General features: G+C 43.5%; 10 protein-coding genes across 28 annotated transcripts in view; 3 read left to right on the forward strand and 7 right to left on the reverse strand.

Moving 5' to 3' along the window:
* Positions 1-24815, reverse strand: part of CLIP1 (CAP-Gly domain containing linker protein 1) — an 85263-nt gene extending 60448 nt beyond the window's left edge. For 3 of the 11 annotated variants that reach the window (XM_054995900.1, XM_054995898.1, XM_054995896.1), the window contains exons 1-3: positions 22989-23098; positions 5043-5265; positions 3898-4472 (exon numbers count right to left, since the gene is read on the reverse strand). In XM_054995900.1, the coding sequence (XP_054851875.1) occupies positions 3898-4472; positions 5043-5136 (669 nt within the window). In that variant the 5' untranslated portion in view covers positions 5137-5265; positions 22989-23098. Of the gene's footprint in view, positions 1-3897; positions 4473-5042; positions 5266-22988; positions 23103-24745 lie in introns of those variants that run through there. The other 8 variants (XM_054995904.1, XM_054995903.1, XM_054995902.1 and 5 more) reach the window with 5 other exon arrangements.
* Positions 24816-36977: 12162 nt separating this feature from the next.
* On the reverse strand, positions 36978-54869 carry ZCCHC8 (zinc finger CCHC-type containing 8). The gene is made up of 14 exons (XM_054996202.1): positions 54608-54869; positions 52932-52972; positions 52174-52248; positions 50002-50107; positions 49321-49398; positions 48874-48977; positions 48349-48414; positions 46775-46835; positions 43840-43982; positions 43274-43428; positions 42253-42377; positions 41333-41416; positions 39763-39877; positions 36978-38472 (listed from the first exon to the last, which is right to left on the reverse strand). The coding sequence occupies exons 1-14, from the start codon at positions 54779-54781 to the stop codon at positions 37628-37630; spliced, it is 2172 nt and encodes a 723-aa protein (XP_054852177.1). The 5' UTR covers positions 54782-54869; the 3' UTR covers positions 36978-37627.
* Positions 54870-57518: 2649 nt separating this feature from the next.
* On the reverse strand, positions 57519-71501 carry RSRC2 (arginine and serine rich coiled-coil 2). 4 transcript variants are annotated; one of them, XM_054996193.1, is made up of 11 exons: positions 71367-71501; positions 67515-67671; positions 67058-67101; positions 64452-64642; positions 63739-63882; positions 63467-63589; positions 61869-61991; positions 61529-61608; positions 60509-60741; positions 59769-59858; positions 57519-59231 (listed from the first exon to the last, which is right to left on the reverse strand). In XM_054996193.1, exons 1-11 carry the CDS (start codon positions 71370-71372, stop codon positions 59052-59054), a joined length of 1371 nt encoding a protein of 456 aa, XP_054852168.1. In that variant the 5' UTR covers positions 71373-71501; the 3' UTR covers positions 57519-59051. The 4 variants fall into 4 exon arrangements, with proteins under 4 accessions (XP_054852168.1, XP_054852170.1, XP_054852169.1 ...); XM_054996195.1 differs by lacking the exon at positions 71367-71501 and adding an exon at positions 66102-66179 and having other exon boundaries at positions 64452-64664; positions 67515-67559; XM_054996194.1 differs by lacking the exon at positions 61869-61991.
* Positions 71502-71751: 250 nt separating this feature from the next.
* On the forward strand, positions 71752-126462 carry KNTC1 (kinetochore associated 1). The gene is made up of 63 exons (XM_054996407.1): positions 71752-71833; positions 73066-73204; positions 73796-73913; positions 74753-74868; positions 75618-75690; positions 76047-76124; positions 76528-76562; positions 78226-78336; positions 79596-79689; positions 80451-80503; positions 80999-81081; positions 82667-82724; positions 83001-83099; positions 84163-84206; positions 84294-84359; positions 84821-84896; positions 85431-85556; positions 85651-85740; positions 85866-85928; positions 86467-86528; positions 87075-87186; positions 88082-88225; positions 88495-88551; positions 89310-89411; positions 89775-89888; positions 91131-91274; positions 92268-92366; positions 92491-92594; positions 94435-94540; positions 94746-94880; positions 95195-95314; positions 97826-97895; positions 97978-98045; positions 98522-98802; positions 99844-100016; positions 100510-100607; positions 101429-101567; positions 103210-103373; positions 103999-104103; positions 104385-104513; positions 105194-105310; positions 106820-106929; positions 107552-107759; positions 108897-108986; positions 109813-109984; positions 110104-110162; positions 110950-111166; positions 113114-113187; positions 114558-114768; positions 115266-115375; positions 116130-116182; positions 116888-116966; positions 117694-117812; positions 118852-118987; positions 119209-119304; positions 120137-120193; positions 122226-122280; positions 123032-123095; positions 124205-124334; positions 124924-125013; positions 125104-125237; positions 126054-126144; positions 126372-126462. Exons 2-63 carry the CDS (start codon positions 73082-73084, stop codon positions 126390-126392), a joined length of 6525 nt encoding a protein of 2174 aa, XP_054852382.1. The 5' UTR covers positions 71752-71833; positions 73066-73081; the 3' UTR covers positions 126393-126462.
* Positions 126463-126527: 65 nt separating this feature from the next.
* Positions 126528-133139, reverse strand: VPS29 (VPS29 retromer complex component). Its single transcript, XM_054995716.1, has 4 exons — positions 133007-133139; positions 128227-128418; positions 127687-127922; positions 126528-126931 (listed from the first exon to the last, which is right to left on the reverse strand). Exons 1-4 carry the CDS (start codon positions 133007-133009, stop codon positions 126814-126816), a joined length of 549 nt encoding a protein of 182 aa, XP_054851691.1. The 5' UTR covers positions 133010-133139; the 3' UTR covers positions 126528-126813.
* A 556-nt stretch (positions 133140-133695) lies between these two features.
* RAD9B (RAD9 checkpoint clamp component B) lies at positions 133696-150211 on the forward strand. Its single transcript, XM_054995883.1, has 11 exons — positions 133696-133729; positions 135903-135973; positions 136761-136910; positions 137427-137541; positions 139974-140073; positions 141986-142092; positions 143850-143956; positions 144798-144862; positions 146316-146438; positions 148671-148806; positions 149537-150211. Exons 1-11 carry the CDS (start codon positions 133696-133698, stop codon positions 149663-149665), a joined length of 1137 nt encoding a protein of 378 aa, XP_054851858.1. The 3' UTR covers positions 149666-150211.
* A 769-nt stretch (positions 150212-150980) lies between these two features.
* PPTC7 (protein phosphatase targeting COQ7) lies at positions 150981-173770 on the reverse strand. Of its 2 annotated transcripts, XM_054996479.1 has the most exons (7): positions 173312-173770; positions 172992-173167; positions 162426-162605; positions 160485-160683; positions 157555-157678; positions 155433-155562; positions 150981-154275 (listed from the first exon to the last, which is right to left on the reverse strand). In XM_054996479.1, exons 2-7 carry the CDS (start codon positions 173047-173049, stop codon positions 154217-154219), a joined length of 750 nt encoding a protein of 249 aa, XP_054852454.1. In that variant the 5' UTR covers positions 173050-173167; positions 173312-173770; the 3' UTR covers positions 150981-154216. The 2 variants fall into 2 exon arrangements, with proteins under 2 accessions (XP_054852454.1, XP_054852453.1); XM_054996478.1 differs by having other exon boundaries at positions 172992-173770.
* An 8472-nt stretch (positions 173771-182242) lies between these two features.
* Positions 182243-205257, forward strand: TCTN1 (tectonic family member 1). Of its 2 annotated transcripts, XM_054996135.1 has the most exons (15): positions 182243-182652; positions 183996-184116; positions 190389-190519; positions 192550-192719; positions 192900-192987; positions 193511-193620; positions 193862-193882; positions 196818-196940; positions 197837-197962; positions 198308-198390; positions 199039-199179; positions 199856-200009; positions 201480-201605; positions 203309-203453; positions 203972-205257. In XM_054996135.1, the coding sequence occupies exons 1-14, from the start codon at positions 182295-182297 to the stop codon at positions 203450-203452; spliced, it is 1896 nt and encodes a 631-aa protein (XP_054852110.1). In that variant the 5' UTR covers positions 182243-182294; the 3' UTR covers position 203453; positions 203972-205257. The 2 variants fall into 2 exon arrangements, with proteins under 2 accessions (XP_054852110.1, XP_054852112.1); XM_054996137.1 differs by lacking the exons at positions 182243-182652; positions 183996-184116 and adding an exon at positions 189918-190287.
* Positions 205167-226172, reverse strand: HVCN1 (hydrogen voltage gated channel 1). Of its 4 annotated transcripts, none has more exons than XM_054996141.1 (6): positions 226083-226172; positions 210638-210892; positions 209024-209128; positions 208372-208603; positions 207621-207733; positions 205167-205526 (listed from the first exon to the last, which is right to left on the reverse strand). In XM_054996141.1, the coding sequence occupies exons 2-6, from the start codon at positions 210839-210841 to the stop codon at positions 205461-205463; spliced, it is 720 nt and encodes a 239-aa protein (XP_054852116.1). In that variant the 5' UTR covers positions 210842-210892; positions 226083-226172; the 3' UTR covers positions 205167-205460. The 4 variants fall into 4 exon arrangements, with proteins under 4 accessions (XP_054852116.1, XP_054852115.1, XP_054852114.1 ...); XM_054996140.1 differs by having other exon boundaries at positions 226079-226139; XM_054996139.1 differs by lacking the exon at positions 226083-226172 and adding an exon at positions 224457-224535.
* A 2912-nt stretch (positions 226173-229084) lies between these two features.
* PPP1CC (protein phosphatase 1 catalytic subunit gamma) lies at positions 229085-251959 on the reverse strand. Its single transcript, XM_054996662.1, has 7 exons — positions 251679-251959; positions 239732-239863; positions 238712-238942; positions 236051-236155; positions 232149-232372; positions 230508-230642; positions 229085-230323 (listed from the first exon to the last, which is right to left on the reverse strand). The coding sequence occupies exons 1-7, from the start codon at positions 251731-251733 to the stop codon at positions 230234-230236; spliced, it is 972 nt and encodes a 323-aa protein (XP_054852637.1). The 5' UTR covers positions 251734-251959; the 3' UTR covers positions 229085-230233.
* Between the last annotated feature and the right edge of the window lie 34890 nt (positions 251960-286849).

A 286849-nucleotide genomic window follows, 5' to 3' on the forward strand; every position in this document is an offset into this window, starting at 1 on the left:
CATTTCTCTGAGCCCAATACAAACTTGGAACAATCCCCCTGTCCCACGTGTGCAATGCCATTCCATCCATAAAAACTGGGTCATGCAAGAAAATGTTCTAGTTTCTTTCTGGATTGACACAGAAAGAATACACAACCGAAATGGGCTAACAATTGGCACCCCTTGGTCCCCAATAAAATGTACCCCATTTGCCCTCCATGCTTGGCTCTGATCATGATTTGCATGACTGCAGATTGGCTTGATATCTTAACTGACAACCCATAGATATTACTCTATCACTCTGGGCAGGCAAAATCTTGCCACTATAGTGTGTGCTCTGGTAACATCTTGATTAGGTTACTGCAATGCACTCTATGTGGGGCTGCCCTTGAAGACCGTCCAGAACCTACAGTTGGTTCAAAATGCTGCAGTTGTACCAACTGGAGTGGGTTGTAGGACTGTATCATTCCAGTCTTGCTCCATCTATGCTTCTGGGCCCAATTCAAGGTGCTGATATTGACTTTTAAAGCCCTGTGTGTGCCCAGTATGAACCTACTCAACCACTCTGTTCATCTTCATTGGAGGTCTTACTTTGGCTGACCCCATTATCTGAGGCTAGATGAATGGTGACCTGAGAAAGGGTCTTCTCAGTTACGGTGCTGAAAATCTGGAACACCCGCCCCAGGGAGAGTCATCTGTCTCCCTCTATTCATTTCTGCCAGCAGGTGAAGACTTGTTTTATTTGGCATTCCCTGATTAACTCTTATGAGCCTTCCTCCCTCTTTGGGTGCTGATACTACGTTTTGTTCCATTGTTTTAAATACTTTATATATATTTGTATTTCAAATGTTTTAACATCCAAAATGTTTGCCATCTTGGGGATGCTGGATGAGTGGAAAGGTGGCATAGAAATGTTTTAAATAAATAAAGTGAATAAATAAAACCCTGGCTGCTGAGTTTCTAAACTATGACCAGTGCAAAACCATGATTTGGGTGTAACCTCTCAAATGAATTAGAGTGGAAGCGTTCACAACAAATTGGCAAGAACAGCAGCATGTCTGTCAAATTCAAAACTATTACTAGTTCCTCAGGAAATCTCTTGTGTTCAACAAGCTGAATTATTCTAGGAAATTTATAAATATTTGGCAGGATGAGTTACCTATTATAACTGCCAACAAGTGAACTAAATGCAGCTTTTAACCTTGACAGGAAATTGCAAGTATGAACCACTAACCCTAAAAGAATGAAAGCCTGCTCACGTATAATACCAGAGTGCTCAAAGAAAGATATACAAGTTATAAAGTCTTGTTTTTAGAATGTTAAATTGCATCAAGTTTTAACTGCAGCTGCCAAGCCCTTTCTGTGTTGATAGCACCAACGTGTACAAACTTCAATAAATGTACAGCAGCAGAACTTTTTGCAAGCCAAAACCTTCTTCATCAGACACACGACAGACAAAATAGAGCAAACAGTTTTGCTTCATGTATTGGACCTGCATCCTACCTACTTACAGAAGAATTAAGTGGAATAGTATTTCTGCTGGAGGCAAGTAAGAGAAGAAAGTCTAAAAACACTTCAATACAGAGGTCCTGAGAAAAATGTTACGGGTATTTGACACACAGAAACCCCTAATCCTGTCTCATTTCAATCATTCTGCACTGTTAAAGGCATATCAAAATGGTTGTGCCAGGATTCAGTTGAAGTTCTAATTTCCATTTCACATTCCAAAATATTAATTCAGGTTTTGAAGTGAGGATTTTAAAGAAGGGTTGTTCTCTAGAACTGTTCGCTTCCTTTCCCCCAAAGAATTAAAAAGCAACATAACTGGGACCTAATAATATGAAAACAAATCATATGATTTGACCAGCTCCACGAACCTCCCCCCGACCCTGGGTGACCTGGTCCCAGAAGTTTGTACTCCTAGTATTCTCCTCATTCTAGCAGGAATCAAATCTTCAATAGTCCAAGAAGATTAATTTCGATAAGAACTGGACTTTATTGCTTTCATTTGCTGGGGAATACTGTAGTCAGCCGTACAATCACCCTATTATACCTCTCATGGAGAAAACTGGATCCAACTGAGTTTTTTTCCCTTTCCAAAAATCAACTTAAGTTTTCTAAAAAGAAAGGCAACGCTACAATGCGGTAAAATAGCTGCACTGGTGACCTTCACTCAAATGAGGTGGAGTGTTAAAAAATTAAAGAGCAAAAAGATGATGGGACAGATCTTTTTTTAGCTGAACATGACAACCCCGTATAATTCAGGAGGGATGACATAAAATAGTTATGAGCCAAAGCAGCTGATCTGAAGATCACTAGGATTTTTGTATGCTTTTACGACCCTTGCTCTTCAGAGCTAATTAAAGGGGAGCAGGGGGGCTGGTTGACTGCAGCTGAGAAGCTGTTAATGTCTCCCTGATGAGGGAGTGGTGGGTTGGCCCAAGCCCTGAAACAGGCTGTGGTGCACCCATATCTAAAGAAGCATATTTAGCTCTTAATAACTATCAAACAACTCTCAATTATTCCATTCCTGAGCTGTGCTGGTGCTGATATTTAAAGGCCTATATGGGTTGGGACCAAATACCTAAAGTACCATCTACTCCTTTATGAACCTACCTGGCCACCGTAGTTATCTCCAGAGGCTCTGCATCAAGAGTCCTGCCTTTCAAGATTAGGCTGGTGACAACCCATGAGAGGGCCTTCTCAGTAGTGGCACCTAAACTCTGGAACTGTCTCCCCAGGGAGATTTGCCTATTCTCTTTTGTTGCGGTGTTCTGCCAGCAGGTGAAGAATTTTGTTTTGCTTGGCATTCCCTCATTGCTCCCTTCACAATTATTATTTGTTAAACAAGGACAGAAGCTTCATTTGATTGCCAGGTGCAGAAGCAGACCTATTGCTGACTTTCCAGTAACTCTTATTTTCTTAGAGTTCCATTCCACCTGGATGGAATTCCACTTGCTCTGAAGCAATGCTGTCTCTTACAATATTCATGGAACCTTCTCTGTGCAAAGCTTTTAGGAACACAATAGTCTACAACCAGGAAGGGAGGGGGGCGCTTTGTGAACCTGGATCATTCAAGATGACGACTTGGGCTAGTTTTCGTTTGCATGGAGATTTTTATGCAAAAGAATATTCAAAGTTGCAATCCCCCCTCTCCCCCTGTTTGAAGGGGCGCAGTTCACTCTATCACCTCATTCCCACTTCGTTCTCCTACATGTGAGATGTGGGGATTAGGTGACGGAAGTCTGATATGAAGGGACTGGCCCACTTCATGATGCAGGTAGCGGATGTGAGCTTTGAACGTTCCTCTGTATACATATTTAAAGCAAACACCCTTCACATAAACTAAAGAATTTGCACAGCAGGGAGAAAAGTTCCACTCCCACCTTCTTTTGTTGGTTTTGTATTCACAGGGAGTTTTTTATATAGGGAAGCATTCAAAATTCAGAAGTGCAGTTTGAAATGGTGCAGTCCAGTCTACCATCTCATTTTCCTGCATGTGTTAACCAGGTGACAGCATTTGCTGACTCTGCCATGGGGATGAGAGTATCGTGCAAGATCTTGTGATTCAGAGATGCAACCAAATTATTGGTCTTCAGAGGCAGTTGCCTGTTAAAATTACCTACTAGTCACCAGCCTAGGGCTTGCCTCCTTCCATCAACACTGTTCAGCAATTCATGCAGATACAGAAGAGGTGTGCTCCCCTGAACGTAGGAAACTCTTTGACATTCTACTGGTAAATGTTTTCAGGAGTGAGACTGAAGCATACCTCCAGTTTTAGCTCAGAAGAAATGTGTGCCTTGGATATTAAGGAAACTCTGCACTGAATGTGGAGCTCCAACTTACTATGAAGGGTGCACAAGGGAACTGCGTTATTTGCTAGCATGTAGTTTGATAGTTTGAAAAATTTAAACTCACCAAAACCCTGTCTCCAATTTTGAGCTCTCGTTCTCCTTTCTTCAGTGAGCCAGCTTCAGAAAGATTAGATATAGATTCACTTGCCGTTTTTGAAAGATTACTAATTTGAGAAACCTGGTGTTCCTTAGCAGCAGGAGGAGATGCCTTGTGAGGAATACCTGTGGGGGGGAGATGAGCTGCCACTGAAGGTGAAGACACGAGGCTAGCAGCTGACACAGAGGTCGGTGAAGTGGCTCTAGAAGCATGGGATGCCTGCGTACCGTTGGCTTCATCCTCTGCCACCACTTTTCTCGTTAGCTTGGACGGTCTTGTGAAGATTCCCCTTAATGGCTCACATTGGAAATAGCGAACTCCAGCCACGGAGCCATCGTTCTTGCCTATTGGTTCATCCAATACAATCCCTGCCCACTGTCCTGGAGCAAACTGTGTCTCTCCCAGGAACTGAATAAAGCCAGGCTTATTTCCATTGACCCAAACACGCTCTCCAATTCGGAAGTCATCCACAAACTCGTCCGGGACATCTGAGGTGGGAGCACTTGTTGTTTTCTCGCTGGCTGCTGCCTTTTCTGAAGGGACTGGATAAATGAAGAAGTGTATTAATTCTGCAGTAGTACAAGTTATAGAAAACATCAAAAAGAAACACGTATTGGACTTTTTTTTTAGTGTTAATGTAGTCACCTCCTTGGAAACCTGTAAAAAGGCTATCTATAAATATATAAAATAAAAATTAAATCACGATGCAATGCAATGGAGCCCAAGTTTCCTGCCATCCCCCCTCCCACAACCTGCCTGCCCACCTATGCAGGCACACTTACCCTGCCTCCAGCATCACCTCCTCCCCATGTGTGTTGGATATAGCATGTAAAAAGAACCTGCACTCTTATCAGGCCAACATGGATGGGACTTTAGCTGGGTTAGTATAATGCAGCCTTGGCTGGTTATTGGGCATTGCCCTAAGCCCTGGACTTGTTAACAAACAGAAAATGTTTCAAAAATTCTCATTCTCCCCACTTTTTATTAAAAAGCATCTTTCAGATCCTTTCCCCCCTGAAGTAGCTATTAAGAATCACGCCTACATCAGAAACATATGCAGCACTGGGAGCATATACACAGCCTTTTATCTTAAGAAGTTAAACTCTCCTTACCAGCACTGACAGATGCAGCTGATTTCGGTAACGTAATCCCAGGCTTGCTGATCTTGGTGGGAGCCTTAAGCCCACTTGGCTTTAATGCACTCATCTTTTTCTTTCGCTGTCGGTGTTTTCTCCCCTCTGACTGCAGTAACTACCTCTTCCCAAACATGGATGCAGTATGGTCTTCTATGTTGTTTGCCTTTAGATTAAACCTATATACATATAGGTTTAAAGCCTACAAATATATAGGAGGAAAAAAGAGAGAGATAAAGACATAAGGTTTTCTTCTTTAAAGGCTTGTAAAGATGCTTCTGTATACAAACCCAAAGCAACAACAAAGGAATATTTTCAAGGTGAAGTTGGTAATTCCCACATACTAGACTACTTCCTATTAAAAACATCTCAACTTCTAGAAATCTAAGATATCCAGAGTATTCAAATACTTTAAGAACAGGCTGTTGTTTTCAAATTGATCTTTCAGCTAAAGGCTATTTTGAGAACAGAAAACAAAGTTCTGTACAGCTTTACTAACATCTCCATAAGAAACAAAAATCAACTATTTGAAGCATTCAGGCAATTCTAGGTATTTGTGAAGTATTGCGACATCTTGGAACGACACAAACACTTCAGCGAGGAGGCACACTTTTAAAAGATCTAAAAAGGCACATGATGCCTAGAAAATTAGAAATCTTTTAAAATCTGAACACACACACACACACAATTATCATGGCTCAGAGTCTTATCCCTTGAGAGCTAGTGGCCAAACGCCCACTTTTATTGTGCTACAATTCCTTGCTGATGTTCATGAGATATGTTAGCCCATTATATAGTCCCCTTAGCGTGCCCCAGTTCCATTCCTTTGCAGCCAGAGTTAGAAAAGGAGCCCCTCCTCCTCAGTTGCTAGGAAGAGAGCATAGCTTTCATTTATAGGCCCAATACAGGCTTTTTAAACGAAGCCATATAACAAGATTCTTTTTCTAAAGTAATTTTAATAAAGTATTCTTCACTTGGTGACCTGGGTTGCTTTTCTTGAATACAAAAAAGAAAGGGACGGGCTGCTTTTATGTTAGAAGTACACACATGTTAGAGTCAACAGGCTGGATGGGTAACATGATTAAGTCACCTTAAACAAAAAGAACTCCTGAGGAGGCATAGAAGCTTTTAACATAATGCAACAACAACTTGCTTGCTCAACTGTTTTCTCAGAACTCGACATGCAGGTTATGGAAAGACGATCTGGGCTGGCTGTCTATGCAGAGTCCTGGCACCAGCGCAAGCCTATGCACACACAGCATTTAGATCATCCTCTATGACTGCCAGCAGCACCCAGGCCTGGCACAGAAGCTGAAGGGGTTACAGGAGGACAGAATGATCTTCTACAAGAACAGAGATTAAACAAAGTAAAATGCAGCTCTCTCGGCCCAAGCTGAAAATGAGGAGGGTGTCACTTTATGAGTGGCCCTATATGCAGTTGCTCAGTGTAGGTATAAAGGAAGATTTTCTCCTTCCTATTCAGTCTATTCCCTGGAATTTCAGAGGCACTTTAAAGCCACAGTTCATTTAGTCTAATGCCATTGGGGTAAATCCTTTGAACTAATACACCCCTGAAACCCTTCAGGCGATTATTTCAGCAGATTAACCACAAGAGTTTGGTTGTTTGTGAGGGGGGGGGGTTGACCAAAGCACAAGCCCAAGCATTAAAAGTTTGTTTGCTATGAAATGAGCCACAAGCAACAAGGACGGATTAGAAAACATTCTAAAAAATATAAATATACACCAGTCACAACGACAAGCAAGTACAATGTCTCTACAGTTAGCAGTAAAACCCAGCCAGATTTATTGTACTCAGGGCCAAAGAATTTAAGTGGAATTAGAAGCAGTAACAGATGCAAATGGCAGAATATAGCCATGAAATAAATGACATTGCTTAAGAATATGTAAGTTGGAGACTCAGATCCCCTCTTAAATCCCATTTGAGAGAAACGCTGAATGCAACAATCTGTGCTTGCTTTTAACATCAGCTGCTCTGCCGTTCAGCCTGCATTCAACGGTTTCACTGTAAACTAATGTCTGGGTTTATTATCAACTAAATAGCTGCTTCTTGTCTCACTATCCAGTCAGTTCTAAGAGCTCAACAGCCTCCCTATTAGATCAAGCCAAAGGTACACCGATTCCATGTGACACACAACTGTCAATTATACACACAAACAGACTGTAACCAGGGCTTTTTTTCAGGGGGAATGTGGGGGAATGGAGTTCCGGAACCACTTGAAAATGGTCACATGGCTGGTGGCCCCGCCCCCTGATCTCCAGACAGAGGGGAGTTTAGATTGCCCTCTGCGCTGCTGGAGTGGCGCAGAGGGCAATCTCAACTCCCCTCTGTCTGGAGATCAGGGGGCGGGGCCACCAGCCATGTGACCATTTTCTCCAAGGGCAACCCACTGAGTTCCACCACCTCTTTTCCCAGAAAAAAAGCCCTGACTGTAACAATGGAAAATTCACTCTGTTTGCTTCCATTTTTTGGAAATTTAAAGTTTAGGAATATTTTGTATGTACCTGGACCATCTTAGTGAACGTATTATAGAATCACAGGAGGATCCAAATATAATCCAGCCCCAAAATATACATTTCTATGCAATATCACACATTTCTCCTTTCTACCTTATAATCTGTTTACAGTTTACCCATTAACATCATCAAGATTACAATCTGCCAAAAATTAACCAATGTTCTAGGCCTGAAATATCTTAAGAATTTTAATTTAAAATATTTATCAAAACTCTCAACTAAGGCTTACAATATGAAAAATAAAACAAGATCAATAAATACAAACATGCAATGAAATCTAGCAGTGTGAAACCAGCAGTAAAACAAGCAGTATCTTAAGTTTCCTTTAATATACTAAAAGGACAAGGTAACAAATAAAATCAACCAAAGTCATGGGGAAAGCAAACTACACTTCTGTTTGCTTTTCAATTCTTCAATAATTTGACATACAGCCAGTTTTATGGATCAGGAGGAATTGTACTAAAATACAGGATTTCCACAGGGAAGCCACTATCAAAACAGAATTTGGTTAATAGGATATCATTCAACATTGGGTGTTGAATCTGCGCATTCTAAGGCCACTCCAGAAGGGTTTGTTACAAAGTAAGGAAAAAAACTGACTGTGGGAGACTCACATGCAGCCTAACCTTTGATCATATCAGTGTCTATCTTAAGAAGAGCATATAGAGAAACTGGAATATATTCCTATACATAACAAAAACCTGATCATCTTATTCAAAATTTGAAAGCTCAATTGGGGCATACTTCATAATAATACATAACCGTTTAATTCGCAACAAATCCTGTTGGGATCCCCGTTCAGCTACAGGACATTTTCTTTGCAGAAACTCTTCATTCTGCAAGCTTGCAAGCAGCATGAAAAGTTTTATTAATCTGTATGGTAAGAAATAACGTGCTCCCAATAACTTCACCACATGCAGCTTTGATTGGGCAGCATGTACTATTAAATGTCCTTGTGAGAAGTAGTATGTTGGCAAAACCCTGAGGAAACTTAGAATACGTACTGCAAAATGCAAAAGTAACATCCATCTTTTTTTTAAAAAGTGCCCCATCGTTTCAACACTTTCTAGAGCACAACCACACTTCAACAGACTTCACATTTGGGCTCTTTTTAGATCTGAACACCATAGTGATAAAGTGCTATGGAGACAAGAGGCCAAATGCATTTGAGATTGACAACTCTGGTCCCTCAGGGGTTAAATGAAATACTTCCACTGTTATTTCTTATATGAGCCAGACCATCATAATTCTGTTGCTGCGAGAACTGCTTTGCTGATACAATTTTACTGGTTAATTGTATATTTTTCTAACTTGTCGAAAGTATTGGTGTGTTCTATTCAATTTTTGTTTTAAGTTCAACGTTTCCCCTCTCTCTATAGCCCCTGTATAATATCTGAAACATTCTCACGGATTTGTTGCTCTGGATATTTTTATGCACTTTTCACATGTTCAGTGTTCACTGTCTTTTTACCAATTTGGCTTTTTAATAGTAATTTATTTTTTCTTGATTTTATCTACATTCTTATAGATCCCTCTGAAGAATCATATGTAAAGCACACGAGGACAGCATAACTGAATAAAAGCAGTATATAAGCACAATTACTAAAATAAATCTTCCCACCACACTTTTTTTTCGCTCCATCTTTGGTATGGCCTTCTTACCCTGGATTTTGTTATTTCACTTCTACAGAACTCTACAACAGCTCATGCTAAAGCTGGGTGATCAAATCAGCAAGAACATTCCGCATCAAGTTGGTAAGATACAACAGTCTGACTCGGGTATCCTGAACATGACCTAGTCCTCCAGGCTCCAACCCTGACAGGTCCACTTCATAATGAGGACCATGCTGATTTCTTTGCAATGACAGGACACATTTTTCAAAATGCCTTCCCTGTCTCCTTTGCCTCAGAAGGAATTTCCTCCAATGCAAACCAACTGTTAAGGATTTCCCTAGTACCTCCCCCCACCCCTCCTTCATCCAGACATTCTGCTTATTTAGCAACACACCCACAAGCTAAACCTGCTCACTGTGTTACGCTGACTTCTCAAAGGGGCAGCTCAATTTAAAACTTGCAGGAACAGTCAAGATTATGAAACACCTCCTAAAGCTGTAATAAGAATTGAAGGGAGTTGGTTAGATTTAACTCACGGGGATTAAACGGGTAAAATATTTGTATAAGAAAGTCAAAGAAAATACATTTGAATGGAAATAGTTTGCTGAACATGCTCAGCTGAAGGTCCATAATTCTCACTTTTGCTCCAGGATTTTCTAGTTTAAAACTATGCTGCCTGATCTAAGGTGGCAGCCTCAAAGTCCTTCCTTTTACTAGTTTGTTGGCCACAATGCATCACAGACTAGCTATTTGCCTAAATGCTGTTTTTACAACAAAATAAGAGAGGGTCCCACCACCACCAAAGATAGGTAGCAAAGGGGATTCAAAGTATGTGTTATATTTTTTATGCTATACTTCCCACAAGGAGCTCTGGATGGTCTACAAGCTCACATTTCACCTTTCCCTGGACCAGTTAGTATTGTAAGGGCTGAGAATTTCAAGTAGTACAGAACAACCAGAAGTTTTCTATGAAACTTAAAAGCATGCTGTTCTAACAACATGGCTGGCCCAGTGAAAGATGTCATTGGAATCATTCTGGATCTTGCTGCATCTTCCACATAATTTACTTTTCATTCTCCCTTGTTCAAATCCCTGCGAAGATTTATTTGATTCATGTTATCTTAATCAGAAAAGATGCCCAATTTGCAAAGGCTACAGAATGATCAGCTAATTTCATTAAATCAGTACAGTGTCTTACTGTGGTGATCATTTATAGATTTAGGCCATTTTAGCTACATACATTTTCAGGATATTTATCCAATGCTGTGTTTTGAAGATATGAAGTTACCTTACATGGAGTCAAACCAAGGGTCCACCTAACTCAGGTCTGTCTCCTCCAGCAACTCAGGCAAGTACAAACTTTTCCCAGCACTTGATATCTATGATGCTGGAGACTGAACCGCAGAATTTCTGTTACTGCATCCAAAACAGAAGCCATACTACTGAGCCACAGCACCTCCCCATTTTTATGAAACTGATATAACACTCTGCCTTACTGATTTCATATTCATATCATATATTTCAGACAACAGTTGAATACTGTATTCTCAAGTACAAGCATTGGTTCTCCCCTCCCCTGTATGTGAGCAGCTTTGCTCAGTCTCAGCTCTGACTCCTGAAAGCTCATACCCTGGAAATCTAGTTGGTCTTTAAAGTGTTACTGGTCCCGAATCTTGATCTTTCAAACGGTAACCTGAAATTAAATAACCATCACTTTGACTTGAGCTGGTTTTAAAATCACTGGTTTTGAGAGACGGTTCTATATACAAGCTACCTCTGTTCAGCCTCATCATAAAGATATCTTTTTATTTATACCCCACTTCCCTCCCCGATGCTTACCCAAAGGAGCTTCAAATGTTGCTCTTGCCTCCATCTAATCCTAATAACGTTAATAATAACATTTGATTTATATACCGCCCTTCAGGACAACTTAATGCCCACCCAGAACATAGTACCAGGGTATTGGAAAAATCCCAGATGCATAGGAAAATATTCTGAGGAATGATGCATTTAGTTCTGCTTCAGAGAAAAAAGGAGCAAGGTAAAGGGGCTGGAGTGACAATAAATAGAAAAAGAATTATTTTCAGATCATACATAGTTGAGAAGTTGCTATCACCAAGGATATCTACCCTACAACATTTTGTAGATGTAATATCTTGCCTGTGTGCAGGGCTTTTTTTCAGCTGGAACACGGTGGAACGGAGTTCCGGAACCTCTTGAAAATGGTCACATGGCCGGTGGCCCTGCCCCCTGATCTCCAGACAGAGGGGAGTTTAGATTGCCTTGATGCAGAAGGCAATCTAAACTCCCCTCTGTCTGGAGATCAGGGGTCGGGGCCACCAGCCATGTGACCATTTTCTCCGAGGGTAACCCACTGAGTTCCGCCACCTCTTTTCCCATAAAAAAGGCCCTGCCTGTATGTATAGATTTGAAATAAGAAAGGCTATTTAAAAGCTGGTTGCCATAGTCACTTACCCAAACACGAGATACAGTTTCTGTCCCTTTAGCAACTGTTAATCACAACACTTATACAGTGGATAGCATCCAAGGGATCAGACCTTTGAGTGGCTTGCAAAAGCCTCAAGTGATGCCTGAAATTCCCTCCGCTCGTGCTCTTTAACAATCAATACTGAAAAGCACAGTAGGCCCGAGAGGGTGTGGTCCCTCTCCCCCTCCCTCGCTTTTGTATTGTGACTTCACTGGCTCTGACCTCACAGCCAAGCATTCAGGAATGCCTGCAAGAACTGAGAACGCCTCTTGGAATACCACTGCAGGACAGCCTACAGGAGAAATGGGAGGAGTTTTCCCATCTCCTACCTTTCCAAAGATACACACGCATCACCAAACCAAACAATGCTAGCCTTTATCTGAAGAACTATCACCATTTAACTGGATATATTAGTTACATGCACATCATATCTTTTATGTCGCACCAATGTGTACAGTGCTTTACAAAGTAACACAATCACTAAGACTAGTCCTTGCTCCAAAGAGCTTACCATCTAAATTTTACCATGGGGGGGGGGGGACAATAGAGTGAGGAAAAGGACATCAGCAACTGCAATTGTAAAACATATTTAAATACAGCTATATACATATGTATTTAGGTTTAGTTTCACAGCTGGGGGAATGAGGAGCAGGGTAGAGTCAAAGGTTTAATCAAAAAAATGGTTTTTAAGGAGAGGTGGTGGGATCTGCAACATTATGCAGGCTGTCAGATGTTGCAAGAGAGACTGGGTGAAATTGTTTATGGGAGCAGGGGACCCACAGGGGGCTCAGCAGGGTAGAATTGAAGAAACAAAGGCAAATATTGGGATGAGGGGTGAGAGATAAGAGCGGGTTCCATGACCACAGTGGCCATTTTAGGGGAGGGAAAACTGTACCAAACCCCAAGTATACTGCCTCCTTACTTCAGAAAGGATAATGAATACCCCTCCCTCCAAAATAACTGGATAAATCTGCCCAAAGATCCCAGTTTAATACCGAGAAAATTTAGTAAACTGACAATTATGTAAATTAAGCATGGAAAGAGCAATAAGCATTAACCCAAGAAACCTAGATTAAAATACCAGTTTACTCAGAGACCCTTCAGAAAGCCACTTGGTTATCAGCGTTGGCTTCCTAGCTCTAAAATGAAGATAAAGAATGGCAGGCCTGAGGATAAAAACTAAGAACTTAAATATGGTATATATTAGGGAAGGCCAGTAGATAATCTAAATATGGCTCTATCCTATGTCATGTGAATGAATGAGGTTGCTGGGTAAAGGTTATCTAAGGGAAGAAAACTATTTCGTTCCTTTCTAATCTACTTCACAGAAAGGATGAACAGTCTGTGCTTCTCCCATAAGAAAAGCCAAGTATGCACGTCTTTGCTGCTTTCCCACTAGACAGGGCAAAGCAGAGAGAGAGCACTCCGCTGCCAAAGAATTACAAGCCGGCTCAAGAAGGGAACAAAGTTGCTTGTCTTCCCAACTCGAATCTCATGTACACTTGCCTCCTTGTCAACAGATTAGCAACCAAGTTTTCATGCAGCACAACCTAATAATATTGCATCACTAACATGCCCAGGCATGACCTCCTTTTACGGCAAGAGCATCCCTTTCTTTTCCTAGCAACTCTATGTACTTATATTTGCTTGTGCACAGACAGCTCCTGAAATCCATCTGGAAATAGACTAACACTCATCCAGCAGACAGGAAGCTCAGATGTTCTAATATTGTGTTTCTTGGCTTAGAGAGCTCATTCATATTTTAATCCTGTTCTCTTTGGTCAGGGGTTATGTATCTGCTGTGTCATTCGTCTCCTCCTTAAACAGAAGCCTTGACCAAGCCACAACAACAGAGCCCAATTTATCCTTAAGCTTTTACCACAGCTTCATTCAAACCATACCGTTAAGGCAAAAATGATCAATAAGGCTGCAATCCTACTTGATAAAAAGCCTAGAGGTTATACTGGCTCATGTACTTCAGTTAAAGAAAATGCAGCTGCAAAAAAGGCCTTCTTCCAACTCAGACTAGCCTGGAAGATGGCCTCTTAATAATAACATTCCATTTATATACCCCCCCCCCCTTCAGGACAACTTAATGCCACACTCAGAGCAGTTTACAAAGTATGTTATTATTATCCCCACAACAATCACCCTGAGAGGTGGGTGGGGCTGAGAGCGCTCCTAAAGTGCCGTGGCTGGCCCAAGGTCAACCAGCTGGCTTCCAGTGGAGTGGTGAATCAAATCCGGTTCTCTAGATCCGAGTCCTGCTGTTCTTAATCACTACACCAAACGTGGTCGATCTTGACAGGGTAGATCCACTCCATGGTAACACTGAGACTAGACTACTGTACTGCGTTCTATATAGGCCTCCCCTTGGTTGACTTGGAGACTCGGTGCAGAACGCTACAGCTCAGTTATTATCAGGAGCTAAGTGCAGCATGCATATTACTCCCATTCTGCATTCACTTTATTGGCTATCCATTAGTTACCAAGAAAAATTCAAGGTCTTGGCAATCACATGCAAAACCCTTCATGGCACTGGTTCCTCGTACCTGTAGGACCACTTCTCTCCCTATGCTCCACCATGGCTGCTTCGCTTACCTTAACAGAGCCTTTTGCACGGGCCACTCTACAAATAAGCAAAATCAACAACTGCCCAAGCACGATCCTTTTCTCCACTTTATGGAATATCCTTCAAGAAGAGGCAAGGAAAGCTCCCATTCTCTTGCCTTTCCGCAAACTATGCAAACCTAAATTATTCAAGAGGGCTCTTTTATGCAGCTAGGTGGCCTCTACTGTAATGAAATGTTTTAGAAAGACGCTATGGTAAAGGAATAGGACTGTAGATTATATTACTATCTACTGTCTGTGGCTGTATGTTGTTAAAAGGTAATTTCCGCATCATCTAACATGTCATATATAAATGGCTTATGCATCGTTCCAGTATTGTTTAGTTCCGTATCAGATTTCTGCTTGTTTATGCTTTATTTCAGCTACCTCTGTATCAGGTTTCTATCAAAACAAAAAAACAGAACTGGATTAAAGTCAGGTACTTTTTAAATTAATTTCAAGTCCATCTGGAGATCAGGTCCCTTTAAGAATAATTCTCCCAATGAAGGCCCCATCAACACAGAGATACTCCCCAAGCTCCGTTCCTTTTGTTTCTGAAACTATCAAGTGGGTGCATGAGTTAAACATTACTGGCTCCAGGAACAAAAAGAGGCCAAACCCTTGTCTCTTAAAGGTCATTGTAATACATTAGCACATGTGGCCGCAAAGTAGCAGCAGCTCTCCCAAACCTCAGCCAAAGGTCTTTTCCAGCCTTGCCACCCAAGTTTATTTTAACTACAGATGCCAAGGAGTGAAATGTGGAAATTTCTGCACGTGCTCTGGTACTGAACGCAGGATTAAAATGAGCTAGAATGGAAAATCCAAGTGTGTCATTTTTAAAGCTCAAGTTGATAACAAAGCAACTGTCAACCACATAATGCCTCCCATGCATCTGGTAGGATTACATTACCACAACTAATTAACATGCTAGCTAGTAAATGAGAGCTTCCATGAATTCCATAGCTTTGACTGTTAACCAGAAGCAGGAACCTCTAGTCTCATGCTAAGACTACAACTCATTATATAAACCATAGCATAAGTTCAGAATTTAAACAGAACATTTCATACTCAATAATATATGGGGGCAGGATGACAAAGATAATAATCCTGCAATTATCTATCCAAACACACTCTTCTGAGTGGAGAAAACAAATGGAAAATGAAATTCTGACTGTACAATGCCACAAAAGGGAATTTTCAGTTTACTGCACTTCTGTCGGCTAAAGACAAGAGTATGCATGTATGGAGGGAGATCTTTAAATCAACACTGGCACTTTAAACTGTATCTCACCTTAGGCCTGTGTGTCTAAAGACAACTGCTTTTTGGATGAATTGAAATTGGGTATGTATGAATATTTTCAAGAGATTAATACTATTAGCCCCCTCACACACACTAAATTCCTATGTAGTGTCATGTATCCTGCAACTTAAATCAACAAAATTTATGTAGCTTTTCTACTGTATGGAGAGCTACTTAAGTCGGAAGAAGATTCCTTACACGAGAGGAAGTCTTTAACCTTAGCCACAGTGTCACTGTCAAGTTACGTGTGCTAAGCCATATTTCTATTTTGTAGAACTCAGGCTTCAATTGTGAGATTCTTCCAAGGACAGAACTGATATGAACCTCAGGTCCAGCTTTAACATCCTAACACTACACTGCTCTCATTTACTCAATCAATCACTGGCTTTTACTGTAGGCACAATGCTCTCCCAAGTCTTCCACAGAGTAAAACCCAGTGAATTATTTTTCTGAGTGAGGCAGGGAAGAAAGCATTTACCACAGAGAGATATTAACGCTTCTCCTGCCTTTAATCAGTCCATAGAACTATTCACTCTGGAAAAAGTATATTGTTATGACACTACACAAAAGTATTCAAGGCACAAGAGACAGCAAAAGAAAGAGACCTGATGAAAGTTCCCATTTTAGTTCCTTGCTTAATCACAGTAGCATGTAAATTTATTCCAACTGTATCCACAGCAACAAGAATATGAAAACAGTTCTGGCTTCAGGCAAATCCTATCTCTATCTGGCTAGCTACTGTTCTTGCTTTAACAGCAAAACAAAGTGCATACCTACACACAAGAACAACCTAAGAATCTGGGTGAATCCACCCTTTTTCAACATCTTCTGGAGACATAGTTTTTGTCTACTGCAAGGCTCAACTTGAAAATACATCTTGCCTTTAATGAATTCTTCTTCCCCTGTAGTGTTCTACAAACAGTGACACACTATCACAGCATGCCCCCCCCCCCTCCAACAATCCCTGTTCACCAGGAACAGCCATTTTCTAGTTATGCATTCCAGGGAAATCATTGTTCCTGTTGGATCCCTAATTCTGCCTTTTTGGGGTACTCTGCCAAAATTTCAGTTGTGAGAGCTGCATGGGGAGTGATTCTTCAGAGTTTAGCTGCCCCCCCCCCCGGAATACTAGGACTAAATGTACAGGTGGACTGCCAATGGCTTCTGACTAGTCAGTTGAACACCCATGTAAATGGCCGTGTGTGAACCATGCAGTTCACAGCCTGCCCATTCACAACAGTGCGGCTACTGAGAGAATCAAATGCCACTATATAAGTAGTGCAGCCCTGAAGTTGAAAGTTTGATTGAAATATGGATCAACGTTTGGCAAAATAATGATTTTTGAAATCTTTTTGCCAATCTGAAATGAATGACCTATTTCCCAGCACTTCTGTAGGTCTTCTGAAAACCATCTACATACTAGAACAGTTGCCATATTTGCTCCAGCAGCACAATCACTGGACCTAACAACAGTTATACCATCTCAGGTTCATCCATTTGTTCCATCTTCCAGTGTTATATATGCTAACAAGTGTCAGCAATGCCCTTCCACTCTCTACACTGGACAAACAGGTCAGTCTCTACGCAGAAGAATAAACAGCAATAAATCTGGCATTAAGAACCACAATACTCAAAAATGAGAGGGAGAAGATTTTAATTTTCCAGGACATCTCATTGCTGACCTAAAAGTGGATGTCCTCAAACAAAGAAGCTTCAAGGGCAGATTACAACATGAGATTGCCGAATATGAGTTAATTTACAAGTTCAGAACAGCCCCAGGGCTGAATAGATAGGATTCTTATCTCACTACAGATGCTACTTTCTGCTCTAATCAAGACACATTGTACTTTTATATCCTGATTCCCTTTCTTCTCTTCACCCTTTCCACCTTCTGACTGGGATATAAAGGCTCAGGTATCTCCACTCCTCCCTGCATCTGATGAAGGGGAGTTTTGACTCTCAAAAGCTTATACCCTGCAAATCTTGTTGGCCTCTAAGGTGCCAGCAGACTCAAATCCTGCTGTTATACTGCAGACCAACACAGCTACCTACCTAAAAATATAACAGTAGCTTCAGCAGATGTTGCACAATTGATGACTGCTCACATTTGGCTCTTTATAAAATATAAATAATGGCATGACAAATAAACAATTTGGAACCAATGCAGACACCGACTAAGGGTCTATGAATGGCTACAGAAGGTTAACTTTGATCTATGAGTAATCTGTGCCCAATTTCAAAACAGTTCCTGACAAACTGAGAAAATTCCCACCTTTAATTACAAGAGGAAGAGAAAAGTAGATATTTTTAAAAGTCAAAGGTTTGCAGAAAGTAAGGTGTGAGCTGTTAACACTTTAGTTCAATTTACTTGGGCATATTCATTGTTTATCAAAGCAGTACACATTTCTTATAATGACTACAGGCGCTATAATTGTTACACTTGGACACCAGGCATCCTTCAAAGAACAACACCACAGCAGTATTTTACCCTATAACAGCTCTGTGACTTGGGCTATGCCAAAAGAAAAGGACCACCTAATGAGCTCCATGGGTGACTGGACACTGGAACCAGAATTTAGCCTCTTTTCAAAATCCACACATTCATTTCAATAAAGAATCTCCTTCAGCATTCCATCTCAGGCAGTGTCTTTCTAGAAAGAGGCAAGAGAATAACTGTAATAATTTCCCCCAGGAAACAGAAAACCATTCCCACCACACATCCAGCATACAGAGCCATTTTGTGTAGCTTTAAATCTACACTACAAGAAAATATAAGAGAGTTCCACTCTTTACTATGCACATGAAGAAAAGGAAGAAATTAACAGGGTAATCCTTAGAACAATTTCCTGGGAGTAAGCGCCACTGAGTATACTTCAGTAGAATTCTGAATAGACCTGTTTAGGACTGCATTGTAAAATCTGCTTTCAGACATTATGATAAATCATGGTTTGTTCAAACACAAATTAAGCAAAGCTATATGAATGAAGATGATCCAAACAACAAAGTTGGTTGGTGAACATCAAACCAGAATCCCAGAATAGAGTCTCTTAACCACAGTTTGTACTAATTGTGACGTGTTGTGGCATCTGAATTCACAAACCAGTGTGTTAACTTGCCCTCTCCCACTTGCAGCCACCTGCACACAGAAATGGTACTACAGAGAAGGTCTTTGCTGCTGGGAGACAAGCAGCAATCAAATCAGAGGTTATGCGCAAGTTAAGATACATTTCTTACATCTGGTAAGTATTTACTCCCTAAACCGGGGTCCCAATATAGAGCCCTTGGCACCTGTCAACACCGCTCCTGGTGCTTGTGTGCAGAGTGTTTTATGGAAGTGGGTGGGGCCAGGTGTGGCTTTTGCCCAGCAAGGCAGATTTTTTAAAAATGTTGTTTTGGCAGCAACTGCCCGCACAGCACAAGGAACTTCACTCTGTGACTGAAGGGAAGCTGTTGCAGCCATTTTGTGGCTGTGAACAAAATGTTGTGTCAGAATTCCAAAGGTTTCTGAAAGATCAAAAGGTTGGGGACCCCAGTTTAGTTTATCATACCATCTGAATGCAGCCTAAGATTTTGCAAAGTACTTGCCAGAATTCACTGCAAGCTTGAATTTCTAATGGATGCCTGAAAATGAAAATAACTGATGCTGAATATGGTATTAAGAACTTAAGAACAATCCCAAGTTTGCGCACTAAGAATGGAATGCATACTAATAAGCCCATGTTTCACAAGCTTCTAATGATGTAACCAAAAACAGAAGTAGCTGAGTTGGAACAGCTATTATCAGGGTTTCTTAAAGGTTTGATAGAGTCTTTCTGACTGACTAGATAGGTGAATTAAAAGAATGTAATCTCTTTCAATGTTTCAGCCAACAGTACATGGATAAGCATGTACTTCAGAAAGTTGCTAGCAAGATCAGCATAGTATCCTGCAGACTAATAGTCAGACAAGTCTAAAGTCTCCTCTTGTTAGCTTTAAGAACATATTCGACTAATACAATTGTTAAGAAGTTCTGTTATTTGGGGTGAATCTTTCAATTAGTTCCCCATCTCTGTCCCCACAAAGCTTACTGAACATTGCAAAAAATAGCAACTGTCTCTCCTACCAGAGCTACAAAAATTAGCTGAGAGGAAAAATTAGTCTTAGAAGATTAAGACAAGAGATACTCTAATACTTGGGCATTCCTTTAGCATCTGCTTCTAATTTAATATTCCTGAATGTGTCAAGAAATTCTCAAAATGCATAGCAAGTAATCATTTAATGGGAAACTAAATATGGGTGAAGAAAAAGAAGAAAAATACCACAGACTAGTGTTCTTCACCTTTGTGATTTCCTTCCACTCTGCACTCTTGAACATGAACAGGCCTTGCGCTGATGTTAAGCCTGATGGTTCACAGTTAACTCCCCCGGTTGCTCAAAATATGCTTCAAGAAGGCTGAGATCATCCAGTGTGCTATTAACACACACTTCATTTAAATACCAAAAAAACTTGTTTGCAGCTGAGGCAGCTGGAAACATGTTAACCCAATACCATTCTCAAGAACTTAAGCAAATACTTTACATGCAACATTCTTCACTGTAATACCAAAGGTATAAATCAAAGGTGGCTTTAACATCTTAAGCACTGAAGGACTTGCATTTTTATTTTAACTACACAGAGGAACAATTAAGGCAGGCTTTCAAAGTGGAAGGTACAAGGAAAAGAGGGGGAAGAAAGCTGTGAGCTCTAATGGCAAAACAAGGTGGAGGACTACCTAGTACCTGCTGATTAATGAGATTCTTGTAAAGGACATCGGATTAGGTGGGCTCCAGAAAGGCATTTGCAATGTTCTTATTTAAAAGTGTGGACTCAGTATCACTTAACAGCAGTTAATTTATGCTTTAACAGTTAACAGATCTTAAACATGCTATACATTTCACAAACATCAGTAGCTCCAAGAGACTGAAAGAGTTAGAATCACTCTACAAGAGATACTTTGGCACGTGTTCTTCAAGTGTAGGGAGACACAATGTTAGCCTGGAAGTGTAATTTAAAAAGAGCCTATGGAGCTGACTCTTCAGAGGGTTTGTTAATTTCATCTTCGCCTCCCAGAAGACTCTGTCAATTTCACCTTTCCAAACTAAAACTATGTGGGATCTGCACCAGATGCAGTGAGGAATGGAAATGAGCTGGAGCTGCCTTCCAGAACCAGACTTGGGCCTGGAGAGGATATAATGGACTGGTTTCCCCTCTGGCATTTCACAGCCCCCTCACACAGCTCCAGTGTACAGCAAATCCTTTGCCCTGCTGCTGGCTCTGTCTTTTTAAACTACCCTTCCTGGCTAACATTGCATCTTCCGACACGGATTCTTCACGTGTTAGATGTCTCGCGTAGAGAAACTCTTAGAAATAAAAAGCAGACCACATAACACTGAAGTAGCCTACTACTGCATAAGGTACTAAGATAACATAACTAATGAGGATCTTTTTCTTGTCCACAGGATGAAGTACAACAAAGGAAAAAGTCTGCATCATAACAGAGGAATGGCCATTGCCACCTTTCTGCCATTTAGCATATTGACATCATCAGGAGTTATAAGACCTGCTTTACCACTTATTGGGAAATGTAATGCATCACCAACATTTCTGGAGCATGGTAAAGAATAGAACTCTGCCTGTGGCTGCTCAGAGGTGGGCCAATGTGTCAATGTTCAACGCACCTGTCATTTGAGATACACTGGGTTCAATTCATGCAACTTTGATATAGCATATCTCCATTTAAAAATTAGGGCCTGTACAGGTTTGAGAGATCATTTTCTCATTCAGATGCTTTCAGAGGATCAAAGATTTAAACTGCACAATACTCTGTGGCATAGGGATGGTACTATGTGGAGGGGGGAAAGGATAGCTCAAATCTCTTTCACCTAACACAGCTGTGATTAAATTGATGACACACAAAACAGAATCCCTAGAAAGCATTTGGTTACATTAATCCTATGAACTGAGGACAGAAAGAAGCAAGTAAACTTTATACCCTATTTCAGAACAACATGCAACTCTGTGACAGATTTGCCAACCTGGCAATTTAGGAAACCTAAATCCACTCTCTCCCTCATCCTCTTTTCTAGAGTGGCAAAACACAAGCTGGAACAGAAGAGCTAGTAGTAAATAAGACAGCCTTTAAACACAGGCATATGCAAACAAAAGCATGCCTTGATCATGAGGACTGATTAGGATCAACATATTCATCAAAGACTCATTGAACACCATGTTAACTCCATACCTTTTTGAGCAACTGAACTTATAAACTTCAATGCATTGCAAAAGACTCCCCCCTCCATTATAAAAGGAAAATCGATTATACATACAACAGGGTTTTTTTTAATTAACAGCAATTCTGATAAACAACAACATGGGCAAACTTCTTGTCACTACTTTCCAAGGTTCAGGAATACACGATTTACATAAAAATCCTTTTCTACAGTAGAAAAGTATTATTTTAAAGAAATGAAGTTTGGGTATCTCTGAATTTTTCCACTGAGAACATAGGGTCATCATGCAGTTGTTGTATATTCACTCAGCCACGTATCTCACAACAATTAGACACGTAAATAGTGCAGAGATTAAGGTAACGTATTAGTAAGGAGCATAAAAAAGTTATGCTGTTCAGTGCATTCCTGTTTTGCTTAAATTGTAATTAATTTACAAACTGGAACAGATTCCTTCATCTCTCTCTCTCTCTCTCTCTCATACTCACATTCACACACACTTAAAACATTATAACTCACTCTCTTTACAAGTATGTATTGTCAAACTCTCCTTTTACATTTAGTAAATGTTTACAGTGAAAAATAGCTAAAATTTGGGTTCAGAAGATGAACATCCTTTTGAAGCCTCAAGAATGCTAGAACACTAGGATCACCTTTTCTTAAACACTTAAATTCACCCACTACCTGAATTTTATCACAAACTGTTCAGCCATAAACCTTAGTTGAGTCTTCCCCTTGGAGGAAAGGCATTACCTAACTTATAGGTAAATGTACAAAGAAACTTATCTCTACTATGCACACCCATGAGACAGAAGGAGTGTTATTCTCCAGATGTTTAGTTTGAACCACCAGGCAACAGAGCAGCTTCTAATACAAACATTAGACATTAAGAGGCCTCTTGATTTATCTGCCTACCTGCTCCTCCGACTCAGTGATGCACTATTTGTACTTTACATATACACCCTTTCATGCCAATCAGAACAATCTCTTAAAATCAAACTGAAAACCCAAAAAGGCAACTGTGACTAAGAAAAAGATTTATGTCATCAGGAAACAATACAAAAACATATCCTAGCAGTCTCGATGTCCTGCCGCCTGCAATAAAAGCTATACATAACTCAGGATTCTTTACCTTGAAAAACTTGAGAGATTTTCAGCAGCAAGAGCACTGGTAATCTCTTAATGCTCGTGGCAGGAAGTAGCGATTCATTCTGTTCCCTTTGGCCAATGGTGTTCCCACCCCACTACTGATGTCATGCAGCAGAATGCACACCAGTTGATTGCTGCATCTCTCCGCCCAGTTCAAATAGCGCTACCTGCCTCCGCTTCCAAGTGCTTTTGTGTCAGAAGGCAGAAAGCAGAAAACGCCTCTCTTTATACCAGGCAGCCTTCTGGACAGAACGCTCCAAGATGCTCCCTTGCCATGAGGATAGCCTCTCTCTCTCAGTGCCTGTCTACCTCTAAATGTGTTGCGCACACAGGTTCACTGCCAGCAAAACCTGCTGCTGTCACCCTAGGCAATAACAGGTCACATGACTTAGAGCAATCCGTGTGACTCAATTAGCATGCTGACAGATTTTCTTTGCCCTCCACCCTCCTTCAGTGACCCTCTACATTCCCCACTATACTAGAAAATGAGGAAGGATGCCAACAAGTCCCCCTACCCCACCCATAGCCTGTCTGGAAAGCTATAGAGCATTCCTCCCACCCCCAACCTGGCAGACTATGGGAAGAGAAACACTTAAGAGCTGGGGAAACCCTTTTTTAAAAAAACATCCCTTCAGTCCCAGGCCATGAAGAACAAGGTTAGTGACCCTAATCGGATTTACAGCCTCAGCATTAGAGAACTCTACTCAGATCCTACTTAGACATGCACCCCTGAATTAACCCTTCCAGCCGTTTATCCCAACAGCCAAAGAAACCAACGTGCAGCTGAAAACCATTAGTACACACCTCCAATGTCATTCGAATGAGAGATCCCTCAAAACCCAAGTCATCTGAAATACAAAGCACCCCAAAAGAAGTTCACGCACTGGACCTCATCAAAGTAATGCCAATCACTCAGAAAGTCACTCTGTAACTGAAGACACATTGCCTTCAACAGTCACCTAAAAAAACGGACTACAGTCTTCCTATGGAGATAGATCAAGATGGGTAGCCGTGTTCGTCAGTCTGCAGCAACAGAAAAGAGCAAGAGTCCAGTAGCACCTATAAAGCGAACAAAATTTGTGGCAGGGTCTTCCTATGTCACCCTTATAAAGCAAACACTGTCCAACGCCCACCCAACATGAAGAAAAGCAGATTCCTGCCCCCCAAACAGCAATTCTTCATTTTGCACTCATACAGCATTACCCATGAGCAAGTGATGATGGTATAAATCCCCCTGTCAATGCCTGTCAGGCAGCATACAATATCCCAGCTAGGAAAAAGGGACTCTGTTGCCCAAATCCACCTCATCTCCAACAAAGAAAGCTGCACAACACACACCCCAACTATTGCCAATTTCAACCTGTCAGGGCACAAAAAGACACCCTCTGGGGCAGAGGGATAGAGGCCCAGAGCTTCTACCTGAGCAGACAATGGAAAGGGGGGGGGTCTAGACAAGCATGGCAGAGCGCATCTCTTTTAATACTCTTCCTCTAAAATGGGAAGGGGTGTATGTGGAGGAGCCACAGGCAGATCCCACTCCTCATACAATAAAAAGCACCCTATGGGAAAACTGATGGAGGCTGTTGCACAGAACCGCCATTCCACCTGGAACAACCTCACGGGGAAAAAATTCCCCAGAATTAAAAAAGGGGGTGATTTATTTCCCCCTCAGGGCTGCTCCCCCTCCCCAGAGAGCCCACCCACGAACCCGCAGGGAGAAAACGGGGGGAATCCCCTCACCTCTTTGAATAAAACCCAGCGAGCCTCTGGACACCCCCAGGCGACGTTTTCTAGAGACACAAAGCAAGGCGACGGAAAATGGGGGGCAGACACCCCCTCGGAAGCCCCTCCCCACAGCCGCCCCCCCAAAGGTCACCAGCCCCCTCCCTCAGGCGGGTCCAGCCGGGGGCTGAGGAGGGGGAAGGCAGCAGCCCAGACTGCGGGGAAGAGACGCGCCCGCGCCCGCGCCCGCGCCCTCCCCGGCCTGACGCCCCCTCAGGGCCACCCCGCGGCCTAGTCGGGCTCCCGCCCCTCACCGCCGGCTCTCCCTCCGCCTCGCCGACTCCTTCCCCTCTGTGGCGGCAGCAGCGGCGCCTCCTTTTCCGTCCCTCCCCGGCTTCCAGGGGGCGGGAAGAGAAAGAAGCAGACGACGTCGGCGCTCGCCTCCAGGCCCCGGCGGAGGAAGGCGGGGACTGCAGCACGGCCCGGCCCGGCCCAGCCCCGAAGCCGCCGCCCTCTCCGCTCGGCCCCCGGCCCCTCTCCCGGCTTGCCCGCCCCGTCCCTCAGACGCAACCGGCGTCTGTCGGCGGGCGCCCCGTTCCTCTTTTGTTTCCTCGGAGACCCGGCGCAGGCTCGGGCTCTGCAGCCTGAAGACGTCGAGGCCTCCTCTCCTTTCCGCCCCTCAGACCTCATGGCGGGCTTGAGCGATAGGGGTGGCCGCCTGCTCTGGATTTTATGTGGTTCATGTGCTTTTATTGTGGGATATATTTCAGATGATGTGATCCGCCCTGAGCCCGCTTGCGGGGAGAGGGGGCTATAAAGCTCATCAATAAAAATAAAATCTTCCGCCCCTCTCATCCCAACCCTGGCCTCTTTCCAGTGGGACTTCTGCCTTTATCCCTTCCCTCATGTCCGACTGAGCGTTTCCCACAGATGGGTCCTTTCTCTTCCCTGTTACTCATTCTCTCCCTTCCCTCCAGCCAGAATCCCTATATCCCTACTAAGATGCTGAAAACCATAGACAGCATGCTATGGTATAAAATGGCAGAGTGGGGTGACACCTCAAAGAGCACACTAAATAAGATCTATGTCAGTATAACTATTTCCCTCCCTCCATCGATACATTCGTTTTCCTCATTTCTGCACAGATGCGGTTAAATAGGTCTTAAATAAAACTTCTTTTATTTCCTCTCACTGCTTTCCTTTGTTTCCTCATAGAGTAGCATCCAATGATCCACATTGCTTTGGGAGGGATTCCCCCCCCCACTTCTTTGGCTGCCTTCCTTTTTCCTTCCCCCCCTTTTAAATATTCATTAACTCCCTCTTCTGCTTTGTTCCTTATAAAGACTGAGCCACCCCTGTGTATGTCCTGTTGAATGTCATGGGTCCATAGCAGGCAAGTGACTGGCATAGCTAGAGCAGGGAAAGGGGCACCTTTATGGATTTGTATGGATGAGGCACCAGCATGACAAAACAATCTTCATAAAGGCAAATCTTGCCCAATTATACTTAAGAGAACAAAGGGGAAGATGGGAGGATAATCAGCCGGAATTCCTATATCCATACTAAAATGATTTTAAAAAAACATAGACAACATACTATGGGATAAAATGGCAAACAGTGAGGTGGAAGCTTATGAAACGCACAAAGAATTACAGTTTGCTTCATCAGGCTGTGACACTTTAAGGCACAATTGTCTCCTCTACACAAATTAATATACAATGAAATCCAAAGAAAAGTTACTCCAGTCTATGCCCATTTAAATCAATGGTCTTGGACTGGAGTAACTCTGCTTAGGATTTCACTGTACAGTTACTCATGGACAAATAATTTCCCATAGACAGGATTCTCAAATCTTATCAAATCCCAGATTAACAAAATGGAATAGGATTTAGTGCTGTTTTAACAAAACAAATACAAACAACTGATGGGAAGTGCCATCACCACCACTTGCGACAACGGAAGTAACACAAAAAGGGAAACAGTTTTGTATCAGTGGCCACATGGGCCAAGAAATCCCTGGGTTTCGCCTTCTTAAGGCTGGTGTAAGTACAGTGTAGATGTAGAGGGTTTTAAAAAAAATAATCTCAACAAAGATACAGAGAGGAAAGTAGTGTAAGATGTTAATAGATGTGTCAAGGGGGAAAAAGCACTCCCAACAGAGCGGCATTCTTTTAACACACAGCTCTAGTTCATACTGCAAGAGCAAAGGCATCTTGTAGAAAAATAAGGGCTTTATTGTCTAAGAAGTCTGCAAAGAAAGAATGACTAAGAAACATGATAGAGGATTGAGAGCAACCAGTCAGTCACTTAAACTATACATTACAGAAATACAAACATTCCAGACCTCCCTCTAATCTAGTCTTTCCTGAAATAAGCTTTCTTACAGAGTTGGTTCAGATATCCATGTGCATCAATTTCACACTGCAGCACCAAATTACATCTTGTGCTTGCCGAAGGAAGCAATGGGAGTGTATGCATTTTTGAAGGCATGCTCTACACATCTGTCCAGAACATTCATTAATTGGCAAATCTTTATACATGACTTTAGTACCGTACTGTTGTGTGATCACACAAAGAAATGTAGTCAAAACTAAGGACTCTCTTGTTCGCCGTTATGGAGAGATTACTCTCCCAACCTGGCAGGCTTGATATGTAATGTTTTCCCCAAAAAACTTCAGTTTAAATGAGGAAAGCCTCCTAAACAAGGTGCCTCCTAAACAAGGTGGCTCTTAAAGAGCTCCAGCCACACAACAAAACACAAAACAATATTTCTCCCCCTTCTCCCTACCTTGAAGCCATCTTGACAATGCTTGTCCCAGTTGCAACTTCTAATTTTATTCTATCTACCCCATTTGTACATCAGTAGTCTGAGATGTTTCCAGGAATGGAGATCACCTGTCAACATATCTTCAGCTCAGTATTGGATTTCTGCTGTCTTTCAAATCTTTGCAAATTTGCATGTACATGTTTATTGAAATGTCTTTGATATTTACCGTACTGGCTCATACTGTGTAATCCGCCTTGCGTCTCAGTGAGGAAGGCAAACTATAAATAACATAAATCGAAATAATAACAAATAAACATGTATGACTCCTGCTGCATCTGCTTCCAGTTCCTTGTGACTGTATCATCAGTGCTGACCAATTAGTCTTTTTTTTTTATTATTAAATTTTTATTGGAATTAGAAATATTTTGTCATTTATAACAATCAGATTACTTTAATATTCCAGTTCTAACCCCCTCCCTTCCCCCCCCGTTTGTTGACTTCCAACAGTTTTCCAACCCTTTGTCTATTCTTCCCCTACTCATTTCAACTTATTTTGTCAATTAAACATATACTTTCACACTCTTCTAAGCTAGTCTATTATAACACAGTACTAAATCAATTTCCCTTCACTTATCAACTAACTAATACATTCCTGGCATGTTATTCAATAGTAATAATACTGGTAATATTCTCAATATCCTGTACTCTAACTTATTCATTCTAATGTCATCAATATGGGACAAACAATTTATCCCTCCCTATACATAACTTGAGTACTCATAAGTGATGAATACATTTATAAGTCAACCAATTTAACTTATACTCTATATGTTACTCTTTACTTCCTCTTATATCTCTTATATCTCTTATCTTTATAACATAAAGTCAATCAATTTGACTCATATTCTACACATTTCTAAATATACCTATAAACACAATATACGTTCGACATGTCAATCAATTTGACCCATGTTCTGCACATTTCTGAATGTCGCTATAACCAAAAATACCTTCAGCATAAGTCAATCAATTTAACCTATATTCTATATGCTACTTCTCATTCCCCCCCTTCTTGTATTCATGAATTTTAATTCTGTTAATTCTCAATTACACCCCTATCTGCCAGCAACATAATTAATTAATTAATTTCTATTCTTATATATCACATAATAACTATTACTTAATACTGTATAGAATAATCAAATAGAATAATTGCTTAGTAATTCTTCTTTAACTCTCCTCCCCCCGGTATAGTCACTTCTCTCTTCTTTTGTTTTTCTTCAATAATTTTCAAACTGCCACAGTTCTCCTCCCACCTCCCATTTTTTCACCAAATATTGTTTCAGCTTCTCCCAATTAGTCTTGGCACCCTCCCCATAACCTTTTCCTAACCCTTAAACTTGGGGAATACCAACATAACTCATAAGTAAGGAGCTAAGAACACATCTGAATAATAAGACTTGCAATTAAGTATACAGTAGGTTAATACAATCATGTCTGTAAAAATTACTCAACCACATTGCCCATTCTGCCATATTTCCATCCTATTCGGTTTCAAGATCTGTCCTGGAACTTCATCAACCACTAAAAATGAGTGCTAGTGAACAGACAATCAGGGACAGCCAGAAATAGGCTACATCTTTCATTGAGGGTGGACTCCAAGTTCAGGTATTGTGCCTAAAAATATTGGACCAAGAGGAAATTGCTCAAAATGAATAGAAAGAAAACCAGCTTCAAGGGTTTAGAACAATCTTAGAAAGGAACAGGTACTGATTCTGCAATTAGTCCTAGTAAGGTCCTTCCACATCTCTGGTTGTGCCCCTGGGTTTAGTTGCGTGAATATACAGATAAATGTACGTTTCTTCTTAGCAAGGAAACTGCTAAGTGTGTTGCCCTCCACACTGTGGGAAGTGGGGAGCATGCATTGATACGTAGTCCTGGAAATCCGCTTCTTTGCATCACTTTTATCCCTGCCATAATGGCACCCATGAGGTATAGAATGTAAAACCTACCTTGGGCCGTTTCCCTGCATGGAAAACTGGAAGCTCCCTGCATTAAAGGGAATGATGCTGTTGATCGGTCAGAGCATAATTTGTGGCATTTTCTGGTGCTCTCCTCTTTAGTGTGAGGAAATACAACTCTTTAATCCAACACAAAGAGGAATGTTCAGAGTAGCCTCAGTGTGATGTTTGTGTGGCCATGCTCTCCATCTCCACTGGGGAAGGGACAGAGACTGGTTTTCAAAACAGCACAGGGCAGCTGGGAGCCAAACACTGGCTGATTCTGCACACGTTGGATAATGCACTTTCAATGCACTTTATCAGTCGTTTGAGGTGGATTTTTTGTTCCGCACACAAAAAAATCTGTTCCAAATGATCTATAAAGAGGATTGGAAGCGCATTATCCAACGTGTGTGGAATCAGCCACTATTTCTCCTGTTTTAGCCCTTTAATTCCCCCCTTTTTAATGCTTAACTCAGTAGAGACCTGGGGGGGGCGGTGTTGAGGGGGAAAGAGGGGCCGTTTCCATACTACTCACCTTCATCCGGAGTGCCGTGGAAGATAGCATCTTCTCACGCGAGAAGATGCTATCTTTGGTGTTTTTTTCGCGACGTTCCGCAGCGTTTCAGATTAAGGTAATGTGGAAACGGCCAGGGAGTGGGGGTCCTGGCACAGGCACAATGGGGGAGAGAGCAAAGGGGGAGAGTGGTAGCAGTTAGTAGCACTGGAATAAGCAAGTGCTGCCTCTTCCTGTGACATTTGCCACCACTGCTGCCTTTTCGTGTGTCCCTGTGGAAGTAGCTTTTGTATTTTTCTACAATAAGGGAATTGATTATTCTGTAGTGTTTCAGCCACCCCTCCCCTGGTGCATTTTTTATTTGGTCTGTAATGAAAGTAAAAAGTCCATTGTTACATTTTTTTTTTTGCATACAATTACTGGTGCTCCTAAATATGTTGCTGGAATTGTCCTACGAGCAGAATTGAGTCAAAACTCTTTCCAGGCAAGGGCATGGATTAGTGCCTTTAAGTGTCATGTGAGGAAACTTAAATATGAAATGGTTTTGGACTGTTGCCACTAATTTGCAAGGATTCACTTACATCATTGTGGGGAAACCGTATGGATTCCAAATTGTCTATTATTGAATTCGCCAATGGATGTGATTGCCAATTCATCTATAAATGAGATTTACAAAATAATTAAGGATCATATTTTAAAACTGGATTATAATAATACGTTTCCATGCCCAATGAGTTTGCTCTCCTATTTGCACTGGGACCATCTTTTCGACACAATATACCAAAATATTTATACACATTGATGGTCCCTAAGCTATAACGAGCCTTTATGATGGTCCAAATGGACACTTTACCATCAGCAGTGTTAACTGGTCGTTACTCAAGAATTTACTATTCGGAAAGAATTTGCTCATGCTCTGCAGGAAAAATAGAGACTATAGCACGTATTGCATTTGATTGTCCATTGAGAGCTGAAGCTAGGAAGAAGTTTCTCTTGCCCTTATTTTCTTTAATTCTGGAGTCTAGTAAGACAAATAGCCTTAATTAATTCAATTTGATGAAAAGTTAGCCATTTTAGCTACTTTTTTGATGTAGCACCAGACAACATCTTAGCCATTCAGTACTGTTTTCATTCATATCTCCAGGGCGCTTTGTTAAAAAAAAAACCCGCACAAGAAAGCTATTAGATGTCCCCTGAACACCATAGGAACTACCAATGAGAGTCACCATAAACTATATATAGTTGTGCTGCTTTCTTATAAACAATATCCCTTAATCTGATTTCGTTTTTAACATTAAATTGGAGTTGTCCATAGCCATTCATTAATTTGGATTTATTTGATCTCAAGGTCAAATTAGTCAAGTCTTTTTACAAGCATGGAAGGGCAGTTGTTTATTACTTGAAGAATACTAGACAGGTAGCCAGTTACATTTCACCAAAGCACTCCCTTGCCTATTAGTGGCAAAAAGCCTTGTGGTATCAGAGGCTAAGAAACCAGTAGCGTAGCCGGTACTAATGCTAGCAAGACAGACACAGATTATTTTTCCTTAAGTCGTACTCGTTCCAGGTAGGTAGCTGCATTGGTCTGCAGTAGAACAGGAGGATCTGAATCCAGGGGCACCTTTGAGGTCAAAAAAATTTTCAGGGTGTAAGCTTCCAAGAGTCAAACCTCTCTTATACAGGTAGGAGTGGAGATCCCTGAGCCTTTATACCCAATCAAGAAAGAGTCCAGTAGCACCTTTAAGACTAATCAACTTTACTGTAGCATAAGCTTTCGAGAACCACAGTTCTCTTCATCAGATGCATGCACGAACTGTGCTACAGGACTCTTACTATTTTGTGACTACAGACTAACATGGGTAACTCCTCTGGATCTATACCCAATCAGGAGGTAGGAGGCAGGAAGTAAAGAAAGGAGTTAGGATGTAAAGTCATAAACCAATGGGAGAACATTTTAATCTTCCAGGACTTCCCACTGCTGACCTAAAGGTGGCTGTCCTTAAACAGAGAAACTTCAAGGACAGACTACAATGTGAGATTGCAGTACTTGAGTTCATTTACAAAGTTCAGAACAATGGTACCACCCAGGGATTTTTTTCTGGGAAAAGAGGTGGTGGAACTCAGTGGGTTGCCAGCACAGGGGGCAACTCTTGGCGGGAGGTGGTGCCCCTGGTACCACATGTGCGCGTGCAAAGTGCACACATGCTCCCAGGGCCAATTATGTCACTTTGGGTCAGCTGGAACAAGGGGGGCATGGAGGGCAATCTAAACTCCCCTCTGTCTGGAGATCAGGGGGCGGGGCCACCAGCCATGTGACCATTTTCAAGAGGTTCCAGAACTCTGTTCCCCCGCGTTCCTGCTGAAAAAAAGCCCTGGTACCACCCCTACCCTAGGCTGAATAGAGACATTGGATTCTTCCTCAGTCTGACTCTTTGGAGAGTCAGAGACTACAACACTGAGCTAGATGGACCAATGGTCTGAAAGAAACAGCTTCATACATTCAAGCTTTATGAAGCCCAGTACTTCTTAACCAGAACATTTGTAATTTATAGTCCACCTTTCTCACTGAGACTCAAGGCGGATTGCACCTCTGCTCTGAATTTTTATTACTGCAAGGAAATCTTTCCCTTTCAGTAAAAGTACTGGTCATCTTGCAAAACTTCCCATAAATTGAGCCACAGCTCTGACCACATTAAAAAAGAACATTATAAGCTAGCATGTATCCCAATCTCATCCACTCCAAAGAGGCAGTAAATTACCATTGATTGAATACTGTGAAGATTACATTTTTGGAAGGAAAAAAATGTGTCCAGCAAATCAACATGGCTTGTTAAATATTAGTTACAGCTACACTGTGCAGGCTAGATTTCAAAACTGGGCGCATGTGACATCATGTAATTCCCAGCAGATGTTCTTTTCACTCTTGGGAGTCAATGCAGCACTTGTAACATAAGTGCTGCTACATTGACAGCCAAGCTCTTAATTCAGAGAGACAGTGCAATAAAGCAACATCATGCCTTGGGCTGGATTTCATAGGTACAGTCAGCTAACACTGGAGGTCTATCCCCCAGTGCAAGGAGCATTCCTGGCCCAAGAGGCTCAAAGTCCCACTCTCAGAGGAATGGGTTAACTGGATCCAATCCATTAGCAATTGCACAGACTTTAAATTCTCTACAATAAGGATTCTAACAAGCATCCCAAGTGGTTCTGCCTTCCAAAAGAGCTCAAGGTGGCTTACATGGTTCTCCCCTCCTCCATTTTACCTTTAGGACCACTCGTTGAGGACGGTTCAGTTGGCCCAAGGGCATCCAATGAACTTTGCATCTGTCTCCCCAGTTTTTGTCCAGCATTCTAACCAGTACTCCACAACAACCCTCAATTTCTGAGCTGCAACCTAGAATTTAGAAACAAAAATACAAACTTGCCAACCAACCTGTTGTCAGGCTTACAGATACTTCCCTGACTTGCGGCTTGGGTAAGATTAATCACCGTAAGTGATCCAGATCTCGAAAGCTTATGCTACAATAAAATTGGTTAGTCTTAAAGGTGCTACTGGACTCTTTTTGATTTCACCGTAAGTGAACAGTGATTATTTACAACATTGCTTTAAGAGGTTTGACAAGGTTTACTGGGATACACGAATGAGCGACTAACAAACTAAAGGGCAATACCTCAAGAGCAACAAGCCACAGCTAGTTCACTTTCAAGGACCAAAATCCAATTTAGCTAGAGAAAGCTACCTGGCTCAACCAGTTTCTAGACTGTAAAGCGTGCTCCCAACACGTGCCTGCAGCATGTCTTGACTATGACTGCATTTAGATACCTGTTTGAGATTCTTGCCAGACTCACGTGCCTCCCTTCTTCTTTTTCAGAAGTAACAAGTTACCCATGACATATGACTGCAATCTGTAGGTTAACCAGAGTTACTTTCCCCTCACAACCTTGGATATTAAGCAAGACTAATCTAATGGTAGAATGCCTATTGATGCATGTGTTTGTGGGCAACCTAACTCCTGCTAACCCATGTGCTGTCTTTCTTATATCACAGGGCAACAGGATTTAATGTGTAACCAGGATTCTCCCCTTAAGAATGGAGGTGGGGAAAGGTATTCAGGAGGTCTGCAACAAGCCAGATTTGCAAACATTCCAGCTTCATGTTAGGTAGAAGTGACATCTCAATGCAACCTCTGTATCTAATTGGAAAGAATCTAGGTCTATCCAAGTTCAATTTAACCGTGACCAGGTCCTACCGAAACCAGGATGAGGTCATCCTGATTGGAAATCCTATTGCTTTCAACAAGCCTGGATAGAGGTTTCTGTTGAACTGTTTGGATCATGGAGCTGTTAATGATAGTCATTGAAGTAGCAGCGGGGGAGAGGTGCCAGCCAAGGAAACATTGGAACAGCAGAGATGCGTGGGAAAGTTTCTTTAACACGGCTTTCCCACGTCACTCTTGCTTCACATCAGTTATTTTAATAATCTAACCTAGATTTTCTCCTAACACACCCACAGCTAAGGCTAAAAATGCATAATGCTTGATAGAACTGGCTATGAAAACGTCCCTGTGCAATGGCTATACAGTGATGTATTTTTTAGAATTTTATATTTTAAAGATGCAAAACTAAAAAAAAATGTTAACTGAAAAGTGAGAAGGAAAGCTAGAAAAGAGAATGAAACAGGAATTATATGTATATATGTAACTATGAAAACAAGTTTTATTTTTTTTTCAAGATATTAAAGAATCCTGAAAGAACAGAAGTGTTAGGAATTTTTTACCGGAAAGCAAAAAACTTGCAATGCGAAGCAATGTTTCACTAGCATCAAGATTTAAATATTATCTAAACATTATGTCTATATTTTAATTTCTATTTACTTCACTCCATCTTTCTCCCTAATGGCGACCCAAAGTGTCCTGCGTTTTATTCTCGTAACAACCCTGTAAGTGGCTGTCACAAGCTCACACAGCAAGCTTCCATGGCAGAATGGGGGTTCAAGCTGGGCTTCCCAAATCCTAGTCCAGTCCTAAACTCTGCACTGCCGGGTCAAATGCCCAGAGTTTTATATTCTCGGAAACTCCTACAACCCTGTAAAAGTAGGGCTGCACAACTATCCCTGAATTGCAGGGGGTGACAGAAACAGAGAGAATGGCTTACCTAGTAAAGTCATGGCTCCCCAATAAATGCTTTCTGTGTTGTGGCCTCCACCTTATGGAATGGCCTGCCTAATAAGGTCTGGAAGGCTCACCTGGCTTTCTGCAAAACTATACAAAACTGAACTATTCAGGAAGGCTTTTTTACACAGGTAATTTGGTCAGTACTGCGACAAAATGAAGATGCTTTGGTAAAGGGATAGGGACTATAGACTATACTACTGTGTGTACATTACATACTGTCCATTGCTGTAAGTATGCTCTTACAATGTAATTTCTGCATTGTTTTAATGTGTCATGTTAATACTTATGCTTTGTTCAGCTGTTTTCAGATTTCAGCAATCCAAACCTTACTGCTTTATTAGATGTCCCATCCTGTTGATGGTATTTGACTTACACTGTGTAATCTGCCTTAAGTCTCAGTGATAAAGACAAGCTATAAATAACAAATGATAATGGTTAAGGTGAGATTTCAACAAAGGGCTTCTGAGCTCAAGAGTCACACATGAAACGGCTACAATTCAGGAGCACACATCCATAACTTTTGAACTTCCAAGGTGTTTCCTATGTATGGCAGAGTCAGGAACCTTAGTCACAGAAAAACTACAAGGAATGTATATGTTAATTCCCAGATGCAAAGGACAATAGGAACCTGGACCATTAAGGCGGAAAGCTGGCAGATTCAGCTTTCTGCACCTCTATGTGATAAAATGCACCTGCTGTTCTACACAGCTATTAAAGGCACAGGAGCCCTGTCTTCCCTTACATCTGGCTACTCTATGGATAGTGTAGGCAGCATTATCCATTATAGGGAACCAACGGTATAAGGAAAGTTACCACCCTTCTAGTTTGAGAAAAGCAATTTGTCTTCTCACAAAGTCTAGAAACCAAAACAGGCCATCGGTTAGGAACATGAGGTTGGGTGCCTGCTTTCCATAGCTCACACAAGCCAATCATTGCAGGGGCATGTTTAAGCAGAAGTTTGAACTGCTCCACTTATTTTCCAACCATCTGTACTAGTAAAGACAGTTAACCCTTCAGATGGGGGCAACCATATTGTTAACTATATTTATTTAAATTTGCATGGGTACACACTTGAACTGTGTTATTAAACTACATCTGAAGATTCTGGCTGGGTTGTCATCAATATGCAGATGACATTCAACTTTATCGCGTTTCCAGCTGATCCCAGGTAAGCTGCAGAAACCGTTGTATGGAGGCAGATTTGGATTGGATGCAGATTAACAAACTGAAGCTTAATCCCAACAAGATGGAACTGCTTCTGGTGAGTGGAAGGGCTGGCCCAAGATTTAACGTGTTGCCCATTCTGAATGGGGTTGCACTCCCCCTTGAAGGAACAGGTCCATTGTTGGGGGGGGGGTGCTCTTGGGCCCAGGCCTACTGCTGGATAAGCAGGTGGTAGCTGGGCCACTGTGCTTTTTATCAGCTTCTCCTGAGCAGGGAAGATCTGGCCACTGTAGTATGTGCCTTAGTTACATCTAGATCAGATTACTGCAATGTGCTTTACATGGGGCTGCCCTTGGAGAGTGTTCAGGAATGCTGCAGCCAGGATGTTGGCTGGAGTGGGCTGCAGGGACCAGATCACTCCAGTCTTGGCCCACCTGCACTCACTTTCAATTTGTTTCTGGGCACCTGTGTTTTCCAAATGTAATACTGGAAACTGCTCTAATAGGCAATTTGAGGGTTACCTTTAAAAGAAAAAACATTACAACAAACATGCACAACAGCATCTTCAAACTTATCTGTTAAAATGGTGGGGTCTCTAGTGTTCACTTGAATGGTTACATACACAAACTATGAAAAATCTTGTTTATTAAACCGCTGTACACTGGCATCAACATAAATGTACAGCAAGTTCAAAATATGACGATGTTACAAAACTGCAGCACTAAAAAAAATCTGACCAGCATAAATTATTTATAAAACTCTTCAAAAATGGTAGAGATAATTGCTAAGTAATCCCTGATTATTCCCATTTGATTGCCAGAAATTTTCTCTTATTTTAAAATGGGGGAAAGCATCTTTAAAAGTTTAGAATCTTTTCAAAACACTGGCAGTAAGCTTATCTACAGGGTGACCAGCTCAACATGGAAAGCGCAGGCCTCATTTACACAGCACAGACAAAAACTCCACTGTTGCTGCTGAAACTCACAAGTCAAAAGAGAGCATTAAGATTGACGGATACTTGGAGCACATTTCCTGATGTGAACGCAACACATTTTGACTAGCACATTCAGTAACACTCATCTATGAGTGGAAACTTCTGTCTTCAGTGGAAGCCCTATACACTGGACTTTTAGAACCCATTTAAAGAAGAACAAAGCAGTAGTGTTCTCAGGCGTCTGTTCTTAACGGTGTTTATGTAAGAAAATACAGAGGAGCATCTCATGTTAATGGACAGACTTGGTCTCTTTCTTAGACAACTGTACCGCAACAGAAAGGCAATTAAACGGAAGCCTTCTTGTTCTTCTGCTGGTTCCTGGGAGAGTTCTTTAATACACTTCTTATTCGGAGGTAAATCCCTGTTGATTCGGCCATATTTTCAAATTCAAATGGTGTTATCCCTGCAGCAAACTTGCTCATGTCTGGGATGGGGCTAGCATTTTTAGAAGACCCTTGTGTGCTGATGACCACAGGGGAGCTGCCACCATCTACCCCTTGGCTTGCTTCACACATTGAGATGGAGGGGCAGTTCTCAGCTACGCTTTCAGAATCAGCTACACTTTCAGAATCTACCTGGTTGGATGGTGGTTCTTCTTCTCCTGTTAAGTCAACCAATTCATCAGCTGAACTCTGCTTCTCTTCAGACTGCTCTGCTTTAAGCATCTGTTCACTATTGTCCGAAGGTCCAGGCTCTGATACATCTAATGTCTTACACACTGCACCTTCTGGAAGACTGTCTGACTCAGTTCTAAATGGTGATGACGCGACGGAGTTTCCTGTTAGAGGAGTTCCTACAGGAATTTCAGAGTCACTATTTGCACTGTCTGCCTGCTCAAGGGCTGCCCAAATCAGACGCTGCTGCTCTTCAAGCTCTTCCAGGGTCAAAGTGTCCTCGTTTTCTATTCTCACTGAAGCAGAGTCATTGGGAGTATTCAAAGGCAGAGTATCTTGAGGAAGAGGTGGTGGAGTAGATGAAGGTGGCTGAGGAGGGGTAAAGTTGGGCGGAGTGAATGGAGGGGTACCTCTTGGCAAAGGGGGAGGAGTTGCATTCCGTGGAGACTCAGGAGGCAGCGGAGGCTGGAACCGGAAGCTATCGTAACCTGGAGAACCTTGCAGCATTTCTAAATCTGGAATGGTGAAAATGCAAGTTTTAGTAATATATTTATGCAATTTACATGCCATTTTATACAAACATAATTAAAGCATCTTTAAACTACCAGTAAAATCAATGGTATTAAAAAAATAGATTAAAGCTACAAATTACAATCAAACTCAAAACTGTTTGCAACAGCAGCAGTTCCAAAGCATTTAAACAACCACAAATCAGATGCTTGGTGAAACAAAACTGTTTTTACATGCTGCAAACAAGGCAAGCAGAGAGGCAGGCATCTCCAAGAGACCCAGTTGTGTAACATTTGAGTTGATCTACTGAAAGGGCATCCACCTGAGATGGTATCCTGAGCAGTGCCACATCAGCAGGTCTTAGGGGGCAGGACGGTCTCTATGGAAGTACACGATCCCTCCTCAGTTACTTGAGCGCAGACCATTGAAGGGTTTAAATACCAAAATCTTGGACTGAGCTAAGTAACATATTAGTAACCAATAAATGTTTAAAGAATAGTAGTCTTGTTGTTTTCTGCTTATTCCCAAAAATGTATTTAGAAAATTTCTGTATCATTTTTTCAGTTTGCAAAAACAGCCAAGCAGCTGTATTTTGGATTAATTGAAATTTCTGGACTTTTTCAAGGACAAGTTCACAGAATGTATTACAATAGTCGAATATGCAAGTCAGTGGCCAGGGCTGTAGAACTTCAAACAGATAAAGCTTGCAAATCAGCTGAAGATGACAGAAAAGCACTCCCTGGTTGCAGCTGCCGAGAGTTCATAAACCATGAGGCTTGGATTCTGGATAGTCGCCTGATTCTGTGCAGTCTCTAGAGTCCACCTTAGTTCTTTATTAATTTAATGAATTATATTTGCTATTTTTATATCACCCATGTATCTATTTTTATGTAAACATTTTTGGTAATGTATGGATTTTTGTGCTGGTCTTTGACTATAATTATTCATTCGTTCGTTCGTTTGTAAAGATGGACTAAGAGTATCCACAAACTATGAACCTGATTCTTCAGGAAATACACAATCAAGATAGGCATTTCAGCACAAAAGCTTTTTTTAATTCATTCCTACTTAAGCTCTGCTGTTCTTCAAACAATGTCTGAGTTGGTTTTCAACAAGTGGGATTAGCCTAAAATTCAGATAAAATGGAATGATATTTTTAAAACCTGGTGGCCGGGTGAGTATGTTTAACTGTTAAAATCATTAATATTTCATGAGTTACGTATTTGTTTATTTTGGAAGTATATGAGCATTGAAGTTATTTAAGTATCAGATGTTTGAGAAGTATAAGGATATACCAGAATCTATCTCCATATCAGCTGACAATACTTCAGTACTGTTTTTCTTCTGCCTTTTTGGATTATGAGTGCTCTGGTGAGGTGAAGGTCTTTTACTGCTGGACTTTGGACTTGCCTGAGGAAGGGTCAGAAAGCAGTAAGAGAAATTAGAATATTCTGAACTGCAGTGTGAACAAAAGAGTACACATTCCTCACGGGTTGTAGCCAGGGCAAAAAAAGGCCACAACAATCTAGTCCCTTTAGGGATATTCTAGACACCTTCTCATCAGTTTTCATAGGCATCTAGCTCTTTAACTCACAGGTAACTAGTATTCATCCCACCTGTCAGCATCCTAGACAATGACTGCAAAGGTATTAGGATGACTGACAAACATTCAGGTGCTTCCTTTACAATGTAGTAATATATTCAACACTTTTCATAAAGTATAATTAAAACTATAAACACATTTAGGGAACATATTATCTGCATACAGCTAAGAAGCTAACTGGGTACCTTTGGACAATTCACTCTCACAACATGAATTCTTTAGGTCAAGGAGCAGTGGTGAACAGTTAAAAGGGCATTATTAAAATCCATTTAAAAACAAGAAACACACAGACACAGAAACGCCTCAGATGGAAAGGGCGGGGGGTCATCACACTGTGCCACTTTTATCTTTTCTGTTCAACCGGAGCTGCTGGTGATAACCTAGAAAGTCCTAAATGGCTGGCTTTTTGCTATTATTACTTGCAGTCTGACACTCTCACTGGAACTCAAGGCAGATTAAAAGTATGATAAAAAAATAAGTCAAGATTACAAAATATAGTAACATTTGGATGAAGAAAATGAAAATTCCTAGTAAAACAAAAAAAATGCAGTTAGGCTGGGATTGTAGAATGGGGGGTGGAAACAAACACAACAAATGTAGTCGTATCTGTTTAAGACAGCAAGACAATCTATGATGTTCTAGCATCTTTAAGAGCAATATGGGAATGGCATCTTAACCTTATCATCTATGCATTAAATCAGAACCTCTCAAGAGTATGCATAGCGGCACGCTTTGAGGATACTCCTCAACATTGGAATCCTGTTCCCTTGAATATGCTCCCCAAAATCTCAAGCACGGGCACCTTCTGGAAATAGTGCAAGATCTTAGATTTTGGTGGCAAGATTGATGAAACAGAACACGTGTGATTAACGTACTGTTATCAGCCCAGGGCTCAAACTTGTCCATATTTTGCTAAAGCAAGCAGGGCAGGAACCGGAAAAGGGCTGCTACAACAGCAGGGGATATTTTGAAAGCTAATATAACTAACTCCACATGCTTAGGGCAAGTGGGAGGAATAACCTATTCTCCAGGACACATTTCACCACCCAAAGGATGATAACATTTTAAACAAAACAAGACTCAGTATACTGGATGTGGCAGAATTAATCAGTTCACTAGAACTTCACATAGGCTTCAGACCTACGCATTTTGAACTCAAACAACAGAATTTCACTAGCGAGAGGAGGTAGAAGAGAGAAGACGTCTATTAACAGGAAGCATTAGCACATACAGCTTTTACTGGCACATTTAAACATATTCACCGAATGATAGGTAGAAAGATAGTGGGCAAATATATCTTTCTGCTGAGATGGTTGCATGGGTATAGAGCCAAACATCCTCCACTCCTGCAGCAAAAGAAATGAAGCAAGACTAGCTTTATTATTTGACATATCACTCCACAGGTTTGATCAGCAACACCAAAAGCCAAAGTATAAACTGTAACAACAGAAAATCCAGAAAATAGTGTGTGGAAGGAAAAATAAAAGGACAATTTGCTATAGGATTTTTTGCCACTTATATTCTCCGGATGCTTTTGCTAGCCATTCCACCACTGACATGCAAGCTCTAGACAAGTTTCATTAAATTAATGAAGGATGCACAGAAGCAAAACGTTTGTAGGTTGCACCATATTGTTATCTTTGGCACACCTGGCAACCTGCTACACTCTGCTGTTCCTACAAGTACTGCTAGACAATACTCTCCTCTACTTCAAAAACTGTAAATGTATGTAAGTTAAAGACTTTAAGTATTTTTAAACTGGTTTCTACCCAGAAACTTAATCACATACAGGCCCTCCAGAAAATGATTAAACATATTAGAGGAAATAAATTTGTATCCAAAATTAATAACCATTTCCTCTATTAGCATCAATATCTGAAATGAAGTACTGAAGGCAAAAAAATGATCCTCAATGTGCTATTATCATAGCTAGAAAAGTGGAGAACAAAACAGAATGGGCTGGGATCTAAAGAAATAATTTAGAAGCTTCAACAGTACTATGCAGGCCCTTCTTTGAAGAGCTGTATCTTAAGCTGCTTTTGAAACCTCTCTCTGTTTCTCAAGTGCAAAACACAAGGCTAAGAAAACTGCAACGGCAAAGCACTCTTGGGTGGACAGAAATAGTCACATCACTCTCTGTATCCTGGCCAATACCACAATGGCACATCTCTCTGGTACTTACATCTGTGACTCCACTGGGAGTGGATATATTAAAACCTGGATAGTTTATCAACTTGGAGACATCGTAAGAGATGCATCGATTCTGTTGGTAGTATTCTTCCTCCTCAGTTTCACCACCGGGAGATGCTAAACAAAGAATTACCAATATTGTTGATGCAAACATATTTGCGTCAACACCCCATCCAAAGATTATTACTATAAGGACAGAAAATTCCTGGAATTCTAAAAAGAGGGTTAAGTAGGCAGACAGAAATTAGAATTATATATTGATTCTGTTGCTGATGTCAGTGTGGCGCAGTAGTTAGATGTTTAGACTAGGATCTGGGAAACCCAGGTTTGAATCCCCACTCTGCCATGGAAGCTAGCTGCATGATCTTTGGCTAGTCCCTCATACATAGCCTAATCTACCTCTCAGGGTTGTTGTGAGGATAATTGGAAGAGAGAAGAATGATGTAAGCTGCTTTGGGTCCCTACTGAGGAACAACGAGTATAAATGAAGCAAATAAAATAAATAAATGGTCCCAGATTCTATCCTGCCAATTTTTGCTTAGACAGAATCGAATCTTCTTGTATTTCCACTGTACTTACAGGTGATAGTTCTGAAGTAGATCTAAAGATTAACAGGAAACACAAGGTTGTGGCAGAGCACAGAGAATGTATATCTGTTGATTACAACTGGGTTAACTAAAAGTGGAAAATTGGTTATTCTCACTATTTCAACTTTTAAAGCTATGCTTTATACAGCTAGAAACCACAAAGGTTCTGGAAACTTTTCTGACTCTGGAAAATAATGTGAAAGCTATGTAAACTAAATCGCATTTCACTATATTGCAGTTCTCTAACTGAATCTTATTATTTCTTTGTTAATATTATATTTGAAAACTGGTAGTATATTATAAGCTATCTGTTTTTTCTTGTATTATAGTTGACTTTAACATCGTGTAATTTGTTTTCTCGTTTATGCATTGTATGTTGTTTTTAAAGTTAATAAAGTTTTTTTAAAAAAAAAAATCTCATCTCACCACTCATTTCAGCTTTACCATCATAGAGAGTTAGCCCAGATCTTTCCATTTCTGCTTCTTTGAGCCAACCTGGGGGGTAACCCAACTGCCGCATCCGATATATGAAGGGAGGAAGAGTCTGGTCTGTGACACCAAGCGCATCCTGAAGTTCCTCACTACAATAGGGGGGAAAAAAATCCTGTAAGAAATATGGAGATGCTTAACGCACCTATTTTGGCACTGCGTCTTGAAATACCAGCATTTCAGGAAACAAACATAAACATCCGTAAAATTTGTACACTGATGAATAACATAATCATGACTAAAGGCCACAGTGGGATTGTAACATATACTGGAGAGTTGTGCCCAACTTGAGCAGTTTTCCAGATTGGGAAAGAAGGGTGTATGGATGGCCCCAAAATCTGCCTGCCATCCTTAGGCTGTCTTTGGAAATTATTTCTTGCAGCATAAATTCACTTGATATTGAAAGTTCTTTTTATATTACAGAATAATCTTCAGTTCATTAACGAATGAGCCAGTACTAAGCTACAGAAGACACAGTGTTTATTAAGTGGGAGATACGTTACCTAATTATTCCCGGTTTAAACCTTCCAAACCTTTCTTCAACTTCATCGGCATGGTACCGCTGCTGGAAGCTTTGGTTGCTTGCTTCCCCACAAGCTTCCATGAATTGTTTTCTTTTTTCACTAATACGGGCAGCATTTCGTGGCTAAAATATAGTTGAGGAGAAATGAAGAACATACCAACTTCCACGTTGCATGCTCACATTTTGACTGACTTGCAGCATGTACAAATTTATTTCTGAGCTATAAGGTTGTTTATTTTTATTTATTTTACAAAATTTATATTCCCCTTTTCTGACCTCGTAAGAGCCATCAACACCGTTAACAAATTAAAAACATATATAATAAAATCAAATCTTAAAAAAATTAAAACCAACAAAACACACATTAAAACAATTAAAACCAGAACTAAAATACTAATACAAAAACCAAAGCTGCAATTAAAACTTTAGGCAGCAAGGAGGGATCATCGAGGGAACGCCAAATGAAACACGAGGCATTCCCTACTTTTGACCATGCATCTAATTCCCAATGTGGAGAAATCTGTGGATCCTTAAATCTGGAGACCATAACTATGAACAGACAAGACAGATCTTTCTTCAAACCTGAGAAAAGTCCCAGGTTTGCAGAAAAATCTGAAATTTAAAAAAAATTACTCTTAGGATTAACACCCCGCCCCCCCGCAAATAACAGAAGCGTCACTTGTACCTTTAAGAAACACATGCCCTCTGCAGTGGCTACTATGAGGGTTACCAGGCAACCACAACAGTTTGGCCAGTTGAAGCCTTGGTTTCTGTCTGTAAAAGGCAGGAGCAAGGCTCTTTCCAGGGTTGTTTGACCTTTGAGGGAGGACTCACTGGGCCAGACCTAGCAGCAGCCTCCAGCTGACCCGATACTATGCAAGTTACATGATGCACCTAGGCCCAGCTGCTTAATAGTGTTCAACAGCAGCCACATGAACGCCAGCATGGTGTGGTGGTTAGAGTATAAGACTAAGATGTGAGGGATCACAGTTCAAATCCCCACTCTTCCACGGACCTTGCTCAGTGACCTTGAACCAGTCACACACACTCAGCCTAACCTACCTCATAGGGTTGTTGTGAAGAGAAAATAGAAACAAATGATGTTAGCTGCTTTTGGATCACAATGTGGAAAAAGGCAAGGTATAAATTGTCAGGGCTTGCCGCAACTGCCGCTGGGCGTGGCACTGGGCGGTCTGCTCCTGACGTCACAGGGGGGCCAGGGATTCTGCAGGACCCTGCTCTGTGGAAGGAGGGGCGGTATACCTCACCCAGACTCCCTCTCAGTCCACTCGCTGGCCTGCTCAACCTGGCCTGCTTACCCCCTGCATCCTCCTTCACCTCCTTCCAGAACTCTCCCCCAAGCCTCCACCCTTGCATCCTACTGCTCTCACTCCACATGATCACTCCTCACTCACACCCACCACCCCAGAGCTCTTCCTAGCCACCTTATATAGGGCTTCCTTTCCCCGCCCCGCCCTCCTTCTAGGCTTGTGCCATCTCCTGACTTGGCCCAGCTGTGCCTTCCCTCAGGTGTTTCCCTCCTACCACTAATCCCTTCTTGGCTTCCTTGCCTTGCTGGCAGGGTGGGATTGAATGCAAGCCATCCCCGGCTGAGGTCTCCTTGGCCTTGCTCATGAGGAGCTGCCCCAGCCGGCTTCGGTGCTGCTGAGCCTGCCTGGCCTTGCTCACGAGGAGCTGCCCCAGCCGGCTTCTGTGCTGCTGAGCCTGCCTGGCCTTGCTCACGAGGAGCTGCCCCAGCTGGCTTCTGTGCTGCTGAGCCTGGCCGGCCTTGCTCGCGAGGAGCTGCCCTGGCCAGCTTCAGTGCTGCCTGTTGGTTGATGCCGGACGGGGCTACCCATCTCCTCCCCCAGAATGCCTGTGGCAGCTCCACCTGGAGGGGCTTGGCTCCTAGCACCTCCTGAGCCAGGCTGCTGTTGTCTAGCCAGGGTGTGGCTCTGGGCTGTAGTGGCTGCTTCTCCTCCTTGGAAGGTAAGGGCTTTGTTTGGGCTATTGCTGTGTCCCTATTCCCCCTGCCTTGGCCCTTTTCCTCTAGCCTGCTTAGCCCCCTCTCCTCCCCCTGGGGGGTGGGACTAGCTGGCTTCTCCCTGCTCCCTCCAGCCTTCTGAGGCTTTGGCCTTTCTCCCCTTCCCCCTGGAGCAGGCAGGTTCTGGCTCTGTTTGCCAGACAGAGCGGTTGAACTGCTGTCTCCCGGCTGCCCCCTGCCGCTGCCTGTCAGCAAGTCCGGGGGCTGGGCTGCTGACCCCGGACATAAATGTAGTGAAAATGAATATTGTTGAAGATGGGGACAGACAAAACGTAGGTTGGTGGGTGGGTAGGAAGGAGAAAAGTAAACATGGAAATGTGGGGATATGGGGGCTGCCAGGAGGAAAGAGGTAAGAGTATGGGGAGGAGATAGGAGAAACTGGGGTACCCTTTTCAAGTCCTCTGGGTTCCCCCACTGTGCCCAGCAGCAGGCACTATGAAATTCAGCCAGACTGTTCCCAGAGAAAGGCTGGGAAATATGTTAACCACAAAAGAGCCAAGTCATTTAAATCTATAACCTCACACACGCTCATTCATTTATACTTATCCTAAATGTATTTTGATTGTTTTAATGATTGTATTAATGTTCCTTTTATATCTTGCTTCAGATTCCCTGAAGCTACAGGTGAAACAGGTAGGAGCTTCTTTAGTACCCATATAATACATTTTCCCTTTCCCACGCACCCTTAGCATTTTACACTGGCTTCTTTCATCTTGGCAACTGGTTCAGCCTTCTTGTTTTTCTGTCTACTACACAGAATAATTTTTAAAGCCAATGCTTCCAAATGTACCCATATTCAGCTGTTAACTACTTATCAGACTGTTTTCGTGGAAACAAACAATTGTCACAACAAGACTGTGGAATATTTTACCTGTGGGCAATCTTTCATTTGATGGTCTTCACATCCACAGTTGAAGCAATGAGGTTTTGGCCTGGTTTATAAGAGTATCAACAAATTCACAAGGCGACTCTGATGTTAGCTGGTCAAACGTGTAATTACTATATAGAGCTTCAATACCCTTTCAAAAAAAAACCCACTCCACATACCTAACAGCTCAAGCCAATGACAAAACATGATACAACACAGGAGTGCTCAAGATTAACAGTGTAATCCTATGCAGCATTACTCCAATCTACGACCAATGAACTTGCACTGGTGGTAATATACCAACAGCTTGCACTGGTAATATACCAACAGCTTGCACTGGTAATATACCAACAGCCATGCTGTCATACATTCTGCAACATCACACCTACTATGGCAGACTGATGGAGCAGGGTGAGTTTGAGATCTGGACGTAGGGAACGAAAGTATCTCCTTGATTTAAATTTATGTTCAACAGCAAACACAAATAGCTGAATGCTACACCTCAGCCTATGTTCACAGAATTTGACCAATACAGGATAAGAGAGATGATAAAACCCACCAAACAGAAAGGTATGGCTGCATGTATAACATGCTTTTTTGTTTGATGCTATAAACAACCCACATTATACACACAGTATTACTCCCTAGCGTAGGAAAAGAAAGATGGTTTTTCTCTCTCCCATAGCTATTCATTTAGGATAATCCTATGCTGCCTCTTCAAAGTCTTGTTGAGGAGACTTACAATTATAACCATGTCTCAACTATTAAAAAGAAGTCACTGAACATAGCAGGGCAAAAATTACACACAAAACAAAAGTAGAAATATTCTTAATATGGGAAAGTTTCAAGAATATCCACATTTTGTTTACCCTAAAGATTTGAGAAGTACTTATTTATTGAGGATATTTCTATGCTAGCTCTTCAGAGTCCATCTTGAGGCAATTTATAATTAAGCCTTAACATTACTATTTGAAGAATTCATCAATGCATCGTCCCACCAAATTATATAATTTGGTGATCTTATTTTAATCCTCCTTTTTAAAAATCAAATTAAGATATTGGTGCAGTCTACTTTATGGTTTCCTTCTCAAGCATTCAACTACGCTGTTCTTTTGGCACATTCAGAAAACCACTCTCCTAGTAAGATTTTTTGCTGGCATTCCTGGCTAATAAACTGATTTTTGTGAGAGAAGTTTGAGCAGATGAGAGACTGAGACTGGAACCTAAAGAGCTACTTCAGGTGAACCGAGACTAACAGCTTTCAAGCACCCACGGGGATTCTGAGGGGGTTTTCCTATCAGAATAAAGCTCTCTCTCTCTCACACTCCCCATAAATCCGTGTCTTATCACACAATGCTTTAAAACATAGGGATGTTTCTAAAACAGGAAAGTCACACACAACATCCCAAATCTCTTATGCAGAGAGAGCTAAATTGCATAATTCTTAGGAACCTGGCCACAGTCTTGGTTGTCTCATTAGGAACAATGAAAACATTTTATATTACATATATAACTCGAGCTTCACTGCAAATTATATACTAACTACAATACAGTTCAGATTTAAAAGAAATACAAACCTCTTAGGCTTTACTTGTATCTCTTGTCCATCTAGAGAGAGAATCTGTGTGAAAACTTGCTGATATCTTAAGAGTTCAATAAGGAATTGCATTTGTATGAAGCAGAATGGAATTTATTTTCATGTATTTGTAACTTTAGCCCAAAAGTTATCACGGAATAGAAACTCAAAATCAGTGTTAACAAGACGGTGAGATCCTGCTTGAAATAGCAGCTCTGCTAGTTGTTAAAATGTCCCTTCTCTTTCTAGTAGGTTAATCTGATAAATATATCATGTTGCCTGCCTTACTCTCCATTTTTTTTCAGAAACGCAACAACAAGCAGCATTTTAAAGTAGAGCACGTCATCTATTGTTTCTGGTGGATGGATTTTTTAATAAAAGCATAATGTGCTGCATAATTTATGGCATCAGACATATGTTTTTAAGGACATCTAAAAATGTACAAATTAAGTCTTAATCTGTTTCGGTATTGATGGCATTAGGTAGCAGTGTTAGCACAAAATGATATGTTAACTAAATAGGATACTTGGGTATTTCCCATCCGTCTGTGAGCTGAGGATTTTCATTTAATATAGGCTGCCCCAGTTTATCAAGACAAAAATGGGTAAAATAGAACACACTCCCTATAACCTGTAGAAAGAGTCAGAAAGTGTCAGTATTTTATCAGACTGAAAGACAACATATAAAAATGTACTTAAATATTTCACAAATCTCTATTGGGATATAATTAAGTACATTAAAAGAATGGTTCTCAAGTTTAAGGGCTGACAAATATGATCTGACATCCCCCGCATTATTCCCAGCCGATTATCATGAGATACCATCTTCCCAGAGTTATATATAGCTAACTACTAAAATTAAAGGTAATGATAATTACATGGTTATTTACAGATCTTCCTGACCATTTTCTAGTGCCAAAGCACAAAGAACTGAAACTCATACATGCCCATCATAAAATGGAGAAGTAACTTACGCTAAAAGCTTCTTTCAACTTTTTGGATGGATTTGAGCTTGTCCCTTTATAGTCTTCTTCCAGCACAAAACTAGAGGGCTAAGAAGAAAAAGAAGTCTTGGCTTTCAAAACTGAGGCCAGATTTCTCAGGCAGGGAGTGCATGATGCTGTCTATTCTCCCTTGCTGCCCCTTATGCCATAACTCCCTCCCTAGAACACCTACATGGTTCCAACGGCTTCCTCTTCAAATTCCGACTCAAAGTAAAGGGAACAAGAAAGGCCCTTGTGTACATGGGAGCTTTTTCCACACACTGGAGAGCAAGTAGAGCTCCAGATTAGTGAGTCTCCAAAGAGTTTTACCAAACTGAAGAGGATTATTGGATGATTTAAGATGCTTCCGGTAGGATGTATGGCTCTCCTAAAGGACAAGATGCTTCAGAAGCACTAGCGCTTTGTATATTGTTTTAATGAACAAAAGTGCTGTCATATGACAAGTTAACACACTGCAACGGGCAATTTTGACAGGTTAATCATACTAAAGGAAACAAGTACATCAGACAAGAAAATGAGTATTTTTATTATTTTAAGGAGACATAATATACTATAATTAATTTACTTAACAGCAACTTTACAAAACGAGAAAATATTTAAAACTGCATTTCAATCACTACTTTGATACATATATAAAATATAAAAAAATACCTGTGGCTTAACATTGAAGTGCGTCTTGTCAGACTCGGCTCTCTGTTGCTCCTCATATCTTTGAACTAAGCTAGATATGAAGTCCTCTATTTCTTGGTGATACTGCCTGTACAAGAGATTACGGGAAGAGATAAGGCTGCCCTGTTGCTTTGTAAACCCTACACGACAGAACAAAATGTGTGCCTCAGATAATTCTTTTCTATATTAATCAAACTGAGGATTTTATTCTGGAGACCTCTTGTGGGTCATAAAGGTTTGCACATCTAATAGCTTACAAGATGTGTATGCTTTTACACTATCTAGCATGTTGGCAGCGTTACAGAAATTTAAAAATCTCTTTTATGTTGAGCATGGTTTCTGTAAACCAACCAATGAACAATAAATCCAGTAGATTCTAAGATAATGCCCACAGACTTGAGAAACCAGAATGGATACAAACGAATGACAAGTCATGATTTTGCATTTAAATTTGATTTCTGAAAAGAAGAAAATGTAAATCTGAATACAACCATCTCAGATTTCTATTTAATACTCTTGATAGTGAATCTCTATCAGAGATATAGCTTTGCTTTTTAAAAGATCATGGGGAAAATATCACTTTTGAGGTCAGTAGTGAGCAATAACTCATATACAATACTTTTGTCATTACACACTTGATAACAGGGCCAGGGACTGGCAAGTTAGCACAGACACCGGGAATCTGCACTATCCTCTACACTGATGGCAAGTCCCAGTCACATTTAGATAATATGGCATACTATTTTTACGCTTTAGCTACTTAAGCTTGTAAAAATTTCCTCAGTTCTTAAATTAAACTATTTTATTTATTTACTTGCTTCGTTTATACACCATTTTTCTCCCAATGGGGACCCAAATTAGCTTACATATTCTCTTCAAATTAATCCTCAAAACAACCTTGTGAGGGAGGTTAGATTGAAAGGGCACCCAGCAAGCTTCCATGGCAGAGTGTGGATTCAAACCGGGGTCTCCCAGGTGCTAGTTTAACAGTATAACTACTATACCACATGGACTCGCACCGTTTTTAACTGCTTTGCATAGCAACTAAGTGTTTTTGCTTCTGGAAAATTACAGGCTCCTTGGCTGATATGTTCAAAGATATATTAACTGCAAAAAGCAAAACCTTTGGATTGTTAGTTACTTTGTGTTTCTGGGTGTATCTGAAATTAGGGTAAAGCAGGAGAGTAATACACCCTGACCTGGACAGCGCAGGTGAGCCTGATTTCAAAAACTAAGTAATAATAACAACAACATTTGATTTATATACTGCCTTTCAGGACAACTTCATGCCCACTCAGAGCGGTTTTAAAAGTATGTCATTATTATCCCCACAACAAACACCTTGTGAGGTAGGTGGGGCTGAGAGAGCTCCAGAGAGCTGTGACTAGCACAAGGTCACCAAGCTGGCTTCAAGTGGAGGAGTGGGGAATCAAACCCAGCTCTCCAGATTAGAGTCCTGCTGCTCTTAACCGCTGCACCAAGTAGCATCGGTCTTGGTTGGTTAATTGGGTCAGCGACCTCCAACGAAACCAGGGCTGCAGAAGCAGGCAATGGCAAAGCACCTCTTGTTAGTCTCTTGGTATGAAAACCCCACCAGGGGTCACCATAAGTCAGCTATGACTTGAAGGCACTCTCCACCACCAGGAGAGTAATACAGTATAGGAGGAACAAAACTGAACAGAAAGTTGCAACAAAAGAAATACAACATCCTAGATACTGCATACACTTAACTGAGTCGTAATTTTTAACGTTTTAAATAGTTAGCTTAGTTATGCACAATTGCTCAAGAATCAACCATAATTCCAGTGGGAAACTCAATTACAATCACCCAGCTCTGCAAGAAATCAGGCCTACCGCCAGTAATCCATCACCTTTAAATAATCCCTCAATGTTAGACCCAGAATACCAATTTGCAACACAAGGTTTATTTTTTTAATCACATATACTTCTTTACTTTCCTTTTCTCCTTTCTCTTACCAACCCAGAATCCCTCTTGTCAAAAAATGCCTACACACATACAACATGGAGGTGGTGCAACTGGTGAGAGTTCCTTTAGATTGGGTGCAACAGATGTGGGTCCTGACCCACTAGTTTGCTTTATACAGTGCACACCAAACCAGAAATTCTGAAAAAGCCAAAGTAAAACACACTTACTTTGAAACAGTATTGTTCATAAATAAAATCTGTAACAAAGGCCCATCATGTTTAGAGTCATCCACTGTAAGTCCACTAAAAAAAGAAATACAACATTAAAATTACAATAAGAAAAAACAATACCTACCAAATCTCTTTGATGTTGTTGAGTATACCCACTTTAATGGTACAATGTAACCATCTTATTTTACCCTCCTATTTTAGCTTGATGCTAAATCTTATTTTATGAAATACAACATGCTATGAATAACTTACAATAGTAAAATCCCTCTCTGCTGCTGTTTAATAGTAGTAAGGGATTTAGAAAAAGACAACAATTAAAAAAATCTAACATTAAAACTTCCAGAAAGAAAAAATAATCAGATTCTCTCAAAGGCGTTCAAATACACTGGAAGGCCCATAGAGGTGGTGACAATTCTAATTCCTAGAGAGAGATCAGAACTTGGAACTCAAAGTCCTCCGACAAATTCAGCCAGTGTAGGTTCCCAAAACAAGGCCCCACCCAGTGGACCTCAGAACCCAGGCACACACTGCTGCATTCAGTGCTTTCATTTCCTCCTTAGTAACCATTTAATACACACAAGGAAAGGTAATTAAATCATGATCTTTATTGTTACACATCAAGAAATAGGGAGTGCCAAAAGCAATCTGTGATCTCCCAAAGCATTTGTGTGCACAAAGTAGCTGTTTGCATCCTAGCTATCAAGTGTCTATTAGTATACAATATATCTCCGATAAAGTGAGCAATTTTCATATACCTTGGTCGCGTAAGTATGTTCAGTTTTCTTCTGAGCTCACGATGTTAATGATTTGTTAAGGAATTTACAGTTACACTCTTGCTTGAGAATAAAATGTTTGAAATAATCACACTAGCCACTGCCTGGCAATCACAACAGTAATAATTGGAAACAGAGTTCCAAGTAACACCAAAGAAGCAGAAAAACAAAACAAGAAGTAATTTCCCTGCAAACATTCCCCATTCAAACCACCTGATGCTTGCTCATGAAGGAGTATTAAATGCAAGATCAAATACCTGCCTTTTCTGACTCTTATAGCTATGCCATTTAAGAACATCAGGCAACTGACAACCACAGTTATGATTGCTAGATAAATTTTTAAAGAAATAAAAGTTATCCTGCAAATTTGCCAAGCAAGATTCCCCTTTACTGCCTGATAGCTCTACTCTGCTTTTTAACTGTGCAATTAGCACTCTTAAAAATCTAGAAAGATTAAAGACATAAAGGAAAAGCACAGTTGTTCCATAGCAAGTTATCAGTAGTTCAATATGTACCTCAACAGTTGCAATATATACCTCAGTTCAATATATAATAAAGGTGGTTAGTCTTAAAGGTGCTATTGGACGCTTTACTATTTTGCGACTACAGACTAACACGGCGAACTCCTCTGGATCTATGTCCGTGCCCAGGAGATGGCAAAACATTGTCGGAATCCCTAGTTGAACTGGCCTGGGGAAAATTGCTATCTGACCCCAAAGCGGCGATCGGCATTACCCTGGGCATGTAAAAAGGGGCCACAGGAACTAAGCACCAATGTAACCCTTCCCTGCCCTCCCTCTCATGATCTGCCTAGGTTCACAGAATCAGTATATATATATATACACATACAAACCAGCATATATACACATATAGAACTGTATATAAAGACTCGTGTAGGGAAGACCCAGTGTGTTCATCTGTCAAAGAGGGATTGAGTCACCGAAAGTTTTAACATAATAATAACATTCAATTTATATATTGCCCAGGACAACTTAATGCCACATTCAGAGCAGTTTACAAAGTGCGTTATTATTATCCCCACAACATCCTGTGAGGTGGGGCTGAGAGAGCCGTGACTGACCCAAGGTCACTCAGCTGGCTTCAAGTGGAGTGGGGAATCAAACCAGCTTCTTCAGATTACATTTCCGCCGCTCTTAACCACTCTTAGGTGGAATAAAAACTCGGGCAACTTCTGCTTAACAAGGTGACACACACACACACAGTAGGAAAAGAGGTGCAACAGGAAATCAGATCCAGAGGAGTTAACCGTATTAGTCCGTAGTTGCAAAATAGTAGAGTCTAGTAGCACCTTTAAGACTAACCAACTTTATTACTGCGTAAGTTTTCGAGAACCGCAGCTCTCTTCGTCAGATGCGTCTGACGAAGAGAGCTGTGGTTCTCGAAAACTTATGCTGCAGTAAAGTTGGTTAGTCATAAAGGTGCTACTGGACTCTTTACTATTTAGCAAAACAGAGACACGCTTGAGGGGGAAAGACTGGGAAAGGTCTCTCTTCGCCACCCGCCGAGGCCGAACAAGCGGACCGAAGGCGGGTGGATCTGAGAAAGCGCTCCTAGCAGGCGGGCCGTCTCCCCACGCCCTGCCGTGCCCCGCCCAAGCGAACGAGGCCTGCTCCCAGCCCGGCCCGGCCCACGAGGATATTCTCGGCCCGCAGCTCCCTCACGGTCTCCTGGCACTCCCGCAGCCGCTCGCGCAGCTCCTCCACCTCCTCGTCGAGGCTCGCGTGAAGGGTCGGGGCGGGCGTCGCCGCGGGCTGGTCCGCGTCCAGCTGTTCGAAGAGCTCCAGGTCGCCGAAGTCCACCTCAGCCGCCATTTTAGGGCGGGTAGAGGAAGTGCGTCGCAGGCCGCGGGAGGCGAGGACGGCGACGAAGCAGGGGGGTCGCCTCACGCGCCAACGAAAGGAAACGGGCCGAGGCTTTCGAGCCGACGGGGCCGCCTCAGAGGGCGGAAACTACAACTCCCGACATGCCACAGGACAAGACCGTGCTAGCTCCTGTAGAGCCCCAGGACGCATTCTGTGATGGGGTTTGTAGTTTGAAGGTAGGGTCCCTCGTCTTGTCTCGGGGAGAGATGGATGCTGGGAGATGTAGTTTAAAATATGGTGGAATGGGGTGGGTAGGATTTCTTTCAGTTTTGTTTCCTGGTACTGGTAACGTTGTCTAACGAAATTACTTTCGGCCGGACCTTTAACCCTAACCAACTTTAAGACTAACCAATGCATCTGACGAAGAGAACTGTGGTTCTCGAAAGCTTATGCTACAATAAAGTTGGTTAGTCTTAAAAGTGCTATTGGACGCTTTACTATTTTGCTACTACATACTAACACAGCTAACTCCTGTGGATCTATTTTCAGGCGGGCAAACGTGTTGGGCTGCAGTAGAACAACAGGATTTGAATCCAGTGGCACCGTAGACAGCAACAAGATTCTCAGGGCTTTCAAGAGTCAAAGCTCCCTTCTTCAGAAATCAAATCCTACTGTACTAACAAAATTACTAGGTGTACATTTTGCAAAATCCATGCACCGAAGCTTAAATTGTGACTAATAAATTTAAACGTTCTGTTTTGTCCATACTTTCCCAAATAGCAAAGGTTGCCCACAGAAAAATTACAAAAATGTCTTTTTATTAGAACCATCTAAAATACCACAAAACGTTGTCCAAGCTTTCAACCTCTTCAGAATTCTTCAAGAGTTTCTTTGCTAAAACAAGACCAGAAGCTGATTGCAGTACAGATCAGAAATTAATATCCAAAAGTTAAAATAAAGCTGAAGAAAAACACTAAAACATAGTGCCAAAATACAATCTGAATAACATTCTTATGGATTACAAGGCATCTAATTTTGTGGATCATGAAAAACTAGGGATTTTTTTTAAAGAACAAGTGTGCCACGATAGTTTTTGTGTATAATCTGGACGAGAGGCTTCTGTTAGGGCAGCATATGAGGCTGAATTGGCAAAGATGTCAGACAAGGATGTATTTTATCTCCCTATCCAATTTATATAGAACATACCATGAGGAAAACTAGATTAGATTTAATGAAGACGGAATGAAAATTGGTGGAAAGAACATCTTGAGATATGCAGATGACACCACATTACTAGCAGAAAATAGTAAAGATGTGAAATGACTACTGATGAAGGTTAAGGAGGAAAGCGCCAAAGCAGGATTACAACTGAATATCAAGACAAAAGTAATGACTACTGAGGAATTACACAATTTTATGATACACAATGAAGAAACTGAAATTGTAAAAATATTTTTTATTGTATTTGGCTCAGTTGTCAACCAAAAGTGAGAATGCACCCAAGAAAACAGAAGATCGAGACTCAGAAGGGCAGCCATTAAGGAGCTAGAAAAGATCCTTAAGTATAAGGAAGACCACGATCAAGATGAATTCCTACAGTATTCCCATTACTGTGCATGGATGCAGAAGTTGGACAATGAAGAAAAACAGGAAGAAAATAAGAGTCAGTTGAAATGTGGTGTTGGGAGTTTTACAGATATGGGCTGCCCAAGACAAGTGGGTTTTACTCTAAATCAAGCCTGAATTCTCCCTAGAAGCTAAAATTACTAAACTCAAGCTATTAGACTTTAAAGCAAGCCAGTTTTCAAGTCCTGAGCAAGGCTGTTAATGACCTCCAAGGTCATTGGAGGTCATTAATTCAGAGTTGTCGTAAGTCAGAAACAACTTGCCAACACATACACACAATGCATCTGCTAAAGTGAGCTCTGACTCACAAAAACTTATGCTAGAATGGTGTTAAATCTTTAAGGTGTCACTAAACTCCTGTTTTAATTTGATTAGGAGTTCCAAAACAGGTGTCAAACAGCAGTTCTTAACAAGGTGTTACGGTTATAATTTCACGAGAGGTAGATTTTGCTCAGTCCATTTTCAGCTTCACGTATACCAGTTCATACCAATGAACTGGAATTTCTTAGGCAAAGGTTCACCATACCATCTCCCTTAGTGACTTTCAGTAGTTTTTTTTCTGTTCAACCTGAAATATATACTAAATATAAACTGGAGGTGGCAGCAGAAAGAACTATCAAAGTCATAACTGACCACACAGATGAAATTGTAAGGCATCTTGATATTTCTAGAAAAGGCAACAAGTGTTAAATTCCAAACATAAGCTTACCAAATACAGTGCTTTCTATAGAACATTGGTTACATTTGCAGGAACCATCTTGGTGAAAAACATCACACCAAACCCCACATATTTACCTGAGAATTTGACACTAAGGCAGGGTGCAATCCTAACCATGCTTCTCTTTACAGCCCCTTCAGTTCTTTAGTGATGGTGAACTTCTGAAATTTCAACCTCTCATCCGAAGAGGAAGGAGAAATACTTGCATCTTCTTCATGCATTTCGGTATACTATTTGTATAAAGCCAAACTCCACCTTGTACTATGTTACTGAATGTTAAGCTATTATTGTTAATGGGAATGTTTTAAAAGTGAGATAGAAGTCCTATTGAGCTAAAGTCAAACTTCTTTTAACAGTTCTCTCATTCAACATTTGTTCTTACCTAGAAGTAATTTACACACATTTTGCTTTTCTAGGTTTTATTAATATGTTCAATAGCATACAGCAACATGTGCTTAAAAACATTCCTAGCCAAGAACTCTATTAGACAACCTACACCTTAGACTAGCTCTGGATACCTTTAGGGAGATGCCCCATATGATAGTGTCTCTCAGCAAACAGAAGTTACAGCTACAAAATATACTACTTCTGAGGCACTGATGCTGAGCAACTTCTATTTATTAGATAGGGTGGGGTGTGTAAGTACAATTCTGCATAAGACTAATTTTTAAAATATAGACTGGACTGCATCAATGTTTTGCATCAGGGAAGGCCTCAGCCACTATTCCCTGTTGTTGGCCCACCAGAATTAACTGGTTGGCCACCAAGAGAAGCAGGATGCTGGATTAGATGAACCACTGGTTTTATCCAGCAGGGCTCTATTTACGTATTTATGCGCATAACAAGCCCAGTATCTTATGAAGGTATCAACAATAAAAAGAGGGAAGCAGTCATGCTACAAGAGAAAGTTTGACTGGAGTAGCTGGGGGCAATCTGCTTTTCTCACTCGGCATAAGGCTCCTTGTCATCATGTATTCCTGCTAGAGAGACCAGGCACAGAACCTACCCCTTAATTTGCTGAGGCAGGCTGAAGTCTGGTTAAGGACAAAAGGGCATTGGGGAGGCAGCATAAAAAAAATGCCTAAATCAAAACTTTGCTGGCCAACGCCCAACAAACAGGACTAACGTACCCAGTGTGGGAATCTTTGGACCTAAGTAAAGGAAGTATTACTCAGTTGGCAAAACACGAGGGAGTGTTAGAATAGCCAAGTGTAATAGGCTAAATCTTATAAACAGAAATCTTAATCTTATAAACAGAACTGGGCATGTTTCACTGACCTAATATATTACTGCCTATTGCATACCCTGCAACAGGAATACAGACAATGCATACATTCATGAAAACTGACATTTAGTAATTTTTACTGTTTTGCTCAAATCTGCAGTGATGAAATGAGCTTTCCCCCCAAAATACAGTGTGAAACTCAAATCAATTCTACAAAGTTAAGAACTGTTAGCAATTCAAGTGAACCAGTAAAATTAACAGTACTTTTGAGAAAAAAACATCTTTATTAACCAGGTTTTTGCACTGTATTATGTAGTCATTGGCCCAGTCTGCTAAATAACACCTACACAATGCATTTCATGTTTCAATAGTTGAAAATAACTGTACAAGGTTAAAGTACAAAAGTACACAAGACAGCGGACACAAAATATCCAGGTGTGAGTTTACCCTCCTCACCTGCTCTATTTTGAAAAGCAAAACTAAAATGTTGTCCTTCTGTAGCTCTGTCAAGTATAATGGAAGTGAGTATAACCTGATTACAACATAGAACACCAGTTATCACTGATTTGATATTTACAAAACTTGTAATGTCAATAAATTAAAGTCAATGCAACACCCATGCAAGCTAGAATGCTAGCTTTTGGTGAACAAGGACCCAATATTGGAACAAGAATCTTCGTCAAAGTCCCAAGCTTCAAGATCATGTTCTTTCAAACAGCATCCATTCCTCGCATTGAAGACGTAAATCCCAATCCCATTCCTCTTTGTGTGTGAGTCTGTGACCTTGCCATTTCATATTGTGCATCTAGATTTCTGAATACTTCTTCCTGCTGTTTCAAAGTTTTATAACTTTCTTCATCCACTGAACTACTACCAGCTTCCTCCTCACTCTAGAATAAAAAAACAAGATATTTTCAAGAAAAAAAAAAGATTAATGGATTTGCCTCCCAAGGAAAAGAGAAAGCAAACTGAACTGTTCAAGCGTCTTTATTGTCTCTTGGCACACCTTTCACTAAAGAGAAGAATCTTAAAAGAGAACACTTTCCATTCCAGAGGAGGATAATTGAATTCTCTCTCAGCATTAAATACAATCCCCTTGTGCACAGTAAATAAACTGGGGTTTCATAAAATTTCAGATCATTGACAGTGTAACAGATTCTTATAACAAGATCTCCTGATTGAAAAATGGCTACCACAGCTTATCTTCAGTGACAAAGTTACGGTACTGAGATGGCAGCAGCTGCCAAAGCAATGTTTTTTAAAAATCTGCACAGCGAATCAAATCGCCAATGGCCAATCAGAATCTTTGCTGGGCAAGGGTCCCACTTGGCCCTGCCCACTTTCTAAAAATACTTGGTGGGCACCAGGAAAGGTGGAAGCAGACACTCCCACTATACTGGGGGCCCCAGTCTAAATTGGACACATACCTTGATACCCATTAGTTTTCTAAATTTGACATTTTGGTCCTTATTTCCAAAGTTCAGTTTCTCCCAGATTTCTGCAGATTGTGATTTATCCTTAAAAAAGAAAAGTAAAAGTACGGGTTATATATACACATGTAGTTTGGGGCCAACTGGAATTTACAGGTAATGTTATTGAGGAATCAGTGTTTACAGACTTACTGACATACAGTGCATGGAAAATAATACCCCACATATCTTAACAAACCTACTTTCTGACTCCAACACAAAAACCTGACACAATCTGGTGGCAAGCCTCATTAACTTATCTTATTTTCTTCAATAAGAAAGAACTGCAGGTCTTCCGGTCAGTGAAAAGTAGTAAGTGCATTTATAACACAGTTATTGTAAATAAAGCACCCTTGAGCTGCTTAAAATGAAGCTGTTCTGAATAGCCACCAATCAAAAGCATAACATGCCGACTCCACAGTCAGCTCCTAAGATCCTTGAAGATGTAATGAAAACAAAAGCTTTTAGTAACATTCTTAGAATCCTAGATTTCTTGGGTGCTGAGGTATTAACTTCTAATCTTCATTATCGTCAAAGTATTATAACCAAATGGCCCAATATTTCAGTAGTACTTCATACTGTCAAATAAAGGGCCCTTTTCTTGCAACATGAGGCGCACAAGGCCCATGACACAATGTTGAGTGCTTATAAGAAACCATTTCCATGGATGAAACAGAAAATTAGGCAAAAAAATTCACCCCTTCTTTTTTGCCTTGCCACAGCATTTTCCGTTTCTTTTCCTGTTCGGCGAACTTCATTGGATTCACTGCTGCTGGGTTGTAGTAACTTGGTACAGCGATTCCTGTCTCTGCCAAGGCCTTTGCTTGCAGGGCCGCCATTTGAGCTGCCATAGCAATCTGGGGAGTGACTTGAGTTCCGGAGGCCAGAAGAGCTGCAACATTGATGACAGAACTACCAGTGGCAGCCGCCGCTGAAATAAAAATTGACATTTTATACAAGAGAAGGCATTCAGAAGTTTTTCCTCCTAATAAGATACAGGACAAACATAATCCTCTATATTCACAAAAACTACTATAAACTAGGCAGTTGCAAGAGTTCATTAATGGGTAGGCTTTACTAGCTTATCCTTAAGCATTTGTCTGATGGTACAAACAGGGGCGGAGCAAGGGTTTACCTCGCTCGCGGCTGGCCGGCCGGGCGCCCCCACGCGCGCACCGGCCTGCGTGATGACATCACGCGTGACATTATCACGGGAGCGCACGCGCCGCCGCCAGCCCGATTGCTGCGGCAGGCGGCCTCCGAGCTCTCCCGCTCGGTTGCCTGCGCCGCCGCAGATGCCTGCCCGCGGTGGCTGCGCCTGGCCAGGGGCTTGTGCTGGCGGCGGCAGCGGCGCGGGGTGGGAGGGATAGAAGGCTGGTGCTTTGTGGCGCGCGCGCTCCCGCCCGCCGAGCCTCCTCCAGTGCTCCCTCTGGCACCCCGCGCCTGCGGACACCGCCTACCTGGCCTCAATAGGCCCGCCGCCCCTGGGTACAAATTATTTTAGGGTTTGACTGAAAGAGTTCTGAAAGTAAAGCTTAGAATAGCCTTTACTACTTAGCTTCTTTCAAAACTGCCAAAAGTTACAATGAGGAACATGTAAAGATTTTTTGCTTTGATTTTCTTTGAAGTCTCCCAACTCAAAGTTATGGGAACTTTTTTAAAAATTTGAAATTGTCAGATTTTTTACTATTAAGTACTAACAGCTGAAAAAGAATTACCAGCAGCCATTTCCTGTTGCTTCTGTTTTTCAACAAGCTCTTTCTCTCTCTGTTCTTGAAGTTTTTTCGCTCTTTCCAATCTAGGAATAGCAATGCAGAAGTAACCAGTCAATAAAAGATTCTTACCTTTCCCCATATTAGTTAAAAATAAACAACACAGAATGAACAATGTGCAATCTTTGAAGTGCTTACATGCAAAATGTAAAATCTTGATATTAAGATGCTTTATGGCTGAAACAGTTTACTGCATTTCATTATTTTAGGGTTTGGGGGCTAAAGGTGTGCTCTGAGAAAAATTTTATTATAATTTCAGGTCTGGGTGGGGGGAAGGGATTTTTACCGTGATTGCTGATTTTCAGGTAGGACATTACCACTTCGGGATCCAAATCCGTGTGGTTTTTCGGGTTCCGGAGTTTCGGGACCATTATTTTCAATGGGGAATGTATTCGAGGGTCTGGGGCAGCTGTTTATAAAGATAATGGCACCAAATTTGCACAGAACATAGTCCTCCACCTAATCTAAAGACCCCCTAAGTGTTAGGCAGATTGAACAAATGGGTTCCATTTAACAGACCCCTCCCCCAAAGTAGACACTTCCTGCTGCAGTCCCACGTCTCTCCTGATTCCTATGGGGCAACACGGCATTCATGCCATGGCCTAGCAGGAGAGTGTGGGCTGGCCACTGGCATTAAAAAAAACAAACACCTGTCTGCATTCATTTCTCTATCCTACTTTATTCTTACAGTGACTGACAATAAAATTTCTTTACCTTTCCGCTGAAAACTCTGTATTTGCCATCCTTCCTTTTGTGTTTTTTGTTTCCTTTCACAAAGTGAGGAAAAGTCTCCTTTGCAGAAAATCTATGCATCCTGTCCCACAGTTCTGCCATTATTCTATACAGGGGCATTTTTCAGGGGGCAGGGTTGGAATGGCTGTTTTTCAACAAAGTGATACCAAAACGGCAGGTGAGCTAAGGCTGCTTGCCCACTAAAGACGCTTCCCCCCACCAGCAAACTGGACCAATTGGCCAATGCATCTTGGGCATCCACTGCTGTATTTCGTCCCCTAAAGGGTGGAGGGCTAGGACTTGGGCCGAATCTTCTGGGTTTTTCAGGTCTTCTTTCTTTCTCTGAGTTCTACAGGCCTCTCAATACATTGCCACCCCCAGCCACCTTACTTGCAGATAAAAAGGTCTTTGCCCACACAAAGGAGGGAGGGATGGAACAAGCCAGAACCACAGCTCTGCTGGCCCTTCGCCTTCCCTGCACTGGCCGGCAGCCACTTTCCCTGTGCCATTGTCCAGAAAATCGTAATAAAAAAAGAGGCCTGCTATACTGCTGAAGGCAAGCACCCGAACACAAAAAAATACTCTTGATGTTTCAGGGAGAGGGTTGCATAATCCTAAAGCAGCCTAGATTTGTGTTACCATTCTGGAAAATCAAAGTAATGAACTAAAACAGCGAATATTATGTATATTTTTGGCTTGGGAATGTCATCATGCACATCCAAAATGGGAATTAACTGCAGTATTGTCAACATTCCCTAAAACAGAAATATTTTTAGTTTTCCGACTATAGAAAAACAGACTGAAAATCTAGTTATCAGTGATTGCACAAGAAGGGGTTTACATGGACCTTCTAAGAAGTCATAGTATTAGATTTATTCTAGAGCTGCTATGTAGACATCTCAATCTTTCTCCTATGCACCCCAGTGGACATTCATTTTGCCATATCCATATCTTTTGCATTCTGAAGGCCTCAACAGTGAGGGCGAAGACTCGGAAAAGCTACATATCTAGGTTTAACAAAATTAAAATTAGTGGGAGGAAAAGAATGGTGATGAGTGTCCCCTCATGGCTAGCAAGCTGCAGCACTAGTTAGTCACAAAGTGATTAAGCAGTTTTTATCTCCTGTATCTCCAGACAAAGAAAAACCTGTACCTTCTGGCCAATGCTTCTTGGGCATCCATTGCTGTATTTCGTCCCCTAAAGGGCGGAGGGCTAGGACTTCGGCTGTGACTTCTGCTGAATTTTCTGGGTTTTTCAGGTCTCTTCTTTCTTTCTCTGCAAGCAGACATTTTAAAACGTTTCCATAATTGTTTAAATAACCATAAATTACTCTTGATCAAACTCCTAGAGTACATTCTCAGTTTCAAAAAGCACTGCAGCCACCCTATGATTTTCATCTCTTTACAAAAAGCAGACAAACATACCTGCTTCTGCTCCTCGTTCTGCTCCTGCTCCGGCTTCTATGCCTGTGTCTAGATCTTGATCTAGAACGTGATCTTACACGCCGCTTTCTCTCTTTGCTTCGAGAACGTGACTTTTTTCTATCACGGCTTCTACTACGGTGACGCCTGAAAACACATTCCAAATTCTTTGTAATATTTCCAAGCTTGACAGTTCTCATTTAGCACCAGCAAAATACAACCAAAACATTACATCGTATTTAGGCAATCAGAAAAGTTTATATAACTATTTTGGCTTCTTTTCAACAGCACATATGCATCTTAAAATCAAATTGGCAGCATGACCGCTGCTAAGTACTTCTGTTTTTAAAAACTGGCTTATCTCGGAATTTGTCAAAAAAGGATTACAATAGAGAAGTCCTGAATCTGCAAGTGATGGTTCAAGATTCCTGACACCCAATTCCCATCAGCAGATGAAGTGTTTGGGGGTACCAAAAAAGTTACACAAGTATCATGTGAAAAAAATGTCATGTTGGCTCTTCAAATATTAAGGATATTTAATTTACTAAGTACTTTGTGTCAGTAAAAAAAAATCTTCACACTATAAGTCTTAACATTTGCAAATTTAAATTGCTTACACCTTGTGAACAACATACAAAACTTCTCAAAATACTTCAGAACAGTCATAATAATTCGTTTCAGAAGAGAAATTATTTAAAAAGTGTTAAGTAATCTACCTTTCACGAGACCTAGACCTTGAATGACTCCGACCTCTTGAGGATTTCCTCTCTTTGCGCTTATGCCGATCCTCACCATTTTCAGAGGTATTCAGGCTCTCTCTCCCTTTATCAGAAGAGTGTTCTTTGTCATTATGGTCTTCCGATTTGTGCTTTTTGGAGGACTTTTCTTTGGACCCATGTCTTCTTGCCTGTTTTAAGAAGAAGTTGGTTCTTTCAGGAAAATAGTGCAACAAAGAGAGTTAGTATGGGCATCAACAGATAAAGAATGATATGTTGTGATGCAACATTAGTAACCTTAGGAGTGTGGCCCAGTCACTGTGATGGCTTTAACACCACCATCTACCCAATGTTGCAAATACACACCATCATTCCTCCTCCCTCCACCACCCTCCCCCTTTAAACCTTCTGTACAATATGGTTAAAGGTTCTCATACCAAGACTAGCTTTACAGCATTATGCAGAACAGTCCCTCTCAATGACTGGTTACCCTATGTACAGTGATAGGAAAACGGCATAGTTTCCTAACACAGCAAGGAGGATACAACAAGTAGTTATTTATCAACACATCAGCCGTTACAAGATAACTTGAAAGGAGCTCTACTAGCTATCCTTTGAGAGGAATTAACAAGAGATTTGCATTTGCAGTGCATCCTCAGCTTTGAAGCCTTAAGCACCAGATTGACAATATGACCAAACTACATTAAACATGCTCTGGTCATATAAAATGTAGTTTTACCCACAATATTTGGTGGGGATTATCTGCAGGCATCCATCTAGACAGTATATTTTATATGAATGCATTTCTACATTAAAGCCTAAAAAAAAACCTGAATAGAAAGAAGAGTAAATCCAACTGTTTCAACCACGACTTCGTCATTCAGGCCCAACTAAACACAATGAAAATCAACACTACACATATTTACAATTCATCAACTTGCTACTGAAATCAGCTATACCTACAATGTGTATGTCATCTTATTCTAAAAGAAAAATGTGTTAGGGTATTAAAGATGCTATAAAACTGTTTATTCTAAGCAGTTTCTAGAAACAGATCCATTCTGGCTATAATTTTCCTGACACTAATACAACCACTGAAGAAAGATGTTTAGAATTCAACATGAAATAAAAATGCAGTGTCTCTGTTTTATTATGCACCCAGTAACATGAAATTAATCACCCTGAGACAGAGGTGACTTTTGTGTTTGTTGTTATGGGGATGATCTACAGATTTTTACACTACCTGTATCCCCCTTTATCATTGTAAATAACATCAACTATACTGAGAAGCCAATACATCATTCAATAACTATAAACATTACAGACATAAAGGCCGTGGTTTACATTTAAAAAATTTGGGCCAAAACTCCAGAGTAGCTTCAAGTAACACCACAAGTTATTCCAAGTTAAGTTTAAGATATAAAATGCACACAAAAATGTTCTTTGTCACTTATACACAGAAAAACCAGTCTTAAAATAATCATTTTAAATGTTCATCTAACCATATGATTAAATATCAGTAAAATCTGAGTAAACGTAATGAAGCAGTCTTCTAAACATATACTTTGTATTAAAAACCACCATTATATCCCATAATCAATTTAAGTTTCTTTTTAAAGGGAAATATGAGTTTGAATGACTAATAGTTACCTTATCATGAAGTAGGCTTATAATTTTGCTATCTGAGTCTGGAGCGTCTTCAGTTCAGTCTCTTCGCGCATTAGCACGCTGAGTATGATTTATTATAGAAATGTTATCATGTGATCTGAACAATATAGTCAATTTCACAAATACTCTCCTAATTTTTTTTTACAGAGCTTCCATTGGGAAAGGGAAAGAAGTCCATGGTAACCCAGTTAGACTTTAAATAGCCCAGCAGAACTTCACTTTCTAACACTGTGACTATACCTAGGTATAAGCTCTCCTTGTTGGTAGCTGCAACTGTCGCCTCAACAGTTATCACTACTGATGCATCTCATTCCCCTTGGTTTAAAGATGATTTTCACTCCTATGAACCCTGTGGTCTTCCCCAGAGCTTTGCTTATGGCAGTACTCAATAGTACTGAGTACCTGCATCTTTGGGGGAGGCTTTCCCAAGCCCTGAGGGAAAAATTGGGGAAAGTCAGGAGAACTTTATATATGAATAATGGCACCTTTACTTTGTTTAAAAAAAAAAGCACTACTCTTCCCTATCATTACAGGACCATCTAAACTATGAATGGAACAAAACTAAGTAGGGATTGGGGTTAAACATCCTGAGGGCAAAAGGACTTTGCAAACTGTGAGCTCTGATCATGTAACAGAAGGCACAAAAACTCTGATTAATGGAAGCTCTGTGAGAACCATACACCAATTCTATTTCACCACAAAAATGTTCATTGTAGGCTCTTTCCACAGTTAATTTTTTGAGTGAACTTCTGTCAACTATTACCTTTTTGCCAAAATGACGGCTTCTGTCATGCTTCTCACTCCAAACACTTTTTCTCTGTATTTACAAGTTTTTTTGTACTTACCATTAAGCCAATTACATACAAGTTTATACATGCTATGGCATACGTTTAAATATGTCTGGTACAATTACCTAAACACTACAAAGTATTAATTACCTCTTTGCTTCTGCTCCGGCTTCTATATTTTTTCCCGTCATTATCTAAGAAGAAAACAATTTTATTGATCATAAAGTAACACAGCCTGAAAAACTTTATATTCATTATTAAAGCAACATAAATTCACCATTCTCAGACACTCGATAAAAAGTGGCTCAATATTTCAGCAGTCATAAGCTAATAAAATTTAGATTGAATTTCTTCATGCTCTAATGTGACCTTTTTAACCAGCACATACACATCAACTTAGTGTGGTAAATCTTAAAGCAGGAGACACTCATTATTTTTTTGAAAAAGCTTCAGAGTTGAAATCTAACTCAAGTTCTATTATTTCCAGTACCTGGACTGAAATAACTGCATACGATTGTGCTATATAAGAAACAGCCATAGGACAAACATTCCAGTGGACTATAAATTAATCTACCAACTGCATTTTATAACATGGAGGGTTCCGTACCTGATTTCCGTTTCCTCTCTCTTGATTGTGACCGTGATCTTGAGAAATGATGTTTTGAAGTTCTAGGAGAAATAGACACATCTCTCTGTTCCTTTTTCTTCTCTCTGTCAGGAGATGACTTATCTGGGGCTGTTGACTCTCGTTCTGTATCACTAGCCTATTTCAAAATAAAATTTAAACTCTTAAATAATATCAGGTTATTTAACAAGCATATAAAATTTATCCTTCTTAAACACCTATGTTCAAATAGTTACTTTTATTTTAATCATACTTATGGAATCAAATTTATTAAGAGCTGCTGCATTCTAGTTATTGATACTAGTCAATTCTCTTTCTTCTCATTGGTTCTCTGCCTCTTTAAATGGTTACAGTCTCGGCATTATAAAAGAAGGATATGACGCAACTCTAGAGCACCATGACCTTTTGCTGACATAATTCCATGCAACTGGTGATCAGCTGAAAGATGCTTTCCCCCTTTCTTTATGAGGTTCAAATAAGTTTAATTACAGAGTTTTTTCAGCCCCACCCACCTCACAGGTTGATTGTTGTAGGGCTAAACATAACATACTTTGTAAACCACTCTGAGTGGGCATTAAGTTGTTCAGAAGGGCAGTATATAAATCAAATATTATTATTACTTATTTTAGCAATATGATTAAAGGGAACTTTAAAAATTACACCCCAGTAGCAATCTTATTAACAAATTTTTAACCTAACACACACCAACTTCCACCATTTTGACTGTATTCTGACACAGAATGGGCTTGCAAAATTATCACTATTGTATGCTCATCCTAGCCTGACAGATGAGATAAATTCTTAATATCTAAAGTACTTCTGATTAAATTCCAAAGGCAAAACTCCTCTTAAGTGACATCTCTGGAATGTTATCTAATCCAGGCTACACGGGACAGATGGCAAGTTCTTTTACTAAACAAACTTTTCCTAACCTCAGAAAAATTTACATCTTTTGACTTTGTATCAATATTAGAAAGTAATACAATGGCTCTTGTGATGCTCATGTTTTAGATGATTACAACTCAAGTATTTTCCAAGGAGAAGCCTCTTTTGCACCGTTCCAATTTACCAAATAAAAGCCTCTTGATTAGCACAATGGGAACATGCCCTAGTTTAATTACCTATAATCTGGAATTCAAGATTTAGATGTGATTACAGGCTGGAGATTTTTTTTTGCATCTTTGTCAATCTTCCACTTTAACATATAATATCAGCTTTTAATTACTAAACAGGATACTCTAACGATCTGCCTTTTAAAAAAAAAGTCCAGAAACTGGGGGGGGGGGGGAGGGGATCGAGACCTGACTTTCAATTTGTCACACAAAAAAATTGGAAAAGGTGGGGAAAGCCTGTGAATAATCTCTATTAAATATTTTTCACCATTTGGAATGAGTGAAATGTTCCTTAAGATAAGGTTTTTACATAGTACAAAATTTTTGACTTAAGACAATCTACACCATTAGATAATACCTATGACACTATGCGCAACATACTTTCAATCATTTCTTTTTGCTTAAATCTGAATATGTTGGCAACAATGATTATGCTATAATGTATTTAATCACAATAGAATTCAAGAGTTCAATTGTGTCAGTGTTATTAAGTTAATAGTCAAATACACTGGTAGCCCCACCTATTGCGCAGTACAGAATTTGTTTTCTATCTTTAACTTCTAACTCTTCTTTACATTTTCTTTTAGCAGATAAAAACATTACTAAAACTATATTTATTTAAGTCATACTTGCTTTTAAACATCAATACTCAACCTGAACGCTGAATACTACTGTGTTTAAAGACTAACCTCAGGCAAACAGAGCTGCAGCTTCACTGAATTCAGTGGAACTTACTCCCAAGTAAATATGCATAGAATCCCTTTTAGAATCTGAATATTCTGCCTGCAGGGAAGGTTTGAGTTATACACTTTTAAACAGCCTACTGAAGTCTTAAGACATAATTTCCTCTCTAAACGCTTCCCAAAGCCCCCATGTCACTTGCAAAGAATACCCTACTCTCAAACTGTAATATCTATGCATATTTAGCCAAGCACAGAAGACGCTAACCCCTCTCCGCAAATGTACAGAATTGGGCTGTCAAACAGCCAACCACTCCTGGAGTCCTCTTTTTTCCAGTTGAAAAACAGGGTATAAGCAAGACTAATTAATTTTTTTTTATTGCAAAAGCTGAAACTCTTTATTTGTAAAGTTTGACCATGACGTTTTTGACAAATATATCAGTGAAGCAGTAGAGAAGGAATACTGACAGAAATGTTTATTAAATGTCTAAAGCAAACTAGGTGATGTATAAAAAGTAAAAAGATCTTCCTTCGCAGGTTTACACTTTAAAAGACAAAAGTATGAACTGTGAACAAGGAGGTCACTGGTTCAGAGGGATGTGAAGTCAAAAAATTTCCACTACCATAAAACTCTCACACATCTCATGCACCCATGGCGTATCCTCAAACCAAAGCTTTACTGAAAATTTCCTGATTCCCTCAAAAAGAAAATTTTGCTTACATACACTTTCTTCCTACATTTGTGTAGGAAACTTTCCCCAGAAAATTTCCAAGAAAGTGGTCTCAGTTCATCAATGCCAACTGAAACCTTGCTTCTACCAAGAACTTGTGGAACAGCTTTCAGGGGAGTCATGTTCCCCAAGCCTCAGGATCGGCCATTTTCAATACAGGGCCACCAGCACTGCCCTACCTCACAGATCAGCCACATACAGCTAGAAGCGCTTTAATTTATATTTTATTTATGTCATTTATAATCCCCCGTTCTCGCTGAGACTCAATGGGGATCACACAGCGTGAGATTAGTACAGTCAATTTCAAGGACATTTCCACAAAGAATACCATAGGGTAAATAAACACAAGTTTACAAAGTCACAGTATTAGCAAGAATCCAATACAGAGTTGAAGAAGTGCAGAATTCAAGCCTGATATTAGAGAACATGAGGCACAAGGAGCTCACAGAAGCACATATTTAAGACAACAGGTGGTACGTAAGGCAACGTCGTGGTGAAGTCTATGGTCCTTAACTCATCAGCGAAGCATCTGAGACAATACAAAACTGTATTGTCTACAATACAAACACCTTTTTGAATATTTCGGGTTTGCATTGTTTGCGGAAAGCTAGGAGAGTGGGGGCTCTCCTGAACTCCTCAGGCAGCCATTCCACAGGGTAGGGGCCACCACAGAGAAAGCCCGTGTAGGGGCTGCTGCTGATCTTGCCCTTGTGCAGGCTGGCACCTGCGGGAGACCCTGCCCAGATGAGCGAAGCTGCCGTAGAGGGACACAGGGAGGAAGGCAGTCCCGTAGAGTATGCAGGGCCAAGGCCGTGAAGAGCTTTGTGTGCGATAAGTAATAATACCTTGAGCTGAGCACAGTAGCCGACAGGCTCCCTCGGGAGCGATTCGGCCATACGCGAAAGGGGCGGAACGCATCTAAGCCAGTCGCACAAACAAGCGGGGGCAACGGAGGAGGAAGCCAATGGCGTTGCCCGCTCAAGCCTTTCTTTCGAAAAAAGTCAAACCGCATCCTAAAATAATAATAAAGCCGCCCTTTCCCAAGAACGAAGCGCATCCCATCCTAATAAACAAAATAAAAGGGCAAAAACGGCGAAGGCGGCGGGTGGGGAGGAGGGCAGAAACTTCGAGAACGGAGCGGGCCGAGCCGCCGCTTCCCCGCCAGGCCCATCATGGCGGCGGCACAGAGGCGAAGGGAAGAGGAGGAGACGGGCGCCATCTTGTCTCCGTCCACCCGGCTCGCCTCAGACCTCGCCTGGCAAAACAAAGATTTTGTGACGCCTCCCCCTCCTCAAGAACGGCCTGACTCACCGCCATGTCGCGGCGCTCGGGACCGGGACCCCCGCCGCCGCCGCCGCCTTCCCCTCGCACGGGCGGTGCTCAGTCCCTTCCCGCCGGGCTCCCCACTACGCTCGCCGAACCTCGACCGACTGAGGCGACCAAGCGGCCCCGCCCACTCCTCAGGATCCCCGGATGTCGCTCGGAGGGGAGGGGGGAGAGAAAAGGAAAGCTCCACCTCCGAACTCCCCTTGGGCGAGAAGGCGGGGCCGACAGCCGGCCAATGGCAGAGAAAAGGGAAGAGGTGGGGGCGGAGTTTGAGTCGCGCGGGAGTCGCCGCTGGAGCCGGCCGAAAGTTGCCGCCAATTCCGTTTTGTCTGAGGCGGGTCCTTCTGAGGGGGAAAAGGATCGGCTGTTTTGGCTGGTCCAGAGGAAGGTTGTGGGAAGCCATCGGAGCCGGGTTGAGTGGCTTCACACAGAGGCAGCCCAAAAAAGGAGCTGTAAGTTCTTTCCAAAAAAATAATTTCTTTATATGTCATTTCTAGTCCGCCTTTCTCACTGAGACTGAAGGCGGATAATGAAGCAATTTCGAGAAACTGTAGAAAAGAGCAAGAGTCCAGTAGCATCTGTGTGGAGTGTGCCCTCAAGTCATAGCTGACTTATGGCGACCCCTGGTGGGGCTTTCCTGGCAAGAGACCTTCAGAGGTGGTTTGCCATTGCCTGCCTCTGCAACCCTGGTTAGAGGTCTCCCATCCAATTACTAACCAAGGCTGACCCTCCTTAGCTTCTGAGATCTGATGAGATCAGGCTCGCCTGGGCTATCCAGGTCAGGGCAGTAGCATCTGTAAGACTAACAAAATTTGTGGTAGGGTATGTGAATTTTTGAGAGTCACAGCTCACTTCTTCAGATACAGCTAGAAATTGTGTAAGCAGTCTCTCTAGAGACCTGCTTGAGGCGACTCCTGTGGCACTGAAAATACTGTGCTTCTTAAGGATGGGGCTGGCCCCTAAAAGTCTGTGCTGGCTTCTAGATCAAAGCCTGTTTTATTCGATATATTGTCGAATAAAAATTGACACATTGACACTGAGAGATCTGAAGATGCCAGTCACAGCTGCTGGCGAAACGTCAGGAACTACAATGCCAAGACCATGGCCATATGGCCCAGAAAATCTACAACAACCTGTTTTATTCACTTGTTAATTGCATCTTCCTTCTCAGAAAAACAAAATCCTTTTGTGTAATCCTCCTTGAGTCTCAGTGAGAAAGGCAGACTATAAATGACATAAATAAATAAATGTCTCTGTAAAATTTCTGTGCTTCGTGTGGTCTAATGTCAGCCCTAGTGTCAGGTTATGTCAGCCTAATGTCAGCTTATGTTCTGTTTCAGCATTCCTTCAGCTCTGTATTGGATTCTCACTAATACGATGTCTTTGTAAACTTGTATTTATTTACCCTATGGTATTATTTATGGAAATGTCCTTGATATTAACTGTACTAATCTCACACTGTGTAATAATTTTTGCCACTTGGGTGGCAAATTGTGATGATGTGGAATGGCTGTTTCGCTGCAATATGGAGGCTCAAGTGGGTTTAATGTCCTGGTTTGTTTGTAATGTTATTTTAATTTTTTTAGTGTTCGCTGCCTTGGGAAACTTTATTTTGGAAGAAAGGCAGCATACAAATGTTTTTAAATTAATAATAATAAATTTCCTGTTTTTGTGATTTCTCAAGGAAGCATACAGCTAACATGTGGGATGATATTCAGCTTTTACCGTCCCATACAGAAAGCAGATGGCTGAACATCGAGTGTGCTTCCCCATATGGACCTTATGAAGCGCATACAGTCATTAAAATCACATCCCCAGAAAAGGTAGGATTTTCTATTTGTGATCTTGGTCCACAAACAAAGATTGAGCTCTCGCAGAAAGCTATATAATAGCTATCATGTAAAATCACAGCAGCTAAAATAGCCAACAGTCTTGAAGCACCTGCAAGATCAACTTATTGTGACAGAAATTTTGCTTAGCAAGAGTTGAAGTGGGTGGTGTCTCGTGAAAATTTATGCCATGATGTGTTTCTTAAAAGTGTGTCTTTGTTTTCAGTGATGTCATAGAAAAATACTGGAGTTTTAACAGTATAGGCATGTTAATGGGACTGCATCTGAAATCAGGTTAAGATGCTGCAGATTTGTGCTTGGTTGTAGCACTCTGACCCACAATTAGTTGTCAGAGGATTGCTTTGAGAAGGGGGTGAGAGGTGGCAGGACAAGTCTCCTGCCTTACAACTCAAAATGTCTTGTTGCCTAGTTTCATTGCCTTGGATGCGGCTTATCTGCCTCTTCCTTTTGGTTTGGAGATTTGATATCTTGGGGAGGGTAAGAGGTCACCAGTAGTTGTGCCAGTTATGGGTTAAATGGCAAAGCAGAATTTATATCTTCAGATTCCTCCTTTGTACTTCTCAGATTCTGTCTAATCCGAGGTTACAGGCCTATACATCGAGTGATGGCTTCATTGTGGTAGCTGACAGAACAGTGCTGGTGCTGGACACTTGCCAGTCTCTTCAGATATTGGTTCACTTTGGTAAGCTTGCAGATTTCAGAAGAAACCATGAAATTAATGATATTCACAGTTTTTTGTTTGTTTGTTAAAATTATAACTTCAATCTTTTGTGGATTTCTGCATGTGCTTTGCTGTGTTTGGAGAGTTCATGAATGTGGAAATTCTTCTTCCTCCCAATTTCTTTCAGACAGGAGTTCAGCCTAGCATTCCTAAACCCACAACAAATTGCTGTTTCAGAGCCATAGCTTTTGCTATTGATGTGAATATATTATAGATAGTACAAAAACAATTTCGTTTTTATGTCTTGTAGATTGCTAATAAAATAGCAAATAAAAAATGAATGTTTGCTAAGGAATTGTGGCATTCACTGGCTCAAAGCAGTGCTAGCTGCCTGTTTCCTTTATACCTGTGGATTGTTACCCAAGGAGTGGCAAGTCCCACCTTCTCTTGATGGGTGGCTGCTTTGCTAGACATCAACACGTATAGCCTTTTTACTTTCCTTCTTTACTCCACCCCTCCCATCTCCTGACTGGGATATAAGAGCTCAGGGATCGCTACACCTCCCTGTATCTGAAGAAGAGAGATTTGACTCTTGAAAGCTTACGCTCTGAAAAATCTTGTTAAGGTGCCACTGGACTCAAATCCTGCTCTTCTACTGTAGACCAACACAGCTACCTGCCTGAAACAGCCTTTCTGTCTGAAATCTATACATAAAATAAGCACGAGTTCCCTGGTTGAAACCCACCTGGGTTATTGATTGATGTGCTGACAGAGACATAATGTATGCCCTTGAATACAAAAGTCTTTATGTCATATCTGGTCCATGAGATCTGAATGCTTATATTTTTTTAACGTTTCAGAGACTGAAGTTGATATTGTTGGTTTGTGCCAAGAAGGGCGATTTCTTGTGGTTGGTGAGAGAAGTGGCAACTTGCATCTTATTCATGTGCCATCAAAGCAAACCTTGGTAACTCGTGTACGTAACTCCTTTCTTGCTTGTTTCTGTACGTTTTTAAGTTCTTTGAGTTTCTTAAAGAGTTGCCTCTTACTGAGATGCATCACAATGCCACAGTCATTGCCAGGTCAGTTGAATCAATGGTGTAGACCTCAGAGGCTGGTCTAGTTGTGTTACCTGAAGTCTAACTTACAGAAAATGAGCCATTGAAGAGTGTTGGACTTGGATCGGGGAGACCACTGAGAGTCAAGTTTGGATCCCTGCTCTGTCCTAGAAGCTGGCAGGGTGACCTTGACCTAGCCGTCTCTCTCAGGCTAACCTACCTCATGATGTTTGTCTAAAAATAAAATAGAGAATGATAAGCTACTTTGGGTTCACACCGAGGAGAAAAGAGGGGTATAATGAACAAATAAACTAATGAACAAATACTGAACCTGGGGTTTGTGTACAAGAAGCATGTATTCACCTTCAGTGGGGGAAGGTATCCTGAAATGGAATCTGGGTTATGTCTCCCGCTCTATCTGCAGGCAGGACTGTCCAGATTTCTTTCTATTGCTTCCACATCTGTGGTAGAGCTAGGGGATGGGCCCCAGTCCATGCCTTACCTTGCTCTGCTTTGGATGCGTTGACAAGTTCTTATGTTACTATAGATATTACTACAATTTCTAATAACAATGAAACTTACCAAAGATCCCACATTAACTGAAGTCTTCCTGAAGTGTGGTTTTATTGCAAGTTGTATTAAGCATCTCTTTGAACTTCTCTGTTAGATGCTGGTTGAAAAGTCTTCACATGGCAGAACTTACCTGAATCTTAATCTAGAAAAACATGGTGCTGATGAAGGTATGGTTTCTTACGTATTATCAATATATACTTTTTGAAAAAAATCTTGCAAGCTAAGGATAACCTCATAGAGAGAGTCTAACATCTTGAAATTTTGCTTAATGGAGAAACCATATGTCTAGTAGAGACCTTTTGCTTTCTTTTTCATTCTGTGAATTTTAATCTCATTTCAGCCTGTGCACTCAGGTCACTCTCTGCAATTTGTAATACATGTAATACAAGAGTAAGCCAGGTTATGCTTTCTTTAAGAAGAACTTTTTATCTTGCTTATGAAGCTCAGCCTTGTCAGTTATTTACTTGTACACTGCTGTTAGGAAGCTTTCTTGAAATACGTCTTGTCTTTGGTTCTGTTACAGGGACCTATCATGCATTTATTCTCACTGAAAATGGGGTCTTCTGTATTATGAAGCTCCCTCTTGGCAAAACTCAAGAAGGTAGGAAAATTGTTCAGTCATCTTGCATTTTAACAAGCGTGGTCCTCTATAGACTAGATTGTGGGGCCAGACTCAGTATACTTTGTCCATTTACATATGTGGAAGCATTTTTATTTTTATTTCAGGTTTATCATATTTGCCCATACTCTTTTATATTAAATTCCCAATCAGGTGGCTTTTGGAAAATGGAGTATATTGCCAGTTGTTCTAAATGTCTTACAGCAGTAAGCATGTTGAATGAGCATAGTATGGTAACATCAGTGAAAGTTTTCCCTGAAATAAAATTTAAAAGAATACTTTAATAATGGAGGATTATATTTTCTTATACTGTCTTGATGCTGTAACTACAGCTGTTCAGTGTGAACTGCTTTTCACTCTTCATTCCTTTTCTCTCATTATATAGCAATTGACATCCTGGACCTCAGTACAGCAAAAAAGGTAACAGGAACATTTATAAGTCTAATATCTGACGTACCGATATTCAAATACTTTGGTTTATGACACAGACTAGTCCCATAGACATTTTGGACTAGTAGGAATAGGGTTGCTTCTAGTGCTTTTAAGCTCTAATGGCCAGGTCATAGAGCTCTCTAAAACTGGGGGCAGGAAGTAGATTTGTTTTTCCCTGTTGCTCTTGATTGCCTTCTCATCTGGCTTGCCTGGAGGAAAGGTGTTAAGAAGGGAGAAATGAGTTTCTTTGCCAGTTCTCTCTTTCCCAGATTCCTCAGGCTGACAAAAGAAAGTAAACAAGGCAGAGTAAAAAAGGAAATTTTCTTCCCCAGTGCACCATTCAGTTTCAGTCTTGCTTTTGTACCACCTTATTTATTTGATAACAGTTTATACCACCTCTCTGCCATCATATTTATGGTGATTTACAGTTAGAAGTAAAAGTGACTGTGTGATACTCAGAAGGAAAGGGGTGGGGGAGGAAAAGGAAGAAGAAAACAAACAAGTTTGGGTATTAACTCTTAGACAGTCATTCCATAGTGAAAAGATGGAATGGCTGCTGCAGGAGATCGTTCTGGAGAACATGAAGTCTCTCCTGTTTCCTTGGAAGCAGGGCTTACCTTGAGCTAGAACTTGAGCCTAGAAGATAATAAGAACTAATAATCAAGAAGGATGGCTATGAGCCTTCCCCTTGCTGCCCTAGTCACTGTAACCAGCAGTCTCATAACTGTGATAGAGAAGAAGGGCTTCCAAGCTGTAGGCTACAACTTCCAGGTGGGCTTGAGACTCTTATACCTCTCACTCAAGAAATGTAGGTGGGAGGTTTAAAAAAAGGCTAGGGAAAGCAGACTACCAGGTACATACCAGTCCATCTATTCTTTATTCTGTAGGACCATCTATAAAATATATTTGGCACTAGGGATATAAAAGGGGTATTAGGGGGACTAGGGGTGTGCGATTCGGGTTTTGGATTTGGATAAAGTATCTGAATCAGACCCGATTCCAATGATTTGGAAACTCTGAATCAAAGCTTCCTGAAGCGATTTGTATCGCTTCGGGAAGCTTCGAGTCAAGGGATTTAAATGCCCCTTTCTGTGCCACTGTGAAGCAGCACAGAAAGGGGCAAATAAACTTACGGATCAGCTGTTTGACGAGGAGATCCCTGCCAAGCAGCTGATCCGGGCCTCCTCGCCACCCTGCTGGCTTCTGTGGTGGTGGAGGCACGGGCCCCACAGGGGCCAGCTGCGGCCTCCCCCACCGCCCAGCTGACCGCTGCGGCGGCGTAGGCAGCGGCGTGGGCCCCACAGAAGCTAGCTCCAGGCTTCCCTTCCACCCAGCTTGCCACTAAGGTGGCGGAGGAGGTGGAAGTGTTTTTCCCCAGAGTGTTTTTTTGCCAATATCTTTGTACTCCTGCAGATTTCCCATTCTTCTGTGAAGACATGAGCTTTGTCTTCTTTCTATAGCAAATATTGAGAAATAAGTGTTGGCTTGCATCAGGCGGCTTTGTTGGATTCTTGTCCTTTATAATTTCATTGATCTAATAAATTTTAAGATTCCTCCATGAAGTGTTCTGCAGTTTTTTAACAAGGGTTTGTGAAAATGTATAATTCTCCTTAAAAAAATCTACAAATAACTGTATTTGCTGTTCTTCCAGCTACAAGAGCAGATGGAAACATGCTTTATTTCTACAGAAGAGTATCACACTACTGGTTGCCTGACTTCTGTGACTAAACTTACAGCAAACAAGATTGCTTTGATAATAGGGGTAAATGGCTATCTTACAGTCTTTAAAATTCTTATTTAATAAACAGATTCTTTAAATGCCTAATTGCTGTAACCATCCTATGGTCTACAGCAACTGGGCTGTCTTTAGAGGTGTGCGTATTGCTGTATTCACCCCCACCAAGGCTCCAAGTTGCTCTGTGCTGAATGCCTATGTATGAAGATCTGCATACAGGAATTTCTTGCTGAATGTACACTCATGCTATAACAAGGTGTTATAGTAGATGGGGGCTGCCATCCTGTGTCTTTCTGTCCTCCTCTTCTCTGCTTCCTTGTAGCTATAGCCATAAGGATTTCAAAGATGGGTACCCCTCCACTCATAGTCTGCAGTTTGTGCAGGTGGTAAACTTGCAGCATAGTGATATTATGTCACATGTTGATGATCCCTAGATATCACTGGCAAGGATGAGACCTTGAGCTGCTTCTTTTGTGGTACATTCTGTGTCTGTTGTAATACCTAGCTCTGACATCGGCATATGTGCAGTGGAATGTTTTGGTCAATTGTAGTTTCCCAGTACATGAACGCTAACAACAAAGAGTAAGATCATATGGGTTGTGTATTGGTCCTTATGTGTTCAAACTATTGGCCGCTCCATAAATATGCTCAAGTTTCCTCACAAAATTGAAACATTACATACCATGAAGTTCAAGGAATTAAAAAAAATAACAAAACAAAGCAGATAAAATGAGCAATTAAAACAGCACATGAAACAGTTTGGCAAGATATTAAATAAGACAGTACAGTTAGAAAATAATTCACAAAATGCCTGGGCAAGCATGAAATTTTCACCTGGCACCGCATGGTAATAGACGACGTGCTAAGCAAAACATCTGCAGGGTGTTCCATAGTTGAGGCACCACTATGAAAAAGCCATGTCTCTGATTGTCATGCCCCTTTATATCAGTGGGTCTTAATTAGCAGACAGGTTCACATGGGAGGAGGTGATTGCTTTCTGCTTAAGTCAGAACCAGAAATTGAACAGTGATAGAAATTATTTGACAGCAGGGCTGAAAGATTCCCTTGTATTTGGTGGCCTAGCTTTCTAAAAATGTGTTTGTGCTTAAGAGTCTGAAAGATTTTTACCCACACAGCAAGAGACTGGCATCTAAGATTAGAGTCTAAAAGGTTGTTGCAGGCTTGGGATATTGTCATATTAATTTTAATGGAAACAAGGTGATTCAGGCAAAGCTGTTATGAAACCAACGTGTCATTTCCTGATGATAAATATTTTGTTTCCAAAGGGTTCAGGTGACTGTGTGATATCAGTGTGGGAGGCAGATCCTAATAAAAAAACAGTCTCTCTTCAAAATATTGTTGATTCAAGTATGATCAAAGGTAAGTTCTTTGGCCCATGCTTCTTGCAAGTCTTTGAAGCATTTGGACTTGGGGTGGGACCCAGAATCACAACTGCAGCAAAACTACCACCTGGGATCAAATTGGAGCGACAGTGATATAAAGACAGAATTGTTGAGAGGGGAATGGTATATGGACTGTGTGGAGGAACTGGCACAGGGCACTGACCACTTTTTTCAACCACTGGCAGCTCAGTCAGTCCTCCCATGTGCAAAATTTGGTTTCTGAATCTTTGTCATGCTGCCCATCATTTCCAAACTTACCTTGCTTCTCTGAAAACCGGTTGGTTATTTATAAACCTACCTTAGCATATGCTTAATTTTTACATACAACTTTCCTGATCTTTCTCCATCAAAACTGTTATAAAACACTTTGCAGATGGCCCTTTTTCTGTCAGGATTGGTTGTATGGAGGCAAGCAGGACTGGACAGTTTTTGAGGAGTTCAGTTTGTGCCTGAACGATATTGCTCGGTTTGTAGAACCAAGTGCCTTTACAGGACCAGGTAGAACCTAGTTGGTCTCAGGCAGAACCTAGTTGGTCCCATCGGTCACTTGATTTCTACTGAGTTGGTAGCTACAACACGGCACACCAGCAACCTTTTCCACCAGCATGTTACCACAGTGGCACATAGGAAGGTGTCTGGGGCGCGCTGCTAGCGTCCCTAATGTCTTACACTTTTTTTCACTTCAACTGTTTCTTTAAATGTAAAACTAACAAACTTGATATGTGTTTGTTTTTGCAGCTGTAAAAAGGCTTCAGGTTGTGGGCAGCTTGTTGTATATCTTAGATGATGAGGCAAGTACAATTTTACTAACTAATTTTCTAATAGCTTCTGTATAACATTAGGTTTCATAGTTTCAGTATCTTCCAAAGGGAAAGAACATCATTGCAGAGAACATTAATCCCTAAAAGTGTTTACTATACCTAGTGAGACTCGGCTACCCGAGGCTTGATGGGCTTTAACACTATTGCCTTGCTTTTTACCAGTAAGTTGACATAGTAATATCTACCAATGTATTGAGAACTCTCGATGATGATAACGGGATCTCTTGACCAGAAAACTGTCATTTGCTGTGACAATCATAAATGGCCATCTGATCTGAACAACTGGTCGAAGGGCTAGCTTAAAATGAATTTTTAAATGTCTGATTATCTCCAATTACCTAATAAAAATATTCTGAAGCATGAAAGATTTAAGTGTAAAAATTTTTTTCATGTGTCAAGCAATAAAAAGAAATGGGTCTTCCCCTTATGTATAAATGTGTTAAATACTGTTTTCTTTTCTCGTAGAATGTCTTAAGCATGTGGGATGTTTACTCACTCACTATGATTTGGGATTGGCCTTCAATTCACATAGAAGAACTTCTTCTTATGTAAGAATTGGATAGATGATCAATAGCAGGGTAACCTGTGCATGACTGGTCTTACAAGTTGATCTTACCTGATGTGCCTGCTTTTCTGTTGCAGCCCTACTGAAGTCTAATATTTTTTTAAAAGCATATATGCACCAAAATAAACATCTTTGAATTCCATGGGATTGACTTCCAAACAGGTGGATTGGCCGTTATTAACTTACACTGCGTAATCTGCCATGAATGTCAGTAAGAAAGACGGACTGGAAATAATATTATGGGGAAAGTCCTAGTGGGCTGATAGCCTGGGGGTTGCCTCTACTGACCCCTCCCCCTAGAGCTGCCCAGAGCCTGAGCGAGTTGCCCACAGCTGCCTTCACCATGCAACCTTCCCTACATCAGGTAGATGTGGCACATAAAGGAGGGGGAGGCCCTTTTTCTGGGCCACTGGTCGGCCCTCCTGCCAAACAATTATACATAGGATTTTGCTGACTGTGTGAGTTCATATGCATTTGAATTAACGTTTGTTCCCAGTTCCTATTGCCTTGTGATATGACCAAGAACAACTCTGGATGGATTTGTGCAGGAAGAGGCAGGCTTGATTTGTTTAAAATATTTAAGTGTCTGCCTCCTGAGCATTTTGAGACCCAAGGCAGGTAACAAGAACAATATAAAAACAGCTTGGTAAAGCCTATGATAAAATGGTATATGAAAAATTCTTTATGCCCCTGCTTTATACCCCTTGGCTCAGGCTCAGGCTGCACCCAAACTCTCTGGAATAACTCTGTTCTGCAGAGGAAGGTAGCCCCTATCCCCAACCTCTTTTGGCAGGCTGTTCTAAAAGCATGGGGCAACCACTAAAAAGTCTTAGACTATTGCCAAATGCGCCTTAGGGACTACCCACAATGAACCATGCTGGGAAGAATGAAGGCAGTACACAGGAACTTGCAGTCCTTCAAGTATATGGGCCCCAGATCATAAAGGGCTTTAAAGGTGAGCACTAACAATTGGAATTGGACCCAGTAACTAATTGGCAGCTAGTGAAGGGACTCCAGAATAGGAGTGATAATCAGGTGATTATCAGTGGTTGGCATCATAAGGAACAAGCTTTAGCCAATCTCAAGTCCCACACAAGTGGGATATTTACTGGTAATTCTTAGGGAGAAAGTATAAAGCATTGCACTTGGGGACATTTGCTGTGGAAACTAAACTTTTCCTGGCCATTTGATAGCAAGATCTTAACACCCGCCTGCCCCCCCCCGTTTTTACTTAACTAACTTCACCTTTATGCCCCGTACCTTGACTCATGAGGCAGCTTCCAACCTGAGATGACAATTCAAACAATATTACAAACTGGAAAGTGATTTCTGTACTGGAACAACAGCAACTTTAAAACAGAAATTACAGCAAGCACTTAAAACTATAGCTGCAGCAGAATAAAATATAAGCAGTATTGGCAGTTGAAGTACAACTGGCAGGCTAAAAATACAATAACAAGAAAAATACAATAGCGCACACAATGGGCATTTTGCTACTACTTGAAATGTTAAAATGCGATGGCTCGTAACTTCTTAAAATGATATGCAATTTTCTCATCTCTTTTAAGCCAGGGGAGTGTCAGTCTTAAACTGGTAGCTTTGACAGAACCTGATGGTGACAAACAGGTATTTGTTTCCAACTTCTTTCAGCAAAAAATCCACCAAATGTCTTCCTTTATCAGGACTGCATAAAAGAAAGTGGCAAGACAGAGTTGTAATGTAGTTCAAAATCACTGGCTTATATTGATGACATGTCCCATTTGATTGGTTTGATATTCAGTCAGATTTTCTACTTCCGAAAAGAGAGGGGGGCGGTTTAACAGAGATGTATGGGTTGGGATGTTCTTCACATTTTACTGCGATATCATCATTAATAACTTTCTAAATTTGTTTTCTTTGCAGATTAGGAACATTGTGGTTTTTTCACTACCAGCTATGCAGCAACTCTACTCTTTGGAAGTAACTAACATTTCTTCACTGTCTCAAAGTGGAATAAATACAGTACGTTTTTATCTCTGTATCTCACTTCCAAGTAAACTGGGATTAAGATGGTGAAGGGGGGACAATGTGAAAGAAGTGGAACAGTATGTTGTCTGGGGTTTGGAAAAAAATGAGTTTCTCAGCTAAGGAAGGTTTAAATGTTAGTCCTCAATCAATTCAGTGGAACTAGCTTACAAGAAAGTTTGCAAAGGACCACAGGCTGAGGGTGTAACTGCATGGGGTGTGTGTGTGTGTGCAGGTTTTTTTTACAAAGGACTTACAGGGGATATTTTCCCACCCTTGGGGGAAGCTTTTCTTTTCAAACACGCACGTGAAAACTAGGAATATCTTTGTTCCAAAGCAACACATTAACCACTAAACCACAGAGCTCTATTGAGATGACTATTCCCTCTTATAACCAATCTCTAACAGTTAACTAATGCTCTAACTGAAGAAAGGTCAGAAGTTTATTTCTTCCAGTTGTCAAGTGAAAACCTTGTATCCCAGCCAAAAAAAATCACTCGGTGTTTTCTTTTAACATTTTTATTTGGAAGGAATCTGTCTAAACACTCTTGAAATGGTTAGAGATAGAAGAATAACAACGATACAAAAATGCTACCATATGTCAACAACATTAGAAACAGAAAAGAATACACATAATCTCTTATCCTACATATCTAAAATTCAAGCGGTACAATAAAATTTCTAAGATTCTCACCAAAGTGCTTTCAGAAAGATATTCTCACTACAACCCAGATCTGTGATTCAGGGTTTTCTTTTAGCATGTGGCTACCTTATATATATCCAGTGAACCTTACATGACTGTATTAAAACCTTCTAATTTGTTCCCTTCAGTGGTGTGATGAAGAGACCTCTGAGCTCTGTCTGACTTTTTCCAAATAATTTTAGTATTTATATTTAGGCATGCAGCCAGCTATTCATAATCTGTTCCTCAAGAATGGGACAGCAAGAAACAAACATGCGGTTGCAAAAATTCTCAGGCCTGTTGTTCATTAATCTATACCATTAACAGTTAGAGATCACGACAGGACTGCTTTCACTGTGAATATGGCTTCCCTTGCAGGATACGATATATTTTTTGGAAGGTGTGTATGAAAATAACCAAAAGTAAGTTTGCTCTTTAATTGAAAGTAAAATATTACTTTATTTCCAATTTAGTTAGACTCCTCTCTTTAATGAAGCATTCATTTCTAGGTCATCAGATATTCCAGTCTCATTTTTGGTGATGAGGTGCTTAACAGAAGCTGTTCCTGAGGACAGGTAGCTGTATGCCTGGTTAATGGTATGACTTCAGTGTAAGTTAGTTTCTTGGAGCACAATGCCACTCAAACTGAGAACAATTAAGGAGTTTAGCTGCAGAAAAATAAAGCATATACTTATTTCTCCCATTGAAATCAATGGGATTAGCCCAGTTCTGTGCATGATGGCATTCATTCATTCATTCATTCATTCATTCAACTTTTAGTCTGCCCACCCTGCAAGTGGGCTTAAAAGGGATTCATTGTTTATTTAGAAGGGTATGCTCACTTGTGCAGAGGAAAGCTTCCGAGCTTGACCTGTACAAGTCCTTTTGTTTGAGTACAAGCATCTTCTGCCAAAAGATTTTGAGTTGCAGAACGAAGAAAGAACTTTGAGTAAGCCTGGAATATTGTACTGGAATTTTTAAACTGCAAGATTGTAAGCAATCTGAAGTGTAGATTTCATTTTCCCTCTCTCCCTAGACTGAGTCGTTTACTTCACAACCATAAATTTACTGAGGCTGAGAATTTTGCTCTTCTGTTTGGACTGGATGTTGAGGTAAAGGACTTACATTTGCAAATCATATCCCAGGTTTTACTGTTAATTACAAAACCACAAAGAAGTTTTCTCTGGTGGCTTTGATGTCTGTTCATTCATTCCAGTCACTCAAGTTGTCTTCAATCCACTAAAAACATTTTATTTTTTTATTTTATTCAATTTATATTCTGCTCTCCCCAGATGTGGGCTCAGAGCAGATCACAGGTGATGATAAATACAATTTTAAAAACCCTTTCAAACTGAAAACCAACCAGTGGTGTTAATTGTCTAAACTACTTTTATTTTCACTGATTGTAGGAGGTTTTTAACTTTCAGTGTTGTTAAACTTCTGTGTGTGTGTGTGTGTGTGTGTGTGCGCGCATGCATGTGCGTGTCTGCAGGCACACATACACTTGTAGGGGAAAGTAATGCTCGTTTCGCTCTGAGGGTATGGGTGAGGCATGTGTAGCACACACTTCACAGCTCTACTTCAAGATGGACTAATGTTACTTGAAGCTGGAATAACATTGTTTCTATATGTGTTTAAAAATGCAGCTTGTTTATAAAATAAAAGTGAGCTCCATTTTGGAAAGATTGGCTTCAGAATCTGTAGACCATGATGGACAATCACCCTGGCTAGAACTTGTGGCTGAAGTGAAAGAAACTTTAAATAAAACAAAGGTATAGTCTAATCTGTGTGTATAATTTAATGTTTCTCCACTTATATTCTGTGCAAGATAATAGAAGAAGTTTTTTTATCTCCTTGCTGAAATAGGATAATCAGTTCGTGGTTGAGTATTGCATAAATACCCCATGGCCAACATATGAAATGGCACAGGAAATGCTCAGCTATGCTAAAAACCGGGTAGGTTTTGATGTGTGGGCTCAGCCTTGTAACTGAAGTACAATCTTTTTTGTAACAAACCTTGCAGTTGCTATTAATATCATCTGGACTGCGAATCAATTTAACATTTGTCTTACTCATTCCAGATCTCAAAAAGAGATGGCATAACCACTGGCATAACCAACTGGAATCCAGCATCTCTTACGCAGGTAAGAAAATAAACCTGTGTAGGACTTCATATCTGTACTAGAAGATGAAAGGAGAATCTTGGAGTGTTCAATGAATTAAGAATGTAACTTGGGATGGGACTAGGATGGGATAAAATGTAAACCTTGTACTAGAATGAAGGTCAGGTGCTCTTAGATCAAGTGCATAAATTGCCAGTTCCTTAACACTGTAAAAAACAAGGGAGTATCTCTAAATTCTATCACTACACCTCAGGAGCAGTATAGGTAGCAACGTGGTGGGTCTGCATAGGGAGGGGAAGATTGGCTTTAGGATTGCTGTTCCCAGTTCCAGAGGCTTAAGAGCTTTTTGGCGAGATGGGAATTTAATTTAGGTTTCCTGGCTGAAGTCTAAGACTTTGAGCGCAGCACCATGCTCTCTTTTATATGAAGAGCTTTCTATCCAGTACAGTGGATTTGGAGATTCTGAGGAAAAATGCTTTCTCAGATAGAGAATGGTCCATCTAGCTCAAGATTCTCACGTGGCTCTTTTGGGATAAAATAAATCTTTGTCTCCATTTAGGTACTGCAGGCGCAAGCAAGGCTAACTACTTTTTATGGAGCTTTTGGTCCACGAAAATTCAGGTTTATCTTTTTCTGTTTTGTGGATATGGGTGTGTGACGTAATAATAAATCTTCCTAGGTTATGTTGGCCCCTGATGTTTTCCATCTTTGCAAAACAGTACAACATGAATTGTTAAAGAAAAATGAGGGTTCGATTAGCACTTTCCATTAAGAGGACAACTGGAATTTGTAATCTTGAGAGTTACTCACTCACCAGCATACTAGATGGAAAAAAAATCCCAAACAGTATTTTGAAAATGTGAATACTGTGTACAGAGCTAGACTGGCCATATAGTTATACTTTATGAGTTCATATTCTGAGCCCAGAAGCCAGACTCAGCTAATGAAATTCCATGGTTTCATGGCTTTGCGTTAATTGCTGGTCTCCTCCATTCCAAAAGTTCAGTGTCTGTCACAGTATTTTAAAATTTAACACCCTTCTGGAGAGGAAAACCTCTCTGAATATGGGATTATATAACTTGATTTTACATACCACCTTTGCATTTACTATTGCAGTTTGTATTTTTTAATTTGGGTTGTGCGTGAATTAGCAATTTATGCTCTTAGTGGAACCGCTTGGCTGGAATTTCTGGAGAATGACGATCTCTTCAAGGACATCCTTTTACAGCTGAAAGAAGGAAATCTCTCTTCTGCATGCTTTCTCTGGCAAAGACATCAGGTAAATAGCATCAAACACCCCCAGTCCCCACTGTCACATCTTGCTGTGGCCCCCTGAAAGTTCTTGGAGAAAGCCATGGCTCAGTGATAAAACATCTGCTTTGCAGGCAGAATGTCCAAGGGTCAGTCGTTGACATCTCTAGTTCAAAGGCGCTTGGGTAGCTTGTATTGGGACAGACCTTTCTCTCTGAGACCCTGGAGAGCCACTTCCATTCATTGGAGACAGCATCGACTTGTATGGAATTAGTGATTTGAGTAGATGTAAGGCAGCACATATATTCTGGCTATAATAACATAATAATAATAACATTCGATTTATATACCACCCTTCAGGACAACTTAATGCCCACTCAGAGCGGTTTACAAAGTGTTGTTATTACCCCACAACAATCACCCTGTGAGGTGGGTGGGGCTGAGAGAGCTCCAGAGAACTGTGACTCGCCCAGGGTCACCCAGCTGGCTTCGTGGAGGAGTGGGGAATCAAACCCGGCTCTCCAGATTAGAGTCCCGTGCTCTTAACCACTACACCAAACTGGCTCCCCCCCCCCCCCCCTATAATGCCCTCCCCCCCCTTAACTTGTCATCTCTTGTCTTTCACTTACGGTGCCATTCTATGCAGAGTTACTGCGCTCTAAGCTCATAGTAACTGCAGTAACCCTGCATAGGGTTGCACTGGTAATATAACTTTATATCTCCTCCACATAAATGTTCTTGGGTGGTAGGAATGGCAAAGTCCTTAGTGGCCACTGCCAGTTGGAGGTGACATACCGGATTAGATGGGCCAGTGATCCATCTTACTGTAATACGGCAGCACGTTCCCAAGATGTTTGTTAGAAGTTACGGGTTTCTGGTCTTATTGTGAGAATACTTCTTAAATGCTTTTTATTCTATTCTAGGCAGATTTCCAGGAGCATTTTAGTGTGGACATGCTTGAAAACCTGCTTGACACAATCCCTGCAACTGTTTGCCACAAAGAATTGTGTGTGTGGTTTAAAGAAAAGGTCATTCCTTTCATAAGACTGGCTTTGCCTCAAGGTCAGGTAATGTCCTGGGGAGAGAAATCCTTATATGGCTTCAGTTAATGAAGACTGATGAATAGGCAGGAATGGAAGTAGGTTTTTTTGAGAGCCCAGAGAGTGGTCTGGGAGTGCCTGATATTATAACGTTGCTAAGGCAGGGTGGACCTGATGATAAGTTCCCTAAATGAGAGCCCTGCAGGGAGCCTTGCGAAGGGATAGGGTGCCAGTAGAATGTATGTACAGACATAATACATGCATATAAATAACTTAGCTTGACTTTTGTATTCCAGAAAATAATAGCAAAATGGCTGGAACAACAAGCTCGAAATCTTGAGGTAACTGATAAGGTAAAGCACAGTAATTCTCCTTTAAAAAGCAGTTTGTGTACCTAATGTTCAGCATGACCTCATCTACATCTACTTAAATCCATTTATTTGGGACCATGTAAACACAAAGTATATTTCCACAGGCCTGCCTCCCTCAAGATGTCGAAAAGACCAAAAATTTGTCAAAGGTGGGAGGCTTAAATCCATCTCGTTCCCGCCCCGCCCCCACTCCAGCAAGCAGGAAACAATGTTCCCTGAGCTTTGAGTGGACGAGGAAGAGGAACCAGCTAAGCCTGGTTCTTGGGCGGTATGAATGGCAAAGTCCTTAGTGGCCACTGCCAGTTGGAGGTGACATACTGGATGTGGTTGGGGGTCAGCCCAGGCTCTGCTGCCTCTCTCAGGCAGGTGGGAAAGACAGGAGAACCAGAAGCCTCCCACCCCCACCTCGCCATCATTGCATGAGGAGAAGGAAGAAGGTTGGCGATTAGGAAGGGTAGTGGCAGCATGGGCAGGCAGGCAACTTGGTGGGGGAAGAGGCGAGGTAGAGGGGGAAGAGAGGAGGAAATTAGAAGAGTGAGGGAGAAAAATGGCAGCCATACAGACAAGGGAGAAAGGAGCAGGAAAGAAGATGGTAGGATGGAAGGGTGGTGGAGGAGTTAGGGGAGAAAGGCAAAGGGTTGACAGGAAGCAGCAGGAACTATGGTGAGGAGGAGCTCCCTGATTGTATTGCTTTAATTCTCTGTGTAACAAAACATAATGGTTTTTCATCTTTCTAATAGGCCAACTGGCCAGAAAATGGACTTGAAATGGCCCAGTTGTTTTTTACTAGCAGTAAATCAGATGAAGCTGGAGTTGCCTCTTCAGGGTGCTGGGTGCTCTGGGTAAGGATTCTGCTAATAATGAAACCATACGTGGACTTAGGTGCCTGGCGATAACTCTGCAAAAAGCCTTCCGTAGTCTTTAGTTCAATTAGTTGCTCCAGAAACATGTGTCGGTTAAATATACGAGTTGCTTATTTTGCCTTTTGCAGGGGGGAGGGACTCTGAAATCTGTCAGGTTTCTATGCGTGTCTGAAGTACTGAAGTATAGCTGTGATTGATGTATTGTCAAAGGCTTTCACAGCCGGAGAACGATGGTTGTTGTGGGTTTTCCGGGCTGTATTGCCGTGGTCTTGGCATTGTAGTTCCTGACGTTATAGCTGTGATGCATGGACAAACTCTCCTGTTGATTTTATGTCTCAGAAGGACGATAAATGTGAGGAGGTCTGTCGCTTAGCAAAACTGTTCCAAGCTTTACAAGGTTTGGTAGAACTATACAGAAAGTACAGCTGCAAGCTGACCCTCCGTGAGTTTGAAAAGGTATGTAAACAGCAGTATTAAAATTGGATGGGGGGAGGCAGGTTCGTGGCTTTGTGCCAATGGTGTTGCTGAATTTTGTGAACAAACACTATTAGAAATCTCCGGTTTCTGATATGAGTCTTCCTCTCCTGAAATGCTGCTGCAGTTGTATGTTTCATGGACAACGTTTTTGCACAGCTGATGCAAAAACAGGAATCAGTTTTTGCAGTAAAATTTCTATCAAACCTGGCTGCTGTGATTGGGGGAGTGAAAAAGCAAAGTTGGGAACACCAGCAATTACAAAAGATAAAGCAAAAAACTTCATGGCAACTTCAGAAACGCATGAGGGCCTATTGACCCATCGCTCCTAATAGGGATGCAGAGAGCCGACACAGTGTAGTGGTTAGTATCTGCTTAGAATCTAGGTTCAAATTACACACTGCAGCAAAACTTTCTGGGTGACCTTAGGCCAGTCACTCTTTTAGCTTAACCAACCTCAAAGAGGTAGATCAAGATGGGTAGCCATTTTTTGTCTGTAGTAGTAGAAAAGAGCAAGAGTCCAGTAACACCTATAACACTAATAAATTTTGTGGTAGGGTATGAGCTTTTGTGAGTCACAGCTCACTTCTTCAGATAAGAATGGTATCTGGAGTGGTATCTGAAGAAGTGAGCTGCAACCTCTCAGGGTTGAGAGAATAAAACAAGGAAGGAGAATGATGAATGCTGTCCTGATCTCTTTGGAGGGAGGGTGGGGTTTTTAATGAGTATCTCTGAGAAGCATTTGGTGTGGAGTGGCATTTCTGTGGAAAACAGAAGTCTACCAGTCAGCACTGTGGGCCTTTGCAACACCTACTGGCATTGGAGCTGTTGACTAACCATAGTTTTCCAAAGTAAGCAGTAGCACCATTGAGTATACTGGGGACTTGTAGCTGTGAGGCTAGATGAAGAATGAAGACCAGGGGTGAATTGCCACCATCATGCCTTGCTTGTGAGCTTTCCCAAGGCTTTTGGCTTGCCGGTGTGAGAGGCAGAGTGCTGAACTAAACAGACCTGTGCTCCAGTGCTGCAAAACCACCAGTTTCTGTTGAAGTCTACCATTGACTTCAGTGGACTGAATCGATCATTCTTTGTATGATAAACAGCCAAGCATTTACAGAAGCCAGTGGATTATTATGTGCAATAATACTTGCTGTGTGCTACTTACCTTGTTTCAGAAAGAGATCATTCCTCTGGGGTTTTTTGTATGTATGTTTTGCCTCTTAGGAAAATGCAGATACAATAGTGTTCCGTATGTTTGATAAAGTTTTGGCAGCAGAACTCATTCCAGCAACTTTAGAGAAATTTATTGAACCATATATGCGCCAACATGAACTACAAAAAGATGAAATTCTCTTGCAGTACATAAAGGTATGCTCATTCACACTCCAAAATGAAAGTATTGCTGTGTAGATAGCCTAGTATCTTGTATAACTAGCCGCTCCATTCTCGGTGGCAGTACTGATAGTACTTTGGCCCAGGATGGACAGGCCATTGCGTGTCCTAGAGGGGGAAGTGCGGTCTCTTAGGGTGCAAATTTACAGCTTTTAAATCCAGTCTTACCCTTAGATCCCTATGTAGCATCCATTGCTCAAAGCACTTCCTTGCTAACTAAAGCTGGCGCATCAACTGTTCCCTCTTCTAGAAAGAAGTGACAGGGCTGCAGTTATCCATGTGCTGGCTACATTATGGCTTAAGACCTTTTGGGGACTTCAAAACATTTCAGCGAGGGTGTTAACATTGATGTACCACAGCAATAATATTATCTTTTTTTTAAAAGTCGGATACCTTTTTTTTTTTTATTCTTGCCTATCAATTTGCCCCTTGTCTTTCTGGACTGCCCTCTCCCAGAAGACTTACTTGACACAAAACTTGGTTTCTTTGCAGAACAGGTGGGCGTAAAAGTCTTTTAGCTAAGACTATGGCTTTGAGTTTTACTTGATACATCGTTTTTCAGAGCAAGTGTTCTCAAAGCTGTCCGCCTGTTTAAAAACAATGCCCTGGAGAGAAGAAGTCCTATAAGCACAACGGGAAACTGGCCGGCTAATGCTCTGTTTTCTTCTGATGGTCTCTTCAGTTTACAGTCGGGAGTCATGTATCCTGCTTGGCCTGTTCAGCTGAGGTTTTGTTGTTCTTAAATGTTTCAAAACTGTATGATACGTCTTGTGTTAGATGTTGTAAACTGCTTTGGAAAGAACAGTTTAAAAGCAGTATACAAATTTTGTCAAATAAAGCAATAACAATATAAATCACTGAGATTAATAGGATGGTATGTCCAAAAGATTGGCTTTAAACTGCAAAAATATTTATATCATGGCAAATCTGTTGTTAGTGTTCATAACTACGTTTTTAAACATCATCTAGGACTTGGTAGAGCGATATTGTACACGGTCTACGTCTGTCTTTGAAACCACGTGGGAAGCAAAGGCTATAGCTGTCTTGGACTGTATATCTGACATGGATGTGAGTATGACTGAGTAGACATGTGGCAATGGGCCTCTCTTTTGAACTGCAAAATGACTTCTGGCCCTGAAGCAAGAGGCCAGTAATGAGTCTAGATCTCACAAGAGTTTTTTTTTCTTTGTAGTTGATCTTTGAAGGGGTGCTGGCAATAATGCATGGCGCTGGTGTTCCCTGGAGTCCGGGAGTAGAACGGCTGGTGCAGCAGTACCTAGAAATGGATCATGCCAAGTAAGAGCATGAATGTTTAACTCCCTCAAGATTATTCACACTTGGACTTCAAAAACCTTTTCCTTTGCAGCATGAATGTATTCGTTTATTTGTAGGCTGCCTTTCTACCCAATTCCTTGAGGCAGTAACCCATGAGGAAGGGGGATTTTCTGTAGCAGCGTTGCCCTGGTGCTGCCCTGCTCACTCAACCATGCCCTCCCCACTGCTACAACTAGCCCCATCGTCTTCGTTCCTCTCTAGCCTGCCTCCCCGCAGCACTGCTTCAGTGGTGGAGACGAGGCAGCTGTTGCTCTCGCCCTCTCTTACTGCTCACCTCCTCACTGGGAAGGAGTGGCTTCCTCGATGTCCTCCTGCTCCTCCACCCACATGCAGGGTCATGTCTTATTAGTAGAGGGAGTGGGCTGCAGATCCCATTCCTCTCCTCCACCTGCATCTTTGCTTCCCTGGTCCTGGAGGGGGTGAAGAAGGTGACTTCCACAGTGCCTGCCTCCTCATCCTTCCATGTGCCCATCTTCTGTGTGGCTCCTGCTCCTCCTCCTGCCTGCCACGTCTGCTGCAGGGGTTGGGATACAGTTGTCTGTGCTCACATGGGCAACTGCTCTCCATTCTGAGATTTTAAAAAAAAAATCTGAAGGATTCGGGATTTTTCTGCAAACCTGGATGTTGTTTCAAGTTTGTAGAAATATCCTCCTCTCTACATAGCCCCAATCCACTGATTTAAGTATTGGCAGAGGAGGCCATGTTGAGTATTAAATATATTGATAAAGAACATATAAAAGTGCTTCCTCTGTCTGATTTCAGTTCAAAGGTCCTCCAGAACAAAGAAGTCCCAAAACTTTTCAGGAGCAGTGCTGTCTCTCACCTCTTGTGAGGAAATTCCACAACTCGCAGTCAGTGACCAAAAAGGGCCTTTCCACAGGTCCCAGCTAGGAATGTGAAGTGTGTGCTTTGGGTGGGCATTCTCCTGCCAATGGACCCACCTACCCTGGCCTCTGGGGCTGATGGAAGAAACATTGGGAGGTGGTGGATGCAACGTCATGCCAAGTACCGGACATGATGTCAGGCATCAGCCAGTACTCTGGAAACCTCTATGGTAATACCATAGGTTTTCTAGAGTGATGGCTGATGCTGTGATGACACATCTGCGTCTTTGTCAGGACGTACCCTTGACATACAATATGACATACACCTGTCCCTTTTCCCACCCCAAAGCACCTGAAGGTGTTGGATTCCTAGTCCTAGCCCACCCAACCTTCTCTAACACTGTTTTGTGCAGCAAATCCCAGTGCACAGACGTCAGCAGCACAACAGGGGTACTCTGGAGACAGTCTGGACTTCTCCCTGTTAAAAGGGTTTCAAAATATTAATATGCAGTTAACATAAGTAACTGGCTGGCCAGTGGCCCAGTATTATAGCAGTGCACTAGCTTAGACTTTTTCAGAATATGGCTACCTGCTACCTGATTGAATCAGTATCAAAATATTTATTCAGGAGCCAAATTTTAGTGGGGGGGGGGCGAGGGAGTGAATTTAGCCATGTTCCTCAGTGATGGTAGAAGAGCAGCTATTGAGGCTGTTTTTTCCAAGCTCTTAAATTGCTCATCTGTGCAATGCAACCACTGGAGCACCCCCGGATTCCAGCACTGGAACAACAGGGGACTTTTTAGTACATGTGAGTAATTTCATAGCACTAGTATGAAGAATGTGGGGAAGGGCTGTGTAAGTGGCTGCTCTGAGAACGTTGCTTTGGCACAAAACTGTTTTGGCCGCCGCCGCCGCCTGTGGAACATCCTTCTCAACTGAGCTGTCTTCTTGTAAACACAGGAATATTTTGTCTGCAGGGTGAAGCTCCTGCAGGAAGGTTACAAGCTAATGGAAATGAAGACCATTCTGCTGAACTATGGCATAAGAGACACCAATCTTTTAAACGATAAGCAGGGGATGCTGGTAAGTGGCCAATGAGTCCCTTCTGCTGTCAATTTTTGCATATATGACTCCTGCTGGTTTCAGCTGAACAAACAAGGACCTGCAGGCAGAACGATAGCCTTCCTTCTATGCTTGCATAGACACACATGCAGAAAAGTAATAGTATAAGCAATAAATTCCATAGGTTGATAAACTTGTATGTTCCCAAGCGTCTTTTCTTTTCCAGAGACTAGCAAAGTACATTGTTAAACGGGGCACCACTTCTTCGTTAGAAGATGCTTTGAAAGTAGCGAATGTGTATATGCTACCTACTGCAGAAGTCTATATAGTGAGGATTATGGACCTTATTGATAAAGACAAGGTAAAAGCATATTCAAAAGCCCATTTTGTCAGTAAGCTCTGCATTAAAATGCAGCCTCTTGTGCTGCATATTCATGTGTAAAAGGAGGTGTGACATAATTCTTAAATTTCCAGAATCTCTAAGATATAGTGGATCTTCTGAATAGTACAGTGCAAATGCAAAGATTCCAGTTTTCTTAGTCAAGCTCCAGTTGCTGTCAAGCAACATGATTATCCATGAATGCTATCATAAAACAGAAGAATTAGACTTCACTTGTACCAATTAATAGGCCAGCCATCCTTGTGTTTTTTAATATACTTTGCAAATGCTTGCAGGGAGAAGAAGTTCTAGACTTGTTAAAAACTCTGCATCCTACTGAAGCAGTGGAAATGGCAGAAAGAACAGTGATCTGTGGGAAGCTGTTATTAGAGCACAAAATGTTTGTCTTCAAAGAGGTAACTTCCATAACATAAAACAGCACAGATGCACAGTATATATTTACCCAAAGAAGTTGTCAAACAGCCAATTGGTTATTTCTTTGCTTAAGAAGAACCCTGCTGGATCAAACTAGTGGTCCATCTGGTCCAGCATCCTGCTAGTTGCCCTGGAGGGCGAGTGGAGGCCAAGGCCTTGCTGATATTGTTGTTATTTGTTGTTATTTGAAGGTATCTGAAGAAGTGAGCTGTGACTCACAAAAGGTCATACCCTACCACTAATTTTGTTAGTCTTATAGGTGCTACTGGACTCTTGCTCTTTTCTTATAGGAAAAGTGCTCCAGCCCCTTACTTTGGTTGCCCTCTTCTACAGTCTTTCCAGTTCTGCAGTTTTTTTTTATTGTTAAAGAGCTGCAGCAACCAGAACTGTACGTAATATTCCAAATAAAGCCACACAGGGGCTACACAGGGGCATTGCAGCACGGGGCATTTTATTTTCAGTTCCTTTCCTGATCATTCCGAGCATGGATTTTGCTGTTTTTACTGCTGCCACTTACTAGTTGACATTTTCACTGAGTTATCCAGTTTCAACTTCAAGATCCATGTTGCACTCTACCAGTTGAGATCTCACCAGCGTATATTTGGATCTTCACAACATCAGAAGATTTGTTGTTATGAGAACAGTATTGTTCTGGCAGATCCCTGAAGATCTTTTTTCACATATCTCTAAGTTTCTCCAGGTTGGCAACCTTAGCCTTGAAGGAATGAAGCTGTGGCCCAAGAGCAACATGCACTGAATGCACACCCACAGCTTCTGTCTAGTGGGGAAATAACTGGCATGTGTTAGGCTTTGCAAGATAGCTCCCATCCCCTGCTGGTTTTCTGCTTTCCTGGTTGGTTTTGTTGTTGAAAATTGTTTGGACACTTATCTGAAATTATGCAGGTTCCTGTACTGAGAAGGATAATGTATAGAGCCCTGATTTTCTCTCCCTGGTACTGAATGCTTACAGGACTTACTCATGTCCTTTTTAAAGAAGTGTTGTCTTGGAGATTCTATCCTGCTGCCCCTCAAACTTCCCTTCTAAACTCCCATGCAAAACTCCTTTTAGTATGCTCCAGGAAGAACTGTGTACTTGAACGATGCAAAACTGAATTATTCAAGAGGGCTTTTTACTCAGATAGTAGGACTGAACTATAAGAAAGTGGTCTCAAAGAGATGCGTCAGTAAAGGGATAGGGACTATAGACTTTACTACTATGTACTGTGTGTTGCTGTAATTATAATCCTACTGGATAGTTTCTATGTTATTTAATATGTCAGTCTTAGAATTGCTTATGCTCATTTTAGCATTTCTTCAACTCTGTATTAGATTCCAGATAGTTTTAAAGCGTTGCAAATTTGCATTTAATAATAACAACAACAACGATGATAATAGCATTGTGCTTATATACCACTTTTCTGGACAGATTAGCGCCATACTCAGCGTGGTGAACAAAGTCAGTGTTATTATCCTCACATTACAGCTGGGGCTGGGAGGAGTGGCTTATTCTAGGCCCCCTGCTGAGCTCATGGCAGAAACGAGAGTCTAACTAGCAGAGTACTGATTCACAACCCAGCCACTTAACCACAGTGCTACAGCAGCTCTCATTGTTTATTGAAATGTCTATCAAATTGACTGTGCACTGTAATCTGCCTTGAATCTCAGTCGGTAAAGTGGATGGTAAATAACAAAAAATAAATTTCATAGTGGATTCTGTAGTTCCAGTTCAAGTTTCAGGCAATAGCAATTGGAATCAGAGGACTCAGCTCATGCGGTGGAAGCCCCACCACCAGGACCCTGAGGCAGAGCACTCAGCAAGAGTTTATAAAAACAAGCTACAGAGTCCAATGGCTTGAAAACTAAGCAGCCCATAGGCAAAAAGACACATGCCACCTCTGGCAGCCATTCCACACAACACATCATGGGCCAAACCTGACGATACTGCATCCTTGAATCTGCCATGGGGATGCAGAGCCACTTGGGGGCTTTGTTGCCATTTGGGGGCTTTGTTGCAAAACACTGCAGGGGCCAGATCTTGTTGGGTCCGGCGCCATAGGGGAGATGAGGGGCTCCCCCCATTGTTTTTAAGAGTTGAAATAGCTGTTTCAGTTTTGGATCTTAAAAATCAGGGTGAGGGAGAGACAGTAGTCCCTCTTCCCCCTGTGCTATAGTCTCCAGCAGGATTAGGCCCCTGTAGTATTTTTAAATGTTAAAAACCAAGCTCTAAAATGATGCTGCTTGTGATGGACTAGGTGACATAGGATCATCTAGTTTGGCCCTAAGTCTTCAGGGTCCATTTGCAGGTGCCAAGAAAACCTCTGAACATGTTGGGGAGAGAGGTAAATTATGTAATCTGAAGTGGAGGTTTAGGAATGAAAGCTAAATTTATTCTACTGTTACAAATTTTGAGGGCAAAAGCTTTTTGCCTTTTGAACACTTAAAATGTTGCTAGTATTAGTTTCATACTCTGTTTTTCCTTTGTTCCTCCACAGCCAAAAATGCAGCTGTCTATGAAAAAGATGCTTGTGGATATCCTCAGTTTCCTACTCAACATCCAGAAAGGTAGTCTTGGGTTGTGTTTACACCTATTCATTGCCAACCATTCAAAAGTCTAATCCCCTTGCACCCTTTCTTTTTTCTATAGAAAATTTTGCGAAGAAAGCAGAATATGAAGCAGATTTAGATGTCTTTAAAACTCTTGTTGCCTTACAGGTAAGGATTCCCCGGCCTCAGAAACTGTATAGGGAAATTAAATGCATATAATAATTGCAAGTTCAGTGTAATTTTGGATATACATGTCTTATAATTGTGCATGTGTGTCCATGCTCATATGGCAGTAAAAACAAATAGCTTCTTAATTACTAAGAATGGATCTACGCTTTGCATAGAGAAAGATCCCAGGTTCCTTTCCAACCATCTCCAATTAATGGATCTGTGATCAAAAGGCTGGGGAAAGATACCTGCTTCCGACTATAAACAGCTGCTCCCAGTCAGAGGAGACAAAACTGGATTTGCTGTTTCTTTATCTTGAACCCCAGTGAGATCTCCTTGTATCCTAAATGTGGAATCTGGTGACATTTCAACACTTGTGATTGTTAAAAAATTCACTTTCATATCTGGGGAAGCTGGAGGCGTAGTGGCTCAGTTCAGTAGTTCTTCATGTTCACTTTTTCTTCCATTTTTCTCAGGAGAACTTTGATACCATTATTTCCACCAATGATTATGAGAATCCCACACTAAGATCTCAACTGCTTGAAGATCATGTTAAAACTTATGAAAAAATTCAAGGATGTGGAAAAACACCAGATGATGTCAGTTCGAAGGACAGTCACATGAAGAAACCTCTGTCGGAGTTGCGCTTTTATAGACTGGCTTCACTCCTGCAAAAGTCCGAGCTGGAAGCCGCGTCATTGCTGGTGCTAAAAGCACTGGATGCTGAAAAAGTAGAGGAGGCACTCAGGATATGCAGGTTGCTTATCTGTTTTGAATGTTGTCGTCTCGACTCGAGCTCCGGGCTCAAAAGCTTGTGAAATTCAAAACGAACAGTATAACAATACCAAAGTGGAATAATAAACAGCTACATAAAATAGGCAACAAAACCACATCATAAAACCATTATTTCAAAGAGCCAACTTAAAAAAAATCAGTTTATTATTCATTTACAGCTTGCCAATCTCACTCAGATTCAAGGCAGATTACAAAATATAAAAACAATTCAATCAGCAGAGATAAAACATCCAATAAATAACGTAATAGGGATAGGATTAGTGTGAGCAAAATATAAAGCAAGGTGATGCATGCAGTATTTATAGTCTCTTGCAATATTTGTTGTAATACACGACAGTTCTGTTCCCCTATAAAAGCGACTTCCTAAGACATTATACTACAGTCCTAGGCTCCAAATCCTGTTTTGCTCATTCTGCAAAATGAAAGTGTAGGGGGGCCTTCCTGACATCCTCAGGCAGGCTGTTCTAGAAGATGGAAACCGCCCTGCCACAGAAAATGCACAAGCAAAGGTCTGTTAATAAAGATGGCTCTTAAACAACAACCATCCATGTTTAACATCAACTCTATGCAATCTTCCTTGATCCTCATTCAGAAAGGCAGACTACAGATGACATAAATAAATGCCTAGAGGAAAAATGTTCCTGCTACCTAAGTTTTATACACATTTGGCACATCTGGGTTGTTGGATGGGAGTTGCAAAAGTGGGAGCACATTAACAGAAAAAGCTGTCCAGTCGCTCACCTCACTGCTGAAAGTTGGGCCCTGAGATCAGAACCTCCGAAGAATATTGCTAGGCAGATTCATAGGGGAACAAGCAATCTTCCAGATTCTCTGGTCCCAGATGGCTTAGGACTTTCAACCGAACTACTTGTTTGTCCTGCTTAATGTTACTGCTCAGTGTACTGTCTGGACACTCGCATGCTGTATTGATCACCTTGAATTATTTTATAGGTCCTTCTGTTGCTCAAGGTAATCTTTTCCTTTACTCCTTCCTCCCCCCCAGAGATTTCTATGAGCGTCACCACAATGAACAGGCAGGAGAGTTGTTGTTTTTAGCATGCCAAAAGCTCTGTCATACGTTTGAGTTGGATAGTATAAAGGTTACATCTGAAGAATTAAGTCTTCCAGCATTGATCCACAACATGGCATGCCAAGCATCTTCCATCTGCAGCCCCGGTAAATACTTCCATATATTGCCTTCTAGAATAATCTGGTCTCTAGGATTTAAGGATGCAAAACATTAAGCATTTGAACTATTACACTTTTAAGGATTTGTTTTACCGCTTCATATATTGCTATAAATGTTTTCCAAGGCCTTGAAAATTAGATGAGAGTTCCCTGTGTGTGCATTCCAGGATCTTCTGTGCCTGCAGAATGCGCATTTTCCAAGGCTGGCCTTCCTGTTAATCAGCGTTGCATAAAACTGACAGTGGAGTGTGTTAACAAGCTCGTTTGTTTATTTTTCTTAATAAAAATTAATCATAGAACAGATATGTAAGAATCTTGCGGGCTTGTAAATGTTTAGACCAACTCTTCTTTTAAATGGTTGCTTTATTAAACAATCTGTTAGTGGGATTAATTTACTCATTTCATGCAAAAACTGTTTTCTTTTGAAAAAGCCATACATTTTGTCAAAGTGAACTTAAACCTTCATTCTGTTTTATCACAGATCTCTTATTAGATGTAGTAGAGCTTTGTAAATTTACTTCATTTGCCCATGAAATTTACGACAAGTGCCAGATTGAAGACATTGAAGTTGTATCAGAGGTGATCTAGAACTATATGTTTGCTGTTCATAGTGTATTATTGATCTCTCTTTTAAGCTATGATACTAAAGGGAGTCTGTACTTGGGTTAAAGGCATGACATGTGAGAAATGTGCTTGGTATGGTTCCCCGTTTCAGTTGTTTGCTCTCATTCATAACTCAGAAAAGGACAGGGCTTGGATTACACAAAGACATACGTTGTTTTTCACTGCATTTATACCCTATTATTCTCCCCAGTGGAGACCCAAGTGGCTTAATCATTCTCCCATCTTTCATTGCAAGAGACCTCAGCACCATTGTGCGCTACCTTCTGTCTTTTCTGTAAAGGAACAGAAGCAGGAGATAGCATTGATGCCTAGTTAAGGGCCTAGCAAGGTGGGCGTTCCATGTTCTGTCTGTTGAGCTAATTCTGCTCTGCCTTTTGTGCAGTCTTTTTTTTTTAAGTTTTTTTTATTATTTTTTAATATCTAACATAAAAAAACTACAGAAGACTACAAAAGTATAAAGGGGAGGGGAAGAAAAGAAAAGAAAAAAAAAGGGAAGGGAGAACTGGGAAAGGGGAAAATCAACATACAAACAACAAACACTACACTACATGTCTTGTATTCCCTTCATGCAGCAATTTTTCTTAAAAGTTAACTTTCTAATATGCTATCAGATTGGTAGGTTTTATACAATACAGATTATATTCAGGATCAGGACTTCTTCTCCCCCCCCCTTGCGTCTCGGTCTCAATTCTCTCAGCGCAGCTGGAGCAGCTGCGCCCGCTCTTTCCTTTTGTGCAGTCTTGACAAAAATCATAGCCATTTCTTCCTTTGTGTAGACAACATCTGGAGCTGATAAAAACCCGTACACGGAGTGGACTTTCGATGATTTTTTCACTGAAGATGGAGCAGTCCTTGACCCACCTGCAGTACTTCCTGTTGCATATGAAATTACCTCTTACATGCTGCCTCTTACAGGTAACCTTTCTGTTTAAGCTAGACTCTAGCCTTGTTTCCCCAGCCTCATCCTTAAAGTAAATCCATATTAGTTCCAAATATAACGTTTTTCTCCACTGTTTGGGGGGAACATACATGATTTCAACATATTGTTGCCTCTCTTGCAGAATGGAAGAGATACCCTATGGATTGTACCAGTTTGGCATATAGTCCATTCATACAAGGTATTGCATGAGCAAATGGTTATGATTAGGGGTGTGTACCCTGAAAATATTCGGGTTTCCTGCTTCTGGTTTACCCGAAGCAGGAAAAACATTTGGAAATACCCAAAACCCAAAGTGGCAAGCTGCTTCGGATTCGGGTATTTGAATCACTTCAGAATGCTCCATAAAGATTCAGAGCTTTCCAAAGTGATACAGGGGGCTGGGCTTTCTCCCAGCACCCCCTCACCCCCACCCACTTAGCCCCCCCATCCTCTCCAACCACTTACCTGACCGGGCAGGGAAGGCCAGTGCTGCCTCATCCTCCGCCACTGCCTCCTCCGGGCCTGCAGGGCTGCAGGGAGGGCTGGAGCCACTGCCACGCTGCTGCCACTTCTGGACCTGCAGTGGCCCGCGGGGCAGCCGGGAAGGCCAGAACTGGAGGTGCACGGTCCTGCAGGATGGCGGGGAAGGCCTTTTTTGGCCTCTGCCACCGCGCGGGCCCACAAGGCAGCGGAGAAGGCCAGAGCAGCCTCCCCCAGCCCTTCCTGCCCCTCAAATGGCTGCCGTGGCCATTTGAGGGGCAGGAAGGGCCTTTTCGGGCTTCTCTGCTGCCGTGCGGGGCTGCGGGGAGGGCTGGAGCCGCTGCCGTGCTGCCTCCTCCAGGGCTGCAGCGGCCTGCAGGGCAGCCAAGAAGGCTGGATCCGGCGGCACGTAGCCCTGCAGGGTGTCAGGGAAGGCCACCGCCGCTGCCCCACCCTACTGCCACCGTGGCTGCAGCAGCCTACAGCAAGCAGCAGGGCCAAGGTAAGTGGGGGACTGGGGGTTGGGGTGGGATGTTTAAAGGGCCCCGCCGCTTGCAAGTGGCAGGGCCAAGGTAAGTGGGGTGGATGGGGGGGATGTTTAAAGGGCCCTGCCACTTTCAAGCGGCAGGAAAGTCTCAGTGAAAAAGGCGGATTATATAACATATAAATTAAAGGCCTTTCCTGTGCCCCATATACCTATCAGAACTGTAAATCCACCACAGGTTGCAGTATTCCTCTCATCTCCTGACTCTAGTTGGTCACTTGGAGAAAAGCTTATGGTAACCCCCGCCCCAACGCTCCTTTCTCTCCTCAAGATTGCCTAAATAGCCCCTAGATGTGATGTCACTTCTGGTTTTACCAGTTGACTGTGACTATTTCCTGCTTGTGAAAGAAGGTTGATTTGTGCTCTGCCACTCCTGGGCTTCTTCATCACATTGGTTTCACATTTATCACCCAGGGATGGTGGATGGTGTCTGTTCTGTAGCTTTTTGTGGGGTGCTTCTGGGTCCCATGGAAAGCCCTGAAAACAAAGAATATTTTTGCTATTGCTTCGTTCCAGTGGGTTTCTAACAGCATAATTCACTCAGTCCATTACAAATCCTTACCATCCATTACAATATGAATCTTCAATTTTATAATTCGGGGGTGTTGTTCTAGGGAAGGACCTCTGCGTGCCCCTTAGGGCTCCTATCTGTGTCCTTCTTGACAACCTGCAAGAAAGTAATCAACACGAACTGAGCTTGGGACTAATTACCAACTCTTTGGGGTCTGTTGTTCAGCATGTGATAGGAAATAGCATGGATGCTAACCTGGCTGCAAAGGTATGGTCCAAGCATGAGGTGAGACTATTTGGATGATGCCTGTTTTAGTCTTGTCTGATCCATGTCTTTCAGTTTACTGAAAATGGCATGTATAATAGACCGTGTGCATAAAACTTTTCTGTTCCACAGGCCAAGAACCAAATTAAATTTGAGTATGTTTGCCTATAGAGTGAAAGAAAGGTGGGCGCATTGTTTAGGTTGCGTGCATCTCTCTCAAATGCAATAGGATTTCTGTGGGACTCTAACTATTTCTCACTCAAACCACTAAACAGCTAGTGCCAGTTGGCAGAGAACAATTCAGAACTGGGCAACATTTAAAGGGTGGGGGTGGATGGGTCCTGATGTTTTAGGCAACATGACATTATTCTTTGGGAGATGCTTTCTCTCTGGCTATTATAATCTCTAAGAAAGCAACCACAGCCAGTTAACCTGAAAACGCACTGCTTTTCCTTTTCTGTAATGTAATTGTTTCCACTCATGTCAGTGGATCAGTGTCTGTAATATGGAAATAGAATGGCAGTGATGAATCTGGACACTTGTAAAGTGTTACAAAGGGATAGAAACAAAAATCCAGCAAAATCCTTTTGAAGCAACAGATTCCAGCATGGTATTCTCTGTCCAACAGCTGCATACCCAGAAAACACTCCATGATGCCGTAGGATTTCTCACTACAGTGATGCATTATTCTGAGTCAAAGATTAAAAATATTGCGATGGCCCTACTATACAAGGTGAGCATATGTCAGTGCCCTAGAATACAGGATGGGAGGGCAAGATCTTCTGTGGGTCACTAGATCCTATTCCTTCCAACTCTTGTACAGTTCATGCCCATCATCATCATCATTATTATTTCAGTGGGGCTTGTGCAAAATGATTTCTGGAGTAATTTAGTTCCTTTAGTTCCAAAGTGCCACATCACTTTTAAACAATCACCTTTAAAAAATATTCTGTTAAGATTTTTTTTAAAAATCAGTGTCGATAAAATGAAGTCTTTAAAGTCTGCTTTTTGTAGGTTTTCAACAGTCGCCACATCGATCACAGTCTGGCACTAGGCTACTGTTCTTTATTGCCCAAAGAAATGATTTATCAAAAGCTCTGGGACATTATCAACAAAACGGGGCAAAACTACAGCAAAGTTCTGGTAAGTCTCATCTTCTTCCTAATGTGATCAGTTGCGTGTGTAAAACATACTGTGATAACCTTTATTCACGAGTGAACTTGCGCATGAAAATACTCTGCCAGTGAATTCTTTCAAGTATTTGTGTGATACTGATTGGCAAATGACAGCCAACAAATGTTGCGTTTGTTTCTTTTGCATAACCCTACTTTTTTCATTCAAATGTTAGATATTGCAAATTGGACATGGTGCACAATCCGTTTCATTCAAGGACTCAAAGTTCCAATATTGGTTGAGGCAGGAGGAGGGTGCACAGAAGCCTGAGGATTTCCAAGGCTTATTGGTCTCATAGTGGGATATCATTATGTCTGAATGCATCCAGTGAGTTATTGGGAGACGGGGAAGAAGGATCTTCTTTTGAAAAGATTTAGAGGCTGTGGATGATTGCACGGAGATGTGTGACACCCTAAAGACTGACAAATTCATTACGGCAGATGGGTCATTCTCTTCAGAGAAGAATAAATGGATACACACGTAACAAATGGTGGCAATGCTCAGAAACGTGTAAGAAAATGTCTCAGTCTACCAGGGACCATAAGACTGTTTTATGTTTGAAACAGATGGACACTACTACCCCACTGGAATGTACCTATTGCAAATATATACGCTTTTTATCCATGACTGTGTTTTCTTCTCTGCAACAGGCAGTTAGCCGTGTTGGAGCTCACCTTGCCAGATGCTATGATGATATGGAAGAAAAGCAGAAATTTGAAGAATTAATCATTGATGCTGAATGGGGCATCCAGCTGGGACAATTTAAAGTGAGTTTTTAAAAATTTGAATTCTGAATAAATAGTTGATAGAAATAAACATCTAAACATAACTATCGAGAACAATAATTTGCATAAGGTCTTTCTGGGCAAATTATTTTAAAGTTAGTACATTCCGGAGTCTATTCTGTAGGAATCTGTGAAACTGCTATTGGGCTACTGGGCCGCAGTATGTGATGGATTGTACGCTTCACGTTTTACTTGTGTCATTAGCTGATTATGCCAAAGAACAAAGTCTAGTGGAAGCATTGACTTTGTTACAAAACATGCTTGCTATACAGCAATGATGTTTAAGCCTGTAGAACCATTCTAGTGCAAATAATTACAGTCAGCAATAATTGCTTTTGACACAAGTTGACTTCTGGGGGTTGGAGGGGATGCTTGCAACCTAGTCAGCTGACTTATCTCCTAAAAGATGTCTCAACTGTGAGTCTGGGAGGGGGGAAACACAGCACAGCTTTTGCTTCTGTTCATGCTCCTTGGGTCCCATAAAGTAGCGGCTTCCTGTGCTCCTGTGCGTTCTGCAATAGGTAGTGCATATACAAGTCGGCAGATAGCATCACAGAGAAGTGTAGGCCCCTTTCGGCTTTCTGCACTCACTGTAGAAGATGGAATGTGTTCCCTGAGCCCCCCTGGACTGGTCTAGCCACATGCTGGGATTGGGGACTCTTGAGAGGATCATAGTGAGGGCTCTGTTTTTCCCAGTGGGTTCCAAGACTAACAAAGGAGAAGCACAAGAATTCTGATTCACAAATTGATTGGTTTATTGGCTACTGAGTTGCAACTTGCAAGTGTGGTAACGGCCTCCATTCAAGAACGGTAGCCACTAATTCTTTATGCAAGTTCACACAGTATCCTAGTAGGTAGATAAGAGCAAACAGCCATTATTGCCTTCTGCTAAATCTGAGTATTAATTTTGAGTCTTAGGACTAGTCACTTACACGCAGATTGCTTGTCCTGGCTTGGATGCTATTGGGAAGTGAGTTTTCTCCCCATTTATGCACAGCGTTGTGGTGCTTCAATGAGCCTCCACAGCAGCAATGGTGAAACTGCCCACCACCACCATCTTGACTACCTCTCTCTCTCTCTCTAACCCTGACTTTAGCATTATGGCACTTGCTTTCTTCTTGGCTCCCCCGTGCGTTGCCCTTTCTGTTCAGTGGTCCCCTAACCTGTCATCATACTTCCATTGGACAGTTTTCCCTTCCTTGTCTTCTCATAAAGGAAGTTTACTCCCTAAAATTGTTGGGGTCCTGCTGGGCGGTTCTTGGTGTTCTTTCCGGAGGTAAGGTTACACCTCTCAGTTGATGCTATGCCCATTCCTTTCCAAGTGACTCACTTTTTTGCTACATTCTCAATTAATAACAACTCTAGCAGTACTCTGTGTCTGAAACACGTGTGTAGATCGGAATGCAAGAGGGTATACTAATCTTTTAATTCTATCTTAATAAGCCGGATAAAAAAATAGCTATTTAAACAAGCTCTTTTGTTTGTCTGTAGATCTCTTTCCAGAATGTATTTAGAACGCCACCAGTCAGGAAGAAAGAGCTTCTAAGAATTATGGTTCAGAATCCATACGTGAAAACAGATCTCATATTAAAATATTGCAGGTGAGGGGGAACACAAATACCATGTTATTGCATAAAAGAATTTTGAATCCAGGGGTCATTTCGTAGAAAAAGAGCTGGAGGAACTCATTATCATAACACATTAGCATAACTCATTAGCATATGCCATGCCTCTTGCCATCACCGGAAGTGTGTCGTTAGTATAACTGATTTGCATATGCCACACCCCCTGGCATCACCTATTCTGGCTGTTTTGGACCCAATCCTGGCCATTCAGGGCCAAAATTGGGCCCAAAATGGCAAAAAGGGGCTGAAAATGGCTGGAAAAGGGCCCAAAATGGTCAGGATCAGGTCACTGATGAGCAGGAGAGTGATCCACCACCTGTCAGAGGCCCAATCCAGGCCAAAACGGGCCCAAAATGGCCGAGAGTCAGGTGGGCAGGGCCACCTGCCATGTGACCTCTGGGGAACTGCCAGAACTGCGTTCCTGTGCGTTCCCCCTCGAAATGAGCCCTGGTTGAATCAAAATCACTAGCAAACATGCACATTTTAAAAGCAAGGCAATTATTTCCTATCTTCCCTCGAGCAGAGAAATGTTTTCTGAATGAGGGTTTTTGTTGCATGCTGTCTCCCCACCTCCTTCTCTCTCTTCTTGCTTTTAAAGGTCTTTCCAGTTGAACAGCGATGCAGCATTGCAGCTTTACATTGAGGCACTCCTCCAAAATGCTAGCACCAGTCAGGTTGAAGGAGAATCTTCGAGGGATACTGGGAAACAGCCTCCTGCTTCAGTAGTGGCCAGAGCCACAGAAATCATTCCCTTGCTGAGAAGCACCAATAACTTGGTTGTAAACCTCTGTGCCTTGTTGCATAAGGTAGACCAAACCAAACATTGGTTAGGAGAGTCAAAGTTCAGTTCATTTTGATGGAAAGGTTATGCACCTGCTTAAGGATCTCCCACTGAAATAAGATCTAAAGGAGTTAGCCGTGTTAGTCTGTAGTTGCAAAATAGTAGAGTCCAGTAGCACCTTTAAGACTAACAAACTTGATTGTAGCATAAGCTTTCGAGAACCACAGCTCTCTTTGTCAGATGCATCTCTGACGAAGAGAGCTGTGGTTCTCGAAAGCTTATGCTACAATAAAGTTGACTAGTCTTAAAGGTGCTCCTGGACTCTACTATTTTGCCATTGAAATGAAAAAAATTAACTCTGGCTAAATCAGGCCCATCTGTTGAAGCTCCAAAGCACTCATTCTGCTGAAGGTGCTGAAACTGGAGATCAGAGATGACCGTTAGAACATCAGGTTCATATCCTCCTGTAAAGCAGGCCACATGCAGAATAACTTGCTCTAATATAAACTGCAGTGTCCCACAAGGCCCACCATAGTAAGATTTCTAATTTCTTTGATATTGTGATGAGATCCCAAAATCAGTAGTCAGGTTCAGATGATCAAGAGCCATCATTTACATCTCTCTGGGTGCCCCTGGCCCCATGCTGCCATCCCATGGCTCTTTTAGTTGCATGTGAAATTAAAATGTAAAATTTATTAGTATGGTTAGCCAGGGTTAACAGTTATTAGGGGCCCATCTAAACCACGGCTTGAAGCTGGTTAGCAAACCCTTGTGAAGAGGGGAAGCTGGCAGTTAGTCAGTAGGGGCAGAGCAGTTTATGTTTGAGAGAGGAGATGGGTGATGGATTATGTGATTCTGTACCCTGTTCATGGTCCCATAACTATGATTAAGAGATGGGCTGTGTTACATCTGCACCACCACAGGGCAACATGGTTTTGGGAAACCATGATGGGCTAAGAACCTGGAAGCAACTAACTGGCTTGCAGCGTGCAGAGATGAGGGATTGTCTGAGTAAACCTTTTCCAGGTTCTTTCACCAAGTGTCAAACCCATGGTTTAGTGTTGTTTGAGCCATGCCAGAGTTTTTCTTTTATAAATTTTGTAATCTTGAGTTATCAGGTCCCTTTTGTGTTTCTTTTATCTTGCTTCAATCTCCATAACAGCTTGATCCATATGACTACGAAACTATTGAAAGTCTTCTGATGATTATAGAAAAGGCTGGTGGGGAAATAGCAAGCATCCCGTTGAAAAAAGTAAGTAGATACGCTTTGCTTTACTTACAGAAACAGTTTTGGTGTTCAAAACGGACTCTGTCTTATACTGTTCTCACCAATGGTACACACATGCTCTGTCTTGAAGAAAGAACGTCTAAAAATACCTAGATGTTTGAGGCATTGTTTTGTGAATATTGTCATTTTGCACAAAGATTTGTTTCAAAAGTATTGTTCTGGCAGAGGCAGGGGTTCTTCAGAGGATTTGAAAGGTCAAGGAAACTCACAGAGGCAAGATACTCTGGCAAGAAAAACAGGGCTTTAACGGAGAGGAACAGGCAGTCCACAATACAGCAATCCCTTATGTACTGCTGGGGGGCTCCATAAAGGAACCGGCACACCCCCAAGCAGGCTCTAGGGCAGGCTTTTCCTCCTGCTGTTATATACTGGGCCTCTGCTTACCAGGGGCAGCTTCCAGGACCAGCAATACCTGACCATCTGTTAGGTCATGCCGCTTGGGACTACAGTCTGAATCTGGCACTCCAGCAGCTCCTTTAACCCTTTCTTGGAAGTTAACAGAAGGAGGAGATCTTGTAACTGCTTGCAGCGATGGCTGTCTGATGCTGGTATGCTTGAAGCTAGAGTAGGATCACCTGACAACACCATTCCCTACTCCTCTTCAGGGGCTCTTCTACGATGGCGCTACAAGTATGTAGTTCATAAGTATGTGGAATTCTTGTTCAGTTCCCAAGCAAAACAACGTTAAGCAATCCTGGCTAAAATGTATTATTGCTTTGAGAATGTTTTTTTTTCCCTTTGAACCATCAACTTTCATGGGAAAAAGAGCATTCTTTTTCTGTTCCTCTAGGCTCTGATGCTCATTGAACACTTGAAGTCCTACAAAAGAATTTCTGCTCCTGGAGATCTGGAACATGAATATGTGTTCAAACAGGATATTCCTTTGTCACCAGCTGCTCAAGCCAGGCTGCCCTTCCACTTGATCTTCTTTAGAACTGCACAGTGTTTTTGGAATATAATTAGTAAGTTTTTGCAGACAGTAAACATCTAGCTTTGTAAAAACTTCTGTGTGAGAAAGATGTAGTTTGAATGAGGTATGCAGAAAAGATATTCCAGGTTCCTTTTTTTTTTTTTTTTACAGCTCCAGAAATAAATGAGGAATCATTCCCAAAGATTTTCTTGATCTCCAAACTCATGAAGGTAAAAATGAAACTAATCTGGGCTGGACTGCCTAGTTGGTTTTTTAATTAGTACAATCGGCTACCGCAACATGGGTTGATGGTACTAATTTAAATGGCTACAGAACTGGAATTAAGCAAATTCGTGGTGGTTGTTAACAGTGGTTCATGATAGTTAAATGGATCCTCCATATATGCTGGGAACATGTCTCTGGGCAACTGGTACTGGGGAAAGACAGTGGGAGCAGGACATCCACTTTATACCCTGCTTGGGAGCTTCCAGAAGCATCTTGCTGTTGCAGTCATTCTGCTGGCTTCAGTGGACAACTGTCTGATCCCACAGGGGTAATGCTTACGATCCTTAGTTTTTCCTTGGAAACACCTGCTGAATAAAACATCAGCAAAACTGTATTTCCTGAGTCTGCAGTTGGGCATATGATGAAGTCCCCTTAAGCTGAATTGAGCTTATCTGGTTTTTGCAATCTCTTCAGTTGTTGAAGTCTCTCAGAGTGTGTTCTGTACAGGAGGATGTGGGTGGGTGGGGGGAGAATCCAGGATGGTTGTTGTCATTGAGAATCAGGCCGTCTCTTCTCTCTGCATATCCCCCTCTTGTGTATCTGCAGCGCCATCTTGTGTTCTGTTCCTTGACTGCGTTAGAATGTTGGCGGCAAGGATTTATATTTTCCAAAGATACTTTCATGTTGCTTTGCTGTAGTGACTTTAAGGGAGTGATGCCTTCAGCCCCACTCCATTGGGGTGGGCGGATGCCTTCAGCTCACTCCATTTGTCGGCTTTTGTGCTTTTACAAGGTCTCACTGGACACGCTTCATATGTGTGCAGCCAAATGCACATTCCAAGAAAGACTGAAGCCAAAAACACTAGAATGGACCAGAAGTGGATCTCTACTGGTAGTTGACAAGGAGATTGCTAAAATTATGATGGCCATTCGGTCTTACTTGCTCCATGTCACTTGCCCAGAATGGTCTGTAGCTCTTGCTTACAAGATGGCTCAAGAACTGCAAACAGGTATTTCAGGGAAGGAGGGGCACCGCTTGGTTCTCTGCAGTTTATGGTAAAGGGCTTTTTGTTTAACTTTGGCCAAAGAAATTCAGCATATTGATAACCACTATAGTGGAAAAATAATGTTTGGGAATTGTGGGAAGGCTGACTGGGCATTTTATGCTTGACGTGAGGGAGGTTCTTCTGCAAAGGTGGTAAATGAATGAATGAATTTATTTGCGGTCAGAGACCATTACAATGGCAACACATCCTTAACAGTCAATAGAATAATTCCTTCCAGCATAAAAGTGTAGAAGGACATAGAACAATACATTTAGCATTTAAAATCTTAGAAGGTACATTAAAATGAATTTAGTTTTCTAGGAACAGAAGTGATTCTAATATTTAAAATATTGACATTAAAATAGTTAAAATCGTAAAAAGAGCAGGACAGACTATATATGGCCATACTTCTTCTTATGGAATTTAACCGGACAGAATTTGGCTATTTGCCTGGAGATGGTTGGATTTTACATCAATTAGGAGTCTCTCTAGGCAGGCCTTATTTGCCTCTGGTCTGTCTAAGAGTGGGGAAATAAACTTGTCCCTATAGACTTGATGGAAAGGGCAGCAAAAGAACAAATGAATAAGTGATTCCACTTCACCCATGGAACAACATCAGCGTCTGTCCTCATATGGGATCTTCCTATATTTCCCTTCGATGACCATTGAGGGCAAAGGTGGCGTGGATATCTTCAGCATTTATTACTTTAATTTTACATAGCACAGTGTTTGATAGGATAGTGTACATATTAACCAGTAGCTAATTTCTGCGTCATCGGTCCTGAAAGTCCTGTTTCAAAAGCCTTTTTGACACTTTTAATCATGTTTTTATTAATTTTATTTAAAAATGTATTAGCTCACCATTTTTATCTTGAGGTTTCCAGGGCGGTTTGTGTATCCATTAAAAACAATCCACAATTAAAGTAATCAATAGTAATTAAATTGCTAGAGACCCCAAACAGGCCACACCTAACAGCAATAACAAATTACAGCTTCACAGCAACAGTAAAAGCCAATAACCAGCAAAAGAAACAGAACAACAAAGCAGTCAAGATAACATGCAACTGGTTCCAAAAACTGGATGAACAAAAAAAGCCATCCAGCTACACAAAGGGGGAGTGAGATGGCTCAGGGGGTGGGGCATACAGAGCATCGTTTCTGAAATGGTTCTTAACTGATAGACAATTTCTGATGGGAGCAGGTCATCCTTTAAGTGTCCTGGTCCCAAACGGCTTGAGGATTTTATGGCAATCTTGCATTTTCCGCTGGAATACATTATATAGGAAACCTTAGCTAATCTTGGTTCCCCCTAAGGAATGTGTTTATTGATGCATGTATTTACACACCTACATTTGTCTCTACTTGATGTTTACTTGGTATTTAAGCATCATATTGATTTGATTTCTATGTTTTGAATCAGAAAGATTCTCAAGGCATCTTAAATTTAAAAAATGAAATGCAGTTTAAAGCTTGGGGGTAGTTCCATCTTTCGCACTGTAGAGTGTTATTCTGGAGCAGCCTCCCCCCCATTCAAGGCTCACTTAGGCCATTGTGGCTGTTAACATCTCTGACTAATGCTGATTGGATGGCAAGTTGTTGGGCTGCACAATTCTTACTTCTCACCATGAATAAAACTGGGGATCTTCCAGTTCATGTGCTCCTTCCTTCCCTCCTTCTTTTACATATGGCCTGTAATTAAGGGCTTCCACTTTCGTAGCCATACTGCTAACGTATTGTACAGGATTGAATGAGATACAGGCTGGACCATTTTCCTGAACCTTTGAATGTTTCATGGGCCTTTGTTGTGTTAAAATCTAGAACCTGGCTCTGACATTGCTTGGAGGTCTGAAAGGAAAAAAATAGGTGTACGTGTGAAAGATTTACTTTATTTCTTTTCCCTTCCTCCTCTAGGACCCATCAAAGTACAGGCACTAAATTTTTGTCTGTATTTGGTTGAAAAATGGCTGACAAATAACGACGTACAGGTATCATTCTTGTCATAATACTCAGAGAATAAAGTTTAATTGTAAGTATTAGGGGTGTGCACCTGAAAAATATTCGGGTTTCCTGCTTCGGGTGTACTCGAAGTGGGAAAAAGCTTCAGAAAAAGCCCCGAAATCCAAAGCAGCATGCCACTTCAGATCCAGGTTTCTAAGTTGCTTCAGTATGCTCCGGAAAGATTCGGAGCATACTGAAGTGACGGGGGAGGGGGGAGGCCCACCACCACCCTTAAACTCCCACCCCACCTTTAAACCCCATCCACCACCACACTTACCTGGTCAGGCGGAAGGCTGGAGTGGCCCAACGCTGTGCTGGCCAACTGGCCGGCAGAGAGGTCCTTCCCTGCTGCCATCGCCGCAGCCAGCGTGACTAGTCAGCAGAGAGGGCCTTCCCTGCCGCCGTCACCGTGCAGCTGCGGCCGGCGCAGCTTGCTGGTCGAGAGGGCTGCCGCCGGAGGCCAGCAGGCAGGAGGGAGGCTGTCTCCTCTACGGTGCCAGCGGTAAAGGGGGGTGGGGCAGTAACAGTAGGAAATGGGTAAGTTTAAAGGGCCCTGCCACTTGTGAAAGGGCCCTTTAAACATAATCCCCGGAGGCCCCAAACCTTCCCGAAGCATTACAAATGCTTCTGAAAGCTTTGCTTTGGGATTTCCAAATGGAGCCCAATTCTGGCATTTTATTTATTTACTTATTTATTTACTTACTTATTTATTTCATATTTGTGTTCCGCCCTCCCCGCAAGCGGGCTCAGGGCAGATAACATTTTAAAATGTTCCATATTAAAACATTAAAATATCATATAAAAATAGCAGCACTCTTTTGCCTGGCGGCAACAATACAACTAATAACCAACGATACAGCAGTACAACTGGATATAGCAGCACAGTAACAGCAGCTGAAAACCAAACAGTGGTGGGCAACTTTCACAGGGAAAGCTTTGTAGATGTTGCATCCTACGGCCAGTGGAGGCCCAACCTCAGCCATGAGCCTGGCGGAACAACTCTGTCTTACAGGCCTGGCAGAAAGATAGTAAATCCTTCCGGGCCCTGATCTCAGTAGACAGAGCGTTCTGCCATGTGGGAGCCAGGACTGAGAAAGCCCTGGCTCTAGTCGAGGCGGGCCTCCTTGGGGCCAGGGACTGGTAACAGTTGTTTTTCTCCCAATCGGAGGGTCGGGATTTTACCCGAATCGGATACCCGAAGCGCACACCCCTAGTAAGTAATAGCCAGTGGACCAGGTGCATATTTCTCTGGATTCTGTTTGCATGTTGAGGGGGTTGTGTGGTTTTTTTCTTTTTTGTCCATTGCTTGAGTTTCCGAGCTCTGCTCATAAATAAATATTTTTGTCTTCTGATGAAGGATGAATCTCGAGAAAAAGCTCGAGAGTATCTGAGAAAGATACAGGTGGAATACAACAAACAGGCTACAGAGGCCGTACTCATAGCCCACAGCCTGAACACTAAGGAGCACTGGAAACTAATTGGGAAGCCTGCACATCTGGTGGTGCTGCTTTACCAGCACAGCAGCATTGCTGAAAGACTTCAGAATCCAGCCGGCAACAATTATCCAGGTTAGCTATTTCCCCACCCCGATGAAGGCTCTTAACTTTGCTGCCCGAACATCATGTTGCATGGAGCACCCAAGGAGGTTAGACCAATGCAGTATACAAGGGTTCCTCAGTTCACAAATCAGTGTAGAAAAGTGTTGCTTCAGCACAGGAAGCATCAAAAAGCAGCACACTCATGTGGCGTCTACCCATAGTTTCTGTTTGGCACTTTGGCACTTGCCCAGAAGCATCATGGGATACTTGCTTCTTTCCCAAGAACAATCCTGAGCGTGCCTGTGGTAGGAAACCACCTCTGCAGCCTGCATTCCCCACACTTGTCTGCAGTGGCCCCTGACCACCTTCGCGTGAATGCACAGGGGCCCGTGTAGTAGAAGCACACATTCAGGTCCCCAAATAAACACTCGCCATAAATGCTCTTATACAGGCATGGTGGTCTGAAATTTGGCTGGGAGAAAGGATGTGGTGGTAGTCCTTGTGTATACTTTCTTTCTCCTGTACAGATATTCATGCTGCCGCAAAAGAAATAGCCAGAATTAACAATCTGGATATGAAGACGATTTGGGATATGTTGCTAGAAAAATGGCTGTGTCCAAGCGAAGCACCAACAGATGTAAGTGTGTTTCCTCAGGCAAATTCTGTCATAAGAACATATGAGACTGCCTTATATCACCTCAGACTGGTGGTCCAATTAGCTCAGTATTCTCTGCTCTGAATGATTATTCTCCATAGTGTCAGGCAGGAAAGGGCCCACTTCACCTGCTCCCTGAGATTTTGTAACTGGAAAGGCCAAGGATTGAACCTGGCACTTCCTGCATGCAGAGCAGGGGCTGTGCTGCTGAGCCGCAGCCCCAAATCATCTAATTTTGTTTTAGGTAACCCTTCATGTTCTGACTTGGAGCCAGTGTAGCTTGCAGCAGGGCCTCTTGGTGTCCATTGCTTTTTCTGTTGTATAAATAGACTGCTAAGGTGGAAAGAGGGCACTTCGAAGAGGGTCTTTCCCAAGACCATCCCTTGAAGACCAGAAATACCTCTCCCCCACCCCTCTTCCAAGCCTTTTCAGTAAAGTGCCTTTCTGCTATCTAGATGCTCTTGTCATTTCCAAAAACAAGATGGCCGGGTAAGGGAAGTTCCTCCCTCAAAGTGAGAGAAGAATCTGAAAAAACTATGTATGTGTAGTCAGTCTTCAGAAATTAAAAAGTGGTTCTTAAAGGAGATTAGGAGTTTCTGGACTGGCTGCCAGATTCTGTCACTGAGACGAAGAAGTTTTAATTAAACACTGGGCTTTGGGGCGGACTTGGGGTGCTTTGAACGGTGGCATTCCAAACGTGAGAATCTGAATTTATTTTTCATTTTCTTTTTAAAAGAGAACTTCAGAGATGGTTGAAAAAATAGAAGAAGAAGATGAAGGCTTCAAGAGGTAAGTCTTTGTCTTCTGATGCAAACCTGTATATTGTTCTACCGCTTACTTTCTTGCTTCACTACTTATATATGCAAACAGATAGCAACAGCTCTCCAGGGTGTTGGACAGAAAAAGCTCTTCCCCCACACTTGACACTTGAGATCTTTTAATTGAACTTGGTTCCTACTGCATACAGTCTGTTCTAACCCACTGCCTTTTACCTGAGTTCATATGCTGCAGTGTTTTGCATCCATGTGTCACGTGAGGGAGGGGAGAAGAGAAGAGGGAGAACTGTGCTGCAAGAGGAAATTAAGACCTGAAAGAAAATACACAGCGAAAGCACATGCTGGACTATTTATATATCCATACACATGGGATTGTTTCCCACTTCTAGCTGGCCGATAAGTAAACCTACCACCCACTGTAGCAGCAGTTCAAAACAATATACCTTGGCTCTAGAAAGTGAAAGTGTAAGAGAACATTGGGGTGGGATAGGAGAAGGGGAGAAGCCTTGGCAGCTGCTGGTTTGTCCTCCTGACTATATTTCCTTAAAGTCCTGTTCTCCCAGGAGTTATATGTTTTCTTTCTCTCTCACTCTCTCTCTCACACACACACACATACATATACACACAATTAAAGGGGCATCTTTACATATAGAAGAAAACTGTTCAGTACACCAATGGAAAGCTTGCATTAAAAATAAAAAAACCCTTTATTTTACAGAGTTCTCTATCTCCTGCAGCTGCAACCAGCAGATAATTGCTTCAGAATCCTTTATGAATGTGCAACATCCACAACATCTGTAAGTCGGTGGTATGCATTTTAAAAAAAAACAGACGTAGAGTGAACACTTTTTGGAGCATATTTTGCTGTACCAGTCCCCTCTATATAAGAATATGCTACTAAAATAGTAATGATCAAGCAGAACCTGTGGAGTGTTTCTCATAATAGCCTATAACTGACTGCTTTGTCCCCAAGCTTTGTGCTATAATTTGGAATATGAAGGCAAGATCAAAAAATGCATCTGGGAGCCTGGACTGGCCCAGTAGAATTCTTGACCGGTTTCCCTTTCTCTCCTTTTGAACAAAGCAGGCTCTCCCCTATCAACACACTATTAACTCCTAAAACTTGTGTCTGTTTCAAAGGGTTTGACAGGGAGAGGTAGGGGCTACTGTTCAAGAAACCAAAAGGCCTCTTTGAACACACTGACATAGTTGCGTTGTTTGTGGCCGGCATACCTTGCAGTGTGCCGGCAATGGCTAACCAAGCTATAACACAAAAATGTTAGGTTTCATTTGGGAAGGAATCTCTTGCAACAACTCTGCACACTCCTCAATCCTCTGCTTAAGCACAGTGCTGCATTTAATCTTTTTCGATGACTGGAGCATTTCACACAAAGTGTCCAGGACAGCATCTCTTTAGTTCAGTTTGTGAAGCTGAATAACCTGAGTTAACAATACTGTGCTTTCTGTCAGTGGCTGGGCTTCACGATAACTCTAATTTCCACCATCCTCTCCTACCCCTCTCAGCCTATTGGGGAAAACCCGCTGACATTTGCTCACAGAAGCAGAGCTCTCAAGTGCCTGATCTACTGGGCAGACAGTTCTACGGTTGAATTGCTCTTCAGAAAACCCATTGAGAAAGTAAGGTAAATCAAGTCTTGTTTCCTCTTAATGCGGACAATACCCAGTAATGCGGCTGGGCTGAACGTACTAGAATGTGATGGTTGCAGTCCGGTACTGTGCACACAAAGCAACAGGTGATTGCGTTTGCAGATCCTTTAGAAGCTAAGATCCAGACAGAAGGCAGCTTTCCTGCCCGAACAGCTCCTTAGTGGGACTTGAGGTTTGTATTAGGTCCTGTGCCATCGCCACCATGCTACAGGCCCAACTTGGATGAAGCCTCAGATGGAGGGGTAGGGATTAAGCAGCGCCTGTTCTGCCTCCTCGCCTTCTGAGCTGGGAGCCAGAGCTGGTGCATCCTCAGCCTCCTCCTTCAGTCCCTTTAAGACCCCAGCCAGGTGTGGGGCATGCCCTGTGGAGGTGTAGCCAAACCTGCAGGTGACCTTGGAGCAATTTCTCTCTGCTGCTGCCCTTTTCCTACCCTGAAGGTGGGGCCACCAGATGGCTGGCTCTTGAAGTGCCAGTTGCCATGGATCAGATGGCTGGCCTGTGGCTCTGTAGCACGTATATTTGTGGCCCCAGTAGGCCTGACAGGTGCTGAAGAGGCTAAGAGTGCCAAAGAGAAGGGAGTGGAGTTTTTCTCCTTCCTCCAACAGTTTTTAACAAATGCTCCGGACATGCAACTCCAGCTGCTGAATCGGGGAGAGAAATTGAGTTGCTGGATCAGGGAGAGACATTGTGCAAGCAGTACCTGTTCGCACTCTCACTTCCTCATCCCGTTAGGCATACATGTGTGTGGTTGCCTCCACAACTTACATACACGTGTATCAACACCGTGGTAGCGCTGCTAGTTTTTTTGCACTTCTGCTGTCATGAAATCACTGAAACTGCATATAGATTTGAGTAATTTATTCTTCCTGTAGCATTAAGGATTTCTTGTTTATTCATTTTTGTTCCCTGGAAGAAATGTAGCAGTCCTCGTGGTAGCACACAAATCTAGAATATTTGCAATGAAGTAACTTCTGTAGCAGTTAAACACAGAGGTTTTTTTGTGCTTTTAAACAGGGTCTTCCTGAAAACCCTAATGTACCTCGCCGAATTTGAAATCTTGAACATTCCATACACTTACGAATCATTTCGCAGTACTCCCAAGGAAGGCATGATCAAAGGATTGTGGAGAAACCATAGTCATGAGCCCCGGGTAATATTGCTGGAGATGGTCAACAAATAAGTCGGCATGAACCACTCCTTGTGGTGCAGTGATCCAGTTGTGAGACTTGCCCAGGCATGGCTACAGTCCGTAGCACCTGCAAGTGGCATCACTTAGCCATGGGTGGTAGGGATATGACGGGAGTAGATGTAGCCACACGGGTGAGTCCAGAGGTGGTGCTAATCATATACTGGTTTTGTTTTTGTTTCCAGGCAGTGAAACTAATGACTGAGCTGAGTTTGGAATATAAAGTATGTGATGCTCAGCTATGGAATGGTTTGCTGCAAAAGATGCTTGACTTCAACATGGTAAATCTTTTCTCTGAGCATTATCTACAAGGAGAATTTAAATGCATGGTTTAGTCTATCGCTGCGAATAGAGAAATACCTAAAATCCGGACAATTGTATGGGGCTGACAGTCCTCTAAAGCGAGTCCTGCTGAACCTTCCCCCTTATAGAGGAGGGTTTGCATGCACGCCTGTGTGTGCATTCTTCTTCTCCAATGCCCTTCAAAGGATGCTCACTCACAGAACCGGAGTCAGAGTGTCACAGTGAACTGGCATCACTGCATGTTAAAGAACTACACATAATATTTTGCTGGTGGTGCAAATGTTAAAGCTCAAACTGGCTCCATGTATAAGTTCTGTAAAGCCAGAATGCAGTTTGTTTTGCAGACTGACTCCAGTGTTATACAAAGTAGAGATGAAGAATAACATCTCACTGCACTCGGCTTACAGTTACAAGGTTTATAATTATCATAGAATGGTAATTTGTCCCTGATTAAATTTAAGATCTGCAGACTTTTGCAAGGACCAGTAGAACTGCTTTATTAAAATTATGCCTATTCTATAATTTTTTTTAAATGATGTCTGCTGTAACAGCTGCTCTCATATTTTGCTTGTGGTGTGCTTTGTCTTCTCTCTCTTACATACCCTGACCCGCTCCCAGCAACTGGTCTGCTTGCAAGAATGGCTGTTTCCTGTGCCTGGGAGAGGGATGGGGCTCTCCCAGGCAATATTTCTGGAAGCAGCCGCTCAAGCACTCAGTGCTCGCTCCAAGAACTTACTGATATGGAAGTTTAAATTGTATCCTCTTTCTATGTCCATAAAATATTTAGTTACAGAATAATATGTTTTTCAGATTCATTACCTGCGGAATGTTTTGGCAAAGATTACCAGGGTCCATTCATTATGGCAGGTATGTGAAGTTTTCTTCCCCCTGGATGGAATCTGTACTTTTTGAAAAGCATTAATGTGCTAGCTTTTTTGTAAGCTGTGTCATGTGAACAGATGATGCCATTACTCTGCTAGAGTAAAACATAAATCTTCACCATAAATGCACCCTGTCCAAATGTGCTACAGATACTAACGAAAGCTTTAATTCTAATAGCCCGATTGCACAATTTGCCATGAGCTGCAACGGGGAGAACGGTTGGTGTGTTCCTGGTACAAAATCCAGGTCTTGCTCTTTGGAAATACCACAAGATGGCAGGGATAGAAGTTGCCTGTTTGCCGGGAGGTCTCCATCCCGATTCTCGCACTTGGTCTGATTTAGCATCTAAGAGGGACCAGAAAGAGTAGCTACAGCCACCAGCTCATGAAGAGGCTCGGGGGAGAGAACGGTAGTCCGTTGCCCTCTCCCCAGAACTACCTTGCTGCTGTCAGGATAGAAAAGGACCAATGGCAACCTATTGTTGGCTTGACCTGAGTGAGGAAGCCCAGGCCCACTAGTAACAACCAACTTCTATAGAAGCTTGGAAAGAGCGGCCTCAGAATCCCCCTCTGGGGAGAGGGGGAGCTAGGGGAAAGGATTGGAATTGAGCACACTTGGATTTGAAGAAAGGGAGCATTCTTGACCTGTGTATGTTCCTCATCTCCAGTGCATCAACAGCAGGAGTGCCCCATCTGTCCAGCAGAGGCAAAGGGCTTTTATCTCCCCCAAAGCAACTCTGGTATTCCAAGAATCTGAGCCCAGCAAGGTGCTTCAGCTGCCACCAAGCTGTTGCTTATTTTAATATTAAGGATTGGAACTGTAAATGCTTTGGGAGCCAGTCTAGCTCAGCAGTAAGTAATACGGCTGCTAGAGCTAGAAACCTCCTTGGATGATAAGAGAGGGGAGGGGAAACAAGAGTGCCGTGATCAGTGTTATTAGTGCCACTAAGGCCACTTTATTTCAACTGCAGATTGGTGAAACACACCCAAATACATTGGAAACCAAGCCTCAGAATACAGTATCAAATGAAGAGCATTGTGTGAGCGCAGTCCTTGGTCTGCAGCAACGTTTGTGTTATACCACACAAAACAAGAGATAAAAGCATCGGGAGCATTTCTATATTGGTTTCTGAATGTGTGGGTGTGTTTGATTATAAATATTGTACAATTGACCACTGAGGAAGGCCATAGGACCAAAACACGTCTGGTCTGTCTTTGTGTTGGTCATTGGACTGTATCATCATCTGTGTATGGAGAACGTTTTAGCAGTTTTTAACATACGCATGTAGTCTGCCATTCAGACCGTATGTTTTTAACCTATATTCTGTGCACATCCATAATAAATACCTTCTTGGAACATATTTTACATTTTAGGTTGTAACTCGACCCCTCTATTTTTTTTCCCCTGCCAGTGCTTATGTACCAATTGTGGTTTTGGCACGGGTGCTGTGGAATCCAAGCACTTTAACCTCTACTTCCTCCTACATGAAACACAAGCTTTGCATGCAGAATGGCCCCGCATTCAGTCCCTGGCATCTCTAGTTAAAGGGTCTGGGCAGCAGGTGTTGAGACCTTTTTCTCCCTGTCGAACTGACCCAGTATGAAGCAGCCTCCTCTTTTCATGTACAATAACCAGACTTTTAACTTGACCCATGGAACTTCTCCTGGGTAAATTCAAAAAGAGTCCAGTAGCACCTTTAAGACTAACCAACTTTATTGTAGCATAAGCTTTCGAGAATCACAGTTCTCTTCATCAGATGCATCTGACAAAGAGAGCTGTGGATCTCAAAAGCTGATGATGCATCTGATGAAGAGAGCTGTGGTTCTCGAAATCTTATGCTACAGTAAAGTTGGTTAGTCTTAAAGGTGCTACTGGACTCTTTTTGATTTTGCTACTACAGACTAACGCGGCTAACTCCTCTGGATCTCTCCTGGGTAAAGTCCTGAAAGATTTCAAATTCCACAAACCAGCACCATTTAAAATGCCAACATTTTAAGAAGCGTTTGACTTTTCACAGATTCCAAACTTCAGCCGAGCTTGGCAAAATGTCATCCTGGCGCCCCTTCATTCAGGTTCGGTTCTTTGTTTAATTATGTCTTTTTTGATCATCATGTGATAGAATTGTGTGAATATTTGACAGAAACCTGGAAGAATTTGGGTCTGTCAGCAGAATTCAGCACTAAGAGTATCTTTTTCTGTTTTGTTTTGTTAATGACCTTTCAGCTGGGAAGATAGGCACTGTCCACACACTTTAAAACTTGCTGCCATCTTAGAAGTCATAGAGGGGCTCGTTAGGATTTCTGGTGGCCGTGGGGCAGTTTCAGTACCTTACTTTGTTCACAACTTGTCCACATGATTCCTCAGGAGAAAGATGCTGAGGAGCAGGATAAGTCTGCTAGGAGCGTGTGGACCTCATCCTGCCATCTTCATATAGTGCGCAGGCTTCTATATAGCAGGCTTCTTACCTGCTATATGGTTAGAACTGCTGCAGTATAGTGGTCAAGTGGGTGGGCTGCCAACCAGCACTCTACTAGTTCGACTCCAGCTACTGCTGTGAACTTTGCAGGTGGCCTTGGGTAAGCCACTCCTCCCAGCCCCAGCTCCCCAGCTGTATTGTGGGGATAATAATAATACTGGCTTTGTTCACCATTCTGAATGAGCACTCCTCTGTCCAGAAGGCGGTATATAAGCCCTTCTGGACAACACTTGTTATTATTATAGCTATAAAAATATGTTGCAGTACTGTATGAGATTTGACCTGCGAACCTAAGAATACAGCTTGTGAAGAAATACTTGACCTTTTTTCTTACTTTTCTTTTCAAGTTTCATGTCCACCAAGTCCTAGTGAACTGGAGGCATGTTGCACATCTTTCAGAACTTTACTGAAGTAAGTAAAAAAAAAAAATAGTGTGTGGAGGAAATAGATTTAAAGCATCCTGCTCCATAAATAGAAACTCTGGTTTAGGCAGTATGCCGCAGAATGTGATAGTGGAATGCTGCAGTGGTCGAATGGAACACCCCACTGAAGTCTACAGGTGCAGGCTGTCCTGATCCATGTCTCCTCAGCATTTGGTGACACCTGCCTGCGATTAGATTCAGCGACTGAGCTAAGCCACCTAAGCAAGCGGCATTCAAAGGGACTCTTATCTCATTTTGGACTCCTTCCATCCAAACTAGACCAGAACCCAGGGGAGTTTGCCATCATGAGAAAATATCCAGTTACAGATTCCCCAGTGACTACAGGGGAGAGGGGGGGAGACAGCCTCTAATCTGGGTTGTTTCTCACTCCCGCACCTCGGGTCAGAGCTGTAGTTTAGGACTTTACCTCTGTGTCAGTATTCTTGAGTAGCATATGTGGTCTTGGAGCCTATGGATGGAAGTCTTCCAAAAAGGTCCCTTCTCCCCTAAGGATCAGTCACTGTGGGTTGCTGAACAGAACTTTATTTACTAAACCTCTAAGTAGAAAGGACGGTTAGGCAGTACAGCTGGATTCACTAGAGAAACAAACATGAAACAGTGCTAGCTATAGGTAAGTTACCGTCTGAACATCTCCCCTGGTTCTCCTTGTCTGAGAGTGAGTCAGACCCTGTACTCGTTTGATGAGCTTAATGAGGCACATCTGGTGAAAGGGATCAAGTTAGTTATGCTTCATGTTTAAAATCCCTGCAACTCAAGCACAACTGCTATGCTGGGTTTCAGTTTGCAGGGATATTTTAAACATGGGGAACTATTATGAAGTGTGGTTTCTCTTGCTCCCTTACATTTATCAGTGGTGCAATTCATTCTAGCGCACCTGTGGAGACCAGACCTGTGCTTAAGGAACTTGAAAAGGTGCATAAAGAACTGCTAGCAATTGTAAACCAAGAAAACCTTGCATGGTTAGGATACTTACGCAACTTGGGGAAGGTAGGGCAGAAGAGGTTGTGCATTAGTATATAGAAGCATAGCTAATTCTGACATTTCCCCCCCTTTTACACCAATACTCATCTCTGAAAGCTGTCCTGTCCAGGATGATCTCGATCTAATTGGGATTGCAAAAAAGTACGTGGAATTACAGCTGCTGGCCCTGGCTTTGGGGTGTCTCTGGCTGATCCCTCAGCTGGAGAAAAGAAATCAACAAATTCAAGTGAGTAAAGTGGTTCCTCTCCTCTCCCTCTCATTTGGCAGTTAATACCTTCTTGAGCCAGTTGGTGAAGCCACAGTGGCAATAATGCACATTTGAGAACGTAGAACTCTGGCTTACCTTGCTTACTTTGAACAGGGTTGGTCTCATCATTTCAAATGCTTGTTATGTGCTTTTCTTTTGCTATACCGATCTATCACCTGTTTCCTTAGGCTGGAAATGAGTCACATCACCTCAAGCTAGACATTTTAATTATTTTGTAGGTTGTGTAGAAATGACATCCCTCCTTCTTTCTTGTGTATTTCCTTTACCTGCTGTCCCCAATTCCCAAGTAAATATATGCACTTTGGAAGACTACAGATGTAGCAAAATGGTATATACCACAGTAACTTTGGCCTAACCTGCCCCTGGTCTTTTTGTTACAATGGATTAGCATGACTAATTTTTTGAAATGGGATACTTTGTGACCCAGGTATCTTTTGAATTTCAAGGCTGCTGTGTCCAAGAATGCTTCAGCATTATTTTTCCTGATAATTTTGAAACCCATGTAAAACTCTGATTCCTCCTGTGCTTGTTTTCTGGTTTTGGCCAGGACTTTTTAGCCTCTCACCAGCTGGACACCATCTTGCACCAAGTTGAAGAGCACATGAGCCACAGTGAAACGGCTTCCTTTGCTTCTCAGGTATGTCACTTTGCATGTCGGTCCCTCCCCTTCCAACTCGCCAATATCTGTAGCAGACACAACCAAAATAATAATTCTGCCCCTTTGCAGATCAGGCATTTGATTCTAGATTACACCATACACCAGAGAGTCAAAAGCTCTGGGGCCACCGAATTGCTGAAGCTAGAAAAGGTGGGGGCTGATGAACTGAAAAGGCTGGTGAAATGCCTGGCAGATGAGAACAGGTAAGCTAATGCAGAGTTCCCAGATCTGACTTTTCTGTATTTGTTTTCTGTGGAAGAGGGAGGGGGCATGGTTTTGTCTACTGCCATATGACTAAATTGTCATGGACTTGGTTAAATAGTAGTATTTAATATCAAAACACAGCTGCTTTAGTTGATGCCTGTAACACCATGGTTCAGAAGTCCTTGAAGCTCAAGAAACCACTAGAATTCATTGGATAATTGAGATCCAATAAGGTTGTAGATTGCAGTTATTTGTACATGTGATCCGTCTGAATGAGTAACAGCAGAATGAACTGGCCACTGGAAGTCTAATAAACTGGAACCATAATCCCCATTAAGCAGGGCCTGTGCTTCCTCAAAGCAGTATGAAGCCATGGTCTACATGCCAAGCCATTAATGCTCGCATGTATAGATAGCCTCAAAGGCAAGTAGCTAACATGAGAGGAGTGCTTCCTTAAGCCTAAAACGCCTTAATTTTAGTCCAAGTCTAAATGGCTCTGAAAAGCAAATACCACAATCCAATAGATTTAGGTGCAGATGGATCCAATGAAATTAATAGGCTTAAATCTGCCATTCTAGTTTTTTACTAGGGAGAAAATTCCACTAAATCGAGTGGGGCGTGCTTTGGATTGTTCGACATTCGTGTAAGTGTGCTGGGTTATGGCAAAAAATGTGTATGTGCTCCTGGAGAAGGCGCAGGAGGAAATCCCTCCTGTCCTCCCAAAGATATGAGCACCATACATCTAGGTAAGTGGGTTAGATGGTGAAACTGATGCAGGGTCAAGAAGTCTTCAGTCTGCGTGTTTAACTACACAGGATCGATGATGCAGCATCCCTAATAAAGGAGTATCTTAAAGGATCTGGAAATCCTGTGTCAGACCAGTCGCCATCTTCAGATGTTGTGAAGGTAGTGAACAGGTTTTATTTTTAATAGTGTACCATGTATGTTTGAAAGCTGCACTGGAAACTAATGGGACAGCTTGCTTTAAATTCCTTATGCCATGTTATGTGTTACCAGTCATTGGTTCTAATATTCAACTATGCTTCAGTATTCTACACTGACTACTTCATTCATATTGCTTACTGTTATAGAAAACTGGTAGACTGAATCTATTTTTTTTCCCTCCCCTTCAGATGTTCCTCTGGGAAGTATAAGATCTGCAGCCAGGCTGGTGTGTCTTTCCCTCCTGTGTATATACATATATTTAAAGTAAAAAAAAAAGCTATAAAGCATCCCATATGTGTACTTTTAACATAAATGCTTAAGTAATAATATAAGTTTGATAAAAGTGAAGTTAAATGAATATTTATTACAAGATTGGGAATCGTTCACATGAACAGATGAAATTCTACCAAGCATTTTGAACAGTATTTACAAGCTCGAACCTTTCCAAAGTCAAAACTAAGAAAGCCAAGGCAGACTTTAAGATGTCAAGTACTGTTAACCTGTCTACAACAAGGAAAAGAATAATTTCATAAGCTAAAATAATATTGCAAACACTGCAGATATTTTAAGTGAATGTTGCAAGAGGAGGAGAAAGGACACTAGAGCATAAACAGGCAGGAGTGGTTGGCTTCATGATTTCTTGTACTCAATTCTTTCTACTTTCACATCATCGCCAATCAGCTGATAAACATAAGTAACGACTGTGGAAGCTTGGATATCCATCAGCACAAACGAAGGAATGATGTTGCTAGGGGTAAGAAAAAAAGTTATTTTTTCTGACAGCATCTTAATGCAGCCACTTAATGTAAGACTGGTATGCCTGTGCGTGCTAATCAGGAGAAAGAACCGCTGAACATTCTGGAACTGGCTTCTAAGTAAAAAGGCTCCATCTGCAAGACTATTAGAACGCAAATACACAAAACACCCTAGAATCCACTAGCATCCTCTAACAGCAGTAACACACTAGTTGATAGTAAAATGGACAGCACCATTTATTATACTTTTGCTGATACAGTTTTCAGGAAGTTCACTCAGGCTAGTTTCAGGGACATCTCTTACCTCAAACCCCTCTGAATCGCCTGAAGCTACTACAAATAATAATAAAAAATATATAGACTTCAAGGTGGATAGTAGAAAAGAGCAAGAGTCCAGTAGCACCTATAAGGCTAACAAAATTTGTGGTAGGGTATGAGCTTTCGAAAGTCACAGCTCACTGAAGAAGACTTCAAGTCTTTTAAAAGTGACCTTTCCCATAACAGCTCAGCTTAATTGCATGTAGTGCCTTATATGATAGTACTCTGCTTATGTACACTTTATTCCTGGATGGAAGACAAGCTCTAAAGCTAGGGCCTACAGGTAACAAGTTTACTGGATCCAGGTTAATGGCAAAGATTCATAACCCGGGACAAGCATGAATACCTTGGCCTACACAAACTGCAGCAATTAACATACTACGACCAACACCCCCCCACTCAATAGCTCATTGCATTGCATTCAACTCACTTTTCCAAAGCACTGTAGGCTCCTGTTGCTGACCCAGGGTTGATATAGAACTTGTTTTCATGTTCAAATGCCTCAAATTTGTGTGTATGTCCTGAAATGAGGATGTCTACATCAAACTGCCTTTGCAGTAATGCCAGGCTGGCCACATCACCCCAAGGAATAACTTGATGGCCATGGATCAGCCCGATCTTGAACTGCCCAACAGTTACAACCTTCTGTTCTGGATAATTCAAATTCTAGAATCAAAGACAAGACACGTTAACTACATAGGTGCGGTTCTCTGCCAGGTTCTTCCGTGCTTTAATGAAATGCTACCTTTCTTTCGACCAATGACTGACTATAACAATACTGTAGGTGGAACAAGAGATTAGTCCTAACGTCTTATTCCAGCAAAACGACCCCCCCACCACACACACACACCACCACCACCAACAACAACAACAACAACAAAAGAGAACCTACCCCCATGGGCAGCTATATAGAACCGCACAATTAATCTGCATTCCACCCCCAACACAGAATTTCAAGAGATTTCAGTACCTCATCAAAATCCCCTCTAACTACATGAACATCTCCAGCCAGGGTCTTGAGGTAATCATAGCTCTCTTTGGTGCAAAGGTTTCCAGTGCAGAGGATGTGTTGGATCTTTCCTGGAACGAGCAGTTTCTTGAATTTAGCTGGTAAGCTGTTGCATCTGTGCGGGATGTGAAGATCTCCCAACACTAGCACCAACTTAGGGAGGAAAGAAAATACACTTAGAATCATAGGGTTGGAAGGAACCTCCGGGGTCATCTAGTCCAACCCCCTCTGCACAATGCAGGAAATTCACAATTCCGCCCCCCCAGCTGCCCCAGCAACCCCTGCTCCATGCCCAGAAGATGGCAAAACACCTCCAGGATCCCTAGCCAAACTGGCCTGTGGAAAATTGCTACCTGACCCCAAGGGGGAGACTGGCATTACCCTGGGTATGTAAGAAGGGGCCAGAAGAACTAAGCACTGGTGTAACTCATTGTGCCCTCCCCCTCATGATCTGCCCAGGTTCACAGAATCAGCATTGCTGTCAGCCGTTTAGCCTCTGCTTAAAAATCTGTAAAGGAGAGCCCACCACCTCCCAAGGAAGCCTGTTCCATTGACGGACTGCTCTGTTAGGAAGTTCTTCCCAATGTTTAGCCGAAAGCTCTTTTGATTTAATTTCAAGCTGTTGGTTCTGGTCTGATCCGGGGCAGCAGAAAACAACTCTGCACCACCCTCTACGTGGCTGCCCTTCAAGTACTTGAAGTTGGTTATCATATCACCTCTCAGTCGTCTCCTCTCCAGGCTAAACATTCCAAGCTCCTTCAACCTTTCCTCATAGGACTTGGGTCTTCAGACCCCTCACCATCTTCGTTGCCCTCCTCTAGACATGTTCCAGCTTGTCTATATCCTTAAATTGTGGTGCCCAAAACTGAACACAATACTCTAGGGGAGGTCTAACCAGAGTAGAGTAGGACTTAGGACTGTCTCCATGCTTGGCATACCAACTTTCACAGTTCCATTATCCCTTTTCTCCATTTTTCCATTTATGAGCACAATGTTGGATGGTCTCATGTCTACAGCAATTAGCCTCATAAACCTCATTACATTTTAAAGTTTCTCTCTAGTCCTTCAGTTCCAATCTGTGGCTCTTAAATCTTAGTGTCCTAACACTCCACAGCATAAAGCACAAATAAGACAGTGATGCTTTCTGTGCCTTGTAACCAAGTTGGTGAAACTGACCACTTCATCCAAACAATTCCTTAACAAACAAAGCTCCCTTCATCCAAGTCAGCCCAGCGATTCATCAGTCAGTCTTGTCTATGCTGACTGGTAGCAGCTCTATGGGAGTCTCAGGTCTTTCATATCGCCTGCTGCCTGATCCTTTAAACTAGAGATGCCAGGGATTCAATCCAGGCCCTTTTTTGTGCCAAGCAGCTGTACTACTGAGCTGTTACCTGGTTCATCTACTACTAAGATAGTGGTGTTATCCTTCTTACTCTTTTCTCAATGAGTTACCACAGAGAAGCTAACAATGACTATGTGACTCCATGGCAGAAAGTCTATGGCCCAGGTTTTTGCTCTCGTGCAGTTATGCCACTTAAGACTTTGCATGAGTCAAAGACTGTCAGAGGCAAGACAGGGGCTGTAGCCATAGAGAGCTCAACCCTACCACTTAGCAATAAAAGCAAGGATACTACATGGGCAGGTACAAATGCCAAGGCCCAAAGCATGCTCCCTGTCAGACTGTCACAGTCTGGCTGGCATTCTTACTGTTCAGATCTGGTAGTCTTTTGCGGGGGCATATATGAGAGCAGAATGCAAGACTTGCCCTCCATCCTATATATGGCTTGGTTCAGGGATTTTCGAATGCACTAGCTGCAGGGCATCTCTTCTGCCACCACCTCTTTACCAAGAAACTCTGCAGGTTGTAAAGGATTCTAGGAAGTTGTTCAAAGGGGCACACAAACCATTTAGCTAGAGTGCTGGCTAGGCCTGCTGAGCCTCAGCAGTACACTGCATGGACTGAGCAAGGCTCTGGAGAGAATCCTGTAGCTGTGTCTCAAGGAATGATTGACAATGATAGATAGCTGTGCTATCAGGATGACTGACAGGGGTAGACAGGCTGTCATGTAAGGAAGTTTGTATACCCTTGCTGTGCTAATTGAGAAACAACCAATACATATAAGGAACTCAATAAGTTTCTGCACCCAGTTTGTAAACAATTCTCTTAAAGCTAAGTAATCACAATTAAGCATAATAATATGAGAATTTACAGTTATTAGTGGATGGTAAGACTTTGTTCTTCAGTCCATGCCTGTTTTGCATTTTAATAGCCACTGAGAGAGTTGCCACCACCAATGTGAGCAAGAGGCCAAGATGAACAAACTTACTCTGTGCCCAGCCTTATTGGATGAAGAAGTTGATTGCAGACGGGGGGAGGGGAGTGGAAAAAAACAGGGTGAGACATGAACTATGTTAAATAAAAGAAAGCAACAGAAAAAAAGGAAACATCAAGGCAAATTAATAAGAAAATCATCAATGAAATCTGAATGTTAGGGCAGAAAATGTGTTAAAAAAAGATTATTTTAAAATCTGATTTATGTAACTGATGCCCAATGCAGTAATGGAAGAGCTTATCCAGCATTCACAGAAAACAACAGTCATTCTCACGTGAACCACAAAGGTCATGCCCTGCAATCTTTGCCCATGCTGTAATAAATAAACCTGTTTGGGATCACAGCTGATATAAACCTGAGTCTCTGCATGCCAATAAGAATCAAATTCTGACTACTATTACATAGTAGCAGTAAAACATAGATAAGGCTTAGGGATCCCAGTAACACAAGAAGATTCCCTCCACTGTGTCTCTTTGTCTTGGCACTGGATGCCAGCCCCACTTTAGAGAAGTCTGTGTGCAGAATGGTGCATAGTTTGTGCTATGGGAAGGAGGAATTCTGCAAACTGCATTATGCAAATATCCATGATTTCTCTTATCAGAATAATATATTTTACATTTTTGGACTGTTCTGTATGGTTTATACTAGTTTGCTAGTCACAGAACTATGCAGGATACTGAATTCCCAACCATCAGAAACCTTGTTCACCCATGGTCTGGCTTCTCAGATTTCACTAAGTGTAGTCCTACTTTCATCAGGTTCTTGCTTTTTAAACAAATTCTTAAAGAGGAATTCTGAACCTAAAACCTCACAGTCAATTTTTTCTGCAGTACCATAGAACCACCCAGTTCATTTGCACAGGATGGTGGTCCAAGATTATGGTTGTAACCAGCGTACTGTGGCCAAGAAGAGGTTAAGGTGGATCTTTGACAACTAAGCTATTAAGATTATAGTCCTTTCAGTCATTGGCTGTAACACTGATTCTCATTCCCCTAACTGCCTGTTTCCAACCAGAGTTTATTATACTAGCAGACATGCCACCCACACAGTGCATGATTTTTCATTTAATAGATTTTTCATTTAATGCTCCAAGAGGTTAGCCAAGCATAATCATGAGAGAAGTTATTGCTGTAAATACCATGAACACAAGTGTGTTACGTGTTGCAGGAAGTTGTTAAAACTGCGGTTAATGTGAAAAGAAGAGGCAGAGAGATACAAGAAAACCTCAGGAACTCATGGACCTAACTGACAACCAACCCTCCCACCTTTGCCCATTAAACTGATCATAGGCTGATCACATTCTCTCAACCTAAACCTCCATACCGTTGTGAGAATAACAGGACACTACTCAGAGCTTCTAGCAAGAAAGGCAAGACCAAAATATAATGCATAATGTACCAGTTAAAGCCAGGGGGATATGGGGAACTGGATCAGTGAAAACCAACTTCAACCACCATCATTTCAACTCTCAGTATGGCACTGCGGTCTGTTGTGTTATTGCTGTATGCTTTAATTGCTAGTTCTGTGGTTTTTATATATGTATTTTACTTTTGGTTTTATAACATCTTGCTTGTAATTTCTTAGCACCCTTGGTGGCTCTGACAGGGCAGAAACATGGGATATAAATTTTGTAAATAAATTGCATGTGTGTTCTGTGCTGTCAAGTTGCCTCCAACCTATGGCGGCCCTATGAATGAAAGGCTTCCAAAACATCCTATCCTTAACAGACTTGTTCAGATCCTGCAAACTGGAGGATGTGGTTTCTTTTATTGAGTCAAACCATCTCGTTTTGGGTCTCCCTCTTTTCCTACTGCTTTCCACTTTTCCTAGCATTATTGACTTTTCCAGAGAATCTTGTCTTCTCATGATGCGACCAAAGTTTCCATAGCCTCAGTTTTGTCATTTTACCTTCTAGGGAGAATCCAGGCATGAATTGATCTAGTACCCATTTATTTGTCTTTTTGGCCATCCGTGGTACCCACAAAACTCTCCTCCAGGACCATGTTTCAAATGAATCAATTGTAAATAAATCATTCTAAAACAACAAACATGTAAGGCTTTAGGATATGGCACTCCCCCCACCACCAGGGCTGACAACCTCCAAGGTGGAGCCTGGTGCTCTCCTGAAATTACCACCACTCTCACCTGAAATCAGTTACCTTGGAGAAAACAACAACTTCGGAGCGCGGGCTGTACAGCATCACACTCCCACAGCTACCTCCCCAAGCACCCACATCCCCAGGAATTTTGCAAGCCTACTGCTGACCCTATTAGGGTCTACCCTCCTGAGCAAAGCTCGGCAAGGGTGGGATTCGGACTCCAGGCCTGCAGCGACTGGGGGGGGGGGCTTCAAGCCCTGCCGCCCTGTTTAGCGACTCTTCCCTCCTCCCTCTCCCACCCCAGCTCACCATCTTGGCCTCCGGGCAGCGCCTCCACTTCAGTTCCTTTTCTCCACTGCTTCCGGTCTGCCCAAACCACACTCCGGAAGTGCGATCCACGGAAGCCGGAGAGGAGTCAAAAAAATCCGGAACGCGCTGCGGAGACTCGTGTCAATCAGGCCCGAAAAGAATGAGGCGAGGTTATTCTTTCCTCCCAATCAGCGTGGAGGGCGGGAAAGTCGGGCGGTAGAGCGCTAGGAGCGTTCCGCCCCTGGGTGAAACTGACATCCGGGGCCTTTGAGGGCGTGCGCTCCAAGAGACCATAAAATTCTTTAGACACTCTCGGTTTCCAATCGGACGAGCGTGGAAAGCAAATCGGACATTGACATTATTTTTGCCGGTAAATGTTCGTAATGTTTTAACGTTTGTAACAGCGCGCCCCTTCGGAAAGCTTAGGAGCGTAGGAAGTCAATATTTTGAGTCAAGAAGTTAAGGAGCCGGGCAGCCCCTCAGGTGCCGGAGTCCGCATGGGAGCCGGAAGTGTTACGTGCGACGCTGGCGGCTTCTCGCCTCTATGCCCGCCTGCCCCTCCCCCGCCCTCCGTCGGATTCTCCTCAGGCAAATTTACCTCAGGCGATTTCGCTTCTTTTCTGCAGGAGACTCGGGCGGGTTGGAGGCGCCTTTTCTCCCCCCGGTTCTCTTCTCTGAGGGGCCTCATTATGAAGTGTGGCATTGCGGGGCCTCATGTCAGAGGTAGCGCCAGAGGCAGAGCGGGAGCCCCGCCAGGGACGGTGGAAAGGGGGTGAAGTGGAGGCGCAAAAATGCGACCTAGAAGGGAGTTGAATCCTTTCATTCACCTACAAGAAATGCACCAAAAACGATGAGCAAATTGTGAACAAATTAATACAGAATGTTAACAGGCTGCATTCTATCCTGTCGTTAATTGCTATTTCGTATCATTCATATTTAGGCTTCTCCTCAGGGCAGCTCCTGTGCACAAGTGGCGTTTTTAAATATAACTTTATTTAAAAGAAGGGAAAAGACAATAGAAACGACATAAAGAATCTTAAACGGTGTGCAGAATAATAGATTTAAGCTACCACAACAATATAAGCAAAAACAGCAAAATTTTGTAATATTACTCCTCTCCCTCTCTTCAGTTATTTATACCCAAAATTTTATACTCACCATTCTATATTCAGTCATATACATCACATTTTTATTCAACATTTTGAGATCTTGATTTTATAATTGATCTATATCCATTGTTAACTATTGGTTTTTCCTAATTTCCAGCTATGTAATCAAATCTCTCCCATTTTCCTGGAATTCCTGTGTTGGTCTGTTGTGCATATAAGAAGTTAATTTAGCCATAGACACATATTCATACAATTTATTTGCCCATTCAATCACATCTGGACAAGATTCTTCCATTCGCTGCATATGCAACTCTCGCAGCTGTCACTATATACTTAAAAAGTTTTTCTTTGAACTGAATCCTAAAAATAAGTTATTAAATATCTTACCGAGTAATATCACAAAAGCACGTGCCAAACTTTTTAAGTGGCTTGTTTTTTAACTACCCGGGTGGACTGCCCTATAAAAATTTGGAGGGGGGGAAGTTGCTTATCCTGGAGCTTCTCTGTGACTAGGAGAGCGAACCTAAGCAGGTTTACTCAGAAGCAAGCCCCATTTTATTTCACGAGGCTGACTCCCAGGAAAGGGTTTTTTTTAAAAAATTGCAGCCTTCCCAAAAACCTACATTGAGGTAGTGTTGTGTAGTGGTCAGAGCATCAGGCTAAGAGCTGAGCCAATCAGGTTCTAATCCCTATTCTGCTGTGAAGCTTTGCTGAAGCCTCTCCCAGCCAACCCTACCTTGCAGGGTTGTTTTAAAGATAAAGTGGGGCAAGGGGGATATGATGTAAGCTGCATTGTTTCTGTGTTGAGGAAAAAAGGGGGGTATGAATAAATAAATATTGGGGCAACCCTTCACCCAACCATGTATATTTTATTTGCATGTATTCGTATCCTGCTTTTCTCCCCAATGAGAACCCAATCAGCTTACATCATTATTCTCCCCTTCTTCATTTTATCATCACAACAGCAACCCAAAACAGAGAGAATGACTAGTTCAAAGTACTCCCAGCAAAATTCATGGTAGGAGGGGGGGGGGACCTGAGTGTCTCAGACCATGGTTTAACTGATAACATGCACACTGATGAGGTTTGAACAGTTAGTGACTAAAAAGAAAAGAGGTATCGGGTGTGATGAACAGTTCAATTAAAATAATAATTTAGCATGCAGTACTGCTGAAAAAAAGGCTAGTTGCAACATCTTGAGGCAGGACATACCTTAATTAATCTGACAGTGGATTCCATATTGCATGAAGTCCTGTTTCCTTTTGTCAGGATCCTCTGCCAGTCAATTTCATTGGGTGGCACCAAGTTGTAATATTTATTTATTTAAAACATGTATGCTGCCTTTCTACTAAAAATAGGGTTCCCAAGGTGGCAAATATAGCATCCCTCTGCATATATAACATACAATTTTAAGGTGGGTAGCTGTGTTGTTCTGCAGCAGAACAGCAGGATTTGAGTTCAGTGGCACCTTGGAGACCAACAAGATTTTCAACGTCTGACTCTTGAAAGTTCATAACGTGAAAATCTTATTGGTCTCCAAGGAGACACTGGACTCAAATTCCGCTATAAAATTTTAAGGTGACATATTTTAACAAAAATGTATGAAACATATATCCAAACTATATCATATTGATCCAAGAGTTTAGGTCAAATTCATCCTTGCCTTCACCACCACCCCAACTTCTAAATGCAAGAAAAACATGAAGTTTTCCTTTTAATTAATACAGTACACTTAGGGGGATTTATATAATAAATCAGACTGCTACCATACTATTTTTCTTCTCCAGTATTTGGACGGGCCATATATGCCTTAGCACGAATCAGTGATGAATTCTGGTTTGATCCTATTGAAAAAGGAGTAAGTAGATTTTGACTTCAGAAACACAAATCTGGAACTAAATAACAGAATGGGAAAGATAATCTTGCAGACTTTAACAGAATTGTGTTAATGACGACACAGTTTAAAATAGCTGCCTAGGTTTATCTGGCTGAGCGTTATCTGTGAGATCACAGGATACTGGATGCAAAAAATCATTAGGTTCTATTTTGTAAAGGGAATAAACTAATTGAAAATGCTTTGTTAGAAAACAAAATCTTTAATGCTTAATTTTGATAGGTACTTAGAAAATTGCTTGTTAATGGAGCAGAATGAAAAGGGCTTACAAATACAATGTATCTCTTTGCTTTGAATACAAGCTGGAAAGGAAAGCAATGATTTACATTTATTCATCTGATTTGGCAAAGGCAAAAGGGAACTGATGCAAACTTGTATCCTGTTTGGCACTTTGACTTCACTCTTAGCTTCACAAATTTAATTGAACTGACCAATTTTAGTCTGGAATTAACCTCTTAATGAATTACCAGCAGACTAGCTATGATGTTTTGTGTAGCATTACCCCAAACTAAATCCATTAATTGCACTTGGTTTAAGCTGGAGAGACTCTGCATAGGATTGCATTGTAAATCAATTAGTACTTATATATAATTAGTTTATCTATGGATAGCTAAAAATAAATTGCACTTGTCTCTTTCATATGTACTGTGTCCTGCATACAAAGAATAGTGGGATTCCCAAGTATTACAACATGGTATTTTTGTTGGCTGTCTGTAATTTCCTGCTGATAAATACTCAATTATATTCACAGCTTTTCCTAAGGTCAGTAAATTCTTCTCGATCAGCATATGCCTGTGTCTTCTTTTCATCTATGTTCTTTCAACACTATTCATGTAGAAATGCACCTGAGCTTTGTCTAAATGAAAACAGTGTACGACTTAAGTGCAAATTAACAATAAAGGTAAGTTGTAATAGATGTGACAAATGTATACAATTTTATATATTATATATATGGTATATAATATTCATATATTTTATATTATCAAAAACAATTACATTTATGATTATTTCAGCAGTGTAGTATATCTGTCTAAAACTTGACAGGCTTCTTAATACAAAATGCAGCAATCAACTATAACTATGTACTTGATCAATGGATAATGTTTTTCTATACATCACAAAAAACAAGCAGGAATATGTTTTTCTGGTAGCTGCTAGACTTTTTGAAAAACTTATTTCATTTTTAAACAATACTAGTATACAATGTAGGAAATAACAGTAAACAGTATACAGTAAATTTCATATCGACACATGGATCTATATCCTATGTATTTGCTAATATGTCTTTTATTTGCAAGAACTGAATATTCATTCTACAAATTCTAGTATCTAAACTTTTTATCATGCTTAACATTGCATTTTTAAGGACTATGTTTTGCTTTTAGTGAAATAGTGTTAATAATATTTTTTCTTTCAGGCAATTCTACCTGTATTTAGATGCTGTAATAGTTTGGAAAAGAATGTAGATAAATGCAACATTTATATAAACATTAAAGACTGCCATATTATTTTTCAACTTTTCTGCAAACATGGTAGGTTAAATAGTTATCATACAATATTGTGACTCTGTTATGGGCTTTAGGGATTACAGCGTTTTTTAAATTAGGTTCTAAGACTCATACAATCATACAATTTCCTCTGATAGTTTTAGACATGTTTCAAATTGAGGGGGCTTTCCAAATCACCTTCTGTACATGTGTGTGTATGGTGGGGGGGGGCATATTTTATTTAGAAAGACTTCCAGCAGGCTGAGTTGCCTGAAACAAGGAAGTATAATTTTATAATTTTGGATTAATTACATACATTCCATAAAATAAAAATCTTAGTTGACTGAGCTCTATATTTCTTTATTCAAGTCACCTGGTGACGCTGTAGAGGTTCCAAACCAGTGTCAGACTTCTCTAATTGAATAAAAACAACAACAACAGTGTGCTTATAACCCACCCTTCTGGGCGTATTAGTACCCACTCAGAGTGATGAAAAAAGGCAGTGTTATTACTATCCCCACAGCGCAGGTGGGGAGCTGGGGTTGAGAGGTGTGGCTTATCCAAGGCCACCTGCAGAACTCATGGCAGTAGAACCAGCAGAGTGCTCATTTGCATCCCAACCACCTAAGCAGTAATGCTTACATCAGCGCTAAAAGAATGGCTAACAGCAAACAAGTTGAACCTGAATCTTGACAAGAGGAGGTCATGTTGACTGGGAAAGCTGAACTCCGGAAGGACATTATCTTTTCCAATTTTTATGGAGTCCAGCTGATCCTTGCAGGCTCAGTTAAGAGCTTAGGATCCAGCTTTATTGCTGGAGAAGCAAGCTAACATCATTGCAGGAAAAGGCGTTCTTCCGCTTCTCTTTGTTTTTGTTGCCTTAGACAGGTTTTCATTACTACTGCTTTCCAGTTCTGCAATTCTTACCCTGCTGCACTTTGTTGGAGGTTGAGGTCATTGCTGTCTGTTTGAACTGCTTTACATATTTTGTAATCTGCCTTGAGACTGTGAGAAAGAGGGCTATAAATGAAGATGATAATGATAATGATAATGATTGATTGATGTGGCAATCCCAGATGACAGTTGAACTGAGGAAAAAGATAACAACAAAGTTCAGCATCTCTGGGAGAAACATACAGCATTTATTCCTGTAGTGATAGGAGCACTAGGTGTAATTCCACAAGAACTAACTAAACACCTAAGTGATATTGGCATAAACAGGATAACAACTGGCCAGTTTTGCAAGCAGCTGTACTACTTTGAACATGCCACATACTAGGGTGATACCTCACCAACTCCTAGATTCTTGTATAAAATCTGAGTCAGCAAGGGACCAAAAATTCCTGCCCAAAACATCTGGTAGACTATGGTAAATAGAGATAATAATATAGTTTTAAATAACAAACATTTTCCGCACTTGCAACCTTAATATAATATATAATACACTAATTATATTAAGGTTCTTTAATTAGTGCATTTATATATTATATTTAGGAAAGATGATTAAATGGTCCGATGAAATGGAAATTATTTCTTTATTTAGGATTGCATGAATAATTTGTCACAAAGAACATGAGACCTGAACTTTTATTTTTAAAATGTTGAGCTCTACAAGTGACGCCTTACACAGGTTGGACACTAGTCGGCTTCCCTCAAGTTTTGATGGGAAATGTAGGCATTCTGGTTTTACAGCTTGGCTCTCCATTACAGCTGCAAGACCAGGATGCCTACATTTCCCATCAAAACTTGAGGGAAGCCGACTAGTGTCCAACCTGTGTAAGACGTCACTTTTAGTTTGGTTCTTAGTGTCCACCAGAGAGCACTAGATGCCGTCTTTCTTTTAGCAAGCCCTGCAAAAGAGTGGGGGCTATCTCTGTTAGGAAAAGTAGATAATAGGCATTTGATATAAGAATCTAAGGGCTAGTGCAGATCAGATGGCCGCTTCATAAAGGCTACTGAAGCCGCTTCCCCCAGTGTCTAATTCTATGTAGAAAGCTGTTGGTATTGGTGCCTGCCTTGCAAACCAAGGTCACAAGCATGAGAGTTTAAAAACAAATACCTGGCTCACCTGGTAAGACACTGCTCAAGAACAGCTTGCCATGTTGAGATACCTCTTATGGAAAGCCATTTCCACGCGCATTGCCCCCAGGTCTGGCTTTGTGAGTACTATGAGTCCAAGTTTGGGTAGTGGCATCTTCAGATGGCTTCTTCCACAACCACATGGGGGGGTGGGAATTGAATTAACGAATAATACCATCACCACAGCTAAACTAGTGCTATAAATTGTAACACAGCCACGTAGTCAATTTTAACCTACTATACACACAACATAAAACTAAACAGACAATTTCATACTAAAAATGAAAAATTTAAGAGAGTTAATAACAGATTTTTCACATGGGATGAAAAGATTTCTTAAGATTTGGCTCAAGGTCCTAGGCAACATGACAATTCTAGTTTGTCTCTTCCCACTTCAGGCATTGTGAAAACTCATAACTTATCTTTTCAAGAATGTGAACCTTTGCAAGCTGTGTTTACAAAGCGACTGTGCCCCAATGTACTGAGGGTACATTCAAGGTAATAAAATGCCTGTCATAATATCAATTCATGTGATTTTTGCTACAGATTATCAGATTTCTGAACAACCCCCAAAGCAGATTTTGAAGATGCATGGTATAAATCCTCTAAATAAATGCCAGTTACATTTCAAGGCTTTATTTTTTATGTTCCAAACTACTCGTTTTGATGAGTGCAGATAATAAGATAGGCAATGGAAAAGAAAAGATCCCTTCCTGTGGGCCACCTGGAAGGACTGTTATTCAGGAACCCCATGTGTACCTCTACCAGCAGAACACAAAATCTAAGAGTGGGGCAGACCTATTTTACCATCTTTGCCCTTCCCACTTCTACCTAGTGGAGAAGACAGAATGGGTAGAAAAGGTAAACAGGTTGATACCGAAAACAGGATTTTATAGTCTGACTTCCACTCATTCATTTCAGGCCTTGCCCTTTTATGGGCAGATCTTTTTAATTATTATTTTCTTTTATTTTTTTAAACCAAACAAACAAACAAACAAAAACAATGTACAGAAGTAAAATAGAACAACAACAAAGTCTTAGTGAACTATATACAATAAACGTCATGCCAATATAGTTAAAACAAAGACAACTAGCATTTTTTTTTTCAATTATTTGATAGTCGTTGCTTCAAATCTGAGTAACAAAAAGTAAATGCTTAGGTGGAGAGTGATTTGTATTGAAAATGAATTCAATGAATGGTAACCATTTTGCAATAAAATCAGTTTCTTTCAAATAGTGTTCACTCTGGTATAATTCGTCATGTATTTTTTCTTGTATATAGTGGTCCCATATTTTTTCTAACCATTTTTCTGCTGTGGGAACCGTCTTTGATTTCCAGTGTAAAGCTAGCAAGTTCTTAGCTACAACCAAAAGGTTGCTAATTAGATCTTTTCTTATTTGTGGAATTTCGAAAGTATCCCATACATTCAAGAATATGATCTTTGGATCAAGGGGGATTTTGTAGCCCGTTATTTCTTTTATATAACATAATATATCATTCCAAAAAGGTTCTATTCGGGGGCATTCCCACCAGCAATGTTTAAACGTTCCTATATTTCCACACTCTTTCCAGCAGAGCGGAGGATTTGTTTTAGTTATTAGTGAGAGTTTTCTTGGTGTTATGTGCCATCTGTGAATGATTTTGTAATTTTGGATTTGGGAGGTAACTGTCTTAGGTTTTAGAATGTTTGCAGTCCATATTTCTCTCCATTGTTCAGGTGTTAGCTCTATGTTGCAATCTAAGTGCCAATTTGTTTGGCATTTTAGAGTTTTAATTTGGTTGAGAGATAAAAGGATGTTGTATAGTTTAGAAATTATGGACAGATCTTAAAGCATATGCAGAACTGCCAGGGAATTCTAAAGCGGGAGCCATCACCTGGTCGTTCGTCCTTTGTACCTCAGGTGCTGCTGTGGTCAGGGCTTTTTTTCTGGGAAAAGAGGTGGTGGAACTCAGGGCCACACAATGATGTCACTTTGGTTCAGCTGGAACAAGGGGGGAGTTTTTTAAAGTTTAAATCACCCTCAGTGAAAATGGTCACATGGCCAGTAGCCCCGCCCCCCCAATCTCCAGACAGAGGGGAGTTAAGATTGCCCTCCGCGCTACAGAGGGCAATATAAACTCCCCTCTGTCTGGAGATCAGGGGGTGGGGCCACCAGCCATGTGACCATTTTCAAGAGGTGCCGGAACTCTGTTCCACTGCATTCCAGCTGGAAAAAAGCCCTGGCTGTGGTACTCTGATCTATAATTAAAATTTAGAGTTGAAAATATGCCAAGATGGAGGATAATTCACAGGATGTTGCCTTGCCTACAGTGCTACAGTGAACCAGATGTGCCCATTTTTGTTATTAATATAAAGCCACAGAGAGCAATTCATAGCCTTAAACGCTGTCACTCTCTCAAACTTCTCAGGCAGCTGTCTGAAATATTGATTCATTTCCCAACATATCAAGATGAAGTAACGTTATCTGTAATGCCTCTGAAAGCTTGTTTCAAGACTTATGTTGAAGATGAAATGGGTAAGAATTTAGCTGTATAGCTTTAAAACATCAGAAAAATGATCAATAAGAGCATTCTGTGTTCAGGAAAACATTGTATTGTGTCCAAGGAAAATGCCTGACGCATGATGTTTAAAAGACTTTTTTGAGGCTACTTCAGGTGACAGTAAGAAGAACATCTTAGGCAAGGACTGTTACCTTTTTGCAAGAACTGTTACACAACAGTGTCAGGAATCCCATTCTGGTCCCATCCCATCAGTTTCTAATTAAGTTCCAAGGTTGGGCTAGGCCCTTCAGGCAGCCTCTCTTGTAAGAGTCAGAACAGGCCAGTGAATCACAAAGCCCCACAGAAAGGGCTAGGGTCTCCCTTCCAAAAGGAAACAATGGATGAGTTTAGCACCAGCCAGAGCATGAAAAGGGCACCAATTCCTGCAATGGGGTGAAATTACTGAAAACTTGATAAAACCTTGAAGGAGGAGTTCCTGTCACGTTTCTCAGGAGCTAACAAGGGAGCAAGAGCCCCTTGCAGGATAGGCCGATGTCAGGAAAACATGGTTTAGGATTGGAACTTTAAGCCATTTAGACAGAACACCAGTTTAGTCAAGCTGCTATAGTTTTCTGTATTATTTTAGCTCTGTTTTGCGTTTTCCCATGTATCTGAAATCTTTCCCTGCATGCAAGAAACTGCATATGCTGTTTCCTTCTTATTTTGTTTTCACACAACGTTAAAACCTTGTTGTTTTAAAAGAGCCTATGTTGCCCTCAGATCTCTCGGGTGCAAAGGGCTGGCTACATGTTTGGCTGTGCACGTGGGAGAGAATGGCAAAAGTGCCCCAGCCAGAGACAGATGGTAGCAGCTCCCCAGTGAGAATGTACGGGCTGTTGTTTCAGGGGCAAATAATAGTCAAATGGCTCCAGGGAGCCTGGGGATGGTCCACCACTGTTTCTCCCTTGCCCTTCCTGGAGTGTGTCACAGGAATTATTTTTTTAATGTAACACTTAGATTATTATACTAAAATTGTAGTATTTATTATTGGCTTCAGTCAATAATTGCTTTGATGTAAGAAAATGAATTAAGGAGAGAAAGAGAACCTTTAAAAATCCAGTACAGTTCTTGGAAGTGAGCCAGTGTTGTATAGTGGTTAGAGGAGGAGGATTAGAAAAGCCCAGGTTTGAATGTGCTATAGAAGCTTGTTGGGTAACCTTGGGTTAGTCACTCTTTCTAATGGTTAACTAACCTCCCAGGGATGATAACAGGGGTTTTATTCCATTGTTTGGTAAATAGTATGAAGTAAGGAAGTGCTTCTTTGATAGTGCTGATAATCTGTTATTCACTTTAATTTTGTAAAGGATTAGCTAATGTACCATGATGTATTTTTCTAAATCAGATTTCATGCCTGACCCAATGTTAGATGTAATATCTACTGACAAAAGATGCTTGCAGGATGATTCACACATTTGTTGAGTGTAGGAATGCTGTAATGTGTGAATGTCATATACATATACTATACATCCATACACACAAGTTTGAATCCCTGGAATCGTTCCATTTCTTTTTTGAGGCTGGTAGATAGTGGAAATAGTTTATATGACAAGAATAAGTCACATGACAAGATTGTATGTATGTCCAATTCACACGTGGAGCTGGCTCACGCCCTCCATTGATGCTCTACTTTTAATGAACATATGAAACACTTTTGGAAGGCATTAGTAATAATTTTTACAAGAGTGTTTACATTTTTATTGCTTTTGTTTTATGTTGTCATGAATTTGAACAGATTTTGCAAAGGCAATGCATACTGAGATACATCTTGAGCCAGAGGAATTTGAGTATTTTAAAGTTGGAGTAAACGCTGAAATCACATTTTGCCTTAAAGAGCTAAGGGTAACAATACTAATTGTATTTTCTTGAATATGCTTTGAAATTGTATAATTGTGTTCTTCCATGATCAGCTAGTAGAATTTTAGTGCTGATGCTGAATGAAGGGCATTAGGGAGGAAGAAGAAAATTACGGGATAAATGTGATAAAATGTGGAACTCTCAGAAAAATAAATCTGTGACAGATCCCACTGGAGCAAAGTGAAGGTCTGTATACTCCAGATACCATGGTCCAGACACGAGCCTGGCTACATCAGAGCTGCAGGGGCCACTTAGCTTAGACCTAGCCAGCCATGCAGCAGGCAGCAGTGGGTGAGCCAGCCATCATCACTGGCACCACTGCCTAGGACTGAGAGCCAGTTTGGTGTAGTGGTTAAGAGCGCGGGACTCTAATCTGGAGAACTTGGTTTGATTCCCCACTCCTCCACTTGAAGCCGGCTGGGGGACCTTGGGCTAGTCATGGCTCTCTGGAGCTCTCTCAGCCCCACCCACCTCACAGGGTGTTTTGTTGTGGGGATAATAATGACATACTTTGTAAACTGCTCTGAGTGGACATTAAGTTGTCCTGAAGGGCAGTATATAAATTGAATGTTGTTGTTGTTACTGAGTGGCTCTGGCAGAGCTACTAGGACTTAACTCTGCTTGCTGTGGCCCTCAAAGAACTTGTTAGTGGCCCTCAAAAAGCTTTCTCTTTAAGTTAAATAGTCAATCTGCCCCGTCGATACTTCCAGGAACCCAACAAGTAGGGCAGTAAAAGAACAGTAACTATTTGTTTAAGATACTAACGGCAAGTTTAAACCAAGTCTGCAATGCTTGAAGTTAATTCACGTCTTTCACTTGTGTTTAGGGACTGCTGGCTTTTGCAGACACTCTCAGTACTTCAGTCTCTGTACACTTTGATGTTTCTGGAAAGTAGGTTGATGATGGGAGTTAATTTTTTAATGTTTTGAAGGTATATTTTAAATTTTAAAAGTTAGCTTTACTCAACTAATAATTGAGATTGCCTAAACTAGCAGCAAACTCACTTTCTGAAAAGAGCTGTGTTTCCAAGGGTGTGTTTTTTTGGTACACAGCAATTTCCTGCAGAAATAGAATTTTCATATAGGAAGTCAATGTGTAAACACAACAATCTGTGAATTAATCCCATGATAAAACATACATGGGGCACAATCCTAAACACTGTTAAATATGCATAGACTCATTGTTTAATTTTAGATGGTTACACTGGGAAAGGTGTTTTTCCTTCCTGGGCGCTCCCTTAGACCCACATTACCCTGGAAAGCACCACTTGGTTCCTCCTGAGAACATCTAGACTGACCCAGTGAGAAGGTGCTCTTCTAGCTCAGTGCTAGGACAATAACAAAATGACAGGATGGAAACCCTGGAAAATTCCTCCCAGCAAATTATATAGTGACCAGGTGATCTGGCACACTGGGGAGAGATTCAGAGAAGTATCCTGGAGAAATGTATTGTACTAAGGAAGCCAAAAAATGTATTTATAAAAAGGTTTATTAATTATATCTGCAGGTATGAAGGTCTTGAAAAATTCGGGGACTCCCCCGAGAATGTTTCTTCAGTTTTTCTAGCAGTGGGAAGGAAGCACTGCAAATTTCTCCTATGAAATATTTTCATAGTGAGAAAAAACCTTGTGTTGAAAAGCATTCTACTCATTCCATATGTATGGCATGAAAAAGACTTGAGGACTTTTCTCTGTTTTTGTAATTGAAAATTTGGAAATTTTGTGGAGCACTGAAGAAGTGAATGATCTTTTCCCCCTTTTTGGAATGACTGAAATTAAAGGCAAGATTTTACTCAAAACAAGTAGTGTAAGATTTTGTTTAAGATAGAGCATTAGATGATAGTCTCTGTGTATACTGTAGACATACGTTTTCAAGATTTTTTTAAATTCAAGTTTTGCCAACAATTATCTTATAATGTGTTTAATGATGATACATTAAAGAGTTTGTTTTCATTATAAACTTTAGCTTAATATCCAAACATGTTGGTACTCCTATCTATTGTGACTCTATGACAGTGTCTCTGTCTAAACAATACTTTCTCTTGTTTACTACAGGATTTTTTTCTGCCTTTGAATCCCCCCCCCCTTTCCTCTCAGATGGTAAAAATAAATGTGCTGTGGTAACCATAGGGTGCAAAATTTGTAACTCTTTTTCAAGTACTGGGTATACTTACAATTTTTCTTATAGAAAAGGAAGACATCAAATAGTACAATTTTATATGCAAACTAAATTGAGAGCAGAATGAGAAGCTAGGATTTTCCTCTGCGTATAGGCTGGGATATGAAAATTATTTTTGTAAGTCAAAAGTATGAAGCAGATACTCAACCCCTGTTTTTAATTTAAAGGCCAGTCGCTTTCAGCATTGAGGATATGATGGTGGAAGCTAATTTTGTTTTGGCTACCTTAGCAGATATTGAAAACAAGGAATCCTCTCATCAATCTCCACTCCTCTCACAACGCCAGAAAAGGTAAGGTAGATTACAAGTCAGTGGTTTCTTTAACAATGCTAGATCGAAGATGGAAGAGGTAGGATCCCTCCCAAGTCCACTGTAGGATATAATTTACCCCAGTGCCTGTAATAGATACCAACCCATATTAAAACATTTTTGAGTCACTGGAAGGAGGTGCTGGTTGGGGAAGATTATACAGCCATCTCAGTCTCCAAGTATAAGCTTATATTAACAAGAATACCTTGTTACTTGCTAGCTGCTATTTCACAAAAACACTTTTCATGCCATCATTAATATAATTAATTTAATTTATTGCATTTCTAGCCCACCCTCCCCACAAGCAGGCTCAGGGCGGGTAACATTAATATTACAGTGAGTGACATAAAATAAAAAATCAATAATACAGTACAAGATATAAAATTAAAACCAAATACAAGCAGCAATGTGTGATGTTAATATACCTCATCAGGAATTAGGGTAGAGAGGGCAGGTTGCAGATGTCTCAGCTAAACAGCGCACCAAGGCCACAGCAGAGAGGCTGACCAAGTAGACCACCCAAACCTCAACCACTACCATAGGCCTGGCGGAACATCTCTGTCTTACAGGTCTGGTGGAACCGTAACAAGTCCTGCAGGACCCTAGTCTTGATGGAGAGGGAGTTCCACCAGGCTGGTGCCAGGGTCAAAAAGGCCTTGGTTGAGGCTAGGCGAACATCACTGGGGCCAGGGGCCACCAGAAGACGCTGCTCAGCCGAACGAAGGGCCCTCTGGGGAACATACGATGAGAGACAGTTCTGTAGGTGTGCAAGCCCCAGTCTTAGGGCTTTGAACATCATAAACAATATCTTGACCCGGAATTCAGTCGGTAACCGGTGCAGCTGGCACAGGACAGGTCGTATGTGTGTCCAAACCAGCATCCCAATGATGCGTGCTGCTGCGTTCTGGACCAACTGCAACTTCCCGATCAACCTCAAGGGCAGCCCTGCGTAAAGCAAGTTACTGTAGTCTAATCTGGAGATGACCATTGCTTGGATCACTGTAGCCAGGTTGCTGGTTGAGGGATAGGGAACAAGCTGCCAGATCTGCCAAAGGCAGAAAAATGCAGATGTGGCAACCATCATGACCTGGGCTTCCACTGATAAGGAAGCATCCAGGACCATGTCCAGGTTCCTCAGTGTCCATCCAGGGCTGGGAGCCATATTCCCAACCCTGTTGACCCACGGCTCAGATTCAGGACTTCCGTTTTCATGCGGTTCAGCTTCAGACACTGTGCTTCAACTACCCAGTCATGGCCTCCAAAGCCCTGGCCAGAGTATCCGGCACAGCATCTGGTCACCCATCTAACAGTAGATATAACTGGGTGTCATTTGCATGTTGATGACACCCTAGACCGAAATTCCGAGCCAGCTGGGCAAGGGGTCACATGTAGATGGGGAACAACATCAGGGAGAAGATTGCCCCCTGGGTCAGAACAGCAGTGTTAATTCAGTATTGTGCAGGCGGGTGACTCATGTCTTCTCAGGCCCTGTTCATATGCTGAACAGAATCCCAGGTAGTGGAGTAAAACTGAGCAATCCTTCACAGTACTATCAGGGTCTAAGGGGACCATGACTCATGCAGCCCAATCCTATGCACACTGGCTTGAAACTAAGTCCTAGTTTGTTCAATGGAGCCTACTCCCAAGAAAGCACACACAGTGCGGTAGCCTTCATCAATTCCCAGTATGCAAAACATATAGATTTTGTAAAACAGTGTTACTATATATATTAAACTGAATAGGATATCTTGAGGGCATTTCTACAGAAAACTACAAGGCCTTAGCTGCATTCTGTTTAATTACTTTAAAACAGGACATTTATGTTTGCATACAATGTATAAGCAACATTTATATATCTGATTTCTTGTTCCGCCTATGGGCTATTGCACTCTCTCTCAAAATGCAAAAGAAGTCAGCGTGAGCCCTTTCTGAGCGTTCAGGTGATGTGCAGCAGAACACACACAAGGAAAGGCTCACCACTTACTTGCCAATGTGCTTTGAATATACTCCATAGAAGTCTGGAAAGAAAGAAGATACTAGCAAAATTCCAAAGCTATTCACTTATTTCAGTTCTGTTAAGGTTTTCTTTGAATTAATGGCCACCCCAAAACAGCAGATACATGCAACTAGAGCCACAGACCGCAGCATTTCAGAAGCAACAGATCTTGCTGGAATGCAGTAGTTTGCAGCACTTCTGATTCTATGGCATTTCAGGAGTCCTGCATCAGAGAGAAGCAATAGAAGCATCCTCATTTCCAGCACTGACATTATAGATCCAAAGCTCACAACTACAGCAAAGGATACCATGAATATGGAGGAAGTTGTGCCAACTCATGCTGATTATATTAAGGTAAGGGAAAAGGCTAAAGATAGTGGCTTGCATCAGAAACCAAAAGTCCCCCATCCCTAAATTGAAAGCAACATTTTTGTTGGTACTAAACTGCTGTTCATATATTTTCTGCAGTGTCCCCACACAGATAAATTCTGTTCTGTGCGAAAGCAGTGGCTCAGAGTTGTTTAGCACCTATAGGATATGCCATAATCTACTCCAGAGCTCAGCAACACCAATGGCAACATTGGCTGTAGTCCATTTAAGTGCTTTAAAACACCCTTTTTCTTTCCTGCAACAGTCAACAGTGAAATTGTTTTATTCCAGAAACCTCAATTAACTAAAAAAAAGTTGTTGCCAGTGAGAAAACAGATTAGGATTAGTTGGGATTTAACAGATCCTTCCTACACTTAACCATTTTGTTAACAGAGAAGGGCAAGATCCCAAGTGCTACTTGTAGCCACACACAAGGGCTTACACATATCCAGTGGGGTGCCTGTTTTTCAGCAGCTGCCTCACAGCCTCCAAACTAGTAGCTCACCTTCAAGTCAAAATTAAGGTAATAAAGCACTGAGTTGTATTTAAAACCTTCCAAGAACCCTTGAATACAGATTATTTAAATCCCTTTCCTTTGCCTTATAGAAATTGAGCATGACCTGATTCCAAGAGAGTCAGCCTCTATACCAGATGTGGTCTTAACATGCAGAATCACAAGGTTTTGGCAGGTGGTTAATTTTCTCTCTCTTCCTAGTTTCAGTCTTTGTTCTTTGGGGCAGTGTCATCCAAGGAGCAACGTATCACTGGCATATTCCATAGTTTAGCAACAGCAAGTGACAATGAAGAGGATTTTGGCAACGGACAAATTTCCCAAACATTTTAACAGTACAAAGTATCTACCAATCTACTAATAGGGATGGATAATTATTAAATAGTATTCAAATGCCAAGTGTGTAGCAAAGTTGAGCATCTGTTAGTGTTAGGTTTAGTAAAAACATTGAATCCCACTACTTTATATTGTTAATGAAAGTTTCTGGATTATGTTGTATTACTTATTATAGTCTCCCATTCCTATCAGATTATGTACATTTTGCCATGTTTGCCTTTACAAGCACGTATTGCAACGTTTTATGACTTTTCCCCCATTGGAGAATATACAAGGACACCTAATTCACCACCCATTAATCCAAAAACTGAAAAACTGTTCAAAGGCATTTTTAAAAAGATGGGAATTGATTAGAAGTCTTCCCCCCTCTTTTTAGAGATGCATACATTCTTCCAGAAGAGAGAATACATTTGGCTGTTTCAGCCCTGGTAACAGGCAGTTACCCACAGCAACCTAACAAAGCAACTAGTCACACACTGCTCCACAAGCTCTGCTTTTCTTTAAGAGGTACTTCCCTCCAACCCCCACAGGGAAGGAAAATAGGTACTGAACTGCCATTGTAATTTCAGTGTGGCAAAACAAATCAGATTGTAGAGAGACAGAAAAGCAGGCAGATTTGGTAGATCATTGTGTTTTAGTGTATGCTAGGAGAAATGTCTATTTAAGCTGTGCATTGTATCTACATGCTTCCAGCAATAAAGTAACTGGCATTTTCTCTTCTTTGATAGAACCCTCATTTTATAAATTTTTGCTATTGGTTTTTATATGTCACCATCTCCCCTTCATCCAAAGAACCATTTTGATCCACCCAGAACTACTCCTATACAATCCCTCTGAAAGGCCTTCCAAAGCATGAGTGTGCTCCTTTGCAACCCCCTTTTATTTTGATGCAGAAGAGTTCCTGGGGGATGAGAGACTCCAAACATTAACAAGCATTTTGTTCCGCCCAGTGTCTATGTCTGAAAGGACATTAGTTTATACTTCTGCTGAATTTAAAAGAATTTGGCCCACAAGATCTGTAAAGGCCTACATTTTGCATGTGAATATATAGACAAGGAGAGGTGTGTGCTACTGTAAATGAGTACGTTTACATGCATTGCCCATTTCAGCAGCAGGCCATTTAAATCATATATTGGACGCCGCTTACAGGTAAAGTCAGATGATGGTATATCCTTGGAAAACAGCACTCTGGGTGGGTGATGCAAGCACAGATAGCCTTCCTGTAGACAACTCAAGGACCAGCTGTCACGAAAAACAGAGCAAGCAGAAGATGAACAGCAAGCGTGTGCCTAGGGCAGAACAAAGCCACACATCCATTGTATAAATACTATATTTATTAAATATCTTTACAGTTCATTTAAATGTATTTACAGATACTATTCTTGCACAAATGATACTTCAGACATCCAATTCACGTAACTGCCTTTCAGGTAAGCACGGGTAATGATAGTCTCATTTAACAGGAAAAAAGCACTCTCATTAGATGAGCTATCTTTGTCAGGTAAAAGCCCGATTCTGCTTTCTGTCTGGTTTCCCAAGAGGAGCAACCCATTGCCCAGACTGCAGTTCCAATCACAGTGCCCTTGTTTTTTGCTCACTGCAGACAGTTTTGCCTATGTCCAATCTGGCCCCAAATTTCAGCCTATTTTTAAAATGTATTTTGCTTTGGTTGTTGCAAAAATAGCAGATCTTGAGGAGGGCACCGGATATACCAGCCCTCCCAAATACAGCTAAACTAACAGGGAACCATGGACTTCAGACTCCTTCATTAATATGGGTATTTCACATTAGCCTAGCCAAACCTACAGACTTTGCAACACAACTGCAGGGCATACCCAGCAGGCCAGTCCTGTGGCCGCCACTGCATTAATTAAGCAAAGTTGAACAATGCTATACAAATTGTAAGTCTGCCGTTTCAGCTTTCTTCAGTCTTGACTGATGAATTTAAAATTTAAGAGGACACACAGTGGAATGCCTTCTCCGTGCCATATCGCAACACCAGCCTCGTTCCTGGGGAAGACTACCGTGTTGCATATAGTGGTGAAGGTGATTTTAAGGAGTAGAGTCCTGCCTTTTCCTTTTGTGAAAGATTTGTGCGCAAGCAGCCTTAAGTTCATAGGAAGAAATCTGGTTCTGATATGTTTGAGTGCACATCTTAAAACAAAAACAAAAATTCAAGCGTGCAATAAAAATACTAGTTTTTATAATACAGTATTGCTTTAAAAACAGATGGAAAAAAGCTATAAACTGTACTGGTCTTTGGTGTCCAGTGGGGGAGGGAAAGAGGGAACAGTATCTGCAAATTTTTAAAAAATCAAATTTGTTCATCATAAAAAAAATGTGGAGAGCGACAAATGGCTTTATACATACTGACTGACTAAAAACTGCTCCAAGCATAGCAAGGCTGACAAACTCCACCGGGAGTTCCTGATCAGCCACAAGGAATTATGAGCCAAATTCTCCCACACCAATAGATGATGAAGCGCACCAGCCCAGCACCACCTGAACTTACTGAGAAGGTGTTCCGTGTGTTGAGCTGAGGGCCACCCACCCTCTCAAGTAGCAGAAGGACCAGAAGAAAATTCTGAGCAGGGGAAACCTTCCTGCTCTATGGAGGCACCGTGTCTGGGAGAAGTCAAGGCCAACATGGGAAGAGGGAAAGTCAGCGACTGTTCAGTGCTTATACTAATGAGTAACTGCAACAGCAAATACTGGAGAGTTAATGCAGAGAAAGCCCAATGGAAAGTACTGCAGCGTAAATACATTCCTTCTGTTTGAAGATACTTCGGTACAACTTGTCTAGCTTCAGAACTAAGGGGAATGAAAATGGTTTGTGCAAAGTTATAATTTGCCACATTTAAAAAAATTATCACACTATTTTATTCCATCCTGTGTCCTTTTCAAAAAATCCCACTTTGTCAAGTTTTGGGCAGTTAAGGCATTCTGACAAGGAATTAAAGGTGATTTAAGGGAGGGGATCATGATGCTGATTCTAGGAAAGGTAGATGAACAAAATGGCTCCCAAACGATTCAGCCCCTTCTCACGATAAATGAAATGCCTGTCAGAAGCAAGATGCACTGAAATAGTGACATGTACATGGTACATGTGACACAATTATAAATAAAAGCTTGACACAATTATGCAAATATACAGTACAACCACAAAAAATATTTAACACAGGCTGAGGTAACCTCAAACTTAGGGTTTTTTTAATATAATAATAAACCTGGCAGTAAAAACACCTTTGCGTTTTTTTAAAAAGAAGGTAAGATTGCTTCACTGGCCAAGTTTATTATCTATCTAAACGTCAACATTATTCAACTGCTATATAAAACATGGCTTTTCATTTCTAAATACTTTTCTACCAGCAAAAATTATGAAAAACTGACCAAAATATATATATCTTTACACTATTGATTTTTTACATGAGCATTAAAAAAGGGGACCTTGCAGCTACTGAAGAAAGAGGACTGTGAGTGTAAATGAAAAGAAATGCTGTATTGAAAAATGGCTATTAGATACCTGTAAACATCATTAAAGTCCATTTTGGAAACCCTCAATGCCAGCTACTGAAATGTGAATGCTGCTCATTTCATTTTCTGCGTTATGTTGGTGACAACTGCTGCTGGAGCACAAGCAGATGTGCACTGAAAGACAATGTCAAGTTCCTTAAACCCAGAAGGGAAGATTCTGAGGTGGGGACCATCAGTGTCAACCACCCTACCTCGTCTAGCTTCTACTGCAGCATATAAAGCCCGATCGAATGCCACTTGCACAGGCAAGCATGTGAGCTTCTCAATAGTCTTGCTTCTTTCTGCAGACTTTATTCCAACTGAAAGATTTTTAGAAAAACAATTTCTCAAAGAATCCAACTAGCAGCAACAACATTCTGTGAAGAAATGATGCAGAACTTCCATCAGTACGACAGATCACATGCTTCACTCACACCCTCCCCTACTCTGACTTTCTCACACACACGTTTCACAAACTAATTTTGTTTTTCACCTTTAGTAACAGACGAAGCTCCTGGGCTAGCATTATCTGAGCCAAGAGTTTCATAGCACTTGGAAGCCTGTGAAGAGTTCATATCAACACAAGCCTTCAGCTGTAACTTGGGGCCTCTCAGGGATCAGAAGTGGGCTGCTTCTAGCAATAATAGTATGTCCTCACAGAAAGGAGTTATTCAGTTTTTCAGTAGTACATCTAGCTTTGAATTATGAACAGCCACTTATACTTTGATGCTTAATTTTTTCAGAACCATAACCATGATTATCACACCCCTCCACTGTTACTACGCAATAATTACTACTACATTTTTTAAAAGAAAAGCTTCAAGTATTGAAATTCTTCATTTCTTGCTGGCAGATGTACCCCAGTAGTGGTTCTCGACAGAATCCTCAATTGAATCTTAAAACAGGCAATGGACGCAACACATGATAGCCACTGAGATCAGCTGCGAAGACAGGTGTCCTGCCAGCAGGAAACAGTACATGTGAAGCTGGGAACTCTGGAATAATGCAAGTCACCAGAAAGTTGCTTTCAGCCTGTCAGTCTGTGTACTCGGCTACTATAGAAAGGAGGACAGTGATGTCATCTGGTTTTCCACCTGCAAAGCAAGACACGAAGATGTTTTCATCAGAAGAGCTAGTTCAAAGCACAGTCAAAACATGTATCATGTTAACAAATGGAGTGAAGGTGATCACTGGCAAGCAATCCTAACAGACTCATCACAGACAAGCATCAGGAACATTGCAGGTGTGTCCGGCATCATAAACAGCATGCTCATCCAGCACAACCCACAGACCCAAAAGGGACAGTGGGGTGGGACACAAACAACTGCCCCCACCCCAATTTCCCCTTTCGACTGACTGACTGACTGGCACTCAAGCAGGCCAACTGCCCAGCCAGTTTTTCCCCTCACGTCTGCTACAGACATTAGGGGCAATAAGCAGTCCTCATCAAGTCATTGGGGGTGGCTTCTTTAAAAATTGCAAACAAGTATCTGCAAGGAGCCCTCCAAGTACCCAGAGACCGTGCCTTTGTCTGTGGATGGGCCCCTTTCAAGTGTCTGCGATGAGCATTCACTTTGTCTCTCCTCTTAATAACTTTTAATATGACACATACAGAGGTGGCTAAATGGCCCCAAAGAAGAAAAATGGGCATCGATTAAGGTAGAGGCTCCAGACAGAAGGAAAAAACAAAAGGTAAAAGTGGAGGGTTCTAGAACACAAATGAAAAGGAGAAAGAGCTGCAGAGCAGACATGACAGGAGCTGGTATGCCTCTCTCCTAAATGAAAGACTGTGCTAAGTAGGTGGGAGGGGCCTGCACACTCTCCACCAGTAACACGGAAGGGACAAGCTGGAGGTCCCAATCCTATCAGCTTTCAGCCGCTCTCAACATTCAAGGCCAGGAAGCATGCTCGGTCCTCATCAGGAGATGAGGACACTTTTTCCTTTAATTTAAACTTACAGCTTATGTTTCTGTCCATACCTGGAAGCCTCACATATGTGGGGACTACTATCTTGTCTCGCTGGCCTCATTTAACTGGGTGACTGGCAACTGGCTAGAAGACTTGCTATCTGAGGGAATCTGCAGAAGAGATCATTCCCCCCCACCCCCCAGCAGTGAATATTTTTCCCATGGAGCGCATGAAGTTCACTTGCTATTTCAGTATCATGGAATCACATATTAGCCCAACAAGCATCAGATTTGTTTTAGGTATTCACCCTTGCCCCACCACTCTGGAAGGATAGAAACCTTACCTCTTACATTCAGTCCATTGTCACATGCAAACTGTGCAAAGGGAGACATGTAATTTGGATCATATGCCAGTTCATGAGCTTGCTCAGCAATGCTTCTTGCTGTCTGCTGTATGCTCTCATAATTAGAGTTCTGGATCAACAAACAGAATGAATTATTTGATAGAAAAAATACACATTAAAGTGACTGCCTACTTCACACTCGACAGACAACATAATGAACTGAGACAGCCTGAGCCTCCTTTTCAATTTAACTCGACCGAGAATCTTTACTTTGGGTGAAAGAGAACATATTCAGAATGCCATATAAAGGAGCACCCTCCTCCCACTGCAGCACCTGCTGGGTCAAGCTTTGAGAAGCTACCTTCAACTTAGAAAAGCATCTTTTAAGCATTCTGATAACAGCCTGGCTGTTTCAGTTCTGTGGGACTGTGGCTGAGAAGCCAAGCTTATCCTCGACCTTTCGCTAGCTTCTAACTGTATACAGGATTCCCCCTTCTCTATTCAACTGGGCTTCCTGCTACACAGACAGACATCGAGAAGATACTAATGTCATAAAAAGAACATGCACTCGCAGGAGACTCAGGACACTCAGCAACACTCAGCTCTTTTCCTTAACATGTTCATAATTTCCTCCTCCACATCTTGCTCCTATACAATACTTTAGCTTAATAAGAACTCTGAACATTTTAGCAAGCAAGCAAATCTCCTCTGACGGCATCTCTTCAGAGGTCAATGTCTATAGGATATTCTGCCCCCCCCCTTAAAGCTACACTGCGGTTGTCCTCTGAATATTTGCCCCTCTCTACACAAAGCTGCCAAGATACACAGCATGCACTTTTGGCATCAACCAGTTCCTTAGACATTAGCATGCTTCTCTTTAACTATTTTACATTCACTTGATTAACAGTTCAATCACTGTCTTCTGAAAGAGACAGCAAGACACTCCGCCTCTTCCTATACAGCTAGGACAGCCTAGTGGCCAGCACACCCTGATCTATAGGTTCGGCTCAGCCAGAGCGGTGCAGTGGGTCTGAGCGCTGGGCTAGGTCTGGGAGATCCAGGCCCAAGGCTCTGCTGTGCTGTGCAGCTCACTGGGCGACCACAGGGGACTCCATCACTCTCCCACAGAATTACTGTGAGGATAACATAGAGGAGGAGTGGGCCACAGATGCCATCCTGAGCTCCTTGGGGAAAAGGCAGGCAAAAAAAATGTAATAGGTGCATACTTCAGCAAGTCCCTGGTTCAAATCTTGCCCGGGCCATGAACATGAACTAGTTGGCTTTATTATTAACAAATTCATTTGTGACCTGTTTTTCTCACGAGACTCAAGGCGGATCATAAAACATGAAAAGCAGTTCAAACAGACTGCAAAAGACCAATAAACAATGCAGCAGCAGCAGCAGCAGGACTACAGAGCTGCAAAACGGTGCAAATGAAAGGCTGTCTATGGCCACAAAGTGAATCTGGAAGAATGCCCCGTTTTTGCAAATGCATTAATTTGCTTCTCCAGCAACAAAGCTGGATCCAGTATAAACACGAAGCTCTTAACCAAGTCCATGAACTCGGATCCCATCAAAACTGGGTAGCACAACGTGCTCCAAGACGGCAGCCTAGCTAACCACACGGCCTTCATCTGGTCAGGATTCAGTTTCAGCTTCTTCACTCCTAGCCATTTAACCACAGCAGCCTGGCACTGGTCTGGAGCCACTACAGCATCACCGGGTGATTTGGATAAAGAAATACGAAGCTGGGTATCTTCAGCCTACTCCAAAACTATGAATAATTTCCCTTATGGGCTTTACATACAGACTGAGTAGCATGTAATATAGGACTGAGCCTTAAGAAACCCCACATGGCAGGTTCCACCCCAGTGACAACTGAGCCCAACCCACAAGTAACAAGCCAATTCACACACACGGCTTAATTCCTACTTCTGCTTCCAAACATCTCAACAAGATGGCACGGCCCACAGTGTCAAAGGCTGCTGATAAGTTCAGTAACAGAAACAAAGAGGCTCAACTCTTGTCTACACTCAGACAGAGATCAACAACTAAGGTCACCATCTGGTTCCATAGCCCAGCCTGAAACTAGACTGAAATGTCTCTAGGGCAGAGGAGCTACCTTCAGCTTCTTTAGCTCCTGGAGGATCATATAGTCAGGCATGTTGTCAAAAAGTCCATCTGTGGCTGTCAGAATGATGTCTCCTAGCTGGACGTCAAAGGTCGTACTGTCAGCAGCGTCTGGGCTGTAAAAACAAACATAATGAATATCTGCGTCTCTGAACCATCTTGGGTCAAAGTTCAATACACAGATAACATGCTTACAGTCATGTTAGCCCAAAAGTACAACCCCAAAAACCAACATAATGGATTGTGTTCACATGGATAACTATGTTAAAGAGTTTAGACATTAATGGTGGCGGCCGGGCAGGGGGGGGGGATCCATGTCATTTTTTTTGTATCACCCTCAAATTTCTCGAGTATACCAAGACAAACATGATGGCTTTGTTTAAAGTGCTAGTCATTTGACACAAACAGCCAGGGTAACCTTTTAATGGCCTTAATGCCAAACCTATAAGGAATTCTCTGTAATTCTGCACCTTGAGTGTACTGCTTGCACTTAAGTTTTTTGGTGTTGCTGCCTTGACCAGAGATTCCAGAAAGGAAGGGGGAAGCTTCAGTGCCCTTTGCTAGTTTGCCTTTTTAAGTGACTGGTTCCCATTGGACAGAACATGCTCTTCCAACATTCCCATCTCAGAGCTTGGTGTTCCGCCAAATGGGAGTTCTACTCACTTTGACTGGGCACAAGCCACTGCTGCAAGCTTTTAATACAAGTTGCAGTCACATGCTTCTCCCTGTGTCCTTCAAGCACTTGCTACCTCACAGCCTTTGCAAGATTAGCTGAGTTCCAAGGCAAGACGCTCTCGCAGCAGGACAGCTTCCACATGCTGACCAACATGGAGGGCCCAAGGGGTAATTGGTCTCTTTTGGGAGTGCTGCTGAAGTTAAGCCTCTCTGCATCTTGCCACAGGTGCATGGCAGCTAGAAAGTGGATATGCTTTGCCCAAGCTGCGCAATTATGCATCTTACATACAGTCTGAAAATGGGACAGGACTTGTTGCAAACCAAGCAAGTTCTCTATAGCTAAATAAGTATTTTCCATTGCAAAAAATATACCATACTAGACTCGCTTGACAACAAACACCCAGTCAGCGGGAGAATAATTCTCGTATGTATCTGAAGCCCTAACACTAAAATGGAAAAGTCGAGCATAAGCAAAGAGCAAGGGTGGCCTCTACAAAAGCCTGTCTTCTGCATGCTGTATTTGTTCCACAGTCTGCAAGGATTGCAGAGACAAGGGGAAGTCCATAGACAGAACATCCTACCATGCAGCAGCAGAAGGCACCTGCCCCCACATCCCCTTTGAGTGTGCTAAGAGTGGTCTAGTAAAAAGGAGAAAATCCATTTGAATAGCCTTGTCTCAGGGCTACTTTCCACACTGAAATTTTTGTTGAGAGTACTAAGGTAAAGAATATGCCAGCATGAAGAGGAACAATACCCAAGTATACTTTAGAATCAAGCAATGATTCTAGGTTCAGCTTGGCCCACTCTGTGCCTGACTCACTAGCAGACACAAGCACAACTTCATCCCTAATAAAAGGGATTTTCTGTGCAGTTACTCCCTTCCACTCCTTATTGCACTTGAAAGTTAGCAGGACTACTCTTACTAACTTTCAAGGAGGGAGCCTTCCTAACCCAGAGTTCCTCAGCTAATCACCAAGTTCTACAACTCCTTTCTGAAAAAGCAACTTGCTTGTGTTGGGTGAGTAAAAGGAGAGTCTTTATTGTTTTCAGGAAATACTCTGGGAGAGAGTTGTGGAATGCCTAAGCAACTAGTGGAGTTATGCTCTCTTGTATGCAAGTGTGGCTTCTCCACAGAATTCCCTACAGAACTGCCCAACTGCAGCTGCCCTTTGAGTGATCTGGAGCTGGGGGGAAAGCCAGATTTTTGGTAACCAGGCTAAATTCAGCTTTCCTAAATCAGATCAAAGAATCCCAGATCAGATCCAGGAATCCAGGTCAAGACTTCCAGATAAGTGCAGATTAATCTGGGAAACTTTGCTTCAGCCTAAGGATGGATCCTTCCTGGGCTTCTCTTGCTTTTTCCAAGAGGGGAGGGGGAAGGAGGAGTGAGGCAGAGGCAGGGAGAGCGAAGCAGGGGGTGGGAGGAGTAAGTGGCCAATCTGTACAGGAGCTCTTCTCTCTGCCTGGCTTCTGTGAGTGACACTGGTTCAGTTGGGTTAAATCACAACAGTGCCCCTTGCTTCAGTATGGTTTGGCTGGAATTTGCTGTTTTGACATGATTCTCTGGTTTGATGTTGGTCCCCTTGCTTCGCTTTGGGTCAGGGGAGGGGATTCCATTCCTTTGCTTCAGGTTGGTTCTCTTGGGCTTTCTCTGGGTTGAGTTTGCATTTGGGAGTGCACCTCTGGCCAGTGGCAGCCTTGCCCCTGTGTGGTTCTGCCTGGCAGCCAGCTTGAAAACTTTCCTGCCATAGGGAACAAAGGAGAATGACTAGGCAGCCTGCTCAGGGGGCACCTGGTGGGGGGTGGCAGCAGTTTGGTTCTGTTGGGTTTTCTGCGTGTTATAATAACCTTGCACTTATATTCTGCTCTTCTGGACATATTAGTGCCACACAGGGCAATTAACAAAGACAGTGTCATTATTATCCCCTTAATACAGCTGGGGAACTGAGACTGAGAGGAGTGGCTTGCCCAAGGCCACTATGCTACAGCATCTGGGAGTGTGTCTTGGCCACGGCAGCCTTGTCCTAGTGTGTTTCTACAGCAGGAGTCAGCTTTGTTTCCCTGTAGAAAATAATGGCAGGATAAACTGGGGATTCTATAATCTTGCACAACCGGATTATAGCATCTCACCCAGATTTCAGGGAACTCAGAATTTTTTGTTTCCCTGAAACCTGGATCCAGATCTCCCAGATTTTTTGGGGTGCACATTCCTAAAAGAGTTCTGAACCTTAAGGCAAAGCCTCTTACCTGTCACTAAAAACAACCCCTTCGGCTTCAGGTGGTGCTATTGACAGTTGGAACGGAGTATTGAAGTAGTGCTGCTGTTCATCGGATCGATGTACCACTTCCCCACCTCTGACTACCAAGAAGCCTGAATCCCCCAGGTTTGCCGTATGTAAACGATGACTCGTCCGATCTAAAACTACGATGCAAGCAGTGCTGCTTCCTGGAAGCAAAATGAAAACAGTGGGTCGGGTGGTGAGAATCACAAAAGTCACTGCATGGAAGTCTGAACTTCAGAGGGGTGTAATTAGAGAACAGTTCTTGAGATGCGCATCTTTTGGAGCCAGCAAAATAGTAAGAAACACGCTTCACTGAGACACGGCAAGTGAACAGGCACCAAAATATAAGCAAAGAGTTTCGGCTGCCAATTACAGCTCAGGACGCCAGCAGTGCTATTTATAAACTAACTCCCTAGGCTCTATTATTTGTGAGCCTGGCTAACAAAGCAACGTTCACTTTCGTGATAGGTAGAAAGAGGCCCGGCTTCAATATTATATCCTGCCTTTCTTCCAACCAGGGGACACGACAGCATACAAACTTAGAATCAGACATTTGAGCTTAGCCCAAAAGAAAGCTGGATAGTAAAAGCAGCACACAGTGGATGGTTCTTGCCAGCCTCCAGTTAATTAAAGCCAGACACTGGAAACAAGCAAGCCATGTCAACAGCCTGGCTCCTGCATCGGTCTTCTCAACAGAATTCTCGGAAGGGAGAAAATCTACAGCCCCTCTTAGGCCTAAGTGAATTGGGGTGGGAGTCACAAACCCTACTCCAGCTCAGATGCTCTGTTCCTAGGAACGCTTGTGGAGAACTTGTGCTTCTCTTGAAGATGAGGAAAGGTCAAACTCAGCTGGCCAGCAGCCCATACAAGAGGACACCTTGGCAGCCCACAGTTCAGTTAGCGACTTCTCACAAAACAGCTGCAGTATAATTAGAGACAGCAGTTCCAGCAAGGTCTGAAGTACGCTCTGCAGATGATGTTCTTGAGGTGTGTAACGAAAAAGGACTGATGCCTCCTAGATGGCAGAGCTGAGCTAAATATATCTTGCACATTTAAAGAGACCTCCTGGCACACAAGCCAAGATCAGGTGAGAGGCATGTGTGCCAGGCAGTCAGTTGCGCTTACTGGGCAAAAGGTTGCTAATTTCCTTTAGCATTGCTGGTTCTCTGCGTCATCCATACACAGCTAAAATTCTATCCCAAGGAGCCCCACAAGCCTCCCTTCTTCCAAAAAGAGCTATACAAAGGCAAGCAGCCCTGTGCAAGCAGATTTGCCTTTGACCAACACCATCAATAATTTTCCTGACATGAAAATGAACAGACAATCCCAGAATGCTCACGTTATTCCCAAGGAGCCCCAAGGCAACATCTTGCAAGTGTACAGCAAAAGTATTCCAAGTTAACAGGATTGTCAGCTCACTTGCCCAAAGATATCTGCTACAGAATGGCTTCTGCCGCCACCACCAATGCTTTGAGCTTTATTTTTACCATTAATAATAATCTGTACCTTTTATAAGGCACCAGAACAGAATAAAAAGGTTAAAACAGTTATCTACCACACCCCAACATAGGTTAAAAATTAGTCAAAAGGTGCTAGTCAATGGCTAAAGCTCCAAAATTAACATTTGTGTAACACTCTTGGACTCAAAGTGTTCAAAATGCTTCATGAGATTCTTAGTAACACTTTTTGATAGCTCCACATCAACCCTGTAAGGTAGGTCAATAATATGATCCCCACATTTCAAATGAGATGATGTCCAGAGAGTTTATGTTTATAGAGGAAGATCATTCCCAGCTCATGCTCCAAACAGCCACCCTATAGAGGGTCTCAAAAGTAGTACTGGTGCAGCTGGCTGAGAATACACACCCAGTTGCTATTGCAGAAAGAAGAGGCCTGTTGCTCTTACCAAGCAATGGTACTTTGTTCTGCAGCAGCTCACAATAGCTTGCGGTGAGAATCCCAACCGGATTGCTGGGTACAAACCGTCCTTCCTTTACTAAGCGTTCACAAGTGCGCATCAGAGTCCCTGAGAACTGAGAAGGGTCAACGCCATAGTCTCGCCAGCCACCAACACCATCTGCGACACCTAAAAAAAACAAATTCTATAATACTAGTTGATTCTTCAATATTGATATAAATATTTGCAAAGCTGCTAACATTTACTTTAACATCCTAACTCACTCCCCTGAAGGAGAGTTCCTAAATTAATCACTTCCCCAATTCAACATGCCATGTGAGGATCCAAGAGGTAATCACTTCTGATTGCTGAAGCTCCAAATAAGGATTAAGATTAAAACTAGTCCTGGAAACACTGGTGCTGAAGCCAGCAGAGCCAGTCTAAGAGTGGGGTGCATCCTCATGAAGACAGCCACCGGTAATTGTTTCTTGGGAATCATTTAGGCATAACTGCCACGTTTCAAAACATCTTGGAGATGTACCCACCAAACAGAAAGAGCAGACATATTACCTACAGAGGCAATTACAAATCTGAGGTCACTTTGCTTGCTTTAAGATGATCATCTGCCCCAATTTAAGAGCTTCAACACTGAAGCATAAGCTAAGAACATGTTGACAGACAACATTATAGCTTTTCACAAAACGTAACTGTGTATTCAACTGAAATTCAATGTTGAGTCAAAGAAGATGCTGAAGACATTTAAGATGCACAACTTTCCCCATCCAAACATGCAGAACTGGGCATTTTGCCGGTTTCCATTAAGAACGCTACCAGTACAGCTACCAATACAGCTACAGAATCTTATCATGGTTGAATAAAACCCCCAGAATACAATGTTTCTTCAAACATTGTTCTTCAGTGCTGCCAGGCATTTTAAGCAAGTGCTGCATTTCCTACTGCTAAAAGGAACAGCAGCAGCAAGGTGCAACCCATTGCTGTAATTCTGTAGTTGAGAAAATAGCTATTTGTCCACTTGAACAGAACACCAGGAGGATTTAAGTATAGTGTAACAAGTAAAGCTATTTAACAGAGAATTCTTCCAGAGTCTCATTAGTGCAACACAACAGCATCAGAAATATTCTCTAGGGTATTATCAAGCCTCTGCAAATCTACCTACAGAAGCCTCTAGGGTAAAATATCTATTGCTTATTTTGCTCAGGAAGCATTCTGCAGCCTGCAAGAGTCACAGTTTGTCATTTTAGGGACCGAGATAAGATGATGTTAGTTATTCAGGACACAGAATGACTCACTCTTTTCCACAGAGAGCATCTGCTTAAGGAAAAAAAGATTTCCTTTGGAACAGAAGGCTAGTAACCTCTGTTCAAAAAGTGAAAATTAATTTTGTACATGCAGTGAAATGTGCTAATCTGTAGAATGCCCTTCATCTGGGATGCCAGCTGAAATAGAGATGGAAGGTTTATAACTCACCTCAGCATGAACTATAAGCTGTCAGCAAATTACAGCCAGACTCCACAGACATTAATCAGATTTCTACCAAAAACAATGCACAACTTAGATGCTTGTTGGCCTTTTTTTTTTAAAAAAAAGCCTGTAATACATGGAAGGCAAACACTGGTATCAATTCTGGCAACAGAAGCACAAACAACTTGGAGTTCAGAGTGCCAAGAAACACGTTTGCTTGCTTCTTCAGGAAATGCACATAAATCCTCTCAACAAGATGCTAATTTCTCTATTCGAGGTTTTTAAAAGTATACATAATTGTAAAGGTGAACGAAGATACCATTTTCTTGCACAACAGCAAAGAACAGAGCTTGGTGTGGCAAGTCTGAAGGCAGATACCAGGCTAAAATGCATTTAGGACTTGGTCTGAGTAGTGTTTAGCAGAGAAACAGAAAAGACAGACAAGGAAGCCAAGAACATGCTGGGCCAGAGCACAACTCCAAGACTTGTTTGGGGGGGAGGGGGAATGAGAGCTTGGTGATGTTATCAGAGCTCCTTGTAGCCCCATCCCCTGAAAGCACCAACAGCCCCACCCAATTCACAGTCCTGTACAGGCATGCAGTATTTCTTCTCAGTGTTCTCAGAATGGGAGTGGGTATGGGAAACTGCCAGCTGTATGCACAGTGCCGCTGCCATGTCTCCAAAGAGGAACAGGCATTGCTGCCACTGCATGTCAAGCGGAGCCAACTCTGTGGCCACCCTCCCCCTTTATTTGTCAGCACATCAATATCTTCACAAGTCATTGTTAGGTTTCATTCGGCACTTGGGGACAAAAGGCTGCCTACTCTTGCAATGGGCAAGAAAAGCCTTGTTTGTACACTGTGAAAACCACTCCTTTCCAGGACTGGACAGCAGTCCACCACCATCCTGGCAAACATATCAAATGCATCAGCCAGTAGTATCATTGCAGCAGTGACGGTTCTGTGCCACAGCAGGAAACTGTACCTAAGCTACCCAAGACCTGCATTTTTAAGGAGGGTGCTGTGCATTGTAAATGGTCTTAACAAGACTCAATGTTTTTTCTTTCTTAGGCAGTTTAATACAGAAGAAATATAAACTCAAGATGATAAGAACATTGTTTAGACTAAGATATCTGAAGCGCTAACCTGCCTCTGTGTTCAGGTTATCTCAATTTAGCCAATCTGTATGTGATTTATGGATATTCCAAGTTAATCTTTGCAGCCAAATGCTAGCATCTACCCACACCTTCCCTTTCCACAGAAGCACCACACTGTACTATGCAGATATTCTAATTCCTCAACAATTCAATGGTTAAATCACACACAACCCTCTCTTATACATACAAGCACACATGAACTTCTGAATCTATTATTCCTCAAGGCCTGAATTGCTCCCCTCCATGCTACTAAATGGCAGTTCCTATTAACCAGTTTTCCTTCTATAGAAAAGATACTCTAATGGTCTCCAGAATTTCTGCTAGGTTATATGCTGTGTGATTGTCAGGTATAGCAACACCGGCTCCTTGCCTGCAGTCAAGCAATGCAAGGACCAAAGCAAACTGCATCTCATGAAATAAAAGCTAGACATCATGGGCTGCAGGACAGGAGGACACAGTGAGGATGGCAAATGGACATGATACTGGCAGCAACCTGGAAAGCAGCCCAGCAGCATCTAAATAGCTATATAATATTCAACTTCCAGGTTTTACTTTGACAAGGAGACACAGAATTGATGCTAACCTTTACTTAGGTTACTACAAACAGTAATTCTGGTAATGTCCAGTAATGTCATCTGGGACTCATTCTCAACTCCTAATCTGATACCTGCCTGCAATCACATTCCACCTGTGTTCCCAAAGCAAAATGCCACTGGCTTGCAGTTACTGAGGACCCCTTTCTTTTTGCACTGCTTGTTTCAAATATTTCCTTCACAGAACTAAGTCACTGTGTATATCGCTCCCCTATCCATCCAGCTTCCTCAAAGTCAGAACTATATAATTATGCAAAATAGTAAAGAGTCAGTAGCACCTTTAAGACTAACCAACTTTATTGTACTATATAATCCTCTTAGCGTCTTTCTGACGACGCACTTTTATCTTGGTGCGCCTGCGCGGGCGCATGAGGATAAAAGGGTGCCGTGGCAGTGGAGGGTCAGGCGAGTCTGCCCGGCCTCCGGCCGCCGGGCTATGTAGCCCAGCCGGAGAAGGGCCGCGCAGGAAGAGTGACGCACCTGCAGGTGGAGCCCAGGCGACAGGGCATGACCAAAGCGCCCACCGCCCTGGAAGGCCTGCTGGAGCCGCGGCGCGCCACTCTCGCTGGAACCGGGGTGACGGGACATGAGTGATGTGCCTGCCGCCCTGCGAGGCCTTCTGGAGCCGCGAAGCGCCGCTCTTGGCAGGGATGGGGCAGAGCCGAACTGCCCACTGCCCTCAGAACCCCGCTGGATGGCTCTCGGTGGGGACAAGGCAGAGGTGAAGCGCCTGTTAGCCTCGGAGCCCCGCTGGAGGCACAGCAAACTGCTCTCCACGGGGACGGGGTGACAGCAAAGCACCTGCTGCCCTCTGAGCCCTGCTGGAGCAGGGCTGTGCCACTCCCAGTGTACAGTGTACCCCAGCTCCAGCGGGGTTCACAGGGCTACAGGCACGGCACCCCCCTGCGTCTCAGCCGTCCCCAGACCCCCCCCCTTGCCTCTCCACCTGCCAACCCTCCCCAGACCCCTCCTGCCTCTCAGCCCTCCCCAGAACCCCCTTGCCCCTCTACCTGCCAATCCTCCCCAGACTGCTCCTGCCTCTCAGCCCTCCCCAGAACCCCCTTGCCCCTCTACCTGCCAATCCTCCACAGACCCCTCCTGCTTCTCAGCCCTCCCCAGAACCCCCTTGCCCCTCTACCTGCCAATCCTCCACAGACCCCTCCTGCCTCTCAGCCCCCCCCAGACCCCCCTACCTGCCAGCCCTCCCCAGACCCCCCCCCCCGATGCCAGCTGTCCCCAGCCCCAGCTTTCTAGAGCCCGTTGTATTTATTTGCACAACGGACTTTGTTTCTAGTTGAAGCATAAGCTTTTGAGAACCACAACTCTCTTCATCAGATGCATCTGATGAAGAGAGTTGTGGTTCTTGAAGCATATGCTACAATGAAGTTGGTTAGTCTTAAAGGTGCTACTGGACTCTTTATTATTTTGCAACAACAGACTAACACGGCTAACTCCTCTGGATATATAATTATGCAATTCAAAGGACAGCCCTACATACTAAGCCTTTTTCCTGAGAACAATCTATTAGCTTCTCATGATCTACCCTGGCAACTTTCACAGGCCATTCTTCAACCTGTACAAAGTTTTTCTAACCTATGCAACAAACTGTAGTGCTTGCATGAGTGAATTTTCTTACGGAGAAATACTTTAAACTAAACCTGCACTAAAATTTAGAGGTACCATTTGCACAAGGAGGTGGTCTGGAACACAGGCAGAATGAGACAGGTGTATTACTTGGCACCAGAAACAGGATGAATTCAGCAGTACAAAGCTTCAGGATTATACACCGAGATTAATTACCATTTACCGTACACTGAGAATAATTACCATTTCTCTTTTGCCAATCCCAGAAATAGACATCTGGGCAGAGACTGTAACGGGAGAAAACCTCTATACCTTAATTCTGGCCAAATAACATGCAAAAAAGAAATTTAGGGTTTTTGAGGATGAACAGAAATCATATACATTTGAAAGTAGTATCAATTAGGCAACCACATTTAAGACTTGGCTACATGAGAAAATGTGCAAGCTGGGAATAAACAATCTTACTAAAAGAATTGAATGCATTAAATGGACTCAGATATTTGGTGCTAAAATAGCACATTTCCAAACAGCTATGCTCCAGTTCAGTGTGAAGTGTTTCTACTATCACTTCCAAAACAAGGGGGGGGCATGTTTGACAAGGATGGTTCCCAGAGACTGCCAGTCTATTTTATCAATCAAGTGGCAAGATCAGTCTTACGCCATAGACCTCAAGACCCATGGGCCAGGGGTTAAGGTACTACAAGAAATTCCCCACCATCTTGATAAAGTGTATTTAGTTGTTAGACCTACTGTAGGTAAAGGTAATCCCCTGTGCAAGCACCAAGTCATTGCTGACCCATAGGGGGACGTCGTATCACAACGTTTTCTTGGCAGACTTTTTACAGGGAGGTTTGCCATTGCCTTCCCCGGTCATCGACACTTTACCCTCAGGAACCTGGGTACTCATTTTACCAACCTTGGGAAGATGGAAGGCTAAGTCAACCTTGAGCCGGTTACTTGAACCCGGCTTCCACAAGGATTGAACTGAGGTCGTGAGCAGAGCTTGGGCTGCATTGCTGCAGCTTACCACTCTGCACCACAGGGCTCTTAGACCTACTGTACTGTATTTGACAGACTGTGTGCTGTGTGATAGTGCACTCTTCCCTGTGCTTTGTATTTTGCTCCCTATCCTACTCCTTTTGAAACCATCCACCATTTCCCCCCTTTTTTTCTATAATAAACTTTTTTATAGACATTTTTTGGCTTCCTTAGCATAATACATTTGTCTGGATCTCCTCCCTCCATGCCAGATTGCCTGGGCACTTGTAATTTGCAACGGGTATTTTCCTGGGTTTCCACCCCGTTGCTTTTGTTATTCCACTAGGACTGAGCTGGAAGGGCAACTCCTCAGCGGGTCAGACAAGATGTCCTCCAGAGGTGCATGATTGATGGCAGCCAATTACCAGGGAAGCCTTGGCCTAAGGGAGTTTCCGGAGAGGACAACCACCTTTCCCCCCTCCTAACCATAACCTGTGTACTAAGACGTAAAGTTCTGATGGACAGGTTATTTTAACAGCTGACATGTTGGTGTGATTGTTAGTGCTTAAAAGGATATAAAAATAGTTAACATTTTACAGTCTGCTTCATTGTTGTTCAATACAGAACTGAGACGTCTCTGATTTGTCTTTATCCTCTGTTAGCACTATCCTCTGTTAGCACTATCCTCTGTATAGTGCTATTTTCTGTGCCATCACAATGACTAAAAAGTTTGGAATGTCATCTTTCTTGAGCACCCACCATAGAATTTAACATTACAGTTATAAAAATAGGACTGAAGAAAGCTCAGGCAGCATCTGTTTGCATACACTGTGCATTCCCTGCTTACCCTGTGGGGAAATCCAGCATCTGGCACGTAGACTAACCTGAATATCTCTTGCTTCATTATTTAAAAACATCCACTTCACAGTTACATATGTAAACATCTATCAAAGGCCTTAAGGGAAGACTTTTACACTCTACTCAACTTGCTTTTTATGTCCCAGATCCCCCAACTAGCGCTTTAGTCATTAACTAAAGGATTAAAATGAGAATAAGTGACCATATTTCAAATATGTGTAAATAAGCTGGACTTAGTCTTACAGTATATATCATGTTTCATTGCGAGAGAGATACTGACCGATACACTCTCAGCTAATTTCCCAAAGAAGGACCCTCTATTATTTGCACCAAACCCAAGTTTTACGTTCTGTTTTGCAAGCTTTGCTTGGTTTACATTTCCACAAGATGGTCTTCACAGACACAGCCCCAATCCAAGCTACAGAAGAAAATCTCTTAACTTCGTAAGGAAAGAGGAACAAGACAGGGCAAGTACAAAAAAACCTTCACTGCATTCCCCATCTTCGCAGCTAGGATTTATCACCAGTAAGGATATATGACTCCTTGTAAAATATGCAAATCCCTGTGAAGATACTCACATAGCAGGCGAAGAAGTTGATATGTAAACTACAACCCTATGCTATTAAAGTTCCCTAGCAATGAAACTGGTAACTAATGGACCAAACCCACCTATTTCAGGCAGCAAAACGTTACAGCTAGTACTAAAGTAAGGTTGTCTGAGACACAAATCATACTACTACTTAGCATCTATAGAGCAAGTACATTTCAAATATTCAGAAGATTTATCATACATGTTCTGTAAACTTTAAAGCAGGAATTTCAGCAGGATGTTGGCTACAAGTTTTACCTCTTCCTTTCTTCAGAGCACAGGAGTCCTGTTAGGTAAGCTCTTACGATCATCCCCATTGTTCTAGAAGGGAGATGGAGTTTGGGGGAAATGGCTTATTTTAGGTAGAGATGTGAACCAGGGGTCTCTTAATCACTCACTACACCAACTCTGCAAAGGACATAAATCCACCCTTCTACAAGCTCGCAATTCTTGGCACAAGGCACATTTCTCAGATGTCAGTTATTACTCAACAGATGAAAGTCGTGTAGTTTTTTTCTAAATGCTGGTCAAACAAGGATAGACTTTGAGCTTGGACTGATCCCAAGTACCCATGCAAATTCTTTCCACTGCATGGGAGCGGCCCATGTGGCTACTCCACACCCACATCCAGCCCACACAGGCTCACAAATGAAAGGTTTAGAACTTGTGTATCAAACTACTTGGCACACTCACGTCTTCGAATGACTAATATAAAAAACAAATCAGGACTGAAGGAAAAGTGAAACATGCTTAAGGCTCATTCTGGGCTAAACACATTAGAAATCTTTCCTATCAAAAAGTCTAATAATGCCAAGTAGTTCACAACTGAGCAAAACAAAGAAAAAATTGAAGAGGTGCAAAGGAAAAGTGAAGGTAGAGCATACAACACTGTTGAGAAAGAGGATAGGATCACCGAAGAATGCATGTGGGAAAGACAAGAAGATGAAGGATTTTGTAGAGAACCTAAAGCCTCAATTCAATGCATTAAAATTTTGCTTTAAGTTTAAGCAGTGAATTGTATTTTTTCTCCTATAGATTTCTGGAATCCAAAGAAAGGAGGAGGAAGAAGCCAGACATCAATCAAATCAGTGAGATAAAGTTCAGAGTGAATGAACGGCTCTTAATGCTTCAGAATGCAAATTTATCTTCAAGCCTCTAGTTAATGAGCAACACAATTGATCAAAGCTACAGAAAGTTACTTCAGTCAAAGAACAGTTCACTCCTCCAGGCGTCTCCATGATGCTACAAGGCTGCTGACATCACATCATGATGTTAAGGCAGCATAAAATCCTGCAGCGCCATTTACTGCAGAATCCAAAGGAATGCGCACTTCAATTAGCTCTTCAATGTCAACTCTATTCACCCCATGTTTCCTTTTCAGTCACAGTACTGAAAGATGAATGCCACAGGCCATCCCCCTTCCATACGACCAACACTGATCTTAAGAACCATCAGTCTGGGCCACATTTAAACACAAGGCACCTCAAGGGCTGTATCTGATTCGAAGATTATGACTCAAGAACAAAGATGGAAAAATGTATTGTTTAAAGAAATCAGTACAGTAATATTTTTCACCACTCTTCTGTAGTATGACTACAACAGCGGCATATGGAAGTGGTCTCTCAAGTATAAATTTCAACAGTTTCAAAATCAAAAAGAGTCCAGTAGCACCTTTAAGACTAACCAATTTTATTGTAGCATAAGCTTTCGAGAATCAAGTTCTCTTCGTCAGATGCATAGTCTTAAAGGTGCTACTGGACTCTTTTTGATTTTGCTACCACAGACTAACACGGTTAACTCCTCCGCATCTATGAACAGTTTCAAAGCAACTGATGGATTAAAAAATTGTTTGCCCACTATCCCAGGATAATTCAGTTTCTAAATACCACCACCATCGTAAGAATAAGATACCAGAGCAAAGCCTCACTGTTACAGCCAAGTACAAACAAATCAATCACAAAGAACTTTTTAGAAACATAAATTTACAGCATAAAGCTACCTATACTATCTTGCATTCACCCAGAAAAATTCTTTCAAAGGCTGCAGAGTCCACAAAGGGCCTATTCTCAGAAGGTTTTCTCTTTTTGTTCCTGAGACATCTGACACAGCACTACATTATAGATCTGCAGCAAGCCCTGTGAGCTATAGGAAACTGGGTGTGGGAACTGCAATTTGACATCTGAAACCGTTCTCAATGTCACTTTGCTTTTCACCTGACAAGGACACAAGGTGCACAGAAGGCAGGAAGTATCTGCTCCCTAGGGGATGTGAAGGCCTAGGGGAAAAAAATTGAAAATCTTGGGGAACACAGGAAAAAAAGACTATGAAATGTTCTTTTCTGGAATGAGTGAAATGCTTTCTAAGACAAAATATTTCATATGAAGCATGGAAATTCTTATGTAAGACAGTATTAGATAATAATCAGTAAATATACTGTGGACATATGCAATATATTTCCATGGATATGCTGTACAGTTTACATATGAACAGTTTGGGCATCCATGTATCTGAAACCACACTACCAAGAATTCAGTGTCTGCAATATTCAAAAGTTTTAAGTTGATATCCAAACATGCTGGAAGTCATAGCGTGACTGTATATGAATCTTTGTCCCAAAAATACACTTTGTTTACTACTGACTATATATTAATATTGACATTTTCCCTATCACTCAGGTGACAAAAACATCTATGTGCTAAGGTACCATAAGGTGCAGTAGTTTAGAGCTCTCCCTCAAGAATTAGGGTTAAGGTAGAAAGCTTAACTTGTAGAAATCTTGTAGAACTTGCTTGTATAAACTTTGATTGTAGAAAACTAAAGCAATTTTAAACTGTAGTCACATGCCAAATACTACAGTGTTATATGTTAAGTTACCAATGCTGTGTTTTATACTATTAGAGCAGTAAGATTAGTTAAGAGTTGACAGGACAGTAACTATTGCATCTCTTTTAATCCCCACCCACATTTCTTTTTTCAAAAAAACCCAGACATTTTTTTTTCATGGCTTCAAAATATCTGAAAATTTTCCATCTCTACTGCTCCCAACAGCTTGTTTGCAAGGAGAGGCATTCTAAATGGCCTGAAGGAAGGATTGCACAATATGCTGCTTCTTTTAAACCTGGGAACTACTGGGCCTTGGAGATGCCAGTGTGCTACTAGAGACAGGCCAAACTACAAGGCTTTGCCCCTCGTCAGGCACTCTTCACCCTAGACCACAAGGCAGTCCGTAAACGGGCCTACCATGTCATTATGTGCAAGCAAGGAAGGGTGGGCAGGCGGGTGGGCGGACAAGCAGGCCGGCGCCAGCGCCCCCCGAGCCCTGCCCAGCCACTCACCCAGCACATCAGCCGACCGGTGCCTGGCCACGAAGCAAGCGTCGTCCCCGTAGCACATGCCCTTCTTCAGGATGCCCTTGCGGAAGTCCTTGCCGAAGCCGCAGCTGGCCGTCACCAGGCTGTAGTCGCGGGAGTCCGTCTGCGAGAGGCCGCCCAGGACGGCCCGGGCCACCAGTCTGCCATAGGAGAGGACCGAGAACATGGTGCGGGGCGCCCAGCCGAGCCACCGCAGCCCGCTCTGCACCACCAGGGCCGCCCGCAGACCCAGCGCTCCCGGCCGGGGCCCCTCCAGGCGCGGAGGGGGCCCCCGAGAGGCTGACCTTGAGCCCCGGCCGGGCGCTTCTCCTCAGGCGCTCCGGGCCGCCTCCGCCTCGCGCCGCCCGCCCATCCACCCCCGAGGGGGACAAAGGGGCCGGCTCGGCTCCGGCCCCCGGCCTGGCTCGCTACCCGAAGCGCTTCGAAGCCGAAGGGCCGCAGCGCCCTCGCCTAGCCCTCCCTCCGAGGCCGGGAACAAAAGGCCTCAGGCCCCCTCAGCAAGGCACTGCGAGGCCAGCCCCGAGCGAGGCTCCCCTCAGGTTCCCCTCAGGAGCGGCGGCGGCGGCGGCGCCCCGAGGCGCGCGCGGTCCCGGTCCCGGTCCCTCCGCCCCCGCGAAGGGCTCCCTCAGCCGCCGCTCTCGGTCACAGCCGGCGCCTGGCCCGCCCCCCGCGGCAGGGCTCCTCCGCGGCCATCGTCGCCCCTCGTGTGCTCGGCCCAGGCGGCGGCGGCGGCTCCCCGGGAAAGTCGCAGGCGGGCAGGTCAGCTCCGCCTCGCCACCGGTTGCGAGCCCGCCCGCTTTCGCCACATCCGGGCCTTCACGCAAGCCAGGGCCTCTCGTCGGCGCCCATTGGCTGCACGCGCCCGCCTCATTTGCATAATGCCTCTCCTCTCAAAAGAAGAGAGAAGAAAGCGCCCGGCCGCTCTCCGGGTTGGAGGGAAGCACGCGACGAGTGTAGACTGCAAGTCCCGGCATGCAACGGAATGTTTTTTTTAGAAGACGGTTGGCATGCTGGGAGTTGTAGTACTCTGGCCACGAAGACCATGCGGGTTTTCCAGGTCACCTTGCTGTCGAGGGTGATAACGCTATTTAAGACTGTTGACAGCTAAGCTAAGCTAAGGGTTCCTATAAGGTCAAGTTTTCACAGATTCAACTTTCTTCCTAACGGGAAGGCAACACTTTCCCTGTAACAGCGTTAGGTAAAAGAGATTATGACTCTTATTTCAAGGTCACAAAGAGCTTGGATGAGTCACAGCCAAGCGCCCCCAGGTGGATTTCCTCCAATTTTTTCCCCTGCCACTGTAATATTTTCAATTGCAGTTTCTTCACAGCGATTATACAGCCCTCCACCCTTTTCGGTTTTTCTAAATCAGAAAAGTAGACGAACAAAGGTCAATAGATTTATTTAGATCAAGATGGGTAGCCGTGTTAGCCTGTCTGTAGCTGATAGTTTTCAGGAAGTTCACTCAGGCTAGTTTCAGGGACATCGCTTACCTCAAACCCCTCTAAATTGCCTGAAGCTACTACAAATAATAATAAAAATATGTAGACTTCAAGATGGATAGCAGAAAAGAGCAAGAGTCCAGTAGCACCTATAAGGCTAACAAAATTTGTGATAGGCTGTAAGCTTTCGTGAGTCACAGCTCACTTCTTCAGATACCAGACTTCAGATTTATTTGTATCTTTACAAATAAACGTAAGAGACTTTAACTTATGTTTGCAACACTTGTATGAAGGGACCTTAATTTAAAATATGAGAATAACCTCAGATCTCAATGGAACAACCCATGCTATTGCAGGCAGAAGGTGGTCCCAAGTTAGAATTGCCAGGTGCCCTGGAGAAAAATGCCCTGCCCCTTTAATAGAGACTCAAAGGGATAGTATTGACCTCCATGCAATGAAATGCTTGGGGGGGAAGGGGTCCACTTTTATACATTATGCCTCTGTTAAAGGGATAGGACATTTTTCTCTAGGTCTCAGCAGAACTATCCCAGGGTCTATATCTGCTAGGGGGAAAAACAAAAATGATGGAAAATCCTGAGACCTTACAGAGCAGCTGCTAATAAAGATGATACTGCAGCAGACTGCTAAATGGTCAGTGTAATACAATTTTGTAGAGGAAGGGACATAATTCAGTTGATTGCTTGCCAACAGGTCTGGGGGAAAAATAGCCTGTCCTTTTAACAGGGGCTTGGTGTGTAGAAATGGGCAGTTGAAACTTCATGGCATGGAGATAAATCACATTACCTTGTCAATAACATCCTATTAAGCATCTTTTGAAGAGACGAGATGTTTTTCTCCAGGCCAACGAACCTCCACGTCAAAGGTCTCTAGGCAGCTGGTGTTGAGGCAGCTGGTGATGGTCTCTCCTTGAGACTTTGGAGAGCTGAATTTGTTCACAGTGTGTTATGGTGATGCATCTCTGAGTACTACATTCATTTACTCTCTAACAGCCTGTCTTATACTGACTTCAAAACCAGAAGTGTTAGTAAAATTACCATAATAATTTTGGAACGCCAAATCCTTTGGAACTCCAAGCCCCATGGCAGTTATTTCACAGTAACTTCTATTCCCTGGTTTCAAAATTCCAACCATGCCCACAAGCTCTACAAGATTAAGGGCTGTTTGTTACATTTGGAGCACAACCAAGTCAGATCGCAAGAGAAAATGCTGGCACATGCGTGCTTATATGTGCCTCTGCTAAGTTTTGTTTAAGTTGAGTCTGAAAACTGATGGGTTCTGCCAAAAGATTCACCAAAATATTGTAAGATTTTAAAAAGCCAGTCATTGTTTTTTGAATATTTCATTCATTCAAAACATTTCTATGTCATCTTTCCACCTAAATTGTGTCTCCAAGGCAGTGAACATTAAACATTAAAACATTTCAACATTAAAATGTTAGAAATAAAGTGGTGGTGGAGAGTGCCCTCAAGTCAGAGTTGACTTATGGTGACCCCTGGTAGGATTTTCATGGCAAGAGACTAACAGAGGTGGTTTGCCTCTGAGTGACAGGGTCCCTACAACCCACTCCAGTTGACATTCTAGTCGTAGCATTCTGTACGAATTGCAGCTTCCAGACATTCTTCAAAGGTACTCCATGTAGAGCACATTGCAGTAATCCAATCTAGACTTATCACCTTCGCCTGCAGATTGGTAATGCCTAATTCCATCTACAGAGCTGCCCTTCCTGCCAGGAAATTATATCAAGTCCTGCTCCCTGGGACTGGAAAAAGAAAGGTTGCTGCTGCCCCTTGGTCTGCAGGTTTCCAGAGGATATAATTTTTATCTTAGTGTTTTTGCAATTACTGAAATAAGGTTTTAAAGTCTAACCAATAAGAGGAGAGGAAGGGAAGCTAGTTTGAGGGTTATATTAAAACAGATATGATAGTAAAGGATGTCTTTTGGATTTTGGGTAATTATACCTTTTGGAGTAATTATACTCTTGTTTTAATTTGTCAATGACTATAATTTGTAAGCTTTGGGTCCTGAGTTTCAGGAGAAAAGCAGCATATAAATAGTCCAAATAAATAAATAAAGGACAAGTGTGAGGCACTTCAGACAGGAGGCCAGTAGGAAAAATGTAATTAGGTGGGCCTCCTTCAAACGCAGGCAGGCAGAGGAGGCTTTGAGAGCAGTACACAACTTTAAGAGCAAGTAGTTCCACAGAGTATAATGACAGCCTTGTCTGATTTCAGTGCCTTCGTTTTTTTTTCCATGAAAAGTGTATCCAACTGTTGCCAATGAAACAGACAGCTGCAACTTCACAAGCAAAATAGCAGTGACAGATGTGATAGCACTTAAAGGACATTTTATACATTTATTTCATACACTTATTTGTCCATTTCCCACATTTGTTATACAAATTAATAAGTCTACATTGGCTAGACAGCAGTTTGAAAAGTATTATCTTCTATATCTTTCCTGCATGAGGTTATGCAAATTTTAGCCAAGGTAGGTTTCAGCCACTCCCGTGCTGTGATTTTATTCTTCCAGGTGTGGCCCACCTTCTCATGCCCATGCAAAGGTACAAGAGGCCTCATGCAAATTACAAAGCAAGTTACAAGAGCATTTGAAGGCAGAATTGGAATCCATCCCTGACTCTTTCTGATTAGAAGCTCTGCCCTGAACAGAACTTCACCGCCCTAATTGTCTTTTAATCAGGCCCATTTCTGCATTCCTCAGCGAGGCTGACTCTTTGCTCTGGTATTCCCCTATGCTTCTCATTGTTCCGAACTAGTTCTCTCTTGTTATTTGTTTACAGTGCCTGGAGCATTGCCTAACATCTGTGATTGGTGACCTTTTTGATACTTCTGTCACGAGAATAATTTGGGATTGCAAAGTGCCAACCAACACCATCCCAGCCCTCTGCTAATCTTATAAATCCCTTGATCAGTTCCATCTGAAGTGTGCAGCCAGAGGCCTTGAGTGTTAATTTGGGGTGAATTCAGTCTTGGAAAATTGCTTATTTTGACACTCAGTTCCTGCTGAGAGTGCCTGCTTTTAGTTAAGTGGCTACAAGGGACAGGACAGGACCTTCTCTGTGGTGTCACCTCATCTGGGGGATCTCTCTGTGTTGCTAGATTCCTGGCATCTTTCTTGCTGTTTCAGGCACCAAGTAAAAAATGTTCTAATTCTCTCAGAATTGTAGTGACTCGTCTGTGATGTGCCTGAAGCTGGTTTTGCTTCCTCTCAAATTGTTTAGATCTGATCAGTGCTGCTATATAGTATAATACACTGCTGCTATAATTCATGTGCTTTTTATCTGGGCATTTTTATCTGCTGCTTAAATAAAACTTGTATAATTTAACTGCTGCATTGTATGGTTTGAATGGCTATCTATTGTTACTAGTTTTATTGATTATGGCACCTTTCTTGACTGTTTTTTATCCTTGTATACCGCCCCAAGAGCTTTTTGACTATGAGGAAGTATTTAGGGTTGCAATTCTGAGAATGCTTGTAAATAAAAACATGGGATAAAATGGGATTTACTTCAGAGTAAACATGTATGGGAGTGTAATGTAAACAATTTACATCTTAAAAAATAAATATAGACAAAGAACCATGTTTGAAAACAACAGGATTAGACTCAGCTAAAGGTTTGTTAATCATTCTTGTAAAAAGTTGCTTGTTCAGTTACTTATGATGAGTAAAATCAAAAAGAGTCCAGTAGCACCTTTAAGACTAACCAATTTTATTATAGCATAAGCTTTCGAGAATCAAGTTCTCTTCAATGAGTAAGAATCAATTCAAGAGACTAGAGAGAGAAGCTGTCCAAAAGTTATTTTTCTCCTGTACAGCTTTTTACTTTTAGGCCAGAAATGATTAACACAGGTCTGTGAGGGCAAGTGGGCTACCAGAAAATATCTGTGGATTGATGTCCCCGCATTGTTTTGCAAGCCTGTTCTAAATCATTGGTAAAGCCACTCCAGATTTCCAAATCCGTCGAGGGCCATTCACTCGATTACCACATGGGTTATGATGGCTGTCTTCATGAGACCATTGCAAGTTACGGCTGAGCAGATGCAAGACTTGTTTGCTGTGCATTTTGAGCCACATGACCAGGGCTTTTTTTCAGGGGGAATGCGGGGGAACGGAGTTCCGGAACCTCTTGAAATGGTCACATGGCTGGTGGCCCCGCCCCCTGATCTCCAGACAGAGGGGAGTTGGGATTGCCCTTCGCGCCACTCAGCGGCGCGGAGGGCAATCTCAACTCCCCTCTGTCTGGAGATCGGGGGGGGGGCCCACCAGCCATGTGACTATTTTCTCCGAGGGTAACCCACTGAGTCCCACCACCTCTTTTCCCAGAAAAAAAGCCCTGCACATGACCCACTTGCCATACTGGATGCTCAACAAAACAAAGTGGGTAACAAGTGCGCCATCCATGATTGAGTGAACTGGCCCCAAGACTTTCTAAATCTAGCCCCCCACCCCAAACAATGCCAAGGGAATGCCCTTTCTGGCTCCCCATTTTAGTATAGTAGAAAGGCTTATATAGACTGTAAGCTCTTTCAGGCACCAGGTACATTGGCGGTGATATATATATACACACAAACCAACAAAAAAGGTACTCTTACGAAACAGGCAATTGGTCTGAAATGTTTTCAGATGCCCCCAGACTGGCAGCTGAAGAGGAGTAAAGTGCATCTCCTTGGTGACAGTGGGTGAACTGAACCTTCCCCACTCAAAGTCCAGGGGCTGTTTCTAACGGATCAATTTAAATTGCAAAGCAAAATTAAGTTTTGCTGGGAAATTTGTTCAAATGAGCTGAACAGAAAACGAAAGCCCCCCAGCAGCTCCAGAGCAGCCTGTGAGAAGGTGCCCATTATTGTGTGACCTTCCCACGGCATGACCTCCTCCTCGGGATTTGGGTTTAAGAAACTGAGCCCATCATGCTGTGCAAAGGGGGCACAGAGCCCTCCCGCAGTCACGCTGCATTATATTCCGAGAAAGAAGAACGCAGTTTTAGGTGCAAATGAGTTCCTTTAAGGCCGATATAACCAGCTTGGCTAGAAACTTAACCTGTCTCCCTGTGTGATTTTTGTAAAGCTATAATACTAAGAGAAAATGTACTAATTTTTACAATTTAAGAAGTATGAACAGCATTTAACCTGTAATTATTTTTAATTATATTTATATCTTGCTTTTCAGATAACAATTGTATTCTGAAGTAGCTCACACATAAATCAAGAGGCAATTCTCTCTTTTCTGTGTAGAGCTAAAAGTGGCACTAATGAGACTGTTAGCCTCTCAACATACTGTGAGGTAGGTTAGGCTGAGAGTGTTTGGTTCAACGTGACTCTAGTATCAGGACGAAAAGGGGATTTGGACTGTAGTTTAAAAAGACAGAGCAGGCGGAGATCACTCCTCAGAGCGTGTGTTAATTTCATCTTCGCCTCCCTGAAGGCTCTGTCAGTTTCACCTCTCCAGTCTAAAATGTGTGGGATGGCAACTAGAGGGCACTGGGGAATGGAAATGGGCTGGAGCTGCCTTCCAGAGCCAGGCTTGGACCTGGAGAGGTTATAATGGGCTGAAACTTCCCTTCTGGGATTTCACAGCCCTTTCACACAACTCCAGTGTATAGCAATGCCTTTGCCCTGCTGCCGGCTCTGTCTTTTGAAACTACCCTTCCTGGCAAACATTGCATCTTCCGACATGTGTTCTTCTTATGTAAGATGTCTCCATCCTGCTTTATACCATACATACTAATGAAATGTGTGACTTACAGAAGAGTGGCGATAAGGAGTAGGCATTGTCTTTGCTAAATTCTGGAGCAAGCTTTCTGATTATCAGTGTCAGACTCATGGTGTGGGGTGCGGCACTGGAAAGTGGCCAACAACCTCGCGGGAAAAGTTAAAGCTGGATCCAAAAGATGTTGCTATTGAAGGGCGTCCTTCTTGTTCAGGTGTGAGTCATACTGGACCCGGAGGCAGAATGAGCAATCAGGTTTCACTACTGCTTCCTGCCAGGCAGGGCCTCCTGGAAAAGATTACATTTGCACACAAACGGAACTGTAATTGGGAGATTTTGTTACTTAGATGTTGTTATTGGCTTTGCTAGTGTTCCTGTGAATTTGCAAAACGCACTATGCCATCTGCTGCTCAGAAGGGGAAAGAAGGCAGAGGAAAATCCCTTCAAAGCACCAATTGGAGAAGGCAGGAGTGAGGAGGCTGAACTGGTTGAGGGAGAAAAGGAAACTCTATGCAAGTTCTTACTTAATCAGGTGCCAAAGTTATTGCTTTTTGAGGCACTGGCAATGAGAACGAGTAGAAAATCTGATACCGTAATTGTGAGGGGAATCTCCCTAATAACCCAATAGGGAGAGGCCTTAACCAGGGCTGTGGACTTCAATTAAACTGAGGTAAAAAATATTGGCAAAAGTTTATTGGAGAAACATTCAAACTGAAGCACTTCAGAAAAACTTTGGCAGAGTGCATACCTTGCAGGGCAGGCACTCACTTTTATATCCTTTTATGAACAAAGATCCAGAGGAGTTAGCCATGTTAGTCTGTAGTTGCAAAATAGTAAAGAGTCCAGTAGCACTTTTCAGACTAACCAACTTTATTGTAGCGTAAGCTTTCGAGAACCACAGCTCTCTTCATCATAAGCTTTCGAGATGATGAAGAGAGCTGTGGTTCCCGAAAGCTTATGCTACAATAAAGTTGGTTAGTCTTAAAGGTGCTACTGGACTCTTTACTATTTTATGAACAAAGTAATCAAAAATATTGTTTACAATAGCAAGAAAAGAAACACGCTTAAGTCAGTAATTTCTAAAAGTTGGCAGGTTGTATAAACCCAAACGGGGGAGTTTTAACACCCATCTGGCACCTCTTGTTATCTTTTAGAGAACAAGAGAGGTACATCCATGAGATGATAAAGAGGAGTGCTGGCAAATCATAACAATGAAGTGTTTTCAAGGCTAGTGTCCTGTTGTCAATTAAAGTACCTCTTTGTCTCACTATCTTTTACCTCCGTTGCAGATTTTCAGAAAGGAACTGTAACGAACTGTAGCTGAGGTAGGCAGTGCTGAAAGAGAAGGATGGCTGAAGATCACCCAGTATGCATCATGGCAAGTGAGGATCTGAACTCAGTTCTCTCTGGTCCTACTCCAGTACTCTAGCTTCTTCACCCCCCTAGCTCTAGGGGGATTGGTTGCCATCTCTAAATTGGGAAATTCAGGTAGAGCCTGAAAAGTTTGGGGAGGGGAGGTATAATTCTATAGAGCAGGGTATATATATTCCCAGGGGGGTTGTTTGTTTGTTTGTTTATGTCATTTATAGTCCGCCTTTCTTACTGAGACTCAAGGCGGATTATTGTGAGATTAGTACAATCAATATCAAGGACATTTCCATAAACAACGTCATAGGGTAAATAAATACAAGTTTACAAAGACGTAGCATTAGCAAAAATGCATAGAACTCATCCTCCAAAGCAGCCATTTTCTCCAAGGGAACTGATACCTGTGGCCTGGAGGCCGGTTGCATTTCCGGGAGATCTCCAGCTACCACCTGGAGGTTGGCAGCCCAATGCTGGCCATTGGCCTGCGGATGCCTCCAGCCGTTGCCATGGTCACAGCTTCACTTTCCCACACTGCCTCGTGTGCAGCGCCGCTGTTTCTCTCTTTGCCTCAAGGGGGAGCTGCCGGCGAAAATCCACGGTGACGATGGAGTCAGAGTCCCGTGATGCCCTGCGCTGTCTCCATGGTTACCAAGCCGCGGGCTTCAGCCTCTGGTCTAGGCCGCAGCGGCCTACGCGAGAGCCGAATGCCCGAATGGGGTCCGGCGCGGCGCTGCCGCTGCTGAGGCCGCTCGCGCTGTGCTTCTTAGTGCTGCCGCTTGCCCCGTCCACGACCGTGCAGACGCCGGGGCCCTCCGTCCTGGCAACCAGCACTGATGGAGCGGCGACGGGGCCGCAGCCCGAAGGACTCTCTAGCTCTGCGCCGACCGCGGAGACAACCCCTTGGCCCCCTGAACCCAGCCTGGGCCCTTCCGCCTCGGAATCCAGCCGGAGCACCAGCAGCCCAGTAGAGACCCCCGGGCCCAGCCCCGCAGGCACCCGCGGCACCTCCAGGCCAGCGAGCCCCTCTGCAACTCCCCATCCCGGTAGCTGGCCCCAGCCGGTGATGGACGGTGAGTCACACAGACCCCAGTGATTCAGAGCCGGGGGTGGTGTGGTATACCCCACTTGAGGCCCCTCTAGGGTTGCCAGCTCCAAGTTGGGAAATTCTTGGAGATCTAGGGGGTGAAACCTGGAGAAAGTGGGGTTTGGGGAGGGAAAGGATCTTGGCATGGCATCACTCCGTAGAGTCCACCCCCAAAAGTAGCCATTTTCTCCAGGTGAACTGATCTCTGTGGCCTGGAGACCAGTTGTAATGGCACCCCAAGGCAGCTGGGCCAAACGGCCAGACCCTTCCCGCTTCAAACCACAACCAGTCTCTGTATCAGGCATCTGACGAAGAGAACTTGATTCTCGAAAGCTTATGCTACAATAAAATTGGTTAGTCTTAAAGGTGCTACTGGACTCTTTTTGATTTTGAAACCACAAGAAGAGAGAGATCAAGGCTCTGAGAGGAACAAACCGTTTTATTGAAGCAATAGGAGTACACAGTCCTGTGGGTGCCAAAGAGGAACCCAGAGGCTTCCTGAACAAGGATTTTTATAGACTGTAAATCATCACTGATAATTGACACATTTCAAGCATCCTATCCTCGTCCGCAATTTCCCTCTCCCTTTCCCCGTTGGCTGAGGTATTTGGGAGGTACACCTTTCCGGTCTTTGCCTAAAACTCCGCCTTAGTTTATATTTCCCATTACTCTGATGGCGAAACCCCCTACTCATATTTGTTTTATACCATACGTAGTTTGTCACACATTAGCGCGCACACACATAAGTCTGCAAGTCTAACCACAAAGGTGATGCGTCGGCTACCTTACTTCCTATTTTATATAGCTGAGCGCAAGTATTTGCTACTTACTTCCTATTTTCTATGGCTGAGCACAGCTATACGTATTTTGCAAAACCCACACACCTTTCCTGTTTTAGTGAGACAGAAAACAGCTATGTATAAACTTCTTTATAATCTGTAGGTAAGAAAAGGGTCATAGTGAGCATGCAAATGATTACTTTATCTAACCCCCCTGCATAGATATAATATAGCGTGAGTTGTGGCTGAACCTGTAAACAGGGCAGGGGTCTGAGATATAGCTAGGGTTTGCAGGCAGGGTGAGGGCCTGAGACAGGAGGGGGGCAATTATGGATTTTTCTTTTTGGTGCTGGCTTATAGTAATTCCGGGAGATCTCCAGCCACTACCTGGAGGCTGGCAACCCTAGGCCCCTCCCCCCTCTAACCCCACTCCCTCCAGGCTCCACCCCCAAAAATCTCCAGGAATTTTCCTGGACCGGGCAACCCTATCAGTGGGGGGGAGGGGCGGGTTGTTCGCTCCTAACACCTTTTTTAAACTCTTCCTCTTCAGTGGCCAAATTGTGTGTCTGTGACCTGCTGGTGGACCAGTGCGACATCAACTGCTGTTGTGATCCCACCTGCACCGCTGCAGATTTCAGCCTTTTCACAACATGCTCAGTTCCTGTTGTCACGTAAGTGTTGTGCATCTAGTGTGGCCTTGTGGCTTTGAGAGCTGCTGCAAAAATTCAAGAAGGGCATGTGTGTCTGCACTTGTTTGAGCATCACACATGAGGGTGCTTCAGGTGGTTCTCCGTGTTGGTCTGCAGTTGAAGAGCAAGATCCGGGTTCAATAGACCAAGATGAGTAGCTGTGTTAGTCTGCCTGTAGCAGTAGAAAAGAGCAAGAATCCTGTAGCACCTATAAGACTAACAAAATTTGTGATTGGGTCTGAGCTTTTGTGAAGTGAGCTGTGACTCACGAAAGCTCATACCCTACCACAAATTTAGTCTTACAGTTGCTACTGGACTCTTGCTCTTTTCTACGGGTCCAATAGCACCTTAAAGACCAACTAGTTTTCCAAGGTATGAGCTTTCGAGAGTCAAAGCTCACATGAGAATGTGCATGTGTGGGAGAAGGTGGAAAATCACTTGCCTGCCTAACTGAACACAAGATCTACCCCTTCTGTGAATGGAATGGGAATAGCTGATTTAAACATGCAGCTTTTGATATGGTGCAGCCCTCTTGTGGGCCTGCATCACCATGGAGTACATTAGGAGCAGAGCTTAGGGCTGCCAAGTCCACTGGTGAGGCAGAGGATCATGTGGCTGGTGGGTGGAGCCTTGGGGAATGAGCCTGAGAGTCCAGAAACCTCTCAGGCCAGCGCGCAGTGGGTGCACTCCCTGTAGGCACAATGATGTCACTTCCAAAAGTGACTGGCAGTTGGCATGCTCCCATCCTTCACAGGGCAGCCAGCATGATGACATCACTTCCTGAAGTGACATCATTGCACCTGCCAGGAGCGTACGCATTTTGTACCCGTGCATAAAGATCACAAAGGTAAATGCCAGGTCCTCTGTTGCTGGAAGATTAAGGGGGCCTGGCAACCCTCACTCCCATATCACACCCCTCACCCCCATATCAGAATGACCCTGCATATACAGAAGATGAGAAGGCTTCTCCCTGTGGGGCTGGCTGTCCATGTGCAGGGATTTTTTCTTCATAAACGTTCTTTCTGAGAAGTGATCCAATGTGTATTTTGAAGTGATACAACCTTTCAGTGGATTCTGCCATGTTAGAAATTGCATATTTACTCCTTTCTGTGCCTCTTCTACTCAGGATCTTTTATTTAAATGGAAACTGCCCCAGACCATGTTCCCAGGAATTACAACTCACTACTGGACCCAAAAATATTTCTGGATTTCATATCCGTTAAGTCACAATATCTCATTCATAAAAAGAAAATTGTTTTCTGGAGAGCTTTTTAACAGGATTGTGTTTTTTTAAAAAACACTCTAAATGATGTATCAAAGTAATCAAATTCTAAACCAAGAACAGCTAAACTCTGTAACCTGAAAACAACACAAGTCCAAGTGGTCTTTTCCCACACTTGCTAGAACGTTGCCAGTTTCTTGCTAGCTAGCAGAAGGAAGCTTTTGTTCAGATCCTTTTCTGGATCCTGGGTTCTAACAGAAGGAAGCTTTTGTTCAGATCCTTTTCTGGATCCTGGGTTCTAACAGAAGGAAGCTTTTGTTCAGATCCTTTTCTGGATCCTGGGTTCTAATAGAAGGAAGCTTTTGTTCAGATCCTTTTCTGGATCCTGGGTTCCAGCAGAAGGAAGCTTTTGTTCAGATCCTTTTCTGGATCCTGGGTTCTAACAGAAGGAAGCTTTTGTTCAGATCCTTTTCTGGATCCCGGGTTCTAGCAGAAGGAAGCTTTTGTTCAGATCCTTTTCTGGATCCTGGGTTCTAGCAGAAGGAAGCTTTTGTTCAGATCCTTTTCTGGATCCTGGGTTCTAGCAGAAGGAAGCTTTTGTTCAGATCCTTTTCTGGATCCTGGGTTCTAGCAGAAGGAAGCTTTTGTTCAGATCCTTTTCTGGATCCTGGGTTCTAGCAGAAGGAAGCTTTTGTTCAGATCCTTTTCTGGATCCTGGGTTCTCTGTGGAGTTTGGATGTATGAATCTGCCTTCTACAACGTCCTATCATTGTCCCACCTCTGACAGGCAGTGGCTCTCTGTAGCCTTAGGCAGAGAAACATCTTTCCCAGCATCTTTGACCTGAGATCCTTCAAATGGAGATAGCGCTGATTAAACCTGGGATCTTCTTGTGGTTTTTGGGAGGGGCTGTGGTGGCATCTGCATTTGCATGAAGGCTTTCAGCATCTCCAGTGAAAGAGAGCAGGTAGTAGGTGATGGGAAAGGCCTTGACTTGGGACCCTGAAGAGCCACTGCCGGTCAGTAGCTAAAACCAAGGGTCTGTTAAGGCGGCTCCATGTGCTGACAGCAAATGCTACTCTTGCCATGGTCTCTGTTCAGGCTCTTAGTTGCACATAGCTCAGTATCCTGTACTCTGGGTCTTTCCTATCATCTGCTGTTTGAGAGCCACATCTGATGAAGAGAACTTGATTCTCGAAAGCTTATGCTACAATAAAATTGGTTAGTCTTAAAGGTGCTACTGGACTCTTTTTGAGTAACTAAGAATGGCAGAGATTAAGTCTTGGGACCTTCTATATGCAAAGCCTATTACTGAGCCATGGCTCTTTTCCAAAATGTCTTTGTTTTAAAAGTCAGCAAACCTTCTAGAATGTCCTGAAAGAAAGCAGCTGTCTTTTATACTTGGAACACCCTACCCACGTACTTATGTGGTGTTGCTAAGGGCCATGTGTTGTCAAGGCTGTCTAGCAGCTGAAGAGCTACAATTGTTCTTTTAAAAGAACTGAGATTTTGGGGACAATATGAATTCTGTATGTGTACAGGATAATCATAGAAATACGAAATCCATGCATCTCTGAGTCATAATGCCTGATTTTATGTTACAGAATTTATAATAATAGAAGGATCCATCCATCTGTGGCAGGGATAACTCACCAGAAAATGAAGCTGGGAGTATCCAGATTGGCTGCCAGTATCAGGATAATTGTGGCAGTTGCAGTGCCAAACGTGAAGGGAATTGGAACATCTCGGCCCACATAATCTCCAGAAACCCCCACCCCCGCTTTTTGCATTGGACGCTGTAGTTGCCTTTGGCAGGCATAATTCCTCTGAATTTAAAAACTGGTTACTAAGTTCAGGATGATGAAAGATGGAACATGAAAGGAATAGGAACACTGGTCCAGGTTACGTCCAGAAGCTCCATCTGTGGAGACATGCCTCATCAGAAGATAAAACTAGGAGACTCAAACTTGGCCACTAGCTTAAGAATGGTGGTGGGACGTGTAGTGCTAAAAGGGAAGGGAACTGGAAAATCCCGACCCCCGTTACCTTGGGAAACCCCCACCCCACCCTCAGGCTATTTGCAATAGAAGCTAAAGTTCTTTATTTGTGGCAGACGTAACACCTCCGAAAATAAAGGTAGGCATTTAAAAATTGGCATTCAGCCAAAGATGGTGGGAGTTGCAGTGCCAAAAACAAAGGGAACTGGACCATCCTGGTACAGTGTAGCTCCCAAGCAACCCTCCGGTATTTGCAGTGGAAGCCAGCAAGGGCAGGCAGCACAGGCAGGGAGACTGGAAAATACCCTCTGTGTTGCAAAACAATAGGAATTTAACTCTGATCAGGGCATGTGTGGTGAAGTTAGAACAGGGTTTCACAACATGGTTCCTGTGGGTGCCAGGACGCCTGCCAGTACTTCCTTTGGTGCCCAACCAAACTTTTCAAAAAATGGGTGGGGCCACTGTAAGACAGCACTTGTTATTGGCTGCCCACATTCAAATTAAAGGATTTTCTATGGCTGCAGTAACAAGTAGCCACTGGAGGATCAGGTGGACTGATACGCAATGACTTCCCTTAGTCATTGTCTGGTTCCATTCCCCCTCCAGGCTTTCCGTCTTCCCAGAAGTGTGAGAAAGGGAGGTATTCTGCTTAGTTCCACCTCCTGCAGTAGCCTCTTTGGGGCTGGCTCTGCCTTCTTTGACAGCCGTCGTGGGGTGGTGCCCGTTGCCTGCTCTGAAAATTCCAAAGATACCCACAGGCTCAAAAAGGTTGGGGACCCCTCGGTTAGAGTGTCTCTTTCAGCAGGAGGCAGAACTGCTCATTCAACTACTGTTCAGTAACACAGATTAACTCTGTTAATGCCCAGGACACTTTGTGTATGAGGCTTGCTTTTGAGCCTTTCTTTAGGCCTAAGCCATCTAGCTGTGCTTTGCTCAACATCTGTCTATGCCTCTGCCACTTGTTGCGCATTGTGTATCCGACAACCAAATAAAATTGTGCCAGCTGCGAGCATTCCTGTTGACTACAAATATGTCAGCAAGTTTTCTGCTGTGCTCTTTAGATCTTTCAATATCAGGTACTCTGTGTTTTTTTTAATAAAAGAGGCTTCAAAATAATCTTGTATGAATTCTCAGCTCAAGAGGCAATATTTGCCCAAACCTCTTCTTCCCCCCACCCCCTTTCCACCCCTGGCAATTCATCAATCCAATCTGGCTGTGGAGTTTTATTCTCAACCCTTGGGAAAATGACTCACTCATCACCTGGGATTGAGGTTTGTCATTGTTTGGGCCCGCAAAGCAATTGCTACCCACTTCCAAGCACTTCTGGAGCTGTTAGTAATGGAAGTGCCCTGGGTTTGAGATGTATTCTTTCAGGAAAAAATGCATCCTTGCCTGAAAAGACAGGCTCGTAACATGTATGTGTGTATTTATCTGTTCCTTCTGGAATATGCTGCTAGAATGTCTGGATGCAACCTTACCTGGACATTATTTTCATGAACAAACATTTCCGAAAGAGAGATGCCCGGGCCAAGGCATTTGGAGGGGGTGGTGGTAGTTAAACCAGGATCTCAACAGAACCAGCTCTGTATCTTACTCCGCTTTCAACAGGCTTGTTAGACCTCAGTACTGAATTATGAAGCCATCCATCATATCTCACACAGCAAATATTCTTCCACTTAAGTCGACTCCACATATCTTCATGGCTGGTGGCAATTTAATGTTTCAGAAAAAGGAAGTTGGAAAACTTTCTGCACTTAAACAGTTTAGGAATCTTCATGCCCTCCCCTCAAAAAACCTTGCAGTGGAGGTTATTTATTTCTAATTAATCAAAGCGTCTTGATTTCTCACAATTAACTAGTATGCACTTTGTTTTTTAAAAAAAAACTCAGGTACTTGCATGGGCCTGTTGACATGTTGATGAAGTTTATTCCACATGGCTGATGATCTTTACAGTCAGAAGAAACCATATATTAATTAGAGAATATAAAGTACAAGAACTGACAGATCAGAAGTAAAAACTAATCCAAATGAGATTGAAATACCATAGAAAAACCTGACCTGAAAACATAAAGGCACAATAAACTATAGTGGGTTAGGTCTCAATCTCAGCTCTAGCCCAAGAGGTATAAATCTCCGTTGAGGTCCCTTTTAATCATCAAGAAAAAACACCTTGGTGAATGGATATGCTCCTTCTCTCAGGTCAGACCATTGGCAATTCTACCCGAGTATTGTTGACTCTGAGTGCTAGTGGCCATCCAGAGTCTAAGGAAGAGAAAGGTCTTTCTGTACCAGCTGCTACCTGGAAATGCTAGGGACTGGACCTGAGCTTTCCTTATTATCAGGGCTTTTTTTCAGGGGGAACGCGGGGGAACGGAGTTCCGGAACCTCTTGAAAATGGTCACATGGCTGGTGGCCCCGCCCCCTAATCTCCAGACAGAGGGGAGTTGAGATTGCCCTCCGCACCGCCGAGCAGCGTGGAGGGCAATCTCAACTCCCCTCTGTCTGGAGATCAGGGGGCGGGGCCACCAGCCATGTGACCATTTTCTCCAAGGGCAACCCACTGAGTTCCACCACCTCTTTTCCCAGAAAAAAAGCCCTGCTTATTTATGTTCTACCAAGAAGGGTTTGGCTCCAGAAAAGTTTCTCTGCTCTCTTTGTGTTCTCTCCAATTAAAGAGTTTCAAGTAGCAGGCATTGGAAAAGACCTTGGGTTGGATCCAACCGTTTTTTTCCCGCTGGTGAAAAGGGGGTCACCAAAAAGACTACATTTGGCATCATGGGACCTACGTGGACAAAAGCCGCATGTAATAAGGAAGGGGATGGGCCAATACTGAGCAAAACAAGTTGGCTGGATCCAACCTCTTGTCTACCTGAAACCTTCAACAGATGCTGCCATTCAGAGAAGACAATTCTGAGCCTGACGGACCGACGTCCTGAGTTGGTATAAGGTAGTTTTGTGCCTTCTCAGTGCTGTTCTGTGTTACCACGTATCATTCAACAGCTCACTGAATTTTCCCTTTTATTATTTCCTTTTGGAGAGGCGAGAGTCAGCTCTGCGGGCAGCAAGAAGCTCTTTATTCAATAGACACATCAGCGCAGCCTCCCAAGAGGACATACCAGTTAGCTGACAAAGTCAACCCCAGTGTTTTCTGCCTGCAAACCATCAACTGTAAGTGGAGCCAAGTTGGGTGTAAAAATGTTCATGTGCTGATGCAGAGGAAGGGTTTCTCTCTGTGTTTTCAACTGTGGTGCAACCCCCCAAACTTGAATACTTTGGACAAAAATGTGGACAAACCGCAGACAAATGCAGACCGAGTATTTAGTCTCAGCTGTGTAATGTGGCATTTTGCCTGGGGCATGAGTTCTTGAAGAAAGCTCACAGAAGCAAAATACCTTTGCAACGTGAATAGAGGTGTTTTTTTTAAAGTCCACAATACAAACGAAGATATCAAGGGACTTCTTACAGCAATAGCTGTGCCTCTGGGCCTGGTAACACAGCACCTCCTGGTCTCTAGTGAAGCCCACTTGCTTCCACTTCTGCTTCCTTCTTTATACCATCCTCAGCCTGCCAAGTCTTATGATTATTGGTAACAGCTGGCAATCTGCTGGCATGTTGGCTTGGGGCTAATGCCCACACCTGGAGCTCTCAGCCCTTTAGTGGGAAGACAAAATGACACAAAGGGAGGAAGGAATCCTGTAGTTACTTACAGCTATGGAACTTAGTTACCAGCATGCTGGAAACCAGGATAAGGGTCATCTGACCACACCATCCCTAATCCTTCTTGTGGGGGGTGGTATCTGCACATGGAGGGTAGGATGTTTGACAAAGAAACTTGATTTAATCTGCTTATTGAGACTTATAGTCCATTTTATCCTGAAATATTCAGGCATTTAAAAGAAGCAAACATCAGTAAAACAGAATCAGGTTTCAATCCAGTTGTGTAGTTGTCTGCGCCAGTTTTCCAGTTCCTGCTAACCACATTACCTGGCATTGCTTCCCCCGTTCATAGCGATATAAAACATAACCTCTCTATCTTGTAAACTGATCCCCACTTAAAGCATTGGCCGGCAAGGGGCATGTGGATTTTATGAAAGACTGCAATGGCAAAGTGATGAATGCTTTTGCAGTTGCAAAAGAAATAACCCACATAAATAACATTCTGGAGGCTTGACCTATTCATCTCTGCATATCCAAACTATATGGCTGTGCTCAGATGTAATGACAAAAGATGGTTTGCTGTTTCAGCAACAAGCCTCACAGATCCTCAGATATGGAAGGCGTCCTGATTCCTGACAACACGATGTGTCATTTCATCAGATCTGGACATCACGTCAAACAGTGTTTTCTCCTCTTGCTTACTTACAACCCAGGATTCCAAATCAGAGTTAAATTGGAGAACAGAGTACAGTTGGTTGCTTTGCCTCAGATTGGACATCAAACTTTGATATGTTGTAACCAGGAAGTCTTCAGTATCTCAGGCATGCACAAGTGGAGGGGCGCATGTCAGTCTGAGAATTCCCCATAAAGACAAATCACCGTTTGTTGCTATGTCTAAATGCAGAAGGACCACAGAAGTCTATTGGCTCTGCATTCACAGAGGGCTTTGGAAAATTAGGTGGAAACAACAGCAAAGATCAATCTGTGTTACAAAAATTCGTTGGGCCAGATAATATATTTGCTAGTGCTTGGAGAAAAACAGCTTGATGTAAGGGTTGGTGTGTCGGACTAGGACTAGGCAGGCCACTGTCTGTCTGTCAGTCCATCCCACCTCAGACTTTCTTTCTTCTTTCCTGTTTTTAAATCTCTTCCAAGCATCTTGCTAGCTTCTCAGCCCTTTCTCCCCCTTCCACCCATGTCTCCTCTCACACATTTGTTATATGATCATTGCAAAAAATATAAACTGCTTGAAAGACAATAGCAAAAATAAAAACGTTTGTCCCCACACATGTGAGGCACGTACTTTCTTCTTGGTGGAGTCCTGTTGCCAATTCACATTGACTAGTTAATGACCCCTATTCAGCCTCTGACCTGTGCAGATGAGTCTGTCCCCAGGATCTCAGACATGGGAAGAGTTCCTGTGAATCCCAAAATGGCCCATTTGAATAAGTGAACAGTGTTCAGCGACAGTTCATTACAGTTCCAAAACACCATTCCTGCTGCACAACATGACACGTTAAACTGTTTTCCCCCCCTCCCAGACAAAGCTGCGCTGACCTTCCAGCCTCCAGAAATACCAACTTCGCAAAATTTTGATAGATTGCTTCAGGACTATGGTGGAATTCACTTTAGCACCGAAACAGACCTTACATCAAGTGCTGAATCGGAAACCTGGAGGGCTGTTAATGGCGCTGAAACCAGCAGATATGAGGTACAGGGAAAAATTCTTGCATATTATGTCCATAGTATTACAAGCTTTATCTTTAAAACAGTTGTAAATAGCAGACAGGCAAAAATACAGTGCCATAAAAGGTAATTTATCAGTGGTGAGGTATATTTTGTGTTGCTTCTCAGATGCAGAAAATTAAACCCGTGTGTTTTCTATTGACAGTACAGAGATCCGATACAGACAGCAGATGGGTTTCTGTGGCTCCCTGCTCCCCTCTTCTCCTCCCAGTGTGCCGACAGTAATCCCGCAGGTCAGAGGGAACTCTCTGCTGTGATGTCATAGTTTCACTGTGTCCGTCTGAGCAATGCCAGAGTCCTTTGTTGTCTCCCCTCTGGAGGGATTGTTGCCCTGGCCCACAGAAACCCGTCCGATGATGCATTTGCTGTTCTAAGGCATCACACAGCTCTTGCTTGTATTTGCTATAGGAGACTAACACGGTTATCCCTCTGGAATGCATTGTATGGTTGCACCCTTTGGGGAGACTATCTCTATATTTTAGTAATTTTTTATATTTAATTGCAAGTCTTTGTCATGATCAGAGGATGGTAGTTGAAAACTCCAGCATTGGGTTGGGTGAGGGGAGAAAGAGATGTGATGAGGCAGAGGGACAGAGAAGGGAGGTGGCGATGAGTGTATTTTACGAAGGCCTTTGCACCTGAAGTCCGATCAGACACAGCTTTTATGCTGCATTTTTGCTGTTGTGTTCATTGACACCAGCCTTCCGATCTCAGAACCCCTTCAGGTAATGGTCTTATTTTCTGTGGTTGCTGCAGGGTTCCTGGTAAATCAGGCTGTGAAATGCAACAGGATGATCCAGGCAGACGAGTGCACCACCATTCCAGCTCTCAGCATGCAGTTCTATACCAATTCTAGCATTCTGGCTGTAAGCATTGATTTTGGGAATCATCTGATAGCTAGTGCTAAAGCAGGGGAAGGGGGGGACCGAGGGCAGGAGTACAGGTGGTCTGATTTTTGCTCAACAAAGTATTTTCACACAGTTCGTAGCTGCAGATTTAATAATACATAATAGAATCCCAGGAAAATAGCATTTTAGTGTGAGATTTCAGGATGGACTCTTAACCATTTGCTGTTTTTACAGAAACTATTTTTTTTATTCCCATTAGGTACCAAAGTCCAATCGAACGGTACGTATCTATATGTCTCTGTGACTGGGAAGTGCTTACCGCTATGGGATAACTGGACCTTTTCTCTAGGAGGAGGAGGTGGGCATCCTGAGCGAGGGGTGATGCTTCCCATTGGATCAGGAGGCAGGGCTAATGTCCACTTCGCTATCTTCTCACCAGTTCTTTCCCTGCCAGGAAAAGTGATGCAGGATTTTAAGTGCCACTTCCCCAACACATTCACATTCTTTTATGACCAAGAAGCAGCCGCTGGTGGTGGGGCTATATGAAGGGGGGCAGGCTTGATTCTCAGTAGCTCAGCTCTTAGAGGGTCATCGTGGCTGGTGGAGCAGGTTAAGCCATTCCCATGGAGTTCTTTTTTTTTTTTTTTGAAAAATTTTTATTGGGTTAGGATCAAATGTTTACAAATTACAATCAATTTTCCCATTTCCCAATTTCTAACCCCCTCCCTTTCCCCCCCCCATTTTGTTGACTTCCAACAGTTTTCCAACCCTTTATCCCTTTTCCCTTACTCTTTATATATTCCTCTATCTAACAAATATATATTCTTCCTTTGTTCTAAGCAATACTTCTTTAACTATTTTTAATACTCTGTACCCTGTCTATGAGTCCCTTTTTCCATAATGGATAAACAATTTATCCCATTTTTCATTTTTCCACTTTCAAATATTTCTATATATCATAAACTATGTAAACCATACATTCATATAAATCAACCAGTTTAACTTATAATCTATATGTTATTCATTCTATCTTCTTCTTTCTATTTTAATTATATTTGTTTACATTAGTATTTCTATTCCCCTTCAATCATAAGTCTATATATGATATCAATCAATTTGACTCATATACAGCTTCAAATAAACATATTCAGTTTGGTACATTGTACAGAATCAAAAAGAAAATATTATTAGTTAGTCAATCCTTATAGTTAACCCTTATGATTAATTGTTTTCTATCAATATTCTATTTGTTATTCTATATATATCAATCTAATATCATAACTGCTTAGAAATTCTCTTTAACCTCTTCTCCTCCCCGGTAAAGTCACCCCCCTCTACATTTTATTATACTTCAGTAGTTCTCAAACTGCCACAGTTCTCCTCCCACCTCCCATTTCTTCTCCAAATATTGTTTCAGCTTCTCCCAGTCTGTGTTAAACTGTCCTGAGTCCAGGTTTCTCAATTTTCTTGTCATTTTGTCCATTTCTGCCATATACAGCAATTTGTGGATCCAATCTTCAATGGTTGGCACTTCTTGTACTTTCCATTTTTGTGCATACAAAAGTCTAGCTGCTGCCGTCATGTAAAATATCAACGTCCTGTGATGGGCTGGAATTCCCTCCATTCCCAAGTTTAGTAGCAGGAGTTCTGGGTTCTTATTAATTTGAAATTGTAAAATCTCACTCATTTCTCTTATTATTTCCCCCCAGTACTGCCTAGCTACCTCACACGTCCACCACATTCCCATGGAGTTCTTGAATGCACCCTCTTCTAAAACACCTCTACGACATAATCCTTTGGAAGATTTAGAAAGATTGCCTGACGGGGTCTGACATTGGTATCCGCATATAGAACTAAATTCCAATCCAAGCCAACAGTTTTATAGATCTTCCTGCAGTCTGGGAGATCTCTTTTTAACCCAACTAGAATTTAGGAGGGCAGGCTGAGTTTCCCTCCAAGCCTTCCCTTGGCCAATCACCTCAAAAGTCTGGACAACAGAGATTAAGCCAGCTTGGCCAAATGGTGCAAATTGGAATGGAGTTGCAGTTTCGTTTGGTTAGCTCATACATCATCATATATCTGTCTCTCCCCTTCCTGGGATGTGATTTTAAGCCTTAATTGCCACCATTCCCACAGATAAGCTTGTGTCAATTAAGGATACATTTATCCTTTTATACCGGGCACAATGCCAGATTTTGGAAAATCCAAAGTCTTTTCTCTGGCCACACATTCTTTCAGTTGTACTTCCCATCTGCCTTGTTCCTCCTCCTTCCCTTCCCCAAAATAGGATTTGATGGTCTTGAGGGAGGAAGTGCCCTGACCTGGATAACCCAGGTGAGTCTGATCTCGTCAGATCTCAGGAGCTAAGCAAGTTCGGCCTTGGTTAGTAATTGGATGGGAGACCACCAATGAAGACCAGGGTTGCAGAGGCAGGCAATGGCAAACCACTTCAGATAGTTTCTTGCCATGAAAACCCCACCAGGTTATCATCCATAAGTCAACTCTGACTTGAGGGTACCACACACACATAGGGAGGAAGCATATCTATAGATTCCTCCAGATTTTTTTATTTGAGTCCAGTGGCTCATACCCTGAAAATCATGTGAGTCTCTGTGGTGCCACTAGACTGCTGTCCTACTACAGATCCACCTAAAACTATACAGATTTTTGGATTTTTCTAGGGTTTTCAAACTTTCTACCTTAAGGACACCCTTTTGAGTGTACAGAGCTGCATTACGTGGAGCTAGATTGTCGGTCTCTTTCGTTCTGTCTTGTCTCCCTTGAATGGCAGTATCTTGAGCAGAGTCATTCCCAGTCATAGAATCCCTGGGATTCTTCAACTGGCAATGCTGGGGATGGACCCGGGCCCTTCCACATGGCAAGCAGGTGCTCTGCCTTGGAGCCGCAGCCCCTCCCCTACTGACCCTCACTGTTCCCCCTTGTGTGAATGGATAGAACATAGCCAATGTTCCTTTGTAGCTGCATGCTACTGAAGACGATCAGCTGTGGGGAGAGATCAAGCTGTTTTTTCTAGGGAAGCCCATCTGTCTTTTCCTGGGGGAACTCCCGGGTTCCCTCCAACGCATTTTGCAAACCACTGCAGTTGGTGAGCCATAAATACCCCAAGTGTATAAGATGGTGGTTGGGTTATCATCCATGTAAAGAAAAAAGCAGCTCTTCGGGTGCCAGTTGAGGATTCTTGGTTGTCTTTTCAGGTGAAGGTCACCATCCAGTCCACAACCGTGCAGCTCCTGGAAGGTCTGCGGACACGCCTGGCGAGTAGTGCTGTGCTGCTCCCAACGTTGCAGGATCAGACCTGCAACAATGTGGTTCTTGGGGTAGGTATTGGATCTCCTTTTCCTCTGTCTGTAATTTGAAAAAGGTCAGAGGAGATCCTTGCGCTTAATATCGGAAGCCAGGCCCCCCATGATTCTGTGCTCAGGCCTCTGTATCAAAAGTGGGAGGCTGGGCATCTCTTCCACCCTTCACGCTCAGCTGAGGTCACACTGCTCGAAATGGCGGCTAATCTTCCACAAAAACAGTAGGGCCCAGCTTGATGCCGTGGTGATCACAGCTGACTGGGAGGTGGGATTTCTGGGTCCACATCCCCACTGTGCTGTGAAGCCTGCCTTGCACCTTGGCCCAGTGACACAGCCTCAGCCTCACCTACCTCGCAGGTGTTGTGAGGATAACACGAGGAAGGGAGTTTCAGGTGGGTAGCCCTGTTGCTCTGCAGTAGAAGAACAAAATTAGAATCCAGCTGCACCTTAAAGACCAACAAGATTTCCAAGGTGGTGGAAGCTTCCGAGGGTCAAAGCTTCCTTCATTAAATACCATGAGGAAGGGAGAATCACGGATACTGCTCTGAGCTCTTTGGAGGAAAGGTGCGATAAAAATGGGAGGGGGAGATATCATCAGCGGCAGTAGCAGAGCACGACCTCTGATAGATCTGGTGATCTTATGAGACAAAGCCCACTTCCTTTGGATGCTCAGAATCCTCTCCTTGAATACCTGCACGGTGCTTCCCAGTCTGTGCTCAAAAGGGCCCCTGTGCTCACTGGTGCCCCTTGCTTCTCCCCCCATCCCAGCCCTTGAGTCTAAATTTAGATGGTGAGCTCTGTGGGGCAGGAACCTAACTGTGCCACATACATTATATAAATAATACGTGGGGTGGGGAGGTTTGTTTTTGGTAGAGCAGTTTAGCAGTTAATCCCAAAATGTTATTTGTTTTTAGGCCAGGTATCTGATTACTTTCACAGAGGCAGGTGAAATCGCCAGTGCAGCTGTGTCTCTTGTCCTGGCCACCGTTAACATGACAGCTGGATTCATTCGGCAAAGCTTTGAAGTTCGTTTCGTTCAGGTAACTTTTGTGACTTCTTGGGAAAGCCAGGCTAAAAGGTAGTGGTTGTTTAGAAGATGGGATGGTGGGAATGGCAGAAAGCGCAGGTCGTGCACCCCCAGTTTCAAGTGCCCGGATGTCCTGGCTTCCTTCCCATTCCTTTTGGAAACTGCTGGTTCCCATGAGTCCCCAGTATGCAATTAAAGAAACAGTTTAATAATAACATGGAATCAGTTATTTTATTTCAGTGCTTATTAAACAATGAATCAGTAGGTATTTATACTCCTAGGGGAGAATTTCCATATAGGCTGCTTTGCATTCAAAATAAATGGAAAGCTAGTGATGCTGTTTGTCTGTTTTTAATAGCAAAACACTCAGCCTGTTATTCTCAGTGGAAATCCCGGCTATGTAGTTGGGCTGCCAATCAAAGCTGGATTTGGATCTCCTGGATATCCTTTTGCTTGACCTTAGCGTGGCTTACAACAGTCGTGGAAAACTCTGTGTGGCTAGAAAAATGAACGCTGATGCGTCTCTAGTAACTCCTTCAGAGCTTGAGCTCATGTTCCATCCCCTCCTCTGCCCCAGTCTAGAATGCTTCCAAGAGTTTTCTCTGTGAAAGTCTGTATTCTGTCTTGAACTGCTGACTGGGTTAGACTTCCGGGTTGGACTTCAGCTGGGATTTTGCTCCAAGTTGCTGCTTGCTATCCTGCGAAAAGTTGATGAAAAGCCCACTCAAAAGTACAGTTCTGTTTCCTGGTCTCACCTGGCCTCCACGAGCTCTGGACGTTTGGTGCTGGAAACCGGCAACGGTCTCTGACCTGTTCTGTCTGTTCCCAGGCAGCGCAGGGGTCATGAAATTTGTTGCCACATCCGCCACACAGGAAGACGGCTCAAGTCTCGTCAGTTCACTCCTGTGCTTCAGGGGAGCAGTTTGGGGTTCCCAGAGTGCAATCTGAGTATGGTAAAATTGGCAAGGCCTTCGAGCTTTGGAGGTTTTGTCCGGATGGATCACCTTGGTTGCATCCCTTGCCAGTCCCTGCAAAGATTCGGAAGTCTGAATAGTATCTGTGTGTTTTCCCTTAACTATTGACATTTACCTCTGGAATCATCCAGAGTATGGAAGAAGATGGCCAGCTCACCATGTTGAGAAGCACGTCTACACAGGATTGTTTAGCAGTGGAAGGAATCAGAACTCCTGTGTTATTTGGGTACAACATGATGTCTGGCTGCCAGCTACGGTGAGGGCAGAAATAACCTAGTCCTGGAGCTTTCCATCCCTGTTTTGTTGCAGGCCAGGCTGCAAAGACGATGCCGCTGGTTTGCCCAGCAGCATATGGCTTTTTGTGCCAATTGGCTGCTGCCATTTTGTAGCCAATACACGTGTGTAAGTCTTTTATCTTTTATCCAGTCTGACACGTTGATACCTCTCCTGCCTTTGTGGGAGCCAGATCCCTTGTCTTGGGGATTTTTTGAAGATAGTGACCCAGGCAGTCAAGGGTGGGGAGGGAGATTTCCCCTGACCTCTCCAGTTCTTCTTTCTCCAGCAGTTTCTGGCAGGAATGGGACAGTGATGTCTTGGCTTGATGGATGCTTGCAACCCCCCTCCCCAGCAGCCTACTACCCAAAATAGTTGCAACCAATGTCTTATAATGTGCTTTGACAGTTTCTTGTCTACACACAATTGCCTCCCAGTTTCCATTTCTAATAACCCGTTTGGAATAAATCAAGTATAATAGGTGACTCATGTAAACAAAACAAAAAAAGTGACTTACTGGATCTCTTTTGCTCCCCCACCCCACGAGCGCAATCAGTTGCATGAAAGCAGAAATGATTTTGTACCCTGTTCTTAATGGACTGTCAGAGGGCTATCTGCTTATATCTGGAGTATTGACTTGGTGATTTCTTTTCCGACAGAATTACCAAAGATGCCGATTGCCTGCTTTTGGCCCCGGCACTCCTGAATGTCCTGAAGGGGCAAAAATTCCCAGACTCTGTGGCTGCTTTTGGAAATTCTGAACCACAGAACAGACTGGACTGGGTGCAAATTGTCTACAACATCAGCCAACCAGTAAGAGCACCTCTGCTCTTTGTTAAGATAACTCTCCCAAGCAAGAAATGAATGAAGAAAACGAAGTCCTTTCCTCTCACCAGGAGTTGGGCTGCGGCTCATTGCTTAAGCCTCTACTTTGCATGCAGAAAGTCCCAAGTTCGGTCAATCAGAATAGACAGTGCTGCCATGATACACCTGTGGTTTGATTCAATGTCAGGCAGCTTCATGTTTTCACCATCCGAGGTCAAACAATGAAGATGCTGATAAACAGGGACCATTTTCACATGGGTCATCTGTTCCAATGGGTCATTGGGGCACCCTCAGAGTTTCCCTGGCTTTGCTCCAATATTTTTCAAACCTGCTTTGTTCTGAGGTTTTAGGAAAGATTTCAGTAAAGCCTGGATGGCTGCTGGGTGGGTGGGAAAACTCAGATTTTCTGTGGTACTTTCCTCATGGCAGCAGTTTCTCCCTCCCCACCACAAGGGGATTTTTATTTTTTAAAGTTAACAACAGAATATAGTTATAGTGATATAGCATTACAACAATAGGTGTAACCGGTTCTCTACATTCCCAGCTTTTTAAAAAAACACTCTAGCCCTTTCCCTTATATAGACGCAAAGGGAATGGCATATATTCCCAACAGAAGGGGCTAGAGACTTATGCTGGGAATTGGGAGAACTTGTTATACTTATTGTTATAATGTTATATCGCTGTAACGATATTCTAGTGCCAATTTTTTATCAAAATTGCAAAAACTCTGGTGGCCGAGGGGGAGTGGCTGTTGCTGGAGGACGTGGCTAGGGAAACTGAGAGAGAACCCGCCATGTGGAGGCCCCGTTGCTGCCATATTTTATCAGCAGCTACACTAAAAATGAGGAAACCACACAAGCTCATCCCCATGTCGATATGTGTGTGTGGATGGCCTCTGTTGGCTTAGTGGGTAATGTGCCAGTAAGTCTTATCTTATTGTACCCCCTCTCTCAGCTACTGCTGGCACTCCCCGCCCCCCAACAGTTGTCCAGGACAAAACACATTTTGGGGCACAAGATAGGAAGTCCAAACGGGGCACCTCCTCTCCCACTAATCCTCACAGGTCACATACTGAGCTGGAGTGGGGATTTTGTGCTGCACTATGGCACAGAGGGATGTGGTTTTCTTACTTATTCAATGCTCAGTTTGAACTCATCTTTCCATGACCTAGGCCCAGTGTTTTATCCCCTACACTGAATCAGCCAGAATCTAAACTCACCTCGTTATAGAGCAGCCAAGAGGAAAACATGACAGCCACAAATCCAGCAGATAGTTAAGTGCCCTTAAGCCGGTTGAAAGCAGGGGTTTAAACATGCTTAGCTGGGTTGGATTGTGGCTGAGGTGTATAGCGGGAATGGTGATGGATAGATGCTGCGCTGGGTGGATGGAATCAGCCTGGGTGGCTGGCTCTTCTAGGATCAATTTATCGACTTCTCTCTCTTTTTCTTCCTTCTTCAGAGCAGCTGTGAAATACCAGTGCGATTTGAAATCGAAGTGAAATGGACTAAATACGGCTCTTTGGTTAACCCCCAAGCGAAACTCACAAGCCTCACAGTGACAGTAGTGACAGCTGCCTTGCCTCAGGTGGGTGGAGCACTCTTGTGCCCAAGGAACGCTAGTGAACACGAGGCTGCCTTTTACTGAATCATAACTTTCGATAATAATAACATTCGATTTATATACCGCCCTTCAGGACAACTTAACGCCCACTCAGAGCGGTTTACAAAGTGTTATTATTACCCCACAACAATCACCCTGTGAGGTGGGTGGGGCCGAGAGAGCTCCAGAGAACTGTGACTCGCCCAAGGTCACCCAGCTGGCTTCAAGTGGAGGAGTGGGGAATCAAACCCTGTTCTCCAGATTAGAGTCCTGCCACTCTTAAGTGACTAGCCCAAGGTCACCCAGCTGGCTTCAAGTGGAGGAGTGGGGAATCAAACCCGGCTCTCCAGATTAGAGTCCCGTTCTCTTAACCACTACACTAAACTGGCTCTCAGACCCTTAGTCCATCAAGGTCAGTATTGTGTGCTCAGACTGGCAGCAGCTCTCCAAGGTCTCCGGTGGAGGTCTTGCAAATCACCTATGACCTAATCCTTTAAGACTGGAGATGCCAGGAATGGAACCTGGCACCTTCTACATGCCAAGCAGATGCTCTGCCACTGAGCCACAGCCCCTTCCCAATTGTTTTGGGTATATTTTGAAAGAATGTGGTTCAGTCCAGGTTAGCAAAGGTGCCTGTGTGCATGACATGTCTGTTACTAAAACAGGAGTTTCGCCTTCAAAAAGGGAAGCTTGCTTCATTGCTGTACGGCAGGGGCATTGGTCATGCATCAGTTCAACAGGGCTATTGAAGTGATTGCATGACGCTTGATAACCTCGAAGAGGATCCATACAAGGGGCTATTGAGCATTCCTCCACTGATGTAGAACACTCATAAGGGCTAGCGGCGATCTTGATGGGTGAGGAAAGAAGAGGCTGTAGGTGGGGGGATGTGTGTGTGTGTGTGTGTGGAATTCACTCAGAATCAACAAAAACGCTGCAGATAATAGCAGTCCTATTTTGAGCTAGGACAGGCAGACGTGCTTCTTTGTGACCTGGTAAGTTGTACTTTAGGGAAATGCAGAATTGGGCTGCCATTATTCATGGCATTCCTTCTTATGCTTGCTTTCTCTCTAGCCTTGAAGGGCTTTTTTTTTTTTTTTTGGCTGGGGCTCACCTGAAGGGTGTTCGTGGGCTAGACCTGAACTATAGCTGCCTGATTTGGCCATCACTCCTTAAACCAGGACAGTGTACAGGTTGCTCTGAAAGTGAAAGCACTTTGTTCTAAGTCAAACAATCTTGCAGATTTCTATTTCTGCAAAGCACAGAAATGGGTCGAGAAAGGGACTGGGCATCGTGTTCACTCCTTGACTCCTGCTGATAGTCTTCAACACAGCCAACCCTCTAGCTCCTCAGATTTCCTTGAACTTAAGTTTGAAGTGACACAGGCAAATTTCGGTAGTCGTGAGGACTGGAAACTTTTGCTTTCAGAAAGCAGACCTGAAAGCTGAGATTCTCTAGGAGAATCACAGGTCTCCTTTTAAGCCTCTGCTCTTTCCTCCTTAATATATTTTTCTCAGTAGCTTGCATCTTGGGCATAGTGTTTTTTTAAATGTTGGTGCTTAGTAAAATTTGGCCCATGCTGCTTTATCCTGCAAACTTAACTGACTGGCGTATTTTGAGCAGATTTGGGAAGGGTGGGATATAAATCTTCTCAATGATTATTGTATACAGCTGCATGTCTCTTGCAGGTCGATTCAGGAAGTGAAAGAACCATTCTGATCTTAAGCACTGTTACTTTTGTCGATATATCTGCACCTGCTGAGCCAGGCTACAAATCTCGCCCAACCGTTGAGGCCAAATTACCATTTGACTTTTTCTTTCCGTTTGTTTAAAGTAAGTACAGAGTCAAGCAGCAGGGCCCAATTTTGTTTTAAGGGGGAGGAATTGTTTTCTGAGCCAAGGTCGCGCTGGGACTGGTAAGGACGTTATCCAAAGGGTGTGGATCCTAAAATCTTGCTCCGTGCCCTTCCACTTCACCTGTCAAAGCACAAGGCTGCAGGAGTGTGGAGTGTCTTAGGGAAGGGCAGGGGTGTATCCCTCACAATCACCTGCCCCAAATAGAGTCAGGTGGGCCATAATGGACACGGGCAAGGTTGAGTCGAAGGCCATTTGGGGCCCTGACTCTCTGCTTCACAGACTGTCCGGTCCCCACTGCCATTGAGAGACCGTTCCTTCCCAACCCCTCCCATTTAAATATGGGGCCATTCTCTCCCGGCTGGGAAACTCCCGGTCCAGTTGAAGTACAGGTTGGCCCTTTGATTTATTTACGCATGTCTTTGATGATCTTTCAAACATTGCTCTCGAGCCCATCTCTACGTCTGCATCTTCATTTCCATTCTCTCTGTTTGCAGGAGAGGCGGCCGCTGATCAGATGTTGTCTCATCATTGTATCATCACTACTAATCTCTCCTACTAAGAGCTTGGAAAATGTAATGGGACCCTTTGCTCCGGGGGGGGGGGGTTCATTTCCTTTTTTCTACAGGGAGAGAAAACAGCGTTGACACACAGCTTGCCTTTGTCCCAGAATGAGGAACAGCAGCTCCTGCATCAAATCCCCGCTCAACAAAGCAATATATCCCTCACTCATCTGCCAGTTTTGAGATCCTCTGACGTACTCCAAAATCCCCTGTGTTAGGGGAAATTAGCTGCCAAGCAGGCCTGTGGAATGCAAGCATTGCAAGAGATGGCAGGCTCCTTGCTGCAGCAATGACCATCGTCTTTCCAGATGCCCTTTTTAAAGCAGAGAATTAAAAGCTTTCCCATAGAAAGCTAAAAACTCCAGCTGCCTGCTGGCCTCTGCACAGCAGGCCACAAAACGGTCCAGTCTGCTCGCTTGCCGGCACCTATTAAAGAGGCCACAGCACGGAGTCTAGCAGACTTTCATGTTCCATATTGTGCAGATCTAACCTTTTCCAGGGGCCTGTGATTTTGACATGAAGGCAGTTGCCCACATCAGAGGTGGTACAGGCATTCCGGAAGGACTGTACCATGTGGCAGAACACACATATTAGACGCAACTCCTGTGCGGCTGCTAAAAAACGGCAACACTGAGCACAAGAAGAGAGTTCACCTTCAAGGGGGCCCAGGGCTCACCGAGGCAGATTGGAATCCCTTTCCCCTGCACTGAAAGGAAGTGGGTGAGATCTCATCAATACGAATTGTTGTTAGGGGAGTAATTTGCCTATTGTGAGCTGGAATATGCAGCCTTAGGAAACATTTTTGTATTTTAACCTTAAAATCATTTTTGTTCTCCTAGTGTTTGTTTAACGATAAGGACTAGAAACTCAAAAATTGTACCAAACACACTTGGAGGCCACCTTTATAAGCCTCAGTAGTTGTGCTTGGAGCCCAAGCTGCCCTCCCCACTGGATGAAAGTGAGTTGAGGAATAGCTGCTAGTTCTGGACCGCCGAGCCCTGGCTGGCGAGGAGGAAGTCTTTTAGATGCTCCAAGGAAGTCTTCTAGAAACCAAAAGCCGAGCTCGTGGAACTGGAGAGGGTCGCTGACTTGGGCTTCAGATCTGCAACTGGCAACTTCTGAATCCGGCTGATTCTTTAACATGGATTTGACTTTATTAAATAATTTTTGCCATTTTTTTTTAAACTGTACAGCTATACAATTAAAGTCGGGAATAATGATTGCGTAATTGTGCCCTATTTTACAGCTGCCTCCTGGAGATGCTACTTACAACACTTGAGAAATATCTCCAGGAGCAGGAAGGCCGACGCCACCTACAGGCAGCACAGGGAATATACAAAAAGGCTGTATTCAGAACACCACAGTACAGGGAAAGGCTGAGCTGCTCAGGGCCGGAGCAGACGGCTGTGCAGGACTGGGTCGCCTACCGGGGCTCCCCAATGAGGCCGTGTTGCTTCAGTAGCATGTTGAGCCTCTCAATTTCCACCTCCTGTTGAAGAAGGAAAAATGGGCTGTCAGTTTCCTGTATCAGCCAGGATTTCTGTACCCAGCCTGGAGGTGTATCCATTGCTTCACAAATGTCACATTTTATCATTTAGCCAGAGGTCATTACAAACTTTAAACAGATTTTCAAATGTCAGCGATGACACGGAACAGGAAAAACAGGCCTCTGTTAATAAATCAAGGTGATTCACAACACGGGATTTTTTAAAAAATACATTTTTGCCTCCATGTGCTACAACAATGAACAAAGCACCTCTATAAATTACGGTGCCTGTTTGCCGTTTGCTCCCTACAGCACAAGCTGGAGCCCAAGCAGAAGGGGGCAGGCACATAATTTAGACACATCCGGGATGCCCGATGCAGTGAACTCCTGGTTTGTCCACCTGGCACCCCTGCTGCCCCAAAGCAGGAAGAACTGGCACGTATTATCCACACACTGCTCAATTAAACCAGGCTCACTTTTTCTGGCAGTCACGTTTGTGGGAAGCAAGAGGCCTGCTGAACTGCATACTTAGAGGGGGGATCTTGTTGCTTTCCAGATCACTCTTTGTTGCTCAACAGAAAGCTGGTTTTAAAAGGTCGCCTTGCACCTGTAAGCTAATTGAGGAGTAGAATGGGGAGAGCCGCTGGGTCATGTGGGCCTCTTTACTGACTTCATTCACCACGTCCCATATTGTGCTTATTCCTTTTACACCATTTGTATTCATAGTCAGTTCTTCCACTCCTTTGTCCCATTTATTGTCATGATCCTCGCTGACCCACCCAGTGGCTCTGAATGCCCAGAGGAGAGACAAGGAGCCAGGGGCAGTGATGGGGGGGGGGGACCAGCGGGGCCAGGAAGGGCCCAGCACTGCAGGGGCCCTTGCGGGTGTCTCATCAGTGCCAGAGGACACCTTGTCACAGCCTGTGAGGGAAACCTCGCCATCAGCCCCCGAGGCAGAGTTTTTCTGCACAAGATGCCTGAGCACGTGTTCGTCAAGTGTCGAAAGATGCAATGTTAGCCGGGAAGTGTAGTTTTGAAAAGACAGAGTCGGTGGAGAGTGCTCTGGGGGGGATGGATTCTCTCACAGCTCTCCACTGCCTCTGGCGTGCTGGACTGTCTCCCTTTCCAGAGCTTTTACCCTGCCATCCTCGCTGCTTAAAACTTTGAATTAACTGAGCCTTGGCAGGGCAAAGGCTCCGGAAGGGAGGCGGCGGAGGGCTGTGAGAGAATCCATCCCCTCCGGAGCGATCTCTGCCGGCTGTGTCATTTAAAACGATGCTTTCTGGCTAACTGTGTCTCCCAACACATGAAAAACACATGTCGGAAGTATTGTGCAGAGAGACTCGGTCACCAGGCCTCTGCCAGGCAGGACTCAAAGCCTGGCCTGTAGTCCCCCAGGACCCCCTCCTGGTCTGCAGAAACCCCAGCAGCAGAAGGCCCAGGCTGAGATGGCACAGAGACGGTGAAGTGGCAGACCGGCTGCAGGCACTGCACAGGGCGTGGTTTGTTGCAGGGTCCTGGCCAGTGCATAGAGCAGCCTCAGGAACACCAGCACCTGGCAGCCATGCAGGTAGGGCCAGCTGCCTCCCAACCTTCTTAAACCAAGACTTGGGAAGACGGTCTTTGCTCGATCAACTGGAGCGCAAGGCCACAACCTTGAATGCTAGAGCCAGCTCCAGACTTGGCTCAGTGAACACTGCTGTAGCATAAAGGTTAAGTGGCAGGGCTGTGAATCAGCACTCCGATGGTTTGCGTCCCACTGCTGCCATGAGCTCTCCAGGGGAGGCCTTCCCTGGAGACACTCCTCTCAGCTCCAGCTCCCCAGCTGTATTGTGGGGATAATAGTATCACTGACCTTGTTCACTGTTCTGAGCGTCGTATTCATCTATCTAGAAGGGCAGTATAGAAGCAGTATATCCTCCTTTCCTCTAAAGCTCATGATGAGACAGGGACAAGCAGGCCCCGCACTTAGAGCTAATCCTAACTCAATTCCGCTGAAGTCCAATGAAAGAAAAGAGCTGAGCCTGTCTCAAATCCCAAAGCTTTCCACTGCATCTAGTCACCACTGGCAACGCCTGTCCAGAGCGGCTGCCTTACCTTCTCTGCACAGCTGCTCTCCAGCTGTTGGACCTTTGTGGTGAGCTGCAGGTTTGCTTGCTTCAGCTTGGACACCTGCTGCTCAGATCGCGTCTTCACCGACAAGATGATTCCTGGGGATGGATTCAGAGAGCAGACAGTTAAGGAGGCCTGTGGGCTGACCCAAATTATCATTCCTGGATCCCTTTCAGAAGAGTGTTACAGCCTTGATTCTCCCAGCCATCAAGAAAGGGAGGTCACTCTTCTGCCTGGCTTCTGAGGCCAGGGAAGATAGCCTTGGCAGAGGTGAAGTCTGAATCACACATCCAAGCCCAATTCTGTTCACTGATCCTCAGCGGTGGACCACATGCTTTCCACGCAGAAGGTCCCCGGTCCATGCCCCGCCATCTTCAGTTAAAGGGTGTCTGGGAAAGACCTGGATGGCCATTGCAAATCTAAGACATATGTGACCTAGCTGGACTGATGGTCTTGCTCTGTGTAAGCAATGTCCTGTTGACCAATCTCAGTAGAATAAAGAGAAGGATGGGATGTATTTGAGGCTGTGAGCCATTCATAGCCATGGCACAGACAGAAGAGAGCTGGAGTAGCCGAGGGTCTCCAGCGGAGAACCCAAATATATGGGGAGCATCTTAACTCTGAAATAGCCCTTGGGATTCTGGGTACCATTTTCAAGCTAACAGCTGTGGTCACGTTCTTGGAGCTACCGCTACACAGTTCCATCTGCGGAACGTCATCTTTACTCAAGACTTACCGTTGATAATTCTGGCCACTCGCCACAACCTGAGCAGGATCAGTAGCCCGAATGCTTCAAAATCGTGCTTCAGGAACAAGACAACGATGTCAAGAATGAACGAGATGATGACCACAATGGCGTCCAGGACCTCAAACTTATGGTGGAAGAATTCCAGGCGGTAGGTGAAGAGTTTGAAGCTCACCTCCACCAGAAAGAGGGTCAGAATGGAAAGGCTCAGGTAGTGAAACACCTGCGGGAGCAGCAAAGGCAACAGTGCAGAAAGGCGTCACGGGCTGGGCTTTTGTCTGCCACGGAAAGGACACGGGAACATGCAGGAGACTTGAGACAGTGTGCTCGGGAAGTTCCGCGGCATCTGCACCTTGTACTCCTCTGTGCAACTCAAGCAAATGTTTGCTGGTCTGCATAACGTAGTCTAGTTTTGCTGATCGTTGTTAAGGATAATGACACTGAAGCGTCACCTCCTGGAAATCGTATTCAACAACCTCCCTGACTTCTGAGATTTCAGCAGACATCGGTCACATCTCTGCAGCCCCTAAGAACTGGAGGCTTGTTTTCCTTTGAGAAATGAAAGTGGATTCTGGGCCTGCCACGTGCACGCAGCCCAGACCACAAGCATAGAGGCTCCCCTTGGGCCCCCCCTTCCCCTTACCTCGGGTGCAATCTCATGTTTGTCTGGATGGATTATTTTCAAGTCCAAAAGCAGCTCCCCGAGTACCAGCACGGCATCCAGGATAACTAAAGAGACCACCAGGATCTGGAACGTAAAGGAAAAACAAGCCAAGTATTAACTTCCCTCTAGCATATTTAAAATCCTGAAACTAATTAGCATGTCAGGAGTGGAGGCGGGGGGGGGGGGGGTCCTGGCGATGAGAGGGCTGTTGTTGTTTTATTTTATTTCCATCCTGCCCCACTACAGGCTTCTGCCTTGGCCATCAGCTCACATGAAGCTGCCATAAACTGAATCAGACCATTGAGCCAGTTCGGTGTAGTGGTTAACAGCAGCAGGACTCTAATCTGGAGAGCCCGGTTTGATCCCCCGCTCCTCTGCTTGAAGCCAGCTGGGTGACCTTGGGCTAGTCACGGCTCTCTGGAGCTCTCTCAGCCCCACCAGGGTGTTTTGTTGTGGGGATTATAATGGCATACTTTGTAAACGGCTCTAAGTGGGTGTTAAGTCATCCTGAAGGGCGGTATATAAATCGAATGTTGTTGTTATTATTAAGGTCAGTATTGTGTGTACTCAGATTGGCAACAGTTCTCCCAGGTTGCATCTAGACGTCTCTCATGTCACCTTCTACCCGACCTTTGCTGGAGAGGCCAAGCACTAAACTTGGGGCCTTCTCATGTCAAGCAAATGCTCCGCCCCTGAGTCACAGCCCCTCCTTCCAGCTGAGATCTCCATGGGGCTGAGCCATGTAAATCCCATATGGCCCCTTTCCCTGAACTCACTTGCACCTGCCGCTTCTCTGCAGGGGAAAATCTGATCTCCCCCCGCCCATCCCAGGAGAACCACTGTCCCAGCTGCCCAGATTACCCCTGGGCACTCAAGACCAAAGCTGGCCTCTACATGTTTGCTGGCTGCACTAAGGCGCTCGAGCCAAGGGGACCAACCTCTCGGTTTGGGACTGAGGTCCAGTTCACACATGCAGGTGGGTGAGACAGCAGGAGTGCCAAGGTGGTTGAACGGGCTGCAGGTGATGGGACCCAGATTCAAAAAGAATTTTGCACACGATACCTCATGCAATTAGAAGACAAGCCCAGCAGGAAGAAAGGTTCTGTCTCTCACTCTCTTTGCTCTGCTGACTTGCTATTTGCAGGGACTTTTTAACAAATGGGAATGTTCCCCTGCATCCTATAATGGGGCAGCCCATCCTATTGCCTCATTCTCCTGCAGGGGAAGCCCAAGTATAAATGGCTCTTGGAGATAGACCATGGGAGGGGGGGGGATGAGGAGAGGCAAGTTGGGGGGCACATTTTGGTGGAAGGGGAGGACTTGCCATGAGCGTGTCCCTACCAGGCTAGACCCCACAGGGTCATTCTGTGGCTAGAGCAAGATTCCCCCTCCCAAGTAAAGCTACTCTAGGGTTCTTTGAGGAAGGGGCTCAGAGGGAAATCTTCTACATGCAGTGTGGGAATTGTGTCCCAATCTGGTGAAGCACAAAACCGCTGTGTCAACCCAGAAAACGACACACTTTGCATTCCCATCACCTCTCATTTGTGCAAAACAGACTTCTGATGACAGACTCCCTGCAGCGTTAACTCGTACCTGAAATCTGTGCGACTGGAACAGCTTTCTCATCACCTCCCGAAAAGTGGGAGGCCTGGGTGGAGGATCCACCTTGACAGCAGTTTCAGCCGGCTTCCCTTCGCCTTCTTCCTCCATCTCTTCTTCCTCCCACTTCTTGTAGTCATTGTTCCACTGGGCGGGATCGTCACCCACCACCGTGAAATGCTTCAGATACGCAGACATTGCCGTTGCTTAGACGAGCATCACTATGCAGAAACAAGCTGCAGATGCAACCTGAAAAAAATGTCACAAGATATGAACTGCACCACCGGACTGCTGGCAGTTTCCAAGGGACCGTGACAGAAGAAACCTGTGTTCTACCGTGCAGGTTGTGGAACAAGAATCATCTTTGCACTGGCTGTGCCTCTGCCTGGAATGGATGACAATAACGATTCCCCCATTCAGCTGATTCCCTAACATGATGTCCATAGTTACCATAGTAAAGCGTCCAATAGCACCTTTAAGACTAACCAACTTTATTGTAGCATAAGCTTTTAAGAACCACAGCTCTCTTCATCAGATGCATCGTCGGATGCATAACCCCTGAATTTCTATGCCACATTTTGAGTCTGAAGCCCTATGAGGTAGCCCAGGGTTCTTCTCTCTTAACCACTACACCAAACTCCCCAATGCCAGTTTGATGTAGTGGTTAAGAGTGCGGGACTCTAATCTGGAGAGCCGGGTTTGATTCTCCACTCCCCCACTCGAAGCCAGCTGGGTGACCGTGGGTCAGTCACAGCTCTCTCAGAGCTCTCTCAGCCCCACCCACCTCACAGGGTGTTTTGTTGTGGGGATAATAATGACATACTTTGTAAACTGCTCTGAGTGGGTGTTGTCCTGAAGGGTGGCATATAAATCGAATGTTATTATTATTATTAATACTGTAAGAAGGGGCTGAGAGGATAGATTGGCTCTCAACAATACCGCATTGTTACCATGCACGGCATTTTATGGCAGCTGGCGAGGGAGGAGCACTACTCTCAACCCACAGCACAACCTAAACAGCCGTAATAGTTTTGAGCCCCCTTGGGCAGGTGTTCTGTAGGGGTGTGTGTGTGGGGGGGGTGCTCTCAAGTCATAGTTGACTTAAGGCGACCCCTGGTGGGATTTTCATGGGAAGAGGCTAACAGAGGTGATTTGCCATTGCCTGCCTCTGCAACCCTGGTCTTCGCTGGAGGTCTCCCATCCAATTATTAACCAAGGCTGATCCTGCTTAGCTTCTGAGATATGACGAGATCAGGCTCTCTTGGGCTATCCAGGTCAAGGCCTGTATGCAGATAAACAGCTGAAAATATGCTACTTGAGAAGGGGGAGCAGGAGGGAACAAAATTTGGGGCCTTCATGTAGTTTGAAGGTCAAGACAAGGAATGTTGTCTCAGAGGCAAGATTTGAACCAGGGACTTTGCTTGCAGCCTCTCTGTGCCACCTGCTCTCAGAAACAGTACCTGATCCAGAAAACATCCCTGCATCTAGATTTCATATACTGATCTGAGGTGCACCACAGAGAAATAAATTAAGGTACTACAATGTTGAGTATCCCTGTGCAACCTGAAAGGCTACACTGCTGGAGAAAAGCACTGGTTGAGGAGTCCGGAAACATCCCTCCCCTCCCACCGAGGTCCCACCTGGAGACCCTCCTCCTCTGCTTTACAGCCAGCCTTGGCAGATCTGTTTGCACTCTAGCCAGGCAAACAAGATAATCAGAGGGGAAAGATGCAGGGTCTCTGCAGCACCCGGTTCTGTGCCTCCCTCCAAGCACCAGTGTGATTTGCAGAACCGCTCCCAACTGCCCAGTTAGGCTGATTTAAGCTATGGATTGCCATACATAATTTCAGGATACGTTACTACAGTTTAAACTAATGCAAGAACTGGGACCTAGCCCCGCTGGATCAGTTTAAGGACCGACTGGTCCAACATGCTGCCTGCAACGGTGGCCAGCCAAATACCTCTGGGAAGCTTACAACTGAGGCAAGAACGCAATGGCTGCCTCGTGGCAGTATACTGCCTCGGTACATGCAGGTTTCTGTTCAGTTCTCCTCTCAGCCACTGAGAGACCAATCCTTGTTGAAAGCCATCTGTGGAAGCAGCCACCAACACATCTTGTGGCAGTGAGTCCCATATGTTAATCTCCTGTGGTATGAAGAAATTAATCCTGAAACTACAGTCAAATCAATGTCCTTGCGGAAGGCCCAAGCTCTAGCATTAGCAGACAGAAGAGAGAAGAAAGGATGGAGGGAGTCTGCAGCGGAAACACAAAATCTCTCTACATAGATACAGCCCAGTTCAAATCCTTGTTCTGCTACAGCGTTCAGTAGTAAAGAGACCAGTAGCACCTTTTAGACTAACCAACTTTATTGTAGCATAAGCTTTCGAGAACCACAGGTCTCTTCGTCAGATGCATCAATGTTGTGGTTCTCGATAGCTTATGCTCCAATAAAGTTGGTTAGTCTTAAAGGTGCTACTGGACTCTACTATTTTGCAACTACAGACTAACATGGCTAACTCCTCTGAATCTAGCACTCACTAGGTGACTTTGGGACAGTTTAGGCGGCTACTTGTTAGCAGTAGCCACGGTCTGCTTACCAGCTCAGCATCATTCCTCAGGCACGCACACAGACCGCCCACCCACAAAGCCTCTTCCCTCTTACCTTTCCTAGCCTGTCTCTCTTTTACTCCGTTTGCATGGAGGGTCTTTGCTGTCTTCTGCAGCAGCAAAGAAACAACCCTCAAGACAGAACAGCAGGTGTGCAAACACCACCACTGCTGCCGTTCCACTGCATAGTTTGCAGGAAAGGATGAGAAGAAAACAAGAGTTCGCTGAGGTTTCCTGTCCTGCCTTATGTAAAATACAGACTTGCTGTTGCAGTGCAGAAAGATGGTGCACGTAAAGACTGCCTTCCTGCCTCCGTACCCTTCTTTGGTTCCACTGACCCTCATGAATGATCGGGGCGGGGGGGGGGGGAGGCAGAAGAAAGCCCTCTGGCCTTGTTTATAGTAAACACTTCCACCTCTGCAAAGCCTTGACACATCTGTTATGGGTATGCGTTGGCATCACGTCACGGTGTAGCCCCTTGCTTCCCTATTTACCCTCACCCCAGGCAGCGATGGATCCCAAGTTACGAGAGAACGCAGGGCAGAATTTTACTGTGAGGCAAGGGCTCCGTAGAGGAAGGGGTGCCCTTGGCCAGGGCACTTTTATGAATGAAGGAGAGGATGGGGACTTGCTCGGACTGGCACAGATTGCAACAGATCAGGTCCCGCTCAAAGCAGCTGACTCTGTGTTGACACTAGTCAGAAGAGAACTGTTTGGTACACACGTCTGTGTGTGCGTGCGTGCATGTTGCTATAACACAGTTGAAATGGTTTGTAAATCACCTCCAAACTGGCAAAAAACAAAGTCTAATCTGAGATGCAACAGCTCCGATGCCAACCGCCCGGTCAAGGCCTAAGCAATGGCGGGGGAGGGAACACGTATAGTTTGCCAGGAGTCCTGGTGGGGGGGGGCGGCCTCAGCCAGGCCTGCAAACCCGTTACCAGAGCTAGCATAGTGTAGCTATTAGAATACCCAACTAGAATCTGGGAGCTCCGGGTTCGAATCTCCACTCTGCCACGGAAGCTGGCTGGGTGACCTCGGGCCAGTCACACGCCGCCTCACCTCTCTCACGGGGTGAATGTGAAGATAAAATGGAGGAGAGGAAAACTGTGTTGCCAACCACTTTGGCTCCCCATTGCGGAAAAAGGCAAGGCAGAAATACACAGATTGTGATTGGGTGCATTTATGTCATTTCAGAGAGTCAACCAATGTCTCTTCCATGACTTACGAGACGGTATATTTGAGATGGGATGAGATTCAGGAACGGTGGCCTGTTCCAAGTTATTTATTTATTTATTTAGTAAAGAGTCCAGTAGCACCTTTAAGACTAACTAACTTTATTGTAGCATAAGCTTTCGCGAACCACAGCTCTCTTTGTCAGATGCATCTGACAAGGAGAGCTGTGGTTCTCGAAAGCTGACGATGCTTCTGATGAAGACAGCTGTGGTTCTTGAAAGCTTATGCTACAATAAAGTTGATTAGTCTTAAAGGTGCTACTGGACTCTTTACTGTTTTGCAACTATGGACTAACACAACTAACTCCTCTGGGTTTATTTATTTATGTTATTTTTAGTCTGCCTTTCTCACTGAGACTCCAGGTGGATTACGCAGTGAGAGTCTATACAGCTCTTATCAAAGACATTTCAATAAACATATAATAGGGCATATATGTGCAAATTTGCTTCAGGCCCAGAGAAACAGGGCTTGGGCCACAGACTGGATCCACCCCCTCAACTGACTGGAGAGGTATTCAGGAAACCGTGGGAGACAGACTCGTCAATCGACTTTTTGGGCACAACAGATTTCTGCAGAGATGGTGCTTCAGGCAGGTCTGAAAGGCTTGCCCTGGGTCACACTCAAATGGTCGATGAGGACGGGACTAGCAGAGCATTCACAGCACCAATGTACAAAGGAGGCCTTATCAGAGCCAGGTCAGTGATACCATCTGCGGGTAGATAACAAGCTCGCATTCTTTTCTTCTTTTAAAACACTTGCAGCTACACAAGCCTACGGAACTGTTGCTAAGTCACAAAATGGGTACAACCAATGTACACTCAGGGAGAAAGGTAAACCGTAAAAGTAAATAGAATATAAATATTAAATAATTTGGCCCTGACTGGGGTAGCCCAGAAGGGCCTGATCTCGTCGTATCTCAGAAGCTAAGCAGGGTTGGCCTTGGTTAGTAATTGGATGGGAGACCTCCAACGAAGACCAGGGTTGCAGAGGCAGGCGATGGCAAACCACCTCTTGCCATGAAAACCCCACCAGGGGTTGCCATAATTCAACTCTGACTTGAGGGCTGGATTTCATTTCATTCATATAAATAATTCAGCTAAGATCCTAGTCCACATTGCTTTTGACAAGCCTGCCCACAGCATACTGATGCAGTCATTTGGGGGCAGAGCCCCAGAGCCCCCAAACAGACAAGTATCAGCTTGTTCAAAGCACCCCCAAATGCATCTGCGCTGGCTGTCTTGGAGGCAGCTCTCTCTTAAGGCGAGCGCCTACTTTTGAGCCTGACTGAGCCAGAGATCCGAGTACTCTTAAGGAACAGCAAAATAAAGTCCGAAAATGGGGGGGGGGGGATCTTGTGTGTGTGTTCTGTGCCCTCAAGTCGCCTGCGACCTATGGCGACCCTATGAAGGAAAGACCTCCAAAAGGTCCTATCCTTAACAGATTTGCTCAGATCCTGTCTTTTACTCCCCATGTTACTCAACCTCTATGTAACGCCTTTAGGAGAAATCATTTGTGGCTTTGGAATTCAGTGTCATATATATGTAGAGGAGGGGGGAAGGCAGCATGGTATAGCCCGATCTTGTCAGATCTCGGAAGCTGAGCAGTAACATCACCACAGTAACATCAAGAATAGACTGGTGTAATGCATTCTACATAGGTCTCCCTTCAGACAACTTGGAGACTGCAGCACTGCAGTTCAATTAGTTATCAGGAGCTAGGCGGAGCATGCATGTCACTCCCATTCTGCAGTCACTCCATTGACTACCCATCAATTAAAGGTAAAGGTAGTCCCCTGTGCAAGCACCGAGTCATTACTGACCCGGGGGGGGGATGTTGCATCACATTTTCTTAGCAGACTTTTTGTTATGGGGTGGTTTACCATTGCCTTCCTCAGTCATCTACACTTTACCCCCAGGAAACTGGGTACTCATTTTACCGACCTCGGAAGGATGGAAGGCTGAGTCAACCTTCAGCCGGCTACTTGAACCCGACTTCCGCTAGGATCGAACTCAGGTCATGAGCAGAGCTTGGGCTGCAGTACTGCCGCTTACCACTCTGTGCCACGGGGCTCTTACCCATCAATTACTGGGCTCAATGCAAGGGTTTGACTATCACATGCAAAGCCCTTCATGGCCTTGGTTCATTTCTGCAGAACCGCCTCTCTTCCTATGCTGTGCCATAGCAGCTTCATTCACCTTAGCAGGGTCTTCTGCAGATACCATCTTGCAGTTGACTAAATCAATACTTGCATTCTCTGTAGTAGGTAAGAAATGGCCTGCCTGAAAATGTCAGGAAAGCTCCTACTCTCCCGGCTTTCCACAAACTATGCAAAATTGAGTTATCCAGGGCTTTTCTACACAGGTAATAGGCCTGTGATGTAAGGGAATGGTTTCACAAGACGCTTGGGTAAAGGAATGGGGACTGTAGACTATACTACTGGGTACTGTCTGTTGCTTCAAGTATGCTCCTACTGAGTAGTTTCAGCATCATTTACTATTCATATTAAGTTGATTATACTTTGGTTCAGAATCAAGATTTCTTGTTTTCAAATTTGCGCAACCTATACCCTATTATATTATTTATTGAACGTGCCAGCTGTTGATGGTACTGTCTTACACTGTGTAATCCACCTTGATTCTCAGTGAGAAAGGTGAACTATAAATTACGTAAACAAATAATAAATAATGGCACATCTGCCTCTATACCAGACCAGCCATTCCCACATTCCATGTTGCAAGAGAATTATTAGGGTGCTGTATGAAATAAGCTGGTTAATTAAAAGACTCTCTTGAGTCCAAAGTATCCACTTTGAGAGGAAGCTGCCTGTTGCATCTCTGCATGATTTGTCACTCTGGCTCTGCCTGCTTCGAATCATTCTTCACTACAGAGGGATGATTTTTGTGCATCTCTGCACTGGAAGCAAACGAATGGCCCAAACGTCACTGGTGTCGAGATTCAGCAGGATTACCTGTTCTAAAGGGAGGCTGCCCACTGCAACTTCTCAAGAGTCCCTGCTTTGGGATTTGATCAAGTGGCTCTCAGAGACTCTGTAGGAATGTAATCCTCACAACAACATACTCTAAACAGTTTTAGGCCTAAGAGAGGAGGTTTCTTCAGCTATCGGAAGTTAAGCAAAACTGAGTTAGAGGACAGTAATATTTACAATATCTCTGGTCAGGTGAGCCAAATGGTATATCATGCCATGTTGCAGACTGTGGGGCTGGCTTGCTTAAAAGCTGCAGATCTGCTGTGCCACCTAACCTAACTCTAATTTCAATTGGGCTCATCCAACAGAAACCTTTCAGTGATTTGTGCTCAATGTGCGGTGGGGGCGGATTGTCATCTTCAGGCACAGCCCAGCAACAAGGAGTTCCTCAGACTCCAAAGTCTCCCCTGTTCTGCTTTTTTTGCCAGACTGCCAAAGAAACCAGCTTCATTCTTTGCTTAAAAAAATCAGAGGTTTGAGCACATCTTTAGAAAATAAGCCCCTTCCTCTGAAGCCTCCAGGAAGGACTCGGTCTGGTTAACCATTCTCCACACCCAGCCTGGACCTTTACCGGAAGATGCTCACGCTCCAAAGGTCCTGACATCTCAGGGTGCCCACACTTTGCCTCATTTTCGACTTGGAACATTTCCTTGTTTAGAGAAAATAGTAAAGAGCAGAAGGCAACAAACAGAACTTTGAGAAACACCACATTTCAAATCCCACACAGATGACTTCACTTCCCTGGTAGAACTGCTCTATCCCCGCTCCCATAGAAGAGACTGAAACTGCTGGAGAACCCAAGAACTGTGCTCTACGCAGTTCAATAAGATCACATCACTGACCGTATCAAAGGCTGCTAACGGGTCCTATACAATTAAACAGGAAGAGCTCTGCTATCCATTGATGATGAAGATTCTCTACCGGCGCAACTAAAATTAGCTCTGTCTGTAACCCCAGCTTGACAAGAGTCAAGGGGAGAAAGGAGTCCAGTAGCACCGTTAAGACTTACCAACTTTATTGTAGCATAAGCTTTTGAGAACCACAGCTCTCTTCATCAGATGCATCTGACGAAGAGAGCTGTGGTTCTCAAAAGCTGACGATGCATCTGACGAAGAGAGCTGTGACTCTTGAAAGCTTACGCTACAATAAAGTTGGTTAGTCTTAAAGGTGCTACTGGACTCCTTGCTATTTTGCAACTACAGACTAACACAGCTAACTCCTCTGGATCTATGACCAAGGGGAGAAAGGTAATTCAACTGTACCTGATAACGCTACAACATACTTGCGTCATCCTTAAAAAAGGAGACTCCAAGCTGGTTTCTAATTTGCCAGGGCTGAGGCTCAGTGCTAGAGCCTGGGGTGGAGTGTGGGGCTAAGGGGTAGAACCGCTGCTTGGCAGAGGAGGCGTTTTTTGACAGAGGTCTTACTGACATCTCCGTGGATGAATTTAGTAAACTCCCCTTCTAGCCAAAAGGACTCTTACTCTTTCCTGGCAAGATTTAACCAGCCAAGAAGGGCAAGGGACAGCCGTCACAACGCTAAGGCTTTTCTCCACGTCCATCAATAAGACAGGAACCGTCCAAGCAACAGAGAGAAGGAAGCTTTTCTGACATCCCCAGGCAATGAATCTGCAATTAATCCTGCATCCAAGTCTTGATGAGAAAGATTTCATCAGCAAAGAATCCGGCACTAAGCAAATGAAACATCCTCCTCTGCCGGATTTGATCGAGGAGTCAATAAACCTCAAGCCCTCCTCAGCAACCCAGCTGGACGAGAGTCAGCGGTTGCTGCGGGAGCAGGGAAAAGGCTCTCTTCTTCCCCATCACGGCCACCTCAAAGGCATGCAACAGCAGGCTCCCTCCAGCTGACCCAACTTGAGCCTTTTGCCTCCTTGGATGCTTTCAAAGAACTACACCTGCCTCTCCATACAGTCAGTGCAGCCAGCAACCAAAGAACATGCAGCGAGGAAGAATCCTCAAGAATCTCCTCAGGAAGGCCGGGCCAAACAGCCTGGGCTGCAGCCCAGAAAGGCCTAGGGCAAGCTGGAGAGGTACCAGTCTGCCAGCTGGAGGGCACCGAGGGACAGGCTGGAGACCACGTTTTTCATACCACTTTTCTTTGCAACATGCCAATTCAAAGCAGTTTACAATTATATATAGTGCCCAACATTGAATCATTGTATTCAAATAGCATCAAATAAGACGCACCTGATCTATCAAAGTTCACAAGTCAATCAATTTCCTTCATTACAGTCTACAGAACTAGGATAACAGGATTCTGCAAAAAAAAAAAATCCCCTTCTTGAGTCTTATCCAAATGCTCGGACAGAAAGCACCATCTAGCTCAGGTAGGGCCAGGATAGCACAAACATCCTTCTAAAGCACCGGGGCCACCATCAAAAAGCCCCTGGGACGGCTGCCTGTGTGCAAACTACTTTGGCAGTGGTGCTGGGAGAAGTAGATATACAAGTCCTGAACAGATAGACTGAACAGGGGCTTTCTGGAAGTTCACTTCCTATTCAAGAGGCAGGCTTCACTCAGCTCCCAGCAGGTTATTACGTGCCGGCAGGCACCTGCCTGGGAGGGCAGCAAACACAATTCTAGGGGAGGGAGTTAAATGCCCTGAACATCTCTGAACCCCCCCCCCCCTGCCATCATCCTAGTGTTTACAAACAGGGTACAAATGTTAAGACCTCGAACATCATCTAGGATGAAATTGTGGGGCGCTGCCCCTCCTGCTAGCTCCCTGACTGTTCTAAGGCACGAGAATTTTATCGTCTCTCTGTCACAAACATTACATTAACCCAGCGAACAGGAGCGCAGTTGACGTTCCCCACTCTTGTACCTGCTTACCGCCAGGATTTCTTTCTCCGTCTCAAGACCACCGCTTGCGCGTGTATAGCCCGATCCCAGCACTGTGCGACTTTTTAGGCTGACCTTCCATCCCACAATGATTCTGAGAGAGTCCCCCTCCCAGAACAGCAGAACTTGTTCTATAATTTTGTCACACCTGTGTTGACTCTGGGTCTAAATTGTTCCATGTTGCTGTGGTGCATTCTCTATTCAGACTGAAAACACCAAGTTGGAGCAGAGGTAAACTCCTTCCACCCGCCCTCTCGATCCCGGTTCCCCAGAAATTAAAAATGGCGACAGGAATGGATCCAGACCCAACAACTTCTTCGGTCTCACACTGAGTAGTACTCCATTTAAAACATGTGATAATGTACAATGTTCGCACATGTATTTATTTAAGGGCCAATTAAGGCAAGCTTCTTGAAATCAGCAACCGAATTTACATCTCTTTACATTCTTGTAAATGGCAGCCACAAGGGGGAAGGGAGGTTTGGATTAGGACCATGGCGTAGGAAAGGGGTTTTAATCTTCCCCCCGCGCATGCCCTTTTCTAAATGTAAAATTCTAAAATCCCGCTGCCCAAGCTGCGCACCGCTCCTGAACTCCCTGTGGTTGGCTGATGGTTGAGAAGGGAGCTCCCAACATGGGGTGTTTGACTTCTATGTGACCTTGAACCTGCTGATGCTCTTATGGACCACGGCAACGTCTCTGTTCGAAGGATTCCCAGGGTAACACTAATGGAAGCTTTTCAACTCCAGAGGGAATACGAGGGGCTGGAAGGGGGAATGCCACTAAGAAAGCTGACTTAAACCAAGTCACAGGTTGTCCCTGATTCAACATGACTTAGCAAAACACACCCCAAGGCAGCCTCCTTCACCCACCCCCACATCAAGCAGCGCAATCTTTACTCAACACTTTTGCAATAAAACATTACTTCCCGTTTGGGAAGGGCTAAAAAGGACCTCTGATTCCACTCTGTCCAACTTCCCTATGCTCAGAGTAGTAAAGAGTCCAGTAGCGCCCTTAAAACTAACCAGCTTTATTGAGGCATAAGCTTTCGAGAACCACAGCTCTCATCGTCAGATGCATGGAGGGTATGAAGAAACTGGCCAGAGATATATAGGTGGGGAGGGGAGGGGGAGAGGGTGCAGGGAGTAAAGGTCATGTAAATGTAAGTCAGTTGCAAAAATCATGAAAGAAGTGGAGTGCACAATCCAGGCTGGGTGTGGCCCCCTTCCCTCCATTGTTGAATCTGAATGAAATGCCTGAAGGCAGTTACTTCTGGGATTGAGATAACCATCCAGAGTCCCTATTCAATCTAAGTCTAACTGAGTCAAATGTACATATGAATTCCAATTCAGCAGCTTCCCACTGGATTCTGCTCTTCAAATGCTTCTGTTGAACTATGGCGACCTTTAAGTCCTTGATGGAATGTCCTGGTAGACTGAAGTGTTCTCCTACTGGTTTCTGGATGTTGCCATTTTGATGTCAGATTTGTGTCCATGTATTCTTTTGCCCAGAGGTTGGCTGGTTTGTCCTATCATGTACAGAGCAGATGGGCACTGTTGGCACATGAAGGCCTATGTGCCCTCCTCACCACCTATATATCTCTGGCCAGTTTCTTCATACCCTCCATGCATCTGACGAAGAGAGCTGTGGTTCTTGAAAGCTGATGATGCATCTGACGAAGAGAGCTGTGGTTCTCGAAAGCTTATGCTACAATAAAGTGGGTTAGTCTTAAAGGTGCTACTGGACTCTACTATTTTGCAAATGCAGACAAACATGGCTAACTCCTCTGGACCTATACTCAGAGCATCCTTGAGGGATGACCATCTAAATTGTTCAAAGTTTTCTGCCTCCCTGGAGAATCTTTCCCACATCCATGTGCAAGGTAAAAAGCTTCTGCACACTGGGACAACCATCTGGGGTATGCAAGAGGCAGCACACTCATTGAACTGCCGGCCAGGGCTGACCTTCACTGCCCATCCAACAGGGAGAGAATCCCAGGGGTCAAGGCTTTGTCACTCCCCTCCCATACTAAGCACAAGTACATGTCACTTTCTCCCCCTGTTATGTCTGCCTCCCTTGACTGACTCTCTTGTGTTTGATTTTAGGCTGCTTTGGGACAGGGATCCGTCTTCTTGCACTCTGCAAAGCACTAGCTTGCAAAGTTGATGGCACAACGTAAGTAACACTCACACTTCCCTTTCACTATGGACTGAAGGGCGAGATGGGCTGTGGGATGTGTGAGCTGCTGTGGCTCCTCTAATGGAGAGCCCTGACCAGTTACTACTAAGGCCTGGCGCCCCCCCCCCCAGCACAATTTAAAAAACATTAATCTATTATTTTTTTTGAAGATTTCCAAGAAAGAAAGTTCTCATAGTCTCCTACTGAAGTGTTCAGAAGAGGCCCTTTGAGCTATCTTCCTGTATTTCACACTAATGCAGACAGCCTGGTTATGACTGTGTATCTGAAGCGCCATTGAGTCGTAGCTGTACACAGTAGGACAGGGACCCTCTGCACATGCTCAGTGGCACATGGCTTTATGGCAGCCTCACATCTTAAAGGCAAAGTACAGAAACTAAGGATAGCACATTTCTGAGCATGCCCAAATCACATTTGCTCCATGGCTGAATAGCCCCAAATTTACTGCAACTACACATTTGGAATCATAGTGTGCTAGAAACCTCTGAAGTTCATGGACCTCTTCTTCAGGCAGTGCTGTTCTATGGAACCTGAAAACTGACTCTTGCTGTGCGATGCCACAGAGTGCTTGATTGGAACTGGTCACGGGTTCAGATCTCAGCTCAAGAATGATACTCATCAGTTGGTAAAGTCACTCTCTCACACCTTAACTGACCTCTGAGGAGAAAATGGAAGAATTCTTTGTCCACCTCCTAGAAGGAAGTTAAGACACAGAGGCCATGCATTTTGAACATCCGAGAGCCATCTTACCTTAGCGTGTCCCCTTCTTACCATGGACCCATTCACAACATACATACACAGGTCCCAAAGTTCCTTCTCTCCACAACTTACAGCTAAATGCGTGAACTGGCTTCGTTCTTTAAAACAAATGTGTTGGGACAATGTGAGACTGGGAATGCTGTGATCTTTAGGATGGAATAGCCACTCATACGGGCATGGCATGGCTTCTCAAAACAGACTATGCATTTGTGAACACAGCTCTTGATGTAGAACCACAGAAGTGGAAGGAACAAACTGGTCGTCCAGCTTCTCTATCTCTCTGACATCCACTCCTGTCTAGTCCCCAATGGCAAACCACTTCTGTTAGTTTCTTGCCATGAAAACCCCACAAGGGGTCACCATAACTCAGCTATGACTTGAGGGCACTCTCCACCACTCGTCCACATGGGTAAGACTTGGGGGCCTAGAAAGCCGCCATCTGGCGCTCTGTGCTGCTCTTTGGCATTCGATCTCATTCTCAAAAGCATATGAACTTTATATTTAAAATGCCACTGAAGACCCCAGGCAGAGTGACCAAGAGACTGGAATGCAAAAATTTTGCAAACTAGTTTTAAGCTCATTTTGCAAACTAGTTTTAAGCTCATTTTGCAAACTAGTTTTAAGGGGGGGGGGTCCTTAAAAGCGCTGCCAAAGACACCCTTCTGGGTCTGCTAAATGCACAGCCCGCCGCTCCCGCCCCTCCCCTGCCCAGGTCGCGCCCACCCTTCCCTGGTCCCAGAGAGGCAGCCCGGCCAAAGGCAGCTGGAGTGCCATTCGCTTTGTTTGCCGCTCGAAATAAATCGCTTTGACTTCTCCTAACCTTGGAGCTCGGGACGCGACGCGCAGCCCCCGCGCGCAGCTCGCCCCCGGCCCCCTCCGCCGCCTGGCGCCCCCGTTCCTGGGACGCCCCCCGACTCGGCCTTCCTCCCGCTGCCCAAGGCAGCCCCTCTTCCGTCCCGAACGAGAGGCGAGACCCCGGGAGCCGCGGCCGGACCGCCCGGGCTCCTCCCGCCGCCGGGGCAGCCCCCGGTGCCGCCCGGGGGCCTACCGCCCTCCGCCCGCGCCCCGCCCGGGCCCCCTCCTGCCGCCCGTCCCCGGGAGCCTCCCGAACGTGGCGCGCTCCGAGGAGCAGCCGCGCAGCCTTCGCCCCCGCTCCGGCGCCGGTACCGTGTCTGGGTCGCTGCCGCAGGTCCGACCCGGTCAGAGGCTGGCGTCTCCCGGCCCGGCCGCTCGGCCCCCGCCCGCTCCGCCTCCATTCCCCGCCTTCCTACTCCATTGGCCTAAACGGCAAAGGGGGACAACCCGACCGGGGGCGGAGAAGGGAGCCGCTTGCCCGTTATGCGGCGCCGGGAAGGAGCGCTCCCCCTGCAGCCCCCCGGCACTAGCTGCGCGCGGGCGCCTCGCTCGGGGCGCGCGAAAGGCCGCTTTGGCCCCGGGGAAGGGAGAGCACGAGGCGGCGAGGGGGGCGGCCTAGCGCCAGTCCCGGTCCCGCAAACCCGGCCGCCGCCGCCGCCGCCTCCCCTGGAGTTCCTGTTTTGCAAAGGAACTTTCCTGCTCCGCGCTGGAGGCGCCAGGCAGGATGGAGGGGAGAAGCGCCCCGTCCGGCCCCGACTGTTGCTTCTCAGCTTTCGCGACGCCCCGTTTCCTTTCTTTGCAGCGCTTTTAAGACTAACCAACTTTATTGAGACATAAGCTTTCACGAACCACAGCTCTCTTCGTCAGATACGAAGAGAGCTGTGGTTCTCGAAAGCTTATGCCTTAATAAAGCCGGTTGGTCTTAAAGGTGCTACTGGACTCTACTATTTTGCAACTCCAGACTAACACGGCTAAACTCCTCTGTTTCTCTGTAGCGAGGCTGCGAACTTTTGTAGCGACTGGGCTTGAGCAACGCCGTTTGCGCTGCCCTTTGCCTTCCCGGGCAAGCAGTTTGCGTGTATTCAGCCCCCAAATGTTGAAAACTCTTGTCCGACATCTGCTCGCGCTCCAGACATCGTCCCCGCAAAGTAGGCCAGTATCACACAGGTATTTCAACCGGGAAGGCTGCAGGAGCCTGGCTGGCCTAAAGCGTCCACCTGCAGCCTCGACCGGAAAGGAGTCCTACGGAGTTACCCGCCCGATTTCAGCGGGGAAATTCCTCGTTTTGCAGCCTGCAGAGTGCAAGATCTCGTGTTTTGCCTAAGAATCGGGTTTCCGCTGAATCACTGCCACAGCCAAGACGGATGTTATGTGGCTGTCCAGGGAACTTGCTTACAAAGCCCCCTGCCCGCCTTTCAGCTGGGCCATTAAAACAGGCCCCTGCCTGGCCTCTTCTTTGCAAAGCTTCCTAAAGGCCAAGGGCAGAGCTCAGAGGAAGGGGCGAGGCTCTCCCAGGCTGTGTGTGCAATTGGGACCCTGCTGGCATGGGAAGGCAGCACAGAAATGGTTAAAGTAACATTAAATACATGAGAGTAGAGTCCAGTTGCACCTTTAAGACTAACCAACTTTATTGTAACACAAGCTTTCAAGAACCACAGCTCTCTTTGTCAGATGCATCTGATGAAGAGAGCTATGGTTCTCGAAAGCTTATGCTATAAAAAAGTTGGTTAGTCTTAAAGGTGCTACTGGACTCTTTCCTATTTCGCAACTACAGGCTAACATAGCTAACTCCTTTGGATCGATTAAATACATGGCAGACAGCGCTGCCCCAAGCCAGGGCAATAGCCAGGAAACCACCCCCCTCTGGCCCAAGGCCCAACAGAACCGGGCTGTTCTCCCATGCAAGCCGCCTCCCTCCCACAAAGCCAGAGTACCTGCCTGAGGGAAGCTCACAGGCTCAGACCTCGGAAGTCGGCCTCTCCTTCTCCCGCTGTGGTGCTCCAATGAGTCTGAACAGGGGAAGCCAAGCTTCCTGAACATTGGGCCGGCCTCCTATCATTCAGAGGCAGGCTCCGCTGTTACCGACAGATGTCTCCTTTCCCCTCAGATTCTTGGCCAAGGAAAAACAGGACGGAGTGCGATGCTGCGGCAGGCAGGCAGAAGCTGCCAGGGCCTATTGAGCCAGATATCAACTGAAGGCGACTCAAGAGAACATTGCTGGCCCACAAGGAAAGTAGGGACTAGTCGGTGTCGTCCCCTTTGCCTGGCACAGCTTGGAAACTAAAGTACTGGCTTGTAACATATTCCAGGAAGGTCATGCATTGCAGCAGGCCAGGCATCCCGGTGTGCATGAGCATGCACATACGCACACGCTTGCAACCAGAGAGGAGCTGAGAACTCTCCAGCATTCATCAATATTTCAAACCCAGGAGGACTCTTGCTCTTTTCTACTGCTACAGACTAACAGGGCTACCCATCTTGACCTGCTCAGAATGAGATACTTCAATCAACTGGCACTTTTTTCACTTGGGGAAGGCAGACAGTTTCAAAAGGTGGAAAAGAGCAAGAGTCCAGTCACACCTAAAAGACTTAACAAAATTAGTGGTAGGGTATGAGCTTTCATGAGCCACAGCTCACTTCTTCAGATACCGGTGAGCGGTTTCACAAAAGTTCCTACCCTACCACAAATTTTGTTAGTCTTATAGGTGTGACAGGACTTTTGCTCTTTTCCACTGTTACAGACTAACACGGCTGCCCATCTTGATCTAAAAAGGTGCCATTCAAGGAGTGTTGCTCAGGCTTTGGCCTGTGGGGTCCCACACAGTCCCATCTTATCTCCTGTGCTCTTTCACATCTACATGAAACCACTGAGGTCACATGGAGATTTGGGCTGAGTCGTCACCAATATGCAGAGGACACTCAGCTGTATCACACACTTCCAACTAACCCCAGGGAGGCTGAAGAAATCCCAAACTGGTACCTGGGAGTGGATGTGGACTTACAGTGTGACACTTGGATGGTGCAAGTGCTACCGGTGAGCGGTATTTGACATGGGATTTAAAGTATCAGTTTTCTGGATGTTAATAACATTTGATTTATATACCGCCCTTCAGGACAACTTAACACCCACTCAGAGCAGTTTACAAAGTATGTTGTTATCCCCACAACAAAACACCCTGTGAGGTGGGTGGGGCTGAGAGAGCTCCTAGAAGCTGTGACTGAGCCAATGTCACCCAGCTGGCTTGAAGTGGAGAATCAAACCCAGTTCTCCAGATTAGAGTCCTGTGCTCTTAACCACCACACCAAACAGGTTGCACTCCCCTTGAAGGAACTGGTCCATAGTTTGGACGGGGGCTTCTGGACCCTGGCCTGCTGCTGGATAAGCAGGTTGCAGCTGTGTCCAGGAGTGCCTTTTAGCCACCTGACTGGTTAGCCAGCTGCAGCCCTTCTTGGGCAGAAAAGATTGGGCCACTGTGTGGTGCATGCCCTGGTTACACTGAGATTGCATTACTGCAGGTGTGGGCTGCCCTTGAGAAGTCTTCAGCAACAACTGGTGCAGAATGTTGGAGTCAGAATATTGACTGGAGTGGGTCATAAGGACCGTATGACTCCAGTCTTGGCCCATCTACACTAGTTCCCAGTTTGTTTCAAGGCACAATTCTAGGTACTGGCTTTGATCTTTAAAGAGCCAGTTTGGTGTAGTGGTTAAGAGCGCGGGACTCTAATCCGGAGAGCCGGGTTTGATTGCTCTCCTCCACTTGAAGCCACCTAGGTGACCTTGGGCCAGTTCACGGCTCTCTGGAGCTCTCTCAGCCCCACCCACCTCACAGGGTGTTTTGTTGTAGGGATAACAATATACTTTGTAAACCGCTCTGAGTGGGCATTAAGTTTTCCTGAAGGGCAGTATATAAATCAAAAGTTATTATTAAAAGGCCTATAGTTTGAGACCAATGTATCTGAAGGACCTCCTACTGCCTAATAAACCTACCCAACCACTACAGTAATCTTTCGAGGCCCTGCTTTGGGTGCCCCCCCCCTTCTGAGATTAGGCAGAGGATGTTTTAAGTCATGGCCCCAAAACACTGGAATTCTCCCCCCAGGGAGATTCATTTGTCCTCTTCTATTGCCATCTTCTGTCAACAGGTGAAGACTTTGTTTGCCATACCTTCAGTGATCTCTCCCCTTGACCCAACATTTTAAATGTTTTATATCTTTTTAAAGCTCTGGCTTTACCTGTTTAATTATGTGTTTTGGTTGGTTTCAATGATTTTGTACAGTGATTTTAGTATGTATATTTTAATTTACTAGCTGCCTTGGTGGCCCTTACGAGGACAGAAAGGCAGGATATAAATTGTTAAATAGTTCAGTTGCTTGGCAAATACCTTGCTGCACACCCTGCCCCCCCAGTACAGGCTGAGAAAACTTTACATACTCAACACATGCACAGTCCTGCCATTCACCATAGGACCAGCTGTAATGGGCACTGCAGGCCAGAGACATGGTATGCAGGTTCAGGAAGCTGAACAACGGTTGTGGATACGGCTGAACCACGGTTATCACCCATAGAAAATGTGCCCAATATTCTGCCTTGCACTTGGATCACCCAATGTGGAAGACCCTGCCCCCCACCCCCTCCCAAGAACACAGTTGACCATACCAGTGTCCCCTCTGAGAAAGCTTGTCCAGTCTGCTGGAGGGGCTACTCTCCCTTGAAACGCTGGATCAACAGTCACCTCAGCAACTGTTTAGAGGAACGTGTCAGCAAAACAGACTTGACTTCTGAGTCGCTCTCCTCCTGTCCTAACTCTTTCCTGATGAGCATTACTGGAAAGAGGGCAGGTCTAATGAAAATTGCACGCGAGACACTGCGGGAGCAACTGTCCGTTTAAGGGCCGCATTCCTCTCTGCACAGGCGAGGTGCTGATAAAACTGAGACTGAGAAGATTTAACAAGTTCATTTAATAAGCATTTACCACAATGTATTGTACACTGTCATCTGTTCAAAAAAGATTACAGTTTTAAAAAACCAAGATACTGTGTGAGATCACAGGAACAGGTGAACAGTGTTCACTGTTGCAGCTGGCTGTTTTCTAAGCTTTGTTGAGCAAGTCTTCGGGTGCACAAGAGAAAACGAAACAAAAAAAACACACACAACCCCTAATGTATTCTAATTCTCAGGCAAGTCTCTGAGCAGCTCTCCACAGGTTCCCGCTTTCTGAACTGGCTACAGTAGCAAGCTTCAACACTGAACACAGGAAGTGTATCAAAATGCTTTAATCCTGCACCCCCGTTGATACAGAACATTACTTTTTCCTAGTTCAAGTCTTCCTTTGATCTGCAAGGGGAAAAAACCTGACTTAGACACCACCAATGCATCTCTGCTCCAGGCCGCCAAGTTTCCTTCATGCTTTGGCTTCATGAAGAGACAAACAAACCTTTAAAATAATGGCTTCAGATATCTTTTGAAGTATATGGAAGGGAAAGTGTGCTTGAATTAAAATGTATGTACACATACCAGCGATACTGGCAAAGGTCGAGGATGGTTTCAGAAACGCTGAGAGCAACAACGTCACTCGTGTGTACGTGACAAGAAAAAAAAAGCAATCCCTTTATTTTTTTTAAAACTGTTTTAAAGACGTTCACAGTGGTTTGGATAAACAGTATGTAGTTTGACAGTAACAAGTTTCCTAGCTCTGTAGCACGCTAGTACCTCTTTAGGTCCTAAAAGAAACGCAGGGCTCACACCCCACCCGGTGTGTGCAGGTTCAAAGGAGTCAGTTGTACAATGCCCGGAATGACAGGAGACGTTGCTGTGGAGTGTACAGCTGGAACACCAACAAGGAAGGGGTGGGTGGGAAAGGGAGGCTCTCGCCAAAGGAATACAGAATTCTTAAAACTCTTCTTGAGAAGGGAGAAAGTCTCATTTGCTGTTACAACCAGCAAATGCCATCCATCAAAAATGAAAAAACAAAAACACAAACACTTTAATCTAGTCTTAGCAAGCTGACCGATACAAGTTACCGTATTTTTTTTAAAAAATGGAGATTATATACTATGATACAAGTCCCAACTAGGCAGTGCCAAGATAATTATTTCTTTGCTTGTTTTGTGATCATACCCCTGGGTGGCGTTACGGGTCGGCTAGCATTGGGCTTCTTCTTCTCAGCAGGCTTCAAGATCTGGAACAACAAAACCCAAAAACTCTCATTTAGCAAGGGCACACCCAGCAAGCATGGCGAAACAGGCAGACAGCAAAGCAAGTACCTGAGAGATGTGGCAGCTCCCAGATGCATTTAAATCACGCACAACCTGCATGCCGAAGTGGCTTACAATGATAAACTGCAACCCTCGGCTATCTCATACCTGAAAGGAACACATCAGCGTCTCATCCACACTCATCATGGCGCCTGCGTTGTCAAACTCCCCACAGTAATTGGGGGCAGAAAACAGAGTCACCAGTTGCCTTTTAGCAAAGAACTCGTACCCATCTTCAACCACCTTTAAAGCAAAAAGATTCTGTTAGGTTTTTTTGAAGGGGGGGGAGGGATAGAAGAACAGGAAGCAGCAACAACCAATGACCATTATTTCAACTGTGTAAAGTGCTTTATAAGCCTCCTTTCATTCATCCTCAAGCTTTTTTTCTGAAGAAATGTTTTACTGTCAGAGCTAAGAGGCCTCTGGTTCAAATCTCACCTGTCATATTTATCACAGGGCTTTCAACAGGCCATTCAGGGTTAGTCACTTCAGGCTACAGTTGTTCATGGCAGACTTAAGAGCCTAGGGGTTATACTGGATCCAGCATTGCTGCTAGAAAAGCAAGTTAATGCAGCTGCAAAAAAGGCCTTCACCCAACTCAGGCTAGCGTGGAAGATGGGCCTCTACCATGACACAGCTGCTCTGGCCACATGGATCCATGCCTCAGTAACGCTGACACTGGACTACTGTAATGCACTCTACATGGGTCTTCCTTCAAAGTCAACTTGGAGACTCCAACTGATGCGGAACACTGCAGCTCGATTATTGCCAGGAGCTAGCAGGAGCAGGCATATTACTCCCATTCTGCAGTCACTCCATTGGCTACCCATCAGTTACCGGGCTCAGTGCAAGGTTTTGGCTATCACTTGCAAAACCCTTCACAGCCTTAGGCTGTTCATGGCCTCGGTCTGCAGGGCGGCCTCTTTCCTGATGCTCCACCATGGCAGCTTTGCTCATCTGAACAGAATCTTCTGCAGGCATCACCCTGAAAATGGGCAAAATCAACTGCTGCCCAAACTCATGCATTCGCTTTAGTGGGCCTCACCTTATGGAACGGCCTGCCTGAAAGGGTCAGGAAAGCCCCCGCTCTCCGGGCTTTCTGCAACCTAAGCAAAACCGAATTATTCAGGGGGGCTTTTCTACAAAGGTACAGGGACTGCAGACTATACCACTGTATACTGTCTGTTGCTCTAAGTACCTCTCTACTGGGTAGTGCCCACGTTGTCATATTTAATTACTTATGCTTTGTTTCAGCTGTGTTTATTCTCCATTTGGATTTATTCTTGTGTTCTCATTTCTGCAACCCATAACCGATTGTATTGTTCACTGAATGTCCTAGCTGGGGATCCTATTGACTTGCACTATATAATCCACCTTGAGTTTCAATGAGAAAGGCAGATTATAAATGACAAATACTAAAATATCTTCAGGCAGCTTGTAAGAGGGACACATATACGAACCACTGAACACACTAGAGGGAAGCCCTTTCTAGTCTGCACGGAAAGCTCTATGGCTGAGCAAGCATTTGAACCCAGGCCTCTTGGCCACCACCATTACGCTGGCTTTCAAACTTACACACTTTCTAAACTGTCAACAGGTTTGATACACAATTCAAGATACCAAGGCCAGAAGCGTATATGCTAAAGTTACTAAAGGCAAAAGATGTTCCAACCCAAGCAAGTCACAGGAAACAGCTCCACTCCCTGTGCTGCGGACCTTCTACAGGGCATTTCTCAATAGATGGACTACCTGGTGAGCTCTACATATAAGATCCAGGTCATGTTTGTGAAGGAACTTTGCCACCACTTCAGCACCAAATGTGAAAGAGACGCCTCTGTCATTTTCACCCCATCCCAAGACATCCTTGTCAGGGTCAGACCACAGCAGATCACAAAGGAGGCCCTGATCTGGCACATCTGTGGGGCGCATAATTCGTCGAATCTGCTCCATTGATTGGAGATCTGGAGATAAGCCTGTTGAGAGATTGAAAAGGTGCCCATTGACATTTTGTTCAGATACTTTACATGGGCAATAAACAGCACATTATTCTGAAGTAGTATGGAAACTGTGAAGGATTCATGCCAACCTGTAGCTTCACATATGCTCCTTTAAGAGGGAAGCAGCAGCTATCCTGACTGAGCAAGGTTTCAAGACCAGACCGCCATGCCAAAGACTAAGAGCCAAGCTACAAGTGACATTTTTCACGTGAAGGACACTTGATCGTTTTCGCAAGTTTTTCTGGGACCTGAAGTCCCTCTCCCCTGCCCCTTTTCCTTCTGTTCCTTCCCCTCACTGTTAGAATTGCTGTCTGAAGAGCCAGAGAAAGCCAGCGGCGGCAGCAGCTTTTGCAAATCGTCTTGCTCCCAGAGAGCTGCTCTGGAGAAAGCTGACATGTCAGTGAAGCTGAGCAGGACGCCCAGGGAAGGGAGAAAGTTGCAGCTGCCCGCCCCCAAAGATCATTGAGAGCAGGCTTGTGACTGGAGGAACGATTTGCAAAAGCTGCTGTTGCTGCAGGCTCTCTCTGGCTCTTCAGGCAGCGATTCTAACAGAGGGGGACAGAAGGAAAAGGGGCGAGGGAGAGGGACTTCAGTTCCAAGAAAAACTTGCGAAAACAATCAAGTGTCCTTCACGTGAAAAATGTCACTTGTAGCTTGGCTCTAAGGCAAAGCACCAGCAGGATCGGTTTCTCTTCCCGGTACTTCACACTTAGGGACATTTGCAGGCCCATGCAGGCACGTAGGCTGGCACAAGCCTGAGCCAGAGGAGCTAGAGACAGGGCCTGGCTGCAGAGCTGACAAATGCCTCTTTAACAAAGCAGCGGCTGCCACTGATCCCCCTTGCGGGGAGAACAGAATATAAATCTAATCAAATAAATAAAGTGGCAGTGTCCTCTCTGCCCTCCAGCTTTAGGTAACATAGAACGGGGATGCAAGATTCTTCAAGAGTCAGCAGGCTGCTTCAACCAACTGGCAAGTTTAGCTCAGTCTTCTAAGTTGTCACTTGCCTGGAACATACAAGGCAAGCAAATTATAACCATGGAACTGACCAGAAGGGAGACAACCTGTCACCTAGCATGGAGTGGAGCTCAGGATCTGTTAAGATGCAGCTGCAAGCATGAACAAACCGCTCTGGAACAGGGAGGGCAGTGTTCTGAACATGGAGAATTGGCCTGGAAGCCCAAAATGATCATATTTAAATTTAATTCTCAGAGAGAGGTCTCGAAAATGAGATCACTTAAACCCAATGTGAGAGGGAAAGACACGGTCAAACTTTCAACGGAATCCTGGACGTTGAATAAAACCACAATTCTAGAAGATCAGAGAACACATTCCACAGACCAGGAGTGATTGAAGCCTGCGCTAGAGGATACTGGTGCAGTTAATAAGCAGAGTCAAACATGTGGTACAAAACCTTCCATAGTAAACACTGGCCAAAACGGGGAAAACAATAACAGCACAAACTCTGGTAAAGAGTAGATAATAAAGGCAAAAAGTGGACTGATCTAATGTACCAAACAAATAAAGAGGCTGGAGCACCTTCCCTAGAAGGAAACAAAGTGTTTGAGGATATGTAGTCTAGTAAGAAGCTGAGAGGAACAAGACACAGACTTAAGTTATGCATGGAATGGGGGGCGGGGGTGAGAGGGAGAGAGACAGCACCCATCCTACTGCTAGAACAGGGTCACCCCATTAAGACGTTCAACCTTCACTTTCTGGACAGGAAAAAATTTACTTTACACAATGCACAACTGGAATACATTGCCACAAGTTGTGGCAACAGCCACTAGCACAGCTGGCTTTAAAAAGGAGTTCTTGTTCATAGAAAACAGAGCTATCAAACCTCTTAGCCATGTCAGCCAAATGGGACCTCCATGTTCAGAGGCAGTACTACCAGACGCTGGGGATACACAAACAGATTATGGAGGTCCACTGTTGGACTCAACAGCCCCTTTGTCTGTTCCATCAGGGCTCTTCTTATGACCAAGTAGGGAAGCTTTTACAATTATGACAAGTGATTTTCAGACTACTGACATGCCACATGCGATCACCAGTGATGCCTGGGCAAGCAAAATTTTGTGCACTAGTTCCCACAATGATTTCAGAGGAGTCCAAGATTATCATTCATTCATTCATTCATTCATTCAATTTTTAGCCCTCCCTCCCTGTGAACGGGCTCAGGGTGGGTTCTGTCAAAAATAAACAATTTAAAATCACAATACATTCAAACAATCATAATACCCATAAAATATACAGTCCCCGAGATGGCAGGTCCTCAACCCTAACATCCACTCCTGTTTATAGTAACAGGGGAAGGAAGGGAAGGGCAACATCTGAGATGGACTGATTTGTATGGGGGGCCAAGACGATAACACAGCCTCCTCCCAACAAGATACTGTAATTCACAATTCATCCTGTACAGCTGGGCTCAGCATAGGCAAATCCTTACGGGCTTAGACCCTTTCTCAGTACCACTGAGGATCAGGAGCATTCAGAAGCCTACAGGCTTCCATTTAACCCCCTTCCTTGCCACCTCCAGAGCAAGCTGTCCATCAGAGGTGATCAGCACCATGACAGTCTAGCTGCTCAGAACTAGGACATCTAGCTGGTTTAAAGTGGCTGCCCCAAATTAGAAAAAAAGTGACCCCATGCAGCTCTGGAAGGCTTTAATCGTTTGCTCTTGCACCTCTTCATCTGTTCCCTCCCACTCCATGCCTCCAGCACAGGAAGCTGCATGTTGTGCTCATATAAGAACATTGCAGTTGCTTAGATTATAGTCTAGGAAAGGCAAGACCAAATATTAAAATTAAAATGGGTCAGGAGATGCAAGGTTACTAGAACACAAGCATTTATACAACATGATACTGGGAACTGTCCAGATAACTAGTAATTATCCACAAGCAAGACGAAGATTACCAGTTTACACCATCTAATTTCAATAGATGAATTCAGACAGCTGCCAAATTAAATGTGATCAACAGAGGCCCTAGTTCTCACCAAGGGGCAAATTTGTGTTTGGGCCGTACCGTGCCATAACTGCAGGTGACAGCTGAAGGAAATGAATACTCTGCCACACAAAAAGGCTTCCCTGCTAACTGAAAACCAGCATGTTTGCAAAGGCGGCTTTGGTCTAGCCTTGGTTTTCTACGTGCAGGGAATTTGTACATGGCAGTATATGCAGTCATGCAAGCCCCTATCTGCAGCCTGAAATAGTACAGCCAAGACATGAGGTTTACCACTGCGCAGTAGGCAAACATCTAAGACAAAGGTACGTCTAGCTCCTGCAAGGAAGAGCCCATGCCAGGCCCTCAGGAGGGGAAAGCCTATGCCCCAATCCATACACCCTTTTTGAAGCCCTGCAGTTATTGCAGTTGTATGAACAGTCTCAATCTGGAAGTCCAGGGCAGGACCCGATTTCCCAGAATCACTGCACAATTCATCCCCTCCCGGGTGGGGGGGGCGGGTGGGGGAGATAAAAGAAAGGAAGGTCATCAGCTTTGGATTAGAAGCTTGGCTCTCAACTGCCTCCCACCTGCCCTTATGAGCCTTAAAGCAGACTGCAGTACACAGAAACCCCCAGAAAAGGCAGGCTTAACCAAAGCATTTGTGCTAAAGCATACGCCACTCTCACTTTGGAACTGGACAACCACTTACCTCCATGACAGCAAAATATTTTCTCATCCACAATGGCTGCAATTGGTAGGCAATTAAAGCAGTCTGTAAAGGTTTTCCACAGCTTTATATTGTATCTTCTTTTACCTAGGAAGACATTTCTCTATGAGAACGTACTTAAGCATGGGCATAGGAAAATACAATAGGGAAATAGGAACAAGAGTGGAAAGAAGAAACATGCCTTGCTCCTAGATCTAGCATTATCGGAATTAAAAAACCTGGCCTGCGAGTTTTAACTGCGTATGGCACGAGACCAGCGACCTCACGATCCAACTCCTGTCTAGAGATGTTGCGTTTATACTGCGGCACACAGGGACAGTCGCAGCAGGAACCTCGAAGTTAAGTGGGAATTTTCCTTCGGCTGAGCAACCCCTTCTTGGCCCACACATACCACAGCTGGATCATATATGGAACACAGATTCTTATCTTAATCCACGAACGGACAACTTTCCCCCCCACCCCATGATCCAGCCTGAAGGTCACAGTGCAAAGGGTGGCCAGCTCTTGCCCTACTGTTTGCTTTGACAGGACATAGCTTTAGATCAACTGTCCTCCATCTGACTGTGCAAAATCCAAGCACAGGGCACAGCAATAACCTCAGAGGGAAGAACATAATGCCTGAAGCTGTGTAATATCCAACAAACTGGTTAGTTGTAGGTCCAGAACAGATTAAAAAGTAGTTCTGTCTCACAGAACTCAATGCCCCAACAGTTTCTTTTAAATCGTAGAGGACATGTCTTTCAACGGCTAATTGCCAAGAGAGCTAAATAAAATTTCTATCTTCATAGGCAGTACACCTCTGGATACCAGGAGGTGGGGTCAACAAGAAGGCTCCTGCAGACTTTTCAGAGATTATTTGGGCTGGCCACTGCTGGAAGCAACGCCAAACAAGAAAGGAGGGCTCTCAAGTTCCTAACAGCATTCCTTTCCAACATGCAGGCAAGAAACCAATTTTTAGCGTATCAAAGGCAAAATGCAGCATATTAACTTCCTAACTATCACTGCTGTCCTCAGATCCTCAGCCTGGACATGGCATTACAGTTTAATACCTTAGATCTGTTTAAGCACTGCCATTTCACTGAAACATGTATTGTTGCCAATGAAGTATTCAAATGAAAGCATCAAACCCCTCTTAACGCAAAGAGAACTTTTTTTGCAATTTACTTATGAGGAAAAAAGCATGAACAGCCACTAGCAAGAATAAGTTGAACCCACCACAAACTTAACCAGGGTGGGTGGTGAGAACAAAACGCAAAGGAGAAGTCCAATACTGCACAGCATCTTATCAAGATTGTTTGGGCAAGACACCAGTTACTTCCTTAAGAAGCTGATCAGAGTGTTACAGGAGTTCTGACCATTTAGAAGTGCCACAAAATCAACTGCAGTCTTCTTTATACTGCAAGGCTGTGAGAAGAAATGTGCTGTAATTTGGTGGTGGTTTAATCACTCGGCATTAAGGGCCATAGGGGATTCCACAGCCGCTCATGAGGGTCTTTGCTTGCAATTCTTTCACTGATCCAAGATCTCAGAAAGCAGCTCAGTAATGATATAATAGGCCATACAATCCAGTACAATAGCATTTTTCAGAGGTCAACTATATTAGCAAACACAGAGAAATTGCGTTAACGCCAATTACTACTATTGTGAATGGTCCCTGTGCTTTTCTTCATTATGTTTGGGCTTTTGCCAAATTACATCCCACCTTGTTCTTGCTGCAATTCATAGCCCTTTGACCCTGCTGTTTGCAACTCTACTTCATAACCTCAGACATATGCCTGACTTGTGAGGACCCAACACATACATCTGATGAAGGTTCAAGCAAGATAAAAACTTGTTAGTCTGTTGGAACAAAACTAAGTGGGAGTCTTGCAGCACTTTAAAGACTAACACAGCTAACCCCCTGGAACCCCCTCCCCCCAAGTCAGAGTTCATAGAGATTGGTCCTAAAAAATATCTTCCGAAAGTAAAATGCTGCACTTGAGCTCTAAAGCTGTGGAAAACAATTAATCCCCCACGCCAATATGAAACTTGAAATTAGCATATGGTATGTGACATGAGTTTTTAAGCCAGTTGACTTAAATGGGCTCTTCACAAACTTTATGCAAGTAACACAAGCCTTAGCCATTGCAAACATATAACTCTTGGATCAAATTCTTACTAAAAACTGAAACAAAGTCATCTTGAATTCAGAGATTTACATCTCATAATGACACACACCCAGAACTGATCAGCAGCCAATTCAAACAGGTGAAGCAACAGGAAGCAAAGAGACCACACACTCCCCCAAGCTATTACACATCTCATCATGTGCAACTGCTATATAAGGAAGGAAGAACTCAGCTTCGTATTTGCAAAACACTATCAGAACATTTTAGAAATATGAGGTCAGTGAGTATGTGGAGACTAGACAGGGACTGAAGAGATAAGCCACTGAATGTGCACCTCTGTACTCCAAAGAGTGCACAGAAAAAACACCGAAGCTGCCCTCACCTGCCAAAATCAGCCAAGAATCAGAATGACCATTAATACCCACCTCCTTCCAAAGCTGGAGGCTTGGAATTGGGTTTGTAGTTTTTATAGAAAGCACACATTTTGCCATTAATCGTTCTTTCCCAGGCCCCAAGACACCCCAGAAGTACTCACATTCATCATAGAAGCCATAAATTCTATTAATGCTGGCACATTCATGGTTCCCTCTGAGGAGGAAAAAATTCTCTGGATATTTTATCTTGTAAGCCAGTAATAGGCAAATGGTTTCTAAAGACTGCTTCCCTCTATCAACATAGTCACCAAGGAAGAGATAGTTGCTTTCTGGTGGAAAGCCTCCATATTCAAAGAGTCGAAGCAAGTCATAATATTGCCCGTGGATGTCACCTAAAAAAACAGAGAGAGAGGGAAGGGCATTTATGTATCTGCCTCGCCCAAGCAAAACAGATACAGCAACAACATATACTAATAGATATGATTTGTATAATAAAGGAAATAGCAGCTTTCTAAAAATTAAGTAGAATCAGCAGATTTCCTATAAGCATTTCCTGATTTATTTAGTAGATCTTTTGCAGGACATCTTTTCTGGTAAGTTCCACCAGAGAGCTCTCTCGGCCACAAGACTTCAGATTATTATTTGTGACCTGTCAAATCAGTAACACAATAAATCAAATCCTAAAAGCAAAGTTGGCATCAAGTGAGAATTTCACTTGCAGTTTTGTTTCAGACTGTTCCTCCTCCAAAAAAACAAGTTTTATTAGGGCATCAATATGACCCCCACCCCTCTTTCATAAAAATCATCCTTTCAATTTGTTATTTTGAAATCGGTCACCTTTGAGGTCCTCCTGTTTGCTTTGCTTTCTACCATGTCAACATGGACTCAGCACCAGTCTCCCAAGATCATCATTGCGACTGGTCTGAGATTTGGCTTCTCCCTTTCTGGGACACCCTCTTATTTCTAGCAACTCCTTTCAAAATTGTATTTGTGGATGTAGTTTGGCCCTTAGGCAGCAATTTCTGCAGGCTAGACTGGCAGTGTTTTCACAGCCGTGTTTTGATGGGTTTCCCATCTTCAGAGGAAATGGCATAAGCTGAAGATACCACCCAATAGGTTTTGCCGAGTGGTTATCAGTTCACTGAAAAGCATAGCTCTAGACTGCCAGGCACAATGCTTACCACATATTTTAAGTGGGGCTTCAAGTTCCAAAAGAATGGGCTGGCTGAGGAAGATCTCTCGTGATTTCAAGCATAATCCTCTTATTTCATTCTCTTGAAGCTGGACATTTTTACCCGGTTTTGATCCTCTCACTGTGAAAACAAAGAAGTGTTTATTTAAAACCAAATGCTTAAAACCAATGATTAAGGGCCGAGTTCCAAATCAATAAGACATACAACAGAATGTTTATGGTTAATCGTGGATGGCATGTTTAGAGATGACTGAAGGGCAAGGCAGGTCACTTATAATGACTTAAACAGGAAGCTTTTAACACTAGAATATTTTCATCCCCTATGTCTAATACTCCTTACCAGCAAATAGAAAGATTGGTTATTGTACACTATTGGTCTTCAGCTTCACCAAAGCCCAGGAAACACAGAACAATAAACTGCCCCAAAGGGATAGAAGTCATGTGACGGGGAGGAGGAATGCTGGAGTTATGACTGCCTCAATGCCAAGGTTATGGTGTAGACAGCAGACCAAGAGAACTAGGGACAGGAAACTCAAGCCAAACACCAGGTGGTGTACCATTGCAAGGAACAAGCCACAGAATTATTTTCTTCACCAAGCAACCTTTTCTCCCAGACTGCAGCTCCTCTCAGCACGCGTACAAAGAGATGCAGGAGACATGGCACATTTGCTCTCTATGCACATGTACTTGCAGCAGATCCTGCCAAAAGATGGGTGAGGGGACTGCTCTATAATGGCCCACAACCAAGCAAGTAGGGTTCTCTGACCTACCTGAGGCTCCTGACTCACACGCTGAAGACCACTGCTCTATAATACGGCTCTGCCACCTTTCCCAGGTTTCAGCAACACCAAACCCCCTTGAATTCCCATGTATTAGAGATACTAAAGGTCTTCAGTACTCAAACATCAGTACTTACTTCCTACTGCCAAATCACAGGAATGCCAAGAAGCCCTCACCATCAATCTCCAAACATACATAGCCCATCTGTAAATTTAGCTCAGGTTTGTCATACACCAGAGGAGGCAGATTTAGAATCACTACGACGAGTGTAATAATTACAGTTCATAAAGAGCCAAATCTAAAAAAATCTCAGTTCTCAGAGTAGGTAAGAGCAACCTGCCACAGAAATAATAAAAGGCTCAGGAAACAGTGTATCGAATTAGAATTTAAACAGACATACAGGGCAGCGCAATAAGGGAGTAACCAGAAGGTTGCTTCTTATCAGAATTGTGGATCAGTCCTGAAATCTACTGATCCAGAAAATAAACAAGCACTTAGGACAGGCTGTGCCAGCATATGACATATTTTATGCTGGCAGGACGATACGCACTGGAATACAGACGCAAGAATGACCATTTTGAGCACAGCTCTATCCCAACATTTTCTCTAACAAGGGCATCAGTTTCGCAGGAAACCGTGATTTATCTTAGATCCAGAGGAGTTAGCCATGTTAGTCTGTAGTCGCAAAATAGAAAAGAGTCCAGTAGCACCTTTAAGACTAACCAACTTTACTGTAGCATAACCTTTGGAGAATCACAGTTCTCTCTGTCAGATGCATGTGTGATATATATCTAGGTGTCTCATAGCTTATCCCAATCTCATCACCTGAAAAGTTAACTTTTTAAAGATACATTACGCAAATAGATACTGTAGGGATTAAAGACCCTACTTTCCCTGATGGGCTGGCAAGATGGAGAATTACCACTGTTGAGAGGCTCAAACAGGCAGCTACAGCAATATGCAATGATGGCCTCATCCTGAGCTAAGCCTGTGGACAGCTCCCCACACGCAGTCAGCTGGGAGCTATGGTTCCACAAGGCATACCATTCTAAGAAACCAACCATATGCTGATTGAGTTGTCTACATACATGCTCTCAGAAACAGAAGCTGATGCCATGGAGTTCTGTGGCACCTTTAGACCTCAAAAGCCAAAGCCAGAAGAACCCTGGAAGCCTCATGATTTTCAAGCCAACTATGTGGTATATAGCATGCTTTTAATTTCTGAAATTTTATGTAAAGCTACAGCCTTTGGCTCATCATGTTTATTGTTCAGGAACAAACTTAGCTTATGCCGCACCCTCCCCAATATATCTAAGCATGTTGTATAGAAAGGGGACATGCTCCATTGGCATATTTCAGTCTAGCTACCCCCTGTGCATTCATGTCATACGGCAAGCAGAAAGCAACTGTGTTGGCAGCCTGGAAGGGCTCAAGGTCTATATCCTTAAAGAAGATTTGTTGTTGTTGTTCAGTATCAAAAATGTGTTGGCAATTACCAGCAGATAAACCACAGGGCAGAGGTTGAGGCCTGGGCAGTCCCTGTGTCAATTATTCTCTAGCGTCAGTAGTGTTAGCATCAATTATGGTATCACCAGTACCAAGAGACAGAGGATCCAGCAAAAATGCACAGCAGAAGCAATGAAGCATAAACCACAGTCTTTCCCCACCACTGTTGTGTAACTATGCATGAAACTAGTCTTCCACAGAACAATTCACCCCAAGCCACCTCCTAAGCCACAAACAAATAACCTGAAATGCCAAGCATTTAGTAACAGCACACAAGTTTACATAATGTGATCCAAGGTGATTGCATTATAAAAGTCAACAGCACAAAATTAAAGTTTTTTAACCTTTGCTTTTAAACAATTAACTGAGGCACACTGCCACATTTACAGCTACTGCAGACAGGGAAAAGATTAAGCCTTTTACCAGTTATTAGACACAATGGGTAGTAGTAATATTTTAAAGGGCCATTAAAAGCATGAAGGCAAGACTTTATTCACAAATGATTCTGAATAAGGCCATCAACCATGGTTTTAGCACTCACTCTAACCCTTCACACAAGCAGCAAGGTCCGATTAGCCATGAGCAGAGAGAACAGCCTCCTGGAACAGTGACCACACACAAGAGACAACCCTGTAGAGGATATATGGGTTATATCACAATATGCTCTAGTTATATACGTGTGTTCTACTGAACTTTGTATGAACTTGTTAGCAGGTTGTGTAAAACACAACTGTCCCTTTTATCTTTTGACAACCAACTGAAACTATGGTTGTTGTGGGTTTTCCGGGTTGTATTGCCGTGGTCTTGGCATTGTAGTTCCTGACGTTTCGCCAGCAGCTGTGGCTGGCATCTTCAGAGGTGTAGCACCAAAAGACAGAGATCTCTCAGTGAGAGATCTCTGTCTTTTGGTGCTACACCTCTGAAGATGCCAGCCACAGCTGCTGGCGAAACGTCAGGAACTACAATGCCAAGACCACGGCAATACAGCCCGGAAAACCCACAACAACCATCGTTCTCCGGCCGTGAAAGCCTTCGACAATACATCAACTGAAACTAGTTGGAGAAAGGCTGGTGAATGATTTTTTAGTTACTAGTATGGACCACTACCAATCTGCTCATCTAAGCTTTTGACAACTTTTAAAAGATTGGTATCATTTATCTGTATCATGCAGCTGCACAGTAACTTCATGCTTGGCTTTGGTGGAATGTATCACGATTGAAAATCTGAAGAATCAGCTAAACCTAAGACCAGCAAGAAATTAGGGTTTCGATGAAGGAAATTTCATGAAGAATTAGGCGAGAAATATCTGTATGTATGTTGATTGACAATCCAAAGCATTTCAGTATGATCTTATTTTATGCCCACATGTATGGCCTAAATGCAGACTCCTGGCTGTTCATTTAAGTAGCCTATGGATAAGGCGCCTGGACTATTTTAACAACTGTCTTAGGATTGTTACTGATTTGATAGTTTTATGATTAATTTATTGTGCTTTATGGATATTGTGAGCAGCCCTGAGCACATTCGTGGGGAGGGTGGGGTATAAACCAAATAAACAAATAAAAATCATTCATGGATTTAATTGATTTACTTTTTATTGCGTGTGTATCTTCAATTACTGGTTTCATTTTATATATATTTTAGTTTCTTGCTCTATTAAAAAATTAGAATGTCAATAAAGAAAAAAATTAAACTCTAAAAGAAGTCTCTGCATGCCTTGATGGGAAGGGTTAAACAGTACTAAGAGGCAAGTTCTCTACAAGAGAGAATTTCATTTTCAGGCCTTATCTGGAGCTCCCTACGCTGTTCAGAATTTGATATATAAATCTATAGAACTTGAATGAGGCATGGATAAATCAGTCCATTACACCCCCAAAGGGGTGAAATGTTGGACACTTTGCAGCTTGATGCAATTGTCTAAAACCCTGACGGATACAGAGTAAGGAGTGTCCTCTAATACTGAAGCCCACCTGAAGAGATCAAATTCAGAGAACCTGTAAGTTAACCTGATGAAAGTAAACGAGCACTTCTTAATATATTATGTGTTAAATTATGATGTTAAGGAATCACAGACCTCTGAGCCAGTTTATACAGTCAAGAATCAATTGGTACCATTGCTGTGGATTATACTATTTCTGATTCAAAAAGCCAGCTACTTCACATATTTGATCTAAAAATAACTATATTGCTGGATTCTGCCGTTATGCTTTGATATTTCTATTTCACAGTTTAGCATTAATAGTTCTGCCAGGCTACAAATTGAAGGTGAAGACATACTGCTGATAGTGCTAGAAAAGCTGAATATACCTCCAATGCACAAATGAGTAGTTGGATGTTATTTTCCTAGCTGGCATCGACAAGTAACTGTCAAGTTTCAAGCCAGAACTAGATCTCATAAAATCAAACTTAGATATATATCCATTGAGCTTACAAACCTTTTGCAGATTGTTCATTCAGTGTTAACGTAAGATTTGTTCTTGGCCTAACCAAGCAGCACAGCTGCTCCTGCATGCAGAACCTTGCTTAGGATCCTAAGCAAATGGACCACACTCACCCCCTTGTCTCTTCCACTTACCGACTTAAGAGGTCAGCAAGAATGTGTTTTACTCTTGACGGGAAAGCAATAGTACATGCTAACTAGGGGTCAACTATTTAGAGAACCTTGGAATAAACAAATCTCCTTAGAAATGGTCCTATTATGTTTGTTTAAAAATTACTGGCTCTTCTATGAAACATTCAAATATAAAAAAGAGAGTAAAATAATTAAAACTTAAATAAACATAATATAGCAAGAATGAAATCAGAAATATGTAGAAACTTAAACTTCCCACATAAAAGACTTATCTGAGGGATATATTAAGGTTTTACCTGCTAGTGTATAGAGAGGCTTCTCGATAGATTTTTCATGACAGAAAGTTCTAACAGTTGGGCATCGTGGCAGAAAAAGCTCTGTCCTGTACCTTTATTGACCCAAAATTTGCAAACGAGTGACTGAATAAGGTCACATTGCTGCATCAGAAGGATGTGAAACAGTGAGGTCCTCCTTATTGGATTGGCTGGGACTTCTTTTGGCTCCTCCTCTCCTTGAACTGACTCCTACAGCTGCCAGTCCACCTGAACATATATAACCGTGATATGAGAGCTGGATATGCTTGTTTTGGATATACCTGAATATGCTTATTTTGCTCTTGTACCATGTTTTACAGCTTGTTGCAGACCGTAAAATGATTTGAATGCACTGACAGAAATGTAGTATGAAATGTGATAAATAAAATTGCATCTGCTGATGTCATGGGATAGGTAAATATATACAGCAGAAAGTGTTTTGGGGAACTACCATGTAAAAACAAATCACCTTTGCTCGCTGCAGCCTTCTTCCAGTTGCTGATACTGTTAAAGGTCATCATCATACATTTTATACATGGATTATCACTGCACTCACTCTGTATAACATAACTGACGGATGTATACAAGTCACATGTACATATAACTTCTCCCTCTTGAGGAGTCAATGCTAGGCCTTTCTACCACTTACAGATGTAGCTAAAGAGACAACGGTGCTTGCGAGAAACACATTTCCTACAAGGAAGTTGGACATGCAACACATATCTAAATGCACTATTTAATACGTGGTTTACATCTTATAGGCAAGGGCTGGCCTCCATATGGATGACCTCTTGCACAGCATCAGTATTGGTTTGTGGTGAGTGCTCCAGCTAATTTTTTACAAAATAAAGTTTAGCTGGCCTTCTAAAGCAGATTAAGAAAACACGATAGACACTACCATACTGTGATCGTTCAGTACAGTGATTGCTTTCCACTGAAAAAGCTCTCTCCAGAACCTGAAAATGGCAGATTTTTAAAAGATATTTCAGACTATATTGGTAAATATCTGACAATCAAAAAAGTTACTTTTGCATACCCAGGTTCATTCTCATAGCACACTAGCACTGTGATCTGTTTAGTTAACAGCTAAGCTTTAAATAAACTTGAAGTTTTAAAAACAGGAAAACTTAGAGAATCAGATTCAGCATAAAGCTGCTATAGCATGTTACAAGTAGCAAACACTGACCAAGATGCTATAATTTTGGGGGGGGAAATTTACAACCCCCCGAGCTTTCAGAACAGGCACCACAAGACACAGCAGATTTCTCCTTAAACCATATAAAACCTACTGCTAGAAGAGAAGTCTGTGGGCAGAAAATATCTGCAGAATTATGTCTTTCTTCAGATCTTATGAATAAAAACCCTCCTGCAGGAAGAGCTGTCCTTGGGTGCACCTAGGCAACAGCAAAATAGGGAACCCACAATTCACCAACATCATAATCTTGCTGTTATAAATAGCTTTAGCTGACATATACCACCAAGCTTTTCCTCCTCTTACAAGATTAAAAGTCACTGTCGGGGTGATCTAGTTTTACCCTAGAGTTGCTGAGAACATGAGGTTTGAGGACAGCCGTGCAGCTAAACCCATATAAAATGGCTAGCCTGTCCACCCACATGTACTTGTAGTCACTACCCATGAAGAAAACAGCTGACTTGGTAAAGCTTTCCTATCTGTTCACCTGGAACCAATCCTTACCTGACGCAGGAAAAAAGGCTAATTGTTATTTACAATCTGCCATCAGATTTTTTTTGAGTCTGCAACCGTCCAGAACACTAAAGTGAAGAGAATTCTCAAGCCACAATAGTACCAACTAAAGTTTGAGGCGGGGGGGGGGGGGGGGGGGGCGGGGGAGGCAGAAAGTGTATTTTGCTACTTGGCAAACTTCAGGTGACGCCCCACGTGGAGATACGACTAAAGGTTGTTGCCATCTATGTTGACAAGGGAAGGGCCAGCCCCAACATCCACTGACCTGGGACTGAACAAGCATTAGCAGGATTTCATAGACATGCAAAACTGTGGTTAGCACTAGCAGTGCCAACTGCTGGACAAACAACTAGCCCTGCAAACTGCAGCTCGTCACAGGGAGTAGACTTGAACCTGGGTGGCCTGGATTCACACTCAATTTCAGCCACAAATGAACTAATGCCTTGGACCAGTCACACAAAGCAGCCCCCCCACCACCACCACCACTTTGTCCAAACGGTGATCTTTCTGAAAGCTACTTCTGTTGATTTTGGATTTGGTGATTCCTTAGAGATTTGAGCTTACTTTCAAGTCTTGTCAATTTGAACAATTATACAGTTCTCGACGGATAACCTCACCAGTAGAAGTACACTGGATGACGTTCAAGAGGATACTGCCTCATCTCTTAGCCTCAGCTACAAACTCTCTAGTAGCCAAGGCCTCCATTCTTTGGCTTGAGGGTGTGCTTCAGGCTCCCTCCCTTCCCTCACATTTGCAAAATACCCTTTTCAGAATCTACAAGGCAACAACCTACTTGGCTGTTTCCAGCCTTGATGCAAATTTTCTTTCATGGCCATGGCAAGAGTCTTAGTAGCTTACAGATATCAAGGACTAACATGTCAATTCAGTTTTCCAGAAATACACTCTCATGTCTCATTTCAGGGTGAGAAGTTGTTTTATGAGGAAGCCCTCAAGGATCAGTTTGTGAAAACCAAGGACAACAAATGAGCTATGCCTTCAGCCCTCAAGGATGACTTTTAAAAAGTCCAGATCAGTTATGAACCCCTTTTCGTTCCTTCAGGTCTCAATTTGTAGCTAGCCAGCAGATCCACCAAATCCAGGAATAGGCCCAGATTCTAGAGCAGTAACTGCTTCCTCTACCTCAGGAATCTTCCATTCCTCTGCAAATGAACAGTCAAAGCAACATCCCATGTGACTCTCTGATGAGGGGACACCTGTGCTACTTGTACTAGGCCTGGGCGACCGTATTTTCAGATCAATGCGTTAAACAGACTATTGCAAAGGGCTACTGAATTGGATTCCATCGAATTCCATGCAACAGACTTAATTCTGTCTCCAAGGTCCGTCCAGATCATCAAGTAAATGCTCCTTAACTTCTCAGGCCATTCAGCATCAGCTAAGTACAGGAAATATAGAGCCAAACCCACCCATGCAAATAGACTCTGGAACTTACTCCATATATTTTATTGTGCCCAAAATAATGGCAATTGGAGAACGATTCTGAACGTCAAATGCATTAACAAGCTGATGACAAACACTTAGACGAACACTTGTCGGGGGTGCTTTAAGCTGTTCCTGCACTGGGCAAGGGGGTGGACAAGATGGTTTGTGTTGCCCCTTCCAACTCTAGCATTCTGATTCTATGACTGTTAAGAGACTATTGGTTATACTGGATTCAGCACTGCTGCTAGAGAAACAAGTTAATGCAGCTGTAAAAGAAGGCCTCCTTCCAACTCAGTCCAGCCCCCAAAATGGCTACCTACCTTGACATGGCTGATCTGGCCACCTGGATCCACGCCATGGTAACACTGTGACTAGACTACTGTAATGCAGTCTACACAGGTCTCCCCTCAAAGTCATCTTGGAGACTGCAATTGGTGCAGAACGCTGCAGCTAGTTATTATGAAGGACTAGGCAGAACATGCATATTACTCCCGTTCTGCGGTCATTCCATTGGCTACCCATCAATTACCAGGCTCAGTTCGTGTGTATCTCTCTCATACAAAGCACGTCATGGCCCTGGTCACTCATATCTGCAGGACCACTTCTCTATGCTCCAATATGGCAGATTTGCTCTGGTCAATAGGGCTTTCCACATGTACCACCCTGCAAAGGGGGAAAATGTAGAAAATCAACAGTTGCCCGTAAACGAGCATTCTCTGTGGCATCCCTCGCTTTACTGAATGACCTGCCTAAAGAGGTCAGGAAAACTTCCACTCTCCTGACTTCCCACGAACTGTGCAAAAATGAACTATTCAGGAGGGCAGGCATTAGGGCCATTCTGTAAGGAAATCGTTCAGAGAGATTCTTTGGTAAAGGCATAGGGACTGTAAATTCTATTACTCTGTAGGGCCTGTTACTGTAAGTATACTCCTGCTTGGTAGTTTCCATGTCATTAAACATGGTGTGCCAAAATTCTCATATTATGCTTCAGCTCGGCATTTGGATTTATGCTTGCTTTCAAATTTCAGCAATCCATACCCTGTAATATTGTTTATTATATGTTCCAGCTGCAGACCATATTGATTTACACTGTGTCATCCACCTTGAGTCTCAGTGAGAAAGGCAGACTATAAACAACATAGATTAAAGGTGTAAAAGGCACAGAGCATCAATTCCAAGTGAAACCTCTTTTAAAAAGACCCCCAGCACATCATTTTAGTTTACAAGAACACAAGCATAGCATTAAACTGCCATAAGATTCTACTATCTTCTAACAGGTGTTTGTCCATGCCTCATTTGTCCCCTAAAGTTACATCTGCAAAGCCAAGTCAAAGTTTATTTAGCAGGGAATTTAACATTCTAAGTCAATCTATACTGAATCCACTGAAGTAATGCAGACAAAGGACAAAATATCTGTTAAAATTGTATCAATTAAATAGGTGAGGAGTAAAAGCAGGACACTGGAACCAATTCATTTTTAATTCTGCTTTAACCAATCCTGAATTCACAAATCCCATCCCTTTTCATTAATTAGCAAGCCAAAAGAAAGAAGCTTTACAAAAGTATCTTATAAAAGTGGAAAAGGAGATCAGAATGAAGAAAGCAAAGGAATATGGCTTGTATTTAAGAGCAGACATTGTTGCTGATTGCTTCACACCAGTTCCCCAAATGAGCTGTTCAAGTGTAAGTCCTGTATGGACTCAGACAACGCTTGATTAGTACAATCTCCTTCGCCAGATAAATGTGATCTTGCTTGCAATGGGAATTTGTCATCAATTGCTTCACAATGTTTCACTCCAGTCACAGTCAATAAGCAGCTTTATCCTAAGGCCTGCCTCCAGCAAGCAGAACTTGGTGGGGTGGGGAGAAGCTCCATCCAAGATCTATGGAACATACCATACTGAATATAAACTCACTACCTGAGCACCAGGACAGGAAAATATATTCAGCTAGGAGGACACCAATGCAGCCTAATGTCATTTTTTAGAGTAATCAAAGCTTCACATTGATGTCATACTTGGATTCAATCTATAATTTGTTTGCAAGCCGAATCTTTACCCCAGCCTGAGAAATGAAGCCTATTTTTAAAGATAACAACCATAATAGACAGGCACGGGAGGCAGAATAACATTTTCACACCCTCATGATTCCCCAGGCCAGCAATCACACAGAGTCAGGAGGGAAGATAACCAACAGCTTTTCTTTTGCTAAAGAAAGACTTTAGGAAGATTTCCCTTTGTAGAAGAGAGGGCAAAATATTTAAAGAGAGGCCAACCTAGTCTCTTCATGCTTATGTTCTTCTACAAAAAAAAGTAGAAATTATTCTATGCATGTTTAACCTAGGATTTCTCATGTCAACCCCAAAATAAGAAAATATATACTAGGTACGAAAGCAAGGAAGATCACTTGGGAGTCACAAGCAAAGCACCTCTAGACCCTCCATCTTGGATATGGACACTTCACCCCCCACCTACCAACCAGGTACCTAAAGGCAATTGAGGCTTTTAGAAACCCAGCCAGATTTTACTAATATACAGATAAAGGGGACCTGTCACACAACCCTTCTCAAACACCTTCTCCTCACCCTCTTCCCCTTCCTTTTACTGAAGCTGCCTTAAGCCTCATAGTCCCCAACCTCTTATGGAATTAGCAAAAAGGCACTTTGCTAACTGAAGCAGCTGCCAGTGGATTCTGCGCTTAACCATATTCAAACACGCATCACCCACCGGGGCACTTTGTCAGAAGCCACCAACTCCCAAATCTGACTCGAAATATTGTTCACCCATCACCTTCCCAATCATTTCCTTTCCGCAGGGGACCAGCACAAATGGGCCCACATCTAACACAAGCACCGGTCCACAACCTTATCACCCAAGACACAAACCATCAAGAGGCACCCCTAAACATCTGCCACTCCAGCCCATCCTCTATTTTGCGCACACCAACCAATAGGGGGGGGGGCAAACCTAGCTCTCCATCCCGCTTTGACCTTTTGTGTTCTGTGCGACCTATGGCGACCCTATGGAGGAAAGACCTCCACAACGTCCTACCCTTGCTCAGATCCTGCAAACAGGGGGACGTGGCTTCTTTGACTGAGTCCAGCCATCTCGTTTTGGGTCTTCCTTTTTTCCTGCTGCCTTCCACTTTTCCCGGCATGATTGACTTTTCCAGAGAATCTTGTCTTCTCATGATGTGACCCAAGCTTTGACCTTTCATGCTCGCAAGGCAGCCCCCTCCTAAGAGCCTGCGGAGCCCGCCAACACCCTCCCCCCCCAGGGTCTTCGTTGCCTCTTCCAAAAGCCCATACATGGGGGTGGGATTTCCCCCAGGCATCCACGTACATGTCGCTCTCCCCCCCCCCCAGGCTCCCCGATGGGCTTTCTTCCCCTCGCCCCCTTAGGTCTTCCCTCGCTGCTTAGAGTCTCCTAAGCCCCCCCCCCCAATAGCCCACCATCCACCCCCATTGTAAAAAGGCATACACATTTTGGGGGGGGGGGGGTTCTCGCTGCCGAAAATTGTGGGCGCCCATTTAAAATGGGCCATGCTGCGGATCCTCCCGCCCCCGCCTCAACGCCCCCCCCCCGAAGAGGCCTCCCTCTCCCCGCCGCCCCTCACCCTCCAGCAGCCGTTGGATGATGCTGTCGATGTTGAGCTTGTCAATATCCGCCATCGCCTCTCAGCGGCCGGGGAGGGGAGGGAGCCGAGCCCGCCCGCTGGACCTCCGCGGCTCCCCCGCTCCCGAGCCGGCGTCCCGCTCTCCCGCCTTCCCGGCTTCTCCGCCGCTTTCCCTCGCCCGGCCGCCTCAGCAAAGGAGGAGCAGCAGAAACACCCACGGCCCCAGCGGCGGCAGCGCCGAACAAAATGGCCGCCTCTCCCCTCCCTCGCCCGGCTGCCGCCTCCCGCCCGGCCCGGCGCAAGGATACCGGAGGAAGCGGCGGGCGGGAACTCTTTATCTGGCCAGAGCGGGAAGATTGAGGAGGCCGCCACGCGCCGCCGCTCTCTTGGCTCCGCCGCGCTGGAGCTGCAGAGAGGCCGCGGATCCTTCCGCCTCTGGGAAGCAGAAAAATAGATTCCCCCTCAGTCTCTGAGGGGTTTGGCGGGAAAGAGGCGCGCAAACACACGGAAGGGAGGGGCAGAGAAAGAGGAGGGGGGTACTGGCCAGGATTTAATTTAAGCTCTAGAACACATTAGCTTCACTCTCTTCGGTGTGCGGGTTCTCAGCCATAAGATGTGTGAAGAAAAGAGTGCCCCTCAGCACGTACAGAGTGTCTCTGTTTTTGTGGCAAGAGCAAGAGTCCAGTAGCACCTAGAAGACTAACAAAATTTGTGGGAGGGTATGAGCTTTCCTGAGTCACAGCTAGGGTTGCCAGCTCCAAGTTGGGAAATTCCTGGAGATCTGGGGGGTGAAATCTGGAGAAAGTGGGTTTTGAGGAGGAAAAGGACCTTGGCATGGCATAATTCTGTAGAGTCCACCCCCCAAAGTAGCCCTTTTCTCAAGGTGAACTGATCTCTGGCCTGGAGACCAGTTGTAATTCTGGGAGATCTCCAGCCACTACATGGAGGCTGGCAACCCTAGTCACAGCTCACTTCTTCAGATACAGAAAAGAGAGTTCAGTAGCACCTGTAAGACTAACAAAACTTGTGGTAGGGTATGAGCTTTTGAGAGTCACAGCTCACTTCTTCAGATACAACTAGAATGCGAGACCATCTGTATCTGAAGTGAGCTGTGGTTTGCGAAAGCTCATACCTTACCTCAAATTGTGTTAGTCTTATAGGTGCTACTGGACTCTTGCTCTTTTCTACTGCAACAGACAGACCAACACGGCTACCCATCTTGACCTGTTTGTGTACATGTTCTGCAGTTTTCCATGGGCTATCAGCTACAAAGATATTTTTCTCGCATTATACATACTAATTTTCTGGGCTTTGCACCCACGGTCTATTAAACTAATTACAACATGTACTATAACTAGCTTCCTGACAGTCTAATTTACAATACCCCTCCTGTCCTCTGCCTAGATTGTAAGGACTCCTTCCTTTTCCCAGTCCTCATATCTGACAAAGGGAGCTTTGATTCTTGAAAGCTCACACCTTAGAAATCCTCTAAGGAGGTACTAGATCGCAATATTGCCCAAAGACATCTGTCTGTCAGCCATCTGTCTTGCCAAAAGATGGGGAACATTTACCTTTAGATGTAAAATTAAGGGTGACACACAATTCTCCCTCTCTGTACTTGAAGAAGAAACGTGTGTGTGGGGTGGGGGGTGGGGATTAGATCTCACAGGTAATGGTAACAAATGTTTAACCCTATGACATTTCAGTTTATAATCGCCTGTTTAAAACAAAAAATAATGCTTATTCAGCCCCACAGCAGAGTGGCCATGTTAGCTTGTTGTACCAAAATAACAACAGATTCTGTGGAGGTTTAAAGTCTTGCAAGTATATTGTGCTGTGACGTGGATATTCAAAGGCTGCTTTCTCAGAAGCAGGAGAGCAAATTCTATGTAGCTCTTGCCAAAGATAAAATTGTACTCATTTAACCTGACCCACTGTTAAAAGATGTTTACTTTTTTCTTTAATTCTGGATATTGTAAAAATAAGTTTGAGGGAAGCCAAAGCAATTAAAATCAGCTGAGTGTTAATAATTTCATTTGCAGGGAGAAGGAATGTGCAATCACTTTTGTTTTTAATCTCTTGGCTGAATGTCATTTAATTAGCATATTGATTACTCTCTTAATTGGCAGGAGGTTGTTCCTTTTCCATTGAAGTCAGTTCTTTTCCCCTGCAGGGCAAACCCCTTCTGATGTGCCCAGCCTGGATTCTTTATGCTGGCAGTTATATAATAATCATAACCATAACATGTCATTATGGCTGATGGAGGTAATGAACGAGAGGTCACGCTAGTGTTGCAAGGATGATGCGCCCATGAAAACTGCATCATCAGCTCACCTTGAAGCAAGTCAGGAAGAGTGAGTCAAAGCTGGGGAGATGTAGGTCATCAGCTGCTTTGGCAACCGCCAGAAACAACTTGCAAGGAGTATTGTTGCTAAGACAGGAAGTTCTGAAGCAAACTGGATTATGAAAGACTCAGAAACCTTCAAGCCTGCCTTATACTGACTCAGACTTGCGGTCCATCGCGGTCTACTCTGACTAGCGGCAGGTCTCAGCCTCAGAAAGGCCTTTAAAAAAAAATCTGCTAATTCAAATCCTTTCATTGAAGATGGTGGCAATGATAGACAATCTACTGCAGGCATTCTGCCATTGAGCCTCTTCTCAAATATATTAAGCTGCCTTATACCACCCTCAGGCCATTAGTCCCTCTAGCTGAGTGTTGTCTGCTCTTAACTGCCAGCAGCCCTTCAAGACATTATACAAAGAAAGGTGTTTGCGAGCTCCACCTACCTGAGATTCTTTCACAGGAGATACCAGGGACAAACTTCTGCATGCAAAGCAGATGCTCTAGCGCTGAATTACAAATCTTCCCTGCCATGGCAAAGCGAGACTACCAAGCTTCCTAGGTCAGAAGATTGCTGCAAATGCCCATATCAGCATCTCTGCTCTGCGTGTCATTTGTCCACTTCAAGGAACGGACAAACAATAAGCAGGAAACTGTGAGAACCCTGTGCAGGGTACAGCCTTAATACTTGATGACCCACAAGTTTCTTTCCAATATTGCAGCCCACAACTCCTCATTTGGGTCTTAAGGGACTGCTACTCATCCAATCCTGCCTCCAGAATGTGTGCTACCCAATTGTGACACCCTCTCCCCTGTTGCCTCTTTCCTATTTCCTTCCTTATAGCATCAAGTTGTCCAACCACCCTTCCTTTTTCTCCTGCTCTTCCTGATTGCAAGGAGAATATCTACCGATGGCATGGGGTCACTCCCTGTTCTGCCCCCTACAATGTGCTGCCCTCTATATTCAACCTTAAGGTGACTTGGCATATACATTTTGAAATGATGACATTTTAATAACCTAGTAAATGCTGGTGTTCTTATAAACACCAGGTTGTTAAAATATAGTTTCCCCTTCTGCCAGTTTAACAATTCTTTTCATAGGCCTGAATCATTTTCATACTTTTTCTGTGGATACTTTGGATCCACAGTACATGAGAACGGGGATACTGTTTCTGCTCTTACAAGGTTGCTGCCTACCTGTAATGAATGCATGATGCTGCCTTATATCAAGCAAGACCATTGGCCTTTCCTGGCATCTGCTTTCTGAGATAGCTGTACCGGAGATGCCAGAGATTAAACCCGGTACCTTCTGAATACACAATACATGCTCCGCTTCTGAGATATGAGCCCTCCCCCAATGTTGGCATTACTTATTTAGTTAAAAACTTGATATAAATTTGCTTGATTCTAATGGATATTATAATTGTCTGTGGACATCAAATCATGTTTAATATGCCAACAGTTCATAATACCTATAGGTAAAGGTAAAGGTAGTCCCCTGTGCAAGCACCAACTCATTACTGACTCATGGGGGGACGTTACATCACGACTTTTTCTTCACAGACTTTTTGTTATGGGGTGGTTTGCCATTGCCTTCCCCAGTCATATACAGTTTACCCCCAGGAAACTAGGTACTCATTTTACAGACCTCGGAAGGATGGAAGGCTGAGTCAACCTTGAGCCGGCTACCTGAACCCAGCTTCCGCCAGAATCGAACTCGGGTCATGAGCAGCGCTTGGGCTGCAGTACTGCAGCTTACCACTCTGCACCACGGGGCTCTTATAATACCTACAAGCACACCTATTTTAAATGGTAGGTTAAATCAGTCTGAGCTGTCCACTTGGACAGGTTCTCAGCAGAAACACAGCTGCAATGTATACTTTGCTGCCAAACAAAATTTTGCTAAGGTACAAAATTAGCATATCAAAGACTGTGCGGGAAGAAACTCCAAGTTGAGAGACTGCAAATAAGGGACTGACATGTCTATGAACTCTGACAATAGCAAAATACTCAGAATTAAAACAGTTGATGTGTTTAAAAAGGACAGGAAAACCATGGGCTTTCTGACATTGAGGAATCAAACACCTATAAAATGTGACCTAACTGACAGATGCTACTTTGAACTTTGAAAAGGCAGGAGGCAATTTTTAAAGTTTGTGGAACTTTATTATAAAATTCAGGAGTTGTGGAATAATCATGTGATGATGTTGTTCAGCTACATACTTCATGGAGATGTGGCATATTTTCATTAAAATGTAATTCAAAAGTTATTAATAGCCACCCACTCATCATTACACAACGATGGAAAAACCCAGAACCTTCACTTGAGCATGTTAGGATTCAGAAAGTTTGGGACTTTACAATTATCAGCAAATTTGCTATAACATGGAAGACAAAAGAAGAATCATTTGATAGAGAACTGGTAGCCAGTAATTATTTTAGGGAAGGGAAACCAGCCATTAAACTGAAGACAGACAAATAAATTTAAAACCATTCTTGATATCATCACAACAAGTGTGTTTTGATCATTAATAACATGGTCAGAGGGAAGGGAAAGGTTACTGTTAATACTGTTTTGTAAAATGAAAATAAACAATTATTAAATTATTTATAAAAGAAGGCAAGAAGTGATAAAGAAAAGAAAGATCGCTTTGTTAACGGCTCTGCCCAATAAACAGCTGTTGCCACCTAGATTTCTAAGCCTTCTAAGATCAGTATTGGGATCTCAGCATTATGCAATGATTATTCAGATGGAATTTGAAGTCAGTTAAAAAAAGCCTAGCCTATCATAGAGGACGAGGACAAGAGCCAAGGAAACAGGATACAGTCTCTTGGGAGGAGAAAGACAGAAGAACCTTCCTGCTGACCGGAGAAGCTCCATCTTCTCAGTCCACGGGTCTCCCTGACAGGGCAACTGCAGGCCAGTCTAGAGAAAAAGACTTGAGTCACACACGGCCCACACTTACAGCAGTAAATTGAAATCCACCAGTCCATAGAGACTGATGTTGTTCTATGCTGGGGCAGGCAACCACCACCATTTTGCTCAGCCCTGGGACTGAAGCAACCAAGATCCTTGAGGTTTCAGCAGTATTGTACAAGGGCTTATACCCACCACTGCCTCCAAGCCCCTGTGACATGGGCAGCCGTGATGGAACTTGCTCCCAGTGTCCCTGGCCAGACAACCTTCATCACTTCTGTGTGCGTGTATGTGCCGTCAAGTCACAATTGACTTATGGCAACCCCAGCAGGAGCCTTTCAAGGCAAGTGAGAAGGAGAGGTGGTTTGCCAGTGCCTTCCTCAGTAGAGTCTTCCTTGGTGGCCCCCCATCCAAGTACTGACCCTGCTTAGCTTCCAAGATCTGACGAGATCGGGCCATACCATGCCGCCTCCCCGCCCCTCATCACTTGCCCCTCCCTTTTGTTTGTCAGCTCACCGGCATCTTCATAAGTATTGTTTATTCATTTCAAATATTTCTAAGCTTACCTTTCTGCCAGCACAGCTGGGACCCAAGGAAGGCAACAACATCTAAAACAACAATAAAATAGCAAAACAGAGGAGTTAGCCGTGTTAGTCGGTAGTTGCATAATAGTAAAGAGTCCAGTAGCACCTTTAAGACTAACCAACTTATTTGTATGCATCGTCTGACGAAGAGAGCTGTGGTTCTCGAAAGCTTATGCTACAAATAATTTGGTTAGTCTTAAAGGTGCTACTGGACTCTTTAGTATAATAACTACAACTATTAAGAATATATGAACAAAAGACAATGAGCCTGTCGCCTGGACAGAAGCTAGGCCTGCTTTCCGATTGTCACTGGAACAGTGAGATGTTCTTCCATAGTCTATAGCGGGTGTGAGATTGGGCTCAAACCAAAGCAAGATTCTATCAAGTCCACGACGCTTCCATTTCATGATTCCGTAGCAGCTATGATGGCTACCACAGAGAAGAGCGGAAGGTGGCCAGACATGTACAGAACTGCTTTTTATTCTGCCCGCTTCTGTGTTTATTATTTGTTTTCATTCTCACTTCCTCTTGTTAGCTCTTGTATGAATATAAGCTGGCAGATTTTCAGGCGTGACGCTACTGTTATATAATGTTTGGTTCAAAGGTGCATGAATGAATGAATTTCTGAAGTTTCTGTGACTGTGGCCAAAACAGAACCTCGGCTCAGAGAGAGCTTTGAGTTAATTCCTTGATCTCTGGCATGCACAAGCCTCCTGAATGCACAGGAGCTGACTGTTCATGCTTTCATGCTTTTCTCGATTCCAGAAAGATGATGAAATAAGACAACACCCATTTCAATTTTTATGTGGCTGGTTAAACCAAAGAAGATGTTTGTCACATGGCTAGTTTCTCCTGAGTTAAACAACGCCACTTTGCATGGAGGTGGACAAAATGGGGTCAATTTTTAAGGTCATTTTGCAAGATTTGCTTTATGCAACAAACAAAACGTCTATTATCTGAACTGCATCCTGCCAGCCCTGTTGTTTTATTTGCTCTGTCCTCTGGGTCTTCCAGATCCCAATCCTACACAAACCTCCATCTTCGCCCCCATTCCATCCTTGCATTATCAGTTACCAGTGATACCCTTAATTTAAACGTTTTGGAACAGCTGCTCATTCTGGCAGGCCTTTCTTTCACCTTGGGCTGTGTTCTTCTCAGCTCCTATCCATTAAATGGATCTTTGGTCGAATCCACATTACTCCTTCTAAGTCGCATGTTCCCCGCATTCCCCACGCAATCCCGAGTGCCGGTCACATTACCTCATTAAACAGACGCATTTCATTCGCGTTTCTCCCGAATATGTGGTCACAGGTTTTCAACGGGAGTTTCACGGTGGCCGTGAACGGTCCAATGCACAATTTACGCGGTTTTTTAAAAAACCACCCCCCTTCCTGTCTCTCCAGCCGTTCCGAGAGTTCCTATTGGCTGATTCAACTTGCAAGTGCTCCGTAGTCTGCAAAAGACTGTTTTTGACTTCATAGCATTGGATTTATTGATTATGCTGTTTCTGAATCAAATCAGGTAATTTGAAAAATCATTTTGGGGTGAATCCACCCTCAGAACGGACTCGCGAAACTTCCTTTTTAACTGTTTTTTATTTTTTTTATTTTATATTACTGTAATATCGAAATTATGAAATATCAAAATAATGACACTCCAAGGAAGTGAAACTTCAGTAAAATTCAGGCACTGAACTGTCCTGCATAGGAAATGCCCACAAAAGCTTCCCACATGCTTCCAAATTTCCAAAAAAGAAACGGGAGAGAGCCATCAGTGCTGTCAGTGGGGGAAAGAGAGGCATCATTATCTTCAATGGTGTTTCTTTATAAGGCAAGATCGAAATAACGGAAAAGTGCGCTCAAAATTTTTTTAAAAAAATGGGCGGGAAAAAAAGGTCCCGCCCAAAAAAGCGGTTTTCGAGCGGCCGTGTGACCGGAGGGACGCGCAAGAAAGACGGATTGGAAGCAAGAATGTGAACGAAGAGGAAAAAATCGTGGATTGGAGGCAAACGGAAGATATGCGATAAACATGCGGGTAATGAGTGAATGTGGATTCGACCTTTCTTTGGAGAGGGGGCCCTCTTGGGAAAATCTCTGATGACTTGTGTTGTACTGTGGCCTTCTCGTCTCTTCAACTCAGCATCCAATCACTCCTCTTTTGAAGTTGCATTAAGATTCTGGGCTGCTCAAGGTGTCGAGTATCCAATAGTTAGTGACCTTTCTATAGGCACTGACTATTCATATGAATTAGGTAAGGTCCTATTAACAATCTTTCATCAAAGGTTTACCACTGTCATACCGTGAAATTAGATCCAGAGGAGTTAGCCGTGTTAGTCTGTAGTAGCAAAATCAAAAAGAGTCCAGTAGCACCTTTAAGACTAACCAATTTTATTGTAGCATAAGCTTTCGAGAATCAAGTTCTCTTCATCAGATGCCTCATCTGACGAAGAGAACTTGATTCTCGAAAGCTTATGCTACAATAAAATTGGTTAGTCTTAAAGGTGCTACTGGACTCTTTTTGATTTTGATACCGTGAAATGTAAAACTTGGTCAGACCAAAGGACTACTTGCCTAGATCCCTTTCTCCAAGTATTGCTAATCAGATGCCACACACCAGCAGCGTGCAATGCCACCCATATTTGCAATATTTAATCTCATAAAAAAGAAGCAGGAGATGTACTCAATTGTGCTTGGCCGACACGTCTTCTGACCTGGAAGTAATGCCTCTGCTTTCTCATTTCATATGCTCAGTGCTTCACTGGTTGTGACAGAAGAGGGACATGTTTTGCATTTCCCGCATCTAAGATGAGCTGTGGAACTGTATGCAGAAGGTCCCAGGATCAATCCCTGTTAACTCCAGATAGAGAATCTGAGATAACAGGTTGGAGAAGGCGTCTGTCTACCTGAAACCCTGGAGAGCGGCTTCCGCCAGCCAGAGCAGACAACATTGTGCTAGCTGGACCAACAGTCTGACTTGGTATAAGGTTGCTTCATGTAGTCACCCATCAAAGTAGGGACATATAGAACGCTTGCATTGCATGCAGAAGGAACACAGTTTGATCCCTGGCATCTCCAGTAAAAGAATCCCAGATTGCAGGTCTTGGGAAAGAAGCATGTTGCTTCTAGACAAGGAGATTCCCTTTAGTCTTTTATTCCCTTTATTCTCTTTAGAGCTGCTGTAGCACAGTGGTTATGTGATAACCACTGTGATATGGTAGCTAAAAAGGCAAATGCGGTTTTGGGGCTGTATCAAGATAAGTATAGTGTCCAAACCACGAGAAGTGATAGTATCGCTCTGCTCTGCTCTTGTTAGACCTCCCCTAGTATATTGTGTTCAGTTTTGGGCACCACAATTTAAGAAGGATATAGACAAGCTGGGACGTGTCCAGAGGAGGGCAACGAAGATGGTGAGGGGTCTGGAGACCAAGTCCTAGGAGGAAAGGTTGAAGGAGCTTGGAATGTTTAGCCTGGAGAGGAGACGACTGAGAGGTGATATGATAACCATCTTCAAGTACTTGAAGGGCTGTCATGTAGAGGATGGTGCGGAGTTGTTTTCTGCTGTCTCAGAAGGTCGGAACAGAACCAACGGCTTGAAATTAAATCAAAAGCGTTTTCGGCTAAACATTAGGAAGAACTTCCGGACAGAGCAGTCCCTCAATGGAACAGGCTGTCAGATCATGAGGGGGAGGGTAGAATGGGTTATATCAGGGCTTAGTTCTTGTGGCCTTCTTACATGCCCAGAGTAATGCCAATTGCCACCTTGGGGTCAGGTAGCAATTTTCCACAGGCCAGTTTGGCTAGGGATCCTGGAGGTGTTTTGCCATCTTCTGGGCATGGAGCAAGGGTCACTGGGGCAGGGGGGGGGGCGTAGTTGTGAATTTCCTGCATTATGCAGGAGGTTGTACTAGATGACCCTAGAGGTGCCTTCCAACCCTATGATTCTGTGATTCTATGATGCTACGTGGTTTGGCTGTGTATCAGCACTCTGCTGGTTTGAATCCCACTACTGCTATGAGCTCAGTAGGTGGTCTTGACACACTTCACAGCCCCAGCTCCCCAGCTGTATTGTGGGGATAATAATAACACCAACTTGTTCAATGCTCTGGGTGGGGCATGAATCTATCTAGGAGACTGGTGTATATAAGCACAGTTATTATTATTAGTCATTGTGGCCAGTAGCCAATGATGGACTTATCCTCCAGGAATCTGCCTAATCCTCTTTTGAGAGCAAGTTTGGTGTAGTGGTTAAGCATGGCAGGACTCTAATCTGGGGAACCAAGTTTGATTCCCCACTCCTCCGCTTAAAGCCAGCTGGGTGACTTTGGGTCAGTCACTTAAGAGCAGCAGGACTGTAATCTGGAGAGCCGGGTTTGATTCCCTACTCCTCTGCTTGAAGCCAGCTGGGTCACCTTGGGTCAGTCACTTAAGAGCAGCAGGACTGTAATCTGGAGAGCTGGGTTTGATTCCCCACTCCTCCGCTTGAAGCCAGCTGGGTGACCTTGGGTCAGTCACAGCTTCTAGGAGCTCTCTCAGCTCCACCCACCTCGCATAGTGAATGTCAGGAGGATAATAATACACTTTGTAAACCTCTCTGAGTGAGCGTTAAGTTGTCCTGAAGGGCAGTATATAAATCAGATGTTGTTGTTGTTGTTGTTTTAAAGCTGCTTATACTAGCAGCCATCACTGGGTCTATCGACAATAAATTCTACAATTTAATTACTAATTGAGTTTTTAAAAAGTATTTCCATTTGTTTCTCCTGAATCTTTTGGCCATCAAATTCATGGGATATTGGCCACTTCCTCTTTGCTATGCATAATATGCATATGCTATGCTCACCCCACTTAATAACTTTTTCTCTGAATTGAAAAGCCCCAGATTCATTCGCCTTTCCTCATAGGAAAGGTGCTCCAACTACTACCTTCTTCTGAACTTCCTCCAGCTCTGCAACATCTTTTTTGAGACAAAACAACAAGAACTGTATACTCCATTGAGTTATTTAGATATTCACTCTAATCTTGATATGTTACTTTTAAAATCTGCTAAATAAATTTACATTCTTCCATTCGCTAGAATGGAATAATGGGACACAGACACATATAAGGAGCTCCATTATGAGGATTGGATCTTCTATCTATAAAGCATGTACTCTTTCTGTGAGTTTATGGGATCTTACCATAGGCTGGATAAGATAGTCAGACACACTTCCGGTACATTTCAGTAATATTTCAAAACTTAAAACTTAACACTTCATCTGTATATATAATTAGGTCTCAGGCATTTAGTAATTGATGATTTAAAAAAATGTGCCTCATGTTGTATGCTGTTATTAAATGTGTAGATGGGTGATATTTTACAGCAAAATTGAAGGAAACTTGCAATGCTTTTAAATTACTGAATAGTACTTATTTCTCTGACCTGTATAGTCCAGGCAAGCTTGATCTTTTTCAGATCTTAGAAGCTAAGCAGTATCAGCCTTGGTTAGTAATTGGATGGGAGACCTCCAACAAAGACCAGGGTTGCAGAGGCAGGCATTGGCAAACCACCTCTGTTAGTCTCTTGCCTTGAAAATCTATGCAGGGATTGCCCTAAGTTAGCTATGACTTGATGGCACTTTCTACCATCATGATATTTTAAAATTGACCTCTAAAATGTAACATGTGATTGACACAATTGCCCGTTTGCAAATATCTTACAGGAACACCTGTCAGGGATCCACGATCGCTGCAATGTCCTGTCAAATGTAGACTGCGACAAAACTAAGTTGACTTCTGTGTAATGTCTGAAATTGCCTCCAAAGCTACAGTGTCAGCTATATTCAAGAAACTGAGAAAGAGACGCTGAGGGAATGTCCCATAAAAACCTGACAGGTTCCCCACTCTTCATCAGTAAATAGACTTTGGCCTTCTGCCTCAGATATGGTATCATTTAGGTGACATTGACTGATTGGTTTAATTGTGAGTCGTCAGACAAGATTCTCTTGAGATAAAATAAAGAAGTTAAAGTCCAGTGTTGAGCACAAAGGGTGGCAGAGATTAAATGTGTTTGGTACATCTGCAGACAGAATAAACGATTGCAAAACATTTTTTAAAAAACGAGTAATAAGATTGCAGCGAAAACCAGGTATTACTGGAAAAGCCTTTACAAAATGGTGAAAAAAGAAGGCAGAAAAAAGAAAACACTGAAAAAGGATGGGGGAATTAAATCCTTCTCTCTTCCAGCTTTTCTTAGGTTATCAGTTGAGTTACATAAGGGTTTCTATAGCAATGGCCCACATTTTTTAAAAGAGTCAACAAACCATATGGTACCCAGAAGCAAGGCCTAAGAAGCATGTCTGTCTGTCCTCAGCTGTACACGCGGATCTATAGGCTGCAAGGAGCACCTACACGACCTTCTTTCTACTTTGAGTTACAAAGGTGTTAGGACTTTCTCCCTTATGATGTCACCTATCACATCATTTCCCCCTGCTTGGCTCCAGGCTGATCCCCAGGAATCCAGGAGCAAGGGCGAGATGGACTCCGCCAGCTGACTTACATTTTTAAAATGTTTGTGGATTGTGCTGACTTGGGGCGATGTGAACACAGTTGCAAGCGAGGCCAGCTGCCTCTTGCGTGGCTGCAATTATAATGTCTCTTCCAAGATGCTGATGCTGCCACCAGCTTCATTAAACAAAGAAATGTAACTGATTTTTTAAAGAGAGAGATTAGGGAAGTCCCATCTGCCTTTCTTGCTGTTTGAGCTGGCTTCTGATGGCTTATGGTTTCCAGAGAGAGCGTAAGCCCTATCTGAAGGTGAACTTTCTTTCTTTCCCCTTGACATATTGCCTCTTGGCAGATTTATTGTAGTTAATGGTTGACACTGATAGTTGTATCCTATCAATAAAGCTAAATTTGATTGAACTGGAGCTAGAAGCGTAGAAAGCTGCATACGGCTCAGTGCAGTTTCTTAGGCTATGTCTTTTTGTAGAGCTGGGTGGAAATAATCTACCTATGAGGATTGTCAACCTCTAGCTGGGGCTGGGGTTCTCCTGGAATTATAACTGATCTCCAGACTAACAATATCAATTCTCCTGGAGAAAATAGCAGCTTCAGAGGGTGGACAATACTTATTTATTGATTTATATGTTGTTTATAGTCTGCCTTTCTCACTAAAACTCAAGGCAGATTGCAAAGTGTAAGTCAATATGATCGAGGACTGGGACAGTCAACAAACAATGCGACAAGCTATGGATTGCAGAAGTTTGAAAACGAGCATGATTTCAAATACAAAGGTGAAACATTGTTGAACCAAAATGTAAGTAATTTAATATGACATACTAAACAATATGGAAACTGTCCAGTAGGAGCATATCTACATCAACAGACAGTACCCAGTAGTATAGTCTACCGCTCCTGTCCCTTTACCAAAGCATTTCTCTGAGCAATTTCTTTCAGCAATGCCCAATTTCATGACTGTAAACAGCTTCCTGAGACATTCAGTTTTGCATAGTTTGTGGAAATCCAAGAGACCTTTTTAAGCATGCCATTCCACAAGGGGGTGGCCACCACAGAGAATGCACGTGCACAGGCAATAGCCATTTTGCCAGGTGATGTTTGCAGAAGGTCCTGGTCAGATGAGCAAAGATGCCATGATAGAGCAGAGGGAGAAAGGTGGTCCTGCCAATACAAAGAGCCAAAGCCATGAAAGGCTTTATAAATGGTAGCTAAAACCTTCAATTGAGCCTGGTAACTGATGAGTAGCCAACGGAGTGACAGCAGTCACCTAGCTCCTGACAATAATTGAGCTGCAGTATACTAAAAGTAAAAATGCCAATCAATCAATCAATCAATCAATCAATCAATCAATCAATCAATCAAATGAACCACCATACAAAAACAACAGTTGTGATCAGAAGTCTAAAAGCTAAAAGGGTGGTATTGTAGGAAAGGGATCCCAGATGTCGTTAATGAGTTAGAAACCATAGATTTCACCATTGTGTTGCCTTACATATTATCTGTTGCTTTAAATATGTACTCCTATATCCTACCTGTGCTTTATGTTGTTCAATGTAAGTCCTAGAATTGGTTATGTTCTGTTTCAGCAACTCCTCAACCCCTTCCTGGATCTTTGCTAATACTATATCTTTGTAAACTTATATTCTTTTACCCCATGACATTGTTTATGGAAATGTTCTTGACACTGTATGGAAATGCCTGCCTTTTTCCTTGCCACTAATTGTACTAATCTCACACTATGTAATCCGCCTTGAGTCTCAGTGAGAAAGGCGGAATATAAATAACATGAATAAATAAAAAATAAAATAAAATTGAAAAGCAAATTTAAACAGCAGCATTAAAAAGCAAAAACATCAGCAACTACAGTATGTTCTTGTAAATTAATATGTCTTTACTGGCCTCCAAAAGAGAGGCAGGGAAGCAGAATCTCTTGTAGGAACACATTTCAAAACATGGGGCAAGGGGATGCTTAGAAACACCTTCCCTGCATCCTAATAAAGCGGGAAGAGCAGAGCCTCCTATATAGATTGAAGAGTGAAGACAGGTGTAATATTCCTAATAGCCATTGTAGCACTTGGGATGTTAATTTGGAACCCTAATTTTCCATATATGCATGAACAGAATCAAATTGAACAATGAACTAAACAGCTGTGTTTTGCTTCTCTTCTCAAGCTTCAGGCAAGCCGCCCAACATTTAATATTTGTAAGTATCTATGCGGGAGGTGAGGTGGCATAGTATATCCCATTCTCATCAGTTCTTGGAAACCAAGCAGGGTCAGTATTGGATGGGCAACCACCAAGGAAGACTCTGCAGAGGAAGGCACTGGCAAACCACCTCTGCTTCTCACTTGCCTTGAAAGCCCTTTGCTGGGCTTGCCATAAGTCAATTGTGACTTGACGGCACATACACGCACACAGAAGTGATGAGGGTTGTCTGGCCAGGGACACTGGGAGCAAGTTCTATCACAGCTGCCCATGTCACAGGGGCTTGGAGGCAGTGGTGGGTATAAGCCCTTCTGCAATACTGCTGAAGCCTCAAGGATCTTGGTTGCTTCAGTCCCAGTGCCGAGCAGGCACACACACTTGAAGGCACACACATACCCAAGTATCTATGCACTTCTAAGCATATAGACCATCACTTCATTTTAAAAAGAAAGAAAAAATATAAATATTTTTAAAACAGCTGCAAGACTTAACAGGAGCGTGATGAACAAAGAAGTATGCTTTGGTGATGACATGGGTGTTGGCCAGTAGATGCTCACCGCACTTGGATTTCCCCTAACATGCTGAAAACTTGGAGAACCACTTTTCTTCTTCAGAGTTTCTCCAAGACATTAAATTGCATGTGCTTTTGAGTGATGCAGAAATGCTCTCAAACCTAACTTCAGGACACCGTCCTTTACCCTAGGTGGCTTGAGAGGTATGTAGGAAAATTATGCTGTCTAAAGGTGGAGTTGCATGTCACCAAGTAAAAATGGGCTTCCCAAATCTGTTGCATCATGCTCATGTAGCACTGTGGGCTTTACATGGGGAGGGTTGATGGGCAGGAAGGGCGTTCTTAACCCTTTCCCCATTCACTGATTCTCCCCAACAACCAACACCCAGGAGATTTTTCACAGGGGTTCCTGCCAGGTGTGCTGTAAAAATTAGCATGGAGTTGAGGATTGGCCTGGAGTGGAGGAGCTGCACCAAAGGTCCCTGGGAGAGAGATGGGAAGAGCCCCCACCTGCCTCCCAGTTCTCCCTTGCAGAGATCCCTTTCCTCTGTAGGCACCTATCCTCAACAAGCTTACGTTCTGCAACCCATGTTGGCAGCAGGGGCAGCACACTGGCTATTCTAGTACCTTTGCTATTCTTGGTATATTCGAGACATACCAGATTGTTAAGGGTTATGTTGTTTCAAACACACCAAGAATTTGAATGTTAGATGAGTTGGGAAGAATAGGCTGCATCCAGGGAGCTATAGCAGGCTGGAAGCCAGTTATGAAATTTGCATGAGAATGGCAATAATGAAGGGAAAAAAGAAGACAAAGAAATCGAAGGCAAAATTATGGAGTGAGTCATTAGGGGATACTATAGCAGCTGTTACGATTATTTTCCCCACATTGAAATCAGAGCAATAGGAGAGGCCTATAATAGCTTGAGTTCAAAGAGGCAGAAAGAGAACACTATTTAAATAAGAGAACATTATTTAAATGCCAGTGGAGACGGGTGATCCATTGCCTCTTGCTTCATCTGCAAGCACTTCTCCAACTCTCTTTGAGTTGCATCAAAAGGCAGAATATTTTTTTTTCTTACTGCAGATCACGGCTTTTGAAGCAATTATTGCTACATTACAGCAGCAGACTTCCAGAATGAGAAACTGCTCTTCTGATACCCAAGGCAGATGTGAAGGCGGGGTTCCAAAGGAGACCGGTGAAATGTAATATACCTAATTGTTTTAAGCATCTTATCATGAGATTTGTTTATGCTGCAATGCTCATCTTGATAAACATTCTTAACATACCCCAGAGATGAAGAGGATGTGAAAATTACCTTGATGGACCAGATTTGGGTTCATTTGGTTATGCTGCACGGACTGTGCATGATGTTACATTGGTATGCTGCAAGTGGTGCTGAGCTCTGCTTTGAATAATTATGCCAGCATTTTGGATTCTCCAGCCTCTCTGTGCCCCTCAGCATAGGGGGATGTCATGCTGAACTGATCTTCCCCTCTCTGTGAATAGACAGCTCTAACATCATCTGGGTAAGAATGAGCATGTGCAGAGATTCTCTGATGCAACGTGTGCAACAACTGACTTGATGTGGAATCCCAGAAGTGTTGGACCCATCCTTGAGGAGAGTGCAGTGTTGAGAGGCAATATGAACCGGGCTATCCCGTAGCAACACGGAGGATGCTGGCTCTTTTATTCAGTGGAGAAAGTAAATACTTTCTCTTTAGTGTAAGAGCAAAGCGTGTTTGTTTCCTGTTTTAATCCAGGATATGGTAGTGGAGAGTGCCCTCAAGTCATAGCTGACTTATGGCGACCCCTGGTGGAGTTTTCATGGAAAGATACTAACAGAGGTGGTTTGCCATTGCCTGCCTCTGCAACCCTGGTCCTTGTTGGCGGTCTCCCATCCAATTACTAACCAAGGCTGACCCTGCTTAGCTTCCGAGATCTGATGAGATCAGGCTCACCTGGGCTATTCAGGGTAGGGCTAAACCAGGATATATCATCCCATATTTCAAATGTCTGGGGAAACTGCCTTTTGTATGGTAACATATGTTGTGTAGAGGTTTCAGCAGGTGGACTTTCTTTTCTTAAACTTTCTGTCAGTCTCTTCCTGGATTCACACCAAGTAAAGATGTTCTTCAGCTCTCTGTGGCAATATCACATCCTTTTCTAATCCCTCAAGTGGAAGAATATCCAATACAAGGTTTACTTTCCCAGAAGAGTGAGGTGTCTTTGTAATAGTTGTTTGATTTACATATATAAAAGCAAAGCGTATTGGAAGAAAATCAACATTCCTGCAAGAGGCAAGAAATCTACTAGCCGGACATCAGATTCCTGGAGAGAGCTCTAGCACACCAAGGTGCTTCACTTTGCAGCCAGTTCACAGGTCCTTCTCTGCTTCCCAGTTGCAAAACTGGTTCCAAACTGTTCCCGGTTGTCTCTCTGCCTTCTACCAGAAATCTGGTGGATGCCACATGCTGAAGGCCAGGGCCAAGTTTAAGATTCTTTTCTGAAATCTCGGACTTTTATCAGGAAGCTCTTTAGGCAATATTGTAGATGCATTCACCATAATCAAGACAGCTCACACTAATAATTTGTAGCCAAAAAATGACAATTCAGGGCTGACTAGGGGGGAATGTCTGTGCTCTTGGTATAGCAACATCATTGGTGGGTTAAACATCAGTGGATAAATCCTTGTCACAAAGGTAAGAGTGGGGAAATCAGAAACACCCAATTCACCTGCAAGCACAGTGAAGTCATGGACAGTATAATAATATAATAACAACATTCGATTTATATACTGCCCTTCAGGACACCCTAACGCCCACTCAGAGTGGCTTACGAAGTGTGTTGTTATTATCCTCACGACAATCACCCTGTGAGGTGGGTGGGGCTGGGAGAACTCCGAGAAGCTGTGACTGACCCAAAGTCACCCAGCTGGCTGCAAGCAGAGGAGTGGGGAATCAAGCCTTGCTCTCCAGATTAGAGTCCTGCCACTCCGGTTCCTTGCATAATGGCGCTCTTTGAAATGCTCCCCCACAGGACAAGCCTGGACAAACAGGTGCAACTGTGTTTAATTGTCATTGTCAGTCACCAGGCAGAGGGTGTGTGTGATCTGTGGCAGGAAGGAGCCATTCCTCTTCTCCGCACCCCTCCCCATAGGCCGGCAATTTGCTGTTCTTGCTGTAATCTTTTAACGTGCAGATTGCCCTCTGGCACTGCACCGTAGACCCAAAGAAGAAGAGTCGAACTGTCAGAAAGTCTTGTTCATCAAAAGAAGAGAGCATTTGTTCCTCTGCTGGGGTTTTCACTGCACAAGAATTTAACATTTCACAAGCCTCTTGGAAGAAGTCTGGTTTTCCAGAGAAAGCAGTGCTCTATGGTCTTTAACACACACACAAACCTCGCTGCCCAATTTTCAGGATCTGTCAAGCTCCCACCTCCCGAAGCAATTATTTTCAGATTGGGAAGTTTTGCATCATCTACCAAGTATCCCCTACATTAATGTAGGGGAGAGGCAGGGAGCAGGATGCTGCCATAACTTCCTCTTCAGAAACCTGGATTCTGACCCAGTGCAGAGGGGCTCTGATAGGAAGCTGGTGTGTGGTTATTGATGCCCAGAGGGAGGGAGATAAGAATGTTGGGAGAGGAAATATGGATGGGCAGCGGTGGATCTCTTTCCTAGCTCCTGGGGGAGTTCTCCAGCTGTCTCTTGGAAAGGGCAGTGAGGGCTGTCTGTGTCTCCTCTTCTGTTGAAGTGTCACTTGGGCACCAAATGCTTGGCACTCCTCAAGATGGCACCCTTGTGAATTGAGAGAGGCACTTTCTCACATCCCAGCTAATGATTCAGTGGCCCTCTTGATCCGGAAGAAGCACAGAGGCTTCTGCCAAGCAAGCGCTTGGAAAGCGGTTTGACTAATGAAGATTAAACTCTCTGCTGCCACGCATAATGTGCTGTGAGTAATTGGGACCGGTGAATATTTTGATATTTGTGGTGCCTTTTGGCAGGCCAGAGCTCTCTCTCTCTCTTTTTTTCCTGATTCCATCCTAATGGACATCATGGCACAGCCCTAGATGGTTCCAGAATTGAGACTATCATTGCAAGGAATTGCTGGTTTGAGGGGCAGCTTTTGGTATCTGCCAACAAGCTGACAAGCAATATAGACAGATGTACTTCAAGACACCGAGTCTGTTTTCACCATGACTTGATATCCTGGTGAAAATAGACTCTCTTTTGTTCCCAAACATTTCTGTGTAGGTTCTAAAGATGTGGCTTTGGGGCAGGCCTAATCCTCCCCTATCACCTCCACTTCTTTTTAGGATCTCCTTTTCTCATCTTGTTTTGTAACCTGAGCCCTGGGAGTGGACAGCAATCCTCATTTCTAGAACTGTTAGAGGGTCCACCTGCTGTCAAACTGACCTTACATGTTCCTCACAACAATCAAGAGTTCAATATGCAAAAAAAAAAAAAAAGTTCAATATGCAACTGCCGCTACTCTTCCAGAAGTTAGAATGTTTGCCAATGTTCTGTGACATCACATAAGTTCAGCCAATGGTTCTGGGGAATGTGCAACTTTTTTAAAAAAAGTACATCATATATCTAAGATCTTTTTCTTTTTCTGAAAAAGGGAAATGTTAAAGGAGTCTGGATGGAACGGCAGGATAACTCTGAGTGGAGGCCTGAGTACAGGAGACTGATCAAAGTGAATTTGAGGTTGCACATTGGCGGTCTGGGTAGAGAGCACTGCTAGTTCAGCTTGTAAATTTTAAAGCGGTGTGCGTCAGAGATCTTACATAAGCCCTTGGAAGCTAAATATAACAGAGGACTCTTTTTGGGTGACGGCTGCTTTGCTTGAAAAGGGCACGTTAGAACAAGGAAATAAGAATCGCTCTTGTTGCCAAATTTGCGAACCCTTTCTTTTCCATAGCTTCTGATATGCTGTACAACAGATCTGGCTGGACCACCATTTTGCAAATGGGAAGGGGAGGGGAATTACATTTGTGGTTGCAATGAGATGCTCTCAAATGAAAGGTGGGTGAGTGTTAAATGCTATGTTGTACTCACCGCAACAAGGATTTGTTTTATATATATATATAGAGAGAGAGAGAGAGAGAGAGAGTTTGTTGATTGGGAGTCCCTTTGGGGCATGTGTATGTTACACACTCACCAAGGGGATCCTCCACCAATGAAAAGTTCTTTAGGGTATCCCTGCACAATCCTGTCAAGGATTTTAATTTTGTTTGTTTATTTATTTAGAAAGTTTTATCTCTCCCCCCACATTTCCTGCAAGGAGCTCATGGTAGTATACGCTGTTCTTTGTTCCTCGATTTTATCCTCACAACAACCCTTTGAGGTAGGTTAAGCAGAGAGAGGGAATGTGTGACTGGCCCAAGCTCTCTCAGCCAGCTTCATGGTGGATTGGGGATCTGAACTGGCTCTCCCAGCTCTCGGTCTGACACACTACATTGGCTTTCTCCTTTAGCCTGTTTCATGTATGAAGCCGTGGGAATGAGGTGGTAGAATGGACTGACCCATTTTAGGCTGCAGGTTGAGGGAAACGGATTTTGAAATGCCCCCCTCCATTTAAAAAAAAAACTTAACTCCAAATAAAAAGAGTACAGCAAGCAAAGAAAGTAGAAGTACCGGATCAGGTTCAAGGTCTTGGTATTAACCTACAAAGCCCTATGCAGACTGGGACTGGTGTATCTGTGGGACCGCCTCTCCCTATATGAGCCCTGGAGGACGCTTCGATCCAGCGACAAACAGCTGTTAATGGTCCCTGGCCCCAGGGACGCCCTCCGAGCATTGACCAGAGCCAGGGCCTTTTCGGTCCTGGCTCCAACCTGGTGGAACGCTCTGTCTAAAGAGACCAGGGCCCGGCCGGATTTGCTATCCTTTCGCTGGGCCTGCAAGACGGAGCTGTTCCGCCAGGCGTACGGTTGATGCTGGTTGGGTCTCCCTGTCAGCCGACTAGAGGAGAATGTGCCCCCCTACTGGAAGCATTTACCGCCCAGCCTTGTTAAATGCTTTTGAAGATGATTGGGTAGTAGTTTTTGGTTTTCAAGCTATTTGTATTTTAAATTATTAAACCGGTTGTAATCCGCCCTGAGCCTGCTGATGCATGAAGGGCAGAATATAAATTGAATTAAATAAATAAATTTCTCCCTGCCATGCAAATGTTCTGCTTAAAGTGAATTGTCCCCTCAAAGCTAGAACCCACCCCTTGTAGTCTGAAGTGGTGCAGTCCATTATACCACCATCCTGGGGCCCTCCTGTATATGTGAACCAGACTTCAGTTTATCTGATTGGCTTCCAGAGGAGCAGCTTCCCCCTCCCTCAGTTTCTGCCCCACTGCTGTACCCAACACTTTGACAGCCGCTCCACCTACAAGCTTCTGCCTCTTTCGCCCTCTCCTCAGCCTGGCTACGTTGCTTTTTATGTACTTTCTGGTTCCCTCCTTTGCCTGGAGCGGGGTAGAGTTAGCATGCTGCTTGTGTTTGCTAAGGAACTTCAGGATACCTTTCTAGATGACTGGGGAACATCCTTAGATTGCTTAGCAACCCCATGCCTCCTACGTATTGCTCTCCTACTTATCGAAATTGGCAAAATCATGGCTGGGATGGGACGCAAAAAGAAGCAGGTAGCAATAGCTGTAACAGCTGAGCAATATCACCTATAAATTGCAGAAACCACTTTTCTTACTGGAGCAGAGGAATCCGTGGTTACGGGGAGCATTTCAGGCAGAGACTCCAATTGGTACAAAACGCTGCAGTGCGACTGCGATGTGTTATTATTATCCTCACAACAAAAAGGGCCAATAGAGGTTATTGGGGGGGGGGGGTCTGCCAAACAAAGTCTTTACTTGCTGGCAGAAGATGCCACTAGAGGGAGAGAGACAAATCTCTAGTCTGGATGATTATTATAATATATATGTATATTCTTGGGAGGTACAGTGAATATCAGACCACCAGACCTGTCTTTTCTTCCAACAACGTTTACATCTTTATGAAACTGATGAAAAGGGACAGTCCCTGAAATCTGACTGGAACAGGAAGGACCAATAGTGTAGGTGGGTGGGGAGTGGCAACACATGCCAAGAAGTCATCATCTGGGCAGATAATCTGCTCGAAAACACCAACTGGAATGGGGCAAGCCGAGCGTGAATGTGAAACTACACCACAAGCAGGCTGGCGAGGAGGCTTCTGCCTCTCAAAATGCTAATAAGTGAGTCATCCACCAACCAGTTTGTTTTGTCCCAGGGGGAATCTTCCTGGAACTACATTTCTGTCCATCACCTCAAAGAACCAGGAAGGATTAGAGGGCTGGTTTTCCTGCTCCAGAACAAGGCCGATTCTGCAGGATTCTGAACATTCGAGTGTCGGTCGAGCAAGCCCCTATTTGGGCATTTCTACTCACCAGAATTCAAATACGAAGTTGCAAGTATCATAGTGTTCGTAAATGCCCAAGGATTGTTATTACAGTGAGTTGGGGGACTGTCAGGAATTGCTGGGGGAGATAAATATTTTGGAACCCCTCCAACCATGAGCTCATCCTCCAGGATTTATAAGGTTTGAGCAGACTAATTTCCCCATCCCTCTCTGTTTGCTTCTTATCCTGTCCCCTCCTTTAACTTGCATTCAGCCTCTCAAGCCCCTTGAGTGCAACATACATGTTCAGTCCTCACTGGCACATTTGGGGGTGGGGGGTGGGTTTTCTATTGGATTGTACAGTCCTATATTTCTGCATACCTGAGGATGTCTGTGCTAAGTGTGCTGGAACCCTTAATTTCTTCCTAGGTGGCCCCGTTGTGCCACCCTGCTGAGAAGTACTGGATCTTCCAAGTTTGCTGGGGTGACATGTTGGGAGGTCTATGTAATATTGTAGAGTCCAGTAGCACCTTTAAGACTAAGCGACTTTTTTGTAGCATAAGCTTTCGAGAACCACAGCTCTCTTTGTCAGTTGCATCTCTGATGAAGAGAGCTGTGGTTCTCGAAAGCTTATGCTACAATAAAGTCGCTTAGTCTTAAAGGTGCTCCTGGATTCTTTACTATTTTGCAACTACAGACTAACACGGCTAACTCCTCTGGATCTATGTAATATTGTTATGTGTGAACTGGTGATTGTGAAACAGCTTGCTGACTAAAACTGCCCCCTCCAGGAGATACTCCCTGTATTCTTTTCTCTTCTTTCACTGATTCTCAGATGGTCAGTATCTCCTTACCTGGTCATCTGGGTTTTATTTTTTCTCGTGCTCGGTCAACAAAGTCATGGCGTTCTGCATAGCTAGGGAGTCTCTCACGTATGCAGAAAACTAGATCATGTCTTTAACTGTCCTACTTCTGCTGCTTTTGTGATCGGCTCCAGCCTTCCATTCTACTATTTACTTATTTATTTAGAAAAATTTTGTGCCACCTTTCCAGAGAACCTGCTCGACATACGAGTAATCACGGTGATGGTGGCTATGTACATGGGAATTCACAGAATGATCTGTCCCAAAGCAATATGAGCCTTGGCCCAGATTACTCCAGAGAATCTCTCCTCCAATATGTACCCTCCCTCTGGACTAGTGTCAGCAGGGCCTTGCTTCGAACCCCTTATCTATTTGAAGCTAGACTGATGTGGTGTGTAAGCAAATTCATGTCTGTTTTTGGATTCCATCAACTCTGTAAATGGGAAGGAAACCAAGACCACAAAAGATAAGGATACAATCCGGTTTTATTAGTTACAAGACCACAAAAGAATCAGTAGAAAAGAGCCAGTAGCACCTGTAAGACTAACAAAATTTGTAGTAGAATCAGGACTTTTTTTCAGTGGGAATGCGGGGGAATGGAGTTCCGGAACCTCTTGAAAATGTTCACATGGCTGGTGGCCCCGCCCCCTGATCTCCAGACAGAGGGGGGTTTAGATTGCCCTCCGCGCCGGCGCAGAGGGCAATCTAAACTCCCCTCTGTCTGGAGATCAGGGGGCGGGGCCACCAGCCATGTGACCATTTTCTCCGAGGGCAACCCACTGAGTTCCACCACCTCTTTTCCCAGAAAAAAAGCCCTGAGTAGAATATAAGCTTTCATAAGTCACAGCTCACCTCTTCAGATACAGCTAGAATGTGAGTCCATCTGTCCTTATGTCTTGGAGAGTGGAGTGATTGCAAAAGCCGAATGGTAATAGCCAGTGAGTAACAATGTTGAAGGTGGAAGGGCGTTGTTGAAATGTGATGGCATAAATCACATTAGAGGATGAGCCGGAGTATGAACCTGAGACGGTATGGCTGATGTTGTTGGGTCCACTGATGGTATTGCTAAGATCTGTATGAGAGCAAAGTTGGCATCTTGCAGGGCTTGGTAGCCAGAGTCCATGGTACTGTTCCACTCTCTACATTGGACCAACTGGCCAGTCCCTTCAACAAAGAATAAATGGACATACGTCTGACATCAGAAACCACAACATTCAAAAGCCAGGGGGGTAAATTTTAACCTTCCAGGATGTTCAGTTGCTGAGCTAAAAGTAGCAGTTATCCTGCAGAGGAATTTGAAAGGGATGTTAGAAAGAGAGACTGCTGAATTGCAACTGATAACGAAGCTCAAGACAATGCATGCAGCCGGACTGAATTGAGACCTAGTCTTCCTGTCTCATTACCAATGCTGATTTCTCCACACCTCTCTGCATACCCCACCCTATCCAATCACACCTGCTATTGTTATTCACCGGCGTTTGTCATTCGGCATCTCAAATCACTCCACTCTCCAATATATAAGGACAGATGGATTCACGTTCTAACTGTATCTGAAGAAATGAGCTGTGACTCACGAAAGCTCATACCCTGCCACAAATTTTGTTAGTCTTATAGGTGCTACTGGACCCTAGCTCTTTTCTACTGCTCAGACAGACATACTTTAAGGAGATTACAATGTGAAATTGCTGAGATGGATTTTATTCACCAATTCAGAATAATGGGACCCCCACATCCGGGACTGAACAGAGATTTAGGATTCTTATCTCACCACAGATGCTAATTTCTGCTCTAATCAGGCTGCATTGTACCATTATACCTTTACATCCTGACATCTTCCTTTGCTACACCGCTCCCATCCAATAAAGCTGCATTGCACCTTTATATCCTGATACCCTCCCTTCTAACATCCCACCTGCCTTTGGCTGGGATATAAAGGCTCTAGGATCTCCATTCCTACTCATGTCTGGAGAAGGGAGCTCCGACTTTTGAAAGCTTACTCTCTGAAAATCTTGTTGGTCTCTAAGGTGCCACTGGACTCAAATCCAGGATCCAACCTTATTTGCGTTGGTGAAACCTCCTCTCCTCGCTGCGCACGTTGCCACATGCAAGCACTGCTTGCCTCTTGCTCAGTTCCTTTATTCTGTAGATTTATTTTATGTATCACTTGCTTCCAAAACCTCTACCTCCTCCTTGTCCTTTCACATCCATCATGTCAAAAACACAAGTCCAAAACATACACTTAAGTATTTGTTCTCTGCATCTGTAGAAAGCATTTTGACGATCATTCATTTTTAAAAAAACAGCCCCTGGCACCAGGAAACAATATGGGACATTGCGCAAGTGACACCCTCTTCCGTCGATACCCTCTTGTCATCACCCTGTTGTGGGCTCCCTTCTTTTTTTTTGATATTTAATTTGGGGTTTTGCTATTTCTGCGCCTTTGTCACTTCTGCTAGTAAAGAGGATCTGAGCTGGACGAAGAATCTTATAGCATATTTAAAGGCAAACAAGTTTTCATTATAGCCCAAGCATTTATGGACTACAAACCACTTCATCCAATGCATGTCCTCAAAAGCAGATATGTATACATGAGGGGAAAAGAAGTTGTGAACAGCAAGTCAACAGGTCATGAAATGCAGAGTGAGGTGACAATATGCAAAATTCAGATGTAACCAAAGGAAGTACAGAGGCCATCTGCAATAACAACAACAATAATAAATATTTGATTTATATACTGCCCTTCAGGACAACTTAACACCCACTCAGAGCAGTATGTTATTATCATCTCCACGACAATCACCCTGTGAGGTGGGTGGGGCTGAGAGAGCTCTGAGAGACCTGTGGCTGACCCAAGGTCGCCCAGTTGGCTTCGAGTGGAGGGGTGGGGAATCAAACCCGGTTCTCCAGATTAGAGTCCTGTGCTCTTAACCATTACACCAAATTGTCTGCAAGAACCAAAGGGAATCCCAAGTCTTTGTTACATCCTTGGGATATGGAGTCTAGCTTGATGAATTTTACACAGTGTGCAAGTTTGGGAGCCAAAATATTCTTTTGCCAGAGAATGGTGACTTTTAGATCACCGAGGGTGTGTCCTGGTAAGATCAGTGATTCGTGATATCGGGGCTTTTTTCTGGGGAAAAGAGGTGGTGGAACTCAGTGGGTTGCTCTAGGAGAAAATGGTCACATGGCCGGTGGCCCCGCCCCCTGATCTCCAGACAGAGGGGAGTTTAGATTGCCCTCCGCACTGCTGGAGCGGCGCGGAGGGCAATCTAAACTCCCCTCTGTCTGGAGATCAGAGGGGGGGGCACCGGCCATGTGACCATTTTCAAGAGGTTCCGGAACTCCATTCCACTGCGTTCCAGCTGAAAAAAAGCCCTGCTTGAGATAGACTGCAGCTTAATAGCTGCACAAGTGAATCGCTGCTCATGCAGTCCTCTTCCCTCTACTGGAGACCAGGTCTAGATCCACCCATAGGCAGGTCCTCAGTGAATAATGGTACCTTCCCTGCTGAATTCCCTCTGCAAAGAAACCCATAAGAGCAGCTTTGTTCTTACAGAAAGCTGTTGAAAATTGTTTGCTAATGTTGGCAGGCGTTTTGGTCATGTCGTGCGTGTGTGTGTGTGTAAGTCTTTTTTCCAGTGCTGAACTAACTTGTGAAACAAGTTGCAGTGAAGGATTGATTGGCTTCTGGAGCATCTGCTGCTGCTATCATGTCTGTTCCTTTAAATTCGTTATCGTACTGTTTGACTTTTTAACTGATGATTGATTTGCAGGTTTCGTTGGGGTGGTGGGCGGTTACATCCTTCGTTTGTTATGTCATAATTTTTAGCCACCTGGAAGCCTTCTAGGAGCCATGTGGCAGGATCGAAATCCTATAAATAAAGAGCGGGGTGAGGTAAGACAGGTTCCTGCCCCAAGGAGAATACATCACCCTCAGTGGAGCTAGCATCTTTATTCTGCCTCACTTGCTAGGATTTGGGGTTGTCATGGATCAACTGTAAGTGACATTGCTGACATTTTGCAAAACCACAGATCTGTCGGCCCACACACAATCAGCTGAAGAGCCCAAAACACAAGTGCCAGAGTCTCTCTCCTTAGATCAAAAACTGCAGATGGAACTTGGATCTTTTTCTTTCTGTACTTTCAGCAATAGCTTGCCATCACGTAGCTTTTGACATGCCCTGTCTGGATGGGAGCAATCTAGCTTGTTTTTTTAAATCCTGGTTGAAATCATTTTCTGCACCTAGAGAACTTAAAAACTGCCTTGTTGGATCAGACCAAAGTTTCATTTGGTCCAGCATTGTGTGTCCAACTGCAGCCGCTGCCTCTAGAAACTCACAAGTAAACTCGTAAATCCAAGAGGCTGCTGTTTTGTCTGTGTCCAGACCAGCACCTGCTACTCAGGAGACATTTTTAAATGTTTCCCCATGTTAAAAAAAAACTTCCCCGCACTTAATTAACATAAAGAGAGGGTTGGGCTAAGTATTCTCTGATAAAGTCCTAGTTTTCTACATGCGGGGATGGATATTTGTTAAATGCACGGGAAGGTCCATTTAAAATGCTTCCCACTCACCTGCAGTCAGAAGTGATACAGTACAAAAGTATACCACTTAAATTCTGCAAAAAGCATAGGTTTGCCTCTGTTATTGTTAATATTATTGTTAATAATTCTCTCTAATACCAAACTTAATGACTGAGTGCCTACCCTAAAGGCAATGAAAAAGATCCATCTGCAGACAGGATTGAGGTTTATGCGTGCATGGGAGATGTCCTATGTATGTGGAAAAAATCATTACATTGTGAATTAAAAAGAACTTTCCTAAACGGTCTGATGAGGACGGAGACTGCTCACCATGTTCTAGGCACGGAAGGTTAAGGGAAATTGAGAGGCAGTTAAAGGGCCAAGCAAAACACAAGGAGGTGGTGAATTTGGCCTGCACAAGCCTCTAGGGGTATCTAACATTCTGGAGGGGGAGATTTAGATGGAGAAGTTTGTTTATCCCACTATAATTTCTCACAGCTCCCACTAGCACCAATAGCAGCAGCAGCGGTAGAAGTAATTATTAGTAGCTTTATTGACATAGCAATTTCTGACTACCAGTACCAATTACTCTGGCAAGCTTTCACCCTTTCTGATTTGGGTCCACCTTGAAATTAAAGGGAGGATTTAAAATCCCTTCCTCTCTCCCCCCTCCCACATCTCTTACACCAAGGAAAACTGGGTTAGCCATGAAAATCCCTTGTCTCTTTTCGAACCTAGTAGCCACTGTTCGTACATTAGGGTTATCTTCTAGTCAACTTCCCGGTAACCTTTGTTCTCTTGCGATTGCCTCACAGAACACTTCGAGCTATATATAAGTTCAGTGGATGTATTTTAAACCTTTCTTCTCCTCCCTTCTGCAAACGGCATCGTTCTGGAAAGCTGCGTAAATGAAACCCGCAGCCCCCCTCCCAGGTTGCGTGGGCCAGGCCTCTCGAAGCAGCTTTATTCCCTCGCCCCAATCCTCCCTCTGAGGATCCTGTCCAAGTTGCTGACAGAAATGCTTTTTGGCAGGATGGGAATTTGCAGGCGGGTTGCTAGGCAACCGATATGGTACCACAGCTTGGTGAATTTTGCAGGGTGAAGAGCACATGCTCCCTGAACCTGGCTTCCCTGGCGAGGTTCCGCGACCCATTATATGGTGGCAAGGTGCAATTTAAGAAGCAAAGCAAAGCGGATCTTTTTAAGTGGAGCGAGGAAGCTTGGGAGCGGGGGGGGGGGGGCGGCTAATACTGCTTGCAGAGTTTTCCCATCTGGCCCTAAAATGTCTCCTGATCTCAAGGACTCTGTATTTGTCAGAGATGCTCTAGGCTCATCCTGCATTGGGCAGGGGGTTGGACTAGAAGGTCTGTATGGCCCCTTCCAACTCTGTGAGCCAAGCCACAAGTGACGCCTGACACAGGTTGGACACTAGTCGGCTTCCCTCAAGTTTTGATGGGAAATGTAGGCATCCTGGTCTTGCAGCTGTAATGGAGAGCCAAGCTGTAAAACCAGGGCGCCGCCTACATTTCCCATCAGAACTTGAGGGAAGCTGACAAGTGTCCAACCTGTGTAAGGCATCACTTGTAGTTTGGTGATGCACATGAAGGAGAGAATAGTAGCCCTGGTCTATCAGATCCGCGGGCCATCTGATCCAATATCCTGTAGCCAGTCAGATGGCACAAGAAAGCCCCCAACTAGAATAGACCACTCCCCACTATCTTATGATCACAGGCGTTCTGCCTCTATGATGCCTCCGGCCACCTTCCTTCAAAGCTGAGACCCCAAGCCTTTAACCTACTGTTGCCACCTCCAGGTTGGGAAATTCCTGGAGATTTGAAGGTGGAGCCTGGCGAGGGCAGGATTTGGGGAGGGGAGGGACCTCCACAGAGTAGTGTGCCAGAGAGTTCATCCTCCTAAACAGCCACTGATGGAACTGATCAAAGTTGTCTGGAGCTCAGTTGTAATTCTGGGAGAACTCCAGGACTTACCTGGAGGTTTGCAACCCTACTTTAACCTCACCTATTTAGTGCCACCTTCTGCCGCTCTCAGTCATGCCCTGTGTTTTAGAGAAAAATAATAAGCCTAGTAAAGGGGCATCTGTGAGCATATAATGGCAAGCGACTACCTGAACTCACAACCAGAGAACTCACAACCTCTTTCTCACAGGACAAGCGGCAGGGCGGCCAGAACTTCTCTGCTTTGGAAATGAATCACTGTCTTCACCTCCTTGGGCAGCATGCCCAGAACGCAGCCCAATTCTCTTTTTAAATGACGTTTAATACCTATTCTGTTTGTTAATACCTGACCACACGATACATTTTCACAAGACAAAAGGTCTCTCCAGTGCACCATCCTGTGACCAGCCAAATGCCCCTGGAAACTCACAAGCCAAGCCTTCCCCTTTTTGTGCAAAAGAGCCCCGTGGCACAGAGGGGTAAGCAGCAGTACTGCAGCCCAATCTCTGCTCAGGACCTGAGTTCGATCCTGGCGGAAGCCGGGTTCAGGTAGCTGGCTCAAGGTTGACTCGGCCTTCCATCCTTCTGAGGTTGGTAAAACGAGTACCCAGTTTCCTGGGGGTAAAGTGTCGATGACTGGAGAAGGCAATGGCAAACCACCCTGTAACAAAAGTCTGTGAAGAAAATGTCGTGATGCAACGTCCCCCCATGAGTCAGTAATGACTCGTTGCTTGCACTTTTACCTTTTACCTATTTGTGCACAGGACCCATTGTTCAGAACACAATATCTCTCCTCTAGTTTTGGAGAAGGATGCTTCCTCGGCTATCATACCCCTCTACTAGGTGTTTATGGGCCACAGAAGCTCTCAAAGCATGCTTTGAAACCCTGGATCTCCATGAGGGCAGATGGCAAAGCAAAGGAGGAGGGGAGGGAGAGGAGTATAAATCCCGCATCACAATCAAGAGCAACCACAGAGCACATGTCTGAAGACAGACCCACTCCAGCACTGCGGATATGAATGGTGAGCAGGGCAGAACGTTTGGAACAATCTGTTTGGGAAAGAAGGATAGAGAAGGAGGCTGGCTTTTGCTCTTGGAAACTTAAGCTAAGAGGGAAATCTGAAGAATCAAGAAAAAACGAGAGGGAGTGAAATTAAAGCAGATCGCCATGCCGAGGCTCTTGTTGTACAACCAAAAGCTTGCAAGTTGCTAATTTTAACTGGATCTGCCCCCCCTCAAGATTTTCTTTCCTCCTTCATTATTCAAGAAAGGCTTGCCTTGGAGTTAGCTTTGGGGTTTTGGGGGCAGGTCTCTCAGCCAATCTAGCCAAAGAGGATCCTTAAACCACCACAGCAAGAGCAGAGAAGAAAGGGATACTGCAGTGGTGCGGGTAGGTAACATTAGGCTCTGCATGGTTGTTGTGCATTGGGCTGACTTAGGCCTCTTAGGTAATTACTGTATTGAATGTTATACAGGTTATGCACTTCATACTCATTGGTTACATTGCCTGCACTTCATACTCATTGACAGGGCTCATTTCAAGGGGGAACGCACAGGAACGCAGTTCCAGCAGTTCCCCAGAGGTCACATGACAGGTGGCCCCGCCCACCTGACTCTCGGCCATTTTGGGCCCATTTCAGCCTGGATTGGGGCTGAAACGGCCCGGATCGGGCCTCTGACGGGTGGTGGATCACTCTCCCGCTCAGCAGCAGCCTGATCCTGACCATTTTGGGCCCCTTTTTGGCCATTTTCAGCCCCTTTTTGCCATTTTAGGCCCAATTTCAGCCCTGAATGGCCAGGATTGGGTCCAAAACAACCAGGATTGGTGATGTCAGAGGGTGTGGCATATGCAAATCAGTTATAGTAATGACACACTTCTGGTGATGTCAAGGGGTGTGGCATATGCTAATGAGTTATGCTAATGAGTTCCTCCAGCTCTTTTTCTACAAAATGACCCCTGCTCATTGGGTACATTCACATGCACATTCATTGGGTACTTCCTGAAGGCAGCAGCCAATCGGTCCTCTCAAATAAAGACCAATCAGTGGCTTGCCTATCTTATATATTGTATATAGTTAATGCAAATGATGGTATTGTAAAGTACACGTTCTTATTGGTTACTAGCTATTCTTGGGGCGGGGTTTCTCTGTATATTGAGGGCTTCTGTTCAATCTGTAGTGAGTGTCATCTAGGGAGCAGTGTCTGCTGTCATCTGTCCTGGCTTGCAATAAAGAACCTTGTTTTGGCTGAAATCTCTGGGCTGTAATCATTCTGAGCCCCAGGCTCAGTACACAATAATGGTCTTACACCCCCTTCTTTTAGATAGTCATGTACACTCCATATGCAAAACTGCAGCCTGCTCCACCTCCTAGTGGAACCCATGAATTGAGACCTGGACTTCTGCTGGTCCAGGTGACGCACTAGGATGTGACCACTAACAGAATGCTCTAAGGTTGTGCTGTACTCCAGTCCAGGGCCAGATCGAGGGAGGTGGGGGGGTAGTCTGCCCCCGGCGCCACCAGGGAGGGGGTGCCGGGAGCAGCTGCCAGCAGCCAGAGGGCGCAGGCAGCAGTGCGGGCAGCCTCACAGCCCCCCGCGCTGCCTTTCGCCTGCCCCGCAGGACGGGGGGTGGCCGGCTTGCTGTGCACCCCCTGTCCTGCAGGGCAGGCAAAAGGCAGCGCGGGGGGCTGTGGGGCCGCCCGGACCATTTGCCTGCCCCGCAGGACAGGGGGTGACCGGCAACCCTAGGCTGACCACCTCGCACGCGCGCATAGCGCACATGCGCTCCCCGCGCTGCATGATGACGTCATCTGAACTATAGGTGGAAACTCCCAAGTTCAGCCCCCAGGCATCTCCAGTTGGAAGGATCAGGTGATGTGAAAGACCTCTACCTGGTATGGTGGAAGGCTGAATATACTGCATATACAGTGCAGAACACAGACCAAGGGTCAGACTCAAGCAAAACTGCAGGGCTCAATAGTAGAGCATCGGCTTAACATGCAACAGGTCAAGGTCCCAGGCAACTCCAGTTGAAAGAATCATATAGGAGGTTGATGTGAAGACCTCTGTCCGAGAATCTAGAGAGAGGCTGCCAGGTAGACAATACGGACCCAGGGTCTCCATGTGGGCTGACTCGGGCCAGTCTTCAAGACAAGACCACAAAAGTGACTAGTCCACAAAATAGTAGCCCCATTCACATGTTACAGTGAACATCCGTTGATAAGAATGATCCCGCATGCATTCACTTTACAAATAAAACCAGGGACCCGTACGCGGATAAACGTGCACTTTCAATGACACATTCAGCTGTACAGGTGTTGAACGTAGTGTAGGAATGCAGGTATAAAGAAAAATCAATGCACATATAAAGAAAAATTGGACATGCGTTCCCTGTAACTTGTGAACTTGTTACAGGAATACCTGCCCACTGACCCAATGATCGTCAGTTGTGAGTCTCATTTCAGGCACCTGGCCAAGAGATCTTCTTGACCTCCTTAAAAAAGACCAAAACAACTCACGGGGACTTAATGGAAGGGCATTTGAGGTCACCGGTCTTTATTTCTACGCCTTTCAGGGTTCCCTCCTAACAGAGACAGCTCACGGGCTATTACCGGCACCTAACTTTCAGCTCTCCACAGTGGATAACTGTTTCTCTTCCCTAAGTATTTGCACTGCAAATTTTATCCATGCAATTCTTCCTAAGGAGCTTTTGACCAGTCTTCTCACCACACCACATTAATATCTCTTAACTCCAAATCTCCACTTACCCGCCTTCAAAATTCTAATGGCAAATTCCTACAAAGAGTCCTCCCCCCCCCCCCCCCCGCCTTGAATGTATTAATATGGAAACGAAACGAAATGTAATGCAACGAGCCAGTTCAGCTGGGGTCTCGGGATTTTCATCCCGTTCTCTTATTAAAACAAAAATAGAATTTACGCGGCGTATTTCTCTTGACTGGTCAGAAAAAAAAACCTTGCCCATGAAAAATCCCTGATATGTTCACAGCCACACTGGGAACTGAGGTTGCCAACTGCACGCACCCCCCACCCCAAATTTAAACAAATTTAGCCAGAGATGCTTTTCACAGCAGGAACGTGAAACATCGGGAGACGTTTCACTTGGTACAGACTGGTGTGTCATTCATTTGTTAAAGGCCCAGGAGACAGGCTAGAAAAAGGAAGCCGACAGCCTAGCTAGGTCGGCCTGCAAATCCCTTCTGCCATTTCCGTTAGCCAGACCCAACTGTTTTTGGTGCAAGAGAAGAAATGAACACAAGCCAGCCTCTAAAAGTAGAAACGCAGAGGGGAACGTGTCGAGCTTCCTGAAGGCAGAGGAAACTCTAACCCTTCAGCAAAAATAAAAGTTTCAAAGTCTGAAGCTGCCAACTTGGAATATATATGCAAAGAGGACATCATCCGGAGCGGTAATTACAAAATAATTGTTTCCCTTTGGAGGTTTAGGCACACTATTGCTCTGCCAATTTATCTTCAATGGTCCACACACCTGCTCTGATGCCCTAATTTACTCTTTGAATGTTGCATAGTGTGGGAACACTCCGTTTCTCTTGGATGACTGAGTAGGGTTGCCAACCTTCAGACAGGGCCTGGAGATTTAGAATTACAAATAAGCTCCAGACTACGGAGATCACTTCCCCTGGAGAAAATGGCTGCTTTGGAGGGTGGACTCTATGGCATTGGACCCTGCTGAGGTCCCTCCTCTCCCCAAACCCCGCCCTCTCCAGGATCCACCCCTCCACATCTCCAGGAATTTCCCAACCCAGAGCTGACAACCTTATTTATTTATTATTTATTTATTTGATTTGATTTATACCCCGCCCTCCCCACAAATGGGCTCAGGGTGGCTAACAACATTCATAAAATACATTAAAAGTCACAAAACCATAAAATCAATAATACTTTTTAAAAAAAAATCATTAAAATAGTCCAGGGGCAGGCTATTTAAACAAATATTGGGAGTCCGTATACGGGCATAGCAGATGGCCGAGGGCAGCCCCAGAAAAAATGGTGGTCTTAGATGGAAGGAGGACACCCGCTGGCACTCAGCCAAAGGCCCGGCGGAACATCTCCGTTTTATAGGTCCTGCGGAACTGTAGCATGTCCTGCAGGGCCCGGATCTCCAGCGGGAGAGCGTTCCACCAGGCCGGGGCCAGGGCAGAAAAGGCCCTGTCCCTGGCTGAGGCCAGACGGATGTCCTCCTTCAGCCTTGTCACTGATCCTTCTAGTCTCATTTGATTTATTTGTTTGCATACTTTATTTATAGTTATTTAGAACACCCCCTTTCTATTATTAGCACCCACGTATATTCGTTTGTCTGCTACGGGTAACACCTCCGATGGGTGGTGTCCTAAATTTGTTATCCTTGAAGCTGCCACAGAACTTGACCTCTCTCGCCCCTC

Source organism: Eublepharis macularius, chromosome 13, assembly GCF_028583425.1.
Source record: "Eublepharis macularius isolate TG4126 chromosome 13, MPM_Emac_v1.0, whole genome shotgun sequence".
Classification (NCBI taxonomy): domain Eukaryota; kingdom Metazoa; phylum Chordata; class Lepidosauria; order Squamata; family Eublepharidae; genus Eublepharis; species Eublepharis macularius.

Excerpts from the sequence above, each read along its gene's own strand:
- ZCCHC8 (XM_054996202.1), bottom strand. The coding sequence starts at position 54,781 with ATGGCGGCTGAGGTGGACTTCGGCGACCTGGAGCTCTTCGAACAGCTG. Across the intron at positions 43,983-46,774 it reads AAATGAAAGATTGCCCACAG|CCACGAAATGCTGCCCGTAT; the intron begins GTAAAATATTCC and ends ACTATATTTTAG. Across the intron at positions 39,878-41,332 it reads ATCTTTCTACCTATCATTCG|GCAAGTCCAAAGTCCAGCAG; the intron begins GTGAATATGTTT and ends ACCCTTCCTCAG.
- PPP1CC (XM_054996662.1), bottom strand. The coding sequence starts at position 251,733 with ATGGCGGATATTGACAAGCTCAACATCGACAGCATCATCCAACGGCTG. Across the intron at positions 238,943-239,731 it reads AGCCCCACTTAAAATATGTG|GTGACATCCACGGGCAATAT; the intron begins GTAAGCATTGTG and ends CTGTTTTTTTAG. Across the intron at positions 236,156-238,711 it reads TTATGGCTTCTATGATGAAT|GTAAAAGAAGATACAATATA; the intron begins GTGAGTACTTCT and ends ATGTCTTCCTAG.
- HVCN1 (XM_054996141.1), bottom strand. The coding sequence starts at position 210,841 with ATGTCTGCGTATCTGAAGCATTTCACGGTGGTGGGTGACGATCCCGCC. Across the intron at positions 208,604-209,023 it reads AACATGAGATTGCACCCGAG|GTGTTTCACTACCTGAGCCT; the intron begins GTAAGGGGAAGG and ends CTGCTCCCGCAG. Across the intron at positions 207,734-208,371 it reads AGTGGCCAGAATTATCAACG|GAATCATCTTGTCGGTGAAG; the intron begins GTAAGTCTTGAG and ends ATCCATCCCCAG.
- PPTC7 (XM_054996478.1), bottom strand. The coding sequence starts at position 173,193 with ATGTTCTCGGTCCTCTCCTATGGCAGACTGGTGGCCCGGGCCGTCCTG. Across the intron at positions 157,679-160,484 it reads GGGGTTGTTTTTAGTGACAG|CCCAGACGCTGCTGACAGTA; the intron begins GTAAGAGGCTTT and ends TTGTTTTTACAG. Across the intron at positions 155,563-157,554 it reads AGGAGCTAAAGAAGCTGAAG|AACTCTAATTATGAGAGCAT; the intron begins GTAGCTCCTCTG and ends TTGTTGATCCAG.
- RSRC2 (XM_054996193.1), bottom strand. Across the intron at positions 67,102-67,514 it reads AGAGAGGAAACGGAAATCAG|ATAATGACGGGAAAAAATAT; the intron begins GTACGGAACCCT and ends TTTTCTTCTTAG. Across the intron at positions 61,609-61,868 it reads CCTGAAAATCAGCAATCACG|ATTGGAAAGAGCGAAAAAAC; the intron begins GTAAAAATCCCT and ends TGCTATTCCTAG.
- RAD9B (XM_054995883.1), top strand. The coding sequence starts at position 133,696 with ATGAAGTGTGGCATTGCGGGGCCTCATGTCAGAG. Across the intron at positions 133,730-135,902 it reads TGCGGGGCCTCATGTCAGAG|TATTTGGACGGGCCATATAT; the intron begins GTAGCGCCAGAG and ends TTTCTTCTCCAG. Across the intron at positions 148,807-149,536 it reads CTCATGCTGATTATATTAAG|TTTCAGTCTTTGTTCTTTGG; the intron begins GTAAGGGAAAAG and ends CTCTCTTCCTAG.
- VPS29 (XM_054995716.1), bottom strand. Across the intron at positions 127,923-128,226 it reads TTAGAGGGGATTTTGATGAG|AATTTGAATTATCCAGAACA; the intron begins GTACTGAAATCT and ends CTTTGATTCTAG. Across the intron at positions 126,932-127,686 it reads GCCTACAGTGCTTTGGAAAA|CAACATCATTCCTTCGTTTG; the intron begins GTGAGTTGAATG and ends TCTTACCCCTAG.
- TCTN1 (XM_054996135.1), top strand. The coding sequence starts at position 182,295 with ATGGGGTCCGGCGCGGCGCTGCCGCTGCTGAGGCCGCTCGCGCTGTGC. Across the intron at positions 192,720-192,899 it reads CTGAAACCAGCAGATATGAG|TACAGAGATCCGATACAGAC; the intron begins GTACAGGGAAAA and ends TTCTATTGACAG. Across the intron at positions 196,941-197,836 it reads GCAACAATGTGGTTCTTGGG|GCCAGGTATCTGATTACTTT; the intron begins GTAGGTATTGGA and ends ATTTGTTTTTAG.
- KNTC1 (XM_054996407.1), top strand. The coding sequence starts at position 73,082 with ATGTGGGATGATATTCAGCTTTTACCGTCCCATACAGAAAGCAGATGG. Across the intron at positions 92,367-92,490 it reads ACTGTATATCTGACATGGAT|TTGATCTTTGAAGGGGTGCT; the intron begins GTGAGTATGACT and ends TTTTCTTTGTAG. Across the intron at positions 94,541-94,745 it reads ACGATAAGCAGGGGATGCTG|AGACTAGCAAAGTACATTGT; the intron begins GTAAGTGGCCAA and ends TTTCTTTTCCAG.